At 31.5% G+C, this 271,625-nt stretch overlaps 16 protein-coding genes across 18 annotated transcripts in view; 6 read left to right on the top strand and 10 right to left on the bottom strand.

Annotated features, from left to right (window-relative positions):
* LOC108911534 (G1/S-specific cyclin-D2-like) overlaps positions 1 to 20,135 on the bottom strand; it is a 28,605-nt gene extending 8,470 nt beyond the window's left edge. The window contains exons 1-3 of the mRNA XM_018716506.1: positions 19,938 to 20,135; positions 19,371 to 19,586; positions 9,932 to 10,088 (exon numbers count right to left, since the gene is read on the bottom strand). Of these exons, the coding sequence (XP_018572022.1) occupies positions 9,932 to 10,088; positions 19,371 to 19,586; positions 19,938 to 20,135 (571 nt within the window). The remainder of the gene's footprint in view (positions 1 to 9,931; positions 10,089 to 19,370; positions 19,587 to 19,937) is intronic.
* Positions 20,136 to 23,098: 2,963 nt separating this feature from the next.
* LOC108911527 (microprocessor complex subunit DGCR8) lies at positions 23,099 to 27,065 on the top strand. Its single transcript, XM_018716494.2, has 2 exons — positions 23,099 to 24,477; positions 25,535 to 27,065. Exons 1-2 carry the CDS (start codon positions 23,373 to 23,375, stop codon positions 26,122 to 26,124), a joined length of 1,695 nt encoding a protein of 564 aa, XP_018572010.1. The 5' UTR covers positions 23,099 to 23,372; the 3' UTR covers positions 26,125 to 27,065.
* A 3,585-nt stretch (positions 27,066 to 30,650) lies between these two features.
* Positions 30,651 to 51,762, bottom strand: LOC108911045. The gene is made up of 12 exons (XM_023455397.1): positions 51,666 to 51,762; positions 49,229 to 49,405; positions 39,915 to 45,290; positions 39,741 to 39,861; positions 39,447 to 39,656; positions 39,039 to 39,302; positions 38,905 to 38,979; positions 38,793 to 38,849; positions 37,939 to 38,004; positions 32,406 to 34,850; positions 31,607 to 32,345; positions 30,651 to 31,456 (listed from the first exon to the last, which is right to left on the bottom strand). Exons 3-12 carry the CDS (start codon positions 45,284 to 45,286, stop codon positions 30,651 to 30,653), a joined length of 10,155 nt encoding a protein of 3,384 aa, XP_023311165.1. The 5' UTR covers positions 45,287 to 45,290; positions 49,229 to 49,405; positions 51,666 to 51,762.
* A 17-nt stretch (positions 51,763 to 51,779) lies between these two features.
* On the top strand, positions 51,780 to 53,949 carry LOC108911901 (zinc finger protein Xfin). 2 transcript variants are annotated; one of them, XM_018716985.2, is made up of 3 exons: positions 51,780 to 52,036; positions 52,089 to 52,481; positions 52,682 to 52,810. In XM_018716985.2, exons 1-3 carry the CDS (start codon positions 52,021 to 52,023, stop codon positions 52,717 to 52,719), a joined length of 447 nt encoding a protein of 148 aa, XP_018572501.1. In that variant the 5' UTR covers positions 51,780 to 52,020; the 3' UTR covers positions 52,720 to 52,810. The 2 variants fall into 2 exon arrangements, with proteins under 2 accessions (XP_018572501.1, XP_018572495.1); XM_018716979.1 differs by having other exon boundaries at positions 51,784 to 52,036; positions 52,620 to 53,949.
* A 1,647-nt stretch (positions 53,950 to 55,596) lies between these two features.
* On the bottom strand, positions 55,597 to 59,560 carry LOC108912075 (lipase 3). The gene is made up of 7 exons (XM_018717239.1): positions 59,228 to 59,560; positions 58,130 to 58,319; positions 57,954 to 58,068; positions 57,144 to 57,390; positions 56,190 to 56,345; positions 55,897 to 56,127; positions 55,597 to 55,815 (listed from the first exon to the last, which is right to left on the bottom strand). Exons 1-7 carry the CDS (start codon positions 59,372 to 59,374, stop codon positions 55,657 to 55,659), a joined length of 1,245 nt encoding a protein of 414 aa, XP_018572755.1. The 5' UTR covers positions 59,375 to 59,560; the 3' UTR covers positions 55,597 to 55,656.
* Positions 59,561 to 59,643: 83 nt separating this feature from the next.
* LOC108912065 (alkylated DNA repair protein alkB homolog 8) lies at positions 59,644 to 62,200 on the bottom strand. Its single transcript, XM_018717228.1, has 5 exons — positions 61,971 to 62,200; positions 61,132 to 61,921; positions 60,479 to 60,786; positions 60,142 to 60,291; positions 59,644 to 60,083 (listed from the first exon to the last, which is right to left on the bottom strand). Exons 1-5 carry the CDS (start codon positions 62,073 to 62,075, stop codon positions 59,661 to 59,663), a joined length of 1,776 nt encoding a protein of 591 aa, XP_018572744.1. The 5' UTR covers positions 62,076 to 62,200; the 3' UTR covers positions 59,644 to 59,660.
* A 3,077-nt stretch (positions 62,201 to 65,277) lies between these two features.
* On the bottom strand, positions 65,278 to 67,732 carry LOC108911459. Its single transcript, XM_018716402.2, has 4 exons — positions 67,494 to 67,732; positions 67,287 to 67,406; positions 66,416 to 67,219; positions 65,278 to 65,841 (listed from the first exon to the last, which is right to left on the bottom strand). Exons 1-4 carry the CDS (start codon positions 67,570 to 67,572, stop codon positions 65,465 to 65,467), a joined length of 1,380 nt encoding a protein of 459 aa, XP_018571918.1. The 5' UTR covers positions 67,573 to 67,732; the 3' UTR covers positions 65,278 to 65,464.
* A 576-nt stretch (positions 67,733 to 68,308) lies between these two features.
* Positions 68,309 to 99,471, top strand: LOC108911815 (THO complex subunit 2). Its single transcript, XM_023455408.1, is given in 21 exon segments — positions 68,309 to 68,425; positions 69,083 to 69,248; positions 69,994 to 70,125; positions 70,219 to 70,334; positions 70,553 to 70,686; positions 71,030 to 71,283; positions 71,341 to 71,660; positions 73,426 to 74,253; positions 76,250 to 76,367; positions 76,422 to 76,766; positions 76,839 to 77,420; positions 77,972 to 78,499; positions 78,614 to 78,671; positions 78,728 to 79,050; positions 79,376 to 79,562; positions 82,540 to 82,574; positions 97,412 to 97,561; positions 98,691 to 98,748; positions 98,806 to 98,882; positions 98,938 to 98,996; positions 99,294 to 99,471. Coding segments are annotated over 21 exon segments (4,569 nt in total). The 5' UTR covers positions 68,309 to 68,357; the 3' UTR covers positions 99,325 to 99,471.
* Positions 99,472 to 105,212: 5,741 nt separating this feature from the next.
* Positions 105,213 to 205,734, bottom strand: LOC108911508 (serine/threonine-protein phosphatase rdgC). Its single transcript, XM_018716467.1, has 15 exons — positions 205,622 to 205,734; positions 170,408 to 170,660; positions 135,082 to 135,209; positions 131,485 to 131,575; positions 128,008 to 128,156; positions 125,632 to 125,799; positions 123,031 to 123,197; positions 120,808 to 120,844; positions 113,121 to 113,270; positions 109,800 to 109,880; positions 108,689 to 108,874; positions 108,141 to 108,393; positions 107,410 to 107,567; positions 106,355 to 106,448; positions 105,213 to 105,906 (listed from the first exon to the last, which is right to left on the bottom strand). The coding sequence occupies exons 2-15, from the start codon at positions 170,655 to 170,657 to the stop codon at positions 105,392 to 105,394; spliced, it is 2,427 nt and encodes an 808-aa protein (XP_018571983.1). The 5' UTR covers positions 170,658 to 170,660; positions 205,622 to 205,734; the 3' UTR covers positions 105,213 to 105,391.
* A 6,611-nt stretch (positions 205,735 to 212,345) lies between these two features.
* Positions 212,346 to 216,813, bottom strand: LOC108911034. The gene is made up of 7 exons (XM_018715860.1): positions 216,810 to 216,813; positions 215,489 to 216,002; positions 215,216 to 215,419; positions 213,885 to 213,984; positions 213,414 to 213,515; positions 213,197 to 213,355; positions 212,346 to 212,414 (listed from the first exon to the last, which is right to left on the bottom strand). Exons 1-7 carry the CDS (start codon positions 216,811 to 216,813, stop codon positions 212,346 to 212,348), a joined length of 1,152 nt encoding a protein of 383 aa, XP_018571376.1.
* Positions 216,814 to 219,257: 2,444 nt separating this feature from the next.
* Positions 219,258 to 221,068, bottom strand: LOC108911585 (exosome complex component RRP43-like). The gene is made up of 5 exons (XM_018716564.1): positions 220,954 to 221,068; positions 220,675 to 220,849; positions 220,312 to 220,606; positions 219,575 to 219,695; positions 219,258 to 219,489 (listed from the first exon to the last, which is right to left on the bottom strand). Exons 1-5 carry the CDS (start codon positions 220,968 to 220,970, stop codon positions 219,279 to 219,281), a joined length of 819 nt encoding a protein of 272 aa, XP_018572080.1. The 5' UTR covers positions 220,971 to 221,068; the 3' UTR covers positions 219,258 to 219,278.
* Positions 221,069 to 221,393: 325 nt separating this feature from the next.
* LOC108911469 (G2/mitotic-specific cyclin-A) lies at positions 221,394 to 225,261 on the top strand. The gene is made up of 5 exons (XM_018716414.1): positions 221,394 to 221,690; positions 221,748 to 222,239; positions 222,375 to 222,598; positions 223,027 to 223,231; positions 224,804 to 225,261. Exons 1-5 carry the CDS (start codon positions 221,538 to 221,540, stop codon positions 225,104 to 225,106), a joined length of 1,377 nt encoding a protein of 458 aa, XP_018571930.1. The 5' UTR covers positions 221,394 to 221,537; the 3' UTR covers positions 225,107 to 225,261.
* Positions 225,262 to 228,720: 3,459 nt separating this feature from the next.
* Positions 228,721 to 230,128, bottom strand: LOC108911520. The gene is made up of 2 exons (XM_018716488.1): positions 229,502 to 230,128; positions 228,721 to 229,422 (listed from the first exon to the last, which is right to left on the bottom strand). The coding sequence occupies exons 1-2, from the start codon at positions 229,965 to 229,967 to the stop codon at positions 228,920 to 228,922; spliced, it is 969 nt and encodes a 322-aa protein (XP_018572004.1). The 5' UTR covers positions 229,968 to 230,128; the 3' UTR covers positions 228,721 to 228,919.
* Positions 230,129 to 231,300: 1,172 nt separating this feature from the next.
* LOC108911377 (mitochondrial import inner membrane translocase subunit TIM44) lies at positions 231,301 to 233,382 on the top strand. Of its 2 annotated transcripts, none has more exons than XM_018716313.2 (4): positions 231,301 to 231,449; positions 231,522 to 231,572; positions 231,643 to 232,084; positions 232,144 to 233,382. In XM_018716313.2, the coding sequence occupies exons 2-4, from the start codon at positions 231,525 to 231,527 to the stop codon at positions 232,902 to 232,904; spliced, it is 1,251 nt and encodes a 416-aa protein (XP_018571829.1). In that variant the 5' UTR covers positions 231,301 to 231,449; positions 231,522 to 231,524; the 3' UTR covers positions 232,905 to 233,382. The 2 variants fall into 2 exon arrangements, with proteins under 2 accessions (XP_018571829.1, XP_018571821.1); XM_018716305.2 differs by having other exon boundaries at positions 231,301 to 231,464.
* A 2,636-nt stretch (positions 233,383 to 236,018) lies between these two features.
* Positions 236,019 to 240,811, bottom strand: LOC108911284 (nuclear RNA export factor 2-like). Its single transcript, XM_018716188.1, has 11 exons — positions 240,507 to 240,811; positions 240,158 to 240,364; positions 239,967 to 240,102; positions 239,731 to 239,906; positions 239,418 to 239,564; positions 238,951 to 239,171; positions 238,704 to 238,875; positions 238,267 to 238,553; positions 237,783 to 237,884; positions 237,113 to 237,138; positions 236,019 to 236,253 (listed from the first exon to the last, which is right to left on the bottom strand). The coding sequence occupies exons 1-11, from the start codon at positions 240,609 to 240,611 to the stop codon at positions 236,078 to 236,080; spliced, it is 1,755 nt and encodes a 584-aa protein (XP_018571704.1). The 5' UTR covers positions 240,612 to 240,811; the 3' UTR covers positions 236,019 to 236,077.
* Positions 240,812 to 242,765: 1,954 nt separating this feature from the next.
* On the top strand, positions 242,766 to 257,109 carry LOC108911027 (succinate dehydrogenase [ubiquinone] flavoprotein subunit, mitochondrial-like). The gene is made up of 12 exons (XM_018715848.1): positions 242,766 to 242,781; positions 243,168 to 243,178; positions 243,290 to 243,467; positions 243,895 to 244,123; positions 244,773 to 244,946; positions 246,182 to 246,339; positions 246,638 to 247,017; positions 250,171 to 250,353; positions 250,896 to 251,087; positions 253,232 to 253,375; positions 256,860 to 256,973; positions 257,023 to 257,109. The coding sequence occupies exons 1-12, from the start codon at positions 242,766 to 242,768 to the stop codon at positions 257,107 to 257,109; spliced, it is 1,866 nt and encodes a 621-aa protein (XP_018571364.1).
* Positions 257,110 to 271,625: the final 14,516 nt, after the last annotated feature.

Below are 271,625 nucleotides of genomic sequence, written 5' to 3'. Positions count from 1 at the left end.
TTTTTATTTATTTATAAATTTTCGAACCGGCCAATTTGTCTGGCATTGAAAAATGAATAACATTTTATAATACCGCAAACACAATAGCCCTCTTTTTTGTACATTAAGATCACTGAAAAATGTTAAAAATTTTCATATAATTTTCAGCAGAGATACTCGACTTCGAACATTGGAAACCGTCTGGCAATTTATTTTTACCATTTTCACAGGGTTCATAGTTCAAAAGTAATGAAAAATTCCCTGACTTTTCCAGGTTTTCCCTGACTTATAAAAATAAAATCCAGGTCACTTGTAGTTCATTTTTACATACTAATTGGTGTTTATGCATTAAATTTTTCCTCGACTGGACTCCATAATCTTTTTTATCCCCTAAGAACCTCTTATAAAGGTTTCAAAACCACAAATAGTTTTCTCTTTCAAGAACACAGGGCCGGCTTTCACAAAATTTCCAGTTGCAAACATCAAATTCCCTGACTTTCATGAATATTTTTAAAATTCCCTGACTATTCCCTGTTTTTTATGAAGAATAACGAATTCCCTGACTTTTCCCGGTATTCCCGGCCGCTACGAACCCTGTTTCATAACAAAAATTTTCATTGTTTCGATTGCCAGACAAAAAGTAAACGATGAATTTTTTTTTCTTCTTGCAAGTTCACCCCTACGAACCACCCTTTCGACTATTTAAAACCGTCTGGAATTTGAAAATTGTTAGGTACTTATTAATGTCTATTTTTGCATCAACTGCCAGACACTTTAAGATGAGTGAAAAACTAATTATTTTCTGCAAAAGGAAATAAATTTTCTAAATTTTCGAACACGGGTCAGCCCTTAAAACCACCCTTATTTTCATTAACTAACTTACCTTTTTCAGACCTCAAAATGCAGTCATTTTTCGATGACGCCACACCCATGTGTGCTCGCTCACGGTCTAATTCTATAGAGATCTATATTCGTCTACAATATCTACATAATGCTTTTTTACACTTTCACCATTTTTCAACGCACGAAAAATAATGCTGACAGATTTTTGTCAAGGAACTGCATATCTCCACAGCATTACTTTTCACGCTCAAATTCGCTAATAAACATTGTTTATCATACAATATCTTGATTTGTTAAATTTGCTCGTTTACGACTACACTGATGATTAACAGATTGACCTATGTGTCTGTGTTTATCTACCTTGCACGCATATGACACGAAATGAAGTACTTAAACTGGTAAATGACTCATCAAGAAATGAATCAATGTAAACATATTATCGATACACTTTGCGAAAAGAACGGTACATAAGAATTTTAATGCAAAGAATATACAAAATTTAGATTATTACTTAAATTGTGCTTTGATATTTATAAATCTTACTGCCATGCTGAAATACCAGTATATGTAATCTGGCTAGCGTCTATAGCTACCGTAGTACCGTACCCACATGTGTGAATTCTTTTACTTTTTTCTGTTTTTTGTAATCCTGAAAGCTTGTCACAATGTTGTTTTAAGACCCCATACAGTTAACTAATCTTTGAAGCGTCACAATTAAATAGCTAGGGCATCCTGGAATATGTAATTTTCGTGCACGTGTAAAATCAATAAAATCCATATCATCGGCCCCTGTCAAAAGCTGCAGCTCAATTATCGTAAAAAGTTAATGGTCACGGTAATCGCATGAGTAACTCCAGGAAATGGACAGTGTTTCAGCGACACACTTAGTTGAAAATATCTCTGGTAGTAGTATTCGTCAGGTGGGTTGGGAGGGTCACCTCGACTCCGGGCAACACCCCAAAACACCCCGGATCCAGATGTGTGATCCGGAGGTGGACTGCAGCTGGGCATTACGACACAAGATACGCGTTACTGAACTAGCACGAAGTTAGAAGAATGCCACCGAAGGTGTAATTTGTACCAGCAATTCAGTATGCCCTCTAATTATAGTTGTTCAGAAGGACACTTTGGCTGTTAACAAGCGAATGAAAAGATTTGCAGATTCTAAAGGCACTGTAATATTGACTCAAATGGAATGTATGGCTGGTTGTTTCATTCATCCTTCAAGATACCCATATTTTAAAATTTTATTTTATATACTCGTACATAGTCAGCTTAGATCACGTTAAACAAGCATTCGATTTAAAGTAACTTGCGATGTTTTTTACTTGATTTAAAGTTATTAACTGATTTAAACTGTCTTTTTTTAGATCTTTAACTATTTGGATCAATCGAAATGTAATTAAAGCCTGGGCACGTTTTTAGTTAGCGTTTTGGTTAACTTTAAAGTAAAACTGTAAATCTTAAAGCACATAACCGTATGCACTCCTCCTGAAATTTCTTCTTATGCTTTGACCATGATGTGTCTCGTAATTTATACTCGAATAGCAATTCGGCGAGTCCGGTATTGGTAAATTAGTCCGTCTGATGTAGAATTGACGGTGGCGCGCTGGTTATCAAAGCAAACCTGTATTGGTCCACTAGGTCGGAAATTTTTTTTTTTTTTTTTGGTACACGGATTCAATTAGCTTTGCCGCTTTGCCAGTGCCGTGCAGAGCATTGCTTGGCGGGGTATGTTGTTGGTATAATACGTATTATTATTTATTAGTTGATATTATTATGTGTTCATATCGTAACCAGTAAAGGGTAAGTTATTAAAATAAATGTTATATGTAATTATCTAGTAATTTAGCGTGGCTCTCTGGAGACTCTTTGAAGCGGAGGATAACGAAATAACTCGGGAAAATCCCCAAATAGTGGAACCGGTTTTTGTCGAAAGTATCGAAACAAACTCAAGAGTTTAAAAACAAAGATTTACACGTAAAAAGTCAACGTATTATATTAAATACATATATATGAATGTTTGAAAATTGAAAATAGTGTACAATGGATAAAAAAGTTAGGAAACAGATTAACGAATTAACTAAGATATCCAAAAAAGGCCAATTTATCGCGTAATTAAAGAAAGATTGATCATGGTACGAAGAGGAAAAGGAAAAATACAAAATTAAAGAAAATTGACGATTTTCCCAGATGTAATGCGGCGCACAATTTATAATATGTATAATGAAAATAAAGTTCCTACTTTAAACGTGATTCGAGATAAATTAAGCGATTATCCTGATTATAATTATAAATCTTTGATATTTTACGACATCCAATGCCATTTTAAACATAAAAAATTTAACAATCGTATGGTAATTATATGGTAATATAGCTCGGAATATAGTATAAGACAGAGCTAAATTTTTCTGGACGTCTATGGATTCCGTAGAATTTATGAGTTAAATGTTTTTATGCGGTTCCAATTGAGATCGTATTATAACAACTATACCAGGAAACATGAAAACAAATAATAACTAAAAAAAAAATAATCAACTTATATCGTTTCTTGTATAGAGCCTATAAAATTGACCTAAAATAAAAATACACGTTTCGATTATTATTATTATTTTTTTCAATTATACACTTCTTTCCACTTCTCCTTTGTTGATGATATTTTTTCCTCAACTACAGAACGAAGCGTTTTTTAAAACGGTTCACCTTGCATATCCTAGATTTTTTTCGAATTTGATTCGTAATTATAGTCTTTCTGAACTCACAACATCTATAAAAATGCCTAGCAATAAAATTTAATGAATTTCATGGGCGTCCCTATAAAAAAGTGTTTTGCTAAAGGGCAAAAACTTATAAAAATTTGTATGTAATGTGTAGAAAATTTCTATTACATGTTCATTTGGCCAACAACATATTTTAATTATTTATGTCCTCAATTTGCTTTATATAAATTATAAATTGTCCGCCGAATTACATCTCTCCTCAAATCAACAATATTTTTAAATTTTTGTTTTCGCTTCCTCTTTATGCAATGATCTATGTTTAATAACACGCAAAATTGTGGACACTGAAATTTTAGATAATATGTCAATTCTATTTAGGTATAATTTCATTATTTGGTTTTTCATTTTCTTCCTTAATGATTAATAGAAGGTGCCTATAATAAATTAAAATTACCTGAATCACACCAAATTCCGCATTGCTGCACTGCACTGCTAGGCAATTTGTCGACAGCTGAAATTTATGGCTGATCGCCCAGTCCGGATGTGTTTGTTTGCCGTTTGCCTACGCGCGCATTCTTCAACTGGGCGACCAGACCTGTATAATATGGCTATAGCTAAATAAATATGGGGACAATTTTTTCAAATATTTCAATGTCGAGTTGTTGCGTAGCGACCGAGTCTGGTACCTACCGCCAAGATCTTTGGTCTTCAATTGAGATCGGAAAGACTATACCTCGGTAATTACTATAGAAGAACACTAAAAATGCTGCAAATTTTGACATAGGTACTCATTTTGAAATAAATTTCAAAATATGTGTCATAATAATAATTAATTTATAAAATAATAATTGACACAACCATGTTACCTACAAATGAAATAAAGTATTATTTACAGGGTTGTCCTCAATTATTTTTATAACATTATGAAAAAGGTGTGAAAATTTTGTTTTTTTTTTTTAATTTTCCAAACAAAGGCAAATATTTCGATATCTCGACAGGAAATGATGACAATTTTACTAATTATGTAATTTTGTCTAATTTAAACATCATAAGAATTAAATTGCTACGACAAACATAAATTACAGCATAATGAACTGACTGTAAGAATTACAGATACAGGAACAAAGAGCCGAACGAGCTCTTTCTTATCTTGAAATCACACGCCCGTTACAGGCCATATGGAGAAAACACGAACGAAGAAGACGAAGAACCCTTAACGGTATAGGTGAGTGAACTCGAGTTTTTTAAGGGTAGAAACCAGCTTGTAAGAGTGTACAACCCACCCCTCTGCCGCGAAAGAAAGCTATCCTGTCCTCGACAATGGTGCAATCACAATTGAAATTTCTATGGAGGCCAGAGGGGTAGCAGAAGTAAACGACCCTAAGTTTTTTTCTAAGGCACCCTTCGATTAGACGTCTTGCGACGCGCACAATGAGGACTTTTTGCCTGGTCTGGGTTATTATTTCGGGTCGACGGGGAGCTCCTATTCGCAAGACGTAACACCTGGTGGGGCACGAGCCGTCTAAGATGCTAGCGACCCGGAACAATACCGTCTGCGGATCCACGGCCATTGTGACTTCTCGGATGGCTCAGCACGCGACAGGAGGATCGCAAATCGTCAGATGGCCAAGCACCCCCACGCGCCTACATCGACGTGTGTGTTTACTCTAGGAAATGTGCCGTCGGCGGCGATTCCAAGTCATGTCGTGACAAGGTGGCGTATATAAAAAATGTCACAGATGCTGCTTTGTTAGTTATCCGATAAAAATTATTGTGTGAAGTATGTTCGTTTATTGGATGGATGCGTAAGCTGTATCCAGCTTTAAGAAGACCATTTTTATAGCAGTTATTGTAAAGACAAATACACAACCAATTTTATAATTCGGAAAACCATATGTAGATAATTGAAGGCCAGGGTGATAGTACGACAAAAAAAATTATGAACTATATGTCTATCCTCGTTTTCGAGATACAGAGCGACAAAATAAATTTTTTTAAATAGAATGTACGAATGTACGATTGCCAAACGGTGCGAAATATTTGTATGAAATTTGGTATTCCGGGGTTTTTAAGGACGCCAAATACGTTGGTCTAATTATTTTGTATATTTTATAGAGAGAGCTAGTTATGCTACATTCGTATTACATTTTAAGTTCTAATTTTTTTGAGTTTAGGTATTTTAGCATTCGGGCTCCAATTTCTAATGTACAATTTTATGTTCTAAAAATAATGTACTCTTGTTAGAACTTCCTAATGTGGACGGTTTTCGAGAAAAATTCTTTTAATTGAACTCTTATAATATTACGGTGTAGAAAATAAGTGACTTTTCTCAAAGTAGGCTTATGTCAAAACTTATTGATGGATGTCTCACAAACAATGCATACATTCTCAGTAATATCTTATACTCTAATTAACTTTATATCAAAATTTTAGTGACTGTATTTTTAGTCATTACTAACTGCAGTCACTAACAATCACTAAAATTTTGATATAAAGTTAAGAGTTTAAAAGATTACTGAGAATGTATGTGTTGTTTATGAGACATCCATCAATAAGTTTTGACATAAGCCTACTTTGAGAAAAGTCACTTAGGTATTTTCTTCACCCTGATATTGTAAGAGTTCAATTAAAAGCCTTTTTTCTCGAAAACCGTCCACATTAGGAAGTTCTAACAAAAGTACATTATTTTTAGAAAATATAAGATTGTACATTATACATTGGAATTCTATTTAAAAAATTTTATTTTGTCGCTCTGTATCTCGAAAACAAGAGGAGATAGACATATAGTTCATAAAACAAAAAATTCTTATTTTTTGTCGTACTATCACCCCCTGAATTTACGGGAGGTCTTTCTGAAACACCCTGTATAAGACGAACATATGTGGATAATCCCAATAAAAAAATAGAGAGCTGCAGACACAAAAAATAACTCTTAGTGTAAATATGGAAAAACTTTCGTCTCTTGAAAATTTACATATTGTCTTAATGAGAAATACATAGCTATAAAAATTAAACCAATCTAAATGTGTTTAGTCTGTCTTTCTGTTTATTTATTAATAGCGAGCTGGTTCTTTGCTTTTCTCAAAGGGGTATTTTGATAACTGCAAAAATATGTATCATAAGCCCGTCTGAAGAGCACTTCTTGAACAGCCGCTGAGCTAAACAGACGTCTTTAGTTTTATTTATTCATACACCAGGGTCTTCGACTTCTGTTTATGATTCATTAATAAGTGGACATTTGCGTTTTGTTGCTATTAAAACGTATCGTAGTGGCAACTACCTAAAAGCTACTACTATCGACCGTTGTTGGCACTGTCAACTTAGCAACATAAGATATGACAGAATTAAAAAAGTTTTCAAAACTTAATTAACTAAAGTAAATTAAATTAAAGTTCAATGAAAATAGCCATTACTCCCCCACTTTAAAATCATTTTGAGGAATTTCTATGAAATATGATAAATACAAAAGTAATTGTATGTCATCCTATTTTCTTAACATTTGTTTGTTTTAAATTTTGCTTTATGTATTTATTTTTATACGTAACCATTATCTAATAAATTTTGTGTTTTGAAAAAAAGTTTTGAATGTTATTCTTGCATTTGGTATAAATTAAAAAAAAACTAATAACCAACGCATTTACATATCCCCACTTTCCCTCTCTAAACGAATTTTTTTTGGGCATATTATCATTATTTTATTAGGTTAGGTTAGTTTATCCAAGTAATATGACAACTGTAACTATTACTTTCAAAATGCCTTTCCTGAAAAATTTATAAACTATTACTCATCCCCTTCTTGCACGAAGGCCTTCAATTGAGAACTTCACGGAAGGATAACTATTGGGAACTTTCTTTCATAAGTAACACGCACATGCACATACATAGCACATATGAAGAATGTTCTTTTTCAGTAAAAAAAATTTACCATCTGCAACGTGAGGGTTGATCTTTTTTCCGGCGTTATGCTTACATTAGCGAAATGCTAAACAGAACAACCCTTCGCAAAAATTTTAACTCCTACTAGAATGGGCCTTTGACCCCGTGAATCACTAGAAAATCCTGTTACGTCCACATGTCCGACCAGTTGAGCTTCGCGCTTTATATACGCACATACACATATTTCCACATTTATTGTTCAAGAGCCGGCGGTGGCAGCAGATGCGAGCTCGCGTATTTGTGTTTTTTTTATTCGTAATCGCAAGCAGTGTTGATTTGCTCCAGGTGCATGGTCTCGCCTGCACATGTTGCATCCTCCGCGGACATTTAAATCTGCCATTTTTAAAGCGACTCTTTGTCTTGGCACGTGCCTCCCGAAATGGGAGTTCGCGCGGTCACGGTGAGCTTTAATAATTGCAGTACAGAGTTGAATACTTAACAACATGAGTAATAAAAGAATAGGAACAATTTCGAAATTGGTTTATATTTGACTTCTCAGGTTGTCCATTTCGCGAAAATATTTTAACAAAGTTTTGAATTATTAAAAATAGATTTATTGTTAACATATGCATTTGCAACAAACTGGTATTTGAGTATTGATCTGCAGAGGCTTTATACAACGCAAAATTGCAATAATTTGAATCGTCCTATACGTATTGGCGAGGTTCCGTTCCTGCTTAATATATGGCAAAGCATCGGGGTAGACGTTTGATCGCAGTCTCTGACGATTTTACCCTTTTTTAGATTGTCGCCGACTGAAGCTGATGACCGACTTGTGGTCTGACGGTGGTACCTTGGTTTTATCTCGCGGTTCATCAGTTCGAATTCCATAATATTCGGAAAACTTTTCAATTTCCGAAGTTAGAAACTGAGTCGAATTTTCTATTTTAGCACCGCGTCGTCGGCGGTTGTCCTGAGCATTGGCCTCTGGCGGTATTGTCTGTTGCGGCTTGTTTGAAGACGGCTGGAAGCTTTTTAGGAACTTCGACGGAAATGGGAACTTAGTTGAAAATAATAATTTCCGCGTCACACCTTCTACTTCTCGTAGAAACTAGTTTGGGTACTCTCGGACGTATCTCTACTAAAGAATAATAAAGTTCTGTTATCGGAACTACTGTAACAATTTACCGCGCCAGTCTTTCTGCCTCAGGTGACGAATGCGGTTAATACCAAGAAAATCACGCAGGGGTCTTCTTGGAATTCTATCTCAACGAATATCGTACAGACTATAAGTATGATATCAGTAATTCTTATATGTATAAAATTTCATTAAGATTAGTGAATTCTAGTGCTGGAATTTTTAAAACTTCTGCGAGCACACATTCACACGCCAACAAGTACAATTAGGTCTTATCAAAAAAATTGTCCCCGCTTTTCGGTATATCGTGTCACGGATCTCCAGCTGCCAGGTAGGGCCAAATCGCAACCCCACATATTTATAGAGGGTGGTATTTGACGCAGTGGACACGAATTATGCCACATCTGCTCGTTATGGCACATATAAAGTGATATCAAAGCCTTCCAATGGACAACTACACGCGGCAAATGGTAATTATTGCATCAGGTCGTTTTCGCCATTGTACAAAATAAAGTACCTCTTCACCTTACTCATTAAGTGTATTGCAATAGATGCCGATTTTTAATTGTTATAATATCGTATTCTTTAGTTTTTTTTTAATTGGCAGGAGCAATAGTAAGGGCATTTAATGTGCAATAATTTACCAACATATAGTATTAAGATTATCATTTCCTATAAACATGGGTCGAAAATTATGAATCGCGGTATGTTGGACATTCATTAAATGCCTTGACGAACTACGTTTAAACTATTTAAAAATGTAGTCAGGAGTGTCCCAAGCAAGATATAAGACAATATTTTCAAATGACGACAAAAAAGCTAATCTTGATTTATTACCACAAAATACTCCGATTTCGAGAAATTCATTAAAAAATTTTATTCAATGAAAACATAAAAATATCTTGATATATTTTGAAATATCGAGAAATTTTAAGTTAGAAATCAATATTTAAAATCACAAAAAAATATTAATTGCAAAGCTAATTTCGCTGTTGACTGTTGAGTGAAAATATATCCGAATCGATATCAACTATAACTTTGTAAAACTTAGTTTGCCATTTGTTGAAATATCTTGTAAACTAAATCAAAAGTTTACAAAAGTGAAAAAAGTTCAAGAAAAAAACGGCTGTTCCAAAACACACATTTGAACCATAGGCGTGCATGACTGCACAAAAAATGTTCCACGCTAAGTTAATGCTTAACTAATAAACCAACAGAGTTATTAATAAAATGGAAAGTACCATTCTTTTCACTTAAAGAACCTATGATTAACGGTTTGACCTACATTTTAGTAACACTCTGTACTATAAGAAACTAAATTATATGTTAATCTCGAGGGTGAAGTTGGATTAATCAAATAAAGAATTGTAATTACCTGTAGAGCAGATCGTCACCAAAGTATGGGAATGTCTTCTCAGTGTGTCATTATCGATTCCCCAGGGACACCTTTGGATAACTTGATCGATAAAATCGAAAGGCGTAACTCCATTTATGTCCCACTGAAGCTTGGATAACACCAAAACTTCCCATTTCTGTAACACAAGTATTTTCCTGAACTATGGGCAATTACAACATAGTAGTCACTAAATTTTCAAAAACGTTCTTATTTTGTATACACAAAGTATTGCTCATGATTAGGCGATCCTGAAAATTTCAACTTAATCCGTTGAGCGGTTTTCAAACTATATGATTTTTAAAATGCAAATATTTGTCTCAGCCGTGGCAGTGCAATGACGTCACCGCATGGGACGGTCAGCCGGCTTGCCGCTACTTCCAGATGAGTTTCTGCATCTACAGAATGCTTTAGCGTTTGTGCATATTAAATTTAAAAAATGGAAGCAAATTTCGTAAAAGCAGATTCTTCTAATTTGCCAGAAGTAGGTTTGTTAATGATTATGGATTTTTTTAATAAAAACCACGACTTTATCAGTGCTGAGATGAGAGGAGTGAAAATGCAAAAGTTACGTTATGTTCTTTAAAGTACGTTTGAAGCGAAAGTTTTGATGTTTTTGTACAATAAGAATAGTAAATAAGAATAAGGATTTTACGTTTAATCGGACTAAACCGTTTCTGTCAAAGGTTTCAAAGATTTACCTAATCAAATACAAAATTCTTATTACTATTTTTATTCCCATGGAAACTACATAAAATCTACCTTATATCTTAAAAATATAGTAATAATATAATATTTATTACGTATTTTTATATAAATACTTAACTTAATACCTATAGGTATTACAAAAAAAATAACAATGGAAAAGGATACAAACGTATTTATTATATACCTAAATTACGCAGGGTAGTTTTGTTGCTTTCAAAATAAGTAATTTTTCAAATAAAATATATTAAAAAAAAATCAAAGTAGACTAATAGACTATTGATTTTAGATATGCACGACATAATTATGAGGACATTATTATTTTCTTAGGTGTCTAGTGTCTAGTGTTCTCACTCTAGGGAAGAATATGTACAATATTTGTAATTTTCTTCTGTTCTGTGTCTTCCATATTGCTAACAAAATTCGGTATCTTAACGTATTCGATCGAAACTTAACAATCAACTAAAACCCGACTATCCGACTGATTGACAACACGCGTAAGCATACCGCGTCGGTTTCCCATGCGGTGACGTCACACCAGCCGGTTCAGCGGATACTCAGCGCGCCAGTTTATGATTTTTTTTGGATGACTTGTAGGCGGTATAAAATTTTTAGATACCCTTTTTATTTGACAGGATTTGATAAGATAATAATGATTATTAATATTTTTCAATGAGTGCAACCGTTTTATTTACGATATATCAAAACCAGAAATTTTAGAACATGAAAAATACACTGTTATTCGTTATTTGAGACCTCTACATGTGTTTTAAAATTTAAATAGCTGGTTTAACCAAGGAGCTGACTAAACCAGCCCTTGTTTCGAAAAAGGCTAGCCGGTGTTAAAAAAACACGCAACAGTTTTCCACCCCAATATTTTGTTTTCTGTCTCGAGCACCACAACTAGGCGAAATCATTTTCATATTAATATGTAAATGTGCGTTCCCTGCAACAGTAACAGCTTTTCTATTTCACCTAGCCCAACATCAACGAACGCAGACACGGGCATCTCTATGAATAGATAATTTGCAAGAGGCCTTCCTCCGAGGAGGGTCAATTAATTCGCCGATGTAAGCTAGACGCCGCCGATCCACTTGGCGGCGACCTTTTCTCCTCCTCATTTCCCACAGACTCGGCTCAGACGCATTGTGAGCACCACATTGTTCGATGACCCTCTTTAACGGCGACTTCCCCTCAAGAAGGTGCGTGCGGAATATTGCGTTCCGATATAGGTTCTCGAGATTCGCACAATAACCGGACGCCATAAAATTTGTCATGGTGGGCCTCGGGGCAGATCAGGAACCGCGGCGGACGGAGCTGACCGCAAGGGGATCAATGTAACCGCGGCGATGTCCCACCGTTATTTGGCAGGACTGGATCGTTCCCACTGACGTAATTATTGTCGCAAATGCCTTTGGTTAATCAAATTGGTGTACAATTATTAATTCATTTTACAACCAATTTCATTAACCAGACGTTATTGTCACAATAATTACAATTAGGATAAATTATCTACCGCAATTTATATCCACAGTTCCCCAAACATCTTGAATTAAAATATGTGTTATCACTTTCTTTTTTTATACAAATTTCCGTTATCTTACTTGGAGGTGTGAATCTACATATGAAAGTATGAAAAATAGAACATAGGAACCTAGGTCCTAAAATGCATCATTTTGCACGGGCAAATGTTATACAGAGAGATCGAGAATGATTGACCGGATTCTGAACGTACCCTGTCTCAATTGCTATCAAAACTGATTTCCGTTTGCTAAAATTACTTTTTTTTCCGTGCAATTTCATGGTGTTCTGTGGCGATTTCACAATTTGACGTTCTGTTCATTGGCGCACGGATTTTTTGGCTTGAATATTATTTTGTAGATTTTGTTGTTACCTGATATATTTTGCGACATTATAAAACAGTATTTTTCAATACTACAGTTAGAGTAGGTGGATATTATACGTGAGTAATTAATTTATTGCGTATGTTGTTCTCTAACCTAATCGGTTTTTTAATTTAGGTTAACATGGCATTTTCATTAGAACATGATAAATTTCTTCTGGAGGCCTATTTTCGTAGTGGACAAAACAATGGTAATGGTTGGAAATATTCGATGAATTCGTGTCATTTACAATTTCAAGAACAATTTCCAAATGATGAAATTGATTATGAAATTTTTTCGAGACACGTGAAGAGATTAGTGGAACGCTTCCATAACACTGGAAGTGTTTGTAGAGGAAAATCTCCAGGCAGAAAGTCTATTCTTACAGAGGAAGTCTTGGAAGATGTTGAAAACCGCTTACGAGCTAGTCCAACCAAATCACTACGTCGGTTATCTGCTCAAACAGGTACTTAATAACAAATATTTATTCTAAAATTTGTATCATTATTCCTAAATTGTTTATAGGAATATCATATGGATCATGCCATAAAGCAGTAAAGAAGTTGCATTTTCATCCTTATAAAGTTAGTGTTGTGCAGGAACTACTTCCGTTAGATTTTGGAAAACGTGTGCAATACTGTAATTGGTTTAACGAAAATCTGAATGACGACGATATTCTAGATCTAACATTTTTTTCTGATGAAGCGTGGTTTCATTTAAGTGGGTACGTAAACTCCCAAAATTATCGCTCTTGGAACACAGAAAACCCTAATATTTTGCGTGAAACAACTCTGCACCCTATTAAACTTGGTGTTTGGGTAGCTATGTCACGTAGAAGAATAATCGGACCATATTTTTTCCGTGAAAATGTAACTGGGCAGGTATATCGGCAGCAAATATTGTTACCATTTTTTGAGGAACTTCACGACGATGAAATCCATCATGGATACTTTCAGCAAGATGGCGCAACAGCTCACACCTCTAACGAAACTTTAGAGTTGATTAGAGAGTATTATGATGATCGAATAATTAGTCGAGATAGATGGCCACCACGTTCTCCTGACCTTACACCCCTAGACTATTATTTATTTGGTTTTTTAAAAAATTCAGTATTTGCTCAACGGTTACACACGATTGAAGAACTTCAAGAGGCAATTACAAACGAAATTAGGAGTATTACACAAAATGTTTTACAGAATGTATTTAATAATATGAAAAGAAGAATTAATACCTGCTTGAACAACAATGGACATCATATTGAACATTTATTGTAAAAATATAGATATTTTTATGGATTTTATGTAATTTTAAGGTAAAATATTCAATAAAATGTGAAAAAATTCCAATTACTCTGTTATTATATATTGCATGTAACTGTTGTTTATTGCTCTCGGTCATACAGACAATCCTACCATCTAACATAATCAAGCACTTCCAACTGCTTGCATTTGCTTGAAGCAAATTTTTTTAAGACACTTTTCCTGAATTTCGACAGCTAACTAAAATGTTCAGCATAAATTTTTGGGCTGGATCGCTTGCGCTGGATATTCAGAAGTGTGAAAGCAGTAGCTGCAAAATAGTCGTCTTATAAGCATACAGCAGTTTGCTTTGATGAAAAACAGCAGCTTGCAGCGTATCGCTGTATAGCTGAATCGTCTTAGATGCCAAGAATGTAGCCACAATAGTGCTTCTGTTTTAAAATTAACTCATAACGTTTTAAAAATAAAATCGCTGAAGCACTTACAGTCGTTATTCAAAATTAGCTACATCAAACTTTGATTTAAAAGTTTTTCTAATTGTAAATGAAATAAGAATTTTGGAAAAGTTAGGCTAAACCTACATTTGATTCTGTCATCCTCTTTAATAATAATAACAATAATAACATTTATTGGTCCATCAGTATTGCTTAATTTGTGAAATAACTTTGATTTTTGTTAAATAATTGATATTTTTATTATGAATTTCCATTTTGACAGTAACCTAATTTATTTGACGTTTGAACGTAATTATTTGTTTACCATTAAAATCCCTCAACCTGCGCTCATGATTCTAGTATTGGTATCAAAAACTGGTATGCCGCACATCAAAAATCAGTATGAGGCGGCACGGTCAATCATTCTCGATCACCCTGTATTTCTTAAAAGCTTTAACAGTACATCATTAAAATCAATCAAAATCGATAATAATGAACCGCTCACTAATTTAATAAACTTTCACAGAGCCCTTCAGTTCTTTCTTGATTTGGATCGTCTTTTTTCAGCCCTTAACCGTCCTCTGTTACTATAAAATTAGTCCCGCTCGAATAACTTCTGAGCTATTGAGCGTATCCTTCGGTTCGACATACGGTCGACATCTTAGCGCGTAAAGGAACGAATTTACCACCTTGCGCCCTTTCATCGCAACAAGGAGGGTCCCCAAAAACGGCAAGAATAATTAATTACTCTTAGCATCATGAATGGAACACCACAAAAAAGGCTTAAGTGGCCGATCGTTAGATAATCGTGAAGACCATTTATTGATTCGTCTTGATGTCGGTGAAGGTGTACCGTGAAGGGGTTGATTATTAGGTAATTTAGTACGTTATTATTTAGAACAAGACGGATGGGGGAGGTACTGGTAGCAATACGGAAGTCTCACGGTTTTTCTTCGAATGTAATCGTAGGTCGAAGGAAACGAAAAGTGGAAAAAATGTTTATATTTAATCTATAGCAAGCATTTAATATTTGTTCCTCATATGAATTGCACAAGTAGTACTTGTCAAGTACATATAACAAAACCAAGACGAAGAGATATTTGGGAACTCATTAGTTCGACTGTACCGTAGGAAATATTTTTATGCTCTAGTATAATCTATCTACATACTCGTAAATGTTTTAGTACGCTCTGTTTCTTACAGTAGTCTTTCTTATAGGAGTCCTCTTTTTTCACTTCAATTTTAGATACAGTAACACTTGTACCCAGATTACTAAACTGAGTTATCTTTTGGTTTTATGCCAATGTGTATTGCTTATTTTCTACTATTTCACGAGAAATTAAAGCTTCACAAGATTTCAACTTAAAAGAACGTCAAAATATGAAATGTATAAGAGATTATTACTTTTTTATTAGTTTGAGGTAAAAACTGAAACATCTGCAGATAAAAAACCCTTACTTTCAGTTATCCCAACAATTCGCAGGTCCCCCAGGTTAAATAACATTGATTGCAACCTTATTCCCATGGACCTACATAATAACGTTGGAGATCAGGTCCCTGAATAACAATCTAGCAGAAACCATCACCTAACTGTGAGAAAAGCGTAACGTCCTTTGTAAATTCTGATACGGGACCGTTTTCTATGAGGCATTATCTCACAAAGGGAGCTAGTAGGTAAACCGGAGGGCTTCCAAAAGAACCGGAACTCGTCGAAATTCCTCGGTCTTCCCATAAGATCTGCATATCAACGTATACGGGGCGTTACTATGAGTATTTTCTAGTACGTATCGAAAATTAAATGTAGATGAGTGTACAAACTAAATTCGCGGTTTGTATTTTTTTAGAAAGGCACATTGCAGTACAAACAAAAATCACTTCTCTATGATTAAATTCAAATAAATAATAAAAATGGTTCAAAATTCACCCATGTTTCGAAAATAATTCGATAAATCTTTCAAAAAGCTTCATACAGTTTCTCCCGAAAATTGGAACCGCAGACAAATAACCCCAGAGAAGCTACTACGCAGATCAGATCAAAAGTCATCTGCCATGTAAGTCTTTACGATATCAGTTGGAACCGCATAAAAACATTTAACTCATAAACTCTACGGAATCTATAGGCGTCCAGAAAAATTTTGCCCTGTTTCGTCTAGATATTCTATATTCCGAGCTATATTCCTATTCCTATTTAGTTGACGATATTCTCTATTCTTTTGTAAAAAATTTTCCCGAAGTGCAACTATATGTTTTATGTTTAAACCATATTGTAATACATGTCGTAAAGTATCTAAAGATTTATAATTATAATCAGGATAATCGCTTAATTTATCTCAAATTATGTTTAAAGTAGGATCTTTATTTTCTTTATACATATTATAAATTGTGCGCCGTATTATATCTCTGGTAAAATCGTCAATATTCTTTAATTTTGTATTTTTCCGTTTCCTCTTTGTACCGTGATTAATAACGCCTCCTTCTTTAATTACGCGACAAATTGACGTTTTTGATATCTTAGTTAATTCGCTAATCCTTTCCTAATTTCTTTATCACATTGTTCACTATTTTCTCTTTTCAAACATTCATGTATGTTTAAAATAATAGTTTGTTTCGACGCTTTCGACAAAAACCCGCTTGACTATTTGTGGATTTTCCCGGGTTATTTCGTTATCTTCCATTTCAAAGGGTCTCCAGAAAGCCATGCTAAATTACTAGATAATTACATATATAATATTTATTTTAATAACTATTACCCTTTACTGGTTACGATATGAACAAATAATAATATTAACTATACTATAATTAATATTATGTATTATACCAACAAACAACAACGCCAAGCACTGCTTTCTATTGCACTGGCAAAACCAAGTGAGAACAGCGTTCGACACTGAACATATTATAGAATACCATGCAAAAAATTATTCACGACCTAGTGGACCGATACAGGTTTGCTTGACGACCAGCGTGCCGCCGTCGATTCTACATCAGGCGGACTAGTCTACCAATACCGGACTCGCCCAATGGCTATTCGAGTATAAATTACGAGACAGATAATGGCTAAAGCACAGGAAGAAATTTCAAGAGAAGTGCAGACGGTCCTGTGCTCTAAGATTCACAGGTTCCAATTGATATCGTAACAACTATACCAGGCGATGCTAACAACGCACGCAACAAAGCGCGAAATCGCCACCCGCCGCTCAGGAAAATTTTTCACGCATGTTTCGAAGATTTCCCGTCATTCCACTACGAGGTCATGATTGCCTCCATAAGTCATCAGTCGTATCAGACGCTGTTGACCACGCGTGCCGCTGATAGCCCAGAGGCCACCCACAGCGTAGGAAGGCGCGAAAATTTTCACTTTTCTTTCGAATTTTGGCAAATTCCAAAAAATTCTAAACTCGCCTTAGGGTCATAATTAATCAAAGCTAAAGAATAAAATTGAATCAGTTATCAGTTTTTTATAAAAACTAAGAGCATCAATTAAAAATGATAGCTGAATTTACCAACATATTTAGTTTCTTAATTGAGGAAATTATTCTTCACTTTTTGTCGAACTTGTGGCAAATGCCATGCCGCCATGCCCATGCTTCATAAAATGGTCATAAGTCGTCCCCCAGGTGAAACAATTAAAAATCCTTTTGTTTGCATTTCAAGAATCGCGATGTCCATCGGAGGAAGGACGTAACAAATTATTCGACGAATTTCAAAACAATACACCACTATGCGACAACGATATTGTCTTAGACCCTACATCCGGACAAATCCTGACATTTCAACTTATCTGGAGATCTTCCTGACCCGACTCGTGCGTTCCTATCCTAAGGGTCGAGTAATTATTTTGATTGTTGTTTTCCTCAAAAAGAATGCGTTGTCTTACCACAAATTACTTAAGTATCGGCCAAAGGGTGATCAGGCACCTTACATCCTGTTAGGTAAGACGATATCCTTAATATTTCAATTTTGATATCCTTCTCATTTAGATCATTATTGGTCATTGCTACTATATTTTAAATAGAAAATGGATATTCTGTTATAAAAAAAAGTTATATTTAGTCTTACCAGCTTACCTGTTTTTTAATAATACAACAATGAATTCTTCGGTTAACAATTAGTTGTATCGTTTCAGATTTTATATAGTTCTTGGTATAGTGTTTACGAAGATAGTTGAAACCTTATAAAAACTAAAAGTCGGCATCTCTTTATTGTGCAAGTCGGCATCTCTTTATTGTGACCGGGCACAATAAAGAGATGCCGACTTTTAGTTTTTATACGGTTTCAACTGTCTTCGTAAACGCTATACTTGGTAAATATTTTTACCTTTTTTTTATTTAAATTCGACATAACGAAGACCACGACATTTTTTTCTCTATGAAATTTGGTATAATAGCTTTGCGAGGGATTCTAATAAATATGATCGTTGCAAAAAGAAAGAAAAAAATGCTAGTCTAGTTTTTAAAATTTTGAAAGTATACAGAGAAAGATTTAAAAAATTATTAGCAGTTCTAAATGAAAAAAAGGAGTTTTGGAATCTCAAAAAAATGAAGATTCTGCGACCTTGTTCTCACATAAATAAGGACACACCATAGGCGCCGACTATGGAGGGGGAGGGGGAAATAATTATTTAGTAAATCATAAATAAAATGTGGTTTGCAAAATATTGAGCCCGGCTTACTCTCTAGTGGTATTACGTAGGGAAAAATTTACATTGCAAACTTTTACATTACACTAAAAATTAAAAGATATTCTTTGGATTTTAAACTATCTAGAATGCCAAAGTAGCTTTAAAATATTTATTATTTATTCTACTCTAAAGAATGTTTTAAAAATTATGTGCCAGTCATATAAAAAATAAGACTAAAATCTCCTATCTAAATCCCCTCTACTTTCGTTTCAGGGTATTACACACAACGTAGCCATGGTCAACCAAATTTCGTCAACCAGATTACTAAAAAAAATTTGTAAAAAATGAGAAACTAATAAACTATATGTATAAGAATGGAATCCCATGTATGTAGATACAATCTTTTTTCTATATTTTTGGAAGACAAGTCTTCCCAAGACCAAGAGGATCTATAACACATATTTTTTAAACACCCTGCATATTAGATCTAAGAGTAATTTAGAGGAAGTAGTAACTTACTTCAATAAGCTCATGACTGACACTATAGTCCGTGTAGGCTCTAAGTAACCCGATCGTCAACATGTTCGAGGTCCTAAGTTTAGAGGAAATCAGTAAACAAGCAGCACCTAGGAGCTGCAATTGCTGCTTCTTAATGTTACATACACTTAGGAACCTATCCATGAGGTTGACGGCCAGTGGAAATACTTGGTCTTCAATCATCTGCTCCTCACATACCTACAAATAGATAATTAAAATCTATATTGTAGTATTGTAATGTAATTAACTGTCTATTAGCATCTTAATTTGAGGTTAGGGAGCTGCCCATACAAATAAGTAACTATGTAGACTTCATTCTTTTGGATGAAATAAATAGTTAAATGTCTTCTACACACCTAGTTATTTATTAAAACAATAATTTAAATAGGAGGTAAGTTGCAATTTATTTAAAATTTTTTTAAATTTCTTTTTTCCAATGATCTAATTCAAAATATCTAACATTCTTTTAAATGTACTATTAATTAATTTACTATTAAAAAAATAATAAACCTAGGTATAAGAGACGAAGTAATGACTAAAAGTACTTACTTCCATCATCCACGTAGTGACAATTTTTCTCATATAGGGCTGCACCTCGGTTTGCACCCTACTGAAGTAATTAAACTTGGGCATATATTTGAATTCGTTGTTTAGCAAATTCTCTAACACTCTATCATCGTCGAAAATGCTCCTGTCCCTTTGAGCGACGCGAATATCGTCCAGATTCTCAATGCATGCAAGATCCATCTTTTCACACACACTCACAACTGGTAAACACGTTGCCACCTTATCCTAATAGATAGAAGCACTACTACCCTATTCTTCGGATTGATGCCGACTACTTGTCAACGCAAGCAATAAGCAACAACAGGTCGGTTTGTGCGGCTGAAGAGCCCTTCCTGAGGCATGCGCTGTGACTTTTAGGGACACCTGGCTGGTGAATCCCATGGATGGTGGGGCGAAGCGGATTAACTTATACAATCATACAGTTTATTATTTGTACTTGGTCCTATATAGTCCTTGTGCTTCTGCTTCGTACACATCGTCGTAGTCGTACTACTACTACAACTACCAGTACTAGCACTAGGTACCTTTTGAGTCCTACCTTTCCCATATATTGAGCTACTTATGGTCTACCTGCTTTGCTGGCATTTCTGACATCTGCTACTTTTTTATATAGAAAGGTGTTTATTATGGATATTGATTACATGTTAAATTTTTAATACCTACATTGTCCAGCGAAAGAGAACCTACTTAAACAATATACTTAACATAAACAATGGAATTAATTGTAATAAAATTACAATAATACCTACACGCAATTGATTACATTATTTTTGTTATCTAACATTTAATTAAGCTTTTTGTCGGTTGTATAGGTATTCGAAGTTCGACTCTGAAGGGTAATAATAAAGCACTATCTATATTCAATACTGGTTTATTACATCTTTTCCAGAAATACCGATAATATATTTTCAGCCCGTTTTATATGCCATATTTAAAATGTTAACTATATAAAATCAATCTCTAGGTAGCGGACACACATTAAAGGTTCTATTCTGCAGGAGATAGGAAACATTTTCATATAATAAAAGAAATACTGGACCAATGGAAATCGGCCCATCTCGAAAAATTCTGTGAATATCGAAAAGCAATTAAGTTAACTATTGTAGGACTTATTTATTCACTACTATAGTTAATATAGTTGAGTAGAATAAGAATTAACTAATCAAAAAATATACTATATCCGATCGTTGAGACTAAGCCTTTAATTGCTTATTTTCCCAAAAAATGTTTCTTTCATGTGAGAAAAATGAGTAAACAATTAGTTCACGTAAAACTAGTCATATATCCCATCTGTATATGATCCTAATCTAATTTTAATTATACATATACTCAAAATGTTGGGTCGTGATGTGACGCATAAACTGTAATTATATTCATTATTTGCTATCATCAAAATATAAATACCTACTTAGGTATATGTTTTTTAAGCATATTTCGTAGGTAATACCTTATTTTATGAGAACAAATACAGGGTGTCTAGTAAAGAATGTGACTTACATTATAAGAGTAACTGATAGGTCAAAATAAATCAATTTAAATCAAGGTATAATTTTGCATCCTTTAGGGATTTAAAAAAATATATTTAAATTGTTTTAAGATAACGGCATTACTTTTTTATGAAATTTCAAACAACGGGAGAGAGTCTCCGCAGCGAGGGAGAGGGGGTAAATATGAGCTTACTTTTCATCTAAAACACAGAGGTCGACCAGACATTTTGTTTTGTTGCTATATTTGTTACGTTGGCAGAGATTTTGGAAAAACACACGGGATCTTTTTTTTCAGAATGCCACCTTTATTTAATTTACTTTATAAGATGTACATACAGTATGTCCACGGTTAGGGTGGAAAAGAGGGAAACTATTTTTTATTTTTCATTTTACAAGAAAAAGGCATTCTTGAATGATGAAAGTTCTCTTTGCCAACCACATTATAAAGACAAGCAAAAATTTTAATTAAGAATGCCTTTTTCTCGTAAAATGAACAATAAAAATGTGTTATTGTTCGTTTCTATCACAGTAACCTAGTAACTTTCCTTAATAACATATTTCTTTATTATTAAAAACAAAGAGGCAGTTTATTCTTGAACAATTTTTATATTTACCGATTTTCTGATCAGTGATCACCCTATGCATGCAAGTTAAAAGTTCTTCATGCCAACCGCATTTTAAAGACAAGCAAAAATTTTAATCAAGAATGCCTTTTTCTGGTAAAATGAAAAATAAAAATGTTTTTCCTCTTTTCCACTCTAGCCGTGGACATACTGTATATATCATTATAATCCACCGTTAGAAAAAAATTTTATTTCAGTGTCTTACTGCTTTTGAAAGTAGTACCTACCGCAAAGTTCACTCCAAATTATTTCTGTTGTCTCTGGTTCACTCCATCTGAGCAGTATCTCAGTAGATGTAGATTTTTGATTGAGTGAAATTAATTGGATTAAAATACATCCAAATACTCATGACTATATTAAATAAATCGAAATCCATTTATCTTTGGATTATAGCGACATGCAGCAAGTAGGTATACATTTTTTAAAGTAGTGTACATACCTAAGGTACCTATATATAAAGTGCGTTTTAAAAAAATAAACACCTTCAGTTGCACAAAATCTCTACCGACAAAAACACGGCAAAAAACTGTTTAAGGTACCTTAAAAACCGATGAAATTATTTTAAAAAGTTAAACAAAAATGATTTCAATAACTTTTTTAAACTTGTACTAACTTGATATAAATCGCGGATTATTTTGACCCGAAGCAGCTACTCTTGGACTATGTATATGATTCTCAGTAGGTATTTATTATCTTAGTTAAATATTTTGATTATTCAATTTAGTTAGGTAAAATGTTTTTTTAAAAGTTCCTGTAATTTTAGGTTGTTCTTTTGGTAAATTTTTACTAAAAAAATTTAATTAACTGGTTTTCAAGATACTAGGTATTGAATTTAAAAAAACTCGTATTTAAAAAATTTCTGATTTTGATATAATTAAGGGTTGTTGCCCATTAAGTTTCTGTACACCTTGAGTACTGCAACCAGTGATACTTCTGTTTGTTTTGATGGTTGCTTTTTATTAGGGGTAATTGTACTTTATAATTTAATTATGTCGCCATTTTGATTTTGATGTTCCTGTGTTCTTGTCTTGTATATCTTGTAAGTCAAAAAGTCAGTTAAATGCCATCGATTTTCTCAAATTTAGTGAGTTCGTAGTGAATTACATCTCTTTCCTAATTGTCACTACAAATTACCATTCGTATTTATTAAAATAGTTAGTATCCATCTAGCCTCTTTTGAAACAAATTGTTTTCCGCGGTGCTTTTCAATGAATATTTCAATTGTTGGTTGAATATTGGTTGAAATATTCTTTTGATTGTTACCGTGTGGAGACAAAACAACAGTTTGACAAAAACTACTCGAAGAAATGGAAAGCTCCTCAAATGGCATTGATTACACTGATGTAAATGGGATTAATGAAGTTTCAAGTTGTCCTTTTAATGGGTCAAATTCTCTAGCAAATGGTCATGAGGTAAACAAATTTCATATCCTAGACGAAACGGAGGAAAACGATGAGTCTGATAATTCTGGTGATTATGATTCTGACATTCCTGACGATGAAATCCAAAAAATGCTGGAAGAAGCTCTGGAAAAAAAGAAGCGAAAAGCTTCTGAAGCAGGTCTGGACATTGAAGAGGATAAGATACCTTTTGAAGAAAAAGTAAAAGAAATACTAATAGAAAAGGGTCAAAACCACTTCGATGTACTTCCAGAAGGATGGATTAAAGTAACGCATAACAGCGGCATGCCTTTATATTTACATAAGACTTCGAGAGTATGTACATTATCTAGACCTTATTTTTTAGGACCAGGATCAGTTAGAAAACATCAAATACCAGTCAACGCCATACCATGTTTAAGCTACAAACGAGCTTTAGACAAAGAAGTTGATCAGAATGATACAGCAATGGTTAATGAAAATTGCGATCAGGAATTACCTAATGCTAGAATAGAGACTGTACAAGAAAATTTGCAAACTCAAAACATTTCCCCCGAACAAGTTAGAGAATATTGTCGAAAATTATTTCAGTTTCAATCAATGACAGTATTGAGATTCAAATCATGGTCTGAAAGGAGAAAGTTTGCAAAAAAACAGAAACACGAGAAGCAGTTACAACGCCCTACGTTGCCAGATGGAACTAAATTGATAACATTCCCTATAAAAAATTCTGACAATTCTGACAATAATCCTAATACTAAAAAAGAATGGATTATGAACCCAAATGGCAAGTCTTATGTTTGTATTTTACACGAGTATGTCCAACATGCTCTGAAAAAACAGCCTACATACCAGTTTACCGAATTAGAAAATGCAGCTACACCTTATGCTGCTACTGTTATGATTAAAGATATGCGGTATGGAATTGGATATGGTACTAGCAAAAAGCAAGCTAAATCAGAAGCAGCTAAAGCTACTTTGGAAATTTTAATACCCGAAATGAAGTCCAAAATTACTAGTGATGCTCAGTCAGGTAGTGTATTGTTTCAAAATTCCTTAAAGGTATCATTAGTTAATGTTATATTACATTTTGACAGAGAAATGCTGAATTATTTAAAAAAGTGTATAATCTGGTTAGATATACCAGTGACCGGTGTGATAATGAAGTATGTATAGCACCCATACTGTTTTTTAGATGATTTCTAGAATCGTGTAGAGAATTTTCTGAACCAAAAATTAGAGGTCATCGACCCTAAGATTTTGAAAAGGGTAATAATCAACTAATATATAGAATCAAGTGTTTTTATATTCTTTTACAAAATTATTTTTTCTGCATACTGATGTCTATTTAAGTTTGAAGTTAATAATACTCCTTTTTTCAAACCATAATGCAGTAATTTTAACAAAAATAAAAACTATGAAAAATAAGAGAACTGTTTTATATATAGGTGTGATTGCAAGGGCATTGGAGCGCACTGATATGTATTACTAAAGCATTACTACGAAATTTACAGGCATTAGACAAAAAATGGCCATTAGTGCACAAAATTGTTGCCATCGGTTTACCCCTCTGTGGTTCTACAACATATGTTTTATATGATCTTGTACGTTTATTTTTTTTTTTTCTACAAATAAAGCCTCGACTGTTGCAGTATGAATATAAAATATCGGGTCTCTCTGTACAATAAATCAGTGATTTAAGGACAGCCATACTTAGTGTCTTTAAAAAAAATCATTAATGCAGTAGCGGAACCAGGACTGCTTCGAACCCCGAGGCAAAACAAATCGTTGAGAGCCTCGGGGACGAAAGACTGGGTGGTTTGTCCTGAAGAAAAGTTTAAAGGTGTTACAATGAAGCTTTCAATATCACGAGCTGATTTGATGAAGAGCAAATTAATAAATTTTTTGAAACAGTATCAAGTATCAAAGAAGTGCAATTTTTCAGGGGTTTCAAACTAAGATAGGTTAAAATTAATAATTATTTCTAAAGAGTAGCTTGAAAAGCTTTTGATATTATATAAAATGCTATGTTTACAATTCACTAATCGAACTTAGTTAAATTCATTATCATTATTATTTAATTTTATTAGGTGCAACAGGGAAGAAGCCGGAAGAACACGATTTATCATTTTTTGATGAAATAAGGGTGGAGGATCCGAGGGTAGCTGAATTTTGTGCTAAAACGACAGAGCCAGCTCCATATGACATTCTGTTAACATGTCTCCAAAGGAATTTTGGTTTAGATGATTTACACATAAGCTACCAAGGTAACACTTCTCGACATCAAGGAAAAGGAAATGAATTTACCATGACAGTTGGTAAACACACGGCTACGGTAGCATGCAAGAACAAACGAGACGGGAAACAACGCGCGTCTCAAGCCATTTTACAGGCATTGCATCCAAGCATTACATCCTGGGGATCTCTTTTGCGTCTTTATGGCAATCGGTCTGTTAAAAGTTTCAAGGAGAAGAAGATGGAAGAGCAGGAAATAACGTCCTTGCAAAGCAAAGCGGCCATAAATCAACCAAATTATGCCATATTAAATAAATTAATGGTCGAATTAGGTAAACTTGGAGAAAAACGAAAAGCTGTAAAACCGATAGGGGTTTTAGATACAGTGGAATCTGCCGCTGTTCCTAAACTATCTACAGCAAATCTGAAAAGTGTGGATTTATGAAGTGTAGCTGCGTTGTTAGAACGTTTAATTTCAATAAGTAGTTTATTTATGTACTGTTTGTTAATATGAAATACGCTTTGTTTATAATCTTGAACTTTTAGAGAAGAACTTCAGATAATTTTTTCTTGCCAAATAGGCAACCGATCATAGACACTAATTTTTCCATTGCGACGCAGTTTGTCTTTATCTTCAATGGTACAAATGTGTTAATGAAGCCAAATATAATAAAGGTTGAAATATTTTGAAACTAAACAAAAATTTAAGTTAGATGTCACATTAAACGATTTTTGACTTGATAATTGTTCAAGAAATTGTTACAATTTTTAGAATAAAAATGCCAATCATGACAGACTTATAACAAATTATATTTATATTAATGTAACTGCAATTACATTCGATTTAAGCGTAACATATTTTTTAAACATTTAAAATAGTTGCAAAGCTGTAGAACTAAAATTAATACTGTTACATAAATATTATTTCACTAAAATTGTTTCCAATTTCTTGATCAGTTTATGTAGCAAGGAAATGTTCCACCATTTTTCAGGGTGCATATCAATCTAGAATTATCTAGAATTTCATTGCTGAATTGTCTAATCAGGGAATTTGTCTACTTTACATGGAATTTTTTAAAATTCCAATAGCAATCGATCTTTATTAGTAAACTAGTTCATGCTGATAGTATTTACATTTTTTATATATGTATATGTATAAATATAGTGAAAGCTTAAAAGTTTCCACTAAATGGACATTTTTCTTTTTTAAGAAAAAAAAATCCCAATTTTTGCCCATCTGTATATCCAATAAGTACAACTTGGACATAATGAGCAATTTTTAATTCAGGGGACATTAATCCACTAAAATTTAAGATATTTTATTTTTACAAAAAATATCAGGATTATTAATCAAATCTAGTATCTTTTATTTATTTTGATATTGAAATAAAGTTGGTAATAAAAAATAAAAGCATTTTTCTTTCCAATTTTTTTTGTGGATATTTTATTTTTGTAATTTAAAATTAAAGCGCTAAATGAAGTTAAAATTTTTTTTACGACAATAAAACTTAATTTACACATTAAAAAAAAATTGAAAAAATAAATTTATATTTGGACTTTCTTTAATATAAATTTTGTTTTAGTGCTTTTATAATTCTACCAATATTTCACATATTTTTAAATTTTGGTCGATTAAAATAATATTTTCTTCTAAATAAAAAAGATCTCCCAATATAACTATGTAGGTTGTCCTTACTTGGTGCTCAAACAAAAATTATTAGAAATATTTTTTTTCTTAAAATCGTAATACAAATGTTTTCCATTTGCTGCCAAACCTTATGGCCACTGTATACTGACATAAGCTCAGTTTATTGAGTCAAAAATTGATAAATGTAAAACAGGTTTTAAACCGGAAACAGAAGACTATGATGGGTTGTGACCTATACTTGTCAGGTCTTAGGTTCTTAACAGACATTGGCTACATTTCTAAGCTTATTTCTGCCTGATTTTTAAAAAATCTTGGAAAAAACTTGCCCTTTCCTATCTTGAATGCCATCATTTTTGGTGTCACGACCCAGGACTGTCAAATTTTAAAAAGAATACTGGCCTGTACAATGTTAATTCTAATTTTATTTAAATGAAATGTAAATATTTTATACCATCCAAGCAAGACTGAAAAACGACATCATAAACGTGTTAATATCTATATTATTGCCCTTCATTTAAATAATCAGAACTAGTGCACGGGTTGGTCTTCATTTAAAAATCGGACAGTTCTGGACTTGCTTGCTTTTTTGTTAATTTGATTAATGAAACAGTAAAATTTTTTGTTTGTTTTTCGTATTTTTCTTAATTATGAAGACTGAGTAATTGACCAAGATATTTTAATCCATTTTAAATGTGATTGCAACTATTAGGATAAATTGTACTACACATTAATCAGTAACATAATTCATTTCTTTAATGAAGCATAGTCATTTAGAAAAGTTTTATAATTTTTTTACACTGATTAAACAAAATTTTCAATAAATAAAGAAAGTAGTGAATATGTGACTTTATCACGTGATTAATTGCTGATTGTTAATGAAACATTGTTTGAAGTTATTTATTTGTTTTATGTTTTTCTGTTTATTGGGTATTTTGCCACTTGTGAAAAAATTTTTTAAATTCAGTTGAATAAATACTTGTGCTAAAAGAACCAGTCAAGGGTTATTTTTATTGAACCATGTTTGCCTGTCCAAAAATTACAGAAAAAAATACACATCGCTATAGTACTATCGGCAAAAGAAGACTGATGTGGAAACGGGGTGTTCGTAGAATAAATATCTAAATGCAATTTCTTGTTGAAGTGGTACATACACATGGGATGACAAACCAAAGAAATTTCGAAAGTTTCTGTCACCAAAAACTGTCATTAGATAATTGCGGCATCTATGTCAATAGAAGATTAAAGCTAATTATATTGAGAATTAGTTCGGTACATGTACCTCACAGCATTTTTTGCAGAACTTAGATGATATACATACATACAGTACGACGAGGGTGTGGGAGGGGGGGAATTGCTTCTCCATTACGGCACTTAGGCATTATTAGGCACCTTATACACCCTCCTTTCATTACTCGAGTACTTTCCTTCAAAACATCCTATTACTACACAGGTGGCTTGGTGGCAAAGTCTAGTACAATTTTTTATGTATGATAGCATGGTCTGGAGTTACAGATTTATTGCTCTATTTTCATTACCATTTTATCGGGGAACATACGCAAGCAGGTGTTGAGCGACTCAGGTGTCTGGTAGGCTGCCACAGCCACGTCCTGGGCCTGCCTTAGGTCAACCATCTAAGTTCCAGCCTGCAGAACTTAGATATCTCTATCTCTAAATATTGTGGCTGATGTGTTTGATGCAAATTTTCTCAATAATTGTATAGATTATCATGAACAATATCTTTTTTTGTATGAAAAATGCCACTTTTTTTAAGATATAAAATTAAAGGACTCCACCATAATCTTATGGAAAATGACTTTCAGCAAAATCGTCTTAATTTTTTGAGAGGTCTTATCAATCTAACCAAAATTCCTAATGGCCACAACCCCCAGTAATGCCTCTTTTTAATATAACTCCAGTAGCTGCAGTATCTGAATTAAAATATTGACATTTGATTCAAGAAGTATCGAGGGATTTGAACAAGGTACTTAGAGGTTTTCGGTTAGATGATTACATTGAGCAGGTCAATCAACCTTTGTTTTCAAGGTTATTTGAAGGTAAAAAGGTCGGGTGTGTTAAAAAATTATGAACAAAAATTTACAAGTTTTTCGGGTCGCTGATTACAAATATTGCATGATCCAGAAAAATTGGAAAACAGATTTTATGGTTGTCCTTCGAAGGCAGTTGATCTCCTTGATCTCAGGTTCGAAGTAAAAGGAGGCATTACCGGGAATCGTGGAATTGAAAAGGTAAAAAATGTAATAAAATTTGTAGGGTTGTATTTAAAAAAATTATGTTGGTGACGGTCCTGGAGACGAAAAGTTACATATAAAAATTGATTATGCCATTCGATAGAGGGCAAAAAGTTACCATGAGAAAGTGTTCTTTTTCAATATCACCTCAAATTGGGCTGAAATGAAACAAACGAATTTCCAAAATTTCAGTTTTTTCAAATATTTCGAAAACTAATCATGGTAGTCTTGATTTTTTGGAAGCATAATGTTGGTCCCTTGATTATATAACTTTGCCCACATTTAAGCTACCTCTTAACTCTTACATTTTCCGCCATAACAGCCTTCTTACTTATGAAATTACAAATGTCCATTTCAACAATAAAATACAATATTCATGTTTGATACAAACTGTTTATTAAAAAAAAGAACACCTATATATTAATATTTACACATAAAAAATTATACCTAACATCACATTTTACAATTCTTAATCTGTAAAAAATTTACTACATAGTATTTCCATTATTTTACAAAATATACATTAACAAATTTAAAACATAAAATTCTTTACTGGAATTAACAAAAATTACAACTTTTACACTGTAGACATCCGTTATTCTTAATTTTATGCAATTACGATGCATATTCAAGATGTCAAAACTGCAATATTTTCTCAAATTTATAAAAGAATCCAAATCAGTTTTTTTCAGTAGTAAATACTAACATAATAAACCCATAATTACTTATTCCATTTTCAGTAGTGTTTGTTACATTATTCAACCGTTCACTTTAACTATTAAATAAAACTTGATTTATTCCCAAACATTTACGAAATGTCGTGATGATAGAATTATAAAAAAACAAGCTATATTTTTAATAAATAAAACGATAAATCCAAAAATTTGATCCGTTTGCAAACCAATGTACATGAAAAAGAAAGAAAATGTAAACCATAATGTAAATTCCCCTTTATAAAATTTGCAATGCAATTATTTATTGGTATTATTTACTATTATATCCAATGCATATTTTGTTTGTTTAAACATTATGAATGTTTCAGTCATATCTCCTGCAGATCTCTGAATTTGGGTCTTAACTACTAGACTTTTGACAATTGCCATCTTCACAAATATTAGCATGTAATTTTTTCTTCATATTTCCAATATTAATGACTTTTTCAGCTATCTGAGCGTTCTTTAAAAAACTTTCTTTATTGATAATATTAAGAGGTTTAACTTTTATTGCACTCTCAGCTAAAGAACAAATTTTATCTGCAATATATTTTACCTCCTTATTTTCAGCATGAAACATTTTACTAGCAACAAAAAGAGCAGATGTTGAAATTATTTCTTTACGAATACGACCTCTTTTACTTGGGGTACCTTTTTTCTCAGGATTCTGAATAAAATTTTTGGTAGTGGTACGATCATTTATAACTGGTTCATTTTGAAATGCTATTTTAGTCTTTTTTATTGACTGTTTGTATTGACTTCGAGACTTTCCTTTTCTAAATGAATCATTATCAATGGTAAACAGAGTGTTTACCTTTGCACTCACACACTTAATAGTAGGACGTTTGGGTACCAAAATATTTTTTATTTGGGAAACAGTCTTTTTACTGTCTTGAGAATGATTTTCTTTTGTATGATCCTTTATACTGCTGCAATTAGTTGAAGAACTTGAATGTTGATCACTAGACAAGACAGAAGTGAAACTTATTGAATTTATATTAGTTTTTTCTACTTTATTAGCCTTAAAAGGGGGAATTAGTTCTTTTACAATGCTATTTTCAACCGAAGAAATCTGTTGATCTGTTTTTGGAATAATTTTATTGTTTATATCAGTTTGTATGTTTACATCAGTTTTGGTATTTGGATCATAATTATCTGGAGAGTTCTCTGTGTTAAGTGTATGAACAACTACATTAGATATTCTTTTAGACAGAGGATACCTGGCAACAAAAGCGTTCAGCATCGTTTCATCGGTGTTAATCAAAACTTCTTTATTATTACTTTCATTGAAGAAAATATTCATGTTATTTTCATTACGTTTGTCTTTAAATTGGGTCTCCAAAGAGTCATTGATAATAGTATTCACTGCAAACTGTTTATCATTCACAACACTAGAATTTTGTGATACAGGGAGAATCATGTTTAAAGATTTTGGATTAATTTGAGATATATTATGACTATTATCATCAACTTTTGATGTCATGATTTTTTTTTGAAGTTCTATGCTAGATTCAGGAAAATTATTTTCTATTAACTTCTTTTTTCTTGGGCTGATACCTGGAGACAGAGCTAATGTTTTTGAACCTCTATTTATTGAGGAAGCATGAAATTTAGAATCATTTTCATTAGAAATTTGATCAATGAACGTTTCTTTGAATGTAGTCTCTGCATTGCTTTCATTCGAAACTGTGATATTAGTTTCTGCATGTTCCGTTTTAGATTTACTGTGAACGTTTATATTTTCTACTCTTTGGTTCACATCACTTTTCATTTTTAAAGGATTTTGTTGGCACACTGAAATTAGAAGAGACTGGTTTTTAGAACTATCTACCTTTCCATTCCTCCTGGATTTCAGAATTTTTTCATTTTTACCACACAATTTCTTGGATTTGTATGGTTTTGTTGACTTGTTGCTTTGACTCTTGGAAGTCAGTTTGTTAGAAATGCTTGATTTTATCGGTTTAAGTTTCTTTCCAGTAGCAAACATAGTATTTTTGTGGTGAACTACATTTCTTAGTAAAGATGCATTATTTCTTTCTAAAATTTTAATAGTACCCTGTGAAGACCATTTTGATTTTTTTTTAAATTTTAAATGGGAATTTTTTTTTGCAGTTTTATTAGTTTTATTACTAATTTTTGCTGAATCTGGTTTTTTGACGACTATATTTCCAATCAATGGTTTTTCTTTAATTGTATTTGCATTATATTCCAAAGTAAACTCATTATCAACCTGAGCTGAAACTGTTACAGCTACCGAAATGCTAATATCTTTTATCGCTTCCACATTTGTTTTGGCACATTCGTTTTTAATAGCATTACTGCAAATTTTTATTAAAGCTTCATGATTGACAAGATTGGAGATTGTTTGAGTCACAGAGGTATCAGTTCTAATACTCTGAAGTGAAATTTCTTGCTGTACTTGATTAGGAATTTTTGCACATGTAGAATTTTTTTGATTTGAAGAAATACTTGTTGGCATTTTTGAATCATTGTTATGCAAAACTGCTTCAGATTTGGAATTTATAACATTTATATCAATACAAGCCTGAGGAGGCTTTTCGATTGATTCTTTGTCTGTTTCTAAAGACATTTCTTTAGAAAAGTCTTTAATATCTAAATATTTACTATCATTAGTATTATCTATAGGAACCTTATAAATTAAACTATTGGTATCATTTGGATTAACAGCTCCCGTTGTTGTTCCTGGATTTTGGTCGATAGTAGTTGCAATGTGAATATTGTCTTTTGATTCATTATTAATCCAACATAAATCATCCCTGTTTACTTTATGAGATACGGAAAAGAAATTTATATTAGGTATTTGTTCTTCTAAAGAAATTTCTTTTTCATTGCTTTTAAGAATCTTACCTTCAACAGATACCACGGACGTGGCTGTTTCTTCTGTAATATTGTCTTCATTTGCACTATTAATTGCATTTGAAACTTTACGTGAAACTATCTTTGATACATTACTTAATGTATGGACACATGTGTTGTTTTCTTTCGAGGTACTTAATACTGATTCCAAGGTAATTTCATTAATGTTGACCTGTGTTGCAGTTTCAGGATCAATATTATGAATAGATGCTTCGCTCTGTAAACAATTTTGCCTGTCTACTTCAGAATCATTTTTTATTGAATCTTTATTTTCTGAAAGCAATAAACTGTCCCTCGAATTATCACAAGCAGCATTTGTCATTTGTGTCAGAGGAGCTGCATTAGCCGAATCAATTTCCGTAGACATTTCACTATCAGGTTTAAGTGGAACTATCTCTGACACAGTATTCACTAAAAAAGGCATGTTATCATTAAAAGTCTGATCAATACTTTCTGTTACGTTATCAGAATCAGATTTGGTTTCCGTATGAGTTGCATCAATATTTGAATCAAACTGCTTGCCATTTTTTAATGTTGTATCATGTCTTTCCTCTAAATTATACTCGTTTTGAAGAATTAAGGAAGAAGATTCGGCATCTTTTAAACCTTCAGTATCTCTATTGCATGAACCTTCAGTTTGTTCATTATCCCTTCTTCCATGAAATTCAAAGTTGGATGGTTTTTGTAGAGATGGTTCACTTTCAATAATGACAGTTGTTTGAGAGCTACTACTATCTGTTTTTAAACAAGTGTCCTCATTCACTCTTCCCTTTTCATCATTACTTTTAATATCAGTAGTATCTTCCAAAGAAATCTTTTCATTAGCATTAGATGGACCTTCCTCTATATCTCTTGATGGGGCACCAATATTATTAATTGTACTGCAAATTTGTGTGGGAATTTCAACAAATTCTGAATTACTATAATTTTCTAAACAAGGTTTTTCATCTATATTGGTAATATTTTTCATTTCTACATCATTACAAACTGTGGTTTTACTTTCATCCGTAACAACTTTATCTTTTTCATCAGTTATCTTATTTAGATCACATTTTATAATTTTGTCATTGTCATTTGAATCATCAATATTATCTGTAGGTTTAATATGCTTTTCAGTCGTACTTACTTGTGGCATAAGTACATTAAGATTTTTTAAAACACTATTTTCATTAGCTTTATTTTGCAATAAAGTTCCATCATTCGCAGCTAATATTTTAGGCTTCATTAAAAGAGCACTTTTTTTAAGAATAATAGTTTTCGGTGGACTATTAGGAAGTTTAACAGATGTTGTTTCTGACTCAAAAATATTTTGCGGACTATCTTTTTTTAATGGGCTAATGGACTTTACAGATAATATCTCATTATTTTTTATTACAACTTGTTTTGCCCCAGCTGATTTAAACTTGAGAGACTTTCCAATTGCCGATCGATTTTCAGACACTAACATTAATTTTCCTTCAGAGGTTTTAACAAGTTTTACTCCAGTTAAATACTGCTGCTTACGCTGATTTGAAATTTTATTTGCACCGAACTGAGAAGTGGGTGACACAAGCTGTCCATTTAATGAACTGGAGGACTCTACTCTTGAAATGATGGGAGTGGCTGTCGTAGGTGTTGTACTAGATTTTAGTATAGATTTTAGTTTTCTTTGAGGCGGATATGTAGCAACTGTAGTTTGGTTTATCTGCAAAAATAAATTCTATAAAATTTTCTTGAAAATTAGAGGCATGTTAAAAGCAAGTACCACTAACAACGATTTCGGTACATATGTATTTTACTTCATAACATAAAACATTATATCTCTTCATGGACACATTATTTCTATTATGTATTTAATATTTACAAACAGAATTATGAAATATACAGGGTGTCCGGGAAAATGTGGGAAATCTCTCGAGTGCAGATAGAACATGAAAAATATGATGACAAGTTCCTATAAAATTTTTTCGTCCTCCCTACGGAGATATGTTTCCTGAAGGACGCCGCTGCAATTCGGTTTTTCTTGAATAACTTCTAAAGTACATAATATAATTTAATACAAATTTTATGTGATGGACATTAGTAAGGACCTCTTAAAATAGTGTCATTGAAACATATTTAGCTTTCTTAGTTTACCAGGGACGGGCTAAGCTTTACAACTTAATACCTAAATTTTTAACACCCTGTATGATAAAGACTTTAAAATAATAAATCTGGGTAGGTTCAACCTTAGATTAGAAAAGGTACTCTTGTTTATTGTCGATAAGATGAACCGTTTACGAGAAAGAGAATAATAAACGAATTCATGTTTTATTTTTAATAAAAAGGGCCATGATTTCTATTTTTTTTTTCTCAACAAATGCATATTTAGTTGAGAGTGAGTAGAGATGGGCTATTCAATTCTTTTTAACGATTGCTTTCGTTCGACTGATTTCAAAAAATTATTCGCACCAAAAGATTTGTATGAAGGCTTCTTAGCAAAAAATATGTTCTTCATTTTAGTACGGATTTAAGTTTATTTTAGTACTTACACGATTCTAATTGTTACCACGTCAGATGCTTTTATAATATAAAACATTCTACCAAGTTTTTGTATATAATTTCTAAGCTGCTAACGAAAAAATACTGACATTAGCTGGTTATATAAATTTTAAATAAATCAATATAATCACAGACCACACATAATATTAACGTAACACACATAACCAGTTTTTATATAACAAAAAAAAAAGAACAGGATTAAGTTTGTCACTTATTTTTGGAACTTCAAATTTTGGATGCCCAAAAAAAATAATAAATATATGCCTACATAAGATCATTGTAGTACTGTAATACCATTATATCATGTAACAATCTCGCATACATATTTTGTATATATACTGGAACTAGTGCTGAATAACGAATCACATTGCTACATATTTTGTATGGCATAGGTTGATACAACACTACAAATATTTTTCATTTCGAAGATACATACCAAATGAACCATGGCAATGGTTTATATAACTTGAACATACTATACGGATTTGACACATCTCTGTTTTACATCATACCTCTAAATTTGAAAATATGACACTTTTCCTTAGGCAGTAGTGCTCACGAATGTTTTGTCGGTAAACCCTAGCCATCATTCAGTTCAGGAATGAGAGAAACCTGGAAAACCTCATCAATTAGTCAAACTGGTATCAATTTCTCATTAAGCCCAACCAATCTTCTATTCTACCACACCCATGCCCCTCTTCATTCCATGGGTATCGTGCCCATTTCCCCTACAAGTACAGTTGATCTACCAGATTATATCTAGTCATGCTTTTAATGCAATTTTTGCTAAACAAAATTCAATTAGAGTATTTTATATTAAAATTTGCCAATTTTTCAAATTTCCGCCATTATCCCCCTTCCAAATCGTAAATGAGTTTTATTTTATTTAATTGAAAACTTTGATGAACTATGACAAATTATTTTTGTAATTGCACTATTAGAGGGTTCTAACTGCAAAATGATACATTTAAGAGTCTGCTTATTAGAAGTTTTAATATTTTCTTATATGTGCGTAATCATACCTTCTCTTTCCCAAAGTCCTTAACCTACTTTTCGGGACTCCTTTTATTATAGGTATATGTTGGTAGCTTTATATAATCACCTCTGGTATAAAGAAAAATGCAATCCAGAGTTACATTTCAACTATTAATCATTTTAAACTTTTACAAATAACACATAATCCTCATACAATTTTGGCTTTTGATAAGTTGTAGAACAAAGATTGTTGAAGAATTGTGCAATGACTGCTAGTTTCAATTAGTAGTAATGAAGTTATTTTGCTATTGAAATCTTACCAAACTGATGCTTTTTTAAGAAAATTTCTTCCTTTGCTTCAATTTAAGACCTTCGTTTCTTCAAAACAATTTTCATATTGGTTCTTACCCATTTTAAACCTCAAGAAAATAAATATTGTCGTTAATATGGAGAGAAAATAAATTATCCCCCGTGTCTTGGGGATATAAAAATAATAATATACTTTTAGTTCATATGTGAATGACACCTAAATGTCAAAAGTACTTTCTTGGAATTAACCACATTCGACATTCGAAATAATGCCATGTGACCTCCTTAAAGCATACACATTGTATATTACATAATTTTCATATATTTTTTAATAAAATGTATATTTCTAGCAATAAAAAGTAAATTTTTAATTCCCCATTATGAATGTAGATTATATCCATTAAATAATGAATAAATTGTAAATTTGTCATGGTACAGCTTAATGAAATTCATCTGTCCAGTAATATGCACAAACCTGAAAGAGAGTGCACTATACTTAAAAAGTTCGAGGACCGGTAAAGCACAATCGGGAGATAAAGCAAAAATGGGTAAAACCCATTACATTACTTGTTATATTTAAATGCATTATTAAAGTGTTATTATTTACATAAAAATGTATTTATTTATTCATTTTTTATTATTCATCACTTCTCTACTTGCACATATAAAATTTTCTTTGAAATATTTAATGTGTTCTTTTTTAATTAAACTGATGTACGTATATACATATTATGTTTCTTATATTCTTTATTAAAGTATCACAAAAATACATAACAATAAACAATTATTTCTTAATATCCCGATTGGATTTACTTAAAAAAACAACAGATGAAAAAATAGAAGTTTTGAGTATAAATATGAAATTTTTCATATACTCGTATGTTCCGAATTGAGATATAGTCATTACATAATACATGATAAACAAATTTAAATTAAATAATATCACAGATTGCTTTTTACGACATTACCTTATTGGGAATGTGTTTATCTACCAAGAGAGGTTTCAATAGGTCACTTTGTTTACTGGAAGGAACCTAAAAAATAATTCTCTGAATACTCCTTAAAATTATCTTAAAATTTTTCAGATTAGGTGTTAGCAGACTCAATGAGTCACATTTCCGTTTTTTTGATTAGAAAATGTAAATATACCGCGTTTTTTTATCTTTATGGCCATTCACAAAAAATAGCTACTTTTCATTTTATATCTATGTAACTTCTTTAGATATGAATTTTAATACAAGAATTACTACCAATAAAAGCTATGTTTTTATATTGGCATCTATATTCAATTTTAATCATAGGTGTATGACAGTGGAGCAGCAGCGATTATAGTTATTTATATTCTATTAATCAGTTTTTTGGTGAAAATTATTATACTCCAATTTATGTATATTCTAGGTATAAACATAAAGATTCTGTTGTTTTGTATGTTTCTTTCTTAAGTTATATATACTACTAATATTTTATTACATATTATCCAAGACATCATTGCAAGTCTGACAAATATGTAACATGCAGAGTAGTTTGGCTTTAGGAAATGATCAAATCGTTTTTTATACATTTGGTTGCTGCAAACGGATAGTCACAATAAACATTACCATAAGCAGATTGAAATTTACATATTTTCAATATGAAACCAAACTTATGGATATAAAAGTACTTCACAACATAGAGATATGGAAACATTTCTTAAAAAATTATCTTAACGCATAATTTTCCTCAAAATACGTCACTTGTTTTTTAAAGTATATGTCTAGGGTGTACTGTATATTTTTAAGGTAGAATTTAATTCATTGGAAAATGATTTTTTATTTTACATTACCTTAAGAGGGTCAACCTTGGGTAACGGTGTAATTTCTGCAAATCCATAATTGCGATCCTACGAAAAAACATTATTAAAACAATAGTTATAAATTGAAAAAATTATAATTTACCATAAAACCACTGTCAGAAGTTAAGGCTTCACTTAGTACATGTATATTGCACTCAATATCCTGTTTGGTTGAAGTCTAATAACAAATGGTTTCTGAAGTGGCTGTTTACATTATAATTATTGATTTTAACTTACTTCGCTTTGACTAGGAGTATTCTTTTCTTCATCGTCAGAATCAAGAATTTCAATAGGTTCCACAACAGTTTTCGGAAGGAGTATTGACCGTTTCTTAAGAATTTGCCTAAATTTCCAGCTCTCTGCACTTTTTTCATTTTCGGGTAAAGCTGAAATGAGGCAAAACGCCTTTACTGCTAATTCACGTTTCTGTAATAATAAACCATCTTTCTCTATAATATTTTGTTTTTCCAATTCTATAAGTGATTCTATATCCTCTCTTGCCTGAAAGATTTTATTTAATTATTATTTAATGGTAACACAATAATTTTTGACGGCTGGTTCAGTTTATATATCATCTCATATCAATATTAAACATATCTTTTGTGATTTTGTCAAGTATCACTCGTTAGAATATAATTTACTTACATTATCTAATATATTTACTATGTCATTTCTCCCCTCTTCTGATTTTGGAATGTTAATTACATCTGCAAGTTCTTCAATCTTTTGTCTTACAAATATTTGTGCTCTTCTTGCGAATATCCTTAACAATTCTTCCCGAGAGGTTCCAATTTTATTAACACAAAATTCATTTGTTATAGTTTTAATATTGTAACATCCAAATTCTCCACAAATCTGAAAATTACTGATAATTTTAAAACATACATTTCCTAGTACAATATGTTTTAATTCTGTAAATTTGTAATAGTTTATACTTACATAATGACCGCTAAGAATACTGACGTCGATAGGTTTAGTTTTTTCTAAATCTATGTTAGTCATAACTATAATGTTAATCCTAAAAGTTTCAGGTACGGGCTGTAATAAGGATGAAAATCGGCTAAAACAATATAAAAATTAATCAAACGGATAAGAATAGCTTATTTAACATACCATTGTAAGAAATCTGTTGCAGAATTAACACTTGGAAATCTCAATAATTTATTTTCAAATGGCCAAGAAACATCAATTTCAGGGGAGTCTTCATGTTGAAAGGCACCAAGATACCCCAAATGAGGTATGTTTGTAATTATGTACCTATTAAATTGCTCTGGTGTTCTTGGTTCACTGTCCAACACTTTGATGCAATCGTTATTTTGGGTGACAATAATCCTTTCATTTTCTTCAAATGTGCATTTTTGTTTTTTGATACTTAATGGAAATTCCAATTCATTTTTCCTTTTTACACCTTTTGCATAGGTATCTCTTGTCAAATCAATTGTATGTTTTCCTGACATACGGCTATAAGGCCGCTCTACGAGCCAATGCCCACATTTATAATCTGTTTTGCCCTGCATCTTATTAAAAGATTCTGTACATACCAGAGACTGATTTATATATCGCAAGGTTTCAATGTCATCATATTTATGTTGCTTAAAATAAGGACCGATGAAGAGTCTGTCCTGGTAATGAGCGTCAAAGTATATTCCAAATGCTGAGTGATAGTTAGGATTACAGATAATTGAATTTCTCAAAATTACTGTACAATTGGCTTCTTTAGCTTTGTTACTTGCACTAAGTAAATCGGTATATTTTATGGAATACTTTATTTTGATGAAATATAAAAAAGTAAAATCTGAATTTAAAAATATCATTCGCCATTTACACATAGGATATATCTCAGGTAAAGCCGCCCACATGTATAATTTATTTTTTTCTATAGAAGTTTCCCCCACAGCTGCTAGGGTTTCTTCCACTAACTCTTGAAGTTTAAATCTGCCTTTTGAAAGGCATAGGACTTGCTGTACGCCATTCAAATCCTTATGCTTAAAAAACCCCGTATCTTTACCAGTATTCACTTTACTTGGTTCCTTTTCACAATTTATAGAATTTGTATCATTAAAATTTTTAGTACAGAGGCCACAAATTTCATAATTGTCTTTGGTTTGCTTCAGAATAAATGAGATATGATCTTCATGATACCGCTGTGGTAGTTTATTCTTTAGAATCCATAATATAACTTCAGTAGTTTGTGTTGTTTTTCTAATATCAATATAATTTTTTGGAAGGGTTTTATCGCTTTTGTTTATCAATAAACGAGACGGTTGGTCCACCATACACCAAATTTTGACATTTCCTTTGTTAAAACTGTTTATAAGAGCCCTCCATGGTAACAAGCGTGCATATCCTTCTGAAACAGTTCTATTGCCCATTTTCTGTAAAAGTTCCATGTTTCTTTCATCGACTATTATTTCGCCATCAAAAACAGGCTCTATAATTGTATTTCTTCTCGTGACAAATCCAGATTTCTTCCTACGCTGTATAGCTAAGTGTTGATTAAACAACGGTTTTGGGATAGCATCATCATTTCTGACTTCCAGTGTTTGCTTGCGTTTATGTTTGCTTTCGCTAAGTGCCTTTTCAATTAACAAAGACATTGACTTCTTATCTTTTTCTGAATCTAAGATCAGTTGTTTTTTTAATATATCAACTTCAAGTGTATCAGGGGAGCTTACAAGAAGTTTCGATTTCAAAACTTCAGATTGGGTAATATTGTTACTAAAATCATATTTGATCAATTTACTTAGAGACTTAATTGAATGTTTACGTTTAGTTCTTATATCGATGGGAACACCAAGGGTCCTAGCACAACCTACTGATTGAAAATCAAGTTCATTGAAATAGGCGAAGTCTTCTTTTAACTTCTTATTTATACGTATAGGTCTTCCACTAGCTGACACTTTTATGTCTATACCTGGAGCATTATTAAGATTATTTGAATCGATGAGAGACTCTTTCTCAATTTTAGGTTGTTTTGGCAGTGTCACCTTAATACCCTTGAGATATTTTTTGTCAGTAGTTGGTTTCTTTTCAGTTGTTTCCTCGCCAATAGGTTTAGAAGAAATCTTGGTTGTAGCATTTCTTGCAATACAATTTACAGGAAGAGACTTTGCCTCACAACGACAGCTGTATACATTGTGAAGCATACAATAAGGTATAATGTCTTGGAGATTTAATCTATCTAAACTTACAATGCACTCTTTAGAGAAATGTTTTTTCTCCTGGGTCTTTGTCTTTATATCTTCTTCAATGGATTCAAAGTTGGAATCAATATAATCAGAATATTTTATAGGAGCTTTTGTAGATCTTCTAGTTTTATGTCTTCCACCTGTACCCACTACTATGGTTTTGTCATTAGTATGTATTACCATTTGTGTGAATTCACGTTCAACTTTTGCCAAATCTTTTTTGGCTTCATCTTCAATTCTTGTTACAGTATCTTTCGACAAAATGTCTGTTCCTGCTGGTAGCATAAGTTTATCATACTCTATAGATTTTTCCCTAGGGCATTTGCATTCTAACATACAGCCAACATTCTGGCAATGATAAGTTATCATCCCATCACATTTTAAACTTTTACATACACATCCAAGCTGGCAGTATGATTTATAGCATGATTCTTCTGTGGAGTCTTCTTCAACTTCTACGTTGACTACTTTGCAACTCAGTCTCAACAGTTCTAATTCTACTTTGGACTTTTTCTTCGGTGGTTTCTTAATAATACTTGAAATATTATCAGCTATAATAGGCATTTTATCTAATTTGCCATCCTTATAATTATATTCAATGTCTTCTTCTTCTTTAATCAATGTAGGAGCAATTTCTTTAATTTCAACATATCTAATTAAATCGTCAATAACATTTGCGACGACACTGTTGATACATTTGTCTTCGTTACTTTTTTCTTCCGGATTATACTTTAGTGAAGTAGTTTTTTGTTTTTTAACAATTATTTTTTCCTGATTGTTCATGTATTTAATAGGAAATTTGAATGTTTTATTTTCAGTATTTGTATTAAATTTTGTTTTCAACGTAGATAATGCAAATTCAGCTAGATCTGTAGTGATAAGTCCATCACATTGTGGCAATCTAGATATAATATCAGATGGTAAGCATTGGCCAATTTTTGGCGTTACCTCTAGTGTTATTTTAGGCAACAATTTAGTCTCTGTTTTCCAATTATCATGACCATTAACTTGTAGGGTAGACTTTTTGCTTAAAGGTCCTGGGAGATATTTTATTTTTTCGTTGTATTTTTTTGTTAGCTCAGTCAGTAGAGATAGCTTCTTTTTTCGATAACAGTTTTTTAAAGGAGGTCCCACTCCCACTGGATACTTAATTTTTGCTACACAAACGTTAGGTTTCGTTCCTTTTACCCATAATTTTCTGTTATTAATTTCTATATAACTACACCTTTTTTGTCCGGCAATTTTTGTATTATTTATTACATTTTCAGATCGTTTAATAAATTTTCCCTGCTTCTTTAATTCCTTCAATCTTTGCTTTTCCAAAAGCTTTCTTTTCTGAGCTACAGTTTTAGCTTTTATTGTTTCTGTCCTCTTTGATATTGGTATATTGTCGTTATGTACTTCCACCGTTTTTTTTAATATTAAAGGACTTTCCTCGCGATAACTGTCTGTTAACCCCTCCTCTGCGCCAGATTTTGGAATTTTATAGCTAATATTTAATTTTGAATTCCCTGTCAAAAATTCATCCAAAGTGTTACTTACAAAAGGGGAATTTTTGTCAATATTTTGACTCGTTTCGTCATATGTAAAAGATGATTGAGAATTATCAGCAGAAGCACTAGAACACTCTGTTTTTTCATTAGATTCCTCAAGTATTTTTAACGGAGTAGTTGTAGATCTTGAAAAACAATTAAATTTAGGGTTACGAACATCCTTAGTTGTATTTTTTGTACCATTCACTGAATTATTTAATTTTTGTTTTCGAATTATTTTCCTTATCTCATCAAATACTTCGCTAGTCTCATTCACTTCAGTATTTTCCAAATTATTTTGTAAAACAAAACTATTACTATCCGTGCTGTTCTCTAATGCAGAACTGACAGTATTTGATGAATCCTCATTTATTACAGCCTGTTTATTACTTTCATTATTTTGGTCCCCTATATCTATACCTCCTTGTACACTTAAAATTACAAGACCAAATTCATTAGTTTGAGTATACAGATCATGTTCTTTACCATTACCGGTAGTTAATAATTTTTTAAAACTATCTTTTATTCCATTATGTTTTTCATTATTTGCTATTTCAGGACTTTCAAAACTATTATCTAGTTCTTTTATATTACACTCTGAAGAATCTACAACTTTGGATCTCAGTTGTTGTAAGAAATGCCCCTTTTTTCGTGTTCGTAAGCTGTTCAGTTGTAATTTTAAATTATTTCTTATGTCTTCTAAATCTGTTAGTTCCGAATTCTCTTCAACATAATTTTCATTTTGATCATTACTCCTTTCTGTTGTGGGATAACATAAATCATTATCTTGTACTTTGTCCACTATTGTGCACACTCTATCGCAGTTTACTTTTTCACATTTTTTTTTATTGATAATTGTGTCTTCTTCATCAATGCCTTTATCAAGAGGCTGTTCCCGTATTTGCTTAGAACTACTTCTGTCAGTGATTTGATCATCAGATGATGTACTTTTATCATCTTTTGGATCATTTACGCTTGGTGAGGTATTCTGATAGATATCTGTATTTTTTATATTTATGGTATTATCACATTCTGAATTTTTTGCAGAAATAAATTTCTTGTCATCCGCATTATTAAATACGTTTTTTTCTCGATCGTTCTCTTTTTCAATGATATTTCCTTCACTGGAAAAATCATTTTTATCATCCTCAGTCAAATCAATTGATTCAATAGGACCCTTTCTTGGAAAAGTTTCTAAATATTCAACATTTTTAGAATCAAGCAATACTGGATTTTGTTTGACCATATTATAGGAACATTCTTCTTCAAAATAATCATCTTCATCTTCCTCATCAACTTCTATAACTCTGACTTCTGTTATTTCTTCTTGTTCAGTATTATCTTGCAGCGGTCTATGAGTGGTATTCTCAGTTATCTGGTTTAATTCGTCAGTATTATCAATGTCATCTATTATTTCATCAATAATGTTACTATTTGTAACATTTACCTCAACTTCCTCTTCATCAGTATCTGAAAATTCTTTTTCGGATACAGTCACAGAATTTTTGGTATTTTTAATTTTATCCGTATTTTCATTACAATCAAAAGTAGATACCTCGGAACCATTAATTCCTTGTATATCTTTGACTGCATCGCAGACAAATTTTTCATAAATCAAATTCCTAGCTTCTGTTTCTTGTACTAATTCCACTGGATTTTTTTTATTTTCCTTTTGGGACTTATATTTCTGTAGTTTCTCCAATAAGTCATCACATGACCATCCTGTGTTTTTCAATAACTGTTGAATTGGATCATCAATATCCATTTTCCTTTAAATTAAATGATGGTACTGTTACATATCATCTGGACAATCTGATATTGATAAATACTAGTTATAATTGTTATAATAAAAGTAATTTTTGCATTTCTTTTAAAGGCATAAATATTTTAGATAACAACTACTCTGGACATTACATCCCCATTTAACATTGAATTACACCTGCAATATCTAGTAAACAACTAAAAGTAATTATCTACAGAATTAGCAGACATACCTAAACCAGTTTCAAATTTATTAGAACTCATATCAGTATGCCATGGATGAGATCTAGCTAATTAGATATTTTATACTGACATATTTTGAAGGGTCTGTAATCCACAGAGTAGTTGCTTCCTCAATATCAGTAGTTAAAAATATAATTTTTTCTAATGCAACACTAGTCATGATTTCATAATAGGTACCTATAGATTAGTACACAACTTGAAAATTTGAAAAAATTTTATAGAAAATTTCAATATTTCAGTATTTTTAGAACAGAATTTAATTTTGTTGTTTTTTTTTTTTAAGTAAAATCGATAAAATTTATCTCATTTAAAATAATATATAATATGTTGTTTATATTTTGTTATCTCTAAAGATTTTGAATATATTATAAAAGATGGCTTACAGTAAATTTTTAACATTTAATTTTTTTTTATGAAACAAATCATCAAGCATCATTTTACAGATATAAATGTTTCTTCTTATCTGTGTTAACATATTCTCCAATACTAGTAGGTAAATGGTCAGGCACGTAACCATGGAAAATTGGATCTTCTTTTATATTTTACATATATATATAATATGTATATACATATAATATGTAAAATTTATTACTTAATGTTCAGAACAAAAATAATTGAAGACTGTTTCAGAGACATATATCACACTTGTATTTATCTGAATAGAACATCCTATGTAATTGTATATATTTGGATAGATCACTTTCTTACGATAAGTGATCTGACATGTACCTATATCTCTAATAATAAATGAGATTTGGTCAAAAAATTGTCTGAAAAACTTAATGTATTTAGTTTTCTCTCCTCGATTGTAATAATAAGCTGCAGATAGAGAAATCATGTTTATGTTCTCTTATTATTGTTTTTTTTTTTTAAGAATTAATGTGGCAAGAATTATTATTATTATTTACGGTTATACATTAAAGAAGAAAACGGGAAAATCCATAAAATTTTAATACAGTTCATATGAGTATGAGTATGATGAGTCAGTGGAAGTAATTTTGCACCAAAAGTAATTAGCAATGTGGCTGATTATTTTTTTACAAATTCTTCAAAGTATGCAGAAGGTTAACATAAGAAAAAGTTCACTGGTCTATCAATTTCCCAGTCCAAACAAATTTTGAAACAATTTGATTTTCGAAATTCTTTAACATTTTGGACTGGAATCAAGAGAGAGAAAAATAAAAAATATTATCTTGTAGAAGTTGATGACCATGAAGTCATCTTCCGCGGGCAAACAAGCGAAAAAATTTCAAACTTAAGAATTGTCAAATTTCACTCAAATATTGAAAACATTAATATGTAGAAATGAATATTCGATCTTAATTCAATGTAAAAAATAAAAAAAGAATAAAGAAATTTTTCCAATTTTTTTTTTAGATTTTCATGGTAGTAAATAGTAAATACAAGGATATTTTTATTACAAAATCATAGGAAAACAATTAAATACAAAATTACATAGAATCATCGTTTTCACGTATACAGGGTCGGAAAGTCCCCATGGTTCATCGGCCGTTACGTGAGAACGATAAAGAAAGTCATAGAAATCCGTGCGATAGAGAAAGATGGCTATAATGAAGACGTCTAATAGTCACCGTCCATTTCACCCTTCCACAAATAAGATCCACTTCTTATTTGTGGAATGGCGAAATGGGCGGCGACTATTAGACGCCTTCATTATAGCCATCTTTCGCTATCGCACGGATTTCTATGACTTACTTTATCGCTCTCACGTAACGATCGATGAACCATGGGGACTTTCCGACCCTGTATGTATTCTATTTCCTACCTGGATACTTTCATGTCTGTTGACATTCTACTCTTTGAATATTCCTCTTCATATTGTAACAGTTTCAAATTTTATATTAAACGAACAAAGGAGATTTACACCGGGAACAGGAAAAATTTCTATTTTCTTATAATATACCAAAAATCATTAAAAGTGAAAAACGTTCATATGTTCATAACCAAATGAATTTATGCTTAGAGATTCTTAATCTGTGTAATTCCCGCAACAGTTTAAAAAAGTCTCATTCAAATTAGTTTAAGTTTTAATAAAGTTCCAGAGGCTAATATATATATATTTTGCCGTAAACTCAAGATTCTTAAAATTTTTCAAATAACTACAAGGGTTGTATTTCGTAATTGGATAACTTGAAAATGGGCTATCACAATTATTAATTTAATATCCTATAGCTATGCTACTTGTAGCAATAGTTTATGTAGAGCGCCGGGTTTCACAAAATAGGTTCTCACGCGGCTGGCCGAGATGGGGTGAAATTTTTTCCGGCCAAACCACAGCTCGGACGAAAAAAGTACAAAGTGTCTTTTTTGTTGGAAAAAACTTCCTCTACAAGGTGGTATTTTTTATTTTCCTCCATCTTCATCCCAGTCGAAAATATTAAACAATTTCGAAAATCAAAATTTAAAAAAAAAGTTTGGACGAGAATCGATAGACCAATGTACTTTTCCTTATATTAATCTGCATACTTTTTGAAAAAAAGAATCAGCCATATTGCTAGTTACTTGTTTCTGTGGCCTCAACCGAGTGAATAGTTCATAACTGCAATTTTAAATTAAAATTAAATAATTTTTTCATATTTCTGTTTGCTAACATCTATTAAACATAACACAATAAATCAAAAATCAATAATATGCATTTGTATATTTTTAAATATACCTACAACAATCCACAGGTTATAAAAAAATATGTAATATCAGTGTTTTATTTTCAGTTCTTTTCATAAACATATTCTTGAAAAACGAATACTTGTCTAAACATTTTTTTTAATTTAAAATTGGTTTGCTATTTATGGCAGGTACGTCAGTCTTTTAATTAACAGACTACAATTTTTTATATCAAATTGTAATTCCAGAAGAATTATTCTTTCAATTTTCCCGCCAAAGTGCTAGGTGACATCATCAAAATCAATTATTATTAGGAAAACTTCAGATTTTTCTTTCAAAATATCGAAAACCGATATATTTCTATATATTGCAAATAATTGGAATTTGTTTTTAAATTGTCTAATATAATAATACATATCAAAATAAAATTTTTAGTAAATATTCTACAATTTAGATACTAAAACGAAAATTTACTATTTTTGCTCTTTCCATAAGTATTAGAACAATATTATATTTTTAAAGAATTTTTTTCCACCTTTACACTATAAATATAAAAAGTTACAAGAAAATTTGTTATTAAGGTATACAATTTAAAACTAAATTAATAATTTTTAATTTTGTTAAAATATTAACTGTTATACCGTAATAGTAAAAAAAGTAAGGTTAACTTTACATTCGTTTAGGTTAGGTTAGATTAGTTATTACCAAAATATAGGTTATTATTATTTCCATAACAAACTAATGCATTCCAAAACACAACAAATTACATGTATATGTATGCACATCGCTAGATTAAGATTAAGATTAACGAAGATATATACAGGATGCGTATATTGCCATTAAATCTATTTTCAATAAATATAATAAATTTCATGGGTATCGTGAGGCCGAAACACCGAAATTAATAAAAAATATGTTAAAAACTCTATTTGACTATTAGTAACCCTTAACTAATCTATGAATCCATTGCAGATGTCTAGCTTTATTCTGAAGATTCAACGTTTGGGTAGAAACGTTTACTATTTACATTCAACCATGAATTAAATGGAAAATGGAATAATTTTAAAGGTGTACTTACAATTTTACACATTATTTGCACTTAACTTTATAGATTTTAGATATATTTTAACAGTTTGTTTGTATTCATGTTGTTTTAAGATATTTGCACATAGAAATTACGTGCGCCATGTTACTTCCATCTAGAAGAATTTGTGATAAATAAGATGGCGGCTAACTCCGTCCATAACGACAAACGCTAAAAATAAAATCAAACGTCAGCGGTACCAACTTAGTAATAATATCACAGGCGGCATCAGCTGATTTCAAGGTGGAAAGGCACCTTAGAGCATATACATGCTCAAATTCTAATCCAGGCATAGGTAGATATATCACGAATACGTTGAATACGCCGCATTAGTGGTGACGTAGCTAAATATGCAACCAGTGGTACGAGTACGAGTGTGAAGTACAAACGTAATAAGTATTCAAACTAATGTACGTATAACAGAAAATAAAAATTATAGTATTCCTTGGGAAATATTTATCACAGACTTATCTTAATAATGGATAATCTAAGAAATATTGTTAATATTTAAGCTACATATAGGTCAATTCGGCACTCAGCCGTTCCTGTTTCATTACTCCGCGCACCGCGAGACTCATCGGTGAAGTATTGTGCCGACTTCCGTTACATCTACTTCTGTACTTCTGACTGTCACCACGGTCACGTGTCACGTGCCTCATGGTCTTATCGTACTTGGACGTAAGGGGTTACTTAAAATCTGTTTCAACTGCAGAATCAGAATTAGAAGTAGGGAACTACTATAGACGTACCTAGGTACATAGATCTGATAAATAATCTAATTTATTATTTCTGATTTAATTTATATTTATGGTAGATAAAACAAGTCAAACTTGTAGATAATTTTAGGAAGAAAAAGTGAAGTAGGTAAGATTGGAAGCTGTGTGTATAATTATAAAGCACTATTCTGAAGAAATTTATAATTTGACGAAATACATACATAATATGTAAGTCTATCTAACTTAGACCAAAATACAAATGTGTTTAAAACAAGAAAAATAAATATGTGCTTCTTAGAATTGCAGACAGAAATGTGTATTAAAAACTTTAACTTCTTGCATCTCAAAAACGAAGCGACTCTGGTCCGGACACGTTAACCATCGTTAAAGTTTGGGCTAGTTAGATACCTTTAGGAACCTTGGTATCTTGGTCATAACTTTTTTAAATTGTAGTTTGTTACCAACAATGCAAGTGCGTTATATTTAAAAAAAAAATTGCAAAAACTTGTTTCCATTAAAAAATTATTCTGAAGGTATGTAATAACTTCGTTAATATTGACTTTTATAAGGTGTCATAGGAACTTATAGGTAGGTATTAGATATTATATTTACGAGTAGATTCCTGGATATACTGAAATACCTACATAATCGCTGCTTAAAGAGGAGATATAGTATGCGTGCGCACCGAAAATAATTGTTGCAATTTTCAATTCAATTATTAAAATTTTACTCGAATCTGTTGTTTTTTTTGTCGACATAAACCTATATATGGAAATATCTATAAACTCACAATGACATTCTACGACTTTATAGTGGCTTAACTAATATATTTTCTCAGTATATGTACTACATACCTAGGTATACTAACCTACGAGCAACAATGAGCCGACCTCAATGAATTAAGCTTGGCTTTTAGTGCAAATTTATCTTCCTAAATGATTAATAATGAAAGTGGAAGTAAAATACCTTGCTATATTTACATTTGAAATCTAATTCTACTTTTTTTATAATAATACAAATCTATAATAAATAGATACCTATGTGTGCAAAAATTAGTCGTTACAAAATTAAGAACGTACCTATATTTTTAACCGTTCTCCTGGTACTTACATGAAATTTTTAAGAATAAACATAATGCGTACATTATGCGAATTTATTTAAATGAAATAAAAATGGAAGATAAGATAAAAAATATCTACTTAGATACCTACCTATATTATGGCTGTTTTACAAAGTCAAAGAAATTCATAAATTTGTTGAAAGTAGCTAGGTAGGTATTACTATTAACAAGTCCACTTTTTGATTGCAACTACTCGGTAAATTTAGTTAATAAATAACTTCAACCGAATTAAGACAACTTGATTTTTATGGTAAACACTGATGTTGGCATTATATCGTTAAACCAAAATATACCTACCCAGAATTCTCCAAAAAATTGTTGAAAAATTGTAGCCAGTCCTATTTCCTATTCTTACAATTTCTTCATGAAATAATTGTCATTGATTTTGTATATTACATATAACAATTAATACAACGTAAAAAAATATCAATTTCTTTGACTGTAAAAAGGTAACTAATTTACTAGAATGTCATGTTTTCCTGTTACCTGCAAGCAAGTCAGAATCGAAATCGACAATGAATAATGAATATACATAGGTATGTATAACGTAGGTTTGCCAATCTTAAAAAGTAAGAGATTTCGTAAATAAACTTACCAGGAGTAGTTGCGAAATGCGTATCTATTTAACACATTTATTAGGATTTATATAAACAATAACAATAATCTTGTATTTCTACACATGTCATATGCAGCTGTGATAATGGCGGGTCGGATGTTCCGGTAAAAAGTGACAGCTATGTTTAAATATGGCGATAGTGTAAAAATTAAAAATGTAAATAAAAGTTTCATAGTCCATCGAGGCTTTTAATTTGTAATATTTTTATTAACTTCGACTTAGTTTATCAAATTTATAAATTGTAATGTAAATATATATATTATCTCCTTAGTTCCTTGTCCACATAAAACTTGGATTATAACCAAACAACAAACCGCATTTAGGTACATCAACAATGCAAACTTCGCTTGGTGAGACTCGTGAATTTTTAGTTACAGAAAATTAAAATTATACTTATTCCAGATTTAATTTGTACTGAATGTAACGACACGTTTGATTCTGCCTCATCACTACTTCAGCATTTTGCAAATCATGCCATTAAACATTTGCAAATTGAGATAACCTCAATACAGACTTCTGTAGACAGCAAGAAAAACAAAATACCGAATTTATATCCAATAAATATGATTTATGATACAGGTGTAAATGAAACAGACAGGGGAAGCGATTCAGGGATTGAGGATGTTAATCCTTTAAAATTTTGTTTAGTTACAATGGATGAGAAAGAAAAAATTAAGTCTAACGTTAATCAAAGACAACATGAAACTGACAATATCAAAAAGTACCAGTGTACGTACTGTTTGAAAAGATTCGGATGGTCTACAGATCTGAAAAGACATATTTTAATTCACACAGGTTTGTATATAATTTGTTTGTTTTTTTTATAGGAGTATGACGGACGTAACACTTTCTGTAATAATCTGACTGAACCATAAGAATGCTTACTTATTTGCAGTTTTTAGTCTATTTAAAATTATTCAAAATATTTTTCAGGTGAGCGTCCTTTTCAATGTCCTGACTGTAATGCATCTTTCACGAGAAATTTCTTGCTGCAGAAACACCAAAAGAAAATCCACCCTTCTCGCAGAGTTAACGAAAAGTTACCAGAACTTAGGCCTATTAGCGAAGTACTTAACCGAAAAAGAAGAAAGCAACAGAAATTTCTCATTAAACATAATATGACCTCTATAGATGATTGTCTGGGTAATTTCTTTGACCGTAAAACAAATAGTCTACTTTGTTCTAGTTAAATTAATTGTGCAATTCATTTAATACTTTATTACCAAAGATGTCAGTTGGCAATTTAAATTTTTTCATATAATGTGATTATAATAAGGTCCTAATATCATACCATTTCATTGTTCAAAAAAATGCGACTGCTAATGGTAAATTATTCATACGATTTATTCTGATATTAACTTAAGATTGGATACATATTTTGTGTTTAAAACAGAACTTATGATACTATTCTGTAGTGACGGTAAGCAATAAGCATAGGCGTAGCTAGGGGGAGGGGTAGGGGTGTGCATGGCCCAGCCCTGAAAGAAAGAAGATCCAATATCATCAAATTAAAACGTGTTTAGGTGTTTGAAATTTTATATCCGTAAATCAGTAAGTTGCTGATTGCTTTTTTTTTAGGCCTCCATACAGCTTGCAGCCATGGGCCCACCCTAAGCAAAAAAAAATCCCTGCTACGCCCATGACTGTAAGCAATGTTACCTACAATTTTTTTTTAAATTAATGTCATCAATAGAATTCCAAAATACTTAAAAAAGGAATTACTTATGTGAAACTTTACCTGGCGGTCATAAACATGGATCGGGATATGTTTTGTTCCCGAAATACAGGGTGTTCAAATTGAAATTTCCAAAAACTTAACTTTTGCAATTGAACCTCAGTTAATTTTTAAACAATGTTTTTCAAAATTTACTACACTTGTTACCAATAACAAAAAACCATCTACAAAAAAAATCTAAACTCCAAAGGCCTAAAAACTTTGAGTGACTTTTACTTGCAATCAACTTTTTTTATTTGCATTTTTCAACAAATTAAAACAGCTTCAACTAAATTACTTTACATCATTTGTCACTTGTCCGTTGAATATGGATCAGTGCAACAGAGATGAAAAATAAAAACTGGTTACTACCAACACCAAATTATTTCAATAATCGGAAACCAAGTGATCCCAACACTACTAATATTGAATTTTCAAAAAACTATAAGAATAATTTCTATAAGAATCACCGTTTTCATTTTTTGCTTATAGTTTGTATAATTGTAGGTATGTACTTTATAAAATAAAAATAAATATGTAGAACACATACATATAGCATTTCTCTTACATGTTTAATGGCATTTAAATTAATAATAATTTACATTTAGAAATGGAAATACATATACAGGGTGTCTCATAATTAGCTGCCAACCCTGAACAGGCCGATTCTATGATCAAAACTAAGTAAAAAAGTTCATATGAACATGGGTCCGGAAATGCTTCCTAAGGGCACAGGGACCCATTGAAGAGGGAGGAATGGAAATCATTTTTTTGCAATATCTCTCAATCGCGTTGTGATAAATGAATGAAATTTGGTATACACAGCTAAATTTTGATGAGCAATTTGATGGACTAATCCATTTATTTCCACAAGGTCCATTGGGGTGGGTACGGGGGGGCCCTTGGTACTTTGCGTGTGTAACTTTTTCATCTTTGACTTTTTAACAAATTGGACAGCAAATTCCGTTTTCCCGAACTGTTTTACGTTAAAAAGGTACTCTTGTTTCAAATCGTTATCTTTAACGGTTTCTGAGAAAATCGCTCTTGAATTAATCCCACTTTGGTCAATTTCATAGTAATTTAAACAAAAAAAATTTTTTTGTTTAAATTTAATCTAATTTTAATAAAAAAATAATAATAAAAAATTAAATTAAATAAAAATTAATCCTTTAAATGGAAAAGAGAGGAAAGGAAAATTATTATTATTTTTTTTTGTTTAAATTACTATGAAATTGACCAAAGTGGGATTAATTCAAGAGCGATTTTCTCAGAAACCGTTAAAGATAACGATTTGAAACAAGAGTACCTTTTTAACGTAAAACAGTTCGGGAAAACGGAATTTGCTGTCCAATTTGTTAAAAAGTCAAAGATGAAAAAGTTACACACGCAAAGTACCAAGGGCCCCCCCGTACCCACCCCAATGGACCTTGTGGAAATAAATGGATTAGTCCATCAAATTGCTCATCAAAATTTAGCTGTGTATACCAAATTTCATTCATTTATCACAACGCGATTAAGAGATATTGCAAAAAAAATGATTTCCATTCCTCCCTCTTCAATGGGTCCCTGTGCCCTTAGGAAGCATTTCTGGACCCATGTTCATATGAACATTTTTACTTAGTTTTGATCATAGAATCGGCCTGTACAGGGATGGCAGCTAATTATGAGACACCCTGTATTTTTCAATAGGTTTAGCAAAAAATCAATTTATGATTCTATTAGAATAAGTGATGAAAACACAAAATATGTAAAAGTGATAAGGATTAAATTTGTCAGAATATATGTACTGTAAGACCAAAAATGAAATGATATTATTAGTGACGTCAAACTTTTGTTTAGTTTTTTCATATTTTTTTTCCTTTGTCAAAGTATGTACTTATTTTTTTTTAAATGACGTATATTTACATAAAATGTTTAAATATCTTGTACTAGTTTGTGATTTTAACATGTGTGCTGTGTATTATAAATAATTTAATCAATTGTGCCTCCGTAAACTAGTCAAAGGGCCAAAAATGATATGCAATATATATAAAGATAACGTATATTATTTTTAATCGATCAGAAAACTGTAATATGTATATTCGAAGTTGTGGACCAAATAGTACATTTGAGAAAAATGTCATTTTAAAGACAAATAAATGTATTGTGTATTGTTATGTAAAAGTGAAAGTGCCTAATAACAATAAAAAAAATAAGTATAGCCATCATCTATTATTGTATTTATTTTGAAATATTCTTACAAATTCAAAGGTGCATTCAATATTTTGTATAATTAAGCATAACATTCATGAGAGGTCGATAAACTAGTTGTTCGGCATCTTTCCCAAATAAAAAATCAACGTGGTTAAACGACTCCAGTTTAACTTTGTACAACCCAACTAAACTTGAAATGTTTGTAGCTAGTTGTTGGACATCCTGAAACGTTATCCAAAATTAATGTTATAAAATGTTCATAGTGTAATGCTAATATTTTAAAGAAACGTTGAAAAATCTTACCACATAACTAGCCAGCCAATCATTTTCTCCATACATCATATATACAGGCGTTTTCATATTGTTTACTTTATATTTCGGTGGTGTTGCAGTGCCATACGCAATCAAATTACCATTAATTCCATAATCATATTGTTGAAAATTGCCACCGTTTTTAATTTCCTGCGCGTAATGGATTATCGTTTTAGTAGATGTACCCGCAGGATCATTTTTGAGGATGAGAGGTAACATTTTCTACAAAAAATGTTTGTATGAAAGTTCGAAATTGATTCTATAAGTAAAGTATATATTTATACCTGATTAAATTGTGCTTTATCAAAACCACATAAAGCAAATATAAAATTTTCGCAAATATTCTTGTCTATTTCAAACAATTCGCAGTCATAAGCTAAAAACTTGAGTATTTTATTATTTGGTAAAAATTGATTTAATCCCAGATATTTTGCCAACCACTGCAAAAAAAAATAGTTATAAAGCAACTTTGATTAATATTATCATAAATGTGTGTTTTACATAGCGATGGCTCGTGAAAATTAAAGTGATCAAAATTTGATAATGAAGCGTGAGATCCATACTGATTTTTTTAATGATTTCTAGAACCACATTGGGAACTTTTGTGATGAATTTCGAAAAAAATTACAATGGGGTGGCTAACCCTGAGATCTTGGTTAATATCAAATTGAACTTTAAAAATACATACATCATTATGAGCAAAAATTTATTTATGTGTCGCAGGGTCAACTAGTTTGATCAAAAAATAAGTATGTTGTATTGTGTATTGAGTTGACTCTTTTATTTGTGTATTCGTAGCACTTTAGTGAGGCAATGAGTAAGACAGTGCAGCATTCAAAATGTTAAAGTAGGCCTTTGGTGACGATATTATGTTACAGCCGGGATTTTATTAATGATAAAATATATTCGTTGACATAAGTGTATAATACCGCAGGGCGATTACTTTGAAGGGAATGGGATAAAAATATAATATCCAATAAATATTTTCTGAAAAAATTAACAATTCCCATAACTTTTGATCAAACCTCGTATTTTAAGAAACTTTATGCAATTTATACTGGTATTGAGTTTTAAAGATATTTTTTATTTCTCTCTAGGGAATTATTACACACGAAATATAACTCTCAGTCTGCCTCCAACGGTTACTAAAATAACAATATTATTGCGTCCAATAAAAAACACCCTGTATTGTAAATGAGCTTTCAAAATGGTATCACAATCTTCATGGTAACACTAACCTGAAAATCAGAAGAAAATGGTGCCAAATATTTTATTGGAGACTTTATATGTGTCATATAACCCACTGGTGCTAAGGCGATCATTAGTTTGACATTTTTTGATACTTCATGATTTAGGGAGGAGAGTACAAAGAACATTGTTGTTCCCATCGAGTGTCCTATATAAATAATTTCTCTAGGTTTCTCCGTGATATTGCTTATATGATATAAAGTGGCTGGCAAATCATGCATTCCCATTTCGTGCCAACTGCAACATACAAAAAATAAATCACTATTTTATAATTATAGTTGAGATAATAATTACGAATGTTGTACAAATAACAGTACATCTAGTCGATAGTCATCATATGTCTTTTTCTTAATTTTCCATTTAACAAATGTACCACATTTTATTTAAATGGAGGGAAATAATTTTAAATCTAACAAATATTAATACTTTCTAGAAACTGTTGCGGAAAATAAGTATTTTTTTCATATTTACTATTTTTACCACTTCTGGTTAAGAATAATACATATCTGTTTATTTCTATAGTGCCTTTATTTTTTAGAATGAAATTTAATGAATTTTAGTTTAGTAGATAAATATTTAATTTTGTCCAAAAGTAACATCTTATTATAATTTTTATATTTATCTTATTTTCAGGATTCAACTTTTTATTTAAAACTAAAATCAAATGAATCAAATTTTGACTTCTTACTTAATTATTAATACCAAGTATATTTTATGTAAAAATACCGAAACTATAATAGCTTTCAATGTAAGAGTGAATCAATTCAATAAAATTATTTTTAATATACAGTATTACCTACCTAAAATTCCAAAACTTAGAATTTTCTTTAGGTATAGAAATATGAGCTTTTGAATAAGTATTGCCTCTTGCATTTCCCAGCCATACATCGTAACCCTGGTCAGCCAGTAAAAAACCTAAATATCCATAACAGAAATTAGTTTCTAGGAAATACTTCAAGTAAGTTAAGATATCTACCTAGAGAGTTATTTCCATTCATTAACCAATCTGCGCTACTTCCTAAAAGCCCATGTTGGAGATACACAGGTTGGCCACCTCGTTTGCCAGACTTAGAGCCAGGTATTCTATGGATTTCTAACAAATAACCATCATCTGTCGTAATTATATGCGTTTCTGATGGATACCCATGTCTAGCAATCATTTGTGGCTAAAACATTAAATAGAAAAAAAATCGCACTAGCTACAGATAAATGTATTATACAATATAAATGTCACCCCTATTTTCTCCGTTATTCTTCGATATAAAAAAAAAGTGTGGTACTAAGAGTTGTAGGAAATGTCTTAAAACTAATTTCTATGTAGCAGAAATACTTAGTTAATTTTAGGCTAATTAAATAAAAATAAAATTGGAAAGATTTTCCTGTCAGATTTTTTTCAATTTACCATCAAATTCATTTTTTCAAATAGGACCATCTCTTAAAATACATGTTTTTAATTCTGCAATTACTGATTTACTGCACTTGTGATGTTTTAATTATATTTTCGGACACATTTCATCGCCTTTCATTAAAAAAGGAAAAATAAACTTGTGTAATGTTTTTGTTATTAAAATAAAAAATTAAGCAGCTACAATGAATTAAATAAAAACACTCACTTGAACTACAAAAATTATTCAAATGCTATAAGCTTTTGATTACTATGTTTATTTCACGAATCTCGATTAAATAAAATATATTAGAATAAGTCGGAATAAGCTGGAATATGAAAAAACAAAATTAAAAAATTGTAGTACACAATAAAAGTAAAATATACTGGGCCTTTCGTTTTTCTAATACACTAGGTCTTGTTTGTAGTGGTACTTCGTATTTCTGTCACTAGCTAGCATATTTGTTAATAAATAATAATGCATGGAATAATTGTCTGAAGCTTTGTCGTGGACTTAAAAAACACCTTGTTTAATGAAATAAAAATTGAAAAATTTAAAGTTTATAAGTAGGTAAAATAAAAACTTAACTAATTCTTTGATAGATTTAATGAAGAAACACATTAACGATTAAATAAATTATAACTACGCTAAAGATACAAAAAATTTGATTTGGATAATATATTACTTACCACATTTAAATATTCGTCAGGATTATAGAGACAATCGTAATTATTTTTTAACAACGCTTCAATTCCATTGCACTTATTATAATTAATTGTTGTCCCATAAGTAAATACTACGTTTATAAATGTTAATATTATTATATCAAGTAACATTTCATTAAATCTGTAATTTTTTTCTATTTAAGTTAGTGGAAAAAATATGCAGTGTTGGATGAAATTTGGACTGGATTTATGACTAATCAGTAGGCATTTATTTGTATAAAGCAGAATAACAACTTCTTATCAACCAAAATGACTAATTTGTAATATAATTTTGATGAATAAAATTATGTAAATACCGACACTATGCCCCTGGTAAATGGAACCATAACCTCAATTGCTCTTTTTATCTGAAGAATTGATTATTGAACAAAAAAAAAACATTAAAATATTATGTTTATTAAATTTTTCTAATTATCGCACACCAATTTCCTTGATCATAATAATTTTTGAGAATTTCTAAATTATTCACTTTTTTACATAAATCATCCAATTCTTTTTCCTCAAAGACGTGATAATATCTCAAAAATGTATCGTCTGAATGATACTGATTCTTTAACTTCCACGGCACTAATAAGTCACTATGTTTAAACTGTGTCCTGTTTGTATGAACTGGTAAAGAAATTCCATTCAAAACTGTCACTTCCTGATTCGTTTCTATATTAGTTATAATTGGTTCGCTTCTCCGATTTTTTCTATCTTGTTTTATGTAACTGCTTTTTTCCTTATCCTTACATTGATCTTTTGCCCAAACATATATTAGAGCCCTACCACCAATAGTTAACACCCTTGTTATTTCCCTTATTGCCTGTAATCTTCTATCCTATAACATAATTTAGATATCGAGCAATTCCAAATATCATGATGCTTCAAAAGTATACCTCATTTGACAGATGATGTATAACGGCTATACTAAGAATGCCATCAGCAATATTATCTCTTAGTGGTATATTTAAACAATTACTGACAAACACTTCGAATCCTCTGTCTTTACAAATATTGATCAATCCTGAACTTTGATCGCAACCCACCTGTAATACAATTAACAATTTTATGTAAAGTTAACTATCATATACTGAATTTCATATTCTACGCAAGATTCAATTGAAAAAACTGTATACTTTAATGTATGCCTTTGTATATTTCATTGAATATTGCTGAAAACTGCTCATTCGCTAAAGCTCATCTAAAAAGATGTATTATGAAGATTTAACTCACACCAAAACTATTCTTAATTTGACCGAGATATTTTCCATTGCCACATCCAACATCGATTAATATAGATCCAGTCTCAAATGACTGTACGAACTCCAGTACGTTTGGCCAAGGTTTATGCCTAGTATCACTAAAATGTGCAGCGATGTTTTCATAAATTTCATGTACATGTAGTTTTTCTAACTGAGAAGCGTTTATGTTCTCTATAGCAGATTCGGCTGCATGTTTTTTATAAGAATCACATTTCGATTTATAACTACAGTTACATTCACCTTGCAAAATTTTTCGAAAAGTGAAGGATGTTCTCAATCCTGAAAGTATATAATGCTATTAACATTGTAAATTTTTAATTATGTACAATACTTTTGATATGAAAGATATATCTTACTAACCATTTAAAATTATAGGCCTGTTGTGTATTGCTAGTAGCACCACAAATTTTATATAATGGGGTGTTTGCCACCTTTTTAGATATTTATGAAGTTAGTTCTTCATGGGATAATTAACTACTAGATATTAACTATCTTTTATTATATTTATTTTTCATTTCTAGGCAGAAGAAAGTCTGAATTAAGCATTCGGTTTCGCGTGCACTTCTTAGCAACGGCAGACAAAAGGCCTATTGAGACAACATATTGTTAATAGTATTTGCTTACCTCTTGCCAAGCTGGTGAAACTATTATTAGAATGGATTATGTCAAATTTTCTTGGTATTATCCCATGTGTCCAATTATATCGACTCTCACCAGATATAATAGTTAAAGATCTATGAGGTAGAAGAACACATATATGTTCTTCATCGTTTTTAAATTCCATTACAACTGACGACTGTAATGATAATGATATTATAGGATCTTCAAAGGCACTATGTGTGTCTATGTGATGTGGTATTCCTTGCCCTGAACTGTACTGATTTATGGTTAATTGGTCAGGTCGAAAATTCAAATTATATGTTTCCTGCAATCGATCCCATAAAAATTTACACTGATTGGGAATCGATTCCTTTAATGGTTTGTCTTTGTCTATATTATTGATGTCATATCTGAATTCATATCCATAATGCTTAACTTGTCTATTTTTCATTAAACTCAAATTTTCTTCAAAATTACATAATTTCAACAACTCTACTTCCTCATCAACAGAAATAAAATTTTGTAAAATTATTAAACCAGGCGGTAATTTATCCCATGTTATATTCGATTTAACTTTTGGCAAGATTCCTGTATATAAGAGATATACAGGTTTATCGTCTTGGGCAATATTTAATTTGCCATTACAATTTTCAAATGCACGACATGCCGAATTAATATTTTGATATGACACGAAGCTGCAAGATTTTCCTGGAAGTAATAATATGTTTTCTAGAGAACCATAGTTAGAAAAATGTTCAAAAATTATTTCTTCTGACAATCCATTAACTAAACCAGAGTTGGCAATTACTAAATTCTAAAAAAAACATTTTCACTATTATATACAAATAAATTAGATTTATTACTTTTGTTGGTTTTGAATCACAATGTAATCCTGTCTCTTTAAATACCGTATGCTGTAACTTTTTTAAATTTCTTTGAATTTTTTTAATTTTATTTATTGCATCCATACTTTTATCGTTTTTAAGTATATCTGGAAAAATTATTAAAATTGAAAATACAGAAGTATAAAATAGTTCAAATGAAGAACTTTTTGGGTTTCTTGAAATGAAATATTTCAAAAAGACAAAGAGGTTAGAAACATGAAAATATACATAGATCTATAATAGTATAAATCTATGTCTATGGTCTATGGAAATTTACATGTTTTGTAGTGGAAATGGTATACAAGAGGGAGGGTCTTTCGATTTGGTAAAAATAGTAACTCAGTAACTGATAGTAGCTATGCTCGAAGGTAGCTAATAACTTGGAGTTACTCTGAACTGATATTAGTTGCTAATAAGTACTATTTTTGCCAAAACGAAAGCCCTCAAGGTATACAATAGCTTTGTTCGTAAACCTACACAACGTGTAGTGTAGTGTAGTGTAGTGGATTTTAGTGTTAGACTAAAATAATAATTGTGCACCACTTTTAGAGAAAACATTTGGCTGTTCGTTAATTCAATTTGTGTAAACTTAAACTGGCATAACCTAATTGTAAATCAATGAGAAAATATTTGTGATGAGTGAATTATTTAGTGACTCTGGAAGCGAATAGGAATCAGATGATGAAGATTACCTTCGTAAAAAAAAAAAAATTCATGTTTTATTGGAGACCTGTTTCCAAAAAAATAAAAGAAAGTGCATTACAAATTTTATAGAACTTGTTCGAAACTGTGAGGAAGACGAATTTATCAGCCATTTCAGAGTAAAATCAAATATTGCCAAATTTTTAATGATCTATCTAAAATATCTACCAAGATGTGACATTTGTGATAAAAGTTTCATTTTCGCGCCACAAATATACTACACTACACATTCACACCACCTAGTTAGCCAATGTAGTAGTGTCTGCACTATTACACTACACTGGACTTTTCGAACACCTGGATTATACCTGCACTTGGCTACACTGCAATAAACGAACAACGTATTACTACACTAGTGCAGCAGTGGAAGGTTTACGAACAAAGCTAGTGAGTGAAGACGGTGAAGACTGAAGACTGGGACTGGGGGGCTTTTGATATGGTAAAGATTGTAGATGTCAGTAGCTAATAGCAACTTAGAGTTACTCTGAACTGATATAGTAGTATTATATGTTTTGTGAGTACTATCAGCGTAAAAATATCATCTGATACTATTTTTGCCAAAACGAAAGACCCCCCTCGTGTTAAAAAAGTGAACCATTTCTTGGGTCACATGTTAATAAAGGCATCTATCTCCCCATGCTAACCTCTAGAAATCAAGGTTAAATCAAGTCCGTTTACACCCACTATAAAAGCATTTCCCTATTCCCTACCAAGTGCAAAAGACAGAGATAGAATATAGATCGACGTTCAGTGTAACTCGGTATCTAGACGATTATAGATTCTATCGATGTGCGTAGCGAGCGGCACAAAGATAAATAATATTGAACCGTATAGAAATCATTTTATATTTTATACGCATTATGGTAATAGTGTTTTTATATTATGTATTATCACTCTTTATAATTTCGGCCGCCGAATATAGTTTATTGTATGTTTCAGGAACAGCCAAGACCAAGAAGAACCAAAGAAGAGACAAATTACAAAAAACTCGCCCCTCGTGGAGCCGCGGAAAAACTCAGCGGTGACCTTGACGTATCCTATTCCCGCATCGGCCGCGAGTCACCAACTCAAAGGACGCGTGCATTCCCTAGCTACAAGCCATTCCCAAAAACCCACTCATCATGACGACAACTCCCTGGGGGGCTAGACAAGCCGGCAAAGAAAGAAATATCATGGCACGAAGAGCGCCAGAAGAGGCTCCCCTGCCGACGGGGGTCAGTCAGGGGAAGAGGAGGTCCCACAAAGCGCCTACATCGGCCATGGTCGAGGCAGACGATGGACGGGGCCCACCTTCACAAGGCTCCCAGGCCTACAGAGATAAGGCAGGACAAAGAGGGATAGTCCCCCTCGGTCCCAAATTATCGAGGCCACGCTTAACGCCAAAAATAATAGCGCATAAAGGCGGCGCTGATGTATGTAAGTAGAGTATGAAAAAGACGTTTGCGACAATAGATTTGACGTGGATTGGACAGTATACTATGGATGGAGCCAAAGCTGACTTTCATTGTTGCTATTTCAACATGTAAAGGCAACAGCAATTTGCCCTATATTACGTGACCGAGGATACAAACCGCGCGACATTGATATATTTCTGATTACAAAATTGACTCTTTTGGTGGTAACATAACTATAAAAAAAATTACTGTCAAATCTATATGTAAAATACTTAACACCACGTAATGGATATAACAAATTGCGCGTATTAATAATAAGCCTATCACGTGACGTCAGACTAGTTTCATCTCACTTATATCTTGGTCCCTTACCTCTCCTCTACATTTCATCCAAGTACACTAGAGGGAGACTTGTGTAATCTCCATGGTACACTGTCAAACAAATCGGTGCGCGCCAAGGATATTTATAATACATGTATTATAAATATCCTTGGGTGCGCGCAACGTTATAAGCGCAACTTCGTCTGTAGACTCTCCAGTGCATCAGCGCTAGAACGGTAACTCCTTGAACTTTACTTTGGATCATAAAACGGGTTTCAAATTTGTATGCGCGGCGCGCGGCCCACAAATCTTCACTCCCTGTCGGAACTTCATATCTACATATTCTTCTTAGGGCCTTTCGATTTGGCAAAATATAGTAATTATTAGTTGCTAATAGCAACTTAGAGTTACTCTGAACTGATATTAGTTGCTAATAGTTACTATTTTTGCCAAAACGAAAGCCTCCCTTATTGTAGGCAACCAACTTTGACTTTGATTTTTGGGATTAAAGAACAGATTTACATCATTTGATTTTTTTCACTTTTCTTATAAGTTTATGCGGTGATAGATATTTAAGATTTATGTTCAGTTTTACATTAAAAATTGCTCATTATCTGTTACTTCGTGTATTATAAGGTCAAAAACATTATTTATCTTAAATCATTTTTATAGTGATTTCCATTGATGCACTGAGTGCGCATTCGGTGTATCTCCATCCTGTATTATCTAGCGATAATAGATGGAAATATACTCGGTGCGCACTCAGTGTGTCGATGGAAATCGCCATTACATTCAACATTTGTATCGTTTTCTGCATCATACAGGCATTATGTATAAAAGGACTATAAAGTATAGTAAATAATACCAAATAAAAGACAACTCATTTTATTATAACACAAATAAGAACATAATTTTAAATCTCTGTTTTGGAAATTTACACAATTTGTATGTAGTAGTAATTCTCGCTTTATACATTTTATCTTATTTAAAATATATTTGGGAATGAATTCGGTTTAAATTGTGACAAGTGATTCAATAATATTCGCTTCCTTAGTATTAAGTTTGGAAAGCTTGAATTTTTGAACTGCATGCTTTTTTCTTGGTGGAAGATATACATCTTTGCTTATGAATCTTTTTGTTATTTGCAACTTTATATTTTCCAACTAAAGAGGCTGATGTTCTCCCATCTACTGTTAAAATGGCCGATATCGGAGTAATAGCTCGTTTAACAATTTGGAGATCTTCGGAAGAAGTGACTTTGCTCATAATTTTCATAAACTGTTTCATTACCTTTTCCTTCTCAACCTTAAAATGTCCCTCAATATTAATATAATTTTCTGAATTAATTTGACTAAAAACCTCTACAATTTTCACCTCATCATTAGTTTTCAACCCTTCCTCTTCATTTATTGTTAAATTGTGGGACTCTACACCTGTTGCATTAAAATAAATGTTAAAATATATCACAATATATGACAAAAGCACAATAAGTAAGCAAACCTGTGACAGTTGGTGGAAATAAAAGCGATCATATTTCAATATTGAAGTGTGGGATCCAAATCGTTTTAAGATTTTTTTCATATTATTGACACATAGAACGTGGCAAAAAAAATCCGATAACCTGAGAGAAAAGGTTGTACATATATGTACATATTTTTTTTGCAATTAGATTTTTTATTTTTGAAAAATTTAAATTTTCACATTTAAATTTTGATATGAAAGCGTCTATAGTATTTATGTTACGAAAACATTTGTTGAAAGTATATGTGAAATTCTTCGAGATCTTTAATCGAATTTTAATTTTCTTATGTTACTTTTTGTTCAAAATATTTTTGTTATAAAAATAAATATGACCACTTTAATTTTCACCTGCTGCCATTCAAGCATACACAAAATAACATCAAGAGGACTAGCATTTTAAGTAATGTCGGAAAATATAAATGCAAACTCAAAATAGCAGCAAAGCTTTTAACACTAAGTAATGCTAGAAAATATAAATAATCATACCAGGCGCATCTAAAGAAACAGAATCTCCTATTCTCCATAAATTGATGCTGGCAGCATCATTTTCATGTTTTGCTGTATCTTTGTTTAAATTATAAATCTGTTGAATATTATATAGATCTTTTTTAGTAAGTAAATGAATCCTTTTAAGATCATTGCATATGGAATCTCTTGTGTCATTTAATATATAAGAAAAAGGCACACGTGCTGCAATTTTTTCTGCTAATTGTTGCCTCTCAAGCTTTGTTAAACTTAAATGTTCCAAATCATTAACATGGCCAACGTGTGTGATTAGATATTTAACTTCACACGTGTTATTGCTTTTAAAAAACTTTAGAGACATTTCTGCTGGGCAATATCCATTGATCTTATTAGATCCTTGTCCTTTTAAATGTCGTAAATTATTACCCTTTTTCTTATAATAGCCCGTCCTGTGACATACATACACCGTTTTTGTATAAGTGTCTGAGACATATGTACCATGTTGACTAACGAAACATGAATTAGTTTCCATTTCGAACAAGCTTTTCCATTCATGAAACTCATCCAAGTTGTTGAATTCCTTAGTATAAGAATTACAGATTATGTCATGAACACAGTGATAATGAGAGATTAACTGTAACTTTGAGGAGTTCTCGTAATCGCAGAGAGGACATTTTAATTTAAATTTTTTACTATTACTATCTATTTCTGCATGAATTTTTTTATGACTCTGAAAATGCCTCAAATACGTAAATTGTTTATTGCATCCATCATGATCACATTTATAGTTATACACTTTGGGCACAATTAGGTCATTTTTTTTATCTGCAAATTAGTCCTGCCTTAGATATTTTTTAAATGTGAACTTAACTTATGATCAATATGAACTTACCATAATGAAATTTTTTGATATGTTGTACTAAATTTGAGTATTTGCTAAATGATTTACCACATTGAGTGCATATTTCAACACTGCTGTATTTTTTAACCGGAGCGACTTCTTCAAGTTCATCTGCCAAAAAAGAGGAAAATAATTAAAAAAGACATACATATACATATATACACCTATTTATTACTACAGTATATCAATAAAACTTACCAGAATGAAATTTTTTTGCATGCCTTCTTAAATTGGATTGTTTAGAGAACGTAGCTAAACAAATTTTACACCGTATCATTGTTTATTCAGTTATACTAAAAAGTAAGTATCCCTATAATATATTACCTACTTAAAAATAATATGCTTCTGTAGAGAATTTAAAGCAAAACATGCATAATGTTTATAAAAATAAAAGGTCGTTTCCAGAACCATTGATTTTATAAACTACAAGCCAGTTTAGGGAGTAAGCCACGCTGTCAAATGAAATAAGACAAACATGTATACAGAGACAATAGATAACTACATGTATATGTACTACTAATTACAGTATCTATGATAATACTGAAGCTTGCCCACAAATTTTATTCTTTGTAGGAATTGTAGGCCATGATCTGGAACACATCATCATTATTATTTATAACATTGATTACTTAAATACATTTAAAAATATATAACTTTGGTCCGCCCCCCTAAAACGCATCACCCTGTACACGTCAAATTATTTTTAAAATGTGTTTTTCTCGACACCAATTATGAAATACTTTCCCTCAATTATATTCTAGCGATAAATCAACTTTGCCATAGCGTTGACTCACCCTGTATATATCTGTGTACTAGCTACACCACAGATCTTCTCTGGCTACACATTATGCAAGTGCCATCTACCAATCATCAAGTGCTAATCGTCTATTAAATAATTATAACCGTCTCGCTTTTCCTCTCAAATCATTGGTCTATGGTGTGTTATAGGTTTTGTGGTCTGTGGTGGGTACATGGTATATGGTATATGTCATTTGTCGGACGACGGACGACAGCGTTGTGTGGGATTGTGTGCCTTGCCTTTGCATATTTTTGTGTTATGTGATGAAAATGGCTGGTCTATTATCGAATGATATTTGGAAAAATTGGGAAAAAAACGGAAAACAGGAATTGTAAGTGACCGGAAATTTGTTTGTTTATAATAATTCTGTTGTGTTTTTTAGTTTTAGTTCATTCACCTGAACTTTGTTACATCGTAGTTATTGTTTTAGAGCAGTTTTTGAGATATTTAACGGTACCTTTTTCATATATTTTTGTTCAAGTATTGTCAGTAACAGTAACTATTATTTATTACGTTTATAATATATTTAGCTTTTGCTTTACAAGTATAATGTTAAAGTTCCTAAATACATTGAAACATGGTGTGTTTCATGCATCGACTTCAGAAATCATGAAATCTGGCATCTGCCTCAATTGGTCTACATACAGTGAAATTTTATGTGTTTACTTGGATTTAGTATTCTAAATACATGGGGTAAATCATAAACGATTTTCGTTGTAACTATCACACATGCTGCAACTTGAGTTTTGAATTGCAGAAGTTGATGCTGCCGTTGTTGCATGTTTCAGTGTGTAGGGGGATGTTACTGTTATTTATGTATTAAATTATCATAAGTAGATGATTTAAATTGATGTAATTCGGTACTTATAATCAAAATATTGCAATACTACGTAGCTTTCATGTTTCATAGCTGTAGTTAAATGGATTAATTTTTTACTTTAACATTTTGTAAATGTAATGCCAGTTATACAATCTAAAATTTTTCCAGTGTAAAGACATGCATCCAGATTTTGAAGGATGAATCAAAGACTCCTTTATTTGATAGGAGTGGTAATTTGACCTGTATTGTTAAATACATAAATGATTTGATTGATAAAGGAGTAAAGGGAATATTAAAGAAGGAGTCTGTTGTTTCTACATTACAGGAATTGGTGGTAAGAGTGTGTTTACATTATCCTATTACATCTGTCAACTTAGGACACACTTAACATTTAATACAGTTGATTGTGGGTTATTCACAGTGAGAGTACTTTTCTCTTAACAAACTATTTACCAAATTAATGAATTGGAATTGTACATTTTTAAAAATAATTTTGTGTTTTTCCTTGCACCATTAATAAATCTCTGATAAAATTACATATTAAAATGCATTGTTCCTGAGAAAAATGAATTTCAATTTTCTACTGCACGTAGATATCAGTTTTGGAAAACCGAGTGTTTGGGGGATTTACATTTGATTAAACATCACGTTCTTTCTAAATATAAAGTTTTTTACAATTTAGGCCAACATACCTCTATTTGAAAGTCAACATCTGTCGAGATTATACTACTTGAGTAATTTTTCGGGAAATTAAAATAAAGAAAAGCATCTTGCTTGTGGTATGTAGTCTAGATGTCGTAATACTAATTATGTATCAGTGTGGATGAATATTATATATGTTCATTATTTTAAGAAAAATATTTCAATGGGAGAAAAGTAATTTTTAGTTTTATCTTTATATTATAGTAAAACATTGACTTTCTCTTTCTTGGCTTTCCTTTTAGAGACTGTTTGTGCCCATCATTACTCCAAATAAATATGCTTAGTTAGAAATTTTATAACACATCTAAATGTCAATACTTCATTCCTTAAAAAAATATATCCGGGTTTTATATACAAAATACTTGTTTTTTTTTTAGACTTTACATGCAGATATTCCTTCAATAATACTGGACATTTTAAATGTGGAAGATGCAGTTTCTTCACAAATAGACAGTGAGGAATTCAAAGATAGACAGAATTTCTGTGCAATTGTTAAAGAATGCGAGAAGGTATGTTTCTTGTAATATAACTTACTAAAATAATTGCTTTATGCACGATATTTTAAAATATTGAGATATTTATAAAAGTATTTTATTTTTTAGTTTTTATCAGACAAGTTGTTAAAAGAGCGACTGGAAATAGATACTCTTCAGGAGGTGGGAATATTAAAAAACAGAACATTTTATTCCAAGTTCATTAAAGTTAAAACTAAGTTGTAGTAAGTATCGCTATATCTTTATTTTATACCAATGCACAGTTAATCAAGACACTTTAATACTGTGCTAAATAATAAAAATCATTCAGACTATTCCTGTTATGAAAGATAAAAACAGGAGTTTTGAAAATGATATACACATAATAATTATTTCTTATATAGTGTTATTTTGAAAAAATACAATTTTGTAGTTGTTTTTAATTACTCTTTTTCTTTTGCAGTTACAAGCAACGCAAGTTTAATTTGTTTCGCGAAGAATGCGAAGGATTTGCGAAGTTGGTAACTGAACTGAATAATGAATTTAATGAAAATACCGATCCAAACGAACTTATTGCAATTGTGCAATCCTTAATAGGTATGTAGGTATATGTCTGTAAAAAAATATTTTCTTATTTTTGGTTAAAGAATTATTTTTACAATTTTATCGGAATATTGCTACACTCTATATATTGTATTCAAGCATTAATAAGAAAGGTAGACAAGAATAATGATTGCTATATTTTCAGTCCACCTATCTAACATACCTATATTTTTGATATAGAAAAACATTTTTTGATTTCGTTTGATAGGATTTTTATAAATACTTGAATTTATTTAAATTATTTGAATACTTTTAAAATAAAGTAAAAATACAGAAAGCTAATAATAATATGCATGTTATAAAAAATATTCCCCTTCTCTCTATCTTTAAATTTTAGGTTGTTTCAATTTAGATCCAAATAGGGTTTTGGATGTAATATTAGAGAGTTTTGAGAATAAGCCAAAGGATGCTAATGTATTTGTTCCTCTCATTAATTCGTATATGAACGATCCCAACATTATAAGCGAGGTTTTGTCAACAAAATTTTCATTTCTGAAGAACACCGACCAAGAAGTACCTCAATCTTTGTATATATTATCCGCCCAGTTGTTGCAACATAAACTAATACAACTGGATGACATATATTTTTGGGTAAGATACAAATTACTAATTAAATTCGTTCAGTTTTATATGAGACGTAAATTCTAGTTGGCACCGGAAGACAAAGTAATGCAAAAGGATTGCGAAAAGAACTTGAAAGATGCTAGAGAGTACGTGCGGAAGTTACAGATTATTTCCATCAGTAACAAGGACAAAGAGGATACCCCAGAAGAGCCAGATAGTATTCTTGACAAATATGCAGGAAACCAAAAATTGGGGTTGTGCGAGGCTCTTTTGTTGATTGGTGATTGGGAGACCGCCCATATACTTATTAAACGTTTACCTGACCACTACGCTGTAGGATATGAGCCAGTGGCAGCAGCGCTTTGTGATTTATTACATCACGTGATAGAACCAGTTTATAAAGAGTAAGTGAAATTTAAGACCTTAGTACAATTAAGATATTAAAATTAATATTTTTTACCCATCATTTTATCCCAACAATACGAGGGTGGTCTGAAAATATGGCAGCACTCGTAAATAAAAGGTAGTGAATTTCGTTGTTCATCTGTTGACGGTTACTCACCAAAGTTTTAGCCATTTTGGACGCGCAGTTGTTATGTAACAGTCGTTTGAGTGAGTTGATGTGTGTTTTTATGAAAATGGACAAAATCGAGTATCGAACTGTCATTAAATATTTGTTTTTGAAAGGAAATACGCCTATGCAAATCAAAGATGAGTTGTATTCTGTGTATGGGGACTCTGCACCATCATTTACCACAGTGAAATTTTAGGCAGCTGAATTTAAACGTGGCCGTAAGAGCTTGGGAGACGATGAACGTTTGAGACCTCCAAAAACTGCAACTACCGATGAAAACATCGCCAAATTAAAGTGAGAGAGATAGTAGAGGTTATGAACATGTCAAGAGAACGTGTTTGTCACATATTAAATCAACATTTAACATGAGAAAGCTGTTTGCGCGTTGGGTGCCGCGTTTGCTCACGTTAGACCAAAAACGTGTTCTAATGAACATTTCCAATGCTCTGTTGGTGCAGTTTAGGCGCAATAAATCCGAGTTTTGGCGCCAATTAATTACTGTAGATGAAACTTGGATACACCATTATACGCCCGAAACAAAGTCCAAACAGTGGACTGCAAAGGGGGAACGGGCCCCAAAAAAAGGAAAAACTGTTTTTTCGGCTGGAAAAGTGATGGCGACAGTTTTTTGGGGTAGTCATGGAGTTATTTTAATTGATTATCTTCAAAAAGGAAAAACCATTACAGGAGCATACTACGCATCATTACTTGACAAGCTGAAGGCAGAACTTGCGGAAAAACCGCCACATTTGCAGAAAAAGAAAATCCTGTTTCACCAAGACAACGCACCATCTCACACCTCAGCGGTTGCCATGGCGAAAATCCACGAATTACGGTTTGAACTGCTTGACCATCTGCCTTACTCACCAGATCTAGCCCCAAGCGACTTCTTTTTGTTCCTTCATCTAAAAATTGTGCTCAGAGGACAGAGATTTTCGTCAAATGAAGAGGCAATCACCTTCGTGAACAATTATTTTGCAGAGAAAAACCTCGAGTACTATTTGGAGGGGTTACAGAGATGGGAGCATCGCTGGGAGAAGTGTGTAGAGTTACAAGGAGACTATGTTGAAAAATAAAAACAAATTTCTGAAAAAATGTCTTGTATCTTTGTTAGTTCGGAAACTTTTCAGACCACCCTCGTAAATTTTAAATGAAACATAAAATGTAATGTTCAAGTCAATTTTGATATGTAAGAAGCAAGACGTACAATTTTCAAGAATCACTATCAAAAAGCAGTTTAAGTGTGTATAGTTTAAAAGATAACTGAAAGTTAAATATCTTTTCAAAAATAATTTTTTGTCAGAAGCTTGAATTGTTATTTGTATTTGTTTGCATAATGAAATGGATTACATATTGGATTTTGCTTTGTAGAACCCTGACAAAACTTTACCCTCAGAAATTTATTTGTTTATTTCCTACAGGCTTAAACTCGTTCTCCGTTACAGAACACAAGAACATACTTCTCACCACACTTTCATTTTAAAACATACTTTTAATTTCTTTCAACTTATATTTCATTTTTTTTTATGATTTGAATAATATTACAGCTATTGTCTTGTCTTTTATTAGTATTTACGATATCTCTCTTATTTAAGGTATGGTATCATTGGACCTAAGATACCCAGGAAATCTTTACCTCCCCACAGCAGTCCCTTGGCTCCCAAACAGGCTCTGAATTTCTTGGATCTTAGAGATATTGCCATTCCAATGTTATTGATGCTTGGATCCTCTTTACGTTTTGATCCAGTCCTCTTATGTAAAATAGTAAGAATAGCCAAAGCTGCACTTACCTTCCACGGAGTAGAAAATGCAAAATCTTCTCCGCCCACTGCAGATTCTATTTATTACGATATTCTGTCACTTGCTGACGTGACGATACTTCCTGCTTTGTCGTACCTGGACTGTAACTGTTGCATAGCCGAAGAGGTTTGGACACTTCTAAAGCTATATCCTTATCAAGTGCGCTACTGTTTATATTCTCGCTGGAAGAATGAAACTTATTCATTGTATCCAGATTTATTGAGGAAAAGGGGTGATTCAGAGAAACAGATAAAAAATATCATGAAGAGGGTCAGCAAAGAAAACGTTAAGCCCGTTGGGCGACTCATTGGGAAGTTGACGCATTGTTCTCCAGGATTCCTTTTTGACTACGTCTTATTACAAATTCAGGTGTACAACAACCTTATTAATCCGGTAGTGGACTCCTTGAAATATCTAACGAACCTGTCGTATGATGTACTTGGCTTTTGCTTGATTGAAAGTTTAGCAAATGCAGATAAAAAACGTGTTAAGCATGATAGTACTTCAATATCAACTTGGTTGCAGAGTTTGTCAAGTTTTTGCGGAGCGGTTTATAAAAAGTATACGATTGAATTAACGGGATTGTTGCAATATGTCGCCAATCAGCTTAAGGCACAGAAAAGGTAAGATTATTGTTCATTTTTTAAATAATGCAATTTTAAATAATTCTTTAATGCACTACAAAAGTACAAATGCCAAAAATATTTATTTTTTGCAAATATGAGCCACGTCATCATAACTTGTTTTATTTTTTTGTCATCTAATTCAATAAAAACAGTCTAAATGTTAGAAAAAATAGTAACGAAATTTTCTTGTGATTTCAAAGCAATAAAAACAATTGACTTACATTTCAGAAGTGTTGTTAAATTTTCATGTAATTTGAAAATTAAATATTTAATATTTTCCAATTTTTGTAAATATCTGGGACAATGTAATTAGTTCCATATATTTAAAATATTACATGACACTATAAAGAGTATTAAATAAGTATGTTGACAAACTTCAAGGTGTGATTCTTCAAGTGATTTTGGGCCAATAATTTATATAAACACGTCCATAAGTCAATAGTTTTTGAGATACACGGTGTTGAAATTTGAAAAAAAAAACACGTAAAATATCTCGGAAAACTTTGGCTAATAATTTATCAAATTAAAGGTAAATATTTTATGAATTCGGATGTAAATATGTATAGTTGTTACAATATCAGCTGGAACCGCGGAAAAACATTTAACTCATAAACTCTACGGAATCCATAGACGTCCAGAAAAATTTTGCCTGTCTCGTCTAGATATTCTATATTCTGAGCCAACCAGAAAAATTTGGTCCCAAATTCGATTTTTTTTTTAAATTATTCGTTATCTAGAAAGCGAATTGAATTGAGAATTGAATTGAATTGAATTTAGAAACTTTTTTGTCTCTTGATATTTGTTTTGTAAAACGCAATGTTTTTGAGGAAAATGGCGAATCATGATAAGCATTCGATCACATTTTAACATTTTTCTCGAAAATATTCCGTTTTCCGCAAAAAGTATAGAGACAAAAAGTTTCTAAGTTTAATGGCTTTCTAGTGGATTGATAATTTTTAAGAAATTTAAATATACGACCAAATTTTTTTGGATCCAGATACAAGGGGGCCCACGAAAAATTGTCTTAAAGGGGTTCTCCGCCAAAAAACGTAGCACCATCAGATTCCACATGTCATAAAACCCCCATATACCAAATTTAGTGATTCTCGTACAACAGGGTTCTGAGATATAAAAAAAAAGATTATTCTTAGGGGCGGACTTCAGGGGGCTGTAACTCCGAAAGAGGGGGCCATGGCAAAAATAAAAAATATGGGTCCCCTAAATTTGTCTTAAGAATCTGTGACCAAATTTTGTTGCATGAATTTCGGGACACCCTGTATAATATTTATTTTAATAACTACTACCCTTTACTGGTTACGATATGAACAAATAATAATATTAACTAATGATTAATAATACGTATTATACCAACAAACAACACCATCAAGCACTGCTTTCCACTGCACTGGCAAAACCAAGTGAACAGCATTCGACACTAAACTAATTATAGAATACCATGCAAAAAATTATTTATGACCTAGTGGACCAATACAGGTTTGCTTTGACGACCAGGGTGCCGCCGTCGATTCTACATCGGGCGGACTGGTCTATCAATACCGGACTCGTCCATTGGCTATATGAATATAAATTATGAGACAGATTATGGCTAAAGCACGGGAAGAAATTTCAAGAGCAGTTCAAACGGTACTGTGCCTTAAGATTCACAGGTTCCAATTGATATTGTAACAACTATACACTAGTGGTAGAGCACTTTCACTGAAAACCTCGGAAATTCTGCGCTACTGGAAATTTTGAAAATTCGATCACATCCAAGAAAAAGGATTTTATTCATAAAATGGTATTTTCGATTTATTATTTTCTTTATTTTACATTACCGTTACTTATTTTTGAATTTTTTTTATAAATTATCCATAATTTTCAGCTTAAAATTACTTACAAGTTTATCCTCTTAAAAGTTTAACTTCATACTTAATTAATACCGTATATGGTATGTTTATGCTACAATCTTGTAAAATTAAAATTTGTTATTTAGTTTGGATCTATTAATTCTGAAAGAAGTCGTTCAAAAAATGGCCGGTGTTGATGCTGCAGAAGATTTGACTATAGATCAGTTAAGTGCAATGGCCGGCGGGGAACTTCTTAAAGCAGAGGTAATTTCGATTCTCTGTAAAAAAAAGACAATCTTAACTTGTCACTGTTTCTAGGCTGGATATTTTAGTCAGGTTCGAAACACAAAAAAATCTTCATTGAGACTAAAAGAAGCAATGTCGGAGCAAGATTTAGCCGTTGCTTTGTGTTTGTTGATGGCACAACAGAACTATTGTGTTGTATACAGGGAGACTCAAAAAAGCCATCTGAAACTGGTAGGCAAACTTTCAGACCAATGTCAGGATACTTTGGTTCAGTTTGGGACGTTTTTGGGATCCACTTTGTCCGTGGACGAATATATAAATAAATTACCCTCTATTCAGTGCATGCTGACTGAATACCATATACCAAGTGAGGTGGCATTTTTCTTGGCTAGGCCTATGTTCAACCATGCTATTAATGTAAGTATTGCTTAAACAGAAAATAAACTTTTGTTGTAATATGTATTGTACTAAAAGCTAATTTTTTTTTAGCAAAAGTACGATCAGTTAAGGAAAAGTGACCCGAATTACAAAAAGATGTCCAGTTCATTGAAAAATCAAAAATATTACGAAGCCGTAGTAGAAGTAATGGAACCAGTTCATAAATCTTTGGTACCGTTACATTCTCCGAGGACTTGGGAAGATATAACACCTCAATTCCTCGCAACATTTTGGTCGTTAACGATGTATGATCTTTTTGTACCCGAAGAGACTTACCAACAAGTTATCAACAAGACAAAACAACAATCGTTGGGTGTGATGGATTCAGGTACCAAAGGAAAAAAGGAACAAGAAAGATACCAAACGTTAGTTGAAAAATTGCAAGACGAAAAGAAAAAACAAAGCGAGCATGTCGACAAGATCATGTATAGGTTAAAGCAGGAAAAAGATCAGTGGTTTTTGTCAAGAGCTGTTAAAACCGCCAAGAATGAGACCATTACTAGATTCCTCCAACTTTGTCTGTTTCCTAGGTGCACGTTTACGCAAATCGATGCTCTGTATTGCGCAAAATTCGTTCATACCATTCACATGCTCAAGACTCCCAATTTTTCGACGCTACTTTGTTATGATCGGGTAAGTTTCTTTTATATTGAAAAAAATATACTTATTATTTTTGCCTATCAGAGATCAACTATTTTATGTCATTATTTATTAAATTTATGATAAGTAGTTATCGATTTAGGCACAAAACTTCCAATAACTTAATACGTGCAGATAATACAAATTTAAATAATATAATATGACGTAAAAATTGAAATACAAGGCATATCCATAAAATAAGACTACTGAGACTATGTTGTTCTGTGGCTTTTGTTTTCGACGAAGTTGGCAAGCAAGAGGAGAATGCTTGCTCATTTGTCTCAGTCAGTTGAGAACTGTTGTTGTAGTGGCATATTGAAATGAGTGCCGCTATTCCGGCGAAAGATTTTTTTGACGAAGGTATCAGGAAGCCCTTCCCTCGCCTCACAAAAAAAAATTTTATTTGATGTACCTTTCTGAATATGTAAATTTTTCATAAATATACTGCAGTTTCTGTATTTAAAAAATTGAGTACTCTTACTTTGTGGATGTTCCTCGTAGTTTAAGGGAAGAAATGTTAAATACATATTTTTAATGTTTTTCAGTTGTTCTGTGATATCACATATTCAATTACATCGTGTACCGAAAACGAAGCAATGCGTTACGGCAGATTTCTCTATGCCATGCTAGAAACAGTTATGAGGTGGCATAAATCAAAAGAAACCTTCGAGAAAGAATGTGCAAATTACCCCGGTTTCGTAACAAAGTATAGAGTCAGTAATCAGCACGCCGATAATTTGGATAACGTTGGGTATGAAAATTACCGTCATGTTTGCCATAAGTGGCATTATAAACTAGCTAAAGCGATGGTGACTTGTTTGGAATCGAAAGACTACGTTCAGATAAGAAATGCTCTTATAATCCTTATCAAAATCATCTTGTACTTCCCAGTGCTTATTAAACTCAGTCAGTTCATTGAGAAGAGAATAGAGAAGGTACGAGACGAGGAGAAGAATAACAGACAGGATCTCTTTACGTTATCCAGCAGTTATTTGGGCCTTCTGAAACAGAGGATGACCAGCGGGCACATGATGAAGGAAGGGGACTTTCATATACCTGTCGAGAAGGAAAAGGTAAGCAGATTTAAGAAAATGTATAGAAAATAAAATAAAGTGTAGTTTTGTTTTATTTTTTTTTTGCAGGTGCATAGTTCTGTTTTTATAATTTTTATTTAATTTTTTTTGCAGATCCTGAAAAATCACGAGAACAAAACAGATGCCAACAAGCATAATGGGGATACAAAAGGTAGTTTTCATTTTTATTAAAAGATGTGGTTTGAGATTAAAATATCAAATTTACAGATGATGCGGCAAAGGAAAAGTTGGAAAAGAAACAATCGCGTCAGCCAACCGAAGACCTTAAGCAGCCGTCAAAGAGTCAAAGTACAAATGTTGATTTTAATAGGTAAGTTGCTTTTATTTTTTTTATTTGTCATATGTTAATAGCGTAATTTAGTCCTAAGGAAAGAAACGAAAAGAATTATAAGGAGGAGCCAAAAGAGAAATACAGGGCTGAGAAACGTGAGGAATTTGAGAAAGAACGCGATAGAGACAAACGGAGGGAGAGAAAAGAGGAGAAATTGAATGCTAATAAAGAAGATAGACACGACAGACAGTATAATAGAGTAAGTATCTATATTATTTATTACACTTCTTTTTTCTTTGTTTTATATTGAGAAAGTAAATTAGTTCTTTCAGTATTGAGAACTGTCAGTTATTCTTTATCAAATTACATTAAATGAAAACAACAATGTCAAATGTAACAGTCGTAGTACAAGAGTTAAATTATTGCGGTATAGATACCTTTAATAATAATTTCAGATCGCAAAACTACTGATTTCATAAAATAAGTCAGCCGATTGGAACTATTAAAACAACTGTATATTTTTTTTATTATGTTTTTTTCGCATTATATGTTGCAAACGTTCTCACTTTTGATTTTGTTGTCAGGACGAGAGGTACATAGAAATGGTTAGCCCAAAGGAAGACGTGAGATATTCTAGTGAGAGGCAAGTTGATAGATATTATGATGAACGAGGCGGTCATTACTATAGAGAAATTAGAGAAGAAAGAGAGACGGGTTTGGGAGGAAATGGGAATTTGGGAAGGCACAGTCAAGAACCCGAACCCGATAGAGGTAGGCAAAACCTTTAAATAATAAAAATTATTTCACCCGATAGAAATCTGAACACTTTTTTCTGCAATTATAACACATGTTTGTGCAAAGTATTTATTTTTTTCACTGGAATTATTTTATTGCTATGTGCAAAAGTATTATTTTCAAATTCATTGATGAGGCGCAATGTGAGTCCAATTAGCATGGTTTGTGTGAAAAATTGGGGCCCTTGTTCAGTTTAAATAAATATCACATTATTCACTAAAATCCAACCATATTAAAGTGGCCAGATTTAGCTGTAAAAAAATACATATATGGATATACAGGGTGTTTTTTTAAATGGAGTAGCACAAGTGGTACTATTGAATCTACAGCTAAAAAGTACGCATTTTGCATAAAAATGGCCATAGTAAAATGTTCACTCTTTGAGAAAAACAGCCACTCAAAATTTCCAAAACAAATATGGAATAGCAGCTGTATTTTGAAAAGCAAAAAAAAGATTCAAGTGTCAAGTTTTACAAATTTTTTTGTTAATGTTTATAGATTAAGTAAAATCAATGGCTGATCACAAATTGATGCAGGAAGATTTAAACAGATTACAGGTGTAAATTTAGTATGACATTAAATATAAAAAAAATCCATCACATTACTTTTTATTTTTATAAAACAAATAAGGAAATTAAGAGTTTTCATAAATGATTACAAGCCATGTGTCTGCCGAGCTTAGGCAACCAATATTGCAACTAAAAATTTCAAAAATCGTTTACAATGAACAATAACAAACCTTCATAGATCCAATTCGTAAGTCCATCTAAATTATTGGCGTTCATTATTCTAAGTAGCATTAAACTTTCATTCGATTCTGTTAAATAAAAGTTGGTAAATTATATAAATATTTCACCAGTTTCCCCTAATAATTCTGACTCTGCCCCCATATCATTTGTATAACTTTATGCCATCGATATAAGGGAATAAAAAACTCCATAAGAAGTGCGCAAAGCCTGCGGTTTTAAGCTCTCCTTGACTATTGGTTTACTGTTTCTGTCTTGCATTAGGAATTTGGGGACAACGTACGTCTAAGATATGTACATATGGAAGATAGAATACTGAACAATAATTACGTTTTTGATTTATTGCGATGGCATAAAGGGTATAAGCCACGGCCTGGAATTGACAGCAATGTTGCCATACGTACAGTAATTACCCTATTTGTACGATATTTTTTTACAAGAATGATAAGAAGTTTTGAGACCATACTAAAGTATTCCAATTTTATTACAAATTATTTATAACCTGTAAAATAAATTGAGTGGAAATTTTTAAGCAAAATAATGAATTATTTTCAAATGCTTATTAAATAAAGCTTATTATTATTTAATAAAGTGTTCAAACAAACCACCTGCTTGAGCTTCACAATACCCTAATCTGTCTTAAAATTCTTGACGAACATTTGACAAAATTTCAGGAGTAACTGATCCTAAAATATTTCTAATTTTAAGCCGTAATTCGTACAAATTTGTGGCTCTGTGGAAATAAGCCTTTCAGGAAAAGTTTGTTCCAAATAATATTGAACTGGCCTTGCGTTGTGTGCAGGACATCCGTCTTGCTGAAACCAAATTTCCTCAAAATTTACATCCAAGTTTTGTACAGCTGGTACAACACTATTTTGTAATAAATGCAAATATCTCTCAACATTTAAGTTACCATCAATAAAAAAGTGACCCACAAACATTTACCTTTTGATGGTACTGCATTCTTAATAGTATACTTAAATGATTGATTTCCCGGGACCAATGTTGGACCACTGAAGGATTATGACGGCCAAGTAGGGAAAAAGATGATTCATCTGTAAATAAAATCTCCCTAGCAAATTCATTATTTTCATCTATTTTTTCCTTAATGGATTCCAAAACTCCATATGCCTTATTTGATCACCAGGAATAATTTCTTGAGAAGTTTGCATTTTATAGGCTTTGGAACCATTCTTTTTTTAAGATGGGACGAACTGTACGACTTGGAATGTCAAGTTCTTCGGAAATTTGGGAGGAAGAACATGACTCACTTCCATAAAAGCACAGACATTAACCTCTTTTTCTCCTTGCTTCAGGAATTTGACGAGGTTCCTGATTGCTACATTTCGTTCACCGATTAACACATCTACACTCCTTAAACTTATGAAAAATATTCATAACAGTTCTAGCAGTGGGGACTGGTTCGTCGGGGTATGAAAATATAAATCGACCAACAATTTCCTCTGTATTTTCTGCCCAACAATACCATTTAATAATATTAATTTTTTGTTCGACACGCACAAAAGTTTGAGTGGAATAGTAATAAAAATAAACAAACATCAAAGCGCTTTAGGTATTCGATCGGTTCACAAAAAATGCAACATGGCACGTGCGCTCCCACAGCCAACCAATTACGAGAGTCCGAGTTGCAGCCTCGATGATATATGTCATGTCTGACGCCTTCCACCCGAAGTTGATTGGGGAGATGCGTGTAATTTACTTAGTCTATGCGAAAGAATTACCTGGCCAGACCTGTATAATGTAATTAGATCCATTAGATACTTGTCCAGTAGTAGTCCAGTTAGAACTATCTGAGGCAATAAAACATCGTAAATCTTATAATTCCAATCTGCTTATACAGATATTTAAGGGATGACCATCGGACCATCCTGAAAGCTTCGAAATAGCTGACTACAGTATTAATACTCCACTAAAAAAACATTCTGTATTACTTACTTTTTAAAATTAAAAGTATTCAATATAAGTTTAATTATTGGTTTAAAAAATTACTAAAAAATATTCTAATGATGTAATTATAAATTTTGCATAAATAAAATGTCGGGTAGGACTGAAAGTTGGAATTACTATAATAAATATAAATAATCCAAAAATACAATATATAAAAAGATATGAAAGAATATTTATCAGATACAATTTAATGGGTTAATGATTTAATCAGAAACTGTAAGAAATAATTTTTGTTTCAGATGTAAAAAGAAGAAAAGTCGACACACCTTCCAAGGTTAGTATCGGCGTGACGTAACAGCGATGCAGATTTCAGGGCTGCACATCCCTATTGTGTTCAACTTTGGGAGATTGGGCTGAATTATTTTAATCTACTAAAAAATACGTGAAACCGGGTGTTACGAACTCTCTAGTGATTAGTGAAGCGAAAAACATTCCATTACAGAGGTGTCGATACGTCTGTAATAATCTTAGGAGGAAGACGGCAACCAATTTTCATCGATAATCCTTAAACCTTATTGCTGCATTTCATCTCGATAATCTCATATCTTTTCCGAAGTTAAATTTGAGGGATTTATTTTAATACGCAAGCACTGTGGTCGTCAAATATTGCAGCCGTACTTTTATATATTTTAGCATCCAAATATTTTATTTATATTGCCAAATGTTAAAAAAAAACTGCATCAAACTAGAAAAACAAAACAAGGAGGAATTTTTAACTGTTAATAACAATTAATTTGTAAATTACGTCAACCGACGTGAGGAGGAGGAAGAAGTTATTTATTAGAATATATTTTTTATTTAAAATGCAAAGGAATTCTGAAATCCATGCGCAGAAGTTGGAGAGATCAATTTTTTATTTGAATGTAATATTTTTTTATATCGAAACAACTCGCTATCCAGGAATTTGAGAAGAAGAGGTGTTTATTTTTCCCCAACGAATTGAGCTATTTCTTCGAGAGTATTCCCAGTAATTAAGAATCATATAATGATCCATTCTTCATTTTGTTCGAAGATCCCTACGTTATCTCATCACAGATGAAAATTTTGGAGTTAAAGATGACAGCAAAACATCTTTGCTCCATTTCCAAGGAACGCAACTGCTTTTGAGTGTGCAAGGAATTAGATGAAGGCAAAAATAATTTGTAGTGTACGAGGCGTACAGTCACCTGAAACATTTGAACGAAAAAGGAAAAAGTAAACGATGCTAATTTGATAAATTGATAGGTCTAAATGCTAGAAAATTTATGAAATGAAAGGAGCGAATGAATCAATAAAATGAAAACATTTAAGATCACCATTAAAAGATAATAGTAATTAATGAAAAATAAGTTACAACGAAAGACAAGAAAATTTATAAATGCAGAGCAAGAAGATTCTGCAAGAACACATATAAGAGAAAGAATACATTAAAACTGAAACAATCGAGGATCAATCCATGTTAAGGCAGGAGTAAGGCAGAAATATTCTTTTTACGACTATTTGCGGAGATCCGGACTGAAGAATACGTTCCTCGATGGAGATTTGAGTGCGTTTTGTGAATTAAGTGAAAGACTTAGTAGAGGACAGTCAGTCAGATCTCAGCCCAATCTTCCGACTTGTAAAATATCTTGATGGGGAAGGGAAGGCCAGTAAAGGTAGGTATGTAGATTTAAGGCGCTTTACGATTATTTAATTTGGAAGAAAATATTACAGAAGAAACAATCATATGCCTATTAAGATACGTTGAAAGGTCCTGGGTGTGAGATGTTGCAATAAAATAACTCATTTATTCATTTTTAGATCATTTTATAGTATTTGAATAGACAGGAAATATGCTCCTGTAAGGGGCGTTCAGATTTAAATGTTTTATTAATTGATAAAAATAAAGTCGCTTCTTTTTAATGCACTGAGGCAGTGCTCCAGTAGCTTCCATATTTATTTTTTTATTTATTTCCCATGGGCTTAAACTATTTAAGTTTAAAATATGAAATGTGTACAAAAAATAAACTTCGTTAATTTAAAATTTGATAAAAAATATATTAATAAGTTGATGGAGACACTGTGATTAGTGGTTGCGTTTCTGACGTCACATATGTATTTTCCGTAATATTAAAGATAAACAAAAAATATATATATTTGAGGGTTTCTGGAGTCAATAATAAGCTGATTTTTTCACTATTCGTGACACAGACGGCTATGGACGTTCCTCTATTATAAGGAAAAAAACAAAGAAAAGATTGTAGAAATATATTTAGTGAAAAGTATAAGGAAAATAACAAATTATTATAAATGCCAGAGTTTTTGGACGAGCTGTAGCTAAAAGGTTTACACCATAGGCATGTAACCTGAGGGGTTATTTCTTTAATTATCTATCTACCGTTATGACCAGTATCATACGAGTCTGGATTTCAAAAGAGTTTACTATTTAATTCTCGAAAGGGAGTTTATAATTATCATTACACTTTAATTAATACGTGGGAACTTAGAAATGTTGTAGGTACGTACAGAGAATGAATTTCAGACACTTACCGTACATCGTTCATGTAGAATGTAATCCAGTGGTTGGTTGTATGGGGGTGGCACTTAAGTCGGAAGAACAAGAAAACACCAAAACTTTCCAGAAAGGTTTTAATAACAATAAAAATAAAACAAACAAAATAAGGACACAACGGGCTCGAACAACATTATTAATTTATTTATTTATACGCGACAACGTACCAAGATCCAGGGAATGAGCGATCCATAGCAAAATTTGGAATGCCTATCTATTGTTAAATTAACCCGAGACTCTAAAACTAAGTAGACTGCTCAATGTGGAACCCAACGAAAGACTGTCTGTTAATAGTTATCTAATAGACTGAATTTATATTTACATAAATAATTCTGTGACTAACTGGACTTGCAAACCCTAGCCTTCCTCTAGTCACTCCGTGTAGCAATAGGGGATGGACTAGTCGATCTCATTTAATCTATTCTTATAGATTGGAAAATCCGCCTAAAAACCAGCTATTTGATCTATTATTATTTTTCTTACAACTTCTCACAACTTATTCTTGGAATTCTTACGTTCTTTGGAATGCATTTCGTGTGTTATTTGAAATATCGATTTTTCTCTTTATACAAGGTGCTCAACACATGGCCCCGACAGTCCAAGAAAACTTGTTAAAAAGTATTGCTAAATTTCATGAGGCCTTCTCCGAAAGACGGCCAAGACATTAGTGTTTGTCAGTAGAAGATTCATAACGTCATCATTCCATATTTTCCGAAAAACATCTATTGGAGACATATTTTCTATACTGTCAATTTTTATTCCATAAAGAGTAGCATCAACATTAAAATTTGGAATTTCGTTCTGTATCTCATCCCAAATGTTTTCATTTTCAATATTTTCTGATAAATTTTCATTTTCATCTTCGTTCAGGATCTTGGTTTATATTATCACCATTAGAGTTGCACTGAAACAATATGCAGGCTGGCATACACTTGTACTAGATCGGTATACATCGTTTGCTTCCGAACTTCCCCACACCGTGACATGGACGTCTGTCAACTGCTTGTAGTCGAATTCATGTGCTTAATGTGACACTTAAAGAAAATTATATGTTATTTCGACGTCTGGGAAGGTTACGGTCGTAGAATATACACTTTAGTACGTGTATAGACATTGTAAATTGGAGATGCCACAAAACGCACAATGGTTTCAACGGCTATAGACGTCGGTGTCCGTCAACGTGTTAACAGTTACAGTACATAAACTAACAAAAAAAAAAACATTAAACAATAATGTAAATTAAATTTCAAGTTGTTTTAGTATACAGGTGTAATTTTAAGTAGAGGTTATATTTATACAGAAGCTTACTTTGACCTTTAGACACACGTAAAAATAGTTTATTTTTTCAAATTTCGTGGTTAAACCTTTTTTTAGTAATTTTCATACCCCACCGCTGGAGAAGCTAGTGTAACCTCAAATACCAGCACGCTTTAGTCGCAGGGCTTGCACAATTCCACACCATTTGTCACGAGTTACTTTGTATGTATGTATTTGTAATGCATAAATATTGCAGTGGCGGCGTACACAAGTATTAAAGTGCATTTTAAAAAACTAATTATAATGCGACTATTTATTTGATTAAAAAAAAAAAGAATTTTGGATTCGTATTCAAGAGGACAACACGTATTATTGCTCCTAAAAAACTGGCCTCCACTTAAAGTTACACCCTGTATAACAAAAAAAAAATATTTAGCAGTCCATCCTTGCTTCCATGACTTCTTCATTAGAATAAATGGGTTTCCATAAAAAATATAATGAGTTCACTTCTGCTTCTCATACTTGGCAAATACGACACACATTGTATCCTGAAGGCAGAACGGTTAGATCAAGTTACTGCTTGTTTCAGGTATATAAAAGTTCGGCGTCTATTGTTTTATGCATAATTTAAATTTGAACGCTTCTTGTATTTTTAATAGTAAATGTGTAATTTTCAAGTTAAAAAGTTGATTATGTCAATTTAAAATTTTGTATATATGCAGCAAACCCATAAGATTTGGAAAACACCCAGGACAAATTTACTGTATACACGAAATTTAAATCCTTTTCAAAATGTAACTCATTCTATTTTTAATTTCAGGTATAGTTTATCCACTGTCAACTGAACATAGCCCGATCTTATATATCGATCGATCGACACCTTTAGATACAATCATATTCAAAAATATTCTATTCTGCTATTTCATTTGAAATTGGAAAAACTATACCTGAGCATTGAACATTAAATGTAATGGAATTCAGTGCCTGCTTAAAGATCTTGAAATAACTATTATTTATGCAGTATATATATACCCATATATGAACCAATCAGAGGCTAAAAACAATGCAGTTTTTAAAGTATTCCTCTTAATAAATACCAGTTTAAATTTATTTTAAATGAAAGTACCTATAGCAATAATTCAAAGACCTGCTTAAAGAAATTTTGTTAGGGCAAAGTAAATATATATTATGAAGTTAATTGCCTATAAAATTATAATGGGATGTTGAATAAATTCTTATTGTTTTTCGTGAAAACTAATGCTTTATTTAAAAAAATTTGTAAAAAACGTGTCACTGGCAGCATTTTAATTTAACGTCGGAAAAATAACACTTCTTTTGAGGCTATCCAAGACTTGACCCATTTTTCGCATCTTCGTAAAAATGGAAGTGTTGTTTAGCCAGGCCTTGCGCCATGGATCGGAACAAGTAAGGGGCAATGTCTGGTGAATATGGCGGGTGGGGTAGGAATTTCCATTTAAGTGTTTTCAAGTAAGTTTTCACCGGTATGGCAACATGTGGCTGAACGTTGTCATGCTACAAAATCACTTTGTCGTGTCTCTGTTTGTATAGCGGCCTTTTATCCTTCAATACTCGGCTCAAACGCATCGATTATAGTCAATGGTAATCTCCCGTGGTGGTTTGATTCAGTTTGAGCGGCTCATAAACACATTGCTTGTAGTTAATAGTAATCTCCCGTGGTGGTTTGATTCGGTTTGAGCGGCTCATAATAAGCTACACCCACCCGATCCCACCAAATGCATAGCAGAAGCGTGAAACAGTGGATATTCGGTTTTGCCTATGGTACTGACGCATCGCCATGCTTGCCCCACAATTTTCTACGCTTAGGATTATTGTGGCACATTCAATTTTCAGCACCAGTTACGATATGATGCAAAAAAACCTTTTCTGCCATTAAAGCAGCTGTTCATACATGCAAAGACACAGTTTGACGTCTCTCGGCTTCAACTCATAGGGCATCTAATGAATCGAATCATTCTTAATGTTTTCAAACGTTTGAAATATTTGAGTGATCAACTTCTAATGATTCTGCAAGTTCAGCTAACGTCTTACATCTCTTCATGAAATAATGCCTCCAATTCTTCATCTTCGAACTGTTTTGGTGTGCCAGAGCGTTCTTTATCTTCAACATCAAAATCATTATATTTGAACCGTCTAAACCAATCTCTAAATGTTGTTTGCGACAGAGCATGGTCGCCTTAAGTCTCAATAAGAATTCTGTGTACTTCAGCTGTAGATTTCTTTTGACTACAGTAGTTCAGTAATATTATGACTATGATTAAAAAAAGTAGTTTACACTTCATCGAAATAACATACACTGAATTTCAAGCTTGCTTATAGTATTTCTTTATAGGTGTATTGCCATCATAAAGCACAGGCTTGCAGTTCTTATAACTCCATCTGTTGGAAAACAGCGAGAACTTATTCAATGTCCTTAATTATTAAGCTTTTTATACATACATACTTTGTTTTTCCTTCATAAAATTAATAGTATTATGAGGAATGATACACTTCATTTTTATTGTATTAGAAGTTGTCACCAATTTTGATATTTAAAAGGAATACCACATTTTTGATATCCCAAAAAAAGTGAACAGTTTTCCCAAAATTTTAGATTTCATTGTATGCAATACTATCTTTAAAGGTGCATATCTTGAGCAATTGCGGTGCTTTGATTACCATTTTTGGGCTGCAGGTAATCTAGGAATATTGAGCTTAATAAAATTGGTAACATACATATAATAACATACATAATAATTTAAAAATATCCTACTAACTTAATTTTAAAAGCTCATTGCCTATACTATTTGAACGGTACAGGCAAAGAAGGCGCTATGTCAATTTTTACCGAAAACGAGATATTTGCGCCATCTAATAGTCGTTGGTATATACTATCTTCTCATAAATGCGTCATGGCTAAAAAATGCGTTAGGTCAGGAATAACCAGATTATTTAAATTTCTCTATACCGGCTAAAAAGGTGCTATGTTCGCACGGTCCTAGGGAAAAAGGCGCCAAGTCATGTTTTGCATGTGGTGGACGAGGAACGACTGAAGCAACAGTAGTTGATGTCCATTCTTCGTACAACAATAACTCTTTACAAGTAGTTTGGTGTAAATTATTAATTTAATAACAAAATACGAAGTGTAATGAAGGGTAAAGCTGATGACAACATCTTTAAATGTCCGAACATTAGGGATAGTAAGAAAAAAATAAAGTATGGTAAATTAAATGAGGTAAATAAATTGTAAAATTTGAGGAGCCATACTGCAGGAGAAGACTGTAGATGTAAAAGATTTAACTGATTTGTGCGTGTATCAGAACCTTCTCGAAGAAGAATTATTCAAAATTTTAATTTACTTAATTCTGTTGATGAACAAAATATTTATTTGTGTGGTTTAATTACCACTGTGCCTATTAAGCAACGAAGATTTTGTGGCTTAGATGCCCTCTTGGGCAGGTACTTTAATCAGTTGCCATATTTAGATGAGAGCTAATTACAATTTTTTTTACTTACAGTACGGTAAGCTTAATAAAGGTCCTATAAAATTTGTTCCAGAGGGAATATTTTTTTAGATCTGTTATGCTCCAATATAAAAACAGTAACAAACGTCCGCAAGTTGGAAATATTCTGCAGTTAATGTGACCCGAAAAGAATTCCTAAGTTCAATATGATTTGTTTTATTTTTGAAAAATGTTTATTTTTTTTCTATTCCTGTGTATGTGCTCTCTAGACTGAATTGTATCCAGCCCAATGCTTAAATACATTTATAAAATAAGTTGTGCTACTTTATTTTCAAATAATAAACGAATAACAGAGGTGCCAAACCTTTAAATTAATTTTTCTCGAAACTAATTATTTTGACCTAGCGCCTTCCTTGCCTGTACCCTTCATTTGCAATCCAAAAATGGCAATAAAGCTCTTTACAGAATAAATACCCTTAAAGCTAGTCGAATTATGAATAAAAAAAAACAAATTTCTGAAAAAGTATTCACCTAGTGAAAAATGGTAGAATTCAAAAATGCAATAGAAAATATAGGTAGTTAAAATAGTACAATTGACACTTTGAATTTAATTGGGTTTTTCAGATACATTGAAGAGAAAAAGGAATTTTAAATCAAAAGCTTCTTGCACAAAAAAACTTTTTTCATTGTGAAAGAATTATCCAATGAAATTTAAAAAAAAGTAATAAAAAATGCCATAGACACATAAATACAGATAACTGGAGGCACGGCTGAAAAACCCCTGCCCCACATTTTCATGACTTAAATTGAAGTAGTTTCTGATATGCTAGCGTTTAGAATTTTAAATCGTTACTAGTTGTAGGCGGAGGACAGTAAGAGGTTCAATGTGGCATAGAAATATATTTTTATCTTTATGCTTTTAGGTGGCATTATTGTGCAAATAAATTTTTTGCGTCTTCCAGTCTAACTAGAAGTAAATTAAATTGCGTGTTTTAATATTAGATGACCAACAAATTATTGTCTTTTTGGTGTAAAGAAATTGATTATAGTGTAGAAATATCTTTTAAAAAATTGTTTCATACAAGTTCTAGGTCTCTGTGATTTCTTGATAAAGTATGGACTTTTAGTGGTCATAGTGAATATCACTGTAAACATTTACAGTAAAAATGATTCAATTTGTTTAGAGTTGAACCCAGAAAAATAAATATCCTATGTGTATGTTACATCGTATTAGATATTTTAACACACAAAAAATTTAAATTGATGTTGATTTTTTTTCTCTATTGACATAATGCCTATTAGTCAAAGTAGATGTTTAAGTATTTCCATCTCATTCTATATCACATGTGCTCTCTTTTTTTTTTCTTTCTTTTTTTTGATTTGCGCATTTCAGGGTTCAAGTGAAATTTACCCAGTTGTATGAGCTTAAAAACAACACACAGAATGGTGTGAGATAGTATTATAAAAAGTTCATTCAAAACAAACTGATATTAAAGTTAAATCGGTTAATTTCCTGTTAAGTATTAACATCTAAATAAGTACTGGTGATTGGTAAAAGTATATTAATATTAAAATAAATGTTCATATTTATTTCTGTGCTTTTGTAATAATATTTTGTTTAAAAATTTACCATTTATTATCAGCATTTAATTTCGGTTTATTACTTTCAAATTTGTAATTAAATATAAAATTATGAAAAGTTATGTTAATCTGCATAGATGATAATTAAGTAATTTAAATTAGGCTCACTATGGTATCACAAGAAAAACGCGGTATGCTTTACGTCGTTAGTGTGGAAATGAGTATATGGTACAAAAAAAAAAACGAAGAGGAGATTAATTGTAGGAAATGGACTGGAAACATTTTGATAAAATGACAGCTTTTGCACAAAAAATTTGAGGTCTTAATGTTGAGAAAGAAAGAAAATCTCTTATTAAATCCTAAAAAAAAATTCTTCTAAAACTACCTAATTTCTGGACTAAAAAGAATGTGATTAGATTGATTCTTTTGTAAAACAATTTATTTTAGTACCTTACCTACTATGATTATTTAATAGGAACATACCAATTTTTAAAGATATTCCGTATATTTCTGAAAATATATACAGAGTATTAACGACAAGTTGATAATTTATTAAATTGCCTATCTTGTGGATAGTCTCAACAGTTAAGGGCGAAACCCAGGAGCTCTGTGATGGTTGCACAGTACCTGCAAGCTCTGACAACTGTATGTTCGGACATTCAGAATTATTTGACAAAAAATAATACATATATGACAACAAACATTCCCCATGTGGTTTCAGGTTTATATTTACTAGCAAAATAAATCAATTAATCAAATATGAGTATGTCTCAGTATCAAAATGCTCTCTTAAAACGTCGATGGTCTTTGAAGAAATTTTATAATATGATTTTTGTTAGATAACTTTAACTTTTTAAGATGTTTCAATAAAATTTGCTATAGAGAAGTTTTTATATAACTTACCAAGATTTTTCAGATTTGAAACCATGGCAGATTTTGTTTCATAAACAAGAGTCATGTCATTCATCTGTGTGTGACACATTGTATAGTAATATTTGTGCCACTAGCTGTTGCCCCTAAAATAGTTTTGAATTGCGTATTAGATATTCATATTACAATAAAGAGATGTCAGTGAGATGTAACCTACAAAGTATTTATCATATCTTACATTTCATCGCAATTAAACGCTTTCTATCTATTGGCATTGAGGAGTAATGCCATTTAATATATGATATTTACTGGCAATGTCATTTAACATGTGATATATCCTTTGCAGGCTATATCTCGCCCCCACTTAAAGTGTCACATCTAAATAGCTAAGTCATTCGACAACTGTCTCACTTGGGGCATACTCATGAGAAGCAATAAGTTCGAAACGGGTCTGTCTGGTGATTCTGCTTGACGAATGATCCTAGCTGTGGTGTAAATATGACAAAGTGTGCTTGTTAGAGGGCTCAGTTTTAAGTGCCTGACATCAATAACGAGACACACACTTCAGACAGATTTCATTTTGGCACAAAGAGTAGCTATCTATGTATTTGATAAAAATATCAACATTACCATCTCTTTGTATTTTCAAAATATTAAAATTTGACTAATACTGTGGGAAACAACTACTCCATAGTTTATATGCCCCTGCTGGCATAGAATTACACCCCAAATATCTAGTAAATAGTGAAGATCATCCATCAGCAGATTCACCAATCAAAGCCCGGTTTCAAATTTGTTAGTTCTCTTCTGTATGCCATAGGTGAGACGACCAATGAATGATTCAGCAATTTGGATATCTATTTACAGAAATATTTTGTGTAGCGGTGAGAGCATATCTCTAAGTGTTATTGACTTCATGTTTATTGGCACATGTACATTCTTAGTAGTAGGAGTAGTTCTTTTCCACAATCTCATTAGTTATAAAGTTTATTACAGATTAGTAGGTCACTTTGTGCCAGTTAGACATGAAGTAGCAATGACATTTAGACATATGTAAAAGAACATATGACACGTGCTTTGTAGGTTATGTCTCACCTTTAATTAAAAATTGAGTAAATTTTTTTAATTGATAAATCAAACTTGAGATTCACAGGGTGGATTTGTATCTAAATAATGCTTATTATTAGGGTTCTGTCATATTATACAGGGCTGGAAAATCCACATGGTCCATTTGCCTTTGCATGAGAGCGACAAAGTAAAGTAAAGAAATCCGTGCGATAGACAAGGATGGCTATAGTGAAGACGTTTCATAATCTGAATAGTCACTGCCCGTTTCGGGTTAGAAGTGGGAGTGACTATGAAACGTCTTCAATATAACCATCCTTGTCTATCGCACGGAATTCTATGACTTATTTTATCGCTCCACGTAACGGCCGATGTACCATGGGGACTTTCCGAACCTGTATAGTCCCAAATTGTCTTCTAATACTTTAAGAATGTATTAAGTATATTACTACAATGCGGAGAATAATGTGTAAGAAAATAAGAGGGGTATATTTACTGTTGTTATACAAAGTAAATAATGTACATAATATGCCGGTACAACCTTTAACTGGCCATGAACAAAGTTACTAATTCAATCCTTTCCATTCACTATTTCAATCCCATGAGTGAACATTTATCTTAAGATATTTTACTCGTATCTTAAACTTCGAGCATCTGGACACTAATTATTTCAGTATTATTCAAATCCCATACCAAGTGTTAGGGGTAGTTTTAGATGGTAACTGTCACTATTACATACAAAAATATTTATTTTTAACCAGTAACAAAATGGTGTTTGCTACATTATTTTATTACATGGTAATATCTGAAAAGATAGCAAGTACCCCGTTCTTGCCGAAAAATTATTTTGGCTACCTGTTGTTGTCTTCAACTGTGTACTGGTCGCATAAAATATTTCTTTCATGTATGCTGTGCTATACATACAAATCAAGAAGTGTTAAGTCTGGGACAAAGCAAAACTGGTATCATGGGCTGTGCAGAGTGAAAAAGAATCGGTGAAATAATTGTTTTGTTGTCTATTTTACTCATGTCCAAAATGATGTCACTAACACTATGCGAAAATTAATCATTAATAGTGACTAACAGCATTTTTGTTTTATTTGTACTTTTGAATTCAATGTGCACTCTGAATATTTTCATCCTTTATTATTCAACTTGATTGTACAAGACAAAGGTAGAGAAAGAAATAAGTTGAAAAGGTTGTAACGTAACTGAAACTATTTAATTCATTATTTCTATAGAGCCTCGCAAAATATATTACCAAACTTGAAATATATAAATTGTCTTAACTTAAATCTTTTTTGGAAAATTACCTTTAATGCCCTGTATTACAATAACAATAGATAGACCTATACTCGGACCTGTAGTTCATAGGAAATGATTTTATTTCTTAATATTTTATTACCCCTAGAATGTATACTAAGTTGTTCTGAAACACTGTATCTGTATATTACTACTTAATTAGAAACCAAATATATAGAAACTACCATTTCTAACCATGAATTAAATTGTACAAACTTATTGAGTGCGCCTGCAAATTCAGTTTATGGAAAATAAATAATCATGTAAAGGGGTCTTTGCAATAGAAAAATGAGTAGTGTTTTATCAAGAATACTATTCTACAATGAAAATTAATATGAATAATGCAAGCAATTTTGCTAATAACGTCTTTTACGTAAATTTCTACCTGATTCTAAAAAAATTATATTCAAATTGTACGCCATTGTTATCAACTTGTGACGTGCTAGACTATAGATATTATTACAGAAAACTTCTTATTTGTATAACTCCTCTCTGTATCTCTATTTTTAAATAAAAGGACACTGGTGTGAGATTTCAGTTGAGCTTCCTTAACAGATGGCGCAAGTAAGGCGTATTCTAGCACCTCACAACTGTTCGCCAAATTTATTTCACTTTTACGTTTTTTTTAATTGCCAGTTAAATAACGATATCTTACAAATTAAAAAATATGGGTCAAGTCATGCCATATTATTGAACAAGTGTCAAACAAACCTTTTGTATGGGCATAGTAGAGTGTAATTTGTCTTCACAAGATAGTAGAACGTACAAATCGTCACTGTGTTTATACATATAATGGTTTTTTTGAAATATTTCTGAAAAAAAAATCGAGCTTGTTTCATAAATAATGCAATAGTAATATGTTCTACAACAGTTTTTGTGTTCTTTGATTATGCTTTTTCAGCAAATACAAATTTTACGTAATATTACCACCCACAGTCTTGAAATGGACTTTTTTCAATAGAAAGTAAATATTTTGGTTTGAATAATGTTACCCATTTATCTTTCTCTGTCATGTGAAGCTATTAAACTTTAAAAAAATTGTATATGTAGTTTATAGAGTATCACATAGTACTTCTGTTTTTTATTTTTACATATTTTATAATTTATAAGCAACTGAGCTATAAAACTATTAAAAATAATTATTCCTATTGTTATTAAACTATGATAAACTGCTCGAGAATAGAAAATAATTCAATGACTACTAAAATTTGTTTCTAATCCTTAAGAGAACGTCAAAAGATAACGTCTTTATGGACAAAAAAACAACTTGGCTTGATTTTTTTTTTCTTTTTGGTAGATTCTGTCTTCATCTAGCTTGTGTGTTATGTAACTATTACATTGATCTACCAAAAAGAAAAAAAGTATTGCTTCCATTTTTTAAAAGCAGTAAACAATAAATTGTAATGTGTAATGTATCAGTGCACTTAAAAATAGCTGTGATTTTTTCTATCAACATGGTTCAAATATCAAAGATTTTTCCTTCACATGCCACATAATCAAGACAGAGGTTTCATTATTACATACCTATTCCTGATATTTCTTATTATACTTTTAATTTTCTTAATGAAAATAAATAATAAATTTTGCTAAAGCGTCATGTAAATTATTATTATTAAAAAGTAGTCACACAGAATTATTTCACACAAACAGAAAGTTACAAAAATTGTTTCATTACATAATTTTGTAAATGCTTACCTCTTTGTTATGAAAGATATTTATTTTTTAATTGATGGCATTAATTTGTAGTTGATTATTGTACTTGTAGAATGAATGAATGGATTCTATGAATAAGGTATCATGTAAATATAGGAAATGTGGCTATAAAATAACTGATCTAATGTTTTTGCAAACCCCTATGAATTCAATAAATTCGACAGCATCTGAAAGAGTCACACATTTAGTAATTCTCAGCCCGGTTCGAATTATATCAAAATTAAAACTGAGAAATTGCCCACTCAATCTTCATATTTGTGAAAGATCCTGAATTCTTGCATTGAAAAAGACCTGAACTGGAAAGAACAGATAAACAAATTGAAACCAGTGATTAATTTTACTTTTCGGCATCCGATTATTTAATCAGGTTTATGGGTGACAGAAGGGAATCAGGCATACAATAGAGAGATTTAAAGTCCATGAGTATTCGAGATCTGAAATCTTTGAAATGGGAAGGGACATCTCACGGATTCAGTGAGACAATGCAGCAGCACACAAAACGTGTTCAGACATTTAGACGAAGTTCATGGTTTTGATATTTTGTTTCTTACACATCAGAAACGCTCGAAAAAAGGAGAAGATTTAAGTCCATTTATTCAGTAGAGAGAAAAAAATCGATCTTATGAAGAATATCAGAAAAAAAGTTCAGCATTGTTCCTGGAATTGGAAGATTAATATGGAACTACTATAGAGGATTACAGTGAAAATAAGACATGCACAGTGTTTTATTAAATACAAATTTCTAAAGCATCGGTCAGGTTATATTGTAGTCACACATCGTGTAAACTCTTGTAATATTTTTATATTTTTGAATTGATGTCTACAATAATCTAATGATGCCAGTGTAATATAATACATTATGAATATAGTCAGCTATTTGTTTCTTGTATTTAAGTAAGCAGTAAGTTTAGTAATTAGATGTTAATTTTTTATTTACAACCAGCCCATTTCACCATTTTTTTAAAGGTGGTTATTTTCACCGTATATTAAAATCTAGAAGAAGCAAACTGGGTAACTGCCCAAATTTTATTATAACATTTAGAATACGAATATGTTAAATGATTCAATCAATGTTGAATGTGACTGTGAATCAATGTTTTGACTAAATTTTAAAGTATTCTCAAATTAGGTAACATGTTAACATCAGTTAACCCCCTGATAGTAATAATGGTGAATACGGCTGTTAGGGTAGTAGATTGTATAAAGAATTTTTTATAAAGTATGTGTTGTGCCAACATAATTGTATAAGATGTGGTGCAACACAATTTAGTGATACTTTATGTTTAATTCCAAACCAATGGTTGTCTGCAGAGTTCCAAACATGAAGAACGGAAACAGCTTGATTTCTTCGCCGAAAAGCCAGAAAAGAAGGAGCGCACCAACAAATTGAAAGAAAAACGGGAAAAGATGAGTGAAGAGGAGAAGGAACTGAGAAAAGAAAGAAAACTTGGAAGAAAAAGGGTAGGTTTCTTTTATACATTATAAACATATTTTATGATTTTTATTTATTTGTTGCTTTATTTAAAAATTCAGTAGTAATGAAATTGATAAAATTACATACAATATGTGTTTTAAATAAATGAGATGAAAGAAATCAATAGGTGTAAACTAAAACGTCCATCTAAGAACGCTTGAGAATTGAATGACTTGATTGTAAGGGATTCATCCTAGGCAGTAAATAAATATGTAGATGGAGACTTTATTTTAATAAAGTTCCAATAGAAGTAGTTTACTAATTTGCCCATAAAACAATGAAAACAACCATCGAGAAAAAACGTGTGCCTATAACAATATTACTGTTCGTTGCCATATGTCAAATATATCCCACCTCAAACAGATAAGCGAGAGAGATAAGCTTATGCAGTTCTGCATGTACAACAAGGATAAACAGTTCATTTTTTGAAGTTCTACTGTACCATAGGCAAAATATGTATAACTATATTTACAAAAATTAACTTCTTTACCTCAAGCTTTCATATGTCACCGCGTATATGTGAAACTAATTTTAAAAAATAACTCTTGATCAATGATTCGATGTTGAATTTGAATGGATTTTTAAAATCAAATATCTTTCATTAAATATGCCTGCTCCAAAAATTCATGTTTGGAAACTATAATTTCAATCTTTAAAATGGTAAATTGTAAACTAGATATGATTTTTTGTAGGTGCCGTACTTTGAAAAATTGTATTAGCAATTTGTTTTATTTAAAATTTAATAACACAAAATTACACTTATTTAATTTACTGTGAGAGCGATATTCCAAATAATACAAAATATTTTATTAAATATAGCAGTAAATATTGCAATATTTCACAATATGTCTATGATATCTCAAAATATTTATAAGTAGATACGAAAGGTATCCTTAGAAATGTATATGTTGTAGTTAAAAGATCTGCTTATGTTCATGTTTTGCTAACCTGTACCAAGTATCAGAGTGCCCTGTATAATTATAATATTATTGTTAAAAAAAGTTTTAGCTTTGAAAGTTTTAAATTAATGATTCTGTATATTCTAGTGTATGGCTGTTTTTTTCTTTGTATTTTCTGTTTCTTGTGGATTTTTTAATTTGATTGTTTTTGTTGCAGGATCGACTTGACGAGGCCGTACAACAAGAAATGAAACGGCGACGTGAAGAAGAAAAAGGTAGTTCTTGGTGCATATGAAATTGATAGATGGTTAATAAGTTTTAAAATTTTTTAGTTGCTAAACTTCTGTCACAAAATGGAGAGCTTTTAGAACCACCCTTACACCCAAGGGAAAAACATCATCGAACCAGAGTAGGTCGAATTTATAATCGAAAATTAAGGTTACATAATTTTTTTTTGTTCTTAGGAAATATCGCCATATCCAAGAGACCGTTCACATGAAAAGTCTGAACCTAGAGATAAACAATATCCTTTTTATACAAACGTTTTTTATTAGTAGCACATTGTTTTTTGCATCTTTTAATAAATCATAGAAATATCAAAACATTTGGTTCAAATACTTTAAAGTTATGTCACTTCTGTATGTTTTATATGATACAAGTGTGGTTTTGATTTTTTTTATGTAATATATTTTTTAAAGCTTTCATTAAATTTTTTCTATTAAATTTTACATATTTGATCAGATATATGATATGTTTAACTAACGTTTTTTGTTAGTACGCAGGCAATATTAAATACAAGTGTTTCCTTAATCACGCTTACTAGGAGGAGTTCAGAAAACAAAAGAAGATAACCTATAACGCAATGAAAAACGCTGAGAGTTGAATAAAGATATAAGTTTTCAATGGTCGTATAAAAGAAGTATGCTAGGAAGTACATTAAAGTATATTTTATATGTGGTTCATATTATGTTAAATGAAATAAATCAAGTTAGTAATTATATTTTTGTTTATTATTGACATTATGCAGTGTGGAAATACGATCAATATTTTTCGGAAATATGTTTAATTAATAATTGGATACCCCTACATTCCTTCATCTACGTCTAGAGAAGACCTTGGTGATATTTTTGTTAAATAAAAATTTTAAATAAAGGTGATTTTTATGCATTTTTTGTTTTATATTTTTTATTCATTTCAGCATCATGCCCATCTACGAGAAAAAAGTATAAACTTACATTTCTATGAATATATCAGGCACAGGCAGGGTAGAACCATCATAAATGTTCAATCAATCAGGATATTTCACTAACTTCAAAAAATAGCTCAAAATTAGTAGAAACCTCGATTTTTTGTTAAATCAGGTAAAATTTTGAAATTAAAATACACCGAGTGACTGAATGTGTTATTGGAATAGAAGTGATCTTATTTGTGTTATGGAGCCTTAGACTTCGTTTAGAAGAATCTGTAAAGAGTCCATTCTTCATAAATATCTGGCTTCAGTTCATTCATCAGTCCTTGAACATTTGTAATATTGAAGATTCATCTCTAGAAAAATATTTTCAAAACTTGTATTCCTGTTTTTGGTAACCAGTATTCTTTGTTCCTTTCGTCAGATTGCTTTTTCTCTAAAAATTAATTATTGAGGAGTTACAGGCATTTTAATGCTGCCCAAAATTGGTTAAAAAATGGCGGTAACTCCACAAGGAGACATTATACAGGGTGTCCCGAAATTAATGCAACAAAATTTGGTCATAGATTCTTAAGACAAATTTAGGGGACACATATGTTTTATTTTTGCCCCTCTTTCGGAGTTACAGCCCCCTGAAATCCACTCCTAAGAATACTTTTTTATATCTGAGAACCCTGTTGTACAGGAATCACAAAATTTGGTACACAGAGGTTTTATGACATATTATTAGTGCTACGTTTTTTGGCAGGGAACCCCCTTAAGACACTTTCGTGGGCCCCCTTGTCTTTGGAACCAAAAAAATTTGGTTGCATATTGGAATTTCTTGAAAATTATTAGTTCCCTAGAAAACCATTGCGTTCAGGAACTTTTGTTTCTTAATATTTTTTTCGTAAAACGCAATGTTTTTGAGAAATATGGCGAATCACGATATGCATTTGATCATATTTTGACATTTTCCTCGAAAACATTGCATTTTACGAAAAAAGTATCAAGGGACAAAAAAGTTTCTAGTGGACTAATAATTTTTAAGAAATTTAAATATGCAACCAAATTTTTTTTTTGCTCCAAAGACAAGAAGATTGTCTTAAAGAGATTCCCCGCCAAAAAGCGTAACACTATCAGACTCCACATGTGATGAAACCCCTGTGTACCAAATTTAGTGATTCTCGTACAACAGGGTTCTGAGATATAAAAAAAAACTATTCTTAAGGGCGGATTTCAGGAGGTTATAACTCTGAAGGAGAGGCCCACTTGGCAAAAATAGAAAATGCTGGTCCCCTAAATTTGTCTTAAGAATCTGTGACCAAATTTTGTTTCATTAATTGCGGGACATCTTGTAGAGAGAAAAAATGCGGGAATAAAAAGTTTTTATTTTGACCCTATTGTACTCTGTGTACTTTAATTTTAAAACCTTAAATCAACGAAAAATCGAAATTTCTACTCATTTTGAGGTTAGGGAAAAATCCTGACATGATGGAGCATTTCTGATGGCTTCAATGTCTTCAACGGGTCAATACAGGGAAGTATAAGTATCATATTCTTTTAAAAAGTGCATATGGAATTTTGTTTTGTGTGCCTGTCGTATTAGTAAAAGCTTTGGAAAAAGGGGTGATGTCTATGTCTTAACAGTAGTCAAAACTACTACCTCACCATCTCATATCAGACTTGTGCGAGACTGCTACAGATGAAATTAAGTTAGTTAGTGGATGGGATAAATTGGAGAATTAGAGAACATTTATTTTCTTTTGCTGCTAGTTTCGACAATTATGCCATCTTCAGGGAAAAAGAAACTACAATGTATAAAAAAACAAACTTCAACATATAAACACAGAGTAGAAACAGAGATAATTTAAAATGTGTTAAAAGCAAATGTTTCTAATTTATCAGATGATTACAAATTATATTTTTTGGATTACAATCAAAGCTTCTTATTCGCGGTTCCCATATTCGCGGACCAACAAATTGTGACCACTTACCGTATTCACGGGTGAAAAATTCTGTATTCGCGGATCCAAAACGAACGATACATATTGGATTTTTAGAATAATGTGTATTTATCAAAACAAACGAATATCAACAGCATAAACAAACAAATCTTAGTGTCTTGAAGCCGAAAGTCCTTTGACAAAAGTCGTCGCTGATGCCGCTCACCACCTGAGTGAAGGTTTACGAATGGCAAATGAGCTTTGCGATTTCTGCATAAAAATTGATCCGTCTATGGAAAGAAGTCTTGTTTTTAAGAAGCAAATCAATAATGCCACAGCGGAATATCAATCCAAATTAAAAGGCCTATTTCTATTAGCTGCAGAACAAGAAAAATCATTAAGTTCTTTAAACCATTGCCTAAACCTGATAATAATAATTAATATTGTAAAAAAATGTATCCCCTATATTTCCATACAAAATTCCACGGTACATTTTCGGAACGTATCCCCCGCTGATAAGGGTCTTTGACTGTACTGTTTAAAATTGGTTTTCGTATTTTTTTTTGTTTTTAGTTTTTAATAAAATAAACTTCGTCAAAGGAGGAACCCAAAAATCTTTTACTTTCGGATCTTTTTATGAATTAATTGGAACTGAATAACTGATAATATTCATAAAAATTAAATTTATTAATGGATCAGATTTGCTGAAATTCGAATTTGGTTGAATTGAAATAAGTAAACAGTAGTTTAAATAATTTGCATGCTGATATAAATTATTCTTTAAACAGGAATTAATAACTTATTGTTAACCTTTATTATGTTTTATTTTTTAATTACTCGGTAATATTGATTTTCTTGACATTCTTGACTCTAAAATTGATTGGGATCATGTCTCTAGTCTTCTGTCACTTTTCACTGTATTTTTTTTGTCATACTCTGTGAAATTAAATTACCTACCTAAAAAAATCACAGAAATTAAGACACTTTCTTTTTATCATGTACTTTAATAGCTTAGTACCTATATGACGGTTTTTAGGTCCAAATTCTTGATACATGCACCGATTGATGTGAAATTTTAACAGTAAGTAGAAAATTGTCCAAGAAACAAAAGTTACATAGTGCCGATGTATGCTTTTACCCTGGGGATGAATGCCACCCCTTCTCGGGGGTGGCAATGAAGGCACCCATTTTAATCGCAAAAATCAATAGAGGGATGAATTCTAAGCAAAAAATGCTCCATAACGTTTTTTCCAAAAAAATTAATATTTTCCGAGTTATTTGCGATTGCACATGTTGATTTTTCATCTAAAAAGTGCATGTTTTTCAACCATTTTTGATAAATAACTCGAAAACCTTGCGTTTTATCGAAAAACCCATATAGAGCAAAAATAAAGCTTTTGAAATAACGAATCGATTTTTGGTGATTACAGTAGATGTAATAATAACCGAGTTATCACTCTCTAAAGGTGATTGTTTATTTTTCGGAAAGTAAAATCGAACCTTTTACCGTAAAATAATCGAACTAATTTTTCGAAGAAAATGAATATAACCTTTTTTAAAGTGCTTGGGAAAGACGTTTAAAATGATTTTTGAAAAAATTTCGTAGCTCAAAACCTCGGTAGTTATGATGAAAATAAAATGGTCATCTTATTTTTTTGGAGAAAAAATCAACAATAAAATATATGGTTGAACCATAGAAATAGAAACTAACCGTAATCCACGTACAGTTGACTTTATTTAGGTACTAATAATAGACTCTGCAAGTTTGATCGGTTTAGAATGCCTAAATTTAAAAAAAGTTTAAAATAATGAAAAAATTTTTTTTTTATTTAAAAAAAATTTTCCTTTTTTTCGAAATGACTCAAAAACTAAACAAGATACGTAAAAAATGCAGGTGTTCAAAATTAAAGGTATTTTTTTTATAATATTTTTGCTCTCTTTCAATTTTTCTGTAGAGCAAAAATTAACTGAGATATTACGTTTTTTAGTTTGCATTTGCGTGTAAGGACCACTTTCTTTGAGCCCTTAAAACCTAAAAATCTCGAAAACGAAGAGTTCAAGACCCTTCAACTTGATTTGTAGCTCTTGCAATTCCCTGCAAATTGCTCTTTGGAGCGATGAAAAATATTAAAAATTAAAAAAGTTATCGTGAAAAAACGAATTGTATTATTCAGTTAAAATTGTCGGATCGTGTAAATGGCATAATTTCCGATAATACGTATACCGTAATATACGCATACACACACACACGCACATGTCCAAACAGAGGAAGTCGACAGTGATGATAGTTCTTTAGATGCTATGTAAATTTTTGATAATAAAGTATAATTGTATAATACACAAATAATTTTTATTTTCCCTTTCACTAATTATATAATTTAAGTTTCGAGTTTTAAGTAATGTCGTTTATTTTAGTAATGTATCGTTGAGTGTTTTGAACCAGGTAAAAATTCTTCAACTCCTCATTAAGGGTTGTTTTTAAGGGTTGAAACGTTGCAATGAATCATCAGTAACATTATAAACAGTGATGAGTCTTTCATTCATTATAAATGCTATGAAGATGTGAAAAAATTTTTTTCTTTATTTTCTGGAATAAGGGTGGTTTTTAAGGGTTGAAACGTTGCAATAAATCATGCATTATTTCATAAACAGTAAAAAAATATTCAATTCCTCATTATTGCTCCGTCAAAACATTTCAGAGGCGCGAAAAGTAATTTTTGTTTTTTTCCTTATAAAGGGTGGATTTTAAGGGTTGAAATGTTGCTACAAATCAAAAGTTATTATTCAAAACATAAAAGATTGCTTATTCTGTTGACATACATACACTTAAATCTATGGTTTTTACGTTTTTTGGAAGAAGGTGTAGTTTTCACCCCCTAAAAACAATAAGCACACATTATGGATATGTAACTTTTGTAAAGGAGGGTGAAATGAGCTTACTCACCAATTTTCATGAAAATCGGTGCGTGTGAAGAAGTCGGAGGTAATACCCTATATTTACCGTTGTATACTGGACTATAAAATTCACTTAAAAAAGAGGCCCTCCTCCTTTTTTGAGTGGGCCACAGGATTGACCAGCATATTTTTATGTGGGCCTTGTATTACCCAGGCAGATCTCTAGTTATGTCTCTGGTTAAAAAAACAGAAAACCAGTATTCAGATGATGTTAATATTAATTAGATTAATTAAAGAAATAGGTATAAGTAATTAGAGAAAATCCTGTTGTGTTAAAGTATCTGTATTTAAAGTGAAATCACCCTGTATAAAATGTTATGCACAGACCACTACCTACCGTTAGTTTTTTACTTTATCTTTTCTTAGGTAAAAATTCTATAATTTAAGACATCTAAAAAATTGCAATGCTATTTGTCAAGGTCAATAATATCTACCTGATTCCCGGATTGCAAATCTAAGCTTTCTAATTTCCATTTTTAAGGCAATTTTGCCATGGAAGTGGATTTCATTTAATTATGACTCTTAACTAGTTTTTTGTTGCCATTTTGAAAAATAAATTAAACTTTTTAAGACTGCTTCATCTTATAGGTAGGTACTTCAACTCGAAAATTTGAAACGAAAGGTTACATTTTGGGTAAAAGATTTATTACATAAATGATGTAGATTTATAAAAAAATCATTTTATTTTCGCCAAACTTAAGTAATAATTCCATATACATCTGTTACACATGACATATATACAAATAAATTCATATAGTTTTTCTCTGACAATCTAACATATATAAAATTAAAAACAGCCTCAATAATTTCAACAAAAATTGATCCCTTTTTTCATATTAGACGAAATTCTTAAATCTGTGATCCTCTTCTGCTGCTCAACACAGGCGACATCTGCAGACTGTTCGTATGCATGGAATTGGCTGGTTGACCCTCTTCAGGAGGAGTGTGTACTAATACACTCACACTATTTTCTTGGTTCTTTATGGGACTTACATTATTCATGTTGTTATGATCATTTTTTTCTTCCGTAATTCTCGGCATAAGGTTAAGAGGTTTGATCATAGCTGGGGAAATTGGAGGACTAGAATTGGACGTGTCGTCTGGAGTGGAAGGAACATTTACTTGCAAAGTGTTTGTGGAAATATTGCCATCGTATGGTTCTGGGGAACCAGGTTGGTTTTTCTTTCGACTTTCAGGGTCGACCATTCTGAAGGATTCAAGGAATTCATTCAGATCTACCTGCCCGTCCTTGTTTAAATCCATCAATCGGCAAATTTCCTCCAACTGCTCATGAGTCATTTCACAGGGCATGTGTTTTTTTATCAGATTACAAGCTTCAGAGAATTCATCCAGGCTGATATATCCTGTAAGTAATAAATTCAATTAAAAAGTAATTTTTGTCCAGTGTGCACTTATTTAAAAAACTGGTAATAATGAGTTCTCTGGCCGAAATGTTACTAAAAATGTAAAAAATTATAAGCGTGATATTTAAAAAAGTTGGTGTATCGCTACTTTGGTATAATTTCTACTAAAAAAGATACTACTAAGAATAGGAATCAACTTTTCCTTTGCAATAATTGTGGTATTTCTTTAAAATCTTTTGCAGTTTGAATTAACATTAACGAAAATTATTTGTGAAATACACTCGAATGTGTTATTCTATAATGTTTTGGAAACATTATCAACCTCATTTAGAGAGGTAAAAAAGTCTTTTCCAAAAAGAACAAGAGGGTAGAATTTATATCGTGAGAGTTTTCCTGTTAAACAAATTTAATATATAAATTACTACATAATGATGTTTAGATGTCTCACCTGAATTATCTTTATCTATAATTCTGAATATGGCTTCCAGACTTGATTTGTTTCTGTAAAGAGTTTCCACCACCGTAGTTGCACCCTGAACAGACTAAAAAAGTAAAGTTTCCATTTCAATAATTTCATTTCATCTCATTCTATTGTTATACAAGGTGTTTCATAATGCTGTGCAAATATTTTAAGGTGGTGTATAAAAAGTAATTTTAGGGGGAATACTTCCAATACATTTTTTCGATTTGAGCCCCCCCCCCCTGAGAAAATATTCAAATCTCAAAATGGCCTAAAAATTAGCTTTTATTTTTTTTATTAAATTTTTAGTTCATATTTGCTTAACTTTTCCTATTGATAAAAAAAGAATTTTTGCAAAAAAAATGTCAAAAATGACAATCGTTTTTGGTAACTGTTATACTAATTATGTGTAGGTAGCTAATCGGCAAGGAAAAATAATTTATTTTTTTGTTCGTAAACCATTAAATATACGAAGAAATGGGAAGAGTAAAAAAGTTTGTCTTGTTGGAATTTGCTAATGTAGAGAAAAGTTCTGAGAAAAATAATACCAAGGAGTAAAAATATATTGGAAATACCCCCCTCCCCCCTCTAAAATTACTTTCTAAACACCTTAAAATATTTGCATATTATGAAACACCCTCTATAATTCTTTTTCTATTGAATTTTATTTCTATATTTAATTATTTTATATTAAAAAAAACAACGTGATACTAGAATAGTTTGCGAGTAATATGAATAAACAGTTAAGTAGAGAGATATGGCTAATTTTATTTCGCATAGTACCTAATAGTACCAGCCATTAAACTTTGGCTTGCCAATTAGATAAATCTCGTAAATTAAATAATAATTATTTGACTTCTTAACTTCAGGAAGAAATGAAATTTGTGAAAAGTTTAATGCTATGAACAAAAATAATCGAAACAGTCAACATACTGAATTAAAAAACCAAAATTATAGTAAAATGTATTTTTCTTTAATAACAAATTTTCTAAGTGAAGCGCTTGCGGCTTATATTTAAATAATGATAATAAATAAGTACTTACATTGAGCTTATCACTTTTAATTTCGAATGTTGTCTGATATTTTACTTTATTAGTTTCAGGGTCTATAGAAACCAATTTGTCTTTCAGCATACGCCATGGAATCTGCAAACCAGTAGCCTTCTCTAGCGCTACGCACCACTCCGTAACTGATATGTAACCTAGAAATAAATCACCTTCAAAAGTAAACTTAATAAAATTATTATTATGTAGAGGGTAGGTAAACGCTTTCCAAACGTAGTTTTATTTTACTCATCTTTCCAATATGTTACACATTTCGATAGAACTCGTTTTTTGAATTGCAATAATAAGCTTTAATATGAATTAATAACAAGGTATTAGCAAATGAGCATTACTCATATGGGTACCTATTAGCTTCAGAAGGCATCAATGCGTAAATGAAGTACATTTTAATTGATCAGAAGATTTGCATTTGCTTCCAACAAGTTTTAATTTTTGTTGATAGGAAGAAATATGAGACCAAGGTTAGGGTCTTCCTGTTTAAGTCTTAAGAGACTAAATGGGAGTAGAAAAGAAGGTATTATGAAATTGAATAAATATGAAATTAGTGAAATTGAATAAAAACATGGAAAAAGATAAATGTTTGCAAAGAATATAAGGAACACTTGTAAATGTTTAATAACTATCAACTAATTAATTATATCGGCAGAACTTTATTATGCGTTTAGCTATTCCATAATTTACTTAGAGGCTATTCTATTTGTCTTAGATACCTGTATTTTCTGGATCTGCAGCTGAAAATGTCTCTTCAATCTTCCTTTTGTTATTCATGATTTGCATCTTCAGTTCCTTAGCTGCCCCTGACTCCACCAGTCCCATTCTTTGGTAAAAATTGAGCTTCCTCTTACCGGAATTGGCCATGTATTGGACGTAATGAGTATCTAGTTCAGGTCCGACCAGTTTTAGGTAGGCCCCATTGTTCGAGCCCACCTCGTAGTAATTCGATGCGGAGAATATCGTGATCACCTAGAAAGCATTCTAACATAAAGAAGCCAATAGACATTTATTTAACATTAATTTTCACTTTATTTCAAAGGAACTAAACTAGATAAATCAAATTAATTTAAAAAATGTTCCTAAAATATTTGATACCATTGTCTAGATATGCTAAAAATAAAAGTAAAAAAATAATTTTAGTCAGGATAGGCGAGATCTGACCTATTTTATACTTAAATGACCTAATATATGATAATATGTTATCATAATTTGGCTTCGCTTTGTTATTCTTAAAATAATATTACAAATAGTAAGTCTTATTTACTGTGTTGTTGTGGCAGACTTCGTATCCTTCTGGTTTACACTCGTGAGATCTTATGATATACAGTAGGCGGTTCTCTTCCAAGAATTTTTTTGTAACATCTGGTCCAAAATATGTTCCGGCTCCTCTTAAGGTGTTAGGTACGCAACCTTTTGTCTCTTGAGGGTCCGACCACAAGATATCAAACACCTACAGGAAATAGTTATTAATTTTTTATCCAGGAGACTGAGACTCAGACGCAAACTTATTTGTGTCGGTGTAAACATACACTTAAGGTAAGTATTACCCTTGTTTAGAACTATTTAATAGTCGATTAACTCTTAACAGTGTTTGAGATTGGAGCTAATAAATTTACAGATGCAAAGAGAAAATATAGTTCATATTTATAGTACCAAAGGTACATAGCAATGGAGTAATTTTTTTTAGTAAAGTACTGTTATGAAAGGCCGTTTCGAAGCATTAGTTGAACTCAATTCGCGGAAACGTTTTGTGTTGAAAAAACGTCAGCTAAATTATGTACTTTACTGCAGTACAATAGTTTACATGACTGAAATTCTACACAAAATTATAAATAAATAAAAAAATGTTTGTAAAATGTTAATAAATAGCATAATTGCTTTTATTGTTTCATTCAATTCCTTAAAATAATATATAAATGGGCGCATAAAATTAGAATTTTGTTATTAAATTCTGTAGCGTCTTTCTTTGCTGGCAGTGTCAACAACCGCCAAACCTGCAGTTACTATGGAAACGTAGATTGATTATTTCTACTCCTACTAGTGTGCGATTACATACTTTTTTACAAGTTTTTATTTAACTTGCCTTGTTAGTATTGGTCAACTGAATTTTAATTTAGTTTGGATGACAATGCATGGTTAGCTAATGACGTCATTATAAATCCAATATGGCGGACTCCCAAAGATGGCGGACCAGTTATTTTTTATGCACCCCCATGATATGGGTATCAAATGAAAGGGTTTGTTGAGAAGATTACGAAAATAAAATCACGTCACTAAAAGCTTGTGTTTTATTTTTTTACACATGAACTAATTTTGTTTAAAATTCGGGTAGAGAAAACCAACTTGAATTATGTTGAGTAATAAAGTGTTCTTACCTGTTTCCATTCCACTTTGTTAATGACTTCCGCCCCCGGGGCCGAACTATCACTAAGAGGTGGGCGTAATAATGAGGCGTACTGAAATTAGATCAGGGAAAATAGTTAGTAAACAGTTTATTCAAAACCCTTTGTGTGGATTCAAGCCATATATTCTCAATAAGTACACAATAAAGGGGCGATATTCATCCCACATTTCAAATAACAGAATTTGTGCATAAAAATATGTCCTTACAGAGTATACAGCGACATTGAAAAAAAATTTCGGGGCATATTCATCAAAGTAAACAAATAAACAAGAGTTATATTTTTCCTAAACAGATCTCCACCATCCTTGGATTTATAAGAACCGAAGGACTATAGAAAATAATGGTGTTAGGTCCGGTGAGGGTGGTGGCCAATTCTCAGGAGCTTTATTTCCTCTACCGATCCATTTATTTGGAAAATGCTCATTCAAATGGTACCGATTTTTAAAGTAACATGCGGGGATGCTTCATCGTGCCGAACCACATGTTGTGGCGAATAGCTAAAGGAAGATCATTCAATAAATCTGATAATTTGTCTGAGGGGTATTTCACATAAATTATCTGAAATACCAGATTTATTGGTAGATCCTCCTTTAGCCATGTTTTGAATTTAGAAAATTTTCAGTGACTAAACTTTGCTTGGTAAGTGACAAATAATGAAGTAGTAGGTACAAATATGCATAAATAGTTTTTAAACATATTCTAATATAATTTTATTCAAAAGGAAACTATTATTTTGGTGTTAGAAAACTAAATATACTCGACAAGATCCTATTAATATTTTTAAAAGATTAAATATACTTAAGAAAACTTTGATTAATTTTCTTATAATTAGAACGATAGGCACACACGTTAATAGTTTTAACTTCATTGTTAATAGATCAGTTTAGTTAGGCTTGATCCATCGGGGAGAAATAGTTGAACGGACTACAACTTTTTGTACTCAAAAGGGTCTAGGGTAATTTAGAGCTCATCTCATCAGTCATGTACCGAATAATGATGTATTACTTAATTATATGATTAATAGCTCTTGGAGGTCGTTACGTGATCGATGCTCAAAATAAATTTTAATTTTCTAAATGAGCGGAATGCGAGGATGTTGAAAAATGAACGAGCTTTAAAGAAAATAATTTCGCCTGCAAAAAATACGACTTCTACGACGAATTTAGTAAATTAGTCGCCGTATTTCTTATAAAAGTTGGCTGTAAATTAGAAGGGTAAAAAAGATATAATTTTTAATTTATCCAGTGAATGGAACTGATGCTCGTAAGTAAAATTACCTTAATTTTTTTTTCGTACTAGAATGTTTCAATTAAATAACAGCAAATCAATAATTTTATTTTATAACGTATTGTTTTTCACATATTTATTGTTTATTTTTTATTTGTTTGATTAATTTTTTGACATTTATATAACTACGTTGGTAATTTATTGTTATTTTTTTGTTCAAAGATTGTTTGCTTTTTCTTATGAGACAACACATATGAATTACATGCAAAGTATTACATTTTTGTGCAATGATCCATATTGACTGACAAGACAACGAACAGAATATAAATTTACTGTTAATGGTTATTTTGAGATCCATCTGACTTTCCACTGATGTCATCGAAATGTCGCGTATGTAGCATTGGAGTTTGAGATTGTTTATACAGGGTCGGAAAGTCCCCATGGTTCATCGGCCGTTACGTGAGAGCGATAAAGAAAGTTATAGAAATCCGTGCGATAGAGAAAGATGGCTATAATGAAGGCGCCTAATAGTCACCGCCCATTTCGCCCTTCCCCACTTCCACTTCTTATTTGTGGAAGGGCGAAATGGGCGGTGACTATTAGACGCTTTTATTATAGCCATCTTTCTCTATCGCACGGATTTCTATGGCTTACTTTATCGCTCTCACGTAACGGCTGATGAACCATGGGGACTTTCCGACCCTGTATATGGAATTGTGCTAGGATTGAGAGGTATTAAACTTCTAATACCATATCGTGAGTGCATTTGAAGTCGGTTATGTTCGATAAGAAGTTGGGCAAAAACTAATGAGTCGTTTGCATAAAGAGCATGAGATGTTCTAATATAATTTATTAGTGTTAGCTGTTTTTGAGAGAAATGAACATTATAATTACTATAAGAAGATTAAATTTAATATTTCCCATTTACTAGATTGTTATATGAGTTCTATTATTTCAACATGTAACTTATGTGTCAGTGAAAATAATTTGAATTTTGTATTGTATTCTGAATTAGATACTTTTAAGCAAAAGCTGAATCATCCTGTATCTTTTACCTCTAAACAACCGAGCTCGATGAGCATGGAAAGAAGAGAAAATTTGGACCGCTTGAATAAATAATGAGTTTCAATTTGGCTATCTCGTATTATTTATATGAAAATGTATACGTTACATACACATACGTATGTTTTTCTCATTAGTAAATGATGAATTTGAGACGCCCATTCCAGAGGTGGCTTTTATTTTTTATAAACATGTAAAAGTTAGCGCAAAAGGAATTGGAAGCCTTAAGATGTAAATTTACAGTTTATGTAGTGGTAGAAGTCAAAATATTATTTGGGGAATTATTTACATCTTGCTAGATATACAGTGTAGGAAAGTACCGATGGTCTATCAGAAGTTACGTGAGAGCGATAAAGTAAGCCATAGAAATCCATGTGATAGACAAGGAGGCTATAATGAAGGCATCTAATAGTCAACGACCATTTCGCCCTTCCACAAATAAGAAGTGGATCTTATTTGTGGAAGAGCGAAACGGGCGGTGACTATGAGAGGCCTTCATTATAGCCATCCTTCTCTATCGCATGGATTTCTATGGCTTACTTTATCGCTCTCACGTAACTTCAGATAGACCATCGGTACTTTTCTACCCTGTATGTACATAAATATATTCCACTAATATAAACAGTAGACGGTTTGAAGTAACATTTTTTTTTATTAACAGAATTATGGTTTTTCAGGTTTAGTGTCTGCCTTTATTCAGGTAATATTTGGCTTAAAATTGAAAAATTTTTTTTTTTGAAAATAAATTAAACTCTTGTAATCTGAAAATACAATAGTTTATTTGAACTATAAGTTCTAAAAGAACTAATCTTTTACAAATACCTAGGTATGTCCATTTATTTTGTTATAGAAGAAACAATTTAAATTGTATCAAATAAAGAACGACATGAATTCAGTAATTTGTGGGACCTTTTGGTATTGTATAAATATTATGATTTATACTTTAATGCATTCGATTGAAATTAATATTTATAGAGATATAAACAATACTAGGTATACCAACCTTGCCCCTATCTAAACTTCGAATCATTTCCAAGTCAGTGCTGTCTGATATACCTCCATGTACTATAAGAACTTTATTGTTGACTATCGTCCCCAAAGGCAGGTACCTGTAAACTCCTTCGATGAGTTTTAGAAGTTTCTCTGAGTTTTTCTGAAACGAATATACATGTTTTAATCTTTAGTAGAAAATAATATGCTATGTTAATGTTTAAATTAATATAATTTACAATTTACTTAAACTTTCCGTAACCTAAATTATGTATTTTCAATTTATGGCAACTCATCAATTTGTATATAATTCGACACAGTACCTTTGGTTTATAACTAAGTAAAAAACACCTTTAGCATAAATAAACCTTTTTACTGGATAAAAAAGACACTTTTTAATTCACATTAGAACATTGTTTTTGTAAGCCAAAGAACCTAGATGTATTTAAATTACAAATATCTAAAAGAAGCCTTATTAAAGTTAAGTGATATTTAACCAAGACAACTTATTTTATATATGCTTGACTATGGATTCATACACTTTACATACTGAACTTATGGCCCCAAAACACTTTTGGTCTGTCAATTTGCAAATTAAGATCTTAAGAAACTTTTTTGAGGTTTCAAAACGAAAACAACAAACTGATACAAAAGCTTCATCAGCTGTCGTTAGAGGTTCGTTATGATACTTCATCCTCATCATCATCATCCTCCTCCTCCTCTTCTTTTTCCACCTCCTCTATATCCTCTCCTACTCCTCATAATCATCATCATCACCATCATCTTCATCATCATTATCCTCCTCTTCATCTTCTTTGTCCTCATTATCCTCGTCAACATCTTCATCTCCGTCAGCGTCACCCCATTTATATCAAAGTGATATTCTGCAATTTTGCCCCTGGATATTCCACTGCATATTTCAACGGCTCCATTCACGACGTTTTGTGCTCGAATTCGTATAATATACACATTGTGTATCATACAACATTCTCGATTTGTTAAATCATTTACGACTGTCTTGAATATTAGATTGATCATTAACACACGACGATTCATTAATACGCTTATGATACGCATTGACATTCTGTTGGAAACTGAGACTGGGTGAAATTTCATTAACCTCAGTTTTTCTCTTTCGATGAGCGCTTTTAAAAATTGAACGTATCAAGTATGCGCACGCAGGCCGAACATATTTTCGGAACAGTATGGAAAATGAACGGCACATTACAATTTCCATGTGGAGAATACACAAATTATTTTATTGAATACACAAATTATTTTATTAGATTAAGCGGTAAACATTGCGGTTTGATTTATTCTTGACTCACTGCTTCCTATCTTGGATCTGGACTACAGTCATCACTGATTACGTTAGATACAGCATTCCCTTACTTATGACATCGGAAACAAAAATGGAATCAAACTTGAGAAACTCTAAAAACGTGATGCTTCTACAAATGACCACCTGAATTACATCTTAACCAGGCCCATAAAGTTTTGACAACCCAAATAGAGTTATCATATCTGAAGAGACGAAAACCTCGCTGATAATTACATAAATGCGGGATGAAGAATAAAAGTTTGTAAATACGGACGGTGAAAGCTTTCCAATTGGAGAAGAACTCGGAAAGGTCACTAAGTTGTAATTACTTAATTGTCGAGGTGAAATTTAATTCTATAAAGTGCCGAGCTCTTATTGTCCATCTGTCTTAATATATTAATGTTCAGATGGGGTCAGGATTGTACTTATCTGTCCGTAGATACCTACATACAGCGTGATTCACAAGTTCACAAAAAATCAGAGGAAGATTAAAAAATGTTTACCTTATAAACCCATGTTTAGAAATTGCAAGGTATTGGAGTTAAAAAATTATTTATCTTATGACTTAATTTATCTTAAGACTTAAATTAAATAATTATATTAAGACTTAATTAATTATTAATAATTATGTTAAGACTTAAAATGAATTATTTTAAGACTTAAATAAAAATTGACTAAATTAAGACTTAAGATAATATGCAAAACCGTACTTATCGTATCAACTTCAACGTCACCTGTTACATTGGTGTTATACAACAATAATGAAAACATAATATTGACAGTTGGTAGAAGGAAGCACAAAAATAAGCGCTTAGGTGGGGAATTCTGGAAGGAAGCCTAAATAGTTGAAGTGAGAACAGTGTGGACATGGGTAGTAAGATCAAAGTTTACAGAATAAATATTCTGTAAACTTTGGTAAGACGCTCGGTGGGCAGTGTTTAACCCGTATTTTATATTTACATTTGTATGGCGTTAGTCGTATATTAAATTTTTTTAAAGACATTTTTAAACTACAGTAAAATATGTAATTGTAACACAAATATCCGTATACTCGTGTTAATAAATCGTTTATTTATTTAAACATAGACTTATTAATGTATAGCAATCTTCGAGACGGAACTTTTTCGGTTTGTTTATATAAAACAGATTAAAATAGAGTATAGAGAGTCTGGTAAGCAATATTTTAAAATAAAATGTGCGCCTAGATAGAATGTAATTGCTTTATTTAATTATTTCGAAAATATCGCCCAAATCGAATCAGTCTGTTAATTAGGGATGAGAGCACAGTTGTGTGATGGAACCACAGAAACTGTCATTTCATATAAGCTGTATGTAAAAAGTTAACAGTTAATCGTATAAACACCAGAAAAGTTTTAAACGAACAGGAGCCATTAATCGATAATAATTATATGGATGTAACCAGTGGCGGTTCTTGGCTTCCATACCAGAGAGGCGGAAAAATTTAGGTGCAAAGTATTGAAAAAAAAATCAAATGTAATTGGGTAGTTTTATTTTAAGTAGGTACTATTGAAATATAAGGAGAATGTACGCAACATTATTTTTTATAGTGAAAGTCCATTCTTTTGCTTTTGTTTGAAGTAAACTTTTCAGTTACTTTTTCATTAAAGTTTTTTTTGCGCGAAAATATACCGATTAGATCAAGTTTTCTGAAAACAATTTTGTTTCCAATAATACTTATTTTTTTATTTCATTTTTTAAGTTGCTTTTAATCTAGCATTACTACTGATCTTTGCTGTTATTGTAAACAAATGCTCATAATTTTGTTTATTTATTTGCTAGTGTAATTAATGATTGATTATTTGTCAAAATTTATCATACTAGAAATGCTAAAACTGACTGGGATAACGTCTTGTTACATAAATAGCTATTTTAAGAATCAGGAAAAGATAATAAGCAAATAAAATATACGCCACATTTTAATCATGAGCTTCCATGCAAATATAGAAGAAAAATCCTGTTCATGCAACTGATAAAATTTACCTCAAATTAAAATATGTTTAAATCGGTAGAACTTTCAGACATTCCAAACTGAACTTCTGAATTATGGAAACAGATTTTTTAAATTCATTTTGTACCTCTACAATTTTATTTTAATTTTCGTGCTGTCTGAAAATATGGCTGAACTTTATCTTTATTTACATAGCAAATATATTTCGTTTGAACCATAATACATCAAAATTGCAATTAACGGGAAAATATATATGGAAATAGAAACATTTTTGTCATACACACATGACATACTAGGTACCAAATATTTTTTATAATATACAGATATTTTATTTCCTTTAATAATTTTCATTCCACTGCGTGTAGCTGTAGAACCAGTAGCACTTGATTAAATCTTAATTCAAATTTTATGTACTATACGTATGTTCAGTGCATAACCAATAAATCTCTTTTATGAGTCATTATATTTTATGTCCTGTATAATATACTAATATTAATAATGTTTTTATCACATAAATTAAGTTTTTGTGGGACTTTCCTAAGTCGTCTAGAATATTTAACGGGTGATTCTAGTGCAAAATGTGATACTAAGGATTAAGTTATATTATAACTTATTGAGCTACACGCGATTTTATTTGATTTTCGTTTTTTTAAATATGAAATATGAGATTAATTATTCTGTGCCATTTTTGATCTCACGTATTACCAAAAAGGAAATGGAAATGTGCCATCTTTGCAAACTCTATCACTTGTCATCTTTTACAAATCATCACTGAAAAGATAGCTATACAAATTGTTATTAAATAATTTTTGTTCATAAAATTCATATACTCATATAATATTATTTATAACAGTTACTTTAATAAATTTGTATATGTCGTTCATCGCGTTTTAAATCGTAGAAAAAATACCTTCTTATGCAGAAATTGACATCTAAAGTAAATGTTATACCAAATACAAGGTGTCCCATAATGAGTGTGCAATACTTTAGCAGTAGATTCTACAATTAAAAATAAGATTATATTTTCCTATAAACAAGGGTCGAAAAATGCTACCTAAGGAGCTACGCCCCAGGAGATTATACTTTTCAAAATATTTCCAAGACCAGTTAACGTATCATTATGAATTTTGGTATGTTAGACACTCAATGAATGTTCTAATGAACTACGCGAAAACTGTTTAAAAATTTTAGTCAGGGGTGTCTCAGGCAGGGGGGCTTACGGGTAAAATGCGCCCCCAATTTTTTGCATGCCAATATTTTCAAATTTAAACATCAAACAATGATAGATATGAGTTTTTCACAACAAAAATATACTCTTGATTTACTTCGATAAAATGCTTCGTTTTCGATAAAAATGGATTTTAAAGTTTTATTACATAATCTCAAGAATGGATAAGGATTACATGAATAGGTAAGTAGGCCATGAAAGCAAACATTTGTTTACTTGAAATAATTTGCTTTCACTTTACGGTGCTGTATTAGATATTAAGTAAAATCTAAAGAAAAACTACAGAATTTTAATAATAATTTTAATAGATGTTCATTTTGTGTATGGATTTTGTAATGGGAGAGCACTAGGGGCACCAAGAAAATACCAACGGGGATACCCGAATCGGAGGCATCCTGGACATAGAATATTTTCTACGGTCCATAGACAATTAACGGAAAATATATTTTTTAGAAAACTGTGCGGTCAAGGAAGACCACCAAATAATTTTGAAAATACCTTAAATCAATTTGATGATAATTCTAATATTTTCAAAGGTAAACATCAAACGATGATAGAAATGTTTTTTTTTTTTCAAAACAAAAATGGACTAGATTTACTTCCATATAATGCTTCGTTTTCGAAAAATATCTATTTAGATTTAGAAGTTATATGTCATGTCCATCTTCTTCATTTCAAACTATAAATTTAAAAACCATTCTTGCATCGTTAAAATCACAAACCATTCGTAGACTGTTGGCATCCGTACATTCGTAGTAGAAATAGATTGCAAACTATCAGTAATTTACTACACAAACAAACCTGATATGCACAGTAGTCAACTGAAGTTTTGTAATCAATCAGATAATAAAGAAATTATTAATAATTGCTCAAAATAAGTGCCATTTTGTCGAATGCATAGCATAGCTCTACGCCTTATTCCATGAGAAGCACGAAGAATTTCAAATTCATTTTTCCGTAGCATATTAGAGGCCAAATTTATTTTTTCTAATAATTCTTCTATTCTATTTTGGTGTTACAAACGATACTATTTAAATGTCCTCATAAGTAATAATCTCGAGGAATAAGGTCAGGTGAACGAGGTGGCCAGGCAATGGGACCGCTTGGTCCAATCCACCTTAATGGAAAATATTCGTTCAACCAGTTTATCACATTCCTACTATTATGAGCTGGAGTTCCATCGTTCTGAAAGTACATGTTTCCTCTAATATTCAGAGGTACATCTTCCAATAAATTAAATAATTTATTTTGTAAAAAATGTAAATAAGTTTCACCGTTTAACCGATTTGGAATTTCAATAGGTCCAATTAATTTGTTACCGATAATCCACGCCCACAAATTAACTGAAGACCTGTGTTGGAAATTATTACGCCGAACTACCTTCGGAAAATTCGATCCTACGCATAAAATCTGCATTTCTTAAGTCTTATACTCGTACCCTCTGATAATGATAAGGATAAAGGCCTTGGATAGTGACCATTCGTGAAAACTAAAATGAGAGCTTTGAATTAGTTTTAATACACGTTTTTTACATTTCTCATTATGTACTGTTAAGTTGTTCGTGGAATATTAGTGTCTCTTGACACCGTGCGGATGCTGATATTACGATGATCATCAAATTGAGTTAAAGCATTTTCAAAATTATAATCATTTGGTGGCCAGTTTTTTAAAAGATCCATTTTCCGTTAATCGTCTATGGACCGTAAAATATTCTACCCTTGACTAAAATTTTTAAAAAGTTTTCATTAAAATTCATAATGATACGTTAACTGGTTTTGGAAATATTTTGAAAAATATGATCTCCTGAAGCCTCTTTTAGGGGGGCGTAGCTCCCTCAGGAAGTATTTTTCGACCCTTGTTTATAGGAATAAATAAATTAATATTTGATCGTAGAATCTATTGCTAATGTATTGCACACTAATTATGAATGTATATTGGAAATTGGCCGACTCGTGTGGGTTCATAAGGTTTTTGCCTTCCCTAGTTTCCGTTTATTTTTAGATGGGTGCCCGGCTTTACTCTAAAACTCTAGTGTAACTCAAATCTGCCTTAGATATCTCAAGAGTGATTGAATCGATTCTGGTGCGGTTTCCCTGGTGTATTTGGCTTTTCTCCTGAAAGTTTTAGGCTACCTAAGCTAATTGTGAGAGAGATAAAAAGTTTACTAAGTTGTATTTTTATTCCGCATTCATATAATTGAAAACAAACATTAATTTTCAATTAAGCTTGGTAATACCTAAACCCTGAACGTTTGCGCAAAATGGCATTGTATTTACTAATGAGAAGAAAGTCTGGAACGGATTTATAATTTACGTTGAATAGACGTAAATTAAATACGATTGTTCAGAACGACCTAATTTATCAGTTAAACATATTATCTAATCTAAACTTCCTAATGGGACAATGTATTGTTGTGTCAAATGGAGCAGAAAATATTGCAGGGTGTTCTATTTAGAAAATTAAACATTTTTAAAATTATTTATATCATCAGAGCTAGGTATCATTTTTATAAAAACTATTTGAATTACTGTTGAAGCAAGAAATGAATCTATATAAAATCTAGATACTAAAAAGTAAGTTTCTGTAATTTTCCGTAATTCATTTGCACTGAACGTCAAGTGCTCTTTGATTTTGAATGATACTCGTCTCTTTCGCCACTCCTCTTGTGGTCTAGAAAACCTTTCCCTTTTCATGGCTTGGAAATTTAATAACACTTTTCCTTAGGGAGATGCCATTAATTGGAGTGATGTAGGTGGAATTACGTCCTAGATGTTTGTTGCTCGACCTGGGAAGGCTTGTTTCGTAAAAAAAAACGTGAAACTGTTCCCGGTGCAAAGTGCTTTTAATTTACGGTGTGGGCGTTGCTGTATTAAGGAAGATAAACTGGTTCTTTTATTAATAAAAGATAAGCGCTGCCTGTCACAGAAAGGTATTTCCTTTTAAGAAAAAAATCATGTGGTTTTCTTAATATTTTAATGAATTTGTGGCCATAATAAAGAGGAAAACAATTTCTAAAATATGTTGGTTTATTATTACTTTCCATAGTATTAAAATAAAGTTATTTTAAATTAATTCTTAAAGCAGTGCAATGAAGTAAATCAGTCTCGTATTCTGTTAAAATCTCTCGGAATGTGTTCTATTTTACGTACTAACTATGTAATATAATAAAAGGTAATACTCACCCTATATTTGGACTGAACTTCTCTAATAAAGCCGTATCTGAAAATATAAAAAAATGTTTTTAAAAACAATGACTAGAAACGAATGTTGTTGAGGACAGTTTCTTTGGGTGAAAATAAATCGCTTAAGGTTAAGTTATCCTTGTAGTTTTATATTTCCAAGAAGTTAAATTTATAATTTCAATTATTTGAATAAACAAAAAACACCGAAAATATAGTAGATTTTGTTGTACAATGCCTTTTTTGTTAGTAAAAAAATCAAGTTCTCGAATGGAAATAGTATATTGTTATATTAGGATTAAAAGTTACTTTTGTGGCGAGACACTTAATCCGAATAAAACATGCTATTTTTTCTCCAACCGAAAACCCCATTTATATTAATTTGTGCTTTGAAATTATTCAAACCAAATTTGGAAAATAAAGCAAAGTAGATAAGTAGGATATATCGATGTAGTCATGGACACTTTGTTAACAATTAGTCGCCATATTGCTAATTGAGTTCATTTGTGATTGTTTGTGCTTCAATTTGCTGAAAACTCTCTAAAAATGGGATCTAATGAAGATTTAGGTGTATTTGAGGAGACACTGGAGTGTGCGAAAGAGGTTTCTTTGAATCTTCTTCCAAAGAAATCTCGAGAAATTTATGAATGTGTCTACTAACGTTTATGGATTGATACAAAGAAAAAAACATTAAGTTGTATTCGGAAGATGTATTGATTGTGTATTTCTCAATCTTAGCAAATCAAATGAAACCGTCAACGCTTTGGTCACAATGTTGCGGTCAATATTGGATATAAAGAAGGGGATTGACATAACCAAATATTCAAAGTATATTGATAATGTTAAAGATTTGAAATCCGCCTTGATTATAAAAATTTCCAATACCAAAACCAAGAAACCACGTTCTTTTACTGTGCTGGGAGACAATTATTTAAGTTTTTATCGAAAATATGTTGCTTTATGTCCACCCGGATTAGTAGAATGTCGATTATTTCTCAGGTATGTTAGTGGAAAGTGTCATCGAATGGTGGTCGGTATTCATAAAATCAGTGCCGTCTTGCAAGATGTAGCAACATTTTTGAAGCTGTTCAATTGGAAAGAGTACAGTGGACACGCATTACGACGAATGTCTGCTACCCTTTTAGTTGACGGCAGTGGTGACCTCACTTTTCTTAAAATACAAGGAGGATGGAGGTCAAGCACTATGGCGGAAGGCTACATATAAGACTATTTTTTGAGTAAAGAAAATTTTATGAAAAGAATACTGAAAGTTGATAGTGGTATTGATAAACCAAACACAGTTGTTATTTCTGATTTCACAACATCTGAAAATAATAATTGTCCTATAAATTTATATTACCCGAAAATATTTATATTTCTTTTCGAGTATCGGCAGGAATATTTCGATGCGACAGTAGAACTGCTCAGATTGAATCAAGAGTCAATGTTCTGCGTCTTCAGGTTCCTAACTCGCAGAAAATATTGGAAAATTTAAAAAGGATGCGACGTTTTTATCTGCCCCATTTTCCTTCTATATATTTTCAGCCAACATGACTTTTTATCTTATCCGGTTATATAAGCGCCTCCTTGTCTCTATGATAATTTTATTCCCTCGGCAATGTCTCTCTATACACTTCTCTAAAAATTCAGCGCCGGGCTGATCAAATTTTATTATATCTTAAACCTTTGGAAATTGCAAAACAAAATTGTTCTGACAAATCTGTGGCAAAAGGGAGAGAATTCAATTTTTATAAGATTGCTGAAAGAGAAATGTAAAATATATATTTATTGTACGTATTTTAAAATGTGTGTAGCTTTCTAAAGCTGTGTCTATCAATGGCGATGTCAATTGCACTTTGTTTATGTTGGTCTATTGGGAATCGAGTTTAACAAGACGTTACTACTTACTAGAAATTATTTATACAAATATAGAATATTTCAGTAAAAAATGGGTTCTTAAACAAAATGGATTTATACAAATTTTCATATAAGCAGCTAATTTCTTTTAAAAATAATCCAAGTATTGTAAAGTATCAAAATTAAATTTATTATTTTCCGTATTATTTAAGTAACGGTTTACATAAGAATAGAATAGAAAAGAATGTCCTATTTTTTAGTGAAGAAGTTTCGTTTGTTCTAAATAATTTATAATTTACCATCATCTGCTTCAGTCAACCTTTCTAGTGATTTTATTCCAATAAGCAAAACATTAAAGTTATTATTTACCTTTGGTTCATAATAATGTCTTCATGGTTACCCCGGTTGAGATAAACTGCCCCAGGGATTGCCAATAAGCAGAGAAGCAGGATCAGAAATACTTCCAGACCCCTTTTGCCTCTATCTATGAAGTCCCCGTTGAAGATGTAGGGGTTTTCTACTGAAGGAAGACCATTCTGAAAAAAATGTTTTGAATTTGTTGAGCAACTGTAAGAATTAAGGTTAGACTCCAAATGAATAATAGATAAAGTAGTTAAAATTCGAAAAAATCATAATATTTAATAGTTTCATAAATTAATAATCATTTAACCACGAAATATGGTAATCAGTTTTGTTTAATATAGTTGGTGGTTACTTCTGGTGTAACTACAAACATTTTTTCATTGGATCAAATACGAAAGAGTTCATTTATGCTAAAGTTTTCAGGAAATATAATTAATGGAACCTGCTATAACTACTTCTTCTAAGGAGCAATTTTAGTTTATCATCCTGTATATGTGTATCCTAAGTGGATACGGAAGACCTTTTCTAGATCAAAGCATTCAAAAGTCGTTAGTAAAGGCAAGACGTCTCAGGAAATTCAAATTTCCAGAAAGGGAAAGGGTAGTACAAATAGGATAATAAGGGACAGCGAATAACTACGGGAAAGGAAATTATTATAGAATTCCGATACAGAATTTTATCTGAAATACATGTTCCGCAGACTTTTTTCTGACGATCGGAAAAGTTACGTTTATTCTAACTTTGACTTGAGAACCCTTTGTAGTAAGTCGAGATATATTTTCTACATGAACTCGAATTCTTGAGTTTCAACTATAGCAGTAAGTAAAACAGAAAGTAGTTATACAAAATACACAATTTATTCACTAATATTATATGTATACTTTTCTACATGCAAAGTAGTAAAATTTTACTTTAATTTCACTATAAACGCAGATATTTCAGAATAAACGCTCGGAAACGCTCTTAAAGAGAAAATGTAATAAAATTATAACGATACATAAATTTAAGAGCTTTTCTATTAAAGTCATCAACGCTATTGAAAATAGAGCTTGAAAACAGATCATCACTAAAGTGAGTTCCAGAATCTAACATTGATGGAAAACATCTTTCATTTGAAACGTGAATATTTTAACGTATGTACAGGGTGATTCCCATAAGAGAACTAAATTTTCTAATACTGTGAATATTGATCACATATGGTTTAAAATATAATATTTCGAACAATCTCGTTTCAGTAAATTTAAATCTTGCTCAAGGATCTGGCCATTTAAAAAAAAAGTATGTTAATAAATAAAATTCACGAAGTCTTTCCAGGTTACAGTAAATATGTAAATATAATCATTTAAATGATTTAAATATCTCGCATAAAAAAAATATTGTAGATCTCAACATTATATGACTGTAATTATTCATTTGTGGTATTTGTTATTCTATTTATTTGATTGGGTATTTATTCCACATAGAAATGAATAAATAAATAAATAAAAAGGTTTACTTATTATTATTATATTCTTTTTAATGTGACAGAAATTCCCAATCAAACAAAACGAATATCTCAAAATTAGGTACGTTAGTTTTAGCTGGTTCTAGGTCAAAAAGACTATTATTTCTACAATTCGGGCTAGGAAGCAATTGTGAAACTAACCCAGGACAAGTAATTTTGTGATATGAAAGCTTATATAGAAAAACTAAACCAAATAACATCTTTAATGCTTGAAAAGAGGGAATTTGAAATTGATTTTGCAAATACTTCTGACTGTAACCTCACGCAGACATTCATTATGCAGAGATTTATTAAAATAAAACAACTTGAGAAATCTACTTTATATTTGATATGATAGGATGGCACCCGCACAACGCTTGTGGATTCTAGTTCAGATCGAATATATGCATAATACACAACCTCCAGTCCATATTCCTAAAATCTCACAATCTTATGACAAAACCTAGAGAACGAAGAGCACACTCTGTGACATTATTCGCGTGAACATCATATAATAACTTGCTTCAAATGTAACATCTAAGTCTGAAATATTGTTTCATAATTGTGTAAGATAGTAGACCCACGTGAATAGTTATACTGTTGGATCGATGTTCTCGAAAACACTTGTTCGCTTTCTGTAATCTATTGTATTAATGACTTTTGTATATACGTGATTCACAACTTATTAAAAAAACTTTGGGGATATACACGTGATTAAAATAGGACCGATTTCAGGAAAATAATGAAATATTTACAAATTTCAAGATAGAAATGTTTCTTATGGAGACAAATTAAAAATGAAATTAATTTCATTGACATTTCAAATAAATATATAAATTGGATTAGCTCTGACCAAATGTGTATGTGGTCAGTTGTTGGTATCATGTAAGTACAGTTTATCATAATAAAAATATTTTTATTGATTGATGTATGTAATTAAAAATAGGCAAAATCCTATTTTGACTCAGTAGTTCGTTGTGTAGTTATAACAGCCGCAAGAACTATATAACTTATATATAATAAAATAATTAGAGGGATTTCATACCCTCCAATTCCAGCAAATGCTCAAACTCAGCCATAACCTTTAAACTTTCAGAGTACAACTTTACAAGCTTATCATTTACCTTGTGCAAGATAACCAGTAAATCGTCGAACTTTCCGTGTAGATCACCACACACCGTCATTTGTTTGGATATTCCCGTTGACGCTATATTAATATTTGGCAACTTTTTCAGAGCAATAATTGACCTTCTCAAAATTTCGGCTACATTTCTGGGGTGTAATTTGAAATGCTGAAACAGAAAGACATATTTAAAGTTATAAATTATTGTTTATTTCCAAAAATAGTCATTAGTATCAAAGTTACACATCACGAAATAATTTGGAAATTTTGTGAGAAATTAGTGCGCTGTTCTAATATTATTTTCGTATAAAATAAACTTAAATAAGAACAATCCCTTTAAAATTTTATGAAATACTAGTTCGCATGACAGTAGATATTGAAATTTGAATGAACAGTTGTAACGAACATATATTTATTAAAAGAAATTATAACTTTGCAACAGGAAAAATTAATGGTGTGTCATTAAAGAAGTATATTTTGCGTCACACTTCTTTTTTCAACATCCTGTGTACACGTTGCTAATTTCAAAATGTGCCATTTTTAATTTGCCTGATAATCCCATAACGAGATTTTTTCTCTGACCTAAATGGACACACTGTATATTTTGGTGCAGTATCAGAGTTTTATCCGATTCTTGCTGCCAAGTGGATGTTAATGTTTACCAAATTTAATTAGTTTTTGTACTAACAGTGACGTTAGAGACTGTAATATAGAAAAGTAAATTTTGATAAAAAGTGCATTGCTCCAATTTGGAATAATGAGATTAGCTGTTCCAGCCGACATGGGGAATTGGCAAAGTTCATTATCCACGTCATAATTAGTTTCTCTGAAATTATATCCCTTAATCGTTTTTATAGAAACGTAAGTTTATGTCTTTCGTAACTATAAATTAATAAATTAATTAATCGTTATTCCGCTATTTGTAACCTGGCATTCGCCTAAATGCACATAAATAGTATAAATAGGTCTCTAAATTGTTTCTGTCCGAATAACAAATTACCAACCTTCAATCTAATCAGTATTTATAGCTCATGCAATGTGGTAGATTTATAAAAATGCCTCTTTTAGTGGTATTAAATCTGGCTAAGTGGCAGACACCTCAATTTTACCTTCTATCTCTTCGTCCTTTATGTCTTTCTAACAAAACCTCTTTACTAATTTACAAAATTCTATACGATTATCGAAAATTCCAAATCTTATAACCATGATTTTTTTTTACGTGAATCTAACTAACTCCATGCTCGAGAGCTACAATTTTTTCTGTTTTTAATGCCATAACCGGCCTCTCATTCAAAGAAATCGATAACACAGGTCAACAAGGATCAAGAAGCAGACACACTAATATGCATTCCCGAAGGATTTTGGTGCGCTGAATCCGAATCTGGCCGCAGAATTGCTCTATCACGTCAGGTTTTTGAGATATCCTATCAGTTTCTTAATATGCGAAAATCTACTAAGGATCCCTTAGATGTCGAACAGTTGATTGCAGTTCAGAAACTTCATACTCAGAAACCTTCAATACATTCGAATTCAAACTCACAAACTCCAAATCTACAAACCCACAAACCCCAAACCCACAATCCCTAAACCCACAAACTCCAATCCCACAAAACCTGAAACTACAAATCCCAAGCTTACAAACCCCAAGCTTACAAACCCCAAGCCCACAAACCGTATGGGTATGAAGTTTCTGAATTGCAATCGACTGCTTGATGTCTAGGGGATCCTTAGTAGATTTTCGCATATTAAGAAACTGAGAAACTTAAAAATTTCAACATGTGTTATCTGAACGAAAAAAGATATTTGAGCAAACTCAACGGCATTCGAAGGAGGGAGCCTTGTACTTTTAGATTCAATGTATTAGTTTTTTGAAAAAGAATAGATGGCATTACTACATAACCTCAAATATGACGAAAAACAGTGTTTTTTGCACTTTTAGGTTAGGATATCTCAAAAACCTGACATGATAGAGCAATTCTGCTCCCAGATTCGGATTCAGCGCCCCTAAATCTTCGGAAATATATATTTAAGTTTCTGCTTCCAAAAAAAAGTTAAATTTTGTTGGTCTGTGTAATAAATCAATGTGTATTTCGAAACTATAGAGACAGAGTCTTCATTTTTGTTTGGAGCAGCAATTTCATTTCCTGCACATTGGCAATTAAGTTTTCGTAAAATTTAAGGATTTTTTAGGTGATATTACCAATGGTGCAATGTTGGTTGCTAAGCTCGGCGGCTTGTAATCACTTATGAAGGCTCTGTTTAATAATCATAATGAACAATAATGTTGTTCACATGAACCAATTTCACCTCAAAGCAAGTCTTACATGTATATGAAATAAAGACCAATAAAAAATAACTACGAGTTACCTATACTCACTCGATGTTTTCGGAATATTTCTATCAGCTGTATAAGAGCTTTTTCAGTATATGGGTACTCTATGGAAAAATGTGATAACTTCTTCTTCTCCTCCGGATCAAAATAATCCTCTTCGGGAGATTCATCATCAAACTCTAAATTTAGATTTTCTGCAAAAAGAATCAACTTTAATTTATATTAATCATCTCACTGGTATCAGTTGCCAACGAATGATTTTTTGGATGTAAGTAATTGTTTTTATTTGGCTATCACAAACACAACTTTCACGCCCTCTCCGTTCCGAAAGTGCCCCGGCGTACGATAAAAAAAAATAGTAAAATAAAACCGTGAAATTAACTGAGTTTCATAAAAAGCCCTCGTTACTACCTTGATTTCAAGATGGAGAGTTCTCTTGAAGGAAATTGTTAGTAGAGAAAAAGATGTTGATTGTATGCTTTTGCAAAAAATAGAACCTTAATAATATACCGTCTACATTCGTGTACGCAATTTGAAACAAAAATATATATTTTATTACATAAAATAGTAGGTATTTAATTAACGCGGAAAAAAATGTACTCGTAATTATAAGTTGTACAGGGTGTTAAAAAAAGAGTGTAAAATATTTCAGGAGGTAATAGTATGAACCAAAATAAGCAGAAAAGTCTTAATAAACATGACGGTTGCGGAGATATGGACCACTATTCGTTTTTCAAACATTTTATTTTATTAGGAATAAACCGACAAAGGAAGCTTTTAACAGACAAAAAACAAAGTTGCAGAAGATGTTCAAAGTGCCCTCCGTTCATTTGGCTTCGTCTCAACAATATTCGAACTCTTTCGAAAACACCCTCCTTGGTTTGGATTTCTTGACAGTTTTGATTAATCCGTAGTTGCAGCTCTTCCAGGCTATTTACAGGAGTACCATACACTAATGTCTTCAAATATCCTCAAACAATGAAATCTAGAGGGTTCTGATCAGGCGATCTTGGAAGCCATAAAACAGGTCCGGCCCTTCCTACATATCTATGTGGAAAAGTTTGGTGTAAATGCTCTCTAACGGCCATGGAAAAATGAGCTGGAGCACCATCATGCTGGAACCACATTTGTTGCCTCTGATTCAAAGGAATGTCTTCCAAAAACTCATACAGTGTGTTCTGCAGAAAGTTGAGGTAAGCAGCGCCTGTTAATCGGTTTGGTAAAACAACAGGACCTAGAAACCTGTCACCTACAATACCCATCCAAACGTTTTATGAAAAACGTGTCTGATGTCCAGATTCTATTAAGAGCATGAGGATTTTCGTCGGCCCAAATATGCGTATTGTGAAAATTAAACACTCCATTTCTTGTGAACCCGGCCTCATCACTAAAAAGAATATTTGCAAGAAAACGAGGGTCTTCAGCATCATGACGTAGAAACCAGCGGCAAAAAACCAAACGTGCTTGATGATCATTTATTGGATTTAAGGCCTGTACTCGTTCCACATGGTATGGATAAAGCAGGTGCTCGTGAAGGATTCTCCAAACAAGAGGACCACTAATTCCTACTTCGGCTGATATTCTCCGCACACTCGTACCTGGATTCTGCTCTACCAGTGCTAGAATTTCTTCTTCTGCTCTAGGAGTGGATACCGACCTTGGTCTTCCGGATAAATGGCACTGTTTGCTCAAGGAACCGGTATCACGCAATCTTTGGTGAATTCTTCCAATACATGCGTTGTGAAGGAATCTGGCGATTTGGATAAGCGTCAACATAAAGACGTCGCGCTTCGGTGGCGTTCCCATTAGCACGACCATACATGACATGCATGTCTGTTAATTCTGCGTTAGAGTAACCAGCCATAGCGAAAGAAAACTTGTGCACTGAGAACAACTGTCAAATACGTACTGTTTATTTCACTAAACATCAACCAACTATTATAAGAAAATACACAACGTTTTTGCAAAATAAAAAAAGGGGCTAAAAACATAAAACATTCCATATCTCCGCAACCGTTACTTTGCGGACCCATGTTTATTGGGACTTTTCTGTTTATTTTTGTTCATACTATTACCTCTTTAAATATTTTACTCTCTTTTTGTAACACCCTGAATGTATGTACATATAAAATGTGAAAGTCTCCAGTCGCGGCTCAGGTATCTTCAAAGTTTTAAAGGGTTATGAATATTCAGGGACTATATTTTCGAGCATGAATGAATCTGAAAATAGTTACATTTTTACTGACAACGGAATCGAGAAGTACCTATTCTCTTCCCAACTATTAGTTTATACACTTTGTTATTAGTAGAATTTATGGGTTAACTATTATGTTTAAAGAGATCGTAATGGAGGAATTTGTTTTAACTATTAACTGTAGCTGGACTGAAAGAGGAAGAAAATTAGTTCAACTCGTTTAAATTTTCCACATCCTAGAAGAAAATTACAAATAAGAACTACCATAACTACGTCTCCCTTTTCCATAGGGCAACCTAGTAGCAGCACGTTGTACTCTCTCAATTTGGTATTTGTCATAAGTCACTATATTAGGTCAATAATTGACCTAATATAGTTTAACAGAGGTTGCAATGCCACTACGGGAAAATTCTTTGCGAAACATGTTCATTGCTTTCCTGTAGGTGAAACTTATGGTTTTCCCCAGGATAGAGATAACAATTCCACGGTCATTCTGTGACTTGAAAGTTTCAGGATTAGATCGATCAAAACGGAGCATGATGCATTTGACAGGATTAATAGGTTATGTATCAAACAGTCACTATACCATTCTTGAGTAAGGCTTAAATCACATTGAAGTTGTGCAGAATGACAAAAACGATAAACATAAAGTTTAGTATTATCTGAATGTTGACAAGATTTGCGCTGTGTCGACCAGATAATTATAAATTAAACATAATACTGGATCCAGTATAGATCCCTGAGCAACGCCATTAAACAATGTCTAGAGTATCACCAACTTTGCCACTAAACTTGGACACCTGATAAAGATTCGTATTCTGGGAAGCAATTTCCCACAAACATCATAACGATCTAGTTTTGCAAGCAATATTCTAATAGGAACTTCATCAAAAGCCTCACTGAAATCAAGGTATAAGGTAAATATGTTCAAAAGTATGTAATTTTGAGTTCGCACTAATATATTTTTTTATATGTCGCTACATATGAAACAATTTCGATAGTAGATTGTATTCTGTACCTATAATAACTTAATTAAAAGCAAGAATCCACTTTTTGAAAACTTCGTCAGTATTCAATATCAAAACATTTAACAAAATTGATGAAAGGTAGTCCAAAGCTGAAACAGTCCGAGAGCCAGGACTGGAGACATAGGCAGTATAATTTGGTTCAGTTGCCAATTAACATATTGTTCCAGTAACTAGTTTTAAACCGTTAGAAATATCTTTGACTGCTATTGGATCAAACATATGTATATGTAAATTTGTTAGTCTAAAGATTTCAGCATTAATCTGATTTATAATATAGATTCAATAATTTTTTGTTCTTACCATAGGAAGAACTTCTTGAAGTCTCTGTAGAGTCACATTCCCGATCGGATTGTGGTATGTGAGTCAACAAAGCATTGAAGAAATTATAAAGCTGTAACAAAAAGAAAATTGTTAAACTAATTATACACAGTTCCCAAACAGTTATAGATCGTAAAAACTAATTATTTACAGAGTTCCCAAGTAGTTATAGACAGTAAAGTTATAATTGTCCAGCTTTATTTGACGAGCTACAGAGAAAATGGAAATGTAGGTATTCTATGTCCATTTTCCCTTACACCTTTGAATAGTGAATTCTTGAATTTCTCAATTTCGAATATCTTTCATCGACCACCGTTTGTTATCCATATTTTTGCGTTATTGTATTTTCAACTTTCTTTTGAGTTCAATGTTACTTTTTTCAACTTCAATGACATTTTCCACGATGACTCGGAAGCTTGGGGTCATCGCAGCCCCTTGGTCTTCCTTGAACACGCCACTAATAGTCCAATTAACTAAGCCTTTAAATCGAAATTTTGTCAACTTGGCTGAATTTTTGATATGAGTTAGTTTAAGGTATATTATAACAATAAGTGAGAGTAATTTTTTGTTCAACCCCCGGCCAAGGGTGGAAAAAGATAAAACAAAGGGCTTTTTCAAGATAACTCAAAAAGGGTAAGAGCTAGAAAAAAAAGTTGTAAAGCAGACAATTCTACATAAAAATGGTCTCTTAGCTTTTTCTTGTACTATTAAAATTAACAGAGTTAGGGAGGCTAGAAGTTAAGGGAAGATTTCAGAAATTTAATTTTGTTAAATCATTAAAATTAACTATTAAAAATTTGATTTTTTGTTATAACTTTCTTATTAAAAATTAAAAAATATATCTATTTCTCTGAAAAGAAAAGTTACATATTCTAGAGCAGTTTGAAAAAAAAAGTTACAAAATTCAATCATTTTTCTGTTTATGATTTTTTTTAAATTTCTGAAATCTTCCCTTAACTTCTAGCCTCCCTAACTCTGTTAATTGTAATAGTACAAGAAAAAGTTACCTCTTACCCTTTTTGAGTTATCTTGAAAAAGCCCTTTGTTTTATCTTTTTCCACCCTTGGCCGGGGGTTGAACAAAAAATTACTCTCACTTATTGTTATAATATACCTTAAACTAACTCATATCAAAAATTCAGCCAAGTTGGTAAAATTTCGATTTAAAGGCTTAGTTAATTGGACTATAACTTGGATTATATAAAAGACGGTGGCACAACCTCCCACTTTATTATAGATTGTATATTCTATTGCACGGTCTAAAAGCCAAACAATGTGAAGACGGGCAAAGAAAATTAACCTTGTTTAATTTTCTCGCCCTTTAATTAAGCTTAAGGGGGGTTATAAACTTCAATACTAATCCAATTTATAATACTTTAGAACAACAAGAATCTTAATCAAACCTTTTGTTTATTAGTTAACTGTCTGGTGAATTGTACCAAGTAAGATTTATTGACCAAATATCTTCACATTAAGAGATACAATAGTTATCGACCCTTATACAGGGTGCGACACGAAGATTATACATGAGAAGTATATGTACAGGGTGATGGATACTTTTTGAGTATTGCATTTTTTTTTAAATGATTGAAGATAATTTAATTCTGAAAATATCAACAGTGAGGAATTTGTCTGTGAGTTTAGATATATCTTGCATACCTATAGATTTCTGGTAATGCAAAACGTTATTTGACTTCCTTAAAATTTATTTGAATTACCTTTAAATAAAGTAAAAATATTATTTCTCAGTTCATTGTGGAAAGTGAAGAAACTTAGCTGTTTGAATAAGTTCAGGCCATCAACTTTATTATGAAGTAGATGATACAGGAACCTTACAGCCTGACGTCCTTGGGTGCTTAATGCTTGGAATTAAACATATTTAATAGGACATTGCCATCAAAACCCTTTTCGGGATACATGACACTAGACTTAAGAGCTTAACATTTTAGAAACCGTTTTTGTATATAACCTATACCCTGTAAGGTAATGAAGTTGCGGGTTGATTTTATTACAAACGATTGTCTCGTTTAAAGTCAAAGTTTATGTTTTTCGGCGTTTTTTTAAGCGATAGTTTTTCTGATATTCCAAATCCTCTCTTTTCGTTGGGACATCTTCTCACAATTAGAAGTAAATACATATTAGAAAAGCAGTAATTTTTGCGGAGGAAGAACAAGTCTTTATTTGTTTTTTAATATTTTTCTATGCCTTTTAATATATTTTAATTAGATAAAATAATTAATAATAATAACAATCTTTAAGCATATTTATATAGCAAAACAGAGCCCATATCTGTATATTTCTGTTATAACTGATCTTAAAACTGAATGCGTTACTTTTGTCCAATAATTTGATATTTGACGCTGAAATATCACTCAAGTCGGTTAAAACTGTTTGTACAAGGTTCGTTTGCTTTGAAGTTGAATTTAAATTACAGGTTTTTTATGCTATAAGTTAAATTTACATAATGTACGTTTTGTGCTCAAATGCTCCAACATCAAAGGTACAACATTTTTCTCTCTTTGTAAATGAAGTTACAAACTTAGATTAAAAGAAGAGAAATTAATAAATATAATTTGTATATGGAGAAGGTTGAAAATGCAGATAAAAATATTGTAAAACATTCTGCTAATATTAACCTTTCTTACAAATTTGTACAAAGCAGAGTATTTTAAGTTATATTATTTGAATATTGTTTTCGTTTTTGTTTACAAGCAAGTTACAAGCATTTAAAAAAATATAATTTCATATTTCAATCAAAGTAAATGATAAATAAAAATGATGGTTGCTATAACAATAATTATTAGTTGTGTTTAAAGGTTAAACATTAGTTAACCATTATTAACCAAATTAACAAATCTTAAGACCATAAAAATTGTTCAAAATGTTCACCCTCGGCTCGAATGCAAGCCTCGCATAGGAGAACTAAAAATTCCGTCACTTGACGGATGAGATTTGGATCGTTTCTTATCTGCATACCTGCATCCTGAATTCTTTCAAGTAACTGCTGACGGGTAGTGATTTCAACATGGTAGACAAGCTGCTCCATGTATTCTCATAAATAAAAGTCTAAAAGATTTAGATCTAGGGAACACGGTGGCCTTGGACCTTATTGACCTATGCAATATGAACAAATAAAAATAAACAGTGTTCTACTTTACGTAATACGTTTAAAATTGTATTGTTTTGCTGTTTTCCAAATGTTTCTTTGAGCCAATTCAAAAGGTAAGCAAAATCTTATCTTGATGTTAGGAATGATCGTGTTTCATTGCTAAAACCTAATGTTTTGGAAGGCGGAAATTGGACCGATTTAAATCTGATATATTAAATGTTAAATAGCTTCCTGTTACTCATCCTTTACCTGTTCTAATAAAAAGATAATAATGTGTTATCCGAATGCGAAAGGTTTAAATATTAAGATTCAGGATCAGTTTGCTACGACGACTTTACAAGACTATATGGATTTTTAAGAATTAAGAGGAAAAGTTAAGGATTACTGTGATAAGTAGCGGAATGTTTATAAAGTGTTAGCAGAAGAGGTAGAATTTTAACTCTGTTGGTTATTTAACTTAGCTTACAATACCTTAACTTGATCTTGTTCTCCAGCGTATTCTAGAGTTTGAAATATGGTCCAAGTGTATCTACGTCTGACTTCCAAACGCGCCATGTATCTCCTGTACCATTTTTGGATCAGAAGAGATGCCTTAATTGCTGAAAAATAAAGAATTATGTTATAAAAACTGTTTAATCCATAGAGACATAAAAATATTAAATACATCAAATCGTCATATATAGATCTAGACATTGAGTTATTTTCTACCAAGTTTTTAGAAACAAGAAACCAGTTTTCGTTTCCAATATTAACATCACAGTTCACTGTATTCGAAAGTCCGTTTGCAACACATTGTTGTAGTGATTACTGTGCTGTTTTTCGAGACTACATTTAATAGCCGCATTTATTTTTCTTTCGAAAATGGCGCATGTATTTAGCAATCGAGAATATTATGATATGCTCATAATTTATGGCGATGCAAACGAAAATGCCCACAGAGCTTGTCAAGTGTACCGTGCAAGATATCCTGAACGACGACCAACTGCGACATCGTATTGCCGAAGCTTGTAATATGATTCGAGAGGACCGTGGCAATGTTGCAACGCGTGAGAGCGAATTGGATACGTCGTGCTGAAGCTTGTTTGCAAACAAATGGTGGGTACATCTATGAAAATCAGGAGTTCTCAAAAGGTGGCTCCTTGCAGTGTTGTAGTAAGTCAGATTTTGAAATTACATTTTACTCAACACAGATCCGTGTATTTACCTCATTTTGACATAACGGACGTGGTAAAAATATTTGTTCATTAACACCCTGTATATAAGAATGTACTGACTAATTAACATCACATTGCTTTTCTTAATAAATTTAAACCGAAACTTTATCAAAGTTTTGTACTGTAAAGAAAATAGCATATTACGAAATTCCTGGGAGAGCCAATATCAACAAGATAAACGACATTACTTTGAAATTCGAGGCATTGTAAAATTTCCTTTTTATTACAACTTTCCCCGTTTTTTAGACTTTCCCTTTGTTCCACTGTCACCACGAAGCAGGGGGCGGCGGCCGTAATTGTTTATATTTAAATTTTTAATGTTTAAGACAACGGCACAGTATAAACTTTTACGTATTTGCGTTGAATCGCTTTTTAATTATAGCGGACCTCCTGGCATTACCATATTTATAAAGGTCAGCTCATCGACGTTAATTTAATAAGTTTTCAATTTATATGGATGGTGGCGGATGGCGCCCGCCTGAAATTGAATAGTGAGTGGGACGCGGTGTCGATGTGAGATATTAAACGTTATCAACTTAAATCGTATTAGACATCATCAACCTAGATGAAGTGACGGAAGATAATTAGCGTTTGTGTTATTTATATACACTCATCGCCGTCATTCGCCCATTATGCAATTTTCACAAGACGTAATCCTCATAAAATTAATTATACGTTAACCACTTTGCATTCCAATCAACGCGTTTCAAGAAAAACTTAATACTTCAGTCAATTTATTTGCAATAGCAAAATACACACGTAGAATCTTGCTCGTGGATGTGAACTGTAACAAAAAGGTCTTCGGTTCGATCCGTCACGATCTCAATCTGTTAGTTTACACCAGAGGTTCCTAAACTTTTTTGTCTCGTAGACTACGTGCAAATATTTTCTGTTTTGGATAGACTCTCTGCCTTTGTAATATTGAATTGTTACAAATTCATCAACTTCAATTGTATTTTTGACGTTAAACAAAATGTTCTACTTCACGTATGCGCATAACATATTGATACTAGTATCAAATGTGCAAGTTTTACAGGTTACTCATGTTGCGACCACAGCGAATAGCCTACTTGCACAATGTTGTTGGTTTGACCCGTCGACGGAGAATGGTCCCATCATCATTTCGAATTCCAAATCCTCCAAATCTTCATCATGTTTCATAATGGAGAAAAAATGTGTATCAATAAAATTTTTCTCGTTGCGTTTATTAAAACCGCGATTTTTATCTTGGTTAAAAGTTTAGGAAGACTTTTACAGCAGTATAGTGATGAACGACATAATATAAAGGAGAAAAGTAGGGTTGTAAAGTAACAAGAAAAAGGCGTGGGTTGTGCTATTGGTTGTCTGTGAACGATGTATCGAAATAGATACGGAGAAAACTGCTATTGTATTTCCAATGATAGCCCTTGAGTATCATTCAATGGAACATTTATTTATGTTTTATGTGAAAATGGACATTTGATTAAAATATTACATTATGATTGTGTACTAAATTTTTTATAAATGCTTACATTATTGCCTTAACGCACTGTATGTATTTTATTTTAAGTAGAACACTAAACTAGAGGTATATCCGTGATTAAACGTGAATCTAGGTTAAGCCCTTCCCCTTTTTGAAATTTTCTGCAGTTTTTTTGGTTAATCTTTCTTGGAATGTGAAATTTATTATATTTAATTTTGTCTAAAATCTAAAAATTCATTTCCCCTGTTTTTTGGAACCAGTATACCCAGTGACTATAGCAGGTGGAAAATACGAGAGAAAAACAAGAAATTATAAAAAATAAGCTCTAATGGGACACTTCAAAATGATGAGGGGTGAAATCAAATATCAGATCATTTGTTAACTGTGTCAACGTACTTGAAAGAGTAAACAGTCCACTACGTTACAAAGAAGTGTTGGATGAAATGATTATAATGTATACACACTACTGAATTGAAAAAATTCATTAGAGTACAATGAATGTGAGTTTTAGATGATTTAAATTACACTGGATCCGTATAGCACCTCGTGCTATTGTATGTATGTACGTGTATATATTCACTCGATAAAGAAAAGTTCAAAGCGTTACAGTGTGTGTGTTTGTTTTAAACGTCCTAATTCACAATAGGCAATAATATTTTTCGCTGGTAATGCGCTTAAATACATTGTTTCATAAAATCTGTTTACATATTCTTTTTACCCGTGGTCATTAATCAGTTATTTAAATAAACGAACATAAATCACACCAAGGCAGATAATTAATTCCAGGCATTATCAAACGGTTTTTTTTTCAGTAATTTACAGAGGATATCTAAAATTTATGTAAAGGGCGATTAAAACAAATGGTTATTTATGCAAGTTGGACCGTTATTTTTTCCTGAAAATCGTTTATACAATGCAAAATTGCAATAATTTAAAACGTTTCGTTCCTGGTTAATGAACACCATGCCATCAGGATCGACGATTGGTCACAGTCCCTGATGGGTTCGCAGAGGTCTTGCGGCGAAGTTCGCGTTAGGTTTGGACAATTGGCCTCTCTGGATTTTACCCATCTGGATTGTCACCGATTGGAACTGATGATCGACTTATAATCCAACGCAGTACTTTAGTTTTGTCTTGTGGTTACAATTAATGTATCCAATGTATTAATAAAACAAAGCACACAACTGACATTTTTAAATCACGCATTGAACCGTAATAGAGAGCTGACGCATTTAAAAATGGAACTGATGAGAATTTTAGGAAATTTTTTAAGAATTGATTTGAATTGGCTTAGTGCGTAAATTATAATTAGCTATAGTCTACGTCATACATCTTTCGGGATATTTGAGTAAATGTGTTCTTTTTATTCTTAAATTAATATTTACATTAAAAATAAATACTTTTCTTTAGACGCAAGTGTTTAAAAATCTTTCATGTTGCGAATTTAATACACCAATCTCATTTTATAAAGAAAATATGTACTTTTGAATAGTATGGCAAAGAAAAGAAGAAAAGAAAAGCAATAAACTTAACCGAATCAAGGCACTGATGGGACTATAAAGTGTAGGAAAAATGAGTTATACACAGCTCTTAATAATACAGGGTATTTCAGAATAACTACCTAAAGAAAATTAAAATAAGAAAGTGAGAAAATATTTGTTCCATAATATTGTGTATAAATATGTGTTATAGATTACTGTAATGATAAACAATTTGCAGAGACAATTGAATCTGTAAAATTTTTTATTCATTCTTTTGGTGATATCTCTTTCAATATTAGAGATATGCCCATTAAACTTTATATCTTTGTAATTCTGAAAAAGGGTGGAGATATTTTACTCATTTCTGTAACTGAAGGCACTTGGTTTCTATGTCAAAAACAGACATCTATATACAAATACTAGCATACCAATTTGCTATATACCTAACAGACAAAACATTTGAGATGTTGGGGAAAAAATAATTTTTTTCTGCCAACTTTATCGTTCTATATAACGGCTGAATCAATCAATTTGAGTAGAGCAATGTATAGTTAAACTGTCCCAATTTGATCATGGAATGTTGGAATATCCGGTAGCTATATTAAAGTTTTTCAACAGCACAGAAATGCTGTGTTGAAAGGAAAACAAATACAAATATGTCATTTATTCAAATCAAGCCCGAAATTAAAATTCACTCACAGTGAATTGACTGTAGAAAGACAGCAAAAACTGTTCTCTCTATATAAGTGATATGGCTTTTGGTTATCCCTCTCTTTATTTTGGGTTTAATGGAAACCGTACGGACGGGTATATAAATGCAAATTTGGAATAAAATACAATTAAAACTTTTCCAATTACCTCCAAAATAGAACGTTAATGACAAACTCAAGAGCGTGACATAATTGTTGAAAATGTTACTGTATTACTAATATTTGAGTTTTTGGTCAACGCAAAATAAAATTGCGAGAAAAATATAGATAAATTTTTAAAAGCATATTTTATCCACTAATCTCCTAAAATTATATCTACTAAGTTGTTTACTTACAGTTTGCAACAATGTTTCATTTTTGTTGTAGAATGTTAGTAGAATTATCTTTAAAATTACAAATTAATAATGACTTAAAGGTAAATTAAAAGGTGTTAATAAATTAACTGAAGTTCCTTTCTTACATAATTTTGTTGGGGCTTAAAAATGAGAACAGAAACTGAAAAATATTAATAAAAGGAATAAATAGGTACTAATTACATTTAAGAAGTTTTTAAAAACAGTCTTTAGTGAATTGTTGGGTATCAAAGAACAATTTAAAACAATAAACTTTTAATTAATTTATTCTAACTATATAAAAACCACAACTAGGAATTGATATTATACGAGATATATCGATGTGTGTTGCGGGGATGACTGTGTCGAAGTCGTGTTGGTTTCTGTGACACCAGATTTATGTGACAACGACGGATTCAAAGGTCGTATACTATTTCCTACCCATGTCCTTATGCTTTTCGCGAAACTGTCGAATTGTACTGTTTCAGCTTTCTCCTGTGATGTAGATAATTTGCACAGATCTTGGAATACCCTAATTATTTTTCCTTACAGCACCATCATTTTATTTAAAGATGTTTTGTCTCCATTCATGAATAAATATAACAGTGAATTCGATCCCATTTATATTTATGTTCGATTTTAATATTGCTTGCATAATTAAATATACTTTATTTACAGGGCTTTGTTTATTATATTGTTTATTTCATTTTATAGAAACTGGAGTTTTGTATAACTTTTCATTTTAGTAACAAATTAATAACATTTATAATTATTTGCAACTTTATTTGACGCAGATCTTCAATAATAATAATAGAGAATTGTTAAATTATTTATAAAAGTTTCAGAATTGTAATAAATAATTTCAATCGAAAACCATTGAAAGTCGTTAATTTTTGCACCGACACCGATATCACAGTTCAACAAAAATCCTAGTAGTGTTTTGTTGAGATATATTGATAATTCCGGTAATTTAAAAGTTTTAAAACTACACTAGGAAAACTACATTTTTCTGTCTGATAACCAAAAGAAATATAACAGATCACTGTAAATTAGTTTTCTTCACTGTATTTCGAATATCTCGAAGGGTAAAGTTCACGTGGGGATTTCCCCACGAAAAACACGGAGAAACTGGTACACGATATGTTGTTTATAAATTGTTTATACTTTAACATATTTTTTGCGTTACAGAAATGCATGGAACATGGATCGAAAATAAAATTAAATGTGACAGCAATAAATTTTTCGTTTAGTTCAGTGAACTTGACTGGCTGATACATTTGGCACAGACATTTATTTACCAAATCTTTATAGTTTCGTTCAGATTTATGATAAAATAACTTATATTTATTAAGAAATCTCCAAAATTGAAATATTTTGGAGTCATAGAAAAACTTTACATGACATTCGTCATCGTGTAATGATGTCACTACCAGTGGTCTATTCTTAATTGACAGAAAACAGAGCGTGTGTTGCTTTTAGATTAATTTAATAATTTTGAATAACAATCTGAATATTAAGTCACAACATTATTTTTGTCAAATCGTCAAAGAATTCACACTAAATAACTAGTCTGTGGACATAAAAATATGTTCCAGACATTGTATTATAATTAATTATTTTGTAGAGGTGCCGCAAAACTCGTATTAATGTGAAAATAATGTATGTGCTTAGAATAAGATGGTACTGCATTATATAATACGAAGAAAGTAAACCTTTATATACAGCGTTGTTAATATTTTCCAACTGCAATTGCCATTTACATTACTGTCAACGTTTTTGTTCGAGAGTTCCTTTGAAAAATAGCTTCACAAAAGCAAATAATATGAAAAATGGACAACCCTAGTAGTTTTGCCGTCTTTATCACTTCATTTTATCTTTTATTTTGGATCATTTGTTTTTACACGATATAAAATATTGGTCTCTTTAGACCTTTGCGAGCTTATATTGCTTTCTTACAAAGAAAAACCCAAACATATAAACTTACAGGTACAGAAATTTAATAAGCTATTTATGCAAAACCATAAATAATTCCGGAAGAAAAGGAACATTTGACTGAAAAGAAAATACAGGGTGTATAAGGACTTAAGGATAGTCATATGGAAATCTTGTTTTACAGATAACTAGAAAAACTTGTAAATTTGTAACTATAAATATTAGAAGCTTAAATTTTCAAAGATTGGCATAAATTAACATCTTGTATGGACTGGTGCTATTAGTTAGAAGTTTCCTAGTCCTCACTGACAGCTGTCAGCTGCCTTTTCCTTACGAATACCATTTTCATTTTTTTACATTGTCATATAGCCTACTTAATTTCTGATCTACTAATATGTAGATGACATTCCTAAAAGTAATACAATATTTCTCTGGAAAGCCCTGTATTCTTTGATTACAAGCTTAACAACGGATGTAGTTATCTCTTCTTAGTTCCAACTGAGATATTTCCTACGAATTTCCGGCATTTAAAATTCAACAATCAAACCACTCAAAGTCGCTAATTTATTCAACCATCCTGAATTTCCCGAATTTGTGCGGGAAGACAAAAGACGCGATTTGAATTAATCATTTACTTGAAATGGATCTAATTGGATTACTATTTTTTAAGTGGAATTGGAAGGAAAGTCATTTTATTCTTTTATCTTGTTATTCTCCGAGAGAATTATGCAAATTTGGATTATATTCAGAAGTGCCTGCAAAAATAAATTATTCGCAGATTATTTGACTGTCAATTAAAAAAGGTATAAATATTCCCTTTGTCTCTGAGGAAGGACTGACAAGAACCTTATTTCTCTGAAGCTAAATCATTATTCCGACCATATTTTGTACGAAAATTGCGAATTTATATACTATACTATATCACATAATACTGTATTTTTCAAGGAAATGGCGAAGGGGCCAGTTTATTTTAAATTTTGATCGGGTATAAATTTTATTGACAGTTTTATGTATACCGATTTTTATACTTTCGTATATAGACACATTTTTATCATAAAAAGCAAAAATAAGATAACCGATAGCAAATAAATAATTCAATATATTTTTTAATCATGTATAAATCCAAATTGAGGATATGCCTCGATATATAAATCATGACTTACCCTCGATATGCTCAGCTTTGATTTATGAAACAATTATTTAACATCAAATTATTAAAAGCCTTAAAAATTTATTGTATCGCAAAGTTTTAATCTATTACATATATCTCACAGTGGTATATTTTCAATTCGCCATAATTTTTGTTAATACCAACATAAATCTCGCAAGCTGAAACAAATGTGAATAGCTGGGTGGGTGGTTAAGTGAAAAAATACGAAGATGAGTTGCCGTGCTAAGGTATTTATTATTCTACCGGTAAAATGAGGCTCACATATTAAAAATGTCCGCTAAAGACTTTAAGTGAAATAAATTACTTTAATAATTTGATGGCTAACTTCCATTATAAGAGAAAAACCAGCACCGCGTGACGACATCCTAAGGGATATTCTCTACGCTAGTATTTACAGAAAAATATACAAGGTCAAGGTATTTCATTAAAGCATCTAGCTTAATGAAATAATTTTGAAGTCAAAGTAGATCGTTTGGATTAAACACATCTTAATACAGCTATTTTTGAATTTATTCGTTAAGCAAACAATAGAATTTTGACAAAATCTTTTCTGTACCAAGTACCACATATCTTTGAATATTGTGAAGTTTAGTTTCTCCTTTCTTAGGTATACTTACAAATTTCAAATAGCATATTTATAAAAAAATGAATTATATTCAATGTTTAAAAGCTTTTAGTCTGTTGGCTTCATAGAACTGATTTTACGTCGCTGTAAGCAAGGTGGAAAGTCGTTTTGTTGTTGTGCGCCCTCTAATTAATATCAACTTTGTGCGAACAACTCAAACTTTTTTTAGGCCAATCTTAAAAACAACGAAATAAGTAAAGTTTGGTATCGCTTTAAGGATTCAGGGTTCGCATTAGACTATTTCGAATGAGTTGTAACTTTAGTACCTTTTGGTTAGCCACAATACATGACAGACATATAAAAAAGCGAAGCCATTTTGCTTCTGATACCAAAACTTGAGGTGAAACATTGGGAAATGTGCAAAGGTGTCAGTATTAAATATAAAGCTTTATAAATTAGCTGTCACAGTACGCTAGAGACAGACTACGACCAGTGGATACAAATCCAGAATATTCACACTTATCTGTACTGAAAATGTGTAAATTAATTTATGGGGAGTGTCGTCAGAGTGCTAATACTGCATCCCACTCATACGTAGAAGCTTTTTCTATACGGGTCCACCCCCCACAACGATCGAGTTATGTAAAAGGTAGAGACATTTGATAGTAGAATACCGGAAAACGTGCAACGAGAAGAACAAATTTTGATTCTTGTTGATGAAGACCCGGCAATAAGTGTTCAAGAAATTGCACTCCAAGTTGCATTGAGCCAAAAACATTGAAGGCAAATCAGTTGCACCCATTTCATGTGCAACAAGTTCAAACTTTACAGCTACAGGACCACCCCAACGCAGTTCAATTTTGCTAGTGGCTCATACAGAAAAATGGATAAAAATTTTTGATTTTAAGGGAGGCTTTTGAGAAAATGGAAATTTTGGAACGACACCATAAACTTTACGTTATTTAATTAAGTGGTGATATACTCTTTCCGAAGTCAGTTGAACATGTATAAAAATGCCTAGCAATAAGATTTAATGAGTTTCATACGCGTCCCTAAAAAGTTTTCTGCTATAGGTAAAATTACCTGAATCACTCCAAATTCCGCATTGCTGCACTGCACTGCTAGGCAATTTGTCAACCACTGGTCAACAACTGAGATTGCTGTGTTATACGTTTGCCCGCGCGCGCATTCTTCAATTGGGCGTATACATTTCTACCACCTCCACGCTTAGTTCGACCAGATATGGGTATGGCTAAATAAATAAGTTTTTCAAATATTTCAAAGACGAGTTGCTGCGTCAGCGACCGGACCTGGTACATACTGCCAACCTCTTGGTTCTTCAGTTGAGATCGGAAAGACTATATTTGCTCTTTTTTCATTAATAATGTTTGGACAGATTACTTTTTAGATTGTTGTTTCCTACAATTTCATTACTTTGCAGGAGATAAAGATTAAAAAAAAAAATAATCTTCGGTTGTTTTCTAAACAAACCTCGTAAATTCACCAGAAAGTTCAAAGTTAAGTAAAAATATAATCCCCTTTTTTATGCGGGTTAGTTTTTGGGAATATGTTCCTCGCCGAATATTTGTTAAACATAGCTTCCCTTTTCCTTTGCATGAGTTTCTAAACAAATAAAGAATACGTAGGCAGATATTGGGCAAAATATGTCGTATTATATCTATACTAAGCCCATCGGACCGTTTTTTTCGCTACCGAGCCAGCTTATGAAATGCGCCCCTATTCTATTACAGAGCCATGTAGAATGTGAATTCCGTCCGTATATTTCTCAAATAGAATAAATGTAGTGTAGGCTGAGGGCTGTCAGCGCCTACGCCGAACAGAACGGTACAAGGAGTGGTATTATTAATAATCCCGGTTTATGAGAAATAATGTCCGTAAAAGAGTTTATCTGTGGCAGGCCTTCTTTGTTCCGCTATGGTTAACTTTAATTTCCCGGCGAATGCCGCAATTATAAAATGTCTGCCAAGAAATAACTAAAACCATATTTCGAAATATTTCTCATCTCGTGTAATTTAAAGCTCAGATTTATTATATTCCCCTTTAATTAAATTTATTTCTTTTAATATGTGCTCCACATCATAAAACGACCAACAGTTTCGTTGCGTTTTAGTTTTAGGAAGTTATGGCTGTCACTTTGAGTTCGTTGGGAGTTATATTACTTTTAGCCTTTAGGTCTAGAACAAGCGAAATACAGGGTGTTTCAGAAACAAGTGTGTTTGGTGAAAAAAGTCATAAAGACGTAATAATAAACATAAGTTTCGTTTTTGACAAAATAATTTTCTGCTTCTCACTTATACAGGGTGTTAATGAACTTATGTCAAATATTCTTGCCACGCCCGTTATGTTCGCGGTGCGGGGGCACGTCGTTAAGGATATCTTGCACGGTACACTTGACAAGCTCTGTGGGCATTTTCGCTTGCTTCGCCATAAATTATGAGCATATTGTAATATTCGCGATTGTTAAATAAATGCGCCATTAAAAAAAAACTTTGAAATACGGCGATTAAACGTACTCTCTAAAAACAGCACAGCAATCACTATGACAATAACTGACAATAGAATACAGACCGGCTTCATAAGAAATCTACAAACTCGTAAAAAGTGTTGCAGAATTTTTTGTTAGTACTCGCCGCTATAAAATACACGTATTTCAGCAGTTCCAAAACAGTTTTAAACATGTTTTTTCTCTATGACCTTAAACTTCCGATATAAGTTTGTGACATCAGTTAACTCAGTTTTTGCTCCTTTTTCACCACTTTAAATTTTTGACTCAAGATCCTGTATTTTAGATGAATACATTATTAAAAGTATCGTGTAAAAATAATTCTTATTTCGATTTTTATCGACTATAGGGATACGATGAATAAATAGCACTGCATCATAACGCTGCAATTTCAATCTTTTATATCCCAATAAAATGCGAAAAGTTTAATTTTACAAACGGAAAGGGATGATATAAGTATGAACTAAACTATAGTTTTATGGCAACTGAACTCATATTTCTTAAACGTGACTCGAAATAAAATTACACATTTGTTTCCTAAATATGCAAAACTGTCATGTATAAATCGAGTATTTGATTGCAATTATTGTTGAAGGAGCTTATGCCTTAAGGCCTTAAAAATTAAAAAATTGCAGGTGGTGATATTTATAGAGGGGGTGGACATTTTGAGCGTATGTTGTAGTTTGTTTTGTACTTGTGCGTTTAAACATTACTGAATTTTTCTTTTTGTTAAGTATCTAAATTATTTTTAATACGTATATTATTTGGGCGACGTGTATCTTTGGGGTACTTTAATTACATATTTTTCAAATACGTAATTTGATTAAAAGTTAAGTTCCTGTCTTAAGAGATTCATAATTACTAAAATTCGAGACAAAATTTAAGCACTACAAAATCAATACATTTTATTTTATTTATTTAAAAACTTGTCTTGAAATTTACTAAATGTTTCACAATAATAGCTGTTTACATTTGTTCCGTAGGACAAGTCTGCCGCGTGTACATCAGCAGGCGAAGCGCTGTTGTCACGTTGTGATGAAACTCCCCAATATTAATACTCGCTGTATTTTGAAAACTGTTAATCTTACGCCTCTGTAATACACATTTTTGTTCGTTTATGATTACTCTATCTCATGCTTCTTACATCCTGTATAGGGTGAGTCAACGATGTGGCAAAGTTGATTTATCGCTAGAATATAATTGTGGCAAAATATTTCTAGTTATTACAGTTTAATCCCAAATATCACGTTGTCTACTTATCCGCGACATTAATAAGTAAAAAAGGGAAGGAAATAAAATTGTTAGTGAAATAGATCTAATTTATTTGTAACACAAAATACTTTTTATTTAAAATTAACAGAAGTAAAAATTATCAGTAATTTTATAGGCGACTTGTATGAAAACTAAACATAACTTAAATGATAATAACCAGAATTTGTCCAGTATTATATTATGAAAATTTATTTTGAGTTAGATTTTAAGTCGTTGTTTTCGTTATTCATTTGACAAATTTCTATTTTGATATATATGAGAGTTTAATTAATTTCAAGACTTAACAAAAAGTTATAAAACAAGTAATGGTATTAAAATACAAAATTTATTCAAGTTCAAAATATCGATACTTTATTTTTGAGAGGCTCCTCTTTCCCAAATTTTATTAGTGTTTTGTTCAGAACTACTCGGTTCAGTTGTTATAATTCTATTTTCTCTTAGCCTCATAATTAAAAATCAATAATCTGAGATGCCTAAAGGTGGCAATAAGGCTCTTATAATGGGATCTATGTAATTATACACAGCTTCTGTTCTGTTCCCATTTCCTTTGTATTTAATAAAGTCCAATCGATGAAATGTCAATGGAATTATCGTCGAGTCATTTCATGGGCCAATACCAATTTAAGATATCCCTCGTTCTCTGCGATCTACTTAACAGGACGGGATGCAAAATCTTATCGATAGCGCGAATAAGTGGTATGACCTATTTGTGTCAGAAAATAATTACAATATTTATTATTGGTGTATTATAAAAAGTAACTTATAGATGGTGTAACACAACAACGCAACGTGCCAAAAATAAAAGAGCATTTTTTTACCGAATTTAAGAATATTTTTTACAAAATTGTCTCCTGAAATTTTTATGATGGACAGTACATAAAAAACAAGGGTACTTTTTATACAAACTTTTTTAAATGAATGCTCTTTTAAAGAGGGATGATAAATATTACATTTTTGAGATATCTTAAAGTCTAGCAGTTGTGAATTTTTTATGAAAGAAATCTGTGCCATCTCAATTTATACCCCACTAAAGATTCACAAAACTTTTGGAAATGCCTCTTACATCATGGTCACCATTTGTGAATCACCCTGTGGGAGAATCACAATTCATATGTTATTTTCATCTTCTCTCTGAAAACAGCGGCAAAAAATTAAATTAAATACCCGTACCCAATATATTTTTATTGGTATTTGCAAAGGAGCCATCACGAATGCAGACCTCATTATAGGATAAACATGACACATCAGTTTGTATCCTTATAACCGACATCTATTTTCACAAAATCTGTCCAACGTTTCTCATTTTCCAGGGGACTTCACTTGACGTGCGGGCAAAAAGGTGACAGAAAATGTTTATGACACAATGGACTCGAGGAACATTTAATTTGTCAGGGAATTTAACTTGAAAAGAAAATGTGATACTTTACACATTTCAGTGCGTGTCTAAGTTTGAATACTATAATGACATGTTCCTTTTTAAGGGAAGGTACACGCGAAATTGAAGAAAAAACAACAAATTCGGCCACTGCTTCTTTTTTATGTGGTCACTGGATGGAATATATAGTGTCTCAATACGTCAGCATATTAAGATTCTTAAATACGGATTTTTAGTAAAGATAAGTAGGATTCAAGTTTTACATATTACGTAAGGGGTAGCTTTAGAGGGTTATAAAATAATATAATTTTATACACACCATTTTTTTTACCCCATATTAAGAATCTAAGACATACAACATATTTTTTGATAATAGGTATTACATAAATTAGTTACCAAATGCCCCAAATATAATCATAAAATAAGATATTGAAAAATATACATCATGTCCCTTAAAACAGGTACTCTTTTCCACTTTTGGAACATAGTTAATAAATTTAGGACTACTACTAAAATTGAATTAGCAATTTTTTTGTTTAATATAGAATACCAGGCAAAGAACGACACTTCATTTACGGCCACTATTATTCATCACTTTTTATGTAGTAAGTAACTCGCAATCGATTCCGGAAGTTCTCAATAAGTTTCAATAATTTTAATTATTATTAATTTTAAACGGCGTTTTGCACTTTTAACGATTAACGAACATAGTTATTATTAATCCATTTTATCTACTATCAAAAAGTTATCTCCTGTATACACGATGTTCAAATGTGGATAAATTAAAAAAATGATCAAGAGTAAAGTACTTTAATATCAGGAAACATTGAAAAATACGTATCACTAAGACATATTAGGAATTCTAAAAGTCACAATATTTTGGGCTTCAATTGGCGCAAATTTTTGAAAATTTTGTTCCAAAGAGGACCTTAGAAAATAAATTACGGTATAGATTTTATCTAATGCCTTTCCTTTTGTAAATATAAACACAATATTTACGCTGACATAATCTATTTCCTCGTTCTAATATGAGACAAATTAGTCAAGCTTCCACTTTAGCAATGATGGATGTTTGTCTATCGAGTAGGTGGTCGTAAGGCACCACTTAACAAATTATCGTGAACAGGAAGGAGTATTGCTGCTCGTAGAAGTTGACTGCATTTTAAATTTTGAGTATTTATGTTGCTTTATATGGCAAATTTTTAACAATAAAAATTATGCCATTCTGTGTTTTATTATAGGGATTTAAACTTTACAAATACCACTTTAAATTGAATTTTTCCGAAAGACAAAAATAACTAAACGTAATGAATATTCTTAAAGTTAAATCGTTATTTGCAGGAGCTTATTATATATTATATATTATATATTATATTTTTTTAGATAAATTTGGAATTTATTTTTATAAATATTTTATTTTAATGTAGGTAAGTGGAACAGAAATATATTTATTTTCATTTCCTGGGACATCGGTCATAAAAGAGTTATAAGTTTTTGTAATAATTGCTGATAAAAGTAAGTTATTAATAACAAAAGATAATAATTAGTAGTTATTTTTTTAAATAAAAATTGGTGAAACTGGTACACTATGTCGTATGTATTTTTTAAATGTTTTCAATTTAAAAACTATTTGTTTAATGTTAAACCATTGTTAAATATATTACTCAATATATAGCATCACTAAAACCTGGTCAAATATTTTGAGACACCCAGTATCTGTTTGGAACTTATATATACAATTAATAGGCATACATTTAGGAAAACATCAACTATAATTTAAAACGACTTTCTAATAAAGTTTCGTAACAATATTTTTCTTCTGAAAACAAATGTATATGTAAGCAGATACGTGCCTGGTGTTAGAATTCTTATCATGTCTGCCTGACACCACACTGCGTAGTCAGAAGAAAACGAGAGACATTGTAATTTGCAATAAATTTACTGGCCTTTGCCGTTTAGAAAAAGGTCTGAGGTTGCTTTATAATTGATGATATAAACATGATATTTTCGGGAATCGTATATTTTTTACGTTGACGGACATGTACAGTATCCACAAAAAATTTGCAATATACGAAAACATTATTTTTTGTCTTATGTTATTAGAAAACAAATGTCAATTGTTTCTGCATCTTTGATTTTGACTTAGATACGTCACAACGTTCCAAAAAAATATAATACAACTCATCCCTCAAAGGGTTGGAATAAAAGATGGCGGATTGAATATGGCCGATGTAAAAATCAGAAAAGCATTCAAAATTTGAAGATTATGGCTGAAACTTATTACTCTGTGGTTTTTAAAGTCGCTAATCACGGTTGTAAGGTTATGAAGGTAAGGTATGTAAGGTTGTAAGGTTATGAATATTTAAAATATACAGGTAAATAGCCAACTGTCCAATGGTTAAAATGGAACAAAAATTTGAATTCAAGAAATATCCTGTTTAATTTACATAATGCTCTTTCCTTTGTATACGTTTATTTCAGCTTTCTCAATTGTAGCAGCTTACTTACTATACACGAAGACAGAGTACACTGAACTGAATAATCACACTGTTTAAAAACATTCCACAGGATATGACCTGTATTTATATTTATGCCGCAATAAAGGACCTTCGTGATTACTGTACCTCAATGTCTTACAAATAAAATTTAATGTTCCAGATGTAAAGCCTAGATAGCTTTGAGGCTGTACCGTTTCTATTTAAATCGGTTATTATACTTATAAATTTCCCCCAAGGGTAAATGAACGCAAAGGGAACATTAAAATTCTCTTCAAAGTGAAAATTACTTATGAATATAAATTCCCGCGCACGCTCCTATAGATAATATGAATAGAAAATGTAGTGTGTGTACATTCGTATATAACAAATTCGCGAATAAGTCACCAGAAGTTGAAATCTAATTTGGATTTTCGGTATTGTTCTTTTGTAAGTAGTTTATGGGAAACTTTAGATTGTAATTATATGAAATAGGTGTACTAATATTTATCTTAAAATTACATTTATGAAAGTTGTCTGTACAGGGTATGGGTGAATTTCGAAATTTTGGGGGGTTTCTCACATAGGACAACAAGAAAAAACTTTTGCACATTTATTTTTATTTAATTTTTAAATTCGTTTCAACTACGTGAACGCAGATTCTCAATTAAAATTTCTGTGGAACAATTTTAACCGTTCATGACATTTCTGCAGATTTATACATATATTATCCTTTGTCTCGCTGCTGGACATACAACTGACAAAAGAAAACGTACAATGCCCACCAGTGGGCACTACCATGCATATGTATGTGAAACTTTGCTTTACAAAGAATCACATGCTAATTACTTAGTAATATGGTTCCCCTGAAATAGAACTATAAAACCTTTTTTAGTACTTTTACGACAAAATACACATAAATGACAAGGTGAAGGTGCGGATTTACAAATTCCCTTAATTAAGTTGAACACGCGTGTGTTCTGAATTGTAGAATAAAATAAGCCACCATACACTCCTTTTCCAATATGTTAAAATATACAAAGTATTTCATTAAAAAAATATCTGACATTTAAAAACATTATGTCTCGTACAATTGAATCTGAAAAGTGTTATCAAAAACACATTTTAATTTATCCTTCAAGAATATCCTTATCCTTAAGAGACTATAATTGTCCTTAAGAGACATTATATCTTTAAGAGACTATATATCCTTAAGAGACTATATATATTTAAGAGACTGCATATCCTTAAGAGACTATAGTTGAGTTTAGAGTCTGTTATTGGATAATTTAATGAATTTCATTATACTTCATTTTTTAAATTTGTACTAATAATTTGCATAGGTTTAAACCATAGCTCTAATTTCGAGGAGAAGTAGTTTAACAATAGCTTTCTTTGTCCCTAGAGCAATCCCTAACTCTAAGATCAAACAAACACTATTTTTATCGTTTTACTTGTTTTAAGCCTTGGCGAAATTAACACCCATGATATTGTACAACGTTACAAATGCAGATGGTCCTGATACTGAACACGAATTTCGTCGCTGAAATCATTAATGGCCCCGCCACCATCTGGACGTGGGCGACCGCCGACTCAATAAGCGCGTTTTCGGTGGTGGTAGATTCCGAAATTCATAACCAAAAATTCATCTGATGTAATCCGAGCGATTCGGGATAGGTAATCTCGGGTCGCCTATGTATATTTCGCTCCGGGTAATTTAGGTAAATACGGCTTAAATGCAAAACCCTTTCTAACTGAATCCCAGTATGTGCGTTGGCTGTAGAATTTATATCAATTTGTTGGGTAGGGGACATAGCCGATGAGAATTTAGGTATAATTTTCTTTCCAATTTCAACCACCAGTTAAAATTTGAAAACATTGTTTATTTTTTCACGGAATTGCTTAACGAATAATATACAGGGGGTAGCTTTAAGTGGAGGTGAGTTTCTTAGGGGGTAAATTCTAATCTAATTTATTTTTTAACCAAATAAATAGTTTAATTATAATTCTTTTTTTGAACTACACTTAAACGCTTGCATACACCACCTTTGGACAGCACCCGGACGAAAATTCTATCAGTGTTGCCAGTCACTGCATTTTTAAACCGTATCAAACTGTATCAAACTAATGGAGTGGCTTTGCTTTTATATCACATTGTGATATGATACTTTAAAGTTAACATATTTTTTGCATGGTAAATATTTTTGTGGTTATATTGGGTGACACTTCTAAAAGTTTCAATAGCTATATGCGGAACTAGAGGAAATACAATAATCTCTGACATAGTAGGTATTCTTTTGTTTTATATCTACAGTGTGATCCATTTGTTTTTAAGCCATCATGTAAAATCTTTATTTATTGTGCGATTTTACCCGGATTTTTTTTAAGATGTAGATCTTGATCATGTGTGCTTTGTGAAGGAAAATGAGCGTGATCCCACAAAATCCAGGTACGTCCGTTTTTAGCAGTAAAATTCTAATATTTCATATTTGGGATTTCTTGAAACAAAATATATTTACGCCACTGGATTCACAACCCTCCAAAACGGGCCAATACCAAATTTTATCAAATAATAACGATTTTGTAGCCAAATAAAAAATTCACAAGTCTAATTTTTTTCATTAATTTATTGTTGATATCAAGTTGTTCATGAAGCAAAAAAAACAACAAAAAAATTATTAATAATGTTAGTTTTGACAAATTTAAAAATAAAATAATGAAACTGAAAGCAATTAAAGTTAAATAATTATATTCTTGTCACTTCTATCAATCTACTTTTTTTGGGTTTCAATAAACCCCAAAGACAAAAATCTAATGGCGTCAAGTCCGGGAATCTGGAATCTTTTGACAATTAACTAACCACCTCATTTTTTGTTTCGCTTCATGGATATCAACAATAAATTAATGAAAAAAAAAAATGTAAATACTTGGTGAATTTTTTACTTGGCTACAAAATTGTTATTATTTAAAATTTTTTGATAAAATTTCGTACTGGCCCGTTTTGGGGGATCCTGAATCCAGTGGCATAATTATATTTTTTCTCAAAAAATTCCTATTATGAAATATTAGAATTTTGTGGGATCATGCTCATTTTCAAAGCACAATTCATGATACAAAAAAATCCGGATAAAATCGCACAATAAATAAAGATTTTACAGGGTGACTTAAAAACAAATGAGTCACACTGTATATTTTTCATGACAATATATTGTGGAATTTGTAGAGTAAATTTTAATAAAAGGTTCGGTAGGGAGGGTACAAACTGATTCCACATCATTTGATCTAAAGAGAAAAATGCGCCCTTAGCTATTGATTGATGTTTAATTTGGGAGTCGATGTTTGATACTGTACAAAGGTCAGTTCTATATTGGGATAACGGTTTGGCTAGCTTTATTAGTAAAGCCAAATATGTATCGCTACAGAATGAATTTGGAATATGGAAAATGAAACAAGAAGTGTGACTAGACTTTTGTAAAACAATAACAGTATTTTTGTAAAATATATCGTACAATATTTGTTCTGTAGGGTTTTAAGTGAAACAAGATTCACTTTATTTATAGCTTAAAGATTAAGGTACAAACAAATAAAATAGTTACAATATTATTTGTCAGGTTTATGTTTTAATAAGGATTGAATATAAAATACCTGTACATATATCCATTATGCAAAACATGTAAAGAAAGTAACATAACCAAAGGGTCATAGACAGCGAAAATACATCGTATAGTGATCGTGTGAAAATTCTCCCGATCGTTGTGGCAAAGAGGTTTATTTACTTGTTCTTACTTTTTTCTTCAATTTGATGAAAATTTAAAAAGGGATTATTTGATAATGAAAACATCAAAATTTCTATAGATAAGTTCACAATGAACTGATATTATTCACCATATTTATGTTTAGTCTTGTTAAAAAATATATTTTGGACTCCTAAGGTGTACAAATTTCAAATGATGTATCGAATAATTTCTATAAAAATTTCATTTCTGTTAAAATTAAATTAATAACATAATGAAAAAGAAATGGGTCAATCAAAACAACATATTAAATGTTACAAGAATTATTAAATTATTTTTAGGTACTTTTTTCCTTCCCTTTTTTTTAGACTAAGTATTTCTACGGTTTATGCCACACTGATTGGCAATTTGGAAGGGCAAAATTTGACAACATCCCGAACTGGACCCCAATTACGGGAGCTAACAACCATTCCGTTTCCGGTAAATTCTGCTGATGCGTCGAATTTAAATATTGTTTTTCTGGCTATTTTTACATATTGCGATTTTATAGATTTAGCAAACCAAAGAGATTTCGCTTATAACCTTAGCGATTATAAACGCAATTTTTATCATCCTAGCAAATCTATATTTTTCATCAAATGTAAGTTCTGTAAAGTCTCTGTTACTTACTCACACTTACTTACTCTCTTACTCTTGTTCCTCAAATAAGTAAATATGCATATTATGAATGACAAAAAACAATAACGTCACCTCAATTTTAATGAAGCTCCAAAGAGGTGTCTGCTTCATAATGTTTTAATCAAGACCTAACTTTCTTGGTATTCAGTAATTTTAACTTGATTTATATAGGGTCCAACGAGTAAAAAATTAAGGAGCATTTTCTTATTCAAATGTAAGAGTTTTTTTTTATATTATTCACTTATGTTATATTTTTCATTATTTATTTTATATTATTCATTTTTATTATTATTAGTGAAGCCTTTGTTTTTGAGATGAAGGGTATAAAGGGTATAAATTACACAAAATGACGAAATTCTGTGTGAAATAGAACTATAGGAGTTTAAGTATTTATATTTGCATTCAGCAAATTTTTATCTTTAATTAGCCAAACTTTCATAACTATACGTCAATCATCTACAGATTTTTTTCAAGTTTCAATAACTTTGAATTTCGAATTTTCCTAATTAATCCTAAAAGCCATTTATGAATAAATCCAGGTTCAATTCACCCTCCTCTTTTTAATAATTGTTATAGACGTAGCTATTTTATAATTGGTACAGTTGAAGTAATAGCATAAATCTAACAGGTAAAATATATGCCGTTAACATATGTATCTAAACGAAAAATTTATAAATTGTGAACGTTTAAAAGCTAATAGATTTGTTTCTATAATAACCCGCCCCGCGACATGCTTAAATGTGAGTTACAGTTTGTTCTGTGGGTCTGTAATTAATGAATAATTAAATATAGGTAACGACTTTTTCCGGTTCTGATTTGATTTAACTAATTCCACATTTCTGGGGATATTTTCATTATGTTTTCGCTATTGCCAGGGGTCGTCTCTCATTTTTTTTTAAGATTTGCTTGAAATATTTAACGTACTCATTATTTTTAATTAACATAGTCTAGGTAAAAAAGAGTAACAAAATATTTTACTCTGAAGTAATACTATATATTAATAATAATAATCTTTTTATCTCTCTGGTAGTTGTAATGACAAATATCCAGACTGGAAATTTGTCATTACAACTATCCAGAATAGATATTTGCCTTTCAATTAGAAAAAGAGATGATATTTTGTGTGCGAAAGTGTCAAAAGCTGAAGGCGTCACTTTTCAGTGAAAAGTAGAAACAAAAAAATCTCTTTTTCTAGCAGTTATTTTTTTCTTTCTTCTTCTTCTTTCAAGAATACAGGATATTTCTTTGAATTATTGCATTATTTAACAATTTCAATATCAGGTATATATTTTTGTATTAATTAAACAAATTATTTTTTTTAGGAACGTCAACCCCCTCTTTATACTTAACGAAGTATTTTAGAAAAAATAAATGTTTACCTGCATTATTTTTGTGAGTTCTATGTACCTTGAAGTTTGTTATATTCTATATACATATCTCCATAGTGGTACACTCATATTATCATAAACCCGAGAGTCCTTGTACGGTTACAATACCGTATTAGCCACTTTAATCAAAGATAGAAACGTTAGTGATAATCCTGCTATATGTAAATTAAGGGTTCGAATCCATTGTCCCTATCAGAAGCTTAAGTGATTTAGAAGTTTAGCAAACAGTGTGTAAGATAAAGTTATTTTTGTCTAAATAAAATGATAGATAAAACACATGATGTTTATCTTTGTAGAACAATTTTCGGGTTTGTTATCATATTGTCGGATTAGGCATCTTGGTGTTTCGAGAGACATATCGTTCTCATCTTCCGCAGAAACATTTGTAATTGCTGTGTTAGCTATCTACCTTGACATCATATTAATGTAATATATATATATATATATATAAAATAATTTAATAACAATACTAATTATGTTAGTTTCAGCGATATTTACGTAACAAGACAAATATTAAATGTTACACAACTACCATACTTCAAGCGAGGATTAGACTGAAGTGGCTGGTGGTTAAAATAAAATATCAATCGACAGACTTATACTGATAATCAGTCATCTTCTTTTCTCGGTATACTATAACGTAATACAGATAAGAAAAAGTATCGTTTTTTGTTCATAGTTTGTTCAAACACCCATCAACTGCTAGTCATTTTCTCAAGGTATTAACGGGATGTTTCTGTCATAGGGTTCTCAGATGATCGTTTATCATCTTTTTAACAAAACATAATAAGAAAACAATATTAAAGAAAAATAAGACAACTTGATTTATTGAAACATTAAAATCGTAGAAGCGCAAGAAGATCCACCCATGATTGTTCATGAATATATCAATGTAAACGACATCTGGTTTAATTAAAATATATTCAAGGCATTTCAAGTTATATCGGAAGTCAACACGGACTTACTTATTTTAAATGTGACAATTACTGCGTTATTTATTAGTTTTTGTTAATTTTTGTACTTTATGTCATTTTATCTAGTGCATGTTTTTGTTAGCAGAAGGGGTGACTGCGAATAATTTCACATAATTATGTTACTCACAGTGTAATCATCCCATGAGTTAACCAACATCAAAATACTGGCCCTTAGACTAATAAGATGTCTTACACCAACAGTAGCAACGTGGTTAAATAAAATATGTTGTCAACGGTGCTTCTGAAATCCTTTAGTCCAGACTCTACATCACCTACATATCCGATAAATGCCAAGGACATTTTGTGATCCAGTTACATGAAAGCTAAAATTAAAGAACGGCGTTTGAATGAGGTGTGTCTGTCTGGACTCATATTCGTTATTATTAGAAACAGTATAAAAACAAGAGCCAAGGGCCAAGAGGAAATAATATTTATAGCTGAGTGATTCTAATAATAATTCATTAATTTAATCGATAATTCAAAATTTTATTTACCTATTAGATACTACTTGGATATAAATTACTTTTCATTATTCCCTATTTGACCTAGTTATACCGACACATACACAAATTAAATATTTGAAGTATAATTTATTCAGTGCTGCACCTATAATCATTTCGATTTTCAACGATTCCACTTCCATTAAATTTTTTGGGCGTGATAAATATCATTAGGTAATTCGTGCCATTTATTTTGAAGCACGAACTGGAAAAATATTGGTGTTAGCTAAAAAAATAATTTAGCAGCCTGAAAAAATATTTCAGGAACCTTTAAATAAAAAATTGATACACTACCGTTATGACGAAAAACACGACCAATCCCATGTACAAATTCGAGATCCTGAGAATATGATCAATATTTATAAGATTTTGTTACATTTTGTCTGTCTACAAATAAAGAAAAAAATACTAACGGTGGATATTCCAGTGCGAATACCATATCAACCTCAATGGACTGATGATGCTTTCTAAAAGATGAAACGTCGCATTAAAAGTTCCATGATACTTTAAATAAAGGTAAGATGCTATTACCGTTGCATTAAAAATCTGATACTATATTCGAACAAAGGAACAAACATGGTTTTGAAATGTTTTCCACTTCCGTGGAATTTTTAAAATATACAGGTGGGCCACCAATAACGCCTCGGTCAATAGAGACCAAACGGCAAATGTTATATGTGTAGGTTGATTACGGCTACATTTTAAAAATATTTTGAAATATACAGGATTTCCAGGAAAGCGTATACCATATCAAAATTATGTATTTTTAAATGGAACACCCTGTATTTTACTGCATTTTTGAAAGCACCTTAAAAAAATAGGTGAACTTTATTAAATGTTCTGCACACCTAGGACTTATTGTTTTGAGTTATTTCAATTTTACTGAAAATGCAGGCTTAGCGTAGAAATTTAATATTTGCAATAAAAAAATAATTTTAAGGAAGTAGCTTTGGAGAGAGCTTTTAGATCCTTGAAGTTATAAATTATTATATTTCGTCACTTGTTCAAAAAGTATATTTTTATTTTGGATGTTAAGAAATTTAAAACTCTTTCAAACTGTGTATGGGTTCCCTATACCTATCTCTAACGGTATTGGAGATATTTGTGCCGTTTCGTTTTCTATCGAATTTTTTTTGTAAGATATATCCACGTGTCTTCATTGAGGTTTTTATTGAATTGGTTTGGGTTTTTGTTGATGACGTCTTTTTAAATATAAGGAGAAAAATGAAGATGCAATTAGATTTTCACATTCAGTGAGAAATTATTTAAATCGAAAATTTAGTAAAAGATTGACAAGTATGGTGAATGGTGCATGTCAGTGGCCATCTAGGTGTCCAGACCTCACCGCAATGGACTACTTTGTTTCGGCCTATATAAAAAATCTTGTACACAGTGTTCCACCTACTACTTGCGATGATATGAAGGAAATGGTTAGAGATGCATTTGCCTTGCCACAATCATCTCAGATATATTACAAAAAAATTCGATAACAAATTAAATGACACAAATATCTCCAATACCGTTAGAGATACGTATAGGGAACCTCTATATACAGTTTGAAAGAGTTCTAAATTTCCTAACTCCCAAAGTAAAAGTATACTGGGTGTCCCATTTAAAATAAACAAGGTGCTTCCTTAAAACTATTTTTTTATTGCTAACATTAAATTCCTACGCTAAGCCTGCATTGTCACTAAAATTGAAATATTTTACAAACCATAAGTCCTGTGTATGCAGAAAAATTCAGTAAAATACAGGGTGTTGCATTTAAAAACACGTACCTTTAATATGGTAGGATTTCCTGGACACCCTGTATATTCCAAAATATTTTTTAAATGTAGCCGTAATCAACCTACACATATCCACCTAAACAGTTTTCTATAACATTTGAAGTTTACTAGGCGTTACTGGTGGCTCACCCTGTATATCAGAGAAATATTAATAATTTTCAAAAGTAACAGGTATTTATTAGCCGCAATTTTGTTTCAAATATTACTTTTTTTTATCTGACAATTATCAAAAGATCTACAAATAAGTACGTCAATTGTAATATCTCAAAAATTGTAAGAGGACAAGCCTCAGGGCTTTTAACTGACGGACTCTGTAGATATTGTCACACCACTCGTCGTGTCACCTTCGTAGTCAGCATTTCTTTGTAAACTTAAAAAAGTTAAGAGAATGAAATTTACCAACCATAACTAAACCTGTTGCATTTTATAGTTTATAATTATTATCGATTACAAGAAAATATTCTAAATTATGGCGAATGCGCCAGTAATTTTAAAATACCTACACCATATGTATCTACAGGAATTGTTAAAGGCTCTGGGTATAAGTAGATATAGATAATAGATAATTATTACATTTTGAGTAATATTTAAGTGTTAGGTACTTTTAATTATTTCGTTTGGATACAATCATATTTAACAGAAAGTTGTATATGGTTTTAAGGGAATTATCTATTACGATTAGTTTCGGTATAAAAGGACGCAATTCCAGAGAAGATATATTTCCTTTTATTTCCACATTTAGGGCGTTTGATTAAATCTTCTTTCTCTGCGGGCAGACAAAACCTCAAATATGTCTTAATTAGATCGTTTAAAATAATAATTAATTCTATGTCAAATCTCATATAAATTTGTGCTCCAAGAAATGAATTTTTACGTATTTTGGTTTTTTCGATGTTACTCAAAAGCGTGTTAATGTGACTCATTAAATCCCAAGAAAAAGCATATCAATCCAAATATAAAAATACTGAGATATTGCAATAAAATTTGAAAAATTCTTATTGGGCCTGTACCTCAATAACACTATATTGAACTATGTTTTCGTCATAGATATAAAAAATACACTTTTCTATCTCATTTGGAAATTGTAGTGGAAAAAAGGGACATTTTTCTAGGTTTTTCTCATAAACTTATGAGAGTTCACACACAAACAAAGTTGACTGGCAATAATGACAATATTGTTGGGATCTACCGAAAACATAGATATTTGTCCATGCCATACCTACCTACATAACCACAAAAGTTAAATTTTTACACATATTTAGATATGTGTAGGTTTGACCTGGACTATTATCCGAGAAAACTTCGTCACCGATGGGATTTGAGATCCTAGAATTTGTTGTCCTGAAACCTTATTTACTCGAATGACGTGATCCAATAATCCACCCTTATAAAACTAGAGAATGACCTCAAACCTGTGACAAGTGTACTGGAAAGTGCTGAGAGGACGTTAAGAGGATGAGACAAGTTAGATTCAAAATGGAAATCTTGATGTTTTCAAATGCAAAATTAAATGTGGTGTATGAGAGAGATCCGCATCAAGATGATATACATAATAAGAACGTCATAATGACGAATTTGTTGACGTCAAAATGTAAAACTTATGGATAGTCTCATGGATAGTATTTTATTTTTGAGCGCCACTGTTAACAAGTTCAGTAAGAGCACCTTTTCTGTGTAATTAAATTTAACCTTATAATATGACGCATACAATGCAGAAAGGAAACAAACCGTAAAAAAATATATACAGTGTGAGTTATTAATAATGGTACACAGCTTAATGGCAGATTGTTAACGTCAAAACATAGCGATTGAGCCAAACATGCCTTAATCAATTGTTGCTCATTTTCGTTCTACAGGGTGTTAAAGTTGAAAAAATATTTTCATTTTTTCCTCTATATTTTAAGTATGTATGGTCCGAATGTGTTGAAAATTTGTAGTTTTACGTTTTTTGAGGTGGCAAATATGAACATGCAAATAGTGTTGGGGTCACGTCTAGGGGGCGCTAGTTGTACTGTCCTGTCAATGTAAAAATATGTCTAACTTTTTATATTGTACAATTTTGAATTTTTTAACTAGAAATTGTTGAACTACGTTCATTTCTAAATAAAAAAAGTATACTTGTTATAAATTGATAAACTCAACTGTTTTCGAGATACATACATTTTAAGTTTTTGAGATTTCCGTCGAAATTAAATTAGAAAATTATTTTTTCCAAAGTACTAGGCATGGACATAGTAAATTGACAGCTGTCACTACAATACCATGTTGTTGTTTGTTTTCTACTCAATTTGATTAAGTAGTTTTTTCCTTGTCGTTATTTTTTAGAGAAGAGAATATCTTAATAAAAGGTTAAAAAAGTGCATTGAAGTTGCTGGTAGTTAATAATTTGTTAATATATGCATAATAAAATGTTTGTCTTAATTCTTAATTCAGGCTTGGTATCTTAAGACCTGCTAATTTTTTAATTTAATTCCCGCCGAATCTCAAAAACTTAAAACGTCTGTATCTCGAAAACTATTTAGTTTATCGATTTGTAACTTGTATACCCTTTTTATTTAGAATTGAACGTAGTTCAATAATTTATAGTTAAAAAATTCAAAATTGTAAAATACAAATACAAAAACAGATTTTTACGTTGATAGGAAAGTATAACTAGCGCACTCTAGACGTGACCCCAACACTGTTTGCATATTCGTATTTGCCTCCTCAGAAAACGTAAAACTACAAATTTTCAAAACAATCGGTCCATACATACTTAAAATATAGATAAAAAAGGAAAATATTTTTTCAACTTTAACACCCTGTAGAACGAAAAGGAGCAACAATTGATTGAGGCATGTTTGGCTCAATCCCTATATCTTAACGTTAACAATATGCCATTAAGCTGTGTACCATTATTAATTACTCACCCTGTATAAAATAAAGTAACGCAGTAATAGGAGTTGCAGTAGCCGGTCAAAGTTGTACCGTGAATGTCTGTGTGTTCATCGGAGAGAGATTTATTTATTCTTACATTCAATTCATTTTTCTTGTTTCTGTACATAGAATTTAGTAATGAAATTTGGTAGGCTTGCTCTCTTCTATTCGAATGGAAGTGAAAAGATTAAATTATATATTCACTGTCGACCTTACGCTGTTTTGCTTATAAATATATGGCTATTATGAGACCCTCACGTATTCAACACAGTTATATAAATATTATGCATGACGCCTACAACTCTTTTCCGAGTTATTAAAGAAAATGAAGTTAATTTAAACAATATTTTCTTCTCTTCGCATTCGGAGTAGTTCTCTTTGATACATTTGTTTCATCATAACTAACTCCATGTTAGAATCGTGTTTCGTCTTTAATCATTGAAAATGGAAGGTAAAATTTAAATAACAGTCCCCTAAAATCAGACGTAGAGTATGACAATGTCCTGTGCACACGTTACAGATGTTTTTTTTACTTTTATAACGACAAAAAATATAACACGGTTTAATAACAGTATTTATTCAAACTAATAAAATTGGGAACAAGCAATTTATTCTTGTTAAAAGAAAATTAGCCTCACATGATGAAATGAAATATTTTTGTACGCTTTCCTCAAAGTCCGCTTTCAATGGAAACCTAATTTTTAACCATACAATACTATTCCAACGCATTTCAAAGGCTTTTAAGCCTTTGTGTTTTATATAAGTAATTACATGATGTGTATGAGTAACATTTCTAAATTTTATAGAGCAAGGCGTCGAGGAAGCAAATTATTACGAATATATCGCGAATTTATGACAAAAGATATGTCATAAAAATGGACATATAATCAATCATAATATCAATATTTACTTATTTACTAAAGAAACATAATTTAATACTGAAAAACTATGGATAAGCCTAAAAAGTATGAATATATTTAAAGATATTTCTTTCTTTGGATTATTGTTAAAAAGAACTTAAAAAAAATATTATTATCTTATTATTGTCAAATTTGTCAAACGTTAGCGATTGTTTTATTTAAAATCAAACTTCATAAACAAATTTACCAAAGTGTAATGAGGAAAATTTTACCCCTTCTCTAGTGTAAATTTCGTATAAATTTTAACCCAGTTTTTGTGTATAGCTTCTTAATAAGCATGCATATTAATTATGGTACAAATGATAATTATATCAATTATTAAATTTTATCTTGGCATCTATATCATTTGGTTTTATCAAAAGGAAACTTTCCTTATATAAGAAAAACAGGAACTAAAATGGTGCTGACAGGCTATGCAGTTTGTTCAATGTTACATATAGGGTGATTCACAACTTATCCAAAAAAAAAATGGGAATAAATGCGGGATGAGAAATGGAGTCAATATGCGGTAGTTTTTACCTGTTATCTGTTGTATTTACATCAGGTTTTTAGTAGTTAGTGTCAAAAATGGCTTGCGTGTATAGCAACTCAGAGTTAATGGATATCGTTTTAATTTATGGTGAAGCAAGACAACATTTATATTATGGTGAAGTATTTGTGTTATGGTGAAGCACGACATCATTTGTGTTAGTTCGTAGAAAGTGAGTAAGATGGACCCAAATGTGTTTACACGTGAGTGGATAAAATTTTGAACAATTGCTGTTGAAGCATCGGGTATGTCAAATGATTTTATTATTTAAAAACACAAATTAATTTTATTAATAATTAGTAAAGGCAAAAGCATATGAATTTGCCGATATAAAATAGGTGCGAAAAATTTTTATTTAAATATTTCTTTCCTTGCGAAAGTTTTTGTCCGTTTTTATCACGCCGCCATACCGGTCGCATTGTGCGCGGTCAGGTTTTACAGTGGACCAGTTTCCAGTGCCGTGCAGAAGTATATTTTTAAATTAATTTCGAACTGACCTTTTTGTAAGGGTCCCCTGTACATCCAGATTTTTTTTTTTGGATAAGTTCTGAATCACCCTGTATATTAACTGGAATCGATAAAAATGTACTTGAGACTTCCTCAGCTCTTGAGGCATGCCGACGCAGTTATTTTTACGTATTCTCCCTTCAAAGGCTATTCAATATTTGCGTTGAAATGGTATTTTGTATTCATGAAACCAAATAACTACTCGAGTCAAACGTCAGCCTTTAATATCATTCTATCATAAAAAATATATAAGTACCTATTCCTATTATACTTTCCAATATGTCTTTTATGATCAAACTTTTATATTAGGAAATTAACTACGTAAGACAATTGAAAAATTGAATTTCGACTAAAGACAACTTGTTTTTTTTAAAGATATTAAGATTCGTCTTGCGCAAATATTTCATTAATTTTTCTCACAGGTGGCAAAATACCCAAAAAATAAAGAAAAAACTAAAACTACGCCGCAGGTAAATAAATAAATTTAGACAACATTGAAAACAGAATAAATTATACACGCAAAATAAAATTACACGCAAAATAAAATTGTATAAACAGAAAATTAAAATACAACTAACATCTGAGATAGCTATATTGACTAATACAAAGATATATAGAAGGACGATTTTTAACGAATAGTTTAAATTTAAAACTAAAAATGAATATAACTAATAATAGGTTATTCTGACTTAGCACGGAACTAAAATGCGACATGCTAAAGTTGATAAAATCTACGAGGTCCAATTCGCGGGAAACCTGTTCATTAATCGGTGGGCGAACATTTCATTTAACGTAATTACATTTTCTGTGAAATCGTCGCAGGAGTCACGAAAGACGTATTAATAGTATATTTATATACCTAGGAAGTAAAGTGCAGCTTTTAATCAGAGCAAAGTTTCGCCCACGAGATATATGAGAAGAAAAAACAAACTTACTGTCACAATATTTTCTAGCAACTTTTGATACCCGAGGGACTAAAACTAATAACATTGCTCTTTAAATTCGGTACCAAAACAGTGACTTTGATCCACGAACTGCAAAAACGGATTTTTACTGAAAAATTCATTGTCCTACTTGAAGATTTTCATAAATTTTGGAAGGAATAGGTATTTACGACATTCGGTGAGTTTATTTTTATGTAAATCGATTAACATTTCGTTTGATAGGCCTTAAAATGGCTTTTCCAACGATGAAATTTAAAGTATGTAGTAGAGTTTTCCTGAAATTTCCTGTTTGTACATGATAACATTCCATATGATGACAGGAAGTCACTTAGACTGAGATCTGATGATCTTGTTGGCTAGTCCCTTTTTTATAAACTACAGAAATTCTATATTCAATTTTCGATTTCTTCCATCGTTGAAGACGTAGTGATAAGCGCCTTCATCGTTCGATTTCTCTCCCTAAAAGAAAATCAAAGAAGAGTTGCCATGTAGAGTGTAACAATACTGGAAGTGAAATACGACGGAAAGTGTGGGTTTTAATCAACTTTGCAACATTTCTGTTACTGTTTTTTAAATAGTACGTAGGTAAGTTTCCAACACCTCAAATGTTACTTCGAACAGTAGGCGATTTTTTTTTTGACATATCTAGCAAACAAAAAGAAATAGTAAATCATGAGTCTACGAACAACGAAATTAGTCAAATTGTTAATACTACTAAAACAGTCAATCATCAATCTGGCGACAATTTTCTACTTTTTGCGATGCAAAAGGATATAAATTTGAGCCAGATTCTTCCATCGAGAAATTGAATCTAATATTGCAAGATTGGGCTTTTAATATGCGAAAATGTGTTGGAAAAGACTACAAAGAAGCTTTAGTTAAAACAATTTAGAATACCACCGCTAAAATGCTACCAAGTAAATATTATAAAGAATTCAATATTGCATTTAACCCTTTCACCGATGTACAGTTTAATTCATCACGAGCTGCACGGGTTGCTAAACATAAAATCCTACAAGCACAACCCGAAAAGACAAAATCCAGTGCATCAGCTCTTAATAAAGTATTTGCAATGGCCGGATTACATGACGAAAATGAGCCGGAAAGAAATTATATCACATTGGCATTAGCATTAGCTTGGCGTGGAGAAGAAGCAACTTACTGCAAAACCACTTATTTCGTATCTAAATTTGAGAATAATGGAAAAGAAACTGGACGTATCGAGTATAATCCTCTATTTTCGAAAACCAGACAAAGCTGTGACAATAAATTATGTGACAGCAAATGGATTACGCCTAATATTTTAGAGGAAGATATTTGCCCTGTACGCTTATTTAAAAAGTTGATAGAAAAACGATGCACTTCCATAATATTGGACAGAGTATTTCTTACACCAAATACCTTTTGGAAGAAGAAAAATTCTTAAGGTTGGTATAAAAATGTTGGAATTAATGAAATTTCCAAATGGACTAAATGCCCAACACAACGCATTGGTATAGAGGTCAAACGTGTCAAAATTACAAATCACTCAAACTGATCGGCAGCAATTAGCGAATTAAGTAAAAGCGGAATTGAAGAACAAGCTCTAACAGGACCCAGCAATTCATTATGAATAAAACCATACTTACAAGTTGACAAAGAGTATCATTCGAGCATTATTCAATCGATTCGTTTGGAAAAAGAACAAACTTCAACATCTACTGCAGAAACGATTAGCTGTGGCACCCGTAGCGACATTAGTGTTCATGAATTTCAATAACTGCATGTTTAACAATTGTACGCTCAAATAAAAATGTATTTATCTTTAGAATTTCATAAATAAAGTTTGCATTGATATGTTTATAAATTTATAAATTCATTAAATTGTCCTGGCGAATTACACTCGATGTTTGTATTGATCCTGGTAAATTTGTGTTGTTTAGATTCTAAACTGTTTTCTTTAGCAATTTGACTCGGAAAAACTGTGTTGACGGTTTTTCTTGTGTAATTGCTAGGCAACAGTTTCTCATTAAACAACCCAAATTTACTCGGTAAAATACAAACCTCTTGTGCAATTATGAGTGAAAAAATTAAATTATGATTGGATACTCGATTTGGTGACATACTTGTGCTGCTGAATCTCGCAATACGAAACGCCCCGAAAGGTATTTTTGCCCCACAGGAACTACTGCTTAAGGTGTTGTGATATTCATAGTAGTTTCCGAACTTGATGCTATCAGACTATCATTTGCTTAAAAGAGATTTGCTTTAAAAGTATTGATGAGATAAAGCTGTTAAAAACTGCATCAAACAGCTTTTTTGTAAAGAACATCCACATTTGGACAGGTAGGCCAAGTTTTATAAAACAGGAAACCTATATGAAAAAATAAGACAAAAACAATATCTGTATGTAACTACAACAATGTTATTGAACAATTATTTCTGTGTGGTTTTATTAAATAAAAAATTAACTTGTCCATGTTTCTTCATACAACAAATAAAGTAAGAAATTAACAACTAATTCCTGATATAGATATAACGAGCGTTCAAATAAAAACGTGGTCGAAGTTGGCTCTGACACATTGGACGTAGGGAGTAGCTTATAGCGACCAACTTAACCTCATTTCTCAAGGAGCTGTATAGCAGGTGTCAGTTTCAATAACGTTAATGACTATAAAACTTTATTTTAAAGAATAATCGTGATAACAATAACAAACAATTAAAGGAGCTGCGGAAAGGGTCCCCCTCCTTGTTATAACAATAAATTAAAGCAGCTGCTGAAAGTGTCCCCCTCCTTGTTCCAAGCACTTTTCAGACCTGTTCCTCAAAGAATTAAAGAAATTTTCTAAGATGCTCGGGGTATTGTTAATTTCACTAATCTTGTCTATAAGTCAAGCCTGCAGATGGTTTAAATCAGGAATAGTCAGTTCAAAAATAGTGTTTTTAAGGTAAGGCCACAAAAAGAAATCACACGGCGTAATATCACATGACCTCGGTGGAAATTCATGTTCAGCATTGAGACTTATTAGTCGATTTTGGAAAACTTCCCTCAACATATTCATCGTCTCGCCTGCCGTATGTGCCCTTGCGCTATCTTGTTGAAAGTAAAAGTTTGTAATTTCGTTTTCTTCCAGCTTGTTAACAAAAGGAGCGATAATTTCTTCTCTATACCTTTGCGCAGTAAGAGTACCATTAAAAAAAATAGGTCCATAAATCCTCCTTCGATTGAGAGCACACCAAACTCCAATGTTTTGAGCGTGTAGAGGGCCCTCGACAAAAAAGTTATCTGGTTTTTCAGAAGACCACATTCTCATATTCTGTGAGTTTACGTAACCACTTAAATGAAACCAGGCTTCATCAGAAAAAAAGGTGATATTATGAAGTTCACCGTAGTTGTTTAAAAACCATTCACAAAATACAGCCCGTCGCGGAAAATCAACTTCATGAAGTTCTTGCTGACAAGTTAAACGATAGGAGAACAAACGCAAATCTTTTTTTAACACTGTGTGGCAGGTACCGACTGATACTCCCACCATTTGTGATAAAACACGTACAGAAGTTCTTGGCGCATTTTCCATTATTTGTTGGACATTTTCTTTTAATTCTTCAGTCCGCTTTTTAGGTCGGCCGCTTCCTTCTTTTCTTGTTACACTGCCCGTTTCACGAAAAACATTAACACAACGCTGAACTGCGCTTTGAACAATTTTGTACTCAACAACGCCGGGAAATTGATTTTGAAATTCTATGAAACATTCCTCAATAGAATACTTCCATATTCCATCAATCTTGCGTCCATTTCTAAAGTAGGACTTTATGATAAACACTTTTTGTTCTTGAGAAAACCCATTTTAAACGCTTTTTAAAACGAAAATATTCAAATTGGTAGCGGCGCTTTGACAGATGACGTTTAAGTTCATTTGCTATACGCTACGCCCTACGTCCAAATTTTCAGAACCAACTTGACCACGTTTTTATTTGAACGCTCGTTACATACATTGTTAAATAATGTTCTGTTAGATAGGTACAAATTTTAGCACTCTATTTAAATTATTTTATTAGTTTTAAGTCCTTCTAAGTAAATATTTATATTATTATCCTTAGTACAACGTCAAAAATATTTTATACTTTTGAAATTATTTTCAATACATTGAAAATTGAAATTGTTATGACTGATTAAATTCAATATCTAAATAACGACTATAATTCGCCAAAATTGGTGTAATAACGTTTCATTCCCTCTTTCAACTTGACTATTTCCTACAAATACATTTTACTAACATTCATTTTATAAATCATGCATTATCATTAATTAAACTGTTCCATTGTATCAGATCTGCGGATATACACCGAGTTTTATTCCAATATCGAATATATAACACTCCCTACATATTTATATCAAAATCCCTATAATCTTTCATGCAACACTCACTCTTTTCAATTTTCGTCATGCTCATGTCGTCGTCTTGACCGAACCACTTCAGGATCTTCCTCGGTATATGCTTCTTGATCTTGCAGCAATTTCTGCGCCTGGGCAGCACTATCTTTTTCAGCGGCTCGTTAGACGGCTTCAGCTCTATGTCGGATACAGATTTTGAGTCGCTCTCCGAGTACTCATCGTTGATAACCGGCCGACGACGACGCTTCAGGCACGCGCACTTCGACGACCACCAACCCATCATTTTCTGCGACAACAAAAAAATCGTTACGTTATGGTTATTAGATTAGCCCTACATTAGTTTACATGCGTCTATTAGGAGTGAAGTCGTGAAAAATGTATCAAAGGTTTTCCCGTAATGCAACCACGGACATTGTCTGGAATCACCTGTTACATTTTTGGAAAATCATCAAGGTAGTTTTTAATTCTTATGTTTTTTATAAGAACTTGAATAATTTAAGCGTGCACATTATACATTATACAGGGTGATTCACAACTATCCAAAAAAATTTGGCGTTGTGCGCTCTCTCTCTCCACGTGGGCCCAGGCGATTCCGAGTACTGAAACGTTTTTGCGATAGTGTTTACATTAGTTTTTCAAGTCATTAAAATGGCATATGTGTTAGTTCGGAGAAAATGGGTAAGGCGGGTCCAAATGTGTTTACACGTCGCGTAGGCGGACAAAATTTTGAACAGTTGTAATATCAGGTACCTATATCAAATTATTTTATTAATGAAAACTACAAATTAATTAATAATAACAATAGTGGCAAAAGCAGTTGAATTTGCTAATATAAAATAGGTGTTAAAATTGTATTTATTTCTTTCCTTGAGAAAGAAATCATTTCAATGTTTTGTCCACAAAATTGGTTTGAAGCCAGGATTCAGCTGAGAGAAACGAGGATATTAGGAACTGAGGGATACTGTGTCAAAATAACTTTTTCTAGAAATAGGATCCTATCGAAAGAGAAGTTTAACTACACCGGAGATTCTGCGGACGTAAACGTCTTTTATGGTTATTGCGGCGCTCCTTATAGTTCCATTTATTAGCACGTAAAAAATATATTATAGTTGTACTAGAATATATCTCACGTAAATAATAGAAACTGATTCAAAACACATATCGCTATTTTAATTATGAAAATTATAAAATTATTACTTAAGACGAAAAAAACTATATATATGTTTATTTAGTTCGATATACAATAATTATACAGGGTATCCCGAAATTAGGATGTTGTATGTCGAAAAATATTCCTTTTTCTTCAAATCAACGTGGGTCCAAAAATTCTTCCTAAGGAAGTTATAGCCACTTAAAGGGGCTACTCTGGTGATTTTTTTTTTCTAAATAACTCCGAACTAAGTTGAGATAAATTTACGAAATTTAGTAACTAGCTTAACTCTTACGTGCTCAGTCCGCTACTAAGACGAAATTTACAAATTTTTATCACATACGTTCCAACACTAGGGGTAGGGGGATGAAATTTACCATAACTTTTTTATGCTCTGACTTTTTTTGATTTTTGACTGAAAAGTATGAAATATTAGAGCTTTTTAATTGAAAAAGGTACTCTTAGTCCATATTGGTATAATGTTCCATTTTTGTGTAAAATCCGTTTAAAAATCTATCGCAGCGGGTTGTGAAGAAAAAAAAGTGTTTGGCGTCATTTGCATTGACAATTCAGTTATTTACTTTTTGCGACTTGTTATTTTCACAGAAATTTATTATTTTTAGTAAATTATTATTTGACAAAGTAAAAAAACAATTGAAATTATTAAATACAATAAACTAATAAAAATAATTGAAAACCACACTATTAATAAAATTTATCTTTATTTCAATAGTAATTTTTATAGCAAATGCTCAAAAAGATTTCCATTTTGCTAAATACATTTTTCAGCTCGACGTCGAATTTCCCGCGAAGACTTGAGGTCTTCAAAATTATTTTGTATGATTTGATTCGCAGCGAAATGAATTCTCTGTTGTAATTCTTCCCCCCACTGTTAGAACGTATGTGATGAAAATTTATAAATTTCGTTTTAGTTATCTAACCTAGTTACCAAATTTCATAAATTTGTCTCAACTACTTTCGGAGTTATTTAGAAAATCCATCATCAGAGTGACCCCTTTAAGGGGCTATAACTTCCTTAGGAAGAATTTCTGGACTCACGTTTATTTAAAGAAAAAGTAATCTTTTTCGACATAAAACACCCTAATTTCGGGACACCCTGTATAACTTTAAATTTTTCTGTCTATCTATCTATCCAATTTTAATTTTAAATCATTTGTTTCGTTAGAACTGCGGCTTTCTGCAGATATATTAAAAGGGTGAGATCCTGAGGGTTATTTTATGTTATGAGGGTCTATATCGACTACTCACTTTTATTTTTCTTGGTATGGGTTTAGACACAGAGAACGTGACTTTTGCTAGCCTCTGAGCTCACCAGAATCGTTTTTATAGACATTATACCTATAACATTATATCATTCTATATATTGAACAATTTTTACATGATAGACAGAAGTTAGACAAAACCAGATTTTATTGTCCGATACAACGCTTCAACGACTTAAGACTAGTCTATGTCCAACATTTTAAAATCTGCATTTTTTGACTTGGTTAAAACGTAAATTTTAAAATTTTGGACATACACTGGTTCTGCTCTCAGGTTAAGAAACAACAGTAATTACTACTATATCTTTTACGACTGCTTTCTTGAAACTGAATAACTTTTTACTGGGCCTTCTCGAGAAAACATCGAAATAAAGGCATTACAAAACTTTGTAAATTAGTAATCAATAAACAAAAACGAATATTCAAAATTTTGTTTATTTTCAAATATTTTGAAAACTAATCATGATAGCCTTGATTATTTAGAGGCATAATGTTGGTCTCCTCATTATGCAATTTTGCCCCTATTTAAGCTAGTTCGTATCTCTTGCCGTTTCAGAGATCCCTGTAGTGACAATCGAATTTATAACATTTGTACTTTTTCATTCTCCTAGAATTCGCTACTGTTTGTACACAAATCGTACTCGTCTTCATCCTGTCACTTTGTGTAGAAGTTTGGTAGTTAAATTGTCATAACTTAATTTAACGACAATTTAAAAAAAATTAGAATTAATTTGAATGGGATAAAATTTCTTAAAAGTCTTTAGATTTTCTTAAAGGCAGACAATTGAGTTATTATTTCCATTATAAAAAAAGTGTATGAGAAGAAAGCTATACTCTTTCAAACAACTATCCGTTCCAGGCAATTAAATTATACTAGTATCGATAACATAGTGTAAGTTGCCGAGATAATTTAATTCAGTGCCACCCTATCCGCTGTTCTCTTAGTTACTTGGCTGTCCTCACTCGGAACATCAAAGTGCGAAGTTTTATTAGTTTATTGAGAGATTCCCTTAATGACAATCCGGAGGGGAGTTTAGGCAAATTAGCTCTGAGGAAGGCTTCTGTTCGAAAGCATATTTAGAACGCGGCACGTTCAGGAACCGTCTGAGTGAAGAATTGCTTCTCTGAGACGGGGAGAAGTTAGTTTCATGGTTTGGCGCTGTAATTGAAGCGATCAATTTGGAAACTGAAGTAAAATTAGATGTAATTTCGCGCAAGGATGTTTTTGTAAGCGACGATGTAAAAGACCTCTGACTTGTTTCTGTTACGTTATTTTGTATATTATATGCGCTGCTGAATAAATATTTACTTTACTGCAATAGATGATGGTGTCTGGTGTACTTTGAATGCGAAATATTTAAATACTTGGCAGTATTAAACTCAAGATTTCAGCGGTTGAACATACCTATGCATTTCAAGTTATACGTGAGAGTATTTGCATCAACTAAAATAAAGGAATATAAGAGGTGGTATTTATTAAAAATGTTTTAAATAGTCTATATTTAGATATTATCTTTATATTATCTACGAGTATAATTCAAAATACGACAAATGATGACAAAGATGCACTACAACAAAACATTTATTAAATAGGTATCTTCAAAACGACTGATCAGGTCCAAATCGTCTGGCATGTTCGAAAATTCGAAACATTAAGTGAAAGAGCGTCTTAAATATCATCGACATTTATAATATTCAACGTTTGCTAGAAAATTTATTAGACAGGGTGCCCTACTAAGTTCGGCGAGGTACGATATTAGAGAAAGTATAGGCCCTAGAGCTCCCTGAAAATATTTTTGATTAATAAATCGACCAAGAGAAAACACTAGAAATAGTTTTCAAGTTCGTAACTCCCAAAACATAGAGTTGAATTTTTCTTCGAAATGTTTCCTATTCAGATATATTAAATAATACTAATATGGATAGCCGGATTCATTGCACATAACATTTGTTATTGACATTTTTTTCTATCTCTCTACAGAAAGGGTGGGGGAAGCGCCTAAAGTCTGATCAGAAAAATGCATTTTTTTTAAGGATTTGCTTATCAAAAGCCTATAGTGTTATACCTCGTTGGAAAGGTCTTTTCATGCTTTATCTCGTGATAAATGCATAATGTAATTTACCTCAACATGGAAACCTATAGATGGCGTTATTTCAAAAGAATGCCGTTTTATGGATTTTTCTGAAAAATTTGAAATGCAATGTTTTCTTTACATAAATGAATTCAGCACAAAAAATTGATAAATGTAGTATAAGTTTGAAATTTCTAACGAAAGTGTTATTTATTTATTGTTGCTATTTAACCAAGTTTAGGTTAGTTTTCTTAAAAAAGTGAAATAGCAGGATAAAACTTTTTATAGGTTAGTTCAAAGAGCATAAAAATAGCTACCTTTTAACGCCAAAAATGGTTCGATATCTTTAGCTGCGAACTTGAAAACTATTTCCAGCGATTTCTGTTGGTTGATTTATTGATCAAAGTTCTATGACATATACTTTCCCTAATATCGTACCTCACCGACCTTAGTGGGACACCCTGTATATGTTTTTACTTTGATGATACAAATTCTGAAAACTAAAAGTGGATGGATGGACAGCACTGATGAGCCTATTTAGAAACTGTTTACCTGTGTTGTTTGAAAATTGGGTATTTTCAAGATATTAAAAAAAATTGACTTTTATAATTATGAATTAGTCTTTTAAAACGATAATAATTTTCAAAAGATATTGACCGTTGCCTTTTGAAAAAATTATGTAATGCAGAATGTAGAAGTGTTTTCGAAGTTAATTTGTAATTATTAATTTATCGTTTCTCCAATTTTCTTAACTTACATTTCAGATTAATTTGTTATTAAAAAATTGTTTTATTGAATAATTCAAAAGGACTTTTAAGTGAAACAGTGTCTCTGATTTTATCATACGATACATCGAAAACTATTGAATTTTAGAAATGCATTTACAGGAAACCGCTTGCCAAAATTCCAGAAAAATTTCTTATGGTGCCAGCGAATTGACATAATCAAGAAACTACTGCCTTCTACAGAATTATCATCAAATTTTGAAAGCAGCATTTTTGATTTTGGAATCTGTGTCATCAAAAATAAATACATAAATAAATAAAAAGGGACTCATTTTTCAGATTCTCGTCATTGTGAATGAGGTAAATCTATTTTTTTGTAAGACTACTCAAATCGATAAAAACTTGAAATGAAAATTTAGAAATTTATCTATTGGCAGATAATAGTTTAACTTTTTCACTTTGGTTTCAGCCTCATGTTTGTAGAAAACGTTTTCCTAGGATGACATATCCTAACTCCCATTTCAGTTCAGCAGCATATTTTAAAGTCTTTGTATATCTTATATGTATTTACGAATTTATTATTACTTACTTATTTGACAATTTGTAGCCAGCAAAAATCACATTAGACAAACAGTTAGTTAAAGCAATAACCAATTCCTTTTTCTTTTTGTATTATTTTTTTCCCCTTCTTCTAATGTTTACTACATTTTAGTAATAAAAAGTTGCACAAAAAAACAGGTGTAGAATAATACAAAGTATATCTTTTATTTCCTCCATTAAAATGTCCTTCGAGTAACGACAAAAGTTCAACCACATTTACTTTCAATTTATGGCAGAATTCTCTGACACAAGAAATTTTTCATTCCACCCTTCGCGTAAGTACATGAGTTTTTTAAATAAGTTGTTATTTAAGTATGAACGTTGGCTTTACTTGTTCGTATCGCATACGTGACAGTATTTTTAAAAAATACTTACTTTATTATTAGGTCTCATATTTTTATTTTATTTTAAAACTATTAAGTTAATTCAAACAAGTTCCGAATTTGTTTGAATTAGGTTAATACGTTTAAAATAAAGGAAAAATACATTACAGATTATGTCTGTGTGTTTATAGTTTTCGATATTCTCTGAATCTAAAGCGTTATATAAAAAAATCGAACCTACATAATACAATGAAAAAAAAGTAATTATTAAATTTATTAGATACGTAATATTATAACAAATAAAACACAAGTATTAAAACAATAATTTTTCATGTGACAGCAAAAATGTGATAATTCGGGTATTTTAGAAACAAATTAGCGGTCTAAACACCACAGTGGCCTTTACACAGTAAGCGTTGGACCAAGAAAAACTATGAAAATGCCTGCTTAGTAGAACTAGAAAATGCCAAAATTGACAAATGACATATCAACAAGATCTTACCTGCGTATGAGGCTATTCTTTCCGAGCATGCTTATAACATGGCTAATGTTAAATTTTTGCTTTATTTAAATTTGGGAATATTCTTTTATATCATTTTTTGTGAGTTTTAAGCATAAGAGTGTATCTATTTTACCAAACACATTTTGGTTGTTCTTAAATACTATATTGACAAGGGAAAATCGCAATTGGACAGCGAGTATATATACACCACATAACTATTAAATCATCACAATTACTAGGTAGCTATATGTAAATGGCCTAACTATTATTACCTATTATTTATCGACATACATAAATTAATTGTAAATGCACCTATTAATATTTATGTTCATGTCATCTGTTCATCTTTCTAGCATTACATCGAAATAATACACTTATCCTATATAAAACAATATTATGCATGGGGAGACTATTTCATCAAAAGGTATATTAAGTAAATGCAACTTACTAAATATTAAATTTACTAAAGCAGAAAAAAAAAGAATCGCGACGCCTTTATCATGTTATCATTTGATATTTCCTAATATCATACACAAGTGCGTTATCAGTGGTGTATCGCTATATAAACACTATTTTAATAATTTAATATCTATACATATTTTCCGATACTTAACACATATTTTCATTATTTAGATAATGATCTACTATGCCTATTTTTGCATTAACTGCCAGACACTTTAAGGTGAGTGAAAAACTAATTATTTTATGCAAAAGGAAATTAATTTTCCAAATTTTCGAACACGAGTGGGCCCTTAAAACCACCCTTATTTTCATTAACTAAAAAAAATTTTTTCAGCTAAGTCATTGCATGGACCAGATAGCTTGTTTATTCAGCTTCAACTTTTTTTTTTTTAATTTCGATACCGTCATTTTTCATCGAAATATCGGACTTTCAATGGAAAAGGATCCTTTTGTCTTCAGTCATCGATATCTCGGCGACAAATGGTAGTACAGAGAATTGAAGAGCAGTTTAGAAAACTGGAATAAATTTTCTAACATGCTACCGCAACCTTTCGGAAAAAAATTTTCCATTAAAAGTCCGATATTTCGATGAAAAATGATGGTATTGAAATTAAAAAAAAGGAAAATGAAGCTGAATAAACAAGCTAAATAGCTAGGTTCGTGCAATGGTTTAGCTGAAAAAAATGTTTCCAAGTCCGTGGAAAATTTTTGTCGCGTTATTTCCTAAAACCCAAATATCTAAAAACTAGAATCTTAGAGCTTCAAAATGCTTTTTTTTTAATTCCCGATACGACCATTTTTCAACGAAATACAGTCTGTCAAAAATCACAGAAAAATTTCGGACATTCTTTTGACCCTTTAATTTTTTACATTAGTTTATATAATAACACAAGCTCTTCTCTTATGATTTATACAAACTGGCATCGCAGATTATGACATTGTACAGACAGCAACTGCGTGATTGAAAACTGAACAGGTGAACAGTAGTCGTATTAGGAATACACCTTATTAGTAATAAAATACGTGAAAAAAAGTTGTAGTATGATTGCATTTCAATAAAAATGGATTTAATTTCAAATACGTGGTTAAAAGGCGATATCAATTAATTTAAAAGGTTTTATAACCTATCAAACAAATATACCTAATAACATTATTTTAATTTAAAATTGTCTTAAAAGTTGCAAATAAAATAAGGCTACTAGATTTATTCTGGAGTTTTATTAAATATTTAAAAACATATTTGGTCGAAAGGCTTCTAACTGATTTAAAAATTTGTATTTTCTATTTATGCAGTAATTATTAGACACAATTCACAACAAATAAATACAAAAAACTGCTAACTCCATTTTATTTCGAGACTGCTATTCTTACGCATTGTTTCGTCTACTCTATCCTATAATTTAATTTTAGCAAAGGTAAACTTTCTCCACCATTTTCTCGGATAACGTCAATTTTCCTTTGTCAAATAAAAGAGCAATATTCTACTTTATTAAGCGGAAGTCGTATACAAAATAATACAGCGCCCTTTTTCTCACATAAACCTTCGCAAGGGTACTATCTTAGACTAACTCACACAGAATGAATAAAAACGCTCTCTACCATAAAAAGAAATTTCATTTGTAGTCATAATTTTGGAACAGGTAACCATGTATTTGGTCCAACATCTCATGAGCGAATATTGATATTTTATCGATAAAGTTGAACCTGAACGACGATACTGTCAATTTTAGGGGTGAATATCAATAATTGTTTTATTAGTAATCCGAATTTTTATTGTTTAATATTTCAAAATTACAGTGGCAGTTAAAATTACAAAACACACGGCACAATATAACTGTTGGTGTTAATTGAATTCTTATCTGCTATATGTTGTAAATTATAATTAATGGCTTGAATAATGTGAAATTTTCCACTTGAAGCAATTTAATTTGTAAATTTAAAGGAGTTTAGAGTTGTATACTGCTGTTCTGAGCGACAACCAGTGTACGGAAACTTATATGCAAATTTAGTTAGAATTCTGTGGGAGCTGAGTACAATGAAACTCTGAAAGTTCAACAAGATAAATTGTTCAGGAAAACAATATTTCACAAACCGTATATCACTAAGGGGCTAGGTTGGCATAGTTTAGTAGCGATAATGAATGAATCTTTATTATGATGTCGAATATAATTTATTTAACTTAACGATCTTGGCGAGGGTAAATAAATAAAAACATCGCGCGTGCACTACTTATTTTCATTGTAAAAGTAAAATAAGCTGAGCATCAAATTTAAATTGCATTGGTTTAGTGTTTACGAACTATTCCCAAAGCACTTGATCTAAGCTGCATTATTAAAGGCTTTGCAATTATTCAACTGTCTCTTTCATTTTAAATTTCATAATTTATCTACAGATAAAAATAAATGACCAGGTTAATTCATCTAGACCTAGAGCATTATCTATTCATGCCACAGAATGTATTATTATTTTCTATTTCAGTATTATTTCAGTTAGGATTTTCAAGGAATTAATTGCTTTAACAGGACGACCTGAAATAATACTGCAAATAAGTATATTCAAATAAATCGTAAAGTTGTTGAGGCCTGTATACGCCATTAAGTGACAACTTTAAAAATGTTTTGAAAAATTCTGATGGATCTTAAACAATATATGTAAAAAAACATATGGAGTTTGCTAATGAAAACAATATGTTTTAAGACCTGTTGTTTACCGGCTCATTAGAATTCCTCAACATCTAAAAATATAAATAATAAGTATTTTGTTGCGAAGCGCGAGATCTGTTAAGAATTTAAAATTAGCTGAACTCCCTAGTTCATTTGTTTGTTACAGAAACACGACGATAAACTACGTATTCGTTTGATCCCATTAAATTTATAGAGGATTTGCGGAGGTAAATTTAATTAGCAAGTATTTATAAGACGATTGTATAGAAATCAATGTATGATTCACCGAATTAAGGATATGTAGCTAGTGAGAAGCACATGTGTAATAAAACTAGATTTTAAGCTACGTGTTTTATAACGCATGGAAATAAATTCTCATCGCGAGAACCATAACTTTAGGCAGAGATACATTGTTTTTACATGTGGTGCTAGCATATGTACGTTTACATATAATCTGAACATATAAATGTATACAACCTCATTGTTTACCCGTCTCTAGTAATGAACTAGTCAAAAAGTGAGTTACCAAAAAAGGGGGTACGTTTAACACTACCTGTACAACAAGGTCATGCTTCATGCTCTGTGACGTTAGCCGAAGTCGCTTTGTTGACGAACGCACCCCAACAGTAGACGAAATCCGTTACTGAAAGAGTTGACGTTCGATCACGGTTCTCGATGGATCCGCAGAAGTGAAGTCTGCGTTGGGATTGGACACTGTCCTCTCTGGATTTTACCCATATTTGAAATATCGTCAACTGCAATTATTTTATAGTTTCCCAGTTCAAATTCCATTGCTCGATACCTGAATCATGCTCTATTTTTTTTTACTGATTAATGCGTTTATTAACTGGGCAGTTCTTTGTTGCTAAGTCTCGCCTTCTGCCGTGTCTACTGCTACTGTCCACTATATACAGGGTGTTTCAGTTCGAGTGAATAAAACTTTAACCACAAATAGAACTCAATAAATAATTCAGAATTGCCTTATAAAGCAAGCCGTTTTCACTGTACAGGGCCGTATTGGTCGGTTGTTAAAATCATATCATTTACGTAATCTTTGGTATGCTTACCTATAACAAATTGATTCAAATTTGGTGTGGTGTTAACATTTGCAAAGTGCATAATTTACTGTATAAAATTTACAAATTTTTGTAGGTCAGTGGCGTAGGAATGGGTAGTAAAGTGGGATTTTTTTACCTCAACTTCTATTATTTATTGAGTTGTATTTGTGGTTATAGTTTGATTCAATCGAACTGAAACACCCTGTATGTAAGTCTTCGTATAAGCACACATTTTTATTGTACACTTTTATATCTATTTTGGTATGTAATGGTATATTTTTTCGTCAAAACCTTTTGCTGGACGTCAAATACCCATAATTTGGCACATTTGTATATTTTTCCAAAATAGACGACACTTTCGTGACTGAAAACATACATAGGTATTGTATTTTCGAAACCGAGAGAGTTGCTCTAACCAAATTTGGACAGGACACAGCTAATACAATGCGAAACATCGCCTTAATGTTAAAAATGTTGTCACCGCCGTTCTTGGTGGTGAAAATACGACATATTTGGAGTTATTCAATTTTCGCGAATGAAAACATACATAGGTACGATGCGGCAATCGCATCTTGATTAAAACTGATTGTATCTCAACCTTGTGTAGATGGCATTTGCATTTAATGTAAAAAAAGTAGATATAAATGCATAAAAAAGAATTTCACATCATAATATATAAAATCTCTGCTTTTTAAATTCAACTAGAATATACTCATATTAGTACACTTATAAGAACAATTTGGACACTTGAGTGTCGTAAAAAATTAAACCTTAGTCTTTTCATACCTTTTTTAATTAAAAGTTAAAAAGAATGGAAAACTAGTTTTTGTTAAACTTAAGTTGGAATTATGCTGGTTGGTACAGTTTTAATAGGACTTTTTTAGGAACGATATAACTGTGGTAGCTTATGTATGCCAAATGCCAATGCTATAAAGTAATCCGAAAGTTTTAGTCGTTAAGAGGTTTTTTTTTTAAGTTTGTGAAAAAGGTGAGAACATTTATCAATCTGTCTGTAACACTTTCAGTAGTTGGCTGTGAGAAATTTTACCGTAGAGACTATTTACAGCCGGAACAAAAATCATAAAAAATTACTTTTATGTTATAGCGCAAAGTAATAAAAATAAAAGCTAAATCTTATACAGGGCAGTTCAGAATAAGTGACCAAAATTAAAATTTGAATTCGTATGGTCAAAATCCATCAAACGAGGTAGATATTTGAAAGCCATTTCATATTTTTTAAAACATATTGAAAGATGTTCGACATAGTGATGAAACTTGCGCTACCTACTAACTTATGAATTAAACATGAAAACGTAATTAATTTGCTTATATGTAGGGTCGATGAGTGGCGTGGAAATACCGGGAATTAGTTATCTTTTTAACATTAATGTTTATCTTATTATAGCTTGTTTTTCTATCTACTTGCTGTATTTAATTTGTAAATATTAAGTGACCATGTTAAACTAACTTAGAAAAATTACAGAATTTGGTGCCAATCAAACCTTTGACACATTAGAAATGAACGTAGAATGAATAAGCATTACTGGTAAAAGTAAAGTTTTTAAATTAAGTCAAATTAATAACATTTTTCTCTTTCAAACTATTTGTGTGATTAGTTGCAATTTAAATTTATTCCTTCCAGTAAGTTTGCAATGCATTGGCATTAATTCTAAGCTTTCGCGATCGATTCACTGCAGTTTTAAGTATCTGCAATTTCTAAAGTAAAATAAAATATTCTTCAAACAGCACTGATATTGAGTTTTCCATATACCAATTTTCTCCATTGTTACTTGAAAACCACAAATTATATTTGAAGGTGATATGTGGCAGCTACTCTGGCAGGTTATATTGGAAAAGTGTCTAATGTAATGGCAGGTATTTAGGTAAATGCAGCTAGTTTCCTCCTCAAGTTCAATAAGTTGTAATCTATGAAATGCCTATCAACATGATAAATTGTAACAATTCTTATATATCCTTTGTTGCATTCTACATATAACAACTTTGAACTTTTACCCTCACAAAGTTCCTTAAAAATTTATGTTGATTGGTCTTTTATCAATTTTCTGCATTTTCTTTGATATCGAATAAAAATATAATGATAGTAGACACAAAATATGCAATATTAATACATACTCTAGCATCGATCTGGATGTAAATTTCGATGTCTCATTTAACTGCCATAACTTACATTATTCAAAATAAAGACATTTGTCTCTACAACGAGAAATGTTTCTGCTCGACTACCTGTCCTCCATGCTAGAAGCTGAACACTGGAAAATAAAACAATGGCTCTAGAGATTTTACGACCTATCAATTTTTGATAATATACGGCATATGTCACAGGGGCGGAAAACATATTTCTCCAGTTTCGTTTTGGTTAACGGCGGTATGACGTTGTATTCACACTTGACAAATGCTTTCAATATGGCGGAAATCGCACTTCGTGTTTGATACAATCTATTGGATTCGTATCAATATTACTTTTACACGACTGAATACCTACCATTTATAAAATGAATGGAAGTATGTAACCTTGAACTTAGCAAATAGTAATAATATAGCATTCGATTTCTAAGGTTTTTGTCATGCTTGTATGACACACGATTATTCAAGAAGTACTATAAAACGTAAGTGTGTTCAAACTTAAATTATAATTTTAGTTAATCAGAAACATTAGAAAATCGGTGAGAACACGAACATGTTTATTGACGCCTTAACCTTCAGTTGAATAAACATTAAAATGTCGCCCTAATAATGAACATTGTTCTAAAATAATTAAATAGTTTAACTTATGAAACACATGAAAATGTTAAATTTGTAATGTGCAGTCAATTTATCTCGACTTGCAAAATTCCTTTAAAAAACACTGAATACGTGGGCTCCTCGTAGTTCGCCCTTTTGTAAAGTGTTTACAGCGGTGGTCCTGGTTACCGTTGCGCAGCAGTGAAAGACGGTGTGGAAGTAGCGCATATTTACCTACTATGCACTTTTAGTCCGCTCGTAACCAAATAATACCGCTTTTTTTCTTATTAAACGTCACTTGTTTACGTGTGGTATAAAATTTTGTTTCCTATGGATTGTTTCTTCTGTGTTTTTTTAAAGATTGTTTTGAAATTAGATTGTGAGGACAAACTAACAGCACTTGCAATACTATCTATTGAAAAATCAAAGTTTTGTTTTTTTTTCTATACTTTGTACCCAAATTTTTCCGCCCCCCCTGGTATAGAAATCAAGAGCCACCACTAAAACTTTACCTTAACTACAATAATTTTCTTTTGTTTAATTTTCCCCTTTTTAAAAGTTTTATAATATATATGTAATCTACGTTTAAGTTATATTACGTCTTTTCAATGTTCGTGTATTTTAAAACGTTATATTTTCAACATTTAACGTTATATCAACCAAACTATTATCATTGTGTTCTTACTGCGGTAGTATTATTTTCCCATCATAATACGTTTCTGAACATCTTCCCACACCCCTTTGGAACCCTTCTTCAGGCATAATATACTGGGCCCTTTCTAAGCTTACGCTATAATTTCAGGAGTTTGTTCACTGAATTATTTAAGACTAGAATGCCCTAAAATCAAAAGTATAATACCCCTGGTGCAAGGTGTTGAAGTTTAAGAACTATATTTATTCATCTCTGAAGATATTTGACGTATACTAACGAAGCTGAAAATACCGTATGACTTATCTGTCAAACATTAGCATAATTATTAGAGAAATAATGTTAGTAAAAACCCTACAATTACGATTATTGCTTATTATAATGTTGAAAACATATAAAATATCTGTAGAACTACATGGGCGTAGCTAGGATTTTTGTTTGGGGTATACCCAGGACTGCAAGCTCTATGGAGGTCTGTAAAAAAAACTTAACAATCAGCAACTTACCGACGTAAAATGTCAAAATCTAAACACTTTCGTTTGATTTAAAAAAAGGCCACGCAGTCTTACCGATATATGAGAAAGATGACATTATTGGATCTTTTTTGGGGAGGGCCGTGCACACCACTGCCCTCCCCCTAGCTACGCCCATGTAGAACTTTAATTTCACGAAAAAAAATATTGGAAGTATTTGCTTATTCCAAATTTCCAATGAAATCACGAAAAGTGAAAACAATTCGGAATTAAATGTTCTTGATAGATAACCTCTTTTTGGTTTATTCTGTCTTCGCTTTCGGGAAAACCCTTTTTTTTTTCTAGGAAAGTTACAAGCATTGTCTGTGCAAGAATCTTATTGGAAAAATGTCTGAAACTTAATTGAATAGTACAGTAGATTCATTGATACTAATAATTTAAAGTATTTCTTCCGTACTAAGACATGCAACAGAATAGGAATAAATATAGAAAATTCTTGGATATACCAAACGTTTAATTTGATGATATTGAAAATTTACTTTTAAAACCTGCCTTTCATCTAGAAAGTCTTCAGTAAACAACAATACAGCCTTTGTTCAGATAATGCAGACAAGTTTGATTGATCGCACTAAGGTTAAAAAGTTCCGTAATATGATTTCCTAGAGGAAAATAATAAACGGCTCACTTCCCACTTACACTAACGTAGTAACCGATTTTAATTTTACTAACATTAACGCTAAGTAAACATTTTTTAAGATCCTGGAATATTTTATTATGTATACCATATTGAGTTCTATGCAGACAAAGTGTCACAGGTATAAATAAGTATAGACCATGAATAAGAATGTGGTGGTAAAGATATTGCATTTATATTTATATTATTAAATTTTGTAGTACTGATTGTATAGAAAATACATATTTTATCAGTATGTGTCACCTTTATATGTTTTACCTTTCTATCCAAAAAAAAAAACGGTAAAACGGAGCAGCTTTTGAAAAGATATAAACCCACCTTGTTTTTTTTTTTTAAATGGAAGGCCCTTGTATTTGTCGTTTATTGCATTCCCTCTTTTTTTTCTGATTTTCATATATAGGTACTGAAGATATAATAAAAGAAAAATTTGAAGATTTGAAACTGCCCGACTTGATTTGATCAGCTCTGTAGGCTATGCCTATGGAAATGAAATAATTTACAATTTTGTATACTGAATTCAACAGGGAATTCGTTAACCGAAAACTTATTAGGTTTTTGTTTGAATTAAGGCGTAGTACAACCCTGAAGTAAATTGGGGACCTTATGTAAATTGTTGGGTTAGTAAAATAGTTCAAAATCATGTTTAAATCTCCTGGGACACCCACAGATACGTTGTTAACATACAAAATCCTGAATGAGATGTAAACTAACGCAAACAATCCAATGAACCTGCATATTTCTCGTTAAATTTCCAAGTCTGCGCTTTTCCTTTGTTTACCATGTATATTCTCGAAGTGGTATCTGCTATCTCTTTTCTGAATAAATAAAGGGTAGTGCAAGGATACATCTGAGATAAAAGAAGCTCTTTTTATCGAACCTAGACTGTTTTTTTTCCTTTTGAAGTTGAGGAATATACGCCTCGTTTGGCTGTAATGTCTTTGTAGAGAACAAATTCCTTATATTTCGCACTTATATAAATGCAGGGGATGTAGCGGTATTCGACCAAATAATGTGTTGGAGAGAACAACGGAAAACAAAATTAATACCCATTAGTTTTCGTAGAATATAGGAGAAAAGTTGGGGATCAGAATTTTTTATTTGCTGCTCTGTCCCCGTAAATTCGGTTGCTGATATAAAAAGAGTGGCTTACAAAAGGGTGAAAATCCCGTCTCGATTTGTTTGAATCTGACTTGGACGACTCTTCTACTTGACTGACACATCTTTTAGTATACAGGGTGTGGCGTGTAAAATATATAAAAATTAAACTACAGCTTCCTGATGATATTTGTAATAGAAACCTTTTATACGAAAAAGTTCTATCTTCGCGTTTTTTTTTTTGTAAATTAAAGTTCGTTTATTCAACGATAATGAAGGCTGACCCTGTGTTATTTATTAAAAACTTTGGAAATGTTTTTATGCGACCCGAGATGCAAGCTTATAATTTAAGACGGTATAATCTAATACTAGTAATACTAAAAGAAGGTTAGGTTACATTGTCAACAAATTTGTGCAGTCAACTCATTTTGTATTTGTATTTAATTAATTATTGACTTAATTATTAAATATTAAGCTACCATCGACCCATCAGTGTTACAAAGTGAAATATTCTAGACAAAAGTTTTTATTTTGTAATTCCTCGATAGTGACAGTGTAATTTTTAATAAAGAAGTAAAAAATAAGAATAGCGTGCCGATTACATTAAAAACGAGATTCTTATTTCTTACTTTGCTTAATTTTTTAGTTTGTGCACAACTAGTTTTACAATGAACCGAGAAAACAATGCACCATTTCCGAACGTGGCGATATGGTGTTAGTGTATGGTGCAGCCGGAGAAAATGCGCTCGCGGCGACTAGGTTCTACCGCGAATTTTGGCCATAACGTCATCCTCCATGTGCAAATACAACAGTGCGTTCAGCGGCTGCGAGATACGGGAAGTGTTAGTCTTCGAGGAGAAGTACGTGGTCAGCAAGTGAACCTTAATGTTGAAGATGCAGTGTTGGAAAATCTTGACGAAGATCCCACAATTAGCATTCGATGACTCGCACAGCAAGTAGGAACCTCATCTCGTACCGTACTATCATCTGCAACCAGTTCAACAGATTTTACCCCCGGATTGTGATCAACGAAATTCCCCAAAATTTGAGAACGACGATTTGTTTACGTGGCTGGTCTACAGCACGTAACTTATCGTACATCACACGGACAGGGCCGTTCCAGAGAAAATATTTTAATCCATAATTGAACTTTAATTTACGAAAAAAAAAAACGCAAAAATTGAACTTTTTGTATAAGACTTTTCTATTACAAATATCGTTAGGAAGATGTAGTTTAATTTTTATAGATTATACACTCCACGCCCTGTATTGGTATATTTGTTAATTATCCCAATAAATATGACATGTTAGGTATAAAATAAAAATAATTAGTCTGACTTAGAAATATGGTGTTCATTTCCTTGACAGTTTCATCTGCTTATATCATTACATTTTTATTTCGTTCTAAAGTGAAAATATAATTTTGACTGTTATGTAGTTAATTTGTGTAGTAATTTTATATTTTATACTTAAAAAAATAATTACCAAATAAATAACAGTCACAGTTTTAATAAGCGTTCAAATGTTATCCACATAGTGATTTTTTAAATATTATTCGTATAGGTATTGTTCAGAACAATGAAAAGTTGAAGACTGTTATCAATAATTCAAATTTGAGAAATAAGAACTATTTGTTAATGTTATGTGAAAAACTTAATACCCACACTACGTAGATTGTATCAATTCTGGAATCTGGAATAATCAAGATAGAGATATACGAATATCCATTCAAATATTTTTACACTACACAATAAAAAAAAGAGGTACCTATTCCATTTACAAAATCAAACTTGCTATCCATTTCTAGCAAAATACCTAGGTAGTTACTTTTTTGATTGGGTTTATTTAACTTCATTTAAGTATTGATCACACATTTTTAAAACTGTAGCTAGATTTAATTCACTGGAAACAACGACGAGTAAATATTTGCAGGCATAACGCGTGTTATTAAAATTTTCATCCGGAATTACATTGGGTGTGATCAGAGGATTGTATAATTTCACAGCGTACTGCTATTGTCTCCCGGATTTTGAATTAATCCTAGAATCGATTCAAAATAAAATTTTGCCACACTGAATGCCAATGAATAACATATTTTACATAGGTATGAAATTTTATCACAATTGCGTAATTGCAACGAAACAGTTAAAGCAATAATCCGTGAAACAAGTGAATAATTGTGCAGATATTTTTATATTCAGTTCAACTGAATCATAAAAATATGTTATCATATAAACATCGCTAATCTTGATGTTCCACATGTTTTGCATGTAAAGAGATCAGGCACCGTATGTTACTTATAGATTTACGTTATATCATTGTGGTTAATATTTGAATTAACAATAATGCAAAAGTAATTTATTACAATATGTACAAAAGGAAATATTTTCAAAGAACTAGTAATGAATTACTGAATAGTAACCTTCACAACAGTTGAATTAATAAATATGTAGTACATATTTCTGTTTATAAAAAATATTAGATGTGAAAACGTTATAAAGAATATTGGGAAGTATCATCCATAGAAGTTTAGATTATATTCAGAAACTTTCACAATTAGGTATAAAGAAAATTAATAGAGTCAATATTTTTAAAGAAACTGTAAGTTGCATTAGGGTACTTTTAAATCTCAAAAAGATAGAAAAAAGTTTGAGTGTCATGAATTTTTCTGAAGAACTAGAATTTTGTAAACAAATGAAACAAATAAATCAAAATATTTCTGTTTATTTTTAAATTATTACATGTAATCGTAATTGTAATCTCTTAATTGTATTTCTCTCTCTCTCTTACAAATACACCCATCAAATCAAAACCAATCAATCAAAATTTATCTTTTATGTAAGAGCAACCACTGTAAACGCAAACAATTTTTATGTTCAATTAAAAAGATATAAGTTCAAAAATAGCAGAAACTATGTTTAAACACTGACATTCATCTCCAAAATATAGAGAAACACAATAAAACAACACACCTTACTTCTTAATTCACATAGTAACTGTGTCCGACCTTTGACTACATTGACTTGGGTTAAAATAAAAATTGGCAAATATAAATTACAATCTAAAAATATGAAAATGTTGTTGCACTGACGTAAACTTATATTCATGAAAATCGAATGAATGGCCTCCTACAACCTACGAACTTTGTTGGAATCGTACTATAATTATTGGATAGTGACCAAACCAATTATAAAATATTTGTATTAATGACGAAAACTAGGTATAAGGTAATTTATTAGGAGTTGGTCGTAAAGCCACTTTCTTAAGTTATATTCCATATAAAATGTTATTCGGGGTGTTTCCAAAATATAGTAGGTACCAAATAAACAACCCCCATACATTTTAAAAATGCTGAAAATTGTATTAAATTTTTGCAATTATATCAGTTAGTGACAAGTGACAGTGACAGTGACAGTTAGTCAAAATAATGATATATACAGGGTGTTCCATCTAAGAGGGATTCTTCTGTAACTCTGCAACTGTAAAATTTATAAAAAAATGGTTTTAATCAAAGTTGTCTGGAATCATGTGGGCCACATAAAAAAAATATTTTAGCTTTACAGGGTATTCAATTTCGCGTGGGTGCTACATAACTTTGTTATTTTAAATGGAACACCCTGTACATTATTGCATTTTGAATTCCTTGGTTAATATTAGGTAGAGTTTATTAAATGTACATGGTGTTTAAAACTTACCGTATTCGAGATATTTAGTTGTTTTTGAAAAAATGACGATATCAGCTCTCTAGAGAAGATTGTAGCTGTCGGACTGCAGTTTTAAGACTGGTAGAACCTAATAAAATTTATTTTTAATTATCAATAAAATGTTAAGCAATAAAATTGCTCTACACTAACAGCACTATGAAACAGCCCTCTGTTTAGCTGGAAAACAGCCTTCATTAAAAAAAATGTAGAGTTTTTCGAACTGACACCATTTTTATTAAAAAATAAAGAAGGTTTCATTATTTTTTAAATTATTGTTAAAATAATGTTAAATTATTTGAAAGGGACAAAAGCTTACGTCGTATTTACTACACCGTTAAGATAAAGTATTGCTAAAATATTTTTTTATCTTTGACATCTAAATTGAAACTGAACAAAATTTTATTAAGACTTGTTTGACCTCAGAAATTTCCCATTAAGCTGCAACCCATTAGTGATGCAACACCCTGTATAGCTACAAAATCAAAATAATTAGTGGTTTTGGTTACAAATTTCATAATTCTTATTCTTCGACAAACTTGTGTAAACAAAATTGACCCTGGATATATTTAGAAAACAAATACAAAGTATATATCTGTTTAAGAACGATATATGGAAGCTCAGGATTGAGAGGATAAGAGGAAATTATAGAATAGAGAAATGTCAGCTGAAACAGGAGAATAACATTGATTGACGTTTGACTGATTACCTAATATGCGAGACATTCTAATTGTAAGTTTCCGTTATTTCTGAACTGGCTGGGGCTTTTCGACACAAATTCTGAATAGGTAATAAGTTATATCCACATAAGTTATTGACTTTTGACCTAAGCCTTGTTATTAGCATGTAGGATAGAGGTAATATATTACTAAATACTGTTAAGTATTAAGTTAAAAAAATAACTGTGTGTCGCACAAGTTTTAGCGCAAATTTCTTGTAGTTATACGAAAAATATGAATATAAGGCTATAGAAAAAAGCTTATTATGACTATTTTTAGCACATATAAATCTTGTGTAGAAAGAAAAATAAAACACATTATGAAAATCAATACATTTAGGATGTATCTGAAAAAATTGTAATATTTGTGAAACTGTAAATTAAGAGAAAAGCCATTAGTAAATTAAGAGGTCCACGCTTTTCTTTGTTTACCACTTGTCGCCTCTTTGAAACGTTCACATAAGTGGAAAATATCGAATGGCAAATTTATCACTGAAGTTGAACATTTTATTGAGTAACTAAGGCACCAGGCTTGGGAAATTTGGCCCATTTTGTGAGACTACAATAAAAAGCAATTTAATGATACAGGCAAATGCTAAGGTCCACCACTTTCAATAAAATGAGACGCTAGTGAATTTATTTTAATACATTTAACAGTTAAACTATCTTTAATCTTAGTGACGCTACTGACTTTGCACGCAAACGTCAAACTCTAGTTAAGCAGTATATTCGTAAATAGGGAAATGAAAAGAAGGATATACATGAAGATACATTCAAAATGTATATATTTGAGGTATGGTTCTCCTCTGGAAAATATATATATTTTTTTTCATTTTCGATATGTATATTTTATTTCTAATCAAAATAATCTTTTGTTTCTTTTTGCAACTTTTATCGTTTTGATACAAATTAGTAAATTATGAAGATGTGTTCAAAATAGTCACTTAGGTACTCCCGTATTCTGATGAATCTGTTCCTTTCCTCAAGGTGCTGTACTGTCTGTTGCACATTATCATATAATTCGTGAGTGATTAAACCAAGTTAATTAAAGCCAATGCTATTGTTATTAGATCCTCTTATGCGCTATACGATGGCCAACTATTTGATGGGTCACCAAACACCTCTTAAACAAATTAATGACTGGCGTTCGTAAGCATGTTAGGAGCGTTACATACAGCTCATATAGAAGCCCTACAGGCCCCTACAAACTGCACATATTGGTTACGAGAGAAACAAGAATTACCTCATATCGGCTAAAATATTAGGGGCAATGGCTACATAAAGCTCATAACTCGAAGAAAAGGGGAACTGCTAGCGACAAGATATTTCCTACCTACATATTTCAAAGAAACTTCGAAAACCAATCCTGATTTTTTGGTCCTGAAAGGACTCGATTGGTTTATTGACAGGTCGGAGACAGATAGTGCTCTTCTAGTTTGAAGTATTCGCTATCACATTTAGTTGGTGATTGGTTTGATCTCAGAAATCCCTATAAAGTTTATAGATGATATATTTAAAGCTTTTCATAAATCTCGAATTATATAACAACGTTTTAAATGTTAAAATGGACAGCCTACTCTGTTTGCTGTATAGTCCATCTAGCTATGTTGAATACATCAAAGTATATTAATGCATTGACCTAATTAAGATGTTTGCCAAATGGGATTTCACAAATCAATAATTAAAAGAACGGATGACAGGCGTCGACGGCCCAGTTTTTAAAGGATTATAAAAGGTCAGAGATTCGTTTATAACATTAGAGTAGGGTACAATAACTACATCAATGTTAAAAAGCAGCTATAATGGTAAATGTATTCACATGGAATTATTTCAGTAATATAATAAATATGCTTTTAATGCACATTTTTAAACTAAATAAAGTAATAATCATATTGCAGTAAGGAGACGACATCAGATGGATTACCCTGAACGACAAGTACGGAATAACTCAGATAGTGAGTTTTAAACGCTGTGGAAGAAGGTCCTGGTACCAGTACCCGAAGATTACACAGGTCAACAAAATTTAACTTTTTTTGGAAGCAGAATATATATTTCCGAAGGATTTAGGTGCGCTGAATCCGAATCTGGCAGCAGAATTGCTCTATTACGTCAGGTTTGTGAGACATCTTAACCTAAAAGTGCAAAAAACACTGTTTTTCGTCATATTTGAGGTTATATAGTAAATATAGTATTATATTCTTTTTAAAAAAACTAATACATTGAATCTAAAAGTACAAGACTCCCTCCTTCGAATGCCGTCGAGTTTGCTCAAATATCTTTTTTTTTTCGTTGAGATATCACATGTTGCAATTTTTAAGTTTCTCAGTTTCTTAATATGCGAAAATCTACTAAGGATCTCTTAGACATCAAGCAGTCGATTGCAATTCAGAAACTTCATACCCACACGGTTTGTGGGCTTGGGGTTTGTAAGTGTGGAGTTTGTAGGTTCGGGTTTTGTGGGATTGGGGTTTGTGGGTTTAGGGATTGTGGGTTTGGGGTTTGTGGGTTTGCGGATTTGGAGTTTGTGAGTTTGAATTCGTATGTATCGAAGGTTTCTGAGTATGAAGTGTCTGAACTACAATCAACTGTTTGACGTCTAAGGGATCCTTAGTAGATTTTCGCATATTAAGAAACTGATAAACTTAGAAATTTCAACATGTGATAACTCAAGGAAAAAAAAAGATATTTGAACAAACTCAACGGCATTTGAAAGAGGGAGCCTTGTACTTTTAAATTATATGTATTTTTTTAAGAATAGATGGCATTACTACATAACCTCAAATATGACGAAAAACAGTGTTTTTTGCAATTTTAGGTTAGGATATATCAAAAACCTGACGTGATAGAGCAATTCTGCGCACCAAAATCCTTCGGGAATGCATATTAGTGTGTTTGCTTCTTGGCCCTTGTTGACCTGTGTTATACCTACAACTATTCTACCTATTCATACCGCAGATCCCAAGTGTGTATGTGTCGCGACTAATACGCGCTGTTTGTAGTCACACGTCACAATAGATCGTCCAGCGGCGGAGAATTTAAGAAAACGTGTTTCAAATATAGCTAGCATATAAATAAGACCCCTGTATACATAGGTATATCTATTCCAGACTCAAACATGTTAAAATATTATCAGTATTATCATTCAGCACAGATTCTGCTGTTTTTACTGTTTACGTATTTACCGGATTCTATATTATTTATTCATTTCGTGAACTATATTTCAAATAAAACTCAGCATTAATAATATATTTTACCCACGCTGATGACATACAGTTGTATACCTACTATAATGTGCTTACTTTTCATTCTATAAACATTTGTTTATAGAATATAGAATAAACATGTTTTTATTCGACCAAGGGGACCTTCCTACTATTATTAAGATAACCACAATGGAAAATTCTTATCCCATGAATTCTGCACAGAAAATAAATTGCAAGTAAAAATTCAAGCATTATTTGTAATTATTGTTAGCGAAGATTTTTAGATAGAATATTTTTATTATCTAACTTTTATATATTTAGCATTTTTTTCATGATAATGATAATGAACAAAAAATTTTTAACTATACGAGTAGATATTTAAATATATATAGGATTTCTGGAAAATTCATTATTTTAGCTAAATATCAACAAACACTTTTATTTGATTATGTGTAAGATGTAAACAAGAGGGAGAATAATTGAAGATTACCCGTAAAGTTTTACGATTTAATTTCCGACATTAAACTTTAATTGAAATTTCGACTATATTCCCTGCCCTTACAATAAAGATGACAACGATGCGGTATCTTGTTAATATTTATTAGCTTTTATACCGTTCTTACCTTGATTGTAATAAAAACAGGACTTTAAGACATAACACAGATCTGGAAGTATAAATTTTATGGAGGAAATGTCCCTGGAGAAAATAAACATTTTGTGGGTATTCGGTCCGCAGGGAAGCCAGTTTATTTGATTTTCCTTTTGAATTAAATTTTTAATTTAGTTTCAATATTATAAAAATCAGATTTAATAAACTTTAAATAACAATGGCCAAGTTGTTCTGTCAAATGTAAAAGAACATATTTTATTTATGTAAATTAAAAATAATTGTGAAAGGCAAAATAATGCAATTATATTTCTTCTGTTTCAAACTGTTTATGAAGGATTATCTTTAATTATTTTTAAAATATAATATTCGTCATAAAGTTCTAGGAACCTATGATGGTATAAATAGTTTTTAATTCCGTTGCGGCGTTGCCAAATTATTTAGGAAATTCTTTAAATTTTGAAGAAAACGTAATTTGTTAAAATTTGAAGTAATTTTCAAATAGTTGTAGTTAGAACCAAAATATTTGGCACTGCGACAGTCAAGTTAGGTGACTACCCCAGATCTGTAAAATATTATCATTTTATACAAAGTGATTTATATAAACATGCCAAATTTAAAAAAATCACAACAATACCTTTATTTGTATCTCATCGTGTTAACTTTTTTTAATTTGTTTATTAGGGTGAGGAAGGTTTAGACAAAGGACGAACGGTTTTACATAATTTCCGAGGGATGGTATGTCGTTTAAGGGCCATCGTTAACGAAATAGCTTTAATTTGTAGGAATCGTTACCAGTTGCCAGGCAACTAACTTTCTTCACCATGCTAAGGTAACGGTTTATAGTGCATTAATGTGAGAAATTAATACAAATGTGTTCCTCTCACCCTAACTGGCTAATGACCTAGTGAATTTTCAAGTTTTCCCTTAACCACACCCACACTGGTCGTTAGATTAGCGAAAGGTAACTTACTTGAAACTGTGTTTAAGTAACTGATGATTAATATGGTATTTTTGATAATGTTTATTTAAAATCATTGCAATTGATGCCTTTTCTATATTTATCATTTTTTTTTACTTGTACGGTATGATTTTCTTTAAAAATATTTGTTATAAGAAGAAACTAATAAAATAAGAATTATTTATTAAGTTTAATATTATTTTATCCACAATCACCTTATAATCGAATTTTTATCCACACATATGAACCGTCTAAAGTGATACTTTAGTGGAACTTTATTTCACTAGTAGAATAAAGAAAAAATAATAAACCTATAATAAATCAAATTTAATTTTACTTATTAACATTTACATTTATACTAACAGACATTTCGTTTTTTATTTTATCAGATTTAACTTCCTTTCCGTTAATAACAATCCTCGTTGTAGCCATCATTTTCGGAACGCATAACATCTGTCGAAGTTTGTGAAGAATTTGCACAATTTAGGGATGTCTCTTCTTGTAAAGAACAGCTATATTTTGCTTGGATTTTCTTAATCAAGTTTGTTAGATATAGACTTCTCAACATAACTTTCTGCTACAGAGGAGCTCCTCCATCCACCATACCGTTTGATGGTTGTAAGATCAGCACCTTTATTGGCCAATAAAGTTGTTGAAGTGCGTTTCATACAATGACCGGTATATGCTTCTGAGTTTGCGATATTCTGGAACGAAGCAACTACTGAGGGTACCTTCGCCAATGGGTTGATTCCAAACGGCTGAGAAGTACATTTTTGATTGATGTATCTTAAAAGAAATCTGTCTTGTGTTAGGCGAATTGGGCACAGAGAAATATATTTTTTGCATATTTCAACAACATTCATGCAATCCTTCTTCTATAAATGTAAATTTTCTGGAAATGCTCGTCTTGGTGTCAGGTATTGAAACAAGTAGGTAATTCACATAGATCTAATATAGTATACTATTAAATCTATGGTAATTCCAACATCCTGTCTGTCACGACAGGCACCAGAAACCCTCATTACTGCAGCTTTTTTTATTTGTATCCTCGATTCACTTTTCAAATAAGCAGTAAGCTTGTTATATTTTCCAATATCTATATTTTTGTAGACGGTTATAGTAGCCTTCAGCATCGAATACTTCGACCACATAAATGCAATTGAATATTTTTTTACCAAATTCAGATAGAACTGTCTATTAAACAATTGATAATAAACAACGTACCATACCAACCAGTAGATATAACAGAACCTACTACGTTTCATTGAGTACTAAGTTGTAAGAAATCAAGTCGAGCGAATATTTTTTTATTAAAATCTGATAATTCAGACTCCACAAATATGATTGTGATGTTATTCTGGATAAAACGTTGTATTGTATTCGTGTTTTAATTGCCTTTTATCCACTTTAAGAATATTAAACTTAAATAATCTTACGTGGATAAAACACTTGTACGATAAATAACTATTAATACTTATCAAATTTCTCGTAGATATTTTCTCTAGAATTTTTCTTTCCCAAACCACTACGTTTTTTGTGATTAATGAATATTGAATCTCTCGGGTTTATCTGATTCTAAACTGATGTTTTATGTATTTTTCAAGAAAACTGGACCCGCACTCGAAAGGAGATCTCATTAAAAATTGAAAAGGTATCCATCTAGGGTTAACTGTCGTGGGATTTTGACTTAGATTATTACGCACTGCAAATCTAAAAATCAACATTAAAGCTTTAAGCTTTAACACGTCAATGTTAGGAAAAAATCTATAATAATACCTATACAATATGTACGGGTTATTACAGTTCAAATTAAGTATCTTTTTTTATTAAAAAATAGTTGAATGATTTTAAAATGATTGGCAGTCGTTTATACCTAAACCAAAAAGTTAAATTTCATTAGTATTTTTTGCTATGTACCTTCACAATTTTCATGTTTTTCTAAAATGGTGTGTGTAAAATCCATTTAGTTACAGTAATTTACTAACTATGAATAAATTCGTATTTCATTTGCAGATCAAAAACCTTAGATATTCGATTAGTAAGATCAGTTGGCACCTCTCATTCTAAAATGTTCAAGTTTGATCAATCAATTCGATCAAATGCTGTACTAAAGCCCGTAAAAATTAGTATTTGTTTGAAGAGAATAACGCTGGTTGTTAGACAAAAAGCACCAATGAGTTCCAAATTATTCTTTCTATAATTTTAAAGCATATGTAGACCAAACTAAAAGGTATAATTGTTTCATCCGGTGTATCCCCGTTTTTGTAAACAGGTTTTAAAGTCTTAGACAATCACCAGGAAGAGAGTAATATAAAGAGGAACACACAAAAATGTCATCTAGAGGTTTTTTAGAAAAAATAATCGAATTTGTTTTAAATAATTGGAAGCAGTTGATATGTACTGAAAGATGAATCGTGTGAGAGTTTATATAGTTGTTCAAGTACAAATTCTTCTGAAAAAGTCATTTCAGAAAGAGAGTTTATGTTTCTAATAGAACCTAAATCAGACAAAGGAGCATTAGATTCAGTGGAGAACGCAGATTTTAATTGATATGCTAATACATTAATCGTCATCTGACTTTCTTATTTGTGGCAAAAATATTTTTGAAGACTGTTTGATGCGAATGTATTTAAAATATTTTTGAGATCTTTAACTGGACATACTGGATCCTTCATCAGTTGTAAGATCAAGTTGGCTTATATTTCTTTCCCAGTTAACGTTCAGTGAAGGGTTTTGCACAAAGCATTATGCTTTGTGGGGTTTTATAATCCATGGATTTAAAATAAAAAATCTGCTAGTCTGCTAAGATAATGGTATTATAGTAGAAAATAATTTCTTTAATATAATTTGTAGAGGTACAAGGACCGTTACAGCATATTACTTGACTATCCGCAATTAAAGTAACATTATCACACCGAACAGATGGCAAATACTTGAAAAAATGATCAGATTTGTTTATAAGAACTTGATCACTTGATCTTAAGGAAGTTTCTTGATTCGTTTGAAAATGTAGCATTTTTTGAGGTAATAGAGCCCTTACAAAATTAATTTGGCGTTATACTCAACATTGTTCTAATAAAAAACTAATAATGGCAACAATAATCTGACAATACCACTATTAAGTATATGCTCAAAATGGCTAGGGATCAGCATGTTCTATTTATTCTGGTATCAAACTCATACTTTAATGTTTATGTATGTATTTAAGCTTAGTTTTAACATCATGCAAATAAAACTTATTAAAAAAATACACGTTAATGACAGATTCTACTTCATGCAGTTTTGATTAGATGATGTTCCATCTGCTAGCACCATATCCATTGTGGGTATATCGATACATATTTACACACCATAGATACACACGCAGAATACAAATCGCACATCCAACATATAAGAGAAATAAATCATTCCAAAATAACCAGAAATGCAACGGTTTTCACAGTGTTCCTGTTGCACATTTTTTAATTGTTTCATACTGGGTAAAGAGGATAATTGAATTATGTTAGAAATTCAAATAAAGATTAGGTAATAAGAGTATATACGTCGTTAAAGGTATGTTACCAATCATTATTTTCATTTTTAACTGTCAACACTTAATTTTAAATATGTTTGGATTACGCGATATGTGTTGTCAACGAGTGTTAGTGTTATTATTTTATATGCATTCTTACTTTTGACTCTCACCATTTGTAGAACTTCTATTTACACACCCTGTATTTTCAGTTTAACTGGTTCAGAAAAACTTGAATAGAGAAAATATTACGGATCAAAATGACATTTCGAGATGTACTGATGTAATTTTTTGTCGCTAAATTTCGTTATAGAAATACCAGAATTCCGATAGCAACTGACAATACAACCGGAGAATCTTTTTTCCGGTTAACCGGACCCCTTCCAATTACAGGGATCCTAATCGAAAAATAAATCCTAATCTGATTTTCTCTTTCTTTGTTCATCAGGGTACCTAAAAGATTATTATTCAGTTACGGGATATATTTGTCCCTAAACCTTATTTCATTTTCTTCTTCGTTTAAAGGATATAAATATCTTTCGGTTGCGCAATAAAAAATTGTGCTGTCATGATATTTTTTTATTATCTTATCCACTCCCGCCCCATTTATGTTTCCGTTGTTCATTGATTTAATAATGACTTTGCACCAATGCAAAAACATGTTATATAGAACTGAATAAAGCTATTAAAATGAAAATTAATATGAATGTTGTCATCCTTGTATACGTCTCATCACGAACTTCATAGATGAATATTTGGGAAACTGGTGGAACATATCCAGAATACGCGAAATTTTTTAAATTGTCTATTACCTTTTTCACAGTTGCTTGAGATATTTTTCTGGATATCGAGCAGCAAACATGTCACAAGATCTTGAAATAACTTTATCACATTGTCCATAAATAATGAATAAATTTAAATAACCTTCATGAGTATAATTTAATCTCTCTTGAATTCTTAAAGCTGAAGACTATTGGTGACAATTAAAAACCTGTGATGGTTGTCAACTTCATATTCGATAATTGTATAAAAATTGGAAAATTTTCATGTAAAATCCGATAAATTAGGCCTTCCTCTACAAAATGTCCAATTCGCACAAAAACATAAACCTGTGTTTCTGGGAAAACTAAATTTTGATGACAGTCTGCTTCTGTCAATTTTTGCTTAAAAATCAAAATATCGCGGAAACGGTCAATCCTAAGTATGGAGTGTGCTGTATGTTTTCAACTTAAAAATAAATGCTCTTTCCAAGAATGCAGTAACATACAGGGGGTTCCATTTAAAATAAGAGAGTTGGTATCGACTTTCGGTATAACCGGAAGTACGATGACCTTGAAAATATTTTTGCTTGGTAGGCCCCACGGTCCGTATCACACCACCACAATTTCAAAAAAATCATAAAGCGGTTTCCCAGATATCCATCGAAGTTCGGTGAAGTTTGGTGAGCCACCCTGTATATATGTATATATGTATATAATAGAAGTTATGTCTATTCATAAATTTATATACGACGTATATACAATTTTGTTTGTATTAGACGGACCTCAGTACTTATCAAGGATATTCTGCTCAATAATGTTTATAAGTTTGAAGTAAAAATATTTCGATATAAACTCAATTTGCACTGAACCAATAGCTGTGACTAGGTACACTTCGTGACGTCTACTTTAACTTATTTTTAACCCACCCAACCGGCACGTGTTTATTCTAAAAACAGTGGTAGTTTACACGAATTACATGATACGACATCTAATTCATTGTATCCCTGCGAAAAGCTTTTTTTATTAAAATGCTAACTTAGCTCAATCCAGTCTAACGAAAGTTAACATTTAAAGCGAAGTCAGATTGAAGATTAATTATTTAAAACATTTTTAGAAAGCAGAAAAGTAAAAATGTAGATTGTTTTGAAAATTAGCAAAGTAACGCATGGACAAATTTATGTCTGGGTTATTTGCTCTCGTCAAAACAAAAAAGATGATAAGAAATAATCTATCAAATATGCAAATCACGATTTTGTGCGAAGTCAAATAACTTTTTTTGACAATTGAAACTTCAGTCTCTCATTTAGGCATCGATGTTTGAAGAACAGTAGCCACTTTTAACATTTGCTGTAATGATAGTTTTGTTTATTTGTTAATAAATAATAAAAAGTAATTATCCTTAAAAAAAGTACCTAATATAAGTAGAAGAGCTTTCTAAAAATGTGTAAAAGAATGACAATACCATTAAAAATATGATGGTATTGGTATTGTAGTTCTATTAGCGATTATTCAGCATCTACACAATGACACCAAAAGACGCATTTTTAAAAACAGAAAACGATCTGTCTGAGAGTGTTTTTAACAAGGCAGCTGTTTCAAAAATGTCGAATTTAATCGTTACTTCATTACAAACAGGAATTTTACCTATAACAAAATATTAAAGCTTTGAGTGATTTAAACTGATTTGAATGAGTAAAAATGAATGTAATCAAAGCATCGAACAAAGCTTTTCTGACTGCTTTAAATTATTATTGTGTTGTACAAACTTTTAAAGTAATTGTTTATTCTATCAATAGTCTTACTATCTATATTTCTACACTTCTCCGGAGAATAGCTTTTTAGCATATCATCAGTTAATACTTGTAAATTTCAAGAATGTGTACTTTTTTATTACTGTCAATTATAATCCTAATAGACAATTCTAATTTTTTTACACCAAATAAAATTCTAAGAAAATGTTCAAAATAAAAATTGTTACTATTAGTTTTATAATGATTAAACTATTAATTATATTAATCATTGCTGTCTAAATCTATGAAGTATATTTAACTATAAGTTGGTTATAGAAAAATAGATAATTAAGTGGTCAGCTAATCTATGGTTACAATAATAAACCATGATCATAGTATGAAGTGTTGTATGAAACTTGATCAAGAAATTGTTAACTAAACCAAGCATTTAAATTAATTTTTTTAGTTGACAACACCCATTTCTTTTGGGATAATTTACCATAATTGTGGTTATATTTCTAGTATGACCCCACCACAAAATATATTATGCTTTGTGAACCTTAAGCTACCATTGAGTAGAAAGTTAATTATATATCATTCCATTCAGCATAATATTTTCTCATCTTTATTAATAATAAATTAACGCTCATAGTATTCGTATCATAAAATGAATAAGAAAATATATAAAAATATACATAACTCAAAAAACTTACATTTTTCATTTTATTTACAGTCCATACGATATTTGTTGAGATATAAGTCCATAATACACTTACGAAGAAACACTATTTCGTAACTGAAAAACACAGTATGCGAGCTGTTACAGTGAACCCCACATTGCCAATGTCTTTCTTCCTCGGGTGTGTGTCGAATGCGGTTAATCCAAGAAAGTGGCGCAGGGGTCTTCTTGGTATTCTATTTCAACACATATCGTACGGACTGTACTTATAATAATGTATTTCATATATTGAGTAGAAACCTGAAAGTTGATAACATATCTGGGCAACCAAGCTACCAAGCTACCAAGCTACTCTTAGTATCCGGTGATACTTTACTCACTTCGAATCTACTCGTATACCAAGTTAAGTAACGTGTCAAGTTCTAAGTGGCATCCGATTTTAGTCATATTGTTACAAATGGAAATCATATTCCATTTTCATGCTTGATTTAACATTTTCTTTTCATGTCACATCTATCAAAATCTAGACAAAAGACAGAATCGTTATTTTCACACCCAAATGTTAACACGATTTAGAAAGAAACAAACAAACAGTAATGAGAGTTTCAGTTCAAGGCGAGGGATGTGTTTTTGTTTTTCCGCTTCATTCTTAGAGTTTTCGTAAAACTTTACCGATTAGGACCAGACTACAACATTAAGACCAAGTTTGCAACACTTTCAGATACAACTTGCAAGAATTATCGTCAATTTTTGATAAATGTAGATATTACTTAAGGAAATCTGCATAACTTTTAAACTGTAGACCTGTTTAAAATGTAATACGTAGGGAAACTATGAGCAAACATTAAGGAGGTGATTGTTACACCATTGTTTTTACAAATGAGTGTTACATATACAGGGTGTATTTAAATGACGGGGCACAAATGATACCAGAGATTCCTTAGGTGAAAATAAGTTGATAACATACATATATTCCAAGTCGCATAGTAAAAAACTACAGGATGTCAGAGTGGAAAATAAAAAACTTTTTTTCCTTAATAAAAAAAACATACTCTTCCGACATTTTGCCACACAAAAAATCGTCAAAAATACTCAAGTAAGTCTTACTCATTTGCTGGCTAAACACAAGCTTAGCGTAGCAGCTTCCTAAAAATGGATAGGTACGTGACTGACAATGCTACCAACAGTACCAACACACAATAAAAGAATCAACTCGACAGACAAGATACAACACGAGCAATTTGAAAATTGCCGTTACTTTTTTATCAAACTTGTATATAAAATCATCATCAAATCATTGTACTAATCTGAAAAAAGGGAGAAATTCAAATAATTCGACAAATAATTAAGAAATTCGACTGTTTTCCTTAAAACAACCATTCGAAGGAAAAATATTTTCGAAAAGGGGAGGGGGGATTAGAATGAAACACTTGAAGAAAAACCAGATTTGGATGAGACATCGTATGTTGGTTCTCACAACGAACAGTGACTTCTAATTGAAGCATATTTAACATAAGAAATCTGTAGTAATATATACAGGGTGTCTTACGGTGACGGCCCATTAGAATTATTTCAGACTACATCGATTTGAATTTTAAAAATTTGGGATACCGGGTATATTTTGAAAATCAGAAACTCAAATTCGGTACTGCCTTTAATTTCTACAAAATTCAATTTCTTGTCGAAAATAAGGTTTTTCTCAAAAACTATAATTTGGCCTGAAAATACATATAAGAAGAAAACGTTCTGCTATTTATAATTTACAGAAGTTTACAAAATGTTAGTCAATTCTTAGACAGATGTTTCTTTGTTTGGTGTTTGCTTTATGCTTTATGCATTCAATAATAAGTTTAATTTTATCTTTGTTTTGTGACCAGTATTATTCAAATATCTCCTGTTCTTGTCTTTTTCCTAAATATTTTCATTTGTAGCAGTTACTTTCTTTTCGTTATTTCGAATCGTTTTTTCAGGTTTTTTTGCAGTTTTACTAGTTACAAATTTTTTAACAATAATTATTACATATTTTGCTTTACTTAGAAGAAGTACAATGTTTTGTAGTTTGTGTATAACTGTAGAAAGTCAAGCCGAATGTTGGTGCACTTACCTTTGATAATTTGTTTATTACAATAAGCAAAATCTTTCATTTAAGTTGTAAGAAATAAAAATGTTAAGGGTTATATCTTATTTATTTATTTATTTTTACAGTATTCAACGTGCAATTAACCAATTACAGGATAAGGGAGAAAAAATTGTTAAAAAAAAACGGTATTTACTTAATATCAGTATCAGTACCTACATCGAGTAAGCAATTGAAAAATAAATACACATACATATTATTCTGACGTTAGGTTTGAACACGCAAACAGAACATTTATTTGTTTCATGGGGTTCTGATAACAATATTGGCACAATTTTCTCAATTAAATCTCGCTTCAGTTATTACGGTTATGTATAACTTATAATATAACAGCAATAACATATTGTTTTTTTCTCAGATAACCGGAAAACTAATTCGAAAATGGATAAGAAATACATAAAAGCAAATTATGTCGATAAATAAAATATTATCATTAAGTTGTTAATTATTCTATTGTTCAGTATTCAAAGATGCAATTATTTATATATAAATAACTGAAACAATATTGGTACTGTAGCCTATATGCCTGACACCTATTCCCATATACCAGTAAACTTAACGCCGACATTCTAAAATTAACGCAGGCATCAGCTGATCGTGAGTTATTTTCAACGCAATTTCGTAAAACATGCTGTGCAACACCGGTCGTATTTATAAGAACCACAAGCCAAGTTTTCAGAATCTTACAAAGTTATAAAAAATATTAAATAGTGCGTCTAGTTAAAAATAATAATGCTTGATGACTCACAACTGTTCTTCGCTGGATATGTCTAGATGAAATGTGCCATGTTGAAGTTGAACGAAGTATTAATACGAGTTTCACGAAGACGCGGAAGTTTATGAGGTGGACCCAGCTGGCGGCGGCCGACGCTGGCTGAAAACTAGCGTTCTAGCGCCGCGACGCTTCTCGCGGACATTTAGATTCAAAGCTCTGCGCCGCGCCAGCACGCAAGCCTGCCAGGTGCAGCCGCTGCTTAGCTTTGCGGATTTGACGAATTTGGCAGGGGTTAATTAGTGGTAAATAACGGAGGTGCCGTGGGCGAAATGTCGCTGTGGGGAAATAGTGCCGGAAAGAATTGTTTCACTTGGTATGTTCTGAATTCAGGGTTCGTTACGCTGTCCTCGAGGGATAAATTGAGGAAAGGTGTACACTTATAAGGAGATGCAACGGTAATGCGTGGTAATGCTAGGTAATGCGAGGTAATGCGATGTAATCCAGGGTAATTTCTAAGGAAATTAGAGTAATGCAAAGGTAGTACAAGAAAGTTGTCAAAAATTATAGCTAATCCTAAATGGGGGGTCATATTTATATGGAGACTACCTCTGACCTTAAGAAACACTTATCATAAGTTGATTTTTTCAAATTACGGCGTGGAAACTGATTTTTTAACCTTCTTTTAGTAAATTTTATACCCCGCCGCTAGACCTCAATCAGAAAACTCAAACAGTAATAAATAAAAAATGATACAGTCCGTACAATATTTGTTGAGATAGAATTTCAAGAAAAGAATATGTTAATAAAGTTCTGTTATCGGAACTACTGTAACAATTTACCTAGGCAGGGGCGTGCCTTGAAATTTTCCGCCGATGCACAGTGGTCGGAATTCCGAAAAAGCTGGACAAAAGTCGAAATTTCAAAGTCGTTGGTTTGCGTTAATACTTCAGATTATTCTAGAGAAGGAGTCACTGCGTAGTTCTTTAAAGTGAAAGAGAGCTGGCCCATGTGTATAGACTACAGCAACCATCGGAAGTATGCTGCGACACATTAGCATATTTAACTTGCCACTTACCCCTCGAAAAGCGGTGAATTGAAAATATGTGCAAATTTTTATTAGAGTACTAGAGAGGGTGTTCCTGGAGTTAAGTAGAATACATTTGCTCATTTAGAACCTCATTTTTCGAAAGTTGCGTGTTTTTATTGTTTTAACAAAAACGTCTTGCAATTTCCATCTATTTCAAATCACATCAATCGTAAATTATCGAAATAGTTGTGATCCCAAGAAATCCTGCATTATTGAAAGTTAGAAAATAGGGACTGGAGTGTCAGTTTCATATATCAAAAGGGAAAACCACCGGATTTTTCCGGATTGGGGTTCTAAGTCATTTTTGTGCCTCCATGTACGGCCGATTTACTATTGTAAGAGGCCTTAGTTTTACAATAGCTAGCGTTTTAGTGTCTCTTCGCGTTCCAAACGAGCCTTTCTAATTCAAATTGTTTTTTTTATGAACATGCACCTTTTTCTTGCCTTGTTAGTATGGGTCAAATTTTGCAAATGAATTTTAAAACAGTTTCCCCAACCGATTGAGCTGAAATTTTGCATACACGTTTAGTTTGGATGACAATGCATGGTTAGTTAAGTGACGTCATTCTAAATCCAATATGGCGTACTCCCAAAGATGGCGGACCAGTTATTTTTTGTGCACCCCCATGATCTGGGTATCAAATGAAAGGGTTTGCTGAGAAGAATACGAAAATAGAATGAAGAAAATTGTAGATGAACTTATTATCTATGATCTTTCAATTCATAATTTATCATTTTCGACAGGATCAGGCACCAGTAAAATTACGTGCATGAAAAAATAAATTTTTCGATTTTTGATCGGAAAATTCCAAGAGAATTTAGAAACGCAAATCATCATTTTAGATCAACCTTTTTTAAAAAGGTGCAAGATAGATGAAAATGAGAAAAGCTATTCAACCGAAGCTATGGATAATATTTTCATGCTCTGACGGTTATGTGACAGGTGATGACGATGCGAATGACTCATGTGTATTAGAATTAGCTAAATAATTAGAATAAGCTTTATAACAAGAATAAGCTTCAATATTATTTAGACATTATTTCGTTCGAAATGACGAATTCATTCCAAATACATGCCTTATATCGCAGATATTTACCTTTCGTACTTTATTAATAATAATTAAGTATCTCAAAAACTTCAAACTTCGACTATACATACGTTTTACGCGACCTCAATACCAAAATTTCAATTAGATTCAATAAATTAACGTGATATATCGGCCATTTTGTATCAGCCATCTTGAATTTGAGATTTTTTACTGCAAATTCGGCTTTAGCGACCTGAAAAACATAAAGTCCCCATTTTTGGTGATGATTCAAACCTTTTTGAACTTTTGTCCAGCTTTTTTGGATTTCCGACCACTGTGCGATGTGAGACACAGGGGTCTTCTTGGAATTCTATCTCAACAAATATCGTACGGACTGTAAATGAAACACTCAAAAATGTGGAAATAACTTGTTTAGTCACCTTATTTTTACAACATATGACGTTCTTGTAGTTAATCTTCGAGTCTGATACCGTCTTGCAACAATGTTGAAAAATGTTCAGTTAATATCTTTTTTATTTACAAAATAACTACCTTTGTTTTATTCACCGTGAGCTCGACGCTTTAGTACGAAAACATGCTTTCTCAGATTTCGGTTGGAAAACATGTTATCTCAAATTTCAGTTGGAAAACATGCTAACTCAGATCTTTAAGTAAAAACATGCTATCTCAGTGTGACTAGAAATTTAAGTTGGCACATTGAATGATTGAAACCGTGCATTTATAATAAACTTATATAATATATTTTTAAAAAATTAAGGAATGTTTATGTTTAGGTACAATGTTTATTTTATTTTTTTTTATTCAACATTTTTCAATTAATTTTGTTAAGTTACCGTTATAAACGACAAAATTCTTAATTGAAAAAATAGAATAATATGTAGTATGCTGCAACACGTACATTACTCGACGTTTTTTGAAATAACAAATTATAAAAAAAATAGTGTATACCTTAATATATAAAAATGTTTGTTATTACTAAAAATATTCGATTTTTTTCATACAAGTTTGCTTTGATATCAAAATTAATAGCGTACTCTTATCTGATTTATAGTCGCTACTCTTGATACACTATTTTCACAAAATCTGGGATGCACAATTTATTCTGAAAATAATTTTGTATGCCTAAGGAGACTGTAATAAAAAGAATTATATAGTGGACCAGACTAGGCCCCAAACTCCGGGTCCGAATCGTTCTTACTGCACCTCATTAGAAATAAATGGCTTCTCAAGGGTGCGGTAGTCGCGTGCTTGCATAGACTTTGGAAATGAAATGCAGGTATGCGACACTTTTATTACCGGTATTGTCTGATCTGTTGATGATAAACATGTGTGCATGGGGAACCGCCGTAATGTGCACGTGCAAATCATATGCGCCCGTCGCAACGATATTATATGTATACGTATATGTATATCATTCAACTTTATACATTATATTTATATTCTGGTTATTATGTTAACTCTATTAACAAAAAAAGTAAGAGTAGTGACTATAAATCAGGTAAGAGTGCGCTATTAATTTTTATATCAAAGCTTATATGAAAAAATCGAATAATTTTTAGTAATAACAAACATTTTTATATATAAGGATTAAGGTATACACAATTTTTTTTATAATTTGTTATTTCAAAAAACGTCGAGTAATGTACGTGTTGCCGCATACTGCATATTATTCTATTTTTTTAATTAACAATTTTGTCGTTTATAACAGTAACTTAACAAAATTAATTGAAAAATGTAATAATAAACAGTGTACCTGAACATAAATATTCCTTACTTTTTAAAAAATATATTATATAAGTTTATTATAAATGCACGGTTTCAATCATTTAATGTCAGTAAAAGCTGTTTTACATTGACAATTTATTCATCAATAAATTGACGAAGTTCTTCATGAATTTATTGGTAAACAGTGTGGTTTTACACTGCTACAGACTTTGTCAAGTTTTTTGACGTATGAATCAGTTCTACCAACGAATCAAAGAAGCAAATAAATTTCAAAAATGTCACCTTTCCACTCATAATTGTATTGATACAACAGCGGTACCGTTCTGACACATATTATATAAATATTAGTTTTTGTAAGTAACAAATCAGCAAAAACAATACAAAACTAGTACGACGTCACACAATTATTTACATATTCCAATAACATAACCTCATTACTGATCTGAGGCTGGAAATCTGTTGGGTTGGTACTTCCGAACTTCACGAAGAAATTGACGAAAATTAGATCAGGCTCTAATTCGTCAAGAACTTGATGAATAAATTCATGAAGTTATTTGACAGCAGATTTGGTGCATTACACTTGCCCAATTTCTTGATGAAGCGACTTCATCAATTAATTGATCAATAAATTGTCAATGTAAAACAGCTATTAGCATGTTTTCCAAGCTTAATTTGAGATAGCATGTTTTCCAACTGAAATTTGGGATAGCCTGTTTTCCAACCGAAATGTTTTCATACTAAAGCGTCGAGCTGTTAAAATTATAATTTATATTTTTATTAAAAATAAATTTTCTTATTATCTTATTTTGCATGTGTATGTTAAATAAGGATAATGTAGGAGTAGCCATAATATTTATATATTTTAAACTCTGTTGTAAGTTATTTCTTCTTTGAGATACTAGCAAGTGAAACATGTTAGTATTTAACAACTTCCACTATTTACAATGTTGATGTGGAGGTTTAAACTTCAGATAAATATGCAGTTGTTGACATATCAAATAGATGTAATCCTCGATCTGCCACTGCTTTTTCAAGTCTATAATGGAGTCGAGACATCTTCGACATTCATCGATGTATAATGGACGTTATGTATTGTCTGGGTGCTTAGTGGCACTCACTAATAGATACATAACCCATTCTTAAATCAATAAATAAACACAAAACTATTTCCTGTCGACAGTATCACTTTTGTCATTTATGACTAATAGGCCTATAAACATGTTATATTAAAAATATAAATCTAGGAATGAATAAACTTATTGTCTGTTGCCGTTTTGTCACAGAAATAATCATAATGTAAATGTCGTATTTTAATATTTTTAAGCAATATTGTACGAAAATTTGACACTTTATCTAGCCTATTTGTAAATACTACATATAATTGTGTGAATTTCTTTTCTGTGTGGCATTTACTGATCGTTACTGTATGTACAGCAGGATTCTCTTCAACGTAAAATAAGTTTAAAGTTGAAATCCCTTAGATTCCTCTTAATTCCGACTTAACTAGTTAGTTTTAACACAAATTTTACAACTACTATGAAGCAACCGCACCGTACAAAGTTTGAGGTCTTAAATGATCCTGAATAATTTATCAAAAACTGAATTTCACGTCCAATATTTGAAGGAGCTTATAGAGCCTGCTTAAATTTCCTTTAAAGAAATCAAACTACCTACATATTTATTATTATATATCAGTTTCATAGTTCAAAATCAAGTTGTGAAATTTTTTTGATATAAATAAAGATAATAATAAGTTTGTTTTGATATCAGTTGAATAAAATAAACATACCTGCCTACCATCGTTTTGTTTTCAACAAATTCCTAAACCAGAAAATTTATCTACCGTGTTAAATGGTATAAAAGTACTCACGGACTGTTATTGTAAATTGTAGAGGCGTATAACGTTGAAAAATTATACCTGGTCCTCGAGTTATAAGTACAAAGTAAAGAAAATCAGAACTTAATTTTCCTCATGAACACATTTTCACCCAACCTACAGATTTCCTGTAGATTTCACATTGCGGATCATGGAGATCTATAATAATTACTGATTACAATCAGACCCATTGAAAATTGTCTTTATCTGTTACAAAACAATATTATTAAGTTATTCAACATATTGACGAAATTTTGAAATTGACGTTATTTCTGCAAGCATTTTGCGAAATATGGATACAAAAAGTTATTAACAATTTATAGAAATATGTTTCTATGATGTGTTACTAAAAGAAAAGCAATTTTTTGTAACCTGTATTTTAGCAATTGCTTATCTGGACAAACGCGGTTCCAATATTATTCCGACCAATATATGTAATTCATGTAATTTTGATATAAAAGATAAGAATTATTACAAGCGTTTCCTATACATATAAAAATAAAAAAAATCACTTTTATTATAAATGTGGTCATAAAACAAACTTGTTTATGCAATTTTTATAAGAAAATTATTCTCATCTTCGGTAGTTCGATTTTGAAGTATTGGTGACAATACGAAGGCTTTAAAACTCATATATTTTATCGCCGTTTCGAATGTTTGTAATATGAAAATTTCTGCAAATTTCAATCCCTAAAGTATAAAAAATCGAACAGCTTCTTTTATATTGAAACATTACGAATAATGTTAGACGTTCGAAATATTTATATAAATATGACTTCAAATATGTAAAATTTAATTTTATAAACAATCTTTTCTTCTAAATTAAAAGAGATACATTTGATTTGCTATTATTTTATTTGTGTACTTACATACATACTACCACTGTATAATACTACCTAGGCTTTTGCATTTTATAGTTTTGCTTTATATTTTTTGCTTTCAGTGCATCATCAAAGTGCAAAATAAGTGATTTTCAAATTAATTAATTTCGGTTTAAACATTTAAAAAGATTTATTTCAGTTACATCTCTGTTCTACTATTAAACACTGTTTTGACAAAAGCCGTTATACTGTAGCAAAGCTTCATAATCTGAAAAATAAATTTGTAGGTCAATAGTTATTTTCAAATCTTAGAAGCATAAAGACAACCTAAAAAAGTATAATAGTTTTTGGGTTATTATGCCATGACCCATGTACTTGGTTGACAGACTTGGTTGACAGAATTACAGATTTACAATGCACTTCCTTAGCCTTAGCTAGGGATCTTTGGCCTTCCCTTGTTGTTCTTGGGCTAGGCTCTGTGGTAGCGAACCCGCTATAAGATATTAATATTGATTTCGGTTTTTGTTGTTGTTTCCAGGGCTGCTACGAATATACCTACTCCTGTGAGATGTTTCGTAGTGGCCTCTGTGACTGATCGCATCCGCTTCCAAACGTTTCGCCATTCTTCACTGTGAGTATTTTCAGTAGTGACTCTACGAAAGATGCGCCGCGATAAGGTGCATAAGCCACGACATAACAACCCGAAAAAACATGTTTTTTTTTTAATACAAATAAATAATGCACCACCTACAATGGTACAACATAATAACCCGAAGACGTTATAAGGATAATGAATAGTGCTCGACGTAGATCGAAGTGAGGACATTATTATCCTATAACACCCGTGGTGCCTTCAATCTTTAATGTTCTACTAGTCTGTTATTTAAGACGAACTTCCTTTGACATATAACTGATATGTCATTTATTTGACATTTAATTAATAAATATATTTTCTATTACTGAAATGATATATTTATTTGTTTTTTAATTTTCCTAAGGTAAAATAACAGAATAGAAGGAAATTTAAATTTATTAAAATTAGGTACCTACTCTCTTAAATGTGTCGATGGACATGTCTCCGATAGCAGCAGCATTGAAAGTCAATGGTTTCTGCGATCTGATCATCATCAACAGCATGCGCATTCTAGCAGGTTTGTTGTAATTTATCCAGTCAGTGTTGTTATATAAAATGTCAGATATTGCAGTGCTCTGAAATAACACTCTGCCGAAACCCTATAACCCTTTAATATATGCTACCAGAACATACCTGTACTTGTATCTCATTAGCATACCAGAAGAACATAAAAATCTGAGTAATCAGCATGATTAAAATTCCAAATGTTCGGAAGATGTCTAAGGTATTTGTTTCCTTAAAATACAATTATTATTTCTGTTTAACTTAACTCAAGTTGAATAAAATTTGCTTTAAGAACAATTAAAGCCTATTTTTTTTTTTTATTTTATGAAGTTATGGTAAGAAATCATCGAATCATCGAGTGAATGTTTCTAAATGGCAGCAAAAGAACTGAAATTTTACCAACACGATTTAAGAGTTTATTGGCTTTACTGGCATGTGGTGTATACTATAAAATGAATTTCCACAAATAGTTCGAAAGATATAAGTAAAATAAGTTTTCACTCTCTCTCTCTCTCTATATCCAAAAATTTTGGTCGTTTTAAGATGGGCCATTATATAAAACACGTTTTAAAAATACTATATCTACTAATTAATAATTACCGTAAGTAGTTTTACTATGAATGCTGCCAATTCCACGGAATTACTGAAGAAAATAATTAACACAATTTTTTTGCAAGCATTGTCCATCATATGCAATAATCTAAAAAATAAAAAATAATTTTATTTTATTAGAGAATCCTCAAATGATCATAATATTTACACATATCTTCTTCCATTACATTAGTATTATAATTTTATCTATCTAATTTCTAGGGCAGTATTTAATAATTTTTTGTTATTAAAGATAAAACCAAATTTCTTGCCTTATCAAAAAAAGATTATATTAAAAAAGTAAACATATTACATTCTAACTGACGAACAATACTTTAGTGTATGCGACCATACTTGACCCGTTGCCCATAAATTACATTTGCCCTATCATCAATGACTTGCACAAGGTCTTAATCGACTGAGCGTATATCAAACTGGTCAAGTATCTGCACAGAAAGAGAACTATCGACGTCAGTTTCGGTATCCAACATTGTCTACGAAAATGGAATGAATTTCACATCTAAAATTGGAATTGTTCCATCTGCAGACAAATCGTTAAATAATGTGTCCCGCAGAACCCTTATATGACGAAAATTCAGTGAACCTTCTTTATTGAACACATTCTATTAATACCTACACACACGGTTGTCATCCATTGGATGTCCAGTCTCTACTTACTGTACTTTACTATAATTGGAAAGCTGCTTGATGAAGACGACTTCGATTATCAAGATACTGTAGACGAACCTTCAGAATCAATATTTAACACTGACACCTATGAAAATAAAAATATTGAAACTTGCGAAGATTATATGAATTTGGTAGAATCATCGCCAAAACAAAAAGGAAATTGTGATGTTTCACAAAAGAAATAGAGCGGGAAACTAGATAAATCTATAAATTTTCACCTGTTTCAAAGTCAAAAAATATCGACGGTGGACGAAAAATACCAAAGTGGTAGAGAATTTCCGACAAATTTGATTTTAATCACTGTTAGTCGAAAGTTGAAAATAAGTGGGGTATATTTAATAAGAAAAAATCACCCTTACATTCAAAATGATGAGAGCATAAGGGTGCACTCCCGAATGTGGATTTAAATTAACTATAACCTCCCTCAACGATCAGAAAAACAAATGATTGTATAGAATCAATGCAATCTCAGCGATATTTTTTGGCTATCCTTATATTCTTTACCTTCCATCTACAAAAAAATAGACTATAGTTTTAGGAAATTTTCAAAATGTATAAAAAATTCAAATGTTGCATTTTGGAAACATAAACATATATAGAATTTATTTATGTATATTTTTGTTTAAGAAATCCACATAATCCTCAAGTACCTTATGATTTCCTGGTGCTTCTTTACACAACCTCTCATTGTTATCAGCACTGCCTCATCACTATCAATATCTTCGAAGCTTGCTAATTCAGAAGCATTTTTGTCGATGCACCGAATCATATTCTGCAATATTTTGATTTGCCCTAACTCGAACAGCATAAACGTTACTGGAGTTAATTTATTGTAAATGTGTATAGAAACTACACTGCAATAGAACATTAAATCAGTTAGTACAGTTAAAAAATAACATTTATTGTACATATCGAAGGGATACCAAATTTGGAAATTTAGGCCTCTTTTAAGAGCACATAAGGTAGTATCATGCTCCGTCAATGTGTGTCTGACAACCAGAATGTACCATATAGCTCCTGTTATATTTGTCAATAAAGCAAAGAAAACCAGCATCCTTCTGTTTAGGGTCGTATATTTGAAATATATATTTACAGACACATCATTTTCTTTGTGTAATTTTGTTTTCTCGTAATCAAAGATATATTCATAAACTCTCCTCATGCTGGCCCTTCTACATAGCAAACTTGACACGTACATATTGGTGTACTGGATGTAATAACAAATTAGCTCTATAACCCTTTCTGCTGGGCAACTTCTGTAAACAATTATAGACACAAAGATCTGTTGAGTTATCAGAATGACGAATGTTTCAAAGAACATCGAATAGAGCCTGTAGAATTTATCTAGAGCTTTATTCTGGAATCCGACGTACCATTTCCCCACAATAATCATAATGTATTTATGTATATTCAAATAAATAGCATCGTGCTTCACATCTAAAACAATATAGTTTTTCTGTTAAAAGTTATAGAAATTTCACACAATGAGATTAGGTATCTTCATTTGGAATGAATTTAATTGAAAAGAAAAATTTATCAACTCCAAATATTTCGAATTTTCAAGACCAAGAACGGCGGTGACAACATTTTTAACATTAAGGCGATGTTTCACCTTGTATTAGCAGTGACTATAACAAGTATAGTCACTGGTATTAGCTATGTCCTGTCCAAATTTTGTTCGTGCAACTCTCTTGGTTTCGACAATGCCTATGTATGTTTTCAGTCACGAAAATTGAATAATTTCAAATATTTCGAATTTTCACCACCAAGAACGGCGGTGACAGCATTTTTAACATTAAGGCGATGTTTCGCACTGTATTAGCTATGCCCTGTCCAAATTTGGTTAGTGCATATCTCTCGGTTTCGAAAATTCAGTACCTATGTATGTTTTCAGCCACGAAAATTTAATAATGTGATATGATGAAATATAACTTCTTTTCATTTTAGAAATGGTTCACACTAAGGTCGAACGAATTTAAATGATTATATAAAATACAACAAATCATACAAATCAGCCGAATCAGTAGGCAAATTCGATATTAACATCTAGTTGGTCTAGATATAGGTATCTCTTTGTCGTTTCATTTCTTATAATTAGAAAAGTACAAAACAGATCCAGGACATCTAGATACAGAACTTGCCTAGTATCTTCAACCACGTAGCCTCTCGCCGTTATTGCAAATATCTATCATTTGGGAAACGTAATAAAATTATTAAATATTTTTTTAGTTCAAAGAAACTTACCCATATCTTTTCTTGGTACAATTTACTACTCTTATAGAGTTTATAAGTAGGTAGATACCTAATGTTCTCTTACCTGAAATATGAATTAAATAAATTGAAAATTAGTTACTGCTTCGTTCTTTTAATTAAGCCATTTATGTATAATTATTTCTTAATCCTTCCGTAATACACAGTTTTTATTCAAACTAATTATTTTTCTTTCCAGGTGTTATTTTTCACACAAAGGTAATTAATAATTCCTTTTTTCAACTTGCTATTTAAATAAAATAACTGACTGTTCCTATCCTATATGGGATATTTGGAAAGTGGAAAGTTCGAACGATATAGCTACACCCTGTATATACTCACATATTCTGTTAGAACGTAAAATACTCGTAAAATGATATGTATAAACCAATAAAGTTTGATGGGTATATGGCACTTTATGGCGCTGTTTTAGGCGTATCTTCCCCATATTAAAGGAAAAACTCATCAAATATTATTCATTGTAATCCTGAGAGTGTTCTAAAAGCACAAGTAAAAATATATAGGGTCTCCATTAGTTTGCGCAGCAGATATATTTTTAATGGGATGTTCAATTTTCTTTTAATTCATTTTGTTTCTAATTCTATTTTCTATGTCGGTGTTATTTAATTTTTCATTGAAATTAGTTTACTTTTATATTATACAAAGCCACCTGCATAACATTTATTAAGTTATGATTCAGCTTTTTATTTTACTTATTTAGGTAGGTACTTATTACCTTAACAAAAATTTAAATTGAAAAAAATATGGAATGACATATTTAAATGTGAAAATAATGGAGAATTCTTTACCTACCCATTTCAAGTTGTTTTCTTTTAATATTTGGCATTTTTCAAAATTATTTCTTAAATTGTAATTAACATATTTATTCTTCTCCATTAAATGGCATTTTGTCTGCAATTTTTAATTTTTAAAAGAAAGAAAAGTTTTAAAGCGGCAACATAAACATAAATATTTGAAAAAAAAATATTGGTGCTATCAGTACCATATTATACGATTATTATAAAAAGAATGATTTACAAGGGCTAGGGGTTATATTTCATGGCATACAACCTTTTTATTTCAGAGCTGAGGTTATTCGATATTAAAAAAATAATGACTTATTGATTTTGAGATATTAATTTTTAAAGAAATAATTTGACAGATGCAAGTGTCCGCGAAGATGCTAGTAACTCTTTTCAGGAACGTGATATCAAGTGAATTTTTGGTACCCGCAGAGGGCATAGTAAACACTAAATTATGGTATACCAACACATTAAAACATTTAATATTAAGTGTTTTATTTTTGCTGTTGCATTTTGATAACTTTAAACAGCTATAACTTTGTTAACTTAAATGGAACACCCTGTATTTTTACTCTGTCTTATGCAGATTCAAATTTCCTTTCAAGCCATATAAGCGTTGTTTAGGGTTTCCTTTACTACGTTTAAAGATATTTACAATTTTCAATTATTTGGGCAGTTTTTCTCGTATCAGTTACCTACCTGTTGTCAAATTGGCCATGACCAGAAACACTCAAAAACAATTAAAATAACTTGACATTTGTCAAGTTAGTTGTCAAATTAATTGTCAAATTATTGTTGTGTCTGTAATAGTTTTTGCCGAAAATTTAAATAAAAATGCTTGAGAATCGTTTAAATTACCAATGAGGAAATAACAAACAAATTAAAATAGTTCTCATTGGTAATTTAAACGATCCTCAGGTATTTTTATTTAAATTTTCGGCAAAAACTATTAGAGACACAACAATAATTTGACAACTAATTTGACAAATGTCAAGTTATTTTAATTGTTTCTGGTCATGGCCAATTTGATAACAGGGCTGATAAAAGAAAAACTGTTTGAAGTTATCAAAATGTAACTGCTACAATGAAACACCTTATATCAAATGTTTTAATTTGTTGGTATACCATAATTTAGTGTTGCCTATGCCCTCTACAGGTAGGTATCAAAAATCCACTTGATATCACGCTCCTGAAAAGAGTTACTAGGATCTCCGCGGACCCTTGCATCTATCAAATTTTCTCTTTAAAAATTAGTATCTCAAAATCAATAACTCCCAGGTATAGGGAATATTTAATAACCCTCAAAATTCACGTAGAATCCGAAAATGTAATAATACATAGGGTGTCTCATTTAAAATAAGAAAGTTAATGCCGATTTCCGGTATAACCGGAAGTGCAATAAAGTTCTAAATATTTTAGCTGTGTTGGCCCTACTGCCTTTGACAGGTTGCGAAATTTTTAAATTTATCGGATCAGTACTTTCCAATATCGACTGTCGCGTTTCCTGGTGGGACACCCTGTATATATAGTGTCAATGCAGCATGTATGTAATTACTTAATATCTCATATTTTCTGATAGTTCATATATTGTATATTTATTAAAAATAAAAGGAAAAATAAAACTACATATAAGTATATCTAATTTGTTTATACATTAAACCTATACATTTTTTAATGCAGCCTCTATGAGATTTTCGATGGAAGGTAACCTTTTTTTAGACTTCTCTACACAATCAAACAATTCTTCTTCTGTTAATGCACTACCACCTGGTTTGTGAACACAACAAAGTTTGTCACCATTCAATACAATTGTAACGATACCACTACAAAGATTTTCTTCATCTGCAGTTGGATCAGCTAGTATAATTTTGCTAAAAAATAAAGCATTTATTTTGTTTTCAATTTAAAAAAAAACGCAAAAAGTTCACAATTATGAAAATTTTAATATGTACATACTCATCAAAAATAATGAAAGTCGTCGAGATTGGATTTGAACGGACATGTAAAGGTATTCGGTCCTCTAAATTAACTAGCTTGTTGTCTATAGCAGGATCATATTCTACAGATGGCAGTCTAACTAAAAATCAAAATTTTGAAAATTATAAGTAAAAAATAAATAATTATACAGGGGAAAATTTAGTGTGTAATCTCTGAGATTATTGTACTTAGAGAACTGATGATATTGCGGGAAATAACTAGTCTGAGGGCTACATAATTATTTTGAGCATTAAAATAAGGAAAACACTGATAAGAACTTTTGTACTAAATATATCAATTCCGAGACATAGGTATGCTTTTTTCATTAGTTTTCGAATTTTTTGTAAACCTTATATACGACATAAAAGGATTTTGCCACCATTTTTTTTACAAATTTTTTATTTGAATTCGATACATCAGTAAATTTGAAATCATTCCGTGGTACTTTTGATGTTTTAAATACACATCACTATGCATAAAAAATATCTTGCCAAATTTTTCAAATACAATGCAAATAATTGATATTGTATGTTAATGTTTTTTTTCTTTCAGAAAAGAATTTTTACTAAAAATTACAATTTTTTAGTAGAAAGAAAATATCAACTGCCCTCTGCCTCTTCATCACTACGAGTGAGGAAAATATTATAACTCTTTCCCTGCATATTCCCACACATATTGAACAGTTTACACACTGTTTTGTACTTATTAGGTATTACCTGTTCGTAGAGCTCCCATTAAAGACAAAACACATGCATCCACTACAGCTCCATCAAAGTCTAGACAAATAAAATCAATGAATAGACACCAGGCTAGTTTATCCGGGAAAATGCATAATTCTTTAAGATCAATGCATTCCGAGTTTTCAATAATGTCAGCAATAAGTTGTGTTAATACCTGTGCCTGATCACTTGGAGGACCTGGTCTAAATTTTGGAGAACATAAAGGGGGTAACTCTAAATTGGGGACAATGAATCCTTCTCTTGGTGTCTCGGCTTTAGGTTTACAGAATTCCTAAAAAAAATAATTTCAGAATATTATCTGAATTGTCAAGTTTGCAGCAAATTATTTAAAATACTTACAGCCTTTATTCCACATACAACAGTAGTTCTGCCTATTTTGGCTATAGCTGAACCATCAGCTGTATCTATTGAACATACGTTTAATATAATTGGTCTGAACTTGTCAAAGTCTCTGCCATCCGGACGAATATTGTGTGATAGATAGTCTCGATAATACTTAGCAGGATGTAAGGACCTAAAAAGAGAATTTTAAATAATTATTTCACACTAAGAAATATTTTATTCTATTAAAGTTGTATTATTTATAACTGATACATTAAAATAATGAACTTTACATACTTATATTGCTTCGCCATGATGAATTTGATTTAATTAATTATTTATCATTATATTTCAAATTAAAATATTTAAAAAAATGTATTATAACCATGTGGCTCTGTTTTGATTGTTTCATTTGACGGACTTTTGACAGATAATAAACTAGTACGTCAGTAATTTTTGACATTTCATTCATTCAATTGGACAGAAGCTAATTTCCTTATTGCGTGGGGGAAATCTTTCAATATTCAACTTTATACAAGGTAATCGAAATGTGTATCATAACGTTTAATTTCATGATTGTGAATAACATATTGTTACGTAATATTCTGCATTCTAAAGTATTGATTATATATTAGGTGCCGTATAAAATATAAATATCTTCACTTACAGATTCAAACACCAGGTGACCAACTTCCTGAACCATCATTGGTGCACCTCCACCTATGCCAAGCGAATGTTCAACCGACTCAGCTGTTCTTTCCCGCATTTGTAAACGATTCTGAAGAAGAGTGAAGTGACCGTTGGAAATTTATTTTAGCCGTTAGGAATTAGGTCTTTTGGGCGGAGGAGGACGCGAGTTAAACTCATTTTTAATAAGCAAGATGGCTACAATTAGAATACATGAAGATCAGGAAAATCGCGTACCTGAAATCCGCCAAAAACAAGCCACCATGGCGGTCCAACAAAAACGGCCGGTATTAGGACTCATTGAAAATGATAAACAGCGGACAAACATACTAAACAAAGGAAAACAGGTGAGTGAAGGCTCACTATAATTTCCACAAGCTAATTTGATAATTTATTTTCCTCAGCCACTGGGTTTAGCTAATTTGAAAGTTGGTGTAAAGAAAATAAACGAAAATGAAGACTGCCTTAAAGAAAACCGTAAAAACTTGGTCAATCCAATCGTCCCAGTTGCACAATTTCAGGCATTTAAAGTTTACGAAGATAAATCTTACGATGAGCGAATGGTTCATATTGAGGAAAAACTTAGACAGAAACTTAAGCCAAGTAATTCAATTATACAAGTGTACAAAGGAACTTCAGAAGATAAAAGGTTTTATACAAAAACAGAAGTCGCAGAAATGGAAAAGAAAAAAATTGAGGAAGATGCAGCCAAAGGTATTTTCCATACAAAACCATCCGTTACAGATAGTCCCCAGGTAATGAGCATCGAAAAGTCATTTGATGATTCTCTTAATCTCATGGAAAATGTGTTGAAACCCTCCAAAAGCAATAAAGATCTCTTTTTCGAAATGGAGGAATATCGAGATGATATTTATAGATATCTGCTTGAGCATGAGGTAAATATGATTTATATTTTATTTCCATTTCTAATTAGTTTCATTAATAGTTCAATTAATGAATCTACTAAATATAAAACAAATAACAAATCAATTGCTTTATATTATGCCTAACATATTTAATTTCTTTAAAAGCTACGCCATCGTCCAAAACCAGGTTATATGAAGAAGCAGCCTGATGTTACCTCAAACATGAGGACCATTTTGGTTGACTGGCTCGTGGAAGTCGCTGAAGAGTATAATCTGCATACTGAAACTCTCTACCTATCTGTCAATTTCATTGACCGCTTTCTTAGCTACATGTCTGTGGTGAGGGGAAAGTTGCAATTGGTCGGAACTGCTGCAATGTTTTTAGCATCGTAAGTGCTCTCTTCCACAAAAATATCCAAATAGCAACATACGGTGTGTCCAAGAAGGGGTACAAACTTTTAATATGATGAATAAAATTCACATATTTTTTTTATTAACTAAACCGCATTTTTAAAAATTACTAGCAATTTTTTATTGGAGATTTAATAACACATTCTGCATTTCGATTACTTAACTTTTTATTAAGTTTTTCTGATTCAATGTCAAAAAATGACAATTTGTAATTAATTAATACCTAAAATTTTTTGTGCATATGGGCATACTTGATAAAAATAATTGAATTTCGTTAGTTTTTTTATTTTGTTAATGGCTTGAGGAACACCTATAAATCGGAACATACTGTATATTTATAAATCAAATAGTTAAAAAAAAATAGAGTGCTGTGCTGAAGTTCATAAATTCTGTTATTTTGTTTCAGAAAATATGAAGAAATATATCCACCAGATATTTCAGAATTCGTATATATCACTGACGATACTTATAGCAAGCGACAAGTTATCCGCATGGAACACTTGATTCTGAAAGTTTTAGGGTTTGATCTTTCTATTCCTACGCCTCTAACATTCATTACTGCCATGTGTGTAATGAACAATCTGAGCCAAAAGACAATGTATCTCGCAATGGTAAGTTTAAGCTGATTCTTCTCATCATTTTTATCTTTTTTTATCTTTAACTCGAAAGTTGCTTCAATCGATGTGTTTCTACTATTATGTATGTGTCATGTTTAAAGTATTGTTGCTAGTATACAGGACATACTTACCAATTTTGACCGTGTTGGGGAGGATATTAACATGAAGTAATTTAGATGTTTCGAGCTTGATTTTTGAGAAAAACTGAACTACAAAACCCACATCTGCATATCTGATTTGTTTTATATAAACTGTTTTTCATTTTTGGCGGATATTGTAATGTCAATGGAAATGTTTTGGTTCTTGTAAAGAGGTTTTTTTATTGTCTTTTGTATAGAATCCAGTTTGTTTTTCTATAACTTCCAGTTTTTCAGTATTTTTATGTTCGAATTAATGTTTTCAATTAGATGTTTAGATGTATCTATAAAAACCACTCCATAACGGTTAAAATTGGCTCATCTTGTATATTATAATATACAGTGTGTTACCTACAAATTAGTAGGTCAAGCAGTTAACTACGTAGCCTTTGGATTAAAATAATGGGACTTTTCTTATACCACTTTTCATTTCGGAGACCCATTTTTCAAAATTCAGGGTATCAAAATCAAAATTTAAAAAACGATTTTTATTGATAACTCTCCGGTGATTGTAGAGATATTTATTTGAAATTTAGCACATATAGTCAGCGCACTCTTTGTGTAATTTTGGTTCAAAATATCAAAGCGTGAACGGGGGGAGGGGGTTTCCAGTACCCATGGACCACCTATTTTTTTTTTTTTTTTTTGAGTACGCCGATGCTTTCGGAATATTTTTTTTTACTTTGATATAGACCAAAATTACACAGAAAATGTGCTGACTTAAGATCAAAATATGTGCTAAATTTCAAATAAATATCTCTACAATCGCCGAAGTTACCGATAAAAATCATTTTTTAAATTAAAATTTTTAAAAATGGGGCTTTGAAATGAAAAATGGCATAAAAAAAGTCCCATTATTTTAGTCCAAAGAATAAGTGGTTAAACGCATGACCTACTAATTTGTATCACCCTGTATAGTAGAAATGACCTGAATTTTTTGGGTAAAGTTAATTTTTTCAAAACACCCTGTTTATCGCGTTTCCTAATAAGTTAAGGATAACTTTGATTACCAAATTTTTTAACTAAGAAATGTAGAACAATGCTCAAATTTAAATGATTTTTCCATGATTGGAAACATTGAAGTTGCAATGTCTATATTTACTTTTTTTTTTAAGTAATAAAAAGTGAAGTGCGAGAAGTCTGCTTTTTTTGGTGTAAGATTTTTGAATAAGCAAGAAAATTTTAATAAAAACTCCCTTGACTTTTTGGTGCAAGGGTTTCTGTTTTTTTGTCCATTGCAAATTTCAATTTCAGTTTTTTTTTTTTCTTAAAAGAAATATGAAATATGATTTTCCAAATGTAGCAAAGTTTTTTTAATAGAGTAGACCATAAAATTGGCATAGAATCGGAAATTACATTCTAAAATTTGAGAGGTTTGCTGTTCAGTGTTTTCTGCTTTTAAATAAACCTGTTGCTATTTTATTTTTAGTATCTCGGTGAATTAGCTCTTCTCAATGGAGATGTCTACTTGGAATTCTTGCCATCTACAATTGCCGCCTCGGCTATAGCCATCGCTAGGCACACTTTAGGCGAAGTAAGCTGGAATGACCAATTGGCCAAATGTACAGGTTACGAATTAAAACAACTCAAAGGAGCTGTGGAGTTTTTGACACATATGTTCACTATTGCTCCTACATATCCTCAGCACGCGATACAAGACAAATATAAGCACCAGAAGTACATGCACGTATCACAACTAACCCCGAAAGAGTCTCCGATTGGTTTTAATTAAATTATACATTTGTTTTTAAGACTGGAACATGGTACGCTTTTTATGTGCCTTGAGTAATTTTGAATTTCTATTTTTATAGTATATTGGACATGTAAACATGTATTTTAACATTTTTTTCTTTATTTATTAACATAAATAAACATTTTTATTTTAAATTTCTGCCATTTCTTGTTTTTACTTTTGTACGAGTCGACAACTTTTATAAACAGAGTAATTGCAATTGTACAGTTTATGATTATTTATTTTTAGTGTTTAATTTTAAATGTTTTAGAGTTAAGGTATGATAAATTTTAATTGTTACTTTGTCACAGTCAGATTATTTGCTATAGAATTTTTCTTTTGATACCAAAATGTACTACTTTTTGTTTACAATAAACGAAAACGATTAGTTATTTTTTTTTATAAAATGTACCTTGTGGTTCTCAACCATTGCTTTAGAACGCGATTAAGCAAAGAGAAAACATTTTAATAACACCCTAAATACATTTTTATTTGATGAATGATTTAAAATTTATGATAGTACACTAATTTTGATATTACTTGAAATAATAAAATTCATTATCCAGATTATGTACCGTTTTATCATTAATAATGAAATTAACTTTTCTATATTTTTTTCTTGCAAAACTTGTATAATCTAATGTCTGTGTTGATCAACAACAAATATGCATTAAATAAGTTTACTAAAATACCGAAAATTCAGTGTTTCACTGAAATACATATAAATATTTACATTTTTGTAGATTCATATTTTAAAGGGTAGCGCCGCTCTAGAATTTTGTAAAAATCAATTTTTGGATAAATGGTCTAAACCAGCAGTCTTCAACCTTTTACGATTTGCGGAACCAATATACAGGGTGTGTGGTAAGTATATGGTATACTCTCGGGACTGTATGGCGAGGTCAAAATAACCCTTGTTTGTCATAAAAAAAATTCCTAAAGTGCCCCTTAACGGAGATACAGAGCGGTACCCAGCGATTCACCTTTTCAGTTCTAACTTTTGAACCGACTTTTAATATTTTATGTAGGCCGTGAAAGCTCAAAACCATACTACAGTAGATGTTTTATACTGTCGGGGAAGTCAGGAATGGACTTGCCACCACACTCGTTTGACAGGTGTCATTTTATAGATCTGAAAACTGAATTTTTAAATACTTTGGTTATTTCTCTTTAAAAAAGGTGCTCTGCATGTGTTTCGATAAAATCAGCCGTTTTCGAGAAAATTCAGTTTTTGTATAACACGTTTAAACATTAATTTATTTAATTATAAAGTTTATTAACATAAGCTATTTAAACACAATAATAATCGAATAATATCACAACTAATAATTCATATTAAAATAATAAAATTTGGCATTATTGCATCTCATTATGGACAAGCAGCACTCGACAATTGTGTGGAGGCAAGAAGAATTTGTTCTGATACATTTCTAAATTACTTAAACGCAAGGCTGTTAAAAAAAAGCTTTGCTTCATCTTGTTTCCTTCAGCAGATTTTCGAAATGGTCACCTCTATACATTTCGTTACCCGACGGATGTTTTCTCGTACTGGAAATAATATTCCAAAATTGTCTCAATTTCGTTGCAATTATTCTTTCTATCAGGTTTTCTCTGGTGTGTCGTCAAATACACAAGCCTCTTTAAATTTTCCCATAAAAAGAAATCCAATGGAGTCATGTCGGGTGACTTCGGTGGCCATAAAATAGGCTCACCTCGACCTATCCGTAACCAAAAGTATTTGATAAGTCCTGACGAACTAAATCGCTAAAATGGGGCGACGCACGCCATACATAAACCACATCTGATTACATGAATGACCCACTTTGTCGCATGAACTTTGACCGATGGACCGACAGCTTTCTCAGAATTAGAGGGATTGATTTGACTTTTTACCTCTTTCTCGTAAGTTACGATCAATCCTTTCAAAAGTTTTTCGGTACGATAAATGTCGATTTGGAAATGATTAGAACAAATTCTTCTTGCCTCATTACAATTGCCGAGTGTTTGTCTATAAATTAGATGCATGTCAGCATATTCACTATAGGAACAATGCTCCATTATTTAGTCTTGTGTACTCAATCAATCAGATAATTTTTACAAGTGTTGTCAATAACGACAAAAAACGTAGTATTTTATTGCAGAATTCTGATTTATTATTTCAATGACGTGTTCTACAAAAACTCAATTTTTTCGAAAACGGCTAATTTTGTCGAAACAAATGTAGAGTAAGTACCTTTTTTAAAATTTTCAATGAATTGACTTGAAATTTTACACAGACATAATTCAAGGAACATTTCAGGATTTTCATTCTTTTTTTGGTACTTTTTAAATGTTCACTAAATCAACAATTGTTGCTCACCATCACCTACAGGCGCTATTTTGAATCCAAATCATTTGAAAAAATTCACAATAATTAAAAACGTACTATAAAGACATTCTGTTCCTGCCACTATATGTTGTATCGATTTTTCGTAGAAAATTCCCGAAAATCACCTCTTTTTCCAACCTCTAGCATGGCACTACCCCTTAATCGATATTTGATACTCTTCTCTACACCAGTGGTGGCTAGTAGAAATTAAAATGGTCATAAACGTGAAAGATAAATATGAGTTCATATTACCAGTGGAAATATAAAAGTCTTCTAACTCTCAATCCTTTACTGTAGACAGAGACGGCTTTAGGGGGTGGCGAGCAGGGCAATCGCCCAGGGCCTTGCACAACAACCCGAGTAAAAAAAATTTATATTTAAAATTTAATTTTATTCTTAGCTATTAGTTATAGAGGTATATGACAATAAAATAAAGTTAATATATTAATATTTAATAAGTAGGTAGTATGCCTAAATAAAATTTCTCATTTAGATTTATTTAATGATCGATATCAAAATTGATTAATTTATCAATGGATAATAATATTTTCTGTAATTTGACTGTAAAACATAATTGAAAAATAGGTTTAAAAATCATTATTAAAAATTTGTCGTCTTTGTATTTCTTAACTTTAAAAATCTCAATATAATATTTGAAAACTCAAAATTTATAACTTTTGCATTTCTCTTAAATCATCGGAAATATCTACATTCGATTTACGTACATTTCACAAAGAATAAGGGCCTCTCAAAGATCTGCCGCCTAGGGCCTCGCAATGGTTAAGGCTGCCTCCGATTGTAGATATTGATTACATACGACTAGTTTTGAGGTCAAAACATAAACAGAATCCTTAAAGAATCACAGACTGGTTGCACATATCTGCGATAATTTATCTAAATTATTTAAATGCTGATATACAATATTGTTTACAGTAGTCCACAGAGGTCGGAGGGATAAAATAATGAACTTATAATGCAGAGTTCATAGAGCTGCAACTCCCTACCACCGCTTTTTCAACTGTAGGGTGTCAATTAAACGTGTAGCCACTACACTGTAGCATATCAGTCCCAAATGTGATAAACGGAAAATAAAAATAAGGTGTAATTAAAATAAACTTTAAAAAATCACATTTGCAATATTAATTATTACAACTGCAAAAATTTTTGATAGATTCACTATCAAAACTGAAGTAACTTTTACCTTACATATTTTGTTACTAAAATGAATAAGGCATCAATTAGAAAATTTGTTTCTATACATTTATTAGATTCATCTTAAGTATAAAAGGTTTCTAAAATCTATATCACAATTTATCAACAGCTTATTATGTGATGGTTTTTTAGTGTATAGAATAAAAATTGTTTGTAAAATATTAACATAAAAATTTTGAGTATTGCCCTCTTTGCAAAGGTTAAATAAAAACTATATATTAATGTTCTATGAATTAGAAGCTCTCAATTTCATTAGGAACAAATACAAAATCATTTTCAATATCACTGTCCTGTATTTCTTTCTCAATATCCTTTATAACTTCTTGTAATACAATTTCTACTTTATCTCTTGAAGCATCAATAATTTCCAGGAAGTCGCTTAAAATATGTTTTTCTTCTTGTAATTGTTTTATAGTCTCTGATACTACTTCAACTGTGGGATGTTCCGTCATCCAATCTTTGATCAATAAAGTGATATCAACTATAGTAAAAGCAACAGAAATTGCACTTGAAACCCGTCCTACCAATTTAAAAAAAGCGGCGGAATGCCCTGGTAACCCAAATATCCTTGTTATAAATTGGTAGGTCTTCTCTGATATGTGAATAGTTTTTCCTATTACGGGAAGTGTATCTAGGGCCACAGCTTCAACATGATGCATTTTTATTATGGTACTCAGAGTAGTCATCAACTTCATGTTTGGTTCTGTTGTAAGATCAATACAACCACTAGCAATACCTACAAAAAATTGGCTCAATACTGGATACAGCAAAACATTGAAATACTCATATAATAAATGATAATCATACTTTCTTACCTTTTATCGCTATTACTGTAGCACTATATTTATCGAGTCCGCTCTCCATTAACTTTTCAATAACCATAACAAAGTTACGTAACTGTGTCCTAAGATTTTCTTCAAATTCCTCTTTACTCTTTATAATTAACTGAATATCATTCATAATCATTGTTGAGGTTTTATAATCTACATAGTCGACAACAACGTTTGATATACCTCCAGTAATAGACATTACTGCTCCACTGGTCCCAAGAGCTAAAGAACTACCTCCCGTAAAAGGGGAAAGCAGTACTGATCCTACTAGTATTGCTACTCCAGTACTACTAAATGCTGTACTAGCAGTTTTTGCAATATTGCAGCTCTGGTGGTGATCTGCTATTGTCTTGAGTAAATCATTTAATTTGACTATAATTTCGTCCAATTTGTTTATATAGTTTTTTAGTAACTCTTCAAAATCACTACAGTTAGTATTATCTAAATTCATTTTAAAAGGTCACTTAAAACAGTCAGAAATGTATTTAACACAAATTTATTGCAACCATGAACTTTAATGCACAAAGAATTTCAATTGTATTTTCAATTTATTACGACGCAATTACACAAATAAATTATAATAACGATAAACAAAGTGCTGAAACCTGTAGCTGAAGCTGAAACTGAAATAGTATAAAACCAAGGTCGTTGAAATAGAATGCCCACTCTTGTACTTTTGAAGTCTGTACTTTATTGTGGTAACGCGTTGTAAGGCGCGCAAAGCCGGGAATTCATAGAACAGAAAACACTGGATTATATAGATTTAAACAAATAAATTCCTAGAAAGCAGTCTGATGATGTGTAATATATAGGAGTATAAAACAAATGTTATGTTCTATGTCCGTACTGATTTGTATTAGGTATTTTGTATACTCTTTAACGGCTGCTTGTATCGATAAAATGCAATTGAATTGTACTATAATAAATCAATCTTATTGATCTAAGTATATGGATTAGTTTAAGCCGTTACATTTGGAGGTTTAACAAATTTAAACAGTACTTTATCACCGTCTTATTTAACTGCAATGAATTTTGGGAGTTTATTGTTTTTTTTGTAATTATTTCTCTTGTAATTGGAATCAGAAGGATTGTTACCCTGTAAACGGTTTTATTTTTTATTTCGTTATAACTAGACAATAATAAGGATCTTTGTTTAAATTTGGGGACAGACTACTACTGGTGCATTTTATTTGTAATTTTTTATGTGCTGCAATAATCTTTCTTACACAATTTTTTATTTCCATAAAACTCTTTTAAAACTGTAGTAACTGTCAGAAGAAATGGGGTTGAATTCGATTTCCATTTTTCTGAGGCTCTATTTTTCTGCTGTACGGAAATATCAAGTATCGATTTTTTTTGTTTTCTACGATAAATACTTGTACTGTTACTTTTTTATTCATTTGAAAAAATTTGCAGTACATGCCTGTCTCTCGCTCTCTTTTGAATAATACTTTATTTGTATTTACAGCCTTCGAACCTTTACATTTTAATTTTTACAACACTGAATAGAAATTTTCAATATTTCAATCAGATATTAGGAAATCGATAGTTAAGATTATGGTAACAATATATACATTGAAATAAAGAACTAACCTGCTTGTAGTAAGTTCATTTTACTCGCTTAACAAAGCTGGCTCAAAATGCGGGTGGTGCAATACCTATCTGAATTATATCATCTGTATTTTTGAACTACCAAGTACCTGCAGATAAAGCGTACATGTTCATACATCCAAACCAACCTACAACCACAACCTACCTACCTCTAACTTCGTTCGCATCACATCATCACTCATCACTCTTGCCCGGTCAAATGTCAGTTAAAATCATGATTTTTACATAATTATACTCTTAATATATTTCTCTACTGATAATTATAAGAGAAGAATAATTTACTATCCAAATTCAGTCTGTTTTAACCGATTACATCTTATAGGTTAGTACGTTAAAAGTAATAATATATGTGCTCAAATTTTCGAGGTTATAATCCAATGTGCATCTCTTTCAGATTATGCACCGAATAAATCTCAACCAAATTCGTAATGCCGTTACAAATGGAGTAAGTTCATACATCTTCATGTATACAATATGTATGCCTTAAATATTTGTTTCATACAATTTTATTACAGGTTCGTTTGTATTCAAAAGAGCCCCAGAGACGACAGTCTTTCCTTTCGAGGTTATATGACAATTTTCGTGAAGAAATGGCGAAAAATAAAGAAATGAAAGAGTCCTTAAAAAAATTTCGAGAAGAAGCAGAAAAATTAGAACAAAGTGATGCTTTGAAAGCGGCTAGACAAAAATTCGAATCTGTTGAAAAAGAAGCAAGTAAGGGTAGTGAAGTTTTCAAGGAAAGTCTAAGCACTCTTAAGGAGAAAGTGCAAGGAGTTATAGATGAAGCTAGTAAATCGGATATCGCCAAAAAAGCTGGTAAATTTACAGAGGAAGTCGGCAAAAAGACGCATAGAATTAGTGAAAAAGCTCAAGAAATTAGTAAAACAGGAGCATTTCAAAGTATTTCTGAAGCTACAAAGGCAGTTAAAAAAGAAATTGATACTTCCAGTATAGAAGGTGAATAAAAAAAAATGCTATATATTGTATTAAATTTATCTGATAAACTTTTTTTATAGGTAAAGTATATGTGAGTCCTACAAAATTGAGAAAAAGAACTGAAACCAGTGCTGTTGTACACCAGAAATATTACGAACCCAACACAGATGCAACAGGTGTAGAACTTCATAAAGACTCTAAATTTTATGAATCGTGGCAAAATTTTAAAAACAATAATCCATATGTGCACAAAGTTATGGATTGGAAATTAAAATTCGATGAAAGTGAGAACCCCGTTATTCGTGCTTCGAGAGCGCTTACTGAAAAAGTAACGGATATTATGGGTGGGTTATTTCAAAAAACTGAATTATCTGAAACTTTAACTGAAATTTGTAAAATTGACAATTCGTTTGACACTAAACGTTTTTTAAAACAGTGTGAAACAGACATTATTCCTAATATATTGGAAGCAATGACAAGAGGAGACTTAGAAGTTTTAAAGGACTGGTGCCACGAAGGTCCTTATAATTTATTTGCTATTCCAATTAAAGAGGCCTACAAAAAAGGTTACAAACTAGAATCTAAAATATTAGACGTTGACAATGTAGACTTGGTAATGGGAAAAGTTATGGATCAGGGACCAGTACTAATTATATCTTTTACTTCTCAACAAGTAATGTGTGTAAAAGATGCTTCAGGTGCGATAGTTGAGGGCGATTCTAATAAAGTTATGAGGGTAAACTACGTTTGGGTGCTCTGTAGGGACACCTCAGAACCTGATCCAAGAGCTGCATGGCGGTTATTAGATCTCTCGGCAAGTAGTAACGAACAATTTGTATAGGATAGTAAAATTGTATTAAATTGGTCAATAAATTTTGAACTGGGTTTAATGGATGTCATAAATTGTATTAAATATGACGATGAAATTTTTGTTTAAAAAGTTTTTGGTTTATCCGTTGTTATTAGTTTCAAAGATAAACCAAAACAGGTTATTACTATTGCAGTATATTGCTGACTTCGTAAGATTTACATTTATTTTAAACGATTATATCAAACACATAAATAAAACAATTGTGAATAAGTACAAAATATCTAAATTTCCCTTTAGTTCTTGTAGTTCGGATAAATTGTGGTTTTAACGGTGAGTTCCCAACTTTCATCTCTTTAACGAATGTGATATTACAAAATATTTTTGTTGATTAACCTACTGAATAGATCAGAATCGGCTTTAGTTTATGATTCTGTATTTAATTGTACAATTTTTTTTGTATAGATGAAAACAATGTATATTTAATATCTTAATATACTTTTCCACTAAATTATTACATTTTTTTTTGTTTTTTATTGACAGACCTAAAATTTACCTACTTAAAATATGTATGTGGACATTAACAATTATAAACGTAGTTATTTTGAGACATTTTGAAATGGTTCCTACATTTTTAAATTAAATGCAAAAATAGACCACGAGATGTGATAAAAGTGCGAGATAATAATTTTTACTGTTAAAAAGCTTTTCATTCAAATTTTTTTAATAGCCAAGAAAGGTAGTGTAAAATATTAATCCAATTTGTCTAAAAAAATGTAAAATACACCACACAGTTTGAATATTTTCTGCGATTAGGTTTAAAATGTTTATAATAAATAAAAAAAGGACACTTGGAAAATTATTTAAAAATATTTATGTGCACACCACTGGAATTTTGTTAACTACATTATTATATTTGTTATATAAAAAGTTTACACAAAAAAGAGCAAAGAATTTAACGAGGTACTAAAGAAAAGTTATCACAGCTATGTAATTTCAGCGAATTGAATTATTGATTTTATTATCATTATTATTTATTAGTTCCTGCTATTGTTAACTGTGATTAATAAATTAATAAATATTTTAATTTTAATCAATATGATTAGTACCTACGTGATATTACAACTGTTCGCCGATTCTTTAAACACATTTGAGCATGTCTAACACGGTTAAGGAACCAAGACAAATGTTCATTCTTTTTGCTGGTCTTGCAATTGTAGAATAGCAGCAGCTCTATAATGCAATATGTTCACGTAAATCATCAATAATTTCCCTTTTAATGATATATTTTATTTTTTAAATGTTCCCATAAAAAAGTTGACAGTATTTAAATCAGGAGGTTGCAGTGGTCATGCTACTGGTCCTATTTGTCCAATCCACCCTTGAATTCATTAAGATAATTTTGTCTATAATAAGGGACGTACCATCGTGCTAGAACAGCATTTGTTGTCGAATAGCTAAGGTATACCTTCAAGAAGTCCAAGTAAATAATTTAGAAACCACCGTGGTAAAGGTGACAGCATTTGACAAATATCTACTCGGAATACCTCTATTAATGTCTTGCTTCGCCATAAATTTAAAATATCTATTAATTATGTTACACACGTCATTTTGAGACTTATGTAAACAATGAACCACGGTAATAAGAACACTATGAAAACCACAGTAATATTGAGAAATAAGGTTTTGTTAAATCAAATCCACTGGGAATCTGTAAAAGCGTGAGCAAAAATATTTAAAAAACCTTTAAAAAACACTAGTCGTCCAGCTACATAGTGCATTTACTCGTTAATACAAAATTCAGAGTTTCTTTAGGACAATTTGAGGTTGAAAAATTACAGTGAATATCCTTAGTTTATCATAGTTTTGCAAAATTATGCCAAATTATTCAAATATTACGAAATTTTTACTTTTTTCCATCCAACACTTTCATTTCGATTTTTTTTTTTATCAAAAATCAATAATTACGACTTGTAGAGAATACTTTGGAGTTTTCAAAACCCTACTTGAACTTTCTGTACGATCATTTTCCGAGTAATTGATTGCCAAAGTCAAAAATGACATTTTTACTTTAATCGATGATAACTCATCGTACAGGGCTCCAAAACCGCTCAAATCGAAGGGAATTAAATGATCTAATAGAGCTTTATGGTGAAATGACAAAAAAAATTATTGAAGTCCATATATCTTTTTAGACAATCAAAAATTTGAAAATTTTGTTTCATTAGTTTTCTTATGATTACTCAAAAACTGCTGACAATAAAATTTTTAAACTCCAGATCTGAAAACTAGAAATTTGATGCTTCAATTTCCTTTTTTCTGATTCTCTCTACGATCATTTCCCTCCAAGTTACAGCTCTTTGAAAATCACCCAAAAATTTGTGATTTTTTTAATCTCGCTTAATTTTTCTGTGCAAATATATTAGTATAACTTTTTAGTGATGTCGATTCTATTTTTAATGGCGCATATTTTTCAAAATTGGATAAATTCAGGACACCCTAATTTAGGTCGAAAGTGCGGTTCAAAAAAGTATTTGATTGAAATTTAATTAATTAATAACGTTTATGCAAATTTGGTTAGATGTATTTGTTAAAATAATTATAAGTTTAACATTTTCAGTTTCGTCTTAAACAGACATAAAAAATCATTATTTTTAAGAGTATGAGTAAAATTGAAATATTTTTTGATTTTTCAGGTACTTACACAATTTTTTTACAATCATTTTGTCATTAGAAAATTTTAATTTATTGCCATTATCGAGGTAAACACCATTATTATAACCGACTTTACATAATAGCTACAGACTGCTTTATGAAGAGCACTGGATGTAATTTGTGATTTTAAAAAAAGTTCAATACATATTTACAACCAATAAAAATGACAAAAGCATACACACTTTTTTACAAATTAAAAACCTAAACTATATTCATAATAGTTTCAAACGCAAAACATCCATTAAACTAATTCTCAAATGAAGCAAATTTAAATTTGAAGTAATTGTCAGTTTCACTCTTGCATTCTTGCTTTATTAACATTTTAATTCTTCAAAGGGTCATTATTAATAATAGTATTGACATTCAAAAAAAAGTTTTAATGAATGAAATAAAAGTTTACATTGGACAAAAATAGGTTTTATTTATCCAAAAATTCAAATATATTACATGTCCTTTAATGTATTTGATGTAGCAAACATTTTTACCTACAATCATCGCCATTGTAAGCTCTTAGTATCGTTCAATTGACTAACTTCAACATCCTGTCCTTGTTTAATTGCCTTCACAGCTAATCTTTCATCACTTAACATTTGCCAGACAGATTGTTTTGACAACAAGCCTTTGCATTTAATCGTTTTTGAAATGAATTCATTGGAATGAGGAATATCTACAAATAGGTATATAGTTTTTAGATTGATTTTAGAAAAAATGATGTTTAGTCCATGTCTGATTTGATATGAAATATTAAGTAAAATAATTATCAAAACACCATCAAGTAAAATTATTAGTGGTTTTTAGTTATTAAAGTTATTAATTTAAACATTTGCAAATGTTGATTAAATTGATTAGGTATAAAAGAATCAGATCTTGCACTCATAATTTTTTCTGAAGCGTTGTAAATATAAACAATAACATCTTCGTCTCAGGCAATGTAAAACAAAACAAAATTTTCAAGCAGTCCCAGACAAAAAAATAATTGTATTAAGATCAGGTGATCAAGAAGACCAAGCAATGGAAAAATGATTGCTCTAACATTTCAGCTCACATTTTTCAAAATTTTTAAATGCGCGACTTGCTTTATTTTTGGTGGTCATTTTGTGCACTACCTGCTGAATAATTTTTTAAAGATATTAGAAATTCATATTTTCTATTAAAATTTTTTTCCTCAACAATCCATTATTTTTTGTGCGTTGGATAATCTGGACTGAACTGTATCATTAAACCACATACAGGTTCGGAAAGTCCCCATGGTTCATCGGCCGTTACGTGAGAGTGATAAAGTAAGTCATAGAAATCCGTGCGATAGACAAGGATGATTACGTTGAAGACGTTTCATAATCTCGCACTTCTAACTCGAAACGGGCGATGACTATTCAGATTATGAAACGTCTTCACTATAGCCATCCTTGTCTATCGCTCGGATTTCTTTACTTAATTTGTCGCTCTCATGTAAAGGCAGATGGACCATGTGGACTTTCCAACCGTATATCACATATCACACATATATCACAAGTGTTATTACTTACCAACTTTTTTATTCAGTTTGAGATTCCTAAAAATACATACATATTATTAGCACAATTTAAATTTTGTGGATTTAAGAAGTATTATATACCTACATTAGGATGACCCAAAAAAAAGGAATATTTTTTTCTCGTGTCTCGTAAAAATATGTTAGTTTATCATGTTTTAAGAGCCCCCTCAAAAAATCAGTTCAAAAAAATATTTTTAGAGGCCGCTCAAGATTTTTAAAAATTTCCTAAATAGTCAAAAATTGAATTTTTTTTCTCGTTATTTTGTCATTTTCTAGGTTGAAAAAAATCTCGATTCTTAAAATTTCAAATCAATATTTTAATTTCTAAAGGTCACTCATAATTATTTTAACTTTAAAAAGTAGTGTACCTATGTTTTCGAGTGATCTCTAAAGATAAATATCAACGAACTAATAATTTTTTTTTATTGAATTTGATGAACAAAAGAATAGAAATAAATCACGAGACCCTTAAATTTTAAAAAATTATATACATTTGATATTCACAGTGCGGTAGTAAATTTTACCTTAAGAAATTTTTTAAGTGTACCCCCGTACCTGATAAACCTCCTTAATTTTTGTACAAAAATAACAATGGTGAAACAATTTTGTTCAAGGGTATACGTATGTACTACTTGAGAAACGAGCTTTGAAATATAACTTACTTATTTTGGATGAAAGCCTCCTTAGGTATTTTGTTATTAATGAAGCGATCTGTAAAGTTGAGTAACGAAGTTTTTAAATCATAATGAAACTCTTCCAATAATCTAAAATTGCAAATTTTAAATTAAAAAACAAAGCATAGTTCATATTCGTTAAATAGTAAAATTAGTTTAATGGATAAGTGAACCCCAAACAGTAGAATCTTTTTCAAAAAAGAATGAAATTATTCTATACTTTCTACCATATCGGCACTATTTGTGTTTTAACAAGACCTGTCAAACGAAGGAAATATGTTTTGCTGTGAAAAATATTATTTTACTGAATAATGAAAATAATTAAATTTCATTTGTTATCTCCTTCCTATATTTGACTTTAAAATTACTGAATTGAATTTAGGTTTGCCAGATGGCTATTTTTAGACAATTGAAAAAATAAACTTTTACGTGTGGATAAATATCACATGAACATCTAAGTAGAAATTATTACCTTCTGGAATATTCCATATTTAACTTAGTAATTAACTGAAAAGTCTCTTGCAGTTGCCAATACTGTTCTTGCAAAAATGGTATGGGTTGGCAAGTGAATTCTATCCTTTGTGGTTTTTCAAAACTATTCTTAACTTGATCGTTCAATGCATTGTACACATGTAGCTGCTCATTTATTATACAATACTGTTGTTTATAGTCACATTCTAGTACAAAATTTCTTGAGAAACCAAAATATTGAGCCCCTTCTCGAAAAACACCACCAACAACTATAACAGCATGTTTCTCCTGAAAGTTTTTGAAACGTTTTAATCATATTGCACTAAAACACTCGTGAGAATAAATTCCATCAGAAAATGTTATGCATAAAAACCAGTTAATACTTTTAAGTATAATACTTTTAAGAAACACCCTGTATAATTTTAAACAAAGTGTTACCGTGTAATATATAACATCAGTCTTCATTTTGTAAGGGTCATGGTATGATAGTGGCAATGCTTTAAAAATTTGCATAATATTTTTACGACCCCGAAACAAGAATGTATCCGTTGGACCAGTTGCATTACAGCGGGAATACAAACTTCTGTTGATGGCAAAGTAATGATTTAACCTATAATAAATAGCATTATTTATAATCATTATAATTTACAATTAACAACACTATAAATTTCTTCTAGATACATACCTTGAAGATTTCTCGGTAACTTGCCCGGGAATAATTCTACAAGATACAGAAAACATAGCATTTTCATGATAGAGATTAAAAATCGTTGATCTGTCACATTCGTCATATACTGTAAAATAATATTCTAGGAATTGTTCAGCTAGATCTCCTGCATTGTGTGAACATAGGAAATTATTTTTAGGCAAGGGAACTTTGTCCATCTCACTTATAACTATACCATCCTGAAAAATTAACAAAGAAAAATTGTGTAGCAAATATTCATAAGATTGTTAATAATTCTTTTCAGAACTTATTTCTTAGGCTGTACTACTATTTAGCTGAGCTGTAAAATATTTTTGTTCATTGATTTGTGTGCCAGTGCTTCCGGTTAGATTTTGCTCACGTTATTTAATAATAAAATTCTTTAAGATAATGATAAAAAACTAGTCTGCTGCATCCAATTGAATAAGTATAATTTAAATACTTACTATAATCTTTATTCTGGGAAATAGCTTCTTTATACCCGTCACATATTTGAGTTGGTCAACATTTTCACATATAGGATTCTTTTCTAAAATGATCTCCCTTAATGCTGGAAAATGTTTCAGAGGTTGCAAGTCTTCAAAAGTAGTGACCTAGTAATATACTAAATTTGGATTACTACATTAATCATTGATATTAACTAGAAAAACAGAATACAATGACATGCTTTTATTGCTCTACTAATAGATTTTCTCAAAACGTAATCTATTCTGTTTTCTATTTTTCTAGTTCAGGTTTGTGTAGTATAAAGCAAAGAACCTGATTTTCTTGGAGGTCAATAGAAATTAAGCTATGTTTTCCCAATAAAGTAAGTGGACTAAATACTTTAATAGAGTTTTTCGAAAGAATCATTTTCTTTGGTTCTAGATTTATTACAAAATGCATTACAAATGCAAGGGATTTTGGATCATTCAATGAACAAAATCCTTCCAGTTCTAAAATGTAAAAATTATAAATTAAGTAATCAAACACATATACGATACTAATTATTTTACCTGGGTCATTATGAAATTCTCTTAAATTTATCACTTTATTACCAAATCGTTTTTGCACAATACGTCTAACATTATCTGCTAACTGGACATTAAATGTATCAAGTGGGCAGAAGTTTGCTATTATCGTTAGTTCTATCTGTAAAACAATACGAATAGGTTTTCTCTATTTTAATTTTTATTTATGCACTTACACACGCTTTCTTATTTAACGGGTTTGGAATTTTCAAATCATTTAAAACAAGTTTCATAATAGCATTTACACAGTTACTGGCCAGGAAAATGGCACCTGTCTTCTTTCTTCTAGTAAAATTAACTGGTGTTAGTTGAACTGGATGAAGAAAACTCAAAATAGTTCTGAGTATAAAATCATCTTCATAATGTAACATAACATTCTTAACCTAGACAATAAAACTAATTAAGATAATTATTTAAAAATTATCTACTTTTTAATAAATATCTACCATTGAATATAATATTTACAAAAACTATATAAAAAACCAATAGCTCCATAAAAAAAACTTGAAAAAAAATTGAACTTACTATAAATTTATGCCAATAATTGGAATTATTGCACTCATTAACTATTTTTTCAGCAAGATTTTTCCCTAAGGAATCAATGCTTATTAAGAAAGAGTTTTCCTTCATGTTAAACTAAATAAAATAGACAAAAATGTTAATAACGAGAATGTAGGAAAAGATACATCAACATCCAGTTAACCAGTAAAATTCATACAATTAAGCAAATATCAATAACTGATTACTAAATAATTCATTGGTGAGTGAATAATTCAGATTTCAGATTATAAATGTATGAAGGTTATAATGAGACTTTTGGGTTTATTTTTGTTATAAATATAACATAACCACAAAACCATTAAAATTACTCAGACCACAGATTAAAGAAACATAGACTCACGAAGACTACTCTACACCACAGATCACTAACAGGAAAATCTACACAAACACAGACCACGGACACATAAACAGAGACATATATTTTAGCTATTTACCGCTAGATTGCAGGTCACTATTTTGGAAAGTTGCCAGTAATACATTCAGCCCTATGCTGTAAAAACATTGAAATTAATTTCAACCTTGATATGAAGTCAATGTTCATACAGCATAGGGCTGATTAATTCTAAAATCTTTTCAAGTAAAATTGTTTAAATACTGCAATGTTAAATTAATGATGAACTTCATATGATAATTAATGAATGCTAAATTTTATGGAATTAGATAATTGGATATAATTTTAATATTATCTGGATCTGGTGAAATACAATCTGATAATAATTAATAAAATAATTTTTCTTCACTACAGCTGTCCAGCCTCTTTTTTTCCATTAGAGATCGTGTGGTATCCTTCTCACACACATAAGGAGATTGTTGTCCGAGACTGATTTCAGCTGACACCAATCGAAAATAAGGCGTTACAGTGGTATCCAGTTATTTAGAAATTGATATTTGGGATAATAAAAAAAAACAAAGATCTGAATAAATATTTCTAAACTTCAATCCACTAATACCTTCTAGTACCTAGCCATAACATTAGTTTTACCACAGTTCAAAGGGCCAACTATTAGGCAACGGATTGTAGATGGAAATAATGGTCCATTTTTTATGGGTTTTTTCCTTTAATTTAATTTAATGTGCAAATAGAGACGAAATGTAGACAAATCGTAATTATTTAGGGACATTTTGATACAATAAGTTCATGTTCCGGTCTCCTGCCTAGGTCTTCTGATTTTACACACCTTTGAATAATTCTGGCACTTAATTTGCGTCATATAAGATAAAAACGAATGCTTCTGTAAATTCTAGTTTATTTATTTTTTAGGTATTCTGTATACAGGCTGTTACAAATTCGCTTCTCAGTACAGGGATCTCGATAACGGTAAGAGATACAAACTAGCTTCATTGAAGATGAATTTTTCGAGACAAAACATCTGATTCTTGTTCGTGTTGAGGCAGTACATTATTAGGGGTCATAAAAGCTTGCAAAAAATGTAATAGAATTTCTAGGGTCGTACTTAAAAAAATTGATGATGGTCCTGGAGAGACGAAACATTACATATAAAAATTGATTATGCATTCGATAGAGGGCAAAAGGTGGCCATGGGAAAGTGTTCTTCTTTTTTCAATATCACCTCAAACAAGGCTGAAACGAAACACAAACGGATTTTCAAAATTTCGGTTTTTTTCAAATACTTCGAAAACTAATTATGTTAGCCTTGATTTTTTAGAGGCATAATGTTGGTCCCCTGATTACGCAACTTTGCCCCCATTTAAGCTACTTCGTACCTCTTACCGTTTCCGAGATCCCTGTAATGAGAAGTGAATTTGTAACAGCCTGTATAGTAAAAATATCTTATTCAGGAATAGTTTCATCTAATACCTATTTTCTTAACGTGTATGATTTTTTTTTTCTAATTTTGAGGAATTCTATCACTAGGTGTGGCTTGAAGTTTGGCCTAAGCAATTCAGAACAGCCTGTATATAGGATATGTTTCCTAATTTTTTAAATCATTATTATCTTGTTGTTTCTTTGATCTATTTAGATAGGTACCTATTTGTTATGAAATAATAAACAAACATAATTTCATTTTATAAAAATCAGATTAAGTACAAGAACTAATAAATAAAAAAGTATAGAGATATTTTATAAAAAAAGTGTTTATTACATTTGTTTGTTTTCAGTAGCTACTGTCAAAAGTTGACATTTTATTGAAAGATGCAGAGATTTCCTTCAGTTTTTCAGAATTGGAAGACTTGTTTAAGAAACGCTCGATATCTTGCATCATGTCAGAATTCAGAGGTACGTAAAATTAGAAACTTATAATTTATATTTAGAATTTGCTATTGTGTATTATTAATTTGCTGCCTTATGTAATATTTAAAACAGTTATATTCGGACGTTAATCAAAATTGTATATTAGATAAGTATGAGTGACATTTTATTAATTAATAATTAAAATTAATATATAATAAGCCATAAAACCTTCAATGAATTTATTAACATTACTTATACAGTGCGTCCACAGAATTTGATATTATTGTTGAGAGATAACAATGCCATTTTACTGAGGCTTAAATTATTTTCCCTTTTCTTTTTCGTATTGCTTTATCTTCGAACGAGTTTATTTACGTCACAATATTCTTAAGGAGCAAAAGTTGCCATTGTTACATTGTTCACAATTTTAGCTAGCACACTAGTAGGTACTTACCATTAAACTACAGTCACGTGCGACTAGAATACAAGAGTTAAACTTAATGTAGTTGGGACAAATGCAGTGTGTTAATATTTATTTTATTCGGTTTTTCAGACGAAGTATCCGATAATTAATCACAAGTATGACTGTGTTGTCGTGGGCGCTGGTGGAGCAGGTCTGAGAGCTGCCTTTGGTCTTGTAAGTCAAGGGTTCAACACCGCCTGCATCACAAAGCTGTTCCCCACGAGATCGCATACAGTGGCAGCACAGGGCGGCATTAACGCTTCTCTGAGTAAGTGCCAAAAACTTTCCTGAATTTTGAAAACGGTCGGACTAAACAGATCCCAAACTGCATAGTAAATATGTGATGCCCCACTCCGTCTTTCACTGCCCCGTGACGGTAACCATGACCATCGCTGTAAACACTTTGGAGATGTAGAGGCGAGCTACGAGGAGCCCACGTATTCAGAGTTTTGCAAGCGAAAGTCGAGTTAAATTGACTGCGCATTACAAATTTAACATTCCCTTTTTGATGTGTTTCATGAGGCTAATCAATTTAATTATGTAGATAACATTGTAAACTAAATTTTAAATTAAATTTTTAGAGTATCAATGTTCCGTAAGAAATAGAAAAAATATTAATTAACTAGAAAATGCAAGATAAAATACAACTTTTTCCTCGAGTTGCAATTTTCCCAATACGTTTACTTCGATTTTAGGCAACTATGAGGACGATTGTTGGTTGTGGCATCAATACGACACCGTGAAGGGGTCAGATTGGCTAGGCGATCAGAACGCCATCCATTATATGACGAAAAATGCACCCAAGGCGGTGCTGGAACTTGAAAATATGGGTATGCCGTTTTCTCGGTTTAAGAATGGCAAAATCTACCAACGGGCGTTTGGAGGACAGTCTTTGAAATACGGCGCAGGCGGACAAGCCCACAGGTATTTCACTTATCCTGTAAAATATGTGTAAGATACTTTCTCACTATTGAATTTTTTAATTTGTCATTATGTTAGGTCTGACCCAAAGGGGTTGGAAGAGATGGATGGTAAATAATGTGTTTTATCAGCGCAAAAGTTACCCGTTTTTTCCCGATAGTGTATAAAATTTCTCCTTTTAACCGATACTTTAAACAAAAATACAGGGTGTTACGAAGTACTGTGGAATCATTTTAAATTATAATGGTGATAAAAAGTGTCTGTAAGAGTTTTCAATCAGGCCAATGGCATAAGTAATGCGAACGAATATAGCACTTACAGATTAGTAGGTCACTTTGTGTCAGTAGGTACGTGCAAACGACTTATATCTCAAAAATTACGTAACCAATTTAATACAGTCGCCTTTGGAAAAAATTAACCCTTCATATTTTGCAAAATAATTGACCGCAACTTGTCTTTTGATAATCCTTCTGCATCTTCAGAAGAGATTCAGAGTGACCCAATAATATTCAATCTTAATTTCATATTGCAGTTAAGAACTTAGGAACACCCTGTATTGAACTTCGAAAGGTTAAGTCGACCTAGTACATACAATTTTTCCCGTTTTCATTGCCCATGTATATTTGGTTCATGTAATTTTATGTTGAGCTAGAACTTGTGCTGCTGCTGATTCGACTGGACATTATATGCTACACGCTCTCTACGGAGAAGCGGTCAGGCATAATTGCAAGTTCTTCGTCGAATATTTCGTGCTTGATTTGCTAATAGAGGATGATGGATGCCGGGGTGTCCTTGCCTGGAATTTAGAAGATGGAACTATGCACAGGTGAGGTCGTTATTACGTAACTAAGTTAGGCAAAGTCAAATTTTGTATAACTGTGTTTTATTGGCATTTTGTTATTTGCTAATATACTGAGGTATACCTATAGAAAATCAGGCCCAGGGGTCAGACCATGTTTATTATACGTTTCTTGGGTCGCTGAATCCGAATCCGGGGTTCATTTAACCTCATCAACTCTATTATTCATAACCTCAAAAAAAAAAACGATATTCTGAACAATTAAATTATTATTAAAATAACCCTAAAACTCCATCTTCCAACGATAAATCGAATTAACCAAATCCCATAAACATTTAACCCAACGGTATCTCAACCTAATAAGCCCATGAATTCAAACCTCATAACCCCATAACAAGGGAATAAGTCATAGGCAATCTGTATTATTGCAAAACATCCTTGAAAACCCAAGTACTCAGACCCAAAAACCCCATAACCTCATAACCCCATGCCCTCATAGTCAAGGAAATAAATCATAGGCAATCTGTATTATTGCACAACATCACATAGCTGAGGATTCCTTGAAACCCCAAGTACTCAAACCCAAAAAATTAATATAACCCCATAACTAATAAATCATAGGCAATTTGTATTATGGCTATATGTTAAGGTGCTTGAGGATTTCTTAAAAACCTATGCACTCAAACATCAAAACCCTCTCATAAGAGCTTTTGAAAAAATATTAATTTGTAGGATAGATCGTACTACAAATAAATCAATAAAACTATGGGGTTATGGGGTTATAGGATTATGGGTTTGAGTACTTGGGTTTTCAAGCAGTCCTCAGCTAGATGATAATTTGCAATAATACAGATTGCCTATGATTTATTCCCTTGGTTATGGGGTTATGCGGTTAAGGTGTTCTAGGGTTATTGGGGTGTGGGTTTATGGGTTTATTAGGTCGGAATATCATTTGGTTAAATGTTTATGGGATTTGGTTTCTTGAGTTATAAGGTTATATGGTTCAGTTGTTCAGAATATCGGTTTTTTGGAGGTTATGAAAAATCCGGAGCTGATCGGGTTAAATGGATCTCGGAATCGGATTCAGCGACCTAAAAAACGTGGTCTGGCCGTTGGCGTTGGGTCCGAAAGTCAATTTGTGTGGCTGTGAAATCCGCGCTAGAAGAAAATGAATTACTCTCTACCATTTTTTTATGTTCATGTTCCCGATCTTCAAACGCAAATTATTCCTGAGCTAATATCTATTAACAATAAATTTGCAGATTTTTCGCAAGAAATACTGTCATTGCCACTGGTGGTTACGAAAGGGCATATTTTAGTTGTACTGCTGCCCATACTTCCACCGGTGATGGAACTGCAATGGTATCAAGAGCTGGTTTTCCACTTCAAGACCTGGAATTCATTCAATTTCATCCAACAGGTGTAAATAATGTATTTTAATTTTGATATGAGTTTTATCTATTTTGAAGCGGTAAGATTTGAAAAATACGAGTAATTGCACACACAAAGTCATGTAGAATTCCCCAAATGTTAATCCGATAAATCGAAAGTAGTGTCAAGTGATCATAATTTGATTTAATGAGAAACAGTGACGATGAATTTGGGTTAAAAAATACTTAATACTTAAGAGCGTTTTCCAAAAGTCAAAGCAGAGGTTCCAACTGACACTAGTCCCACTCGCAGCTATTCTGGTGCTGAAGCTTTATATTTGCTTTAAGGGATTTACGGTGTGGGGGTCCTCATCACAGAGGGAGCAAGGGGTGAAGGCGGTTTTATCATCAATGCAAACGGAGAACGCTTCATGGAAAAGTACGCTCCTAATCTCAAAGACCTCGCCTCCAGAGACGTGGTTTCTAGGAGCATCACCTTAGAAATTATGGAAGGCAGAGGTTGCGGTCCGGAAAAGGATCACGTTCACCTTCAATTGCACCATTTGCCTAAGGAGCATATACTGAAGCAGCTGCCAGGCATCAAACAGACCTCCCATGATTTTGCCGGAGTGGATATCACAAGGGAACCCATCCCCATCATACCTACGGTACACTACACGATGGGGGGGATACCTACGAATTATAAAGGACAAGTTTTGACTCAAGTGGTATGTTGCTTTTATTTTCGAAAATTATATGTATGTAGATGCATATTTTTATTAGCTTTTAGTCCTTTACGTTACTTTAAAGATAGGCATAATATTAAATCATGTTTACTCCATCGAAAATGATAATCTCGGTATCTATATTTTTAAGCAGAAAAACATGTTGCGAATAACAGTTGCATGAATCTTTATTATAAGTAATTTAAATTTACAATAAAAAAATACTTACACGTTTCAACAATCTTACACGACACAATCTGGTATAACTTGAGATCCACATGAAATTGCTTAGATTTCCTTCATAATTGAGGTTTATTTGTATGTAGCGGGGTAAAGTTTACACAGCTATTGTGTCTGTTTTCGGTGGGAAACCCTGTACAGTGAGTGGGCCTTAGTACCTGATTAATGTGGGTAATAAACCCCACTGTGGAATTTCCTTTACTTTGCGAAGACAAATTCGCATAGTATATAAACTAGGATCTTCAAGTTTTGCAATAACATTTATTTTTCAATGAAAATTGATTTCCGTTATTATTTTCGCAGTTATGCTAGGCTTTAATACTCTCAGGGACGTTATAATTGTTTTTTTACCTTATTATGTATAAACCATTTTGTAGCAACAAATAATTCAACGTTAGTAAATCACCTTACAACAATAGCAGTGCCAACATGATTCTTAGTCCAGCCTGACAGTGGCTAATGGATTTCAGTTACTAATTAGCAATTCCCATAAAAGATTTAAAGCTCCCCAGTCAGTTGATTGCTAATGGTGCGCCTCTTGCACTAATTTACCGTGAAACTTCAAGGCAACTTAATGATCCTTATTGCTTGCGTTGTCAATTATTGATGTTCGTAACTATCTGAACAATTAATCCTGACTGCGAACATGAAAAGTTAGCACAATATTAGCTAACTTTTTAATGAGGTAATATTTATCAGTAGTATTCCAAAAACCGTTCAATTACGGTGAGATAGATTATGAATCTTCAATTAAATGTTTACAAATGAAGGCTGGTGCAAGATCGGGTCCGAGTCCACTTTTTATCAAAGTTTGGAATATGCTCATTTATCGCACCATATTAATAAGTATATTATAATCTGAGTATGATATACGAACTTCAAAATAATATATTATACAGTTTTGATCTATGTGAAAAGTGCATTTAGTTATTTAGTTTTGTACTGGTTGATTTATTTTGAATCTCACAAAAGATTCTGAGGGATGTAGGATAAGTTTTCCTGTTTCTCGATATTAAGCTGGTAGTCCTACATCACCAAAAACCATCTCTACCATATAACAAAGTTCCAAAGGTTCGAATTTCTTGACATCATGTGGATAGTTCTTCAGATTTAATGTTCTGATTAACACCGAATTGTTTCTTACCTGTGTCAATGCCTTTCCAGTAAATATGCCTTTTCTACAAAGGACGCTGTCCAGTTTTGGTTTAACAATTACAGTCTCCTAAGCGGCATGAACTGCTACAAATAGCCTTCATTGCTATTTTCGAGCTTATTGGAAGTATTATGTCTTCTGACGTTTCAATCATCTTCGTTTGCTGAATATAATAGAATCGGTACGATCCTGATCCTGAACGTTGTTCAATAAATCTTGCTTTCCCTGCAACAATCCTTAAACGGCGTTTTTCATCCTCTTCAAATCTTTCTTCAATTCATCTCTTATGTTTCTTTGTTAATCTTTATTTCCTGTAAATTGCTCTTCATTTTATTTCGTAGTAATTCTTCTTATAAATTGTTACTCATTTCGTCTATTACTGCGGATCATGATCTTATAATTCTCGAATTCTAATCGTACACTTTGTCACCATTAACATCGCCACGATCACTATCACTGTCGCTATCACCATCACCATCACTATCAAGATCACTATCGCTATTGCTATCGCTATCACTATCGCTATTACTATCGCTTTCGCTATCTCTGTCATTGTCACTGTCACTGTCACTGTCACTGTCACTGTCACTATCACTATCACTACCACTATCGTTACTATCACCATTACCATCATTACCATTATCATCGTCATTATTACCAATACCATTAGAATCCCTATATTTATTTACTTTTTATAATGTAATAAAAAAGAATGCAAACTTAGTTTCTGGTACAGAAGAGTTATCTCAAATCAAATAGAGGCCTTTAATATTTATGAGGCTTACCCTGCATGTTTACTGTGTAGATTTATTAATAACTAGAATAATGTAATATCCCTCTATGAAGTTTCTCATCATCGATCACAGAGGTGAGTCATTCAGACAAACAATTACGTTCAATTGCCACATGGTACACAAATATATTTGGGTGTTAGTGAAACCTTTGTATCTACACTTTGTAGTTATATTGGTATTACGAAATACTCCTCATTTCGAAGAATAATAAATAATTCATTATAAATCATTTTACAACATTATTTTTTCTTTAAAATAATGTAAAATATCCATTACCTATTAATGAATACTTTGCTTAGAAAATTACCGTTTTTTTCAAAATGCTATAAATTGGTTATAGTTGCAACTTATGTAATGTCTATTTTTACATTTTTATTTCCCTGATTTTGAAATTTTTGATTAGGTAAAACTATGTTCATAAATATAACTCTTGCTTGTTCCTTTTGGCTCAAAAGTTTATTTTATTTATTTTTTCTTCGCAGTTAGCAAAATACCCAACAAAACAAAGAAAAAAATAAGTTAACTAGGCCCCTGTAAAAGATTATGCAGTGAATCTTAAATATGTACATATATTTTGACTATGGACATACAGGGTGTTAAATAAGTAAATGCATAAATTTTGAGGGGCTATTCTTTGAGTCACTATAAACCAATAAGACTATTTTAACGTTAATATATTTTTTTGACTGTCATATTATATATGACATATCTTTTTTCATGCAAACGCAAATAAAGGGTCAGAAGGTAGAATTTTGAAAATATTCAGTGGCGTAGAATTTCTGCGGCTTTCAGAATGTTCTACATGGTAAATTATATCGCTATTTAAAATATACGCACACATTGAAGAGTCACTCTGTGTATTATTTCTTCAACTAAAATGCGAATCTGGAATGTCGCGGGCTTGATCTGTCAGTCATTGAAGAGTGATTTGTTTTGATTAACCTTCCACCGATAACGTTTAATTTGCAGGAACCTGGAAAAGACAAACTAGTTAAAGGACTTTATGCCTGTGGAGAAGTGGCTTCCGTATCGGTGCACGGAGCTAATAGATTGGGCGCAAACTCTCTCCTGGAAACTGTGGTGTTCGGTAGAGCTGTCGCCGATACAATAGCTCAGGAAACTTGCCCCGGTGCTACCGTCAAGGTGTCTGAGGTAAATTCGAGTACGACTCGGCTCACAGTGACCAAGTCCTTGTAAAACCAAATATAGCAGGATAAAACTATGCTGACGTATTGCAACAAAGCGCCGAGAAATATGCTGTCAGGCAGTTAATTCATTAAGGATGGAGATAATAAAAAGATACGCTGAGACAAAATTTTCATAGCCTTATGACGCAAATAAAACACATAATTGGTTTTGTTAAATATTCTAGAAACTGCAACTCAGCGGCAAGATAAATAAATGCATACGAATTTAAATAGTTGGGGAAAAAATGAAAATTAAAAGACTGTATGATAGCAATTTAGTACTGTCAATTGCATTTGAATAGTTCTTGTTAAACGTTTCGTATTCTATTTTCGAGTGGATCATAAAACTCATAGAAGCTTCTTTAGAAGACAAAGTTACTTTTGTTTTATTGTTTATTTTGACGGGGAAAATCACCTTTAAAGCTCATTGCAACATCGCTGTTACAACCATTTGCAGTGATAGGAATTCTAATGAAACTTGATTAATGTTAAACACATCTTTTATAGGCTCTAGGTGAGTTTGCGCTAGAAAATTTTGATAAACTTCGTACTTCTAACGGAAAAATTAGTGTTGGCACCTTGAGGCTCAAACTCCAAAAAGTTATGCAGAAGTACGCAGCAGTGTTTCGAACACAAAATGTGTTGGAGGAAGGGTGCACACAAGTGTCGGAACTATATTGTGAATTGGACGATTTGAAGGTTAGTTGATTATAGCGATATTTCCCATCTCTTTATTAGGTACATCTTAAAAATAATTGCGAAATGTGCAAATTTTTCTAATAGCAATTGTAGGTAGTTTATAAAGTATGTAATCCAATAAATTATCCACCTCAAATGACTTAAATGCTTCGCTGATACCACATCGATAATTTTTTTTAATCGTTGGTCGTCAATCAGAAAACCATATTAAGGAATTTGAAATTATGGAAGCGATTTTCTCAATTTATACAGGGTGGTCCAGATTTTAATAGACAAACTTCGGGAGAGTACTAAACAACAAAAATTAACATCACTTTGCTCTATGAACATAGGGGCAGAAAGCCACTGTTTATGAGATACAGGGCGTTGAAATTATCAAAAATAAAACAATTTTTTTAAATACCTGGAAAACCGCTTCATCAAATTTATCCAAATTTGGTACACATTTTTTTTCGAATATTTCTCCTAGTTCTGTATGCACACAGTCCAAATCCAAAAACCAGTGGCGGAGAAACAAGGACGTTGTTTCTTTATTTAGAGTAAAATTTCTACGCCACTGAATTAATTGGTAATATGAATACATTTTATAACGGTCTGAAATATTCCGGATGAAAGAACATTTTTGTCGAAAAGTTAATGGTTTACGAGTTATGAGACATATTATCCAAGTAAATAAAGCGTTGAAATAGGGAAAAATAAAACGAATTTGGGTGGTCCAGATTTTTAATAAACAAACTTCGAGAAAGTACTAAACAACAAAAATTAACATCACTTTGCTCTATGAACATAGGCGCAGAAAGCCACCATTTGTGAGATACAGGGCGTTGAAATTAACAAAAGTAAAACAATTTTTTTAAATATCTGGAAAATCGCTTCATCAAATTTATCCAAATTTGGTACAAACTTCTTTTTAAATATTTGTCCTAGTTCTGTATGCACACAGTCCAAATTCAAAAACCAGTGGCGGAGAAACAATGATATCGTTTCCTTATTTACAGTAAAACTTTTATGCCACTGAATTAATTGGTAATATGAATAGGTACATTTTACAATGGTCTGACACATTCCGGATGAAAAAACTATCTTTTATTTTTGTCGAAAAGTGAATGGTTTAAGAGTTATGAGACATATTATAATGCGGTTTTCCAGATATTTAAAAAAATTTGTTTATTTTTATTAATTTCAACGCCCTGTATCTCATAAACGATAGTTTTCTGCGTCTATATTCATAGAGCAAAGTGATGTTAATTTTTGTTACTTAAAACTTTCTCGAAGTTTGTCTATTAAAATCTGGACCACCCAAATTTGTTTTATTTTTCCCCTATTTCAACGCTTTGTTTACCTGAATAATATGTCTCATAACTCGTAAACCATTAACTTTTCGATAAAAATAAAAGAATGTTTTTTCATCCGGAATGTTTCAGACTATTATAAAATGTATTCATATCACCAGTTAATTTAGTGGCGTAGAAGTTTTACCTTAAATAAGTAAACGACAGCCTTGTTTCTCCGCCACTGGTCTTTGAATTTGGACTATGTGCATACAAAACTAGGGGAAATATTTAAAAAAAAATGTATGTGTACCAAATTTGGATAAATTTGATAAAGCCGTTTTCCAGATATTTAAAAAAAATGTTTTATTTTTGTTAATTTCAACGCCCTGTATCTCATAAACGGTGGCTTTCTGGCTAACAGGCAAATAGGCTAATTGTTTAAATTACGGCGGACTTCGCTACAAGACCTCTGCGGATCCATCAAGAAACGGGATCGAACATCGACCCCTGTACTTTACAGTTAAGTAACCAGGAACTGATGCCTTTCCAGTATATGTAGTACGGCAAAAAACAAATATTTGCCTATCAAATACCATTTACTGTAAATAAGATATTTTTAATACATTTTCAGAACATTGTTAAAAATTTTCATACCTATTTTTCGGGCACATTGCTTCCGCTCTTGACCTTAGTCCTACAGCCTTAACGATCCAGGCATCGTTCGTCCAATCCTGGAGTGAAGATCCCAAAGGATGAAATAAGATCCTAAAAGCGTCCGTTTTCTTATAACAAATGTTACTTTCATTATAACAACGATGGTTACTTTCCCATTACTCAATGGAATGCTTGGAATAATAATTTTGGTTTCAGATTACTGATCGCGGCTTAATTTGGAATACAGATCTCTTGGAAGCCTTGGAACTTCAAAATCTCTTTATAAATGCTATACAGTCGATTTACGCGATGGAACAAAGGAAGGAGTCAAGAGGAGCGCATGCTAGAGACGACTATAAGGTACACATATAATTGAATAACTTTATGAATAATTTTATGTAATACGAAAAGGACCACCTCCACTGAAATTCTTGTCAATGAAAACTGATAACACGTTCTTTGTGAACATAGTATCACTAACAATTTTTATATTTATCTAGTTAGTTCCAGTTTTATTATTTTACGTCAAATATCTTTCGCGATATTTGTATTTTTGTGATAATTTTAAAAAATTTGAACGCTCCGTATCTCGAAAACTAGACCGTTTAGGAAATATACAGGGTGTTTATAAATAAGTGCGAAATATTTTAGGGAGTGGTTGTGAAAAAAAGTATGCTTCGTTTATTTTTATTATTTCAAAGAGTTTTAAAGATATTGACTCGAAATTTGGAAAACGCTTTGGTGGGATAAATGTGCATTTTTTGGGGTGATCTGAATATTTCTACTTGCACCTTTAAATAAATAAAAGACTAACAAAATCTACAATAAATTGTTTGATTTTTTCCTCAAAAACGGTGAATCCTACGAAAAAAATTGAAGAGACCAATTTCAGAATTGATAGTGGATTTCCAAAAAAAAAAAAAATATAAAAACGGGAAAAAGTCAGTGGCGTACCATTTTTTTAAATTAAAAATGGTTGTGGCATTCTCGCACGAACGCCAATTTTGACTACAGGATCAGGTTAAGCCTTCGGAAATGATATGTGGCTCTCTTGAGTTTGAACTTTTTTTTGTGCGGCTGTGCTTTTTTATTTTAATAAGTCCAAAATATATTACGGGAACAGTTCCAATTTTTTTTTTAATTCTCACAACGAACTTGAGTGTCAAAATATTGTATAAGGATAACTCCAGTTAAACCGTTACACAAAAAAAATACGAGATCAACCAGTTAAAGGAAAAAAAATGGAAGGACTAGAGGGGTCGTGTTTCAAAACAAATTTCATTCTGTAGATTACTACAAATGGTAATTCATACATTCGTTGGCACCAAAAAACATTGATTCTATCGAATTTGAATGATCTATACTAAAATACGTGAAAAATAAATGAGAATAATTGAAAACATATAAACTTACTAAGATATATCTCAAAAATGAAGCGTTCGTACAAGTTAGAATTTTGTTGCGACACACTGTATACTTGGAGGGGGTACGCTTCGCAGCTTAAAAGTCAATCAATCCGTTAATTGTTTTTTTCTTCGGGCACTTCTGCTGCTTCACCTACATTAATTATTTCGGAAAGTGTCTCGGGATAAATAATTCATCTACACGTGCGCCAGAATAGGGCGAGCTTAGCGATTAACGCCATGCCCCTAATCAGTTAGCCCGTGTCAGCCAGGAGTTATAAGTAGCAGATCTATCCCGAGGGATGACATGGATGACATTTTGATCGTCCGTCGGCCCGATGAACGCCTAGTATTCTTATGGATTCCCCCCTTGCTAAATATTAATTGCTCTGTTTCAACGTGTCAGTGTGGAACTCTGTTGGCGGTTGCTGAAGCGCAACACGTGTACTAAGTTCGCATTTTCTGATAGAAAGTGAATAAACGTACAGGGTGTCCTAAACTCCATCGAAGGATATCTGGGAAACCGCTCGAAGGATTTTTTTGAAGTTATGATGGTGTGGTACGGACCGTGGGGCTTACCAAGCTAAAATATTTTCAAGGCCATCGTACTTCCGGTTATACCGGAAGCCGATTCTAACTTTCTTATTTTAAATGGAACCCCCTGTATAGATATTATTGTATTTTTGGAAAGAGCGTCTATTTTTAAGTTGAAAACATATAGCACACTCCATACTTAGGATTGACGGTTTCCAAGATATTTTGATTTTTAAGCAAAAATTGACAGATGCAGACTGTCAGCAAAATTTAGTTTTCCCGGAAACATAGGTTTATTTTTTGTGTAAATTGGACATTTTGTAGAGAGAGACCTAATTTATCGAATAAGACATGAAAATTTTCCAGTTTTTCCAGAAAACTCGAAAATTTTAAATGGAAACCCCAAATTTTTTTAACGTTTTTCCATTCTGCACTAAAATTAAGTGTAACTTTGTTAAAGTCAAATTCGATAAATTAGGTCTTCCTCTACAAAATGTCCAATTTACACAAAAAAATAAACCTAAGTTTCCGGGAAAACTAAATATTGCTGACAGTCTGCATTTGTCAATTTTTGCTTAAAAATAAAAATATCTCGGAAACGGTCAATCCCAAGTATGGAGTGTGTGCTATATGTTTTCAACTTAAAAATAGATGCTCTTTCCAAAAATGCAATAATATACAGGGGGTTCCATTTAAAATAAGAAAGTTAGTATCGACTTTCAGTATAACCGGAAGTACGATGACCTTGAAAATATTTTAGCTTGGTAGGCCCCACGGTCCGTATCACACCATCACAATTTAAAAAAAAATCATTCGAGCGGTTTCCCAGATATCCATCGATGGAGTTCGTGGTGCGACACTGTATATTTTGCAGAGACATACGTGTGTTCCAAGTTAGATAATCACGTGTCAAGTTTTTGCAAACATATGTAAAAGTAATTTTCAAATTTTGCGTTGTATCGAAATTGCTTTGAATATGACTAATAAATAATAATTAAATGCGTGAAAACATTTTTTTGTTACTATGTTACAAGGTGATATCTATGCACAAGTGTTAGCATACCAACTTTCATTTAAATAAGACACAATGTTTTACAGTCCGTTTCATAATAGACTAAAAAATAAAACAACAATTATGTTTGAGCGCCTCATTAACAACATATCAATGACGTAAAAAGAGAAAAAGTAAATCAAAATGTGCCCAAATGAAAACAGGTTTTGTTTGAAACATTTCAGCACAGTCAAAGCATGAAATGTTAACATTATTAGCTTTCTTTCAGTGTATGTATAATTCTTACCTCTCTCCTGATTTAATTTATCCACAAATAGAATCTGAATTCATCACTGAATACAATATCGTTATATTCATGCTGATTCTATTGTGTTTCACGATACAGGTACCTACTGCGAGACATAATGCTAATAAAGACCAAATTCCATTATTCTACGACAAACACTTGGTTAATCCAATCAACGGGAACAGTTATGTTTTATGATTTGTAAGAAGCATCTGTGGAAGAAAACATCCAGAACTTCATTATTTAAATTTCATTTTCAGGATACTAAAGTTATTACAATTTAATTTTAGATGGATGTTGTTTCCAGTATATATTAATTTGATCTCAATCTTTTAAATTTTGACATGCAACTACATATAATGCGGATGTTTTACTGTGGCGCTAATAGAAACTTCCATTGAGGCATGAAGCAAATTTTTATACAGGGTGACCCGGTACTTGATACAAAAAAGGTCGAGTTAAATAGATGAGAAGTTTGACATTTGCGTGCGAAGTCAGTGGTGTCACTAAAAAAATTAAAAATGATTTAATTGTATTAAATATATTAAAATAAACTTACTAGCATACACAAGAGAACAACATCATGTTAAGTAAGCTGAATATTTTTAGATTCGCGTGGATGAATTCGACTACTCCAAACCGATAAGGAAACAGAAGATTAGACCGCTTGACGAACATTGGAGGAAACACACGTTATCGTGGATGGATGTGGAAACTGGAGAAGTACGTTGGGAAGTTTATTTAATTTAGCATTAAAGACGTCTGTTTTCAGGTTTGCTTTACTTTTCGACCTGTACAGGACTGCACTTTGGATGAGGACGAATGTCCTAGTATTCCTCCGAAATTAAGAACTTATTAATTTCATTTTAATATACCTTCTATGTTATATTCATATATTTTAAAATAAATATTCGCTTATTTTTTTATCTTCCAAATTACTGCATCTTTTAATGATTTTCTGTTACAAATCTATTTTTCAACTACTGACTACTAATTAAATTCTAATTAACTCGTCTTCATTTTCCTAATGGAATAGCAGAAATTTAATTTTTAATTGGAACCCTTCTACAGTCTCTACAGGGAAACCCAAAAATCTCAGAGAGAAAGCATTTTTGGGAAAAATGGTAAGGACAAATTTTCAGCATTTTTCACGGCTCATCCAAGGGTAACCTTGACTTTGAGGTCAAGGTCAAGGTTCAAGGTCATATTAAGATCAAGTCCTAATATGACATTGACCGTGACTTCAAGGTCAATGGTCAAGGTCAGTTCAAGGTCAAATGTTGATTTTTCCGTAGGACAAGTCCGCAGCGTGCGCACGTGCTATACACCAGCTGTGTAGCGTTAGGTTAAGCGCTGTTGTCACGTTGTGATGAAACTCCTTAATGTTAATACTCGCTGTATTTTGAAAACTGTTTACGCCTCTGTAATCTACAACTTTTTTGTTTATTTATGATTACTCTATCTCGTGCTGAAGTAATGGCAGTTAAACTTCTTATACCCTGTATAATGCAAAAGCAAAATTTTGCAACATACTTGTGTACTGGCTAGGTATTCGTCTCAGGTTCTCAGGATGACGTCGAACACACTCTAGGTTGGATTCGCATTGAATTCTGGTATTTTGTCGTCATGGAAAATGCTTACTTTGGAATAGTGGCCGTATTCGAAAGGTTATCGGGGCTTTGCTTCAGTCCGATTTCAGCAAAATTTGGAATTATTTAATTTCCCAAAAATCCGGAACTGAGGTGAAAATTTTTGCGTCTTTCTGCGTTGTAGGCTGTGGCTCAGTAATCGGTAGAGTGCTTTGTTAGCATAGTCTGATGATGCTTGGCTGCAATCGGGGATTCGTAATTCGAAACATGAGTGAAATTTTGTCTCTTTTGAATGTGAAAATTCGAAATTTTTTTATTATAAAATTTTGGAAGTCGCCAAGTCATTATTTTGATTTTATTTTCAAATCAGATTAGTATAGATCAGATTGGTTAGATAATAACTAATAAAATAATTAATTACTCGAAAACAAAAATACAATAAAACTACAAGTGAGAAAAAAATTAAAAAAAAAACCTTACCTTTATGATAAATAATAAATAAACTGAAGTGTTAAATCACCTGGAAAAAAATGTCGTCGAGGGTACTTGAGCGTAGGGGTACTTTTTCTCTTTGTTTATGTGCAATTATTTCAGTTATTTATTACTATTCGTAGTTGCTACCTATTACGATTGGAACTTTACATAAACTTCTAATGTACTTCCTGTATATATATTTTAAATTATCATTTCTTTTCAGGGAGTTTTTTCACTGAACATTTGCTAATTCGTATTTATTTTAAATTTAAATTTAAAATTTATAGCAATTTTAATTCTGTTACAAAAGTAAATTATTTTTTAAATCATCTACCAAAAAAATTAAATAAATAAATTTTTTAACGAGTTTCGTTTTATAACATGAAAAGATTAAAACAGCTAACAATGTGGTGTAAGTCATGTAAAAATCTGTTGCCTAAGGTCAGAGCCACTCTCGGCTTCCTTGCGTTTCAATTAAAACTTTAAGTAATCACTTTTTTAAACAGCAATTACGACTTTTTAATCTTTAAATTAATCTAATCTAGTTATCTGCGCCATGAAACTCGACACAACAAAGTGGAAGTTTGTGAAATTACGTAACGCGAGTATTTCAACGTGAAGCTAATTTCGGGTTTTTAACGTGTCGGAGGATTGGATTTTCCTCATAAATGAAAACATTTTCCTTTGTGACATCCGAAAATAAAATAAACATCGAGGCAAGCGGTCTACCAATCACTGGGTTGTTACTACAAATCTCTTTTTGTCAACACATTTCCAATGGGCGAGGCGCCGTTATTTGTGACGAAGTTAAAGAATTTTGCTGTCTTTTGTTAATTTATTTTGCATTAAAAAAATATTTTTGTTTGTAAATTTATAAGTAATTTTTTATAAAATATCTGCTTGTCCTCAAACTCTTAAAAATATTACTAGTTTTTTGATTTTATATATAAATTGTTCAATTTTTTGAAAAATTAAAACGTACCCGATGTTTTCAGACAGTTTCATTAGGAGATATTGAAATTCAAGGTTGTAAATGTGAAATTTCAATTGTTCTTTAAAGAATATACAGGGTGTTCAGAAAAGTTTGTACAAAATTTAAGGAGGTGAAATTATAGCCAAAAATAGAAAAAAAAGTTCCTATAAACACTGATCCTCCGGAGCACCGTTACTGAGATATGGCCCTCCAAAGGGGTCTTAATCATTTGGATATTTTTTAAAATTACTTTCTTTCTGAGGAATGAAAATTGTAGGTAATAATCATACCAAAAGGTTCTTTAACTATCATAAGTTTTATCGAAATCGGTCATAAATAAGGATAGTTTTCTAACTACCATTGACAGAAATTTTCGAATTATTTTTATTCCTTAGAATTATCAAGCTAATAATTTCAGTCATTCATTTTTTAATGAATTAGACTTTTTTGAAGAAAAAATGTCACTACTACTTTTTTACGTAGTTTAGTCAGAAATAATTATTTTTTAAATAATATGGCTCAGAACTGTAACTTTTTTTAACATTTTCACATAGTAGGCATCTTTCGTGGTGACAGTTTCATTATAATGATACTAATGATTGTCACTGTCGCGTGATTGAAATTCTTACTCTTCTTTATCTTCTTAGGTGTGATCTTTGTGCTTGATTTTGCAGTTCATTCGATTTTTTTACAACCATGAACCTTCATGAGCAGACGCTTTTCTTACACTCGCAGCAAGATTACGTTAAAAAAATTCTAAAATTATTTCGTCCAAATCATTCCTACGCCTCCTTGGACGGCCAAATTCACGATATCTTGGAGTTAGGGCTCCTGATTCCATCGTTATTGCATGAATTTTCCCAAACAATCTTGCAGAAGGTTGCCTTCTATCAGGGAAATGTTGCCGATACTCTTTTTGAGCAGCTAGACTATTTCTATTATAGAAACCATAAATATCGGCATATTCACGGTTAGTAAAAACATTATGGAAGGAATAAATAAAATTCGAAAAATTTCTGTTAAGGGTAGTTAGAAAACTATCCTCATTTATAACTGATTTTGATGAAGCTTACGTTGGTTAAAGATCCTTATGGTACCAACTTTTCTAAACACCCTGTATATACACTTCATATCAGTTAAATGGTTTGAACACACGAACACTCTTGTGATATCCGTAATTAAGTCAAAAACTGATTAACAGATTCATTAGAGCTCATAGACTTTTAAAAGGTCAGTGGTGTTTGTAACGGCTTTTAATTTTTATGTTTATATTCAAATTAACGCTCACATATTTTTTAGAGGATTACTCTGTTTTTAACTTCAAATAATTGATTTTGGGAACAAACTTCAATATTTGGAAAAAGAAAATGAATGTAGACTTTTTTGACATTGATCTTCATCGGTTTTAGATTTTTTTTTTATTTGTTAGAAGTGTAAAATTGGTTGCTATGTTGGATAAAGGAATTAATTAGTTTCTTTACTTTTATCTACAGATTTAGAATTTCAAGAAGACCCCTGCGTCACTTGGAATTAATCGCATTCGACACCCGAGAAAATATCAAGGCACGCCCCTGCCTCGGTAAATTGTTACAGTAGTTCCGATAATATAACTTTATTGGCTTATTCTTTCCTTGGAATTCTGTTTCAACAGATGTCGTACGGACTGGATTATTTACAATCAAAAAAACTTATTCAGGAGTTTACCAAATTGTAATTGTTGAACTATTAGAAAAACGTATTTAACGTTTTTATTTAGTAGAAATTACGTATTTAATTTGTACTTTGGGATATTTATACGCATATATACTATAAAGTTTCATCTTTGGGGAAAAGAAAAAATTGATATTATTTTATTTATGGTGAAAAGCCTCTGAGGAATGATGTGAAATTGCGTGGGACTAAATATTCTGAAGAATTTTGTAATTTTAATAATCATGTAACGCTTATCTACCGTGAGCGTCCGCAGAGAATTTGTCAGGAGGGGGGACAGAAAAACTAATAAGAATCATTATTACATTTTATAATATAATTACAGAAAATTTCCCTCGAAGGGCAAGAGTAAATAAAGGTAAAAAACAACAAAATTAATTAAACATTTAGGGGAGGGCATACGCTGCTTCCTGCCCCCATCCGGATGCGGAATTTTCATTACCAGTACCAGTCCTGCAATGTTGGTTGCCTAAGCTGGGCGGTCACATGACTTGTGAATGTTTATGAAATCTGTATAAAGTTTGAAAGATTCGTAATACTTCTCTCAGTACCTAATTATGAAAATGAATATTTTTGTTTACAAATTATTTTTCGATATTTCATCAACTATATAAGCCTAGCGTGTGAAATTAGTTCTTAAAAGTACATTTTCTTAAAAAAAAGTCAATTTCTTTCACTAAAATCCCGCTATACGTAATGCCTGCACTCTGGTATTTCAAAATTACCACTCGCACACATCTAAGTCGACGTTGGTTATGATTATGTCAAAGGGGCATTGAATTAATGGCTACACTTAGTTTTATGTCCGCGTTTTATCGCTACAGTCAATCTTAATTAAGATATCTATTTTCTGTGTTTCTGTCACCAAAGCCATTGTGTTGCGCAAAGTGCAGCTGAACTTTATAATGTGACTTCTAGGTATAAAGAAACTTTAATATACGTACAGCGATGAAGAAGAAATCAATTATAGGATAAAATCTTTTAGAGGTATCCTCGTACCGATTTACCTTTTTTTATGATCCGTACCAAATTTATGTGACTGAAGGAGAAAGCAACTAACTTCGGAAGTTCCATGAACGAGTCCATTATACAGGGTGGTCATAAATAATCTCTCTATATTTTAGATAGTATAAAAAAATAAGAGTAATTTTTTATATTTTGTTATTTTTTCGGATATGAATCATATGGTGTCCCCCTTTGAAGGGAGAGTAGATATCATATATTTTTATTTTTATTTATTTATTGATTTTAGAAATTGCAATATCCAACGGGACAAAGTCCCAATTACAGGATAAGTTAAAACAGAAAACCTTAACTAAATTTAAAAAGAAAACGACAAACTAACATTAAATATAAAAGTATAAGTACTACGCAAAATAGCAAGTAATCAAAATATAAAATATAAAATCCAGACAAAATTACTTAGGTGTTAATAAAAATATAAGTGCTACACATAATATAGCAATCAAAATATAAAATCCACACAAACGAAAGTATAAACAATAACAGACAAATAAAACAAATAAGTTAACTAACATATACTTACAAGATAAGGATTACATTTGCTAGACAAACATTTTTTTTTGTCATTCATAGAATGAAAAAATATATCAAGTCGATCTTCATACTTTTACTCATTGGAAATCATTTGATATATGATGCTATTAATAAATTCGTAGGAGGTGTGGGTAATTGTAAAACAGAGTGAAATATAGAATTAATTCTAGGAACATGATATAAAATTCTTGAGACCAACGAATCTGCATTTAAAGTGTTATTTATAATTTTAAAAAGGAATATCATTGTAATCATAATTCGCCTATGACAGAGACTATTAAAATTAATACAGGAAAGCAATAATGTGTACCACGAGGAGGATAAAATCCATAACTAATAAAATGAATTGACCATTTCGGAACTCCTGAAAATTGATGAAATTTACATGATTGAAAGATACAGTACTTCACAAATTGGCACCTATTACTAAAATAAGATGTAAACAGAGACAATAGAATAGGGGATATACCTACCTACCATATGACTCCAATTTCAATGTTAATAAATTATGATCAAGCCGATTCATGCATTCAAAATTTCAGTAATAAATTGAGTTTTCTCAAATAGATTTGAGGTAGTTGAAGGACCACTCATCAATCCATGTTGGTACGGAGATATTGACTTTTCAATATGAAAATAAAGTAGATTGTGTAAAATCATTGCTAGGATTCTTGAGAAGTTAAAAATAAACGAATAAGTTAACACATCTTATTTTTGGGAAGATCTTCATTAAAATTATGTTAAATTTTACTTCCAATTGTTTTTGAGCTATAACAACTTGATCATTTTTATTAAATACCAAACTTCAACTTTTTTATAAGAATTCGATAGTGCTTACTTTCTGAGTAGACTGGTGCCTCACAATTGAAATCTGTTACCTATCGTTTAAAACTCATAAAGTGATTTTCTCCAAAATACAATTTTTTATGAAGTAGGGATCTGAATTTCAGGAAAATACAATTTTAATTGAAAGCAGGTTAAATATTCCAGATATTCCCAATGAAGGACTATAGTTTCTACAGTATGGGGCACCGCCACACCACGCAGTGTCCCGCAATTATGCAGATAATTTATACCTGACGTACTTCCTTTCTGGTGGAATGGAAGATGTAATGCAATAGAGTAACCGCAGCTCGGTCAGCAGACCTAAAGCTTCCGATTTCTTTCTGATAGGGTTATTTAAATAGCAGAGTTTGTGAAAACCTTTTCAACGACGTAGTAGATCTGAAATGCGATTAGAGCTGCTGTAAGACAAATATTCCTTTCGAAGTAATTAGAAATGTAAAAAATAAAATTATTGCGTTTAGGGTACTCTTAAGCTAAATATTTATTTAATTATTATCGTTAGTTCTGTGTACGCCACTGATGTGAAGACATGACATCAGCTGTCCTTTAACTATCCTAAGTTATACATATTACCTTCATATATGAAGAAATTCCTTTTGAATTTAATGTGCAATGAATTAACTTTGTAATAACAGTTTAATGTAGATTTTGAACGCAGCCAGATTGATATTCTAGCCTATATACATGTATTAAGTTAGCTAATAAATTTGGGCTTCCTGCTCTGAAGTTTGTTCTAAGTTAGTTTGAATTAAAGCACCAACACTACGCTAACAACTAGGTACGCGAAATGTGAGTAGGTAAAATATTTTTGGAGAAGTTGCCATTGGAATAGTATCTTTTACTGCTGTTGAGAGGTATTAATAATTGGGAAATTGATATCTTTGTATCTCAAGATTTTCCGATACAAATTCGGAAATTTTTATTATTATTATCCAAATCTTGTAATTGCTTTTGATAGGCTTTTTGGGAAGGAATTGTTTCAGTGAATTTTTTCCTGTAAATTTGATTAAAGAAATTGTAGACTGAGATGCTTCATTTTGGGAGGTAATATTGGAAATAAATTTTGTACTTACTTCTTACCTTCTATACCTTAAGAAGACTTTTTACTATCCTAGCATCCAAATTATTTTCTGTATCCAGATTTTCCACTACAAATCTGAAATTTTTGACAATTGTTGTCCAAACCTTATAAATAATTTTAATGGGCTTTTTGGGAAGATTCAGGGAATTTGATTCCATCAATTGCCACTTATCTGGAGGGAGCCATATAATATTGAAAATTTTTATATATTTCATTCAAAAGCGGGCGTAATTTATAAAATTTGCCGTTTGCTTTTCCGTTTTTATTGGGCATAAGTAAATTGTTGTTCAAATGTAAATGTGAAAAAAAAACAGCTAAATCTCTTGACTGACATGAGTCAACCAATTTAAAGATCATATACAATTTGGAGAGTTGCTCCAGTGGTCTCTACAGCTGGACAGTTTTTTCACTCCCATCAACATGTTTACAGCCAACAGGTTTCTAGGCTTTCTGAATGTTTGACTGCAATATAAATTTGTTTGAAACACTGTACGTCCCATAGTATGGTTGGTAAAGAATAATTTAAAATGTTTAACAGGCGCGGAAGATTCCGTATCTTTTACAGTATCCATTATTCCTAACACTGAAGTCATCTGGTTCTTCTGAATTTCTGAACCAGTTGTGTTTATTTGATTCCAAGTTCAGTAAAAGTTTTATAAAGGAGAGTCCTATCGGAAGACTTGGAGGTATGTCCTCAGCATCAACATTCTCTATTTTCTCCATGTAACCTTTGTAGGCCATATTCACTAGTTCGAAAGATAAGTTTTCCATCTTTCAGTCATAAGCAGATTTAATAGTTAAATAAGACACCACGACGATAGGCCGTGGTGTACACATGAATATGAACAGATTTTGAAAATTTTAAAAGTAATACATTTCATTAAGAGCACCAGATTAGAATTTTAACAGCACCGCATATTTCTCAACGAGCATGAGAACCCAAAATGAGCTTAAATCCAGAAATTGCCACGTGGTATGAATCAGTGATATAGTATAAAGGTATCAATTCAATGTAGCCTTCTATCAATTAAATCAATTAAACGAGATATGTTGAGTATTGGTAAATTAATACAAATTAATTTATTTTCTCTATTTTATACTGTTTGATATACCTATCTAGTCAATTGTAACAAAAATTAACTTGCTTGGTTTTGCACCAAAATCTTCTAAATTTCATTTATGATCGATACTGGGTTAAATAAAATAAATTTTTCATGACCGTGTTACAAAAATGCGGCTGAATTACATTGATACAGCGTTCAACTATCTCCGCAAGGCGTGGGTGGTTGTGGGCTTGTTGGCTTAAATATTAGATTTAAAAAAAAAATCTGGGCGGCCAATTCCGATCATCGAAGCGGGAAATTACTCGACAAGGAAATGATTTGCAGTAATTTAATTGTTTTTCGAGCTGTATGACATGTGACACCGTCTTGTTGAAATCACATGTCGTCTACATCCATATCTTGCAATTTAGGCAAAAAAACTGGATTATAATGTCGTAATAGCAAACGCTATTAACTGTTATGGACTGACCAGTCGCATTTGCGGAGAAGAATGGTTCAATGATGCCTCTAGTTCAAAATCCGCTTCAAACAGTGATACGTTGTGGATGCGTTTGTTTCTCAACAATCACTCGTGGATTTTCTAAATCCCAATCGCGACAATTTTGTGATTAACGAAATCATCAAGATCAGCATCCACTTCTATAATCCATTCAACGAACTCTCTTCGCTTCCTGCATGGTCAGTAGACTTCAGTTCTTGAGTCAATTGATCTTTGTAAGCATAAAGATGCAAATCTTTGTTGTTGGCAACACTTTACCGCACAAATGGCGCAAACTTCCGATATAATCATGTTATATACCGTGTCCAACTAGTGCGCGTAAGTCAAATAAAATAGTTAATAAAAGATAACTTAATTTTTTTTTCTACAGAGTTACCTACTTTTCCGAGCTGCACAAAATGAAAATACAGGGTGTCCCTGAAAAGGATGGACAACGCTTGACCACAGGTTCCTTGGATGAAAACAAAACTATTTGGCCTAACTTTCCTATATACAAAAGTTCACGCTTACTGAGATATAGCCTTCTAAATATAGAACAGATATTCTAGTTTTTTTCAAATAATTTGAAAACTCCTTTTCTTAGAAACTTCAAATTTGGTACACATATCTTTTTATGTAAGGGCAATGTAAACATAGAATTTGGTGAGAATACATATACATGATGTTCTCTTTCTAGTGCCTGAGCGCCACTGGTTATCTCGTAACTTTTTTGTGTGTACGCCAATGACGACAGAATTTATATTTTAAAAAATAAGCACTATTTTAGAAAAAAATTTGATATCGTATATGGATTTCGAGTAAAATTGGCATGTTTTACACATTAAATAATATAAAAACAGTTTAAGATAAATAGAACATTCTAGTACTAGGTGCCATATAACAGAGAAACAAATTCATAACAATAATTAAAAGTTTCTGTGTCAAGCTAGCTGTAATTTAATTTTAGCTTACTTTGTTTTTTATTGCAATTTATACTTTTGCTGAACAAACTGATATGTTAGTAGTTTTGGGTTATTGTGAAGGACATTGTTGTGCTACTGTTCGAACATATGCTGAAAGATTTCTTAGTCGAAGAACTCCAAATCACAAAACATTTGCTAATGCGGAGAGACGTCTTTGGGAACCAGGACGTTTTTTACCTGTAACATTAAATCGTGGATAATGTACGGCCGGAATTATTCAGCTGGAGGAACAAATTTTGGAAAGGGTCGAAGAAATTCCTCAAGTAAATAAAAGGCGTTTAGCGGCAGAAGTTGGCTTTCAAAAAGTTCCTTTAATAGAGTATTAAAAGACCAGTTATTACAGGTTACAGGAATTACAGGGTACAGGTAGGTATTACAGGTTATTAAAGGTCTAACAGGTGGATAGGTAGAAGAAATAATGCCCCTTTAAAATGGCCACCTCGATCCCCGGACCTAAACCCATGTAATTATTTCATTTGGGGAGCGTTGAGGACCACAGTTTACAATAACTTTTCAGTAAATACAGAAAACGAATATGGGAAAGAATACAACATGAAATTAGTGTTATGAGAGGTAATGCACAATTATTGGATAATTTCTAATTTTCGAAGAACTAATGTTTGCGTTTAAGAACAAGAAAGTAACTTTGAGCATTTACTGTAATATTATTTTAATGTGATTACAAATATCAGTTTATTTAAAATGTTAATGTTGACTTTCTTACATTTATTAGTTGATATTGTTTATTTAAAATATTAGTGTTGATTTTTATTTTATTGATTGATAATACTAATATCAAAAATGTGTAGTTATTTTTTTTAATGTGACGTTTTTTCATTATTATTCCCTGCTTTGAGGCTGCAGTTATAAATTATTTTTTATAAATCGGAATTTTTGCCTATATTTAATGTATAAAAAATACGAATTTTACTCGAAATCCATAAAGGACATTGAAATCAAAAAAATCTTCTAAAATAGTGCTTATTTTTAAAAATATAAATTCTGTCGTCATTGGCATACACACAAAAAAGTTACGGGATAGCCAGTGGCTCACAGGCACTAGAAATAGAACATCCTGTATATGTATTATCTTCAAATTCTATATTGCATAAATTTGAAGTTTCTAAGAAAATAGTTTTCAAATTATTTGAAAAAATTAGGTTATCTATTCTATATTTAGAAGGCTATATCTCAGTAGGCGTGCACTTTTGTATATAGGTAAGTTAGGCTAAATAGTCTTGTTTTCATCCAAGGAACCTGTGGTCAAGCGTTGTCCATCCTTTTCAGGGACACCCCTGTATATTTGCATATAGATGGTGATCAGTTTTTTCTTAATTTTTTAAATGAAAACCTGTATTTGTTATGGCATTATCGAATTCTACGTGAAAAATTAACGGGACTTTGTGTTATGATCCCTATTAAAATATTGATATTTTCGAGATAATCGACTTTTAATTTTTTTTCTTATGTTTCGTCACTTCTATTGTAGTAGTTGACATAATTATGATTGTATTACCGCAAATCCGGTATTTTACATAATAATGTTTTTTTTTGTAAAAACTAAGCAACTTAGGTATAGGGAAAACTATTAAAAAATTGTAGGGTCTACAGAAAGGCATCTAATGAAATTATAGAACACAGGGTGGCCCGATTTTTTTTGCCCCCTGTATATCGCAGGTCAACTTTTGAAACGTTTTTTGAAAGAGCCATCTTCACTCTACAGTTCATGAAAAAAAAATAATTCCTAGCTGTCATACAATGATAATTATGTCAACTACTACAAGTGACGAAACATAAGAAAAAAAAATGAAAAGTCGGTTATCTCGAAAACTATCAAAATTTTAATAGGGATCATAACACAAAGTCCTGTTAATTTTTCACGTAGAATTCGATAATGCCATAAAAAATATAGGTTTCCATTAAAAAAAATTAAGTTGATACCTGCCCAGGAAAAACTGAACACCCTGTATATGCAAATATATTTTCATTTTCAAAAAAAAATAAGTTATATCTTTTATATCTAGATATTGGACTTACGCGCACTAGGTGGACACGGTGTAGATGGAATAGACTAGATAATGCACAACACTGCTTATTGACATTTATGAGACACCGCATCTCCTCTGACAGCGACATTTAAAAGCTATTATCCGTATTTGCCGTAACCTTCACAGTAAATGGTAGCTGTATCCTGTGATCCTATCGAAAATGTCCGGCTTATTGGAATACAAGTGGCATAAGCAAATATTCATTAATACGATAGCACTCCAAAACCTTCATGTTTGTTTGCCATTTTAAATGAAAGTTTAAATTTGGATCATCCAACCGAAAACCATATTATTTAACAGAATTATTATAAGCCGCGTCGAATACAAGCATTGTCTAATCTAAATCTCGCCACCGGCGAAACTGTTTATTGAATACGGGGTTACGAATAAATCTGCGGAGATACAAAATGTTAGCCCATACAAAACCCAGCGGAGATAGGGCCGATCCGCACCCTCCAGTTAATTTTAATAGTGTGCCCGGAATGACTTCTTAAATCAAACCGAATTATAAACTAAACAAAGGATAAAGGATATGTTTCCTGCTTCCCCTAATGTAAATAAAGCGTTCCGTTATTGTAACTCCAGCGCCTGCGGCTTGCCATTCCTGGAATTCTTCCTGGATGGCGCGAGGCACCAGACGCCAGTTGTACCGCGTGTTTCTGACAGTGAACTGTGCGGTTTAATCCTGGCGCGGCCGCGTCTGCGTTTTCGATTTCGACGGGTAGTTTTGTGATTTTCCCGCTGCAGGTCAAGAGGCTGAAGGTAGGGTTTTTGAGTTCTGATTTTGAGCGAAAGAGGAGAGATGACGCAAGAATATATTTGTGATGTTATAAGAGAGGCGGAGTTTCCATTAAAGTTGTCAACAAGTGTTGCTGGGAAGTTATTAAAAGTTTATCTTTTTAGATACCTAGGCAAGCTAATTTAATTCCAAAAATGTTCCTAAAATTTTTAACAGTTGATGTCACGTAAGTTCTTTGGTGCAAATCATCCTAGGTATGCTAAATAAATAACTTTATGGGCAAGCTAGTAATTAGTAGTTATCTAAAAACACGAATAATCTGGCCAAATGCTAATAATGTAAAAATACATACCCTCGATATATGCAAACCTTTAAATTAGTTGAATCAAGTAAACTTTCGACGAAATTAACTTTAGATAGTGATGGAAAAGCAAAAATTCAGAAGTGGGTCAGATCTCATCTATTATGACTAATTGCTTGGCCATCATTGTCCAAATTGAGTTTCTAACATTGTTTCGCTGTATTATTTTTATATACAGGGTGTTTTCACTTTAAATTTGGAAAATGCAGGAATGTATTCCCTATCAAAAAGTAAGTGTAGTTTGCTCTTTAAATTTTTTTTATGAAAGCTTTTGTTTTGGAGATACAGAGCGTTGAAGCTTTTAAAAAAAAATAAACACTTTTTGACATATCTCGGCTATCCACGAGTAGATTTGATTTAAACTTGGTACACATTATGCGTATTGGGGGTTCTCATAATTAACAGAATATTAGTCCGATCGCATTAGCCAGTGGCGTGTAAAGGGGGGTGCGTGGCCCTTTTTTCAAAAAAAAGTACGCCATTGAGTTTTTCGAAGAATGTAAAGTGAATTTAAATACTACCATACAAAAGCAATCTAAATGGTCTCTTGGTATTTTTTGATAATACGCAGCGTTCATGAGATTCTTGGACTATTAAGGTTTCAATGCATGAAAAAAAAAATTACGACATTGAGTTTTTCGAAGAATGTAAAGTAAATTTAAATACTACCATACAAAAGCAATCTAAAAGGTCTCTTGGTATTTTTCGATAATACGCAATGTTCATGAGATTTCTTGGACTATTAAGATTTCAATGCATGAAAAAAAAAATTAATCATAAGAAGAAATTTCAGGAGAAGTGCATACGGTCCTGTGCTATAAGATTTACAGGTTCCAATTGAATCGTAACAACTATACCAAACGAGACAATAACAACAGTTAATAATATTTTCAAGTTAATAATGTGATCTATTAATGGGACGTTTTTATGCGTTATTTTCGTTAAATCTTTTGACGGGCGTTTTAGGAAATCTAAGTAAGTTAGAAACAATATCTGTTCACTGTACCAGTTATACAAGTTTACATTCTTCGAACTTTACGAAATCCTCGACAAAACAGCAAAGGTAGATACATTCCGATGTTTACATAGGTGCCCATGATCTTTCACTGCGAAAAATTAAAGGAATCCTTGTATTTCAACATTTTTATAGTTTAGATGGATTTTTCTGTTCTATCAGTGTCTTACTAAAAGTATGATTAACCTTAAAGTTTCAAAATGTTACGCTTTTAATTGCTCTCACTAAAATTTGTAGAAATTTTAATTTTGTTTATGCTTTTTACAACAGAAAAAAAAAATTTAGATTGACATATTGTCAGAGATAGTTTCTGAAACAAATTCCAGCATCCTCCAGATTCACACGCTATAAGCGTACGCGATACAATCAGCAAATTAGAAACAGAAGAGGCAGCTTTGTTGGTAAAGAAACATTGGGCAATTTGCATTTTTGGACCATTATTGTGTAATGAAAGTCG

The sequence above is a fragment of the Anoplophora glabripennis genome, unplaced genomic scaffold (genome assembly GCF_000390285.2).
Source record: "Anoplophora glabripennis isolate ALB-LARVAE unplaced genomic scaffold, Agla_2.0 scaffold6, whole genome shotgun sequence".
Taxonomy (NCBI): Eukaryota; Metazoa; Arthropoda; class Insecta; order Coleoptera; family Cerambycidae; genus Anoplophora; species Anoplophora glabripennis.
Note: the sequence above shows the minus strand (reverse complement) of the source record. Positions and strands in the feature narration are given on the sequence as shown.

Bases quoted from the DNA above. Each gene is read 5' to 3' on its own strand.
- LOC108911527 (XM_018716494.2), top strand. From the start codon at position 23,373: ATGGAAAGCTCCTCAAATGGCATTGATTACACTGATGTAAATGGGATT. The intron at 24,478-25,534 runs GTAGTGTATTGT...TAATTTTATTAG, and splicing joins TACTAGTGATGCTCAGTCAG to GTGCAACAGGGAAGAAGCCG.
- LOC108911045 (XM_023455397.1), bottom strand. From the start codon at position 45,286: ATGGATATTGATGATCCAATTCAACAGTTATTGAAAAACACAGGATGG. The intron at 39,303-39,446 runs GTAAGTAAATTA...AAAATCTTTCAG, and splicing joins TAGTAAATATATTAGATAAT to GCAAGAGAGGATATAGAATC. The intron at 38,005-38,792 runs GTAATGTAAAAT...ATTATTTTTTAG, and splicing joins CCAAGGTTGACCCTCTTAAG to GTTCCTTCCAGTAAACAAAG.
- LOC108911901 (XM_018716979.1), top strand. The intron at 52,482-52,619 runs GTTTGTATATAA...AATATTTTTCAG, and splicing joins ACATATTTTAATTCACACAG to GTGAGCGTCCTTTTCAATGT.
- LOC108912075 (XM_018717239.1), bottom strand. From the start codon at position 59,374: ATGTTACTTGATATAATAATATTAACATTTATAAACGTAGTATTTACT. The intron at 58,069-58,129 runs GTAGATATCTTA...ATGGATATTTAG, and splicing joins GAATGGAAATAACTCTCTAG to GTTTTTTACTGGCTGACCAG. The intron at 56,346-57,143 runs GTTAGTGTTACC...TTTTTTTTGCAG, and splicing joins CATTTTCTTCTGATTTTCAG to TGGTTGGCAAAATATCTGGG.
- LOC108912065 (XM_018717228.1), bottom strand. From the start codon at position 62,075: ATGGATGCAATAAATAAAATTAAAAAAATTCAAAGAAATTTAAAAAAG. The intron at 61,922-61,970 runs GTAATAAATCTA...TGTTTTTTTTAG, and splicing joins GTGATTCAAAACCAACAAAA to AATTTAGTAATTGCCAACTC. The intron at 60,292-60,478 runs GTGAGTTAAATC...ATTGTATTACAG, and splicing joins AAATTAAGAATAGTTTTGGT to GTGGGTTGCGATCAAAGTTC.
- LOC108911459 (XM_018716402.2), bottom strand. From the start codon at position 67,572: ATGATACGGTGTAAAATTTGTTTAGCTACGTTCTCTAAACAATCCAAT. The intron at 67,220-67,286 runs GTAAGTTCATAT...ACTAATTTGCAG, and splicing joins TATCAAAAAATTTCATTATG to ATAAAAAAAATGACCTAATT. The intron at 65,842-66,415 runs GTATGATTATTT...TTAATGCAACAG, and splicing joins TGTTTCTTTAGATGCGCCTG to GTGTAGAGTCCCACAATTTA.
- LOC108911508 (XM_018716467.1), bottom strand. From the start codon at position 170,657: ATGATGGGTTGGTGGTCGTCGAAGTGCGCGTGCCTGAAGCGTCGTCGT. The intron at 109,881-113,120 runs GTTGGTATACCT...ATCTAATTTCAG, and splicing joins GAAGTTTAGATAGGGGCAAG to TACGCCTCATTATTACGCCC. The intron at 107,568-108,140 runs GTATCTAAGACA...ATTTATTTCTAG, and splicing joins TGCAGATCCAGAAAATACAG to GTTACATATCAGTTACGGAG.
- LOC108911034 (XM_018715860.1), bottom strand. The intron at 213,516-213,884 runs GTAATTATTAAT...TTGTATTTTAAG, and splicing joins TCATAGTAAAACTACTTACG to GAAACAAATACCTTAGACAT. The intron at 213,356-213,413 runs GTATGTTCTGGT...GTGTTATTTCAG, and splicing joins CTAATGAGATACAAGTACAG to AGCACTGCAATATCTGACAT.
- LOC108911585 (XM_018716564.1), bottom strand. The intron at 220,607-220,674 runs GTAAGTATTTTA...TATTTTTTTTAG, and splicing joins TTGTATGTGGAATAAAGGCT to GAATTCTGTAAACCTAAAGC. The intron at 219,696-220,311 runs GTAATACCTAAT...TTTGATTTTTAG, and splicing joins AATGGGAGCTCTACGAACAG to TTAGACTGCCATCTGTAGAA.
- LOC108911469 (XM_018716414.1), top strand. From the start codon at position 221,538: ATGGCTACAATTAGAATACATGAAGATCAGGAAAATCGCGTACCTGAA. The intron at 221,691-221,747 runs GTGAGTGAAGGC...TATTTTCCTCAG, and splicing joins TACTAAACAAAGGAAAACAG to CCACTGGGTTTAGCTAATTT. The intron at 222,240-222,374 runs GTAAATATGATT...TTTCTTTAAAAG, and splicing joins GATATCTGCTTGAGCATGAG to CTACGCCATCGTCCAAAACC.
- LOC108911520 (XM_018716488.1), bottom strand. From the start codon at position 229,967: ATGAATTTAGATAATACTAACTGTAGTGATTTTGAAGAGTTACTAAAA. The intron at 229,423-229,501 runs GTAAGAAAGTAT...AATTTTTTGTAG, and splicing joins TACAGTAATAGCGATAAAAG to GTATTGCTAGTGGTTGTATT.
- LOC108911377 (XM_018716313.2), top strand. From the start codon at position 231,525: ATGCACCGAATAAATCTCAACCAAATTCGTAATGCCGTTACAAATGGA. The intron at 231,573-231,642 runs GTAAGTTCATAC...ATTTTATTACAG, and splicing joins GTAATGCCGTTACAAATGGA to GTTCGTTTGTATTCAAAAGA. The intron at 232,085-232,143 runs GTGAATAAAAAA...CTTTTTTTATAG, and splicing joins TGATACTTCCAGTATAGAAG to GTAAAGTATATGTGAGTCCT.
- LOC108911284 (XM_018716188.1), bottom strand. From the start codon at position 240,611: ATGAAGGAAAACTCTTTCTTAATAAGCATTGATTCCTTAGGGAAAAAT. The intron at 239,907-239,966 runs GTAAAATAATTA...TTTACATTTTAG, and splicing joins AGAATTTCATAATGACCCAG to AACTGGAAGGATTTTGTTCA. The intron at 239,172-239,417 runs GTAAGTATTTAA...TTAATTTTTCAG, and splicing joins TTCCCAGAATAAAGATTATA to GATGGTATAGTTATAAGTGA.
- LOC108911027 (XM_018715848.1), top strand. The intron at 246,340-246,637 runs GTGTAAATAATG...ATTTGCTTTAAG, and splicing joins CATTCAATTTCATCCAACAG to GGATTTACGGTGTGGGGGTC. The intron at 251,088-253,231 runs GTTAGTTGATTA...TTTTGGTTTCAG, and splicing joins GTGAATTGGACGATTTGAAG to ATTACTGATCGCGGCTTAAT.